The sequence below is a fragment of the Ruditapes philippinarum genome, unplaced genomic scaffold (genome assembly GCF_026571515.1).
Source record: "Ruditapes philippinarum isolate M1 unplaced genomic scaffold, ASM2657151v2 ctg802_1_1_1_1, whole genome shotgun sequence".
NCBI lineage: Eukaryota > Metazoa > Mollusca > Bivalvia > Venerida > Veneridae > Ruditapes > Ruditapes philippinarum.
The window spans coordinates 246,203-473,317 of NW_026866781.1; the positions used below are offsets into that span (position 1 = coordinate 246,203).

Here is a 227,115-nt window from a genome sequence, read left to right on the forward strand (position 1 = left end):
ACTCTTTATTTACATGGCATTTCTAAGTAAGATGTATACTTTTTATAACATATATGTATAATATTGGCTTCTCTATTAGATCATCCAGTTTGACCATGAAATTATTGAGGTACAGGGACTTAAAACCGCCTTCAATGATCTATGTTATTAAACCATCTCAGACACACACATGCTGCCTCCATGGCTTATAGGTGTAGGTCATATGACTACTGGTGTAGAAAGACTTTCATGCATTATTTAAGGCATAAATCGGCACCTTAGAACCACCAACATTCTGTAAGCTAGCTAGAAAGCTTACCCATATGAAAGAATCCAGTCTCCGGCTATATATGAACCCACAGCATGCGGTTTTAAGGTAAGGACTTAGAGCTTAGCAGATTTGCAAATTAAAGTTTTAACTAGAGTACCATAAAGGCAGGACAACTTACATCTGAATGTAAATTTGTTTGAATAGTCAAAAATAATCTTTCAAATAGGGCAGAGACCCAATCAAGAAACTTGTCTGAAAAATATTTGATCTTAATGATCCTTATGATACTATATGACCCCTTAGTTTTACTCTAAGCGCATGATTCATAAAATATTCATAGAGGTCTACTAGGCAATGCTATATGCCAAATATAGAGGCAAATTATTTATCTGCAAAAAGAAGAGATGTGTTTTCATATACCTTGGTCTGTACATAAAGCAAGTGACTCCTGGGACAGGGCCAATTTTGACCCATGGGTCATGAGTAAAATAACTTGTAGAAATCTACAAATTGATGCAAGTAACATGCCAAAATATCTAAGCTTTAGGCTTTGTAGTTTCACACAATAAGACTTAATGTGTTTTCCTATATAAGTTTATATTAATCAAATGACCCCAAAGTTGGCAATATTGATCCCAGGGTCATGATTAATATCAGTTTGTAGAGGCCAGCAAGCCAAAGCTACATGTCAAATATCTAAACTCTAGGCAATGTAGTTTCACCAAAATAAGATTTAAATATGTTTTTCTATACAAAACTATCTTAACTAAGTGGTGGGCCTGTACTAAGGGGCATGATTAATACTAGTTATATTGTGGTCCACAAAGTGATGCTAAATATCTAAGCTCCAGACATTGAAGTTTCACACATTGAAACTTAAATGTATTTTCCTGAACAAGTCTACATAAATCGTGTATTCCATGGGGTGGGGCCAATTATGGTCTCAGAAAGCCAAAACCTGTGTTCTGCACAACGTCGACATAAGTAATATTTCTGTTATTTTTTCTCTCCTTTCTATGGGTAGCAAACTCAAAATTTTTAAGTTGATACTAAATGACTGTCTGACCTTGACTTGAGGAAGGTCAAATCTGTGCTGTGCACATCATCTCATGGTTAACATTTCTGCCAAGTAGTTTGAATTTCCTTCCACCAGTTCAAATACATTTACATACCAGACACGAAACCTGCTAACAGACTGATGTATAACATACTAGTATGCTGACATTTTTTCGGGTAAACATGTGTAACACATTTAAAGTTCAGGAACACTTTTTAGCTAATAAACATAACAAATACATTTTACTGTATATTTATTTATTTATTAATTTATTGAATTCATCACAATTGTCATCACAATTCATCACAAATATATAACATTTTTATATAAAAAAACATCTATTATTGAAACATTTATGAAATAATTAAGCATATGACATATTGATGAGACATTCTCTATAATTAAAATAGCACCAAGAATATTAATACAATTACATAGTAAAATTAATAAGAATGTTAACAATACAATCATAATATTTTTATTATACAAACTGCCACTGCAAAGTCATTATATTTCATGGGGCACTAATTTTGTACATTTTGTGGATAGGTCAAGACAAATTTAGAGCAGCATGCCTCCAGATTCAGGCCAAATTTCATGTAAATTTCAAAAATGTTTTTAAAAGTCAAATATAGTGAAGTGAACAAAGAAAGTAATTTACATAATACAAACAGCAATTACAATCCAGAAAAAATATTTATAAGAGGTCAGAATATACAAAAATAACCCATACTGTGTTAGTCACACAGTCGAAATATTGTGACCAATACTGCAAAATCATCATTAAGTCATTTATCGCACATAACATGTAAATTATTACTTTAATCTTTATTATATTTCTTAGACTATTTTTCTCTCAAGTTTGATTTTCAACATCTGGAGGCGTGCAGCTTTAAGATGTAACAATAATGTCATTTTTGACAAAAAACCATGAAAGTTAAAGCGCATAAAATTAAGTAAAGTCACAATGCATTTTTACTTTTTTTTCTTTTCTATATGTCTGAATCTAGCTGAACAATAAACTGACAAACAGATGATAAGTTAACACACAAATTTACAATCTATTTCATAATAGAACAAATGATAACTGACATTCAAATTATAACATCATTTATATGATTATATAATAAAAGCAAATAAAACAAGATGTAAAATTCTAAATCAGAAGTCCATCCCTTCAGTATCAAAAGTGATTTTTAAAGTAAAAATATAAGTTCTTAAAATAAAGATGCTAGAGTTGTGGACCTCGTCATACATGATGTGTTTATTGACAAAAATCAATTATCTTCAGTCAAAAGTACCGGTAGATATCATTTATAGTAACAAAGATAACAGGAAAACAAATATAACAATTTTCAAAATGGAGGTAAGTTCAAGGGCAGATAATTTTGGTAATATTTGCGCTAGAATTAATTAAGAATCTAAGGTCACATACCATTTGGTTGATGATAAGGCACATATATTTAAAGTCTGATGGGATACCTTAAGACTAAAGAAGCTATAGTAGACAAGCAATTATCATAGTATTGCAAGCAATACATAAGTCCCCTACTGGTTAGAACCCCAGCAACATTTTGATTGGCCATTGGCCATTTAATTTTACCAGTGAATGAATGACATGAATGAACTTAAATCTTTTGAGTTCTAAGTTTGTCTATATCACAGTAATGTGTTCAGTTTCCCTGCCTAGTAAGGAAATTATGTTTATTCAACCTTGTCATATTTTTACAATGTGGGATTTTAAAGTAAATCCTATAAGGAATGAAGAAGTTGGAGTAAAAAATACCAAAAAAATCTAAGTTCAAGGGGGACATAATTCTGGAAATAGTCTTGCTAGAGTATTTAACCTTCTCAAAAATGTTGCGTGATAATAAAATAAGAAACATATATATGAAGATTGAAGTAGATACATTAGGAAATAAAGAAGTTATTTAAAAAAGACAACATTTTTTTTCCCATAAAAATTCTAAGTTCAAGGGAGGTAAAACTGATAATTTTTGTGCTAGAGTTGTAAACCTTGTCACATATGATGTGGTTGATGACCAGAAACTTATATTTAAAGTTTGAAGTAAACACCTTAAGAAATAAAGAACTTATAGTGAAAAAGCTGAAAAATTTAAATCAGAAATCTTGAAATTCAGGCTATTTGTTGCCATAGCAACCAGAAATTTCAACATAGGAAGAAAAGAAAAAGATGTGCATAATCTCCAGACTGTCATCAACCCATATTACAAGTTTCATAAAAATATTTCCAGTACTTTTTGAGTTATCACTGGATCCAGGTTATGTGTTAAATTTCAACACAGGAAGAAAAGAAAAAGACGTGCATAATCTCCATACTGCCATCTATCCATATATCAAGTTTCATAAAAATATTTTCAGTACTTTTTGCGTTATGGCGGGATCCAGTTTTTTGGACGGACGGACTGACAGACAGACGGACAGACAGAAGGTAAACCTAAAGTCCCCTCCGGTTAAACCGGTAGGGGACTAAAAATATTTTACAGCTCAAAAACTTAAATAAACTAGAAATGTGTCCATTGGACACAGATGCCCCCACTGTTCTGTCAATCTTATGACTCTTATTAGGTCAAATATTTTTTGGACTACATGTGCCACAAGTTGAAAACTAAAAATCAACAAAGGGCCATAATTCTGTTAAATTTTGTCCCAGCAAAAATTCCTTCCATTACTACCATCTACACATTAAGGTTGTTCATCCCTGAAAGTTTAAGCAAAATCTGCCATCCGGTTTAAGAGGAGTTGCGTTCACAAAATTTCTACATAGTATATAGTGAAAAAATCAACAAAGGGCCATAATTCTGTTAAATTTGGTCGCAGCGAAAATTCCTTCCTTTACTACCATCTAAACATTAAGGTTGTTCATCCCTGGAAGTTTAAGCAAAATCTGCCATCCGGTTTAAGAGGAGTTGTATTCACAAAATTTCTACATAGTATATAGTGAAAAATCAACAAAGGGCCATAATTCTGCTAAATTTGGTCGCAGCAAAAAATTCCTTCCTTTACTCCAATCTACACATTAGGGTTGTTCATCCCTGGAAGTTTAAGCAAAATCTGCCATCCGGTTTAACCCATTACTTCATGAGATAGAGTCAAATGCTTTTCAGCGTTGGTTACACGTTACCTTATGATCAATCTGGGGTCATTTACAGCCTCTCACAAGTCCAAAATTTTCTTGGCGATGAGGGGGACTCCGCCCCCCTTCAGACCCCCCCAAATAGAAGGGGGACAAACCCCCTTCTGGCAACCCCCTGATGTATCTTTTGGTTGGGGGGCCGCGCCGAAAAAGAGGTCACTTTTTTTAACAACATTTCTCAAACAAAAACAAGTGTTTGGGGCCTAAATAAGGCATTTTTTCATCATTTGAGACAACAAAAGGGGGGGGGGGTGAAAAGGGCGTTAAAAGGCGTGTATATGAAGTAATGGGTTAAGAGGAGTTGCGTTCACAAAATTTCTACAGAGTTTATAGTGAAAAAATCAACAAAGGGCCATAATTCTGTTAAATTTGGTCGCAGCGAAAATTCCTTCCTTTACTACCATCTACACATTAAAGTTGTTCACCCCTGAAAGTTTAAGCAAAATCTGCCATCCGGTTTAAGAGGAGTTGCGTTCACAAGATTTCGGGACGTACGGATGGACGGACAAGTGCAATGCTATATGCTCCCACTTTGTGGGGGCATAAAAATCTGGACAAGGATGCGGACCCAGGGTGAGAAGGACAGCTCTATATATACATGTATATACATTGTATAGTCAAGCTGTTAATTGTGATATTTAACTGGCTGAATATCTGAATTTTTTTTTATGGAATTTTCCAATAACTATTTTGGGGATATCACATAGAACAAGACTTTGTAACAGAGTTACCAACGTCCCCTGCCTCAGGGAAGTTTTATATACTGGTGCAGCAGCCGGTGGTGAAAAGGGACTATCATACCGGATTGTGTTTGACCTTGTCACACCAAACCTAGGGGAGCAAAATCATGTTGTATACTTAGATAACTTTTTCACTGGTCTTGAATTAGCTGATGACCTTCAAGAGAGATCTACATACACAGTTGGTACCATTTGAATGCATAGGAAGTGCTTTCCAGAGGTCTTGAAAGATCCTGATCTCACTAAGAATATGCCACGGGGACAAATGCACACATGTTCGGATGCAGCAAAAAGGACTTACCTGTACTGTCTGGCAGGACACAAAACTTGTAGCCTTTCTAAGCAATGCTCATGATGCCCATGGGGATGGAATAGTTGCTAGAACAAAGAAGTCAGGGAAGTAATCCAAATTGCAGTTGTTGTTCCAACAACAGCTGCACCAGCCACAGTACAACCTATCTCATGCCAAATTACAGTGTTCAGTTTTCCGACAAAATAGTTCAGAAATTCTCTGGATACATGCATGAGAATGCTTCAAAGTTATTACAGAATTTGAAAGTTTCCTCACCTTATCAAACATAAACTCTGAAACTGAGCCACAACGGGCAATTGCTGCTTTTCATCTCCATTTGAAAGACCTGCACTACATTGGTTCATGACAATAACAGACAAGTATTCTTGGGAAGCGGTGAAGATCGAATTTTCAAAGGAATTCTTTGCTTTTGTATGCAAGTTGGCAATCAAGTGTAAATGTGGTGGAAAACAAAATAAAAAGATCAATGAAACTTTAAAAAGACTATTTATATAATTCCCCAATTACTTAGAAACACAACGCAATCTGACCAGGCTCTATACTGTTGGCTGACAAACTTTTAATATTCAAAATTGATTCCCTAAAATTGATAATGGACAGTCCCAAAATTGTAAATGGGACAAGTACATTTAAAATATTCAGCATGTTCAGGGTTAATATCACATGATAAATGCCCAAAATTTTGTTTCATTTAAAGGGGATTAGGATGGCCATCTTCCATATTGATGGTGTCCATTGAAAATGGTGACTGATGAAAATGGCCATTTTGTTTTAATTTCCAGCTCTAATTTTATCCAAAATTTGGAGTCTGAAAGCCAATTGGAAATGCTCAAAACATCTCATGTAACAAAATGCTATTTTTGATTTGTTTATATTTTACTCAGATAAAAACATGAATATTGGCCACTTCATTATTTGGCACTTTTTACAAGGAAACAGATGACAACAGCGAAGAATAAATGTGTTTTCATTTTGAAGTTTAAAATGGGACTGATTTGTGATGGTGTACAAATATTAAGGTATAACTTTCCAACAATTCAAAGCTATTTATCTAAAAAATAATAGTCTTAATACATCAAACTGGTTTTTATGTGGTTGCATTTTGTAACTTTCATATTTGGCAGTATGTATTTGGCGTCCGCGCCGAAGCGCGGCGCCCTTATGGAATGAAATCAGATTTTGTGAAAGGGCGACAGCAACTTCTCGAGCCTTTTAGTCGGTCATAATAAAAGCCGATCATTCCGATCGGTATGAAGGTGCTTGATTATTAATTAAGAATGAAATGTCGCGATTTGTTACAATGAATAGCGAACTGGAGAATTTCACACTGCAAACATTTTCAAATGAAATAACCTTTTCCGTCAATAAATCCCGCTCTTCGGGGTTTTTTTTATTTATCATTTTGTAGTACACAGTGGGTTATCATGGTATGTTATTGTTGTACATGTATCCTAGAATGATCAGTTGATGACCTAAATATTCCAAAAATCTATTTATAGATATATCTATTTATAATTATCTATATTGCAAATGTTCAAAACAACCTGATGTAAAAAAGCGCTCGGAATATGCGGGAGATTCGTTCAAATTGATGGCACATCACAATAACATAAACAGTCCAGGAAAAGAAAATATTAAGAAGGAAATGCTAGGGAAGTTTAAGCCACTATGTGACGGTGACAAACCAGTTTGGGAATAAATTAGGTGAAAAGGTTAAAACTCTTGACAGAAACAAGAGTGTGAAATTCACCACAAAGGCAGCAACATCATCAACTTCAGCCTCTTTTTTAGGGAAGAGACTAGGCAACAGGCCCAGAAAACCCAGACTATCAAACAAACAGCAGTATCACACTTTCTGTCCCCAAAAGCCAAGAGAAAACAAGCTCCACATGGTCAAGGCTTGCAGCCTTTCAACAAAAATGCAAGACACTTCAGAAGATTTCAAAACCGCAATTAATTGAATCTACGCGTAAGACCAAAATCAATCCAGGAAATAGGTGCGTCAGTTGTAGAAGAAATAGATTTGCTCATTAAGTGGTAAGGTCAAGGGCCCAAAAGAAACAAGCTTATGCTTGAAATCACATACATTGATAACCCAAATGAAGGATTGTGCAGAATTTGGGATAAGACTAAGACTTGACGAGAGATTTGGATCCCCAGAAAATACCTACTATGCAATAGTCAAGAAATTGGAATCATTTCCAAAACTGACACAATTAAAGACTTGTTCACGTTGTACGTTCTCTGTGACATATTATCAGAGATAGAAGTTTAAAGGAAGACCCCATATTCTCAACTACTCTGTCATATTTGATTCAGCAGGGTGTTATTTCCAAAACATAAGTAAAATGCCACAAAAAGAAAAGTGCTTTTGGGAAAAAAAAAATTAAATCAAAGTTTTTTCTAGCAATCACTTAGCTGGCGATTGTAAAGCAGACATAAAGTGTAGTGTTTGTTTGAGTACTTCACATTCCACCGCAATGCATATAGACTTTCCAACAGATTCAGCTGCCAGAAATAACAGTAAGAAATCAACAAAGTCAGATGGCGGGGAGAGAGAAACATTCACTCAACATGACAAAGAGAAGGTTGTTTCAGCTTGTACAGAAATCTGTCATAATGCTTAATTTACAGGAAAATCATGTTTGCAAATATGTATACTGTTGATAATCCCGGGCAATATCGTATTTTTTTACCTAAAATTTATTTTATTCTAATTGTACATGTAATATACTAATAATATTGTAGAATAGCATCCAGCTTTTGTTAAGTATACATTTCTTTAATAATAAAAAAAGTAAACAAGAGGGCCATGATGGCCCTCGATTGCTCACCTGACCTATCAAACTCATCCGAACAATTACCTAGACAAGCATTCTGACCAAGTTTCATGACAGGTGAGTCAAAACTGTGACCACTAGAGTGTTAACAAGGATTATCCATATTTGAGCAGTGTGACCTAGTTTTTGACCCCAGATGACCCATATTCGTCCTTGACCTAGAAATCATCAAAACAAACTTTCAGATCAATTTCCATGATATTTGGATCAAAACAGTAGCCACTAGAGTGTTAACAAGATTTTTCTATTTTTAGCTCCTATGACCTAGATTTTCATCCGAGATGACCCATGTTCGAACTCGTCCCAGCAATTACCTAGACAAGCATCTTGACCAAGTTTGATGATGATTGAGTCAAAAATGTGACCACTAGAGTGTTAACAAAGTTTATCTATTTTTAGCTCCTGTGACCTAGTTTTTCATCCGAGATGACCCATGTTAGAACTTATCCGAGCTATAACCTAGACAAGCTTCCTGACAAAGTTTGATGATGATTGAGGCGAAAATATGACCGCTAGAGTGTAAACAAGGTTTTTCTATTGTTAGCTCCTGTGACCTAGTTTTTCATCCAAGATGACCCATGTTCGAACCCATCCGAGCTATTACCTAGATAATTATCCTGACAAAGTTTGATGATGTTTAAAGCAAAAATGTGACCGCTAGAGTGTTAACAAACAAGTGTGGACGGACGACAGACATTCAACGATCCTAAAAGAGCTAGCTCAGGAGAGCTAAAAACTACGCAAATAGGTAATTAATTATGCGTAGACTGGTTTACAACAAAGCAATAATTTCAACGTTTTTACCTTGCAAATAGTGAAACACAGAACCAGACACGTAAGCGCACGAAAGTTTTCCCCAGAGAAAGTCGTATCCAGCCATTCTGTATTCAAGAAGTTTTGAGAATCATGTACAATAGGCACATACATTACACATATTTCTTCTTGGATTAGATAATTAGAAGCTTGGGATAAGTTAGTAAGTATCGTGTATTACCGATCAATATTCAAATAATGTAAAATCCATCGCGGGGACTAAGACATGTAATGTCAACATTTAAGAGTTGTAGATTGTAGACCAATTATAAAGGACAAATTGTCAATATATATAATACACTTGGTACAAATGTAGGTGTAGTTACATGTATATAGTTTTTTGAATTGAATCATTGGTCAGTCACTCAGTACCAAGTTTACTATTTATCTTGACATTGTATATACATTACTGTGAATCATAAATTTACAACATAAGACTGAAAAAATCAAGGTGACATGAGAAGTGAAGGTGCAGGCTTTCAATGTACAGCAATTGCTCTTCTGACATCTATGTCAGTGCTTACTGGAAAATGGCCCTCTCCTAGTAGATGGCTCACAATATTGATAGTTTAGTTGTTAATGGGAGTGATTTGTATGATAACATCTTGCTACATCAGGGTATCACTGCCACTGTATTTGGGTCATGATGAAATTCCAAACAAGTGAATGTTTGGAATATGTTGATTGGAGTAAAGAGTTGGTCATGAATTGTTCTATGGTGTTGTTGGACAAGAAGAAAAAGCACTGCCCTAAGTGTTGATATTAATACATCAGTTCATACAGCATTTTCTGTATCGGATGCTTTACTCTATACATCAGGAGAACAGACAACTGCTTTCATTCATAGTGACAATTATTACTATGTATTTGATTCACATGCCAGAAATCATAATGGTTTTCCTTTTGCGAATGGAGCTGCAGTGTTATTGAAATTTGATAACATTGATCAACTCCTGCAATATATTGTTATTCATTATACTGCAAATGCTTTTAACTTCCCTTGCAGAAATATATACTGGTATTTAAAAAGTCCCAGTATTTCCCAGTTATTATCCTAGAAAATTCCAGAATGTTAAAACCAGTCTTGGCTATTCTAGTATGGCCTAGGAAGTACCAGTTACTGAGAACTAGGCATTTCTAATAATTTTCAAACAACTCATCAATTTCTAAGCTATACTAGGAATTGTAATTTATTTTCTTAGATTTCTAAGACTTAAGATTTTGCAAAATTCCTAGTCTTTAGGAATTACTTAGAATTTATCTTGTAGAACAAAATCATTAACATCTTTGCTAAATTCCTTGAATCTTACATAAATTCCTAAAGACTAGGAATTCTCTATGTTGAAAGTAAACAAGTAAATAAAGAAGGAAGACAATAAAATTGAAAATAAAAATGTTTTCTTTCTTTTTTTAAATAAAACAACATACTGATCTAGATCTATTTATTACTATTTTTCTAGGATTACTATTATTATTTAATTGAAATTTAATAATCAATTGACCTTAATGGTCAACCTGCATTTATGACAATTCTATCATTGACATTGGCCATTTAATTAATAGACAATACCAAAATGTATTAGGAATATATAATCCAAAAAGAAATATCAAATGTACAGGTACTCCAAGTAAATAAACTTTAAAAAACAATCAATAATTGACATCTGAAGTATGTAATTCTTATCAGTTGTGTAGAGCTATTTTTAGCGCTGTCAAATTGCATCCACTGATGTGTGTATAAACCACTTTATACACGGCTTATACTGCCTGTTGACATTTTTATTCATATGTAATTAGGGGTGGATTTAAGATTTTCAAAGTGAAAGGGGCATTACTCTGCCAAAAATCATTGAACCATGACCAAATTCGAAATTGGCCTGGGCATTCCAGAAACATATCCATATGTCAAATTTGAGTTGAATGTGTTGTACTGTTGGGGAGATAATGAACGGAAACTGAAAATTTCATATTATTTACAAAGAAAAAGGGCATAACTCTGCCAAAATCATCGAACCATGACCAAATTCGAACTTGACCTGTATTTTCTCATGACATATCCATATGTCAAATTTGAGTTGAATGTGTTGTACCGTTGGGGAGATAATGAAGAAACTGAAAATTTCATATTATTTCAAAGTAAAAGGGGCATAACTCTGCCAAAAATCATCGAACCATGACCCAAATTCGAACTTGACCTGATAATTTTTCTATGAACATATCCATAATGTCAAATTTGAGTTGAATGTGTTTGTACCATTGGGGAGATAATGAACGGAAAACTGAAAATTTCATATTATTTCAAAGTAAAAGGGGCATAACTCTGCAAAAATCATCGAACTCCCATGACCCAAATTCGAACTTGACCTTGTATTTCTCCATGACATATCCATATGTCAAATTTGATTGAATGTGTTGTACCGTTTGGGAGATAATGAACGGAAACTGAAAATTCACATTATTTTCAAAGATAAAAGGGGCATAACTCTGCCAAAAACATCGACCATGACCAAATTCGAACTTGAACCTGTATTTTCTCATGACATTCCATATGTCAAATTTAAGTTGAATGTTTGTACCGTTGGGAGATAATGAACGAAACTGTAATGATATGACGGAATGACGAAGGACGGAACAGGTAACACTAATGCCCGCCATTACATGCGGGCATAAAAATATTATTGTACAGGTATAAACAGAAAAAAATGTTGATTTTACTCTCTTTTTTCTTTCAGATGAAACGCAATAAACGTTCGCCACGTGACCATACTTTAATAATGCCAGTGTTGCACTAATAAAGATAATTACATAGTTCGGACAACAACTCATTGGAAGACAAGGCAAACTCGTCAAAAAAAAGAGCAAAAAACAATCAGAATTCACACAGAGGTAAAAAATCTCCTAGCAAATGCTCATCACAGCAAGCTGCCCACCTAGCAGGGGGAGCAACATAACACATACAAACAAACAGGCCTGTAAACAGATTACACCAGAAGAGGAAAGGAGTACAGTTCCTCATCAGTCGCCATTTTCCAGTTTAAATCATGAGGAAAATGAATTCAAAGTCCTGCAGGTATCGGAGGATTGACGAGAAACCTCAACCTCAGAAAAGTCAACATCCTCAGACGAGGAGATAAAAAGTGATAATGATGAGGGCATTTAAATTTCTGGATATAATATCGTCCCCTTCCACATTACAATAACAGGATTGCTCTAGAGATGAACAATTTGTTGAACCAGTTGTCCACTCCATTAAAAAATCTTAAACTAAACAAGTTTCTTGAACTTCTCTCCACCTTTTGCCAACTGGCCCTTGCCCCAAGCTGAAAAATATTTTTACTTAAATGCTAAAAACCCATTTAAGTTTGGTTCTTTGGGGCATCCCAGTCCAACTATATTTCCCTAGCCTTCATTGGCGGTATTTGTTCACCCAGATATGGGAAAATAATTTTATATGTATGTAATTATGTTGTTTTCGGCAAAATAAATTTGCCTTATTTCAATCAATCATGATTTTGCTATGAATTTCCCCATACACAGTCCACAGGGTCATTGCTTCACTATAAACAGATGCACATAAATGTTTTTTATAGATAGATAAAACATTTTATGTCATTGTTGAACATTCAGTAAATCAAACCGACTCTTAATGTAGGTTAATCTAGTAAATCAAACCAACTCTTAATGTAGATTAATTTATGTACAGTCCAACCCCGTTTATTCGAAGTGTCTCGGACTGAATATTTACTTCGAATAATCGATGGGTTCGAATAATCGAAATCCGAATATTGTGATAGACGAAAATTACTCCACTTTGACCAATCGTGGCAAAATTACCGTTTACAACACATTACTTCCTGTAAGCAATTGAGAAAATAAATATTTAAAGAAGAGATGCGTAAAAATTATTGTATAGACATTGAAGACATAAATGACTTGCATTTTATTCTACATTATGTATCGTTTCGTTTTCGCGAAAACCTTGATAATGGCCGTGTGTTCATTGCGGTATATACAGCTAAACTCTGGTATTTTCGATAAGGAAAAAGGCTCTCATGTATTAAAAATTGTTGGGATGTTTTGACAAATTTACATAAACGTTATGTATGAAAATTTTGCTGTCATCTTCAAGCAATAACAGTAACAAAGTCGGACACGGTGAATTGCTTTCATTTTTGGTAATTAAAGTTGATTAAAGAACACACAAAGAGTTATTACATGATTGTCTAAAATACACGCATGACTGTTTGATGTTTTTTCACAGAGTCGACCGAGTTCAGCAAGTGGATCTGCGCCAATTAGTCTGGGCTTCGAATAATAATTAAGCTGGCTTCGAATAATAGGTGTGAAATTCTTCATAATTGTATAATCGAGACCAAATTACTTCGAAAAATAGGAGGTTATTCGGAATAATTGCTTTCGAATAATGACGCTCGAATTTAATATGATTTAATATAGAGATTTAAAAATGGGACCGCCGATCTACTTCGGATAAATGCCGGGGTTTCCGAATAAAAAGGGTTGTCGAATAACCGGGGTCGGAAAACCTTGTATTTGGATTGGCCCAATCTAAGAGGCAACCTTTAACTTCACGTTGCTCTCTAACAACCAATCAATTTAACTGGCATCAGCCTTTCTAAAAAAAATTTTATGAAGGGGAAAACACCTACATTGCCTGCTATTAAATTTATCCACCACCTCCCGGGTTTTTCCTCCTCCTTGCACGTGCAGTCTGACCAGGATTCTAACCCAGGACCCTTGAAATACAGTATATTGGCTCGTATACTGACGGAGTTATCAGGTCGCTAACTCAATCTCTCCATTAATAAGTGAACAGTTCTAAATTAAGATTAGTCTATATTGGCAGCTTATGTAAAACTCATAGGTTATAGGGTTGCTTACCTCCAGGGGTAGAATCGGTAGAAATTTTAAATGATATTGAAGCAGTTTATATAAAATGATCTTTATGTAATTTTTTGTTTTTATTTTTTTCCAGAAAGAAGATTACTTTTTTAGCAAGAAATCACAGAAATGATCTGTCTGATACTTGGACGGAAAATGTAACTTTCAGTGTCAAGGTTTTTCCATATTTAATGGGCTCTGCAACCTAGATTTCCATCCCAAAGGATACATGTTGTAAGTTGAGCAAGAATTCAACAAAACAATCTTTCTGACAAAATTCAGGATATTTGGGCTTGAAATGTGCATTGTTTTTAACAAGGTTTTCCATATTTGGGCTGTTTGACCTAGTTTTTCTCTCCAGATGACTGATGTTCTTTAAGCTGAGCTAGAAATCATCAAAATCTTTCTGACAAATTCCAAGGATATTGAAATGTGCCTCGTTTTGTTAACAAGGTTTTCTGTTTATGGGCTTTGTGATCTAGCTTGACAACTACAGTGTTACCGAACTATGTGTGGACGGACAACAGACAATTTTATTCATCCGAATAACTCGCCCTGAGTGTATGGTTTAGATGAGATAAAAAGTTTTTTTTTGTGTGTGTGTGTGTTTTGTTGTTGTTTTTTTTTTTTGTGTGTGTGTATTTTTCATATCATATGTTTATATAAAATGTTAGTTTAAAAACTTCATTGTTGTGCCCTTACTTAAAAAGTGGGAGCATACTGTGATAAGGTTTATCTGTCTGTCTGTACGTACCTACATCCTATTATCCTTGTACGATGGAAAAAGCCGTGGTTTATGTTATATTACCCTTGGCCAGTAGATGAGCAGTATTGATTCGAAGGTCAAGTTCACAGTGACTAATATGTCACAGTGAAAATTAAAGGAAGTGGGGCATCAGTGTCCTATAGACACATTTCTATTTTTATCTTCTATTTTTGTGTTTAATATTTTCATTTTTATTGTATTTTTTGTAATTATTTGTTTCACTTATTTTTTTCAATATTTTCATTTATAGTGTTTTTTTTTGTAAATATATGTTTTACTTATTTTTAGCACACCTGTCACAAAGTGACATGGTGAGCTATTGTGACCACTTTCTGTCCAGCGTCCGGCCGTCATGAAACATCTTCAAATGGGTGTCTACCATTTAGTTTATTCAAATAAAAGCCCCTGGGTGAAATTGGACCCACACCGGGGGCCTATATACAAGTGAGCGACTTCAGGGCCATCATGGCCCTCTTGTTTCAATATTTCATTATATTGTATTTTTTTGTAATTATTTGTTTCACTTATTTTTTCAATACTTTTATTACTATGGTATTTTTTGTAATTTTTTTTGACTTATTTTTCTTATGATTATATAAAAGTGTTGATTTAAAAGCTTCATTGTTTGTGTTTCATTTTTCCAATATTTACCCAAGAAAGTTGCATTTTTATCGGTGCAATTCCAACATTAATATATTTCCACGTGCAGTCTGACCAGGATTCTAACCCAGGACCCTTGAAATACAGTATATTGGTTCGTATACTGAGGGAGTTATCTGGTCGCTAACTAAATCTCTCCATTAATAAGTGAACAGTTCTAAATCAAGGTTAGTCTATATTGGCAGCTAATGTAAAACTCATAGGTTATAGGGTTGCTTACCTCCAGGGGTAGAATCGGTAGAAATTTTAATATATTGAAGCAGTTTATATAAAATGATCTTTATGTAATTTTTGTGTTTTTATTTTTTTCCAAGAAGATTCCTTTTAAGCAAGAAATCACAGAAATGATCTGTCTGATACTTGGACTGAAAATGTAACTTTCAGCTTCAAGGTTTTTCCATATTTGGGCTCTGCAACCTTTATTTTCATCCCAAAGGATACATGTTGTAAGTTGAGCAAGAATTCAACAAAACAATCTTTCTGACAAAATTCCAGGATATTTGGGCTTGAAATGTGCATTGTTTTTAACAAGGTTTTCCATATTTGGGCTGTTTGACCTAGTTTTTCTCTCCAGATGACTGATGTTCTTTAAGCTGAGCTAGAAATCATCAAAATCTTTCTGACAAATTCCAAGGATATTGAAATGTGCCTCGTTTTGTTAACAAGGTTTTCTGTTTATGGGCTTTGTGATCTAGCTTGACAACTACAGTGTTACCGAACTATGTGTGGACGGACAACAGACAATTCTATTCATCCAAATAACTCGCCCTGAGTGTATGGTTTAGATGAGCTAAAAAGTACTTTTTTGTGTGTGTGTGTTTTGTTGTTGTTTTTTTTTTGTGTGTGTGTATTTTTCATATCATATGTTTATATAAAATGTTAGTTTAAAAACTTCATTGTTGTGCCCTTACTTAAAAAGTGGGAGCATACTGTGATAAGGTTTATCTGTCTGTCTGTACGTACCTACATCCTATTATCCTTGTACGATGGAAAAAGCCGTGGTTTATGTTATATTACCCTTGGCCAGTAGATGAGCAGTATTGATTCGAAGGTCAAGTTCACAGTGACTAATATGTCACAGTGAAAATTAAAGGAAGTGGGGCATCAGTGTCCTATAGACACATTTCTATTTTTATCTTCTATTTTTGTGTTTAATATTTTCATTTTTATTGTATTTTTTGTAATTATTTGTTTCACTTATTTTTTTCAATATTTTCATTTATAGTGTTTTTTTTTGTAAATATATGTTTTACTTATTTTTAGCACACCTGTCACAAAGTGACATGGTGAGCTATTGTGACCACTTTCTGTCCAGCGTCCGGCCGTCATGAAACATCTTCAAATGGGTGTCTACCATTTAGTTTATTCAAATAAAAGCCCCTGGGTGAAATTGGACCCACACCGGGGGCCTATATACAAGTGAGCGACTTCAGGGCCATCATGGCCCTCTTGTTTCAATATTTCATTATATTGTATTTTTTTGTAATTATTTGTTTCACTTATTTTTTCAATACTTTTATTACTATGGTATTTTTTGTAATTTTTTTTGACTTATTTTTCTTATGATTATATAAAAGTGTTGATTTAAAAGCTTCATTGTTTGTGTTTCATTTTTCCAATATTTACCCAAGAAAGTTGCATTTTTATCGGTGCAATTCCAACATTAATATATTTCCACGTGCAGTCTGACCAGGATTCTAACCCAGGACCCTTGAAATACAGTATATTGGCTCGTATACTGACGGAGTTATCAGGTCGCTAACTCAATCTCTCCATTAATAAGTGAACAGTTCTAAATTAAGATTAGTCTATATTGGCAGCTTATGTAAAACTCATAGGTTATAGGGTTGCTTACCTCCAGGGGTAGAATCGGTAGAAATTTTAATATATTGAAGCAGTTTATATAAAACGATCTTTATGTAATTTTTGTGTTTTTATTTTTTTCCAAGAAGAAGATTCCTTTTTAGCAAGAAATCACAGAAATGATCTGTCTGATACTTGGACTGAAAATGTAACTTTCAGTGTCAAGGTTTTTCCATATTTGGGCTCTGCAACCTTTATTTTCATCCCAAAGGATACATGTTGTAAGTTGAGCAAGAATTCAACAAAACAATCTTTCTGACAAAATTTCAGGATATTTGGGCTTGAAATGTGCATTGTTTTTAACAAGGTTTTCCATATTTGGGCTGTTTGACCTAGTTTTTCTCTCCAGATGACTGATGTTCTTTAAGCTGAGCTAGAAATCATCAAAATCTTTCTGACAAATTCCAAGGATATTGAAATGTGCCTCGTTTTGTTAACAAGGTTTTCTGTTTATGGGCTTTGTGATCTAGCTTGACAACTACAGTGTTACCGAACTATGTGTGGACGGACAACAGACAATTCTATTCATCCAAATAACTCGCCCTGAGTGTATGGTTTTAGATGAGCTAAAAAGTATTTTTTTTGTGTGTGTGTGTTTTGTTGTTGTTTTTTTTTGTGTGTGTGTATTTTTCATATCATATGTTTATATAAAATGTTAGTTTAAAAACTTCATTGTTGTGCCCTTACTTAAAAAGTGGGAGCATACTGTGATAAGGTTTATCTGTCTGTCTGTACGTACCTACATCCTATTATCCTTGTACGATGGAAAAAGCTGTGGTTTATGTTATATTACCCTTGGCCAGTAGATGAGCAGTATTGATTCGAAGGTCAAGTTCACAGTGACTAATATGTCACAGTGAAAATTAAAGGAAATGGGGCATCAGTGTCCTATAGACACATTTCTATTTTTATCTTCTATTTTTGTGTTTAATATTTTCATTTTTATTGTATTTTTTGTAATTATTTGTTTCACTTATTTTTTTCAATATTTTCATTTATAGTGTTTTTTTTTGTAAATATATGTTTTACTTATTTTTAGCACACCTGTCACAAAGTGACATGGTGAGCTATTGTGACCACTTTCTGTCCAGCGTCCGGCCGTCATGAAACATCTTCAAATGGGTGTCTACCATTTAGTTTATTCAAATAAAAGCCCCTGGGTGAAATTGGCCCCACACCGGCGGCCTATATACAAGTGAGCGACTTCAGGGCCATCATGGCCCTCTTGTTTCAATATTTCATTATATTGTATTTTTTTGTAATTATTTGTTTTACTTATTTTTTCAATACTTTTATTACTATGGTATTTTTTGTAATTTTTTTTTTACTTATTTTTCTTATGATTATATAAAAGTGTTGATTTAAAAGCTTCATTGTTTGTGTTTCATTTTCCAATATTTACCCAAGAAAGTTGCATATTTATCAGTGCAATTCCAACATTAATATATTTCCATGTTAATCACTGTGAAAGAACAAAAAAAACAACCACAATTTTGCCCCAGAACATAGTCACAGTGACAAAAATTTAAAAAATTGAATTAAACTGTAAGATTAAACAAAAACATCAAAAAAGAAAACCCATTTCTTAGATGATTCTCTTGATTTTATCATGAATTAATTATTTAATGTTTGAGAATGCATTTTAAAATTGAGTGTATCTCGATGTATTAATCACTGGCATATATATCATGTACCTGTTTACATAAAAATCTCTGGTTGTTACAGTAACTAGAGTATAGTGTCACATGAGACAGTAACCCATATACCAATCAAGATACAAAACATTTTCACCAAAATGCTATCATTTTTTTTTTCTCAAATCCTTTTTTACTTCTGGTATCTAGTTCAAGTTTTCAAAGTTGTTGATTAAAGAAGCTACGGGTAATATTTTGTTTTCTGGTCTTTTTCATGTTTCTTTATAGTTATTTGAAAAGTCTGTCGTTATATATTTAACATACTTTACTCTATTAACAAAATGAAAGTAAATGTAAACAAGTTTTCATTTCCTTATAATATTTCTAGAGGATTATAGTATGGAAGTTGCCTGAGAAGAACCTGCATTTGACCATTAATTTCGATTTAAGCATTGATTAAGTTGGATTGTCATTTTTATGCAGACATTTTTTTCTGCATTATTTTAACTAGTTGTTTCAGACTTGATACAGTACTGATGTTAATGTTAACAAGCATGAAAATCATCTCCAACATTAAACAGCATTTGAGTAATTGAGAGCTTAGACTGGAATGAACAATTGGCCTCCTGAGGGTGATAAGTCAACAGTCAGTGTGAAATCTCTCAATGGCAGTAAAGTCTGATAAGCATGTTTGTTTTCAGAGTTATTTCCCCTTTTCTGTGTTGCTTTTATTTAATTATACAGCACTGTTAAAATTGGGGGCGCTGTTCATTGACAGGTCTTGTTTGTAAAAAGCATAATTGGTCAAAAGCTGGGTTATAAGAAATTCAAAGTAACATGCATTAATTCTGATGTCTCCTCCAATTCAAAACACTTAAGGAATATGCTTATTACCTATAAATAATTAAGCTATAATACTATAAGGCTATCTGTAATTAATAATGGATATTTTTGTATTATCTTCATGAAATTCATTTTAACAACATGATATAACTTAATGTTGTCTAATTCTGTAAGCTAAGCTTAATAGGGAGAGCATGTGATTAGTGATCCAGGTGTCACTATAGTGTGATCCTCGGACAAGGCATAATTTCTACTTGATAAAGAAACTGAAAGATATAAATAAGATATAAATAAGTAAATGATTACCCTCAATGTTTGCATGGTGTGTCACTGTTTTCCATTATTTTATTTTAATCTTTATAAAAGTCAAACTTCCATTATTTTGTTTTATTCTTTATAAAAGTCAAACTTCAATTATTTTATTTTATTCTTTATAAAAGTCAAAATATTTTTAAGTTGTAATGTTATTTGAAAGAATAATGTTTTTTAAATTTCAGATTAAGAGAAATTGGCATGAAATCATCACTAAGCCTAGTTAGTACTGCAGTTCAAAACTTTATTAAAGGTTATTTTTTATTTAGTCCTGCTAATTGTACTACTCTCTGAGCTATTATTTTTATGTATAGGCAATTGTCATCTCTCTAGAATAAAGATTCTGACCCTGAACAAAAACATCTCATAATCTAGTTTTATCTCCAGAATGATGTCTATGACATAATTGGAAACCAGCCCTAAAAGCACGTTTACCGATTTTATTATCCAATAATATGATTAATAAATGATCAGTGACACTCTTAAACCAATTTTTATAAAAATGACATGGTACTTTTAAAAAACTTGTTACTTAAAACATTTATTTTATTTACCATCTTTTGAAAAATGCTTTTAAAGTAGCTAATGCAAAATAATGTGATGAAAATATTGCCGGGTTTCCTACGACAAAACAATCTCCGCTTTTGAGAATAGAAAAATTTTGACATGTTTCATTACGTTTTAGGGGTTCTTCCGTAAAATAGCGTCGGCTTTTGGTGAAACAAAAAAACGATACGTTTAAATACGTTACTGTAGCGGAAAGGATATATATAGATAATTTGCAAGTACCAAAGGTACACAATTTTCTTTGAGAGCAGTTGAAAACACACACAAAAACCCAAGATGTCCAAAAGCAAAACATGCTTGGAGTTCTGAACCAATCAATGGTGCACCTGCTACAAGCAATGGATCATGTAGTTGGCAATAAAGCGTGAGACAACAGTACATTAAAAACATACATAAGTGATGCGGTAAAGATCATTTCAGGAGAAGTTAACAAAATAAACCAACAAAGACGTGAAGCCATCAAATAAGAAGTCTTCCCCAGATTTAAATCTCTGTGCAAAGTTTCAAAGCTATAAGTCAATGGACTTTGAAAATATATGAGGTATTACAAAAACTTTAACGTAAATTCTAAGGTCAAAAAAGGGGCATAATTCTGTCAAAATGCTTGATACAGTTACCTCCTCCTGTCTACAGGTTGGGGTCATGATGGTGAAAAAGTGTGCAAAGTTTCAAAGCCATATGTCAATGGACTTTGAAAATATTTGAGGTATTACAAAAACATTAACATAAGTGGTTACGCCGACGCTGACGCTCGGGTGACTACAATAGCTCTACTTATTCTTATCGAATAGTCCAGCTAAAAAGAACAAAGGGCAAGTACTCAAAAATTATAAAGGGAAGAGTTATCATTCATGCACACAGCATTCCTCCTCAATAAGATCTATCCATCTATGAAGTTTCATGTTGACATCTCAAAGACTTTTTGAGTAATACACCACTCAGGTGAAAAATAAAGTATGAAAAATAACAAAGGGCAAGAACACAAAAATTATGAAAAGAAGAGTTATCATTCTTGTGCACTGCACACCTCCTGTGTAAGATCTATCCACCTTTCATGTTGATATCTCAAAGGCTTTTGAGTTATGCTCTGGACAAAAATTAAGTTTGAAAAATAACAAAAGGCAATAACTCAAAAATTATGCAGGGTGGAGTTATCATTCTGGTGCACTGCACTCTTCCTCAATATGATCTATCCATCTATGAAGTTTCAAATTGATACCTCAAATACTTTGTGAGATATGCTCCGGACAAACATGTCGGAAGGAAGGACGAACAGATGGAAGACTATTTCTATATCCAAATAAAGAAGTAACAGTAACAAGAGCTGTCGGTAGGACAGCAACGCTCGACTATTCTGAGTGCTTGATAGTAAAAACAAGAGCTGTCGGTAGGACAGCACGCTCGACTATTCGAAGTGCTTGATAGTAAAAGAGCCTTGATAATGTTAAATTTTTTAAGTTCACAAAAGGGCTAATTTTTTTTTATAAATTCATGTTATAGGCCTTAGAGAGAGTCTAATTATACAGTATTGGCTTGACTATTCGGAAGGTAATGTCACGAGTGTGTTTTATTGAGTATAATAATACTAATTACCTATGAATACATAAATTTGACAGAAAAGGTACAAAGGCTTGTTATTAAGATGTTTTATCAAGTAAATAACTGCTTTATTATTATGAATGCATAAAATTGTCCCAAAAAAGGCACAAACCCTTCAGTAGTTATTGAGATAACAGCTTACAAGCAAAACTTTACCATGAATTTTTAAGTTGAAAAAGGGGAGAAAAATCAGCTTAATTGCAAGATAAATTAATGGATCTTTGTCAGTGGCCTTACAATTATGACCCTAAATGCATATGTGAAGTTTTAAATAAATATCTTTAATAGTTATTGAGATATGTAAAACTTGCATGTAAACATTGACCAAGAGACTAAGTAGAAAAGGGGATATGAATCAGCCTTAATGCAAGATAGAGTTATGGAACTTGGTCAGTGACATACAATTATGACCCTCCAATTATGACCCTAAGTGCATGTGTAAAGTTTCAAGTAATTATATTTGAAGACCTTTAACCTTTAACCAAAATTTCTAAGTTTCAAAGGGGCAAATAATTCTGCAAATATTGCAGGCAGAGTTATGCAATTTTGCAAACTGATGTACATTGTTACTATAAAAAAGTATTTTAAATTTCAATTGAATATCTCAAGCAATAATTGAGATATTTGATTTTACAAAAAACTTTAACCAAAATTTCTAAGTTAAAAAGGGGAATAATTCTGTCAATATTGTAGGCAGAGTTATCCAACTTGTCAATCTGATGTAGCTTGTTACTATAAATAAGTATTGTAAGTTTCAATTGAATATCTCAAGTAATAATTGAGATATTTGACTTTACAAAAAACTTTAACCAAAATTTTAAGTTAAAAAGGGGCATAATTCTGTCAATATTGTAGGCAGAGTTATCCAACTTGTCAATCTGATGTAGCTTGTTACTATAAATAAGTATTGTAAGTTTCAATTGAATATCTCAAGTAATAATTGAGATATTTGACTTTACAAAAAACTTTAACCAACGCAGACGCCGACGCCGGGGCGACTACAATAGCTCTCATATTCTTCGAATAGTCGAGCTAAAAATGCTTGATACAGTTACCTCCTCCTGTTTACAGGTTGAGGTCATGATGGTGAACAAGTGTGCAAAGATTCAAAGCCATATGTCTATGGACTTTGAAAATATTTGAGGTATTACAGAAACTTTAACATAAATTCTAAGTCAAAAAAGAGGCATAATTCTGTCAAAATGCTTGATAATTTTACCTCCTCATGTCTACAGGTTGGGGTCATGATGGTGAACAAGTGTGCAAAGTTTCAAAGCCATACATCTATGGACTTTGAAAATATTTGAACTATTACAAAAACTTTAACGTAAATTCTAAGTCGAAAAAGGGGCATAATTCTGTCAAAATGCTTGATACAGTTCCCTCCTCCTGTCTACAGGTTGGGGTCATGATGGTGAACAAGTGTGCAAAGTTTCAAAGCCATAAGTCAATGGACTTTGAAAATATTTGAACTATTACAAAAACTTTAACATAAGTGGTTACGCCGACGCGGACGCAGACGCCGACACCGACGCTCGGGTGACTGCAATAGCTCTACTTATTCTTATCGAATAGTCGAGCTAAAAAGTAGTATTTTTAAAGGAAAATTCAAAGTTCAAGGGGAGATTAATCTGAAAATATTGGTGCTAGAGTTATGAACCTTATCACATAAGATGTGGTTGATGATAAGGAACATATATTTGAAGTTTGAAGTTGATACCTTAAGAAATGACAAAGTTATAGTAAAAAATATTTTACTGCACCAAAACTTTTATCTGAAATCTGGACGCGGACGCCGGGGCGACAAGGAAGATTATGACTTTCTTCCTAATAATGAGAAATAATTTTAATCCTAGAGATCTCTCAGATGATGATGTCAAATTCTCATGATTTGAATATCAATGAAGCTAAGTATGATGTATTAAATAACAATGAACGGGACCTTCCTATTTCTAAGACTACAGCTAAAGGAGAGCTAATTTCTTCATCCCTGGCTAAAATGCTAAATGCTGCCTGTATTTCACAATGTGAGACTGATACTTTGTTGAACAAATATAGTTAATCAGAAAATTGAAGTAAGGCAGGTGCACCTGTAGTGAATGCTAAGATATGGCAAGTGATGACAAAATAAGCCCAAGTGCAAGACAGTTTCTTGTACAGATTCAAACTTTGGTGACAGAAACCATGGTAACTCCAATAATTAAACTTTGTGAGACACTGAAGCCACAAATATCCACTAACAGTCAAGCTATAGTGTTAATAAGTGATGCACTAACCTTATTAGGACAAACTCATTTGCTCTTTCTGTAAGGAGATACTCCATTCAACCAGTGTTAAAGAAAAAGCACTCTCCTTTATGTAAAATTTCACAACAAATTACTGATAAACTCTTCGGAGATGAAATCAAGGCTTGTGATTCAATGACTGCATTAGGCAAATATTACAACAAGTTTGAAGGTGATGTAAAGTTTGGCTGTAGGCAATTTTAAAAGAGATTTCAGTCGCAATGGTAATTTCCATGGCAATGCAGGTTATGATGACAATCGATATCAGCGTTACCGTTAGAGAGGAGGATATAGAGATAGGGGTCTTTTTAGACAGAATCATAGGAAGTTTGGTACTAAGTTCCTCCACATTTCTACGGCCCCAAACGACAAACAGTAATTTCAGAAATAAGTAACTCTGGCAAATTATGGTATCATTTAGATAAATGGTCAGAAATTACACAAGAGGAATGGGTATTAAGATAGTGTATTGATTTTGATACACAACTGTATCAGAATATAACTCCTAAGGAGATTCCTTTTAAGGAGTAACAGTTACCACTTATTGTTGATAGTGAAATCAAATCTTTGATTAGTAAGGGTGCTATTATCCCTTCAGAATGTGAAGAAGGTGATTTTATATCCACTTTATTTATTGTTCCCAAGCCTAAAAAGTAAATACCATCCTGTTATCAATTTAAAATACTTCAATGATTTTGTACATTATGATCATTTTATTGACTGAATAACTCCTGATAGGGCCCCACAGAGATGACGTAGCTCATTACTTATGCAAATTCAGAACAAGGCTTTGACTTAAGTAGTGAACAGTTACGAAAATTAGGGTCCAATTTAAAAGTTAAATTTCATCATTTACAAACTTTTAGAGACAAAATTATTATAAAGGGAAGTGTTAAAACATATAGGAATTATTTAAATTGGATTAACCTGCCAAAAAAGGTAAGCGATTTGATGATGTTTATTGATTTATTTCTTGTCTTTGTCATATTGAATTTTATGCACGAATGGCTGATACTAAAAAATAACAAAAAACAACAAACAAGGTAATATACCTTCGGGAAATAATTCTAACATAACCTTGGTTGCTATCAGAGGATAGTAGACTATTTTACAGCCTGAAGGGCACAAATTAGGTCTGAATGACCAAAAAATTGCCGTGAATTAGTGTCAGGAAGTTCCCAACAGTTTGATGATTTCTTTTCAAAACATTGTTTGACGATATTTTAACTTTTCTAATTATGTTTGCCAAAAACGTACTAATTTATTTTCAGAACAGATAATTTTTGTTTCATGAAAAGTTAAAGCTGTCTGACTGATTTTAGATTTGGGTCAATGGCAGACAAAGAAAAGGCCAAGAGCAATGTTAGTTTGGGCGGAAATTATTCACTATGCAATAAACAACACGAGGGCGGAAGAAAACAAGAACATCGATTGGAAAGCTTCTTGAAATGGGGAGAAAACATTTTAACTACTTTTTCTCAATACATCAAAGTGTGGCTGCGGCAAGACGACAACGATGATGAATCGTACAAGTTTATGCGGGTTGCGTCCCTTACTGATCTGTGTGCCATTTGTAACCCATTGCGAAAGTCAGTGGAAAAAAGGCGGACAAATAATTTTTGCATTTATTGCTTTTCATTGCAAGCCCAAAGAGGTATTTATTATTCCCCAACATAGTACTATTATCGTTTGACAACTTGTATATGTAATTATGCTGTATTCATGTATTTTATATCGGTTTTTGATGATTTAAATATTGCGAATTGTGAAGTGTTCCGAATATCAATTTTGCTATTTGTGCTGAAATGTTAAATTCTAAGAAGTTTCATTTTATACTATATTTCAGTTTGACGGAACATTTAAGAACAATTAACCAGAATATTTGAGAATAAAATATATATCAAAACTTTCTCAGTTTCTGTACTTCTCTTGGGCTGCTACAACTATTACACTAAGGTTTTGAGGTTCATGCAAAACACATGGAAGAACTTTAAAATACTGTCCACGGAATTCAGACAGAATTAAACTTAAAAAGATAAGTGCCAACAGCATCAACTTCTGGTAAAAATGTTAACGTACCACCAAAAAAGAAATCTTGAGTAGAAATTGTCACATCAGAATATGCAATACTGGTGATGAACTAGTAATAGAGATGATAGTTGAAATGAGGACAAGGTGGATATGATACAGGACATAGATGCATTCTTTGATAAAGAATCTATATGTGGGGACAATATTGAACATGTTGCCCTAGCTGAAGTTATCAACAAAAGTCTAAGGTGTCCTTAAACTGACCAGGAGAAAATTAAAAAACTTTAAGATAAATACAAAAGAACTGGCAATATAGATAATTTGAAAGGAACAAAGGTAGAAAAATTTCTTTGGGAGCAGTTGAAAACACATACAAAAACCCAAGATGTCCAAAAGCAAAAAAATGCTGGGAGTTTTGAACCAATCAATGGTGCCCCTGCTTTGTGCAATGGATCATGTAGTTGGCAATAAAACGTGAGACAACAGTACATTAAAAACATACATAAATGATGAGGAAAAGATCATTTCAGAAGACAAAATAAACCAACAAAGACGTGAGGCCATCAAAAAAGAAGTCTTCCACTGATTTAAATCTTTATGCACAGATGACCAACCAATTTCGAAAAAGGGGCATATTATTTTGTCAAAATGCTTGATACAGTTACATGGGTGGAAGTTGGAAATCTTGTGAATCCTGAAAATTTAGGTTGGGGCCTTGGGGCCGCAAGGGCCCCCAGTGTGTCCAGGTCCAGGGGGTGAAGTCCCCTGGAAATTAGTGGTTTTGAGTGCTTGTACAGCGCTTTTCCAGAATTATATCATTGCCAAAGACTAACTTATTTTCATGCAGAGAATGCATCATTTTCTGTTAACAGCTTTTGCTCAAGGATATACCCTAAACATACTCTTTGATGTAATTTGGCATAATAAAAGAATTATACTTATATATCAGGTTCAAATAATGTTTGCTAATCTTATTGTTTGATATTGTCATGCTGTAACTGTTTGTCAAACGAACTTGGCTTAGTTTGGCGCAAATTGCACTTTAAAGTTACCTCCCTTGTTTTTTTTTGTATGCCCTGTTTGCAGAGAGAAATTCGTTTGAGAAACGTTTAATTTTAACGAGTAGGTTCAGAAGGCGATTGGAGGTAATATTACACATATTTAACCCATTACTCCACACAAGCGCTTGTCGACGCCTTTTACCATTCCCCCATGCAAGCGCCCAGGACGCCTTTTACCATTACTCCATGTAAGCGCTACACGACGCCTTATCGTTATCTCCATGTAAGCGCCACAGGACGCCGTTATTTTCAAATGCAATTTAATCATATTTACAATATAAATATTAGTTTAATTCTACCCGTTATTGATCTATTTACCTTTTATCAATCGATTTCCGGCAAAAAAACAACATGTTACTATTAAAAGATTTGCTTTAAATAGCGGCCAATCGAAAGAGGTATATCCCATATATCACGCGGTCAGGAACTGACGTATATTGGAAAAACACCTGCAGCCAAGTGCGATATGGTGTGTTGTGGGTAAAAATTTCAATTGAGAATGAGGTATTTCTTACCTAAATCAATCAAAACTATTGTTTCAATAAAAATCCCATAATTCACACAAAAGATTACAGTTCAAAGTTGAAAGGTAAAAAATATGGCCGCGCTCAATGAAAGTGACGATGATTCAATTTATGGCGAAGATTTCGAAGGTTTTGAGCCTTCAGATTTGATAACACATAGCTGCAGATCAGAGGAAAATGATTCAGATATCGAAGTAAGCTCAGTTAGCAGCGTAGAATCGCCTATTATGAGCGACGTATCTGACGAAGAAGACAACAACGATGAACAAACATGGACAGGAAATTTTACAAATTTTCCGGTAAGAAAATGAAAATAAAATTATGAATTCTACGAAAGAAATATGAAGTGTATTGTAAATTTGCAAAAGCAAATGAAGTTACAAAGTTTTTATTGCAAAAAAACATATCAGCATAATGTTATTGTACACACAAGATATTATACAAATTATTTTCAAAAATAGACATAGCCTATTTATAGACCTGACTTTCAGTTTCACTTTGTTATTTATTGTAGTATTTTTAGCCGAGATTTTGTGGCTTTTGTAAACATCATTTTGCAGAATATAATGTTTCTAATACTATATGTAAAATAACTGCTATAGTAAAATCTATATCCATTGTTGCTAAAACATTAGTAAGTTATATATAATATTTATTTTTTTTCCTTTTTAGATGGACGATTTCCAGGGTTCAACTGGTCCAAGGTTACCGGATACTATTGATGTCAACACTTCATCACCTCTTGATTTCTTCCTTCTGTTGTTTCACCCTGTAATGTTTTCAGACATGGCTAGACATACCAACAACTAGAGGATGCTTTTGTAAAAAAGCGCATGTCTCCCCCACTGCTGAGAATAACTGTGAATGGAAACAGGAATGGAAATGGAGATAAGATAATGTAAATACCCGGTAGTCACTTCAATGAAGGCTGTCTATGGATGGTTTCTATTGTTAAGGTTGTATGAGAAGATGCTTCCTAAACTGTTTGTTTTTAACCAGGTATTCAATTTTGAAAATCCTGGTTATTCAATCAGCGTATGGCAGACGGGCGTCAAACGAAATTGCACTTGATGGTCATATCATATATAGTTTCACAAATGAAATTAAATGAAATTGTGTCTGCTCCATAATTCTTCAAACCTTTAAAGGATTTTGATGATACTTGAAACAAACGTTCATATTGTCAGATTTTTTTACACTATTGAAAGACAACTCAAATTACAATGTATGTAAAATCATGATAACTGTAGTGTGTTGGGATGACTCCACTCGTTTTCACAATGAAGCCTCTCTGGTAGATACTTGAAACAAAAATTCACCACATCCAGAGAACGTGTAGAGTACATGTTTCGTATGGCTGGTTCCAAGGTCAAGGTCTACTTGACACTTGAATGTCATATCATATATAGTTTCACAAACGAAATTAAAGGAAATTGTGTCTGCTCCATAACTCTTCAACCCTTTGAAGGATTTTGATGATACTTGAAACAAACGTTCATATTGTCAGATTTTTTACACTATTGAAAGACAACTCAAATTTCAATGTATGTCAAATCATGATAACTGTGACCTTGACCTTTGACCTACTGACCCCAAAAACAATAGGGATCATCTGCTCTATAAGACCAATCATCCTATGAAGTTTGAGGGCTGTAGGTCAAAAGGAACTCTAGTTATCATCCGGAAACGAGAAATTGACCAACGATCACTGTGACCTTGACCTTTGAACTACTGACCCCAAAAACAATAGGGATCATCTGCTCAATAAGACCAATCATCCTATGAAGTTTGAGGTCTGTAGGTCTAAAGGAACTCTAGTTATCATCCGGAAACGAGAAATTGACCAACGGTCAGTGTGACCTTGACCTTTGACCTACTGACCCCAAAAACAATAGGGATCATCAGCTCTATAAGACCAATCATCCTATGAAGTTTGAGGGCTGTAGGTCAAAAGGAACTCTAGTTATCATCCGGAAACGAGAAATTGACCAACGGTCACTGTGACCTTGACCTTTGAACTACTGACCCCAAAAACAATAGGGATCATCTGCTCAATAAGACCATTCATCCTATGAAGTTTGAGAGCTGTAGGTCAAAAGGGACTCTAGTTATCGTCCGGAAACGAAGAATGGACGGACGGACTGACAGACGGACAGGGCAAAAACAATATGTCTCCCCCCGAGGTGGGGGAGACATAATTACGCTAGGTGGAAGGCTACCAACGGTGAACCTGATGACAAATGGGTAGACACTAACGAAAATGAAACGAGAGCTTTTGTTGGGATGAACATTCTAATGGCGATCAACTTTCTCCCGGAAGTTGATATGTATTGGTCTGCCAATTCATTCATTGGGAACTCCGGAATTCAGAATATAATGACTTGTAACAGATTTCAGAAACTTTGTCAGTACTTCCATGTTTCCAATCGTGACTTAGAACCAACGCGTGGACATCCTAATTATGATCGCCTATACAAGATTCGTCCGGTTGTTCAGCACATTTCAGACACATTCATTACTTGTTATGATCTTTCCCGTGAAGTAGCGGTGGATGAAGCAATGATTCGGTTTGCAGGAAAACTCTCATTTAGACAGTACATGCCCGCAAAACCGATTAAACGTGGAATCAAAGTGTGGATGTTATGTGATTCTAATACATCATATCTGTCAAAGTTTGAAGTTTATTTGGGTAAAAACACTTTGTGTAATGAAAACGGTCTTGGATATAATGTTGTTACTAAACTTACGGTTCACTTGAAACTAACTCACCGGCACATTTTCTTTGACAATTTTTTCACCAGTGTTCCTTTGATGAAAAAATTATTAAATGATGGACTATACGCATGTGGTACAGTACGTGTAAATAGGAAAGATTTTCCAAATGAGCTGAAAAAACCGCGTGATGTAAAAGACAGGGGACAATTCCAAGTGCTACAGAAAGGAAATACACCGCTTACTGCTTCTGTTTGGAAGGACAAAAAATTGGTACATCACCTGTCTACTCTTAGTCAACCAGACGATGTTGTTAGTGCTTCTCGCCGAGTAGGAGCAGATATCCTTCAGCTAAGGCAACCACAGTGTGTTTCTGCTTACAATAAGTATATGGGAGGTGTCGATCTTCATGATCAGTTGCGCACGAATTATGATGTTGGGAGAAATTCCAAGAAATGGTGGAAACACTTGTTTTGGTTTTTGATCAACTGCTGTATTCGTTAACGCCTTTATTATGTTCAAAATTAAATTCACCCGTATAAATAAGACAAGAGGGCCATGATGGCCCTGAAGTCGCTCACCTGTATATAGGCCTCCGGAGCGGGGCCAGTTTAAACCCCAGGGCTTTTATTTGAACAAACTTGGTAGACACCCATTAGAAGATGTTTCATGCTAAACATCTAAGGTCTAGCTGGTCAAGTTTTTTCTTTACACATATAGTTAAAAACAATGACACACCTTGGGCAGGGCCAGTTTTGACCCAAGGGCTTTTATTTGAACAATCTTTGTAGACACTTACTAGAAAATGTTTCACGCTTAATATCTAAACTCTAGCTATTCGGGTTTTTTCAAAGAAGTTTTTTAAGTTTTTGCTATACAAATATAAGGAAAATCAATGTCACCGGGGCGGGGGCCAATTTTGACCCCAGGGATTTTATTTGAACAAACTTTGTAGACACTCACTTGAAGATGCTTGGTGCTTAATATCTAAACTCTAGCTATTTGAGTTTTTTCAAAGAAGATTTTTTAAGTTTTTGTTATACACATATAAGGAAAATGAATGACCCCTGGAGCGGGGCCAATTTTGACCCCAGGTTTTTTATTTCAACAAACTTGGTAGACACTCACTAGAAGATGTTTCAAGCTTAGTATCTAAACTCTAGCTATTTGTTTTTTAAAAGAAGATTTTTTAAGTTTTTGCTATACACATATAAGAAAAATCAATGACCCCCGGGGCAGGGCCAATTTTGACCCCAGGGCTCTTATTTGAACAAACTTGGTAGACATCCATTAGAACATGTTTCATGCTTAATATCTTAGCTCTAGCTCTTTGGGTTCTTAAAAAGATTTTTTAAGTTTTTACTAAATGCATATAGGGAAAATCAATGAGCCCCTGGGGCGGGGCCAATTTTGACCCCAGGGCTTTTATTTGAACAAACTTGGTAGACACCCATTAGAGGATGTTTCATGCTAAATATTTTAGCTCTAGCTCTTTGGGTTCTTTATAAGAAGATTTTTTAAGTTTTTACTATATGCATATAGGGAAAATCAATGACCCCCTGGGGCCGGGCCAATTTTGACCCAAGGGCTTTTATTTGAACAAACTTGGTAGACACCCATTAGAGGATGTTTCATGCTAAATATCTTAGCTCTAGGTCTTTATCTATGTACAGTATGCAAAGAACATTTTAAGGGTCTTATGCCCCACCTCAGACGTCAGCATCAAAAGAAGATAACGTCAGACTAGTATTGCGCACTTCACGCAAATCACGTGAAACTAAGAGGAACAAGAGCTGTCGGTAGGACAGCAACGCTCGACTATTCTTAGTGCTTGATAGTAAAAAAAAATGCTTGATAGAGTTACCTCCTCCTGTTTACAGGTTGGGGTCATGATGGTGAACAAGTGTGCAAAGTTTCAAAGCAATATGTCAATGGACTTTGAAAATATTTGAACTATTACAAAAACTTTAACGTAAATTCTAAGTCGAAAAAGGGGCATAATTCTGTCAAAATGCTTGATAGAGTTACCTCCTCCTGTTTACAGGTTGGGGTCATGATGGTGAACAAGTGTGCAAAGTTTCAAAGCCATATGTCAATGGACTTTGAAAATATTTGAACTATTACAAAAACTTTAACGTAAATTCTAAGTCGAAAAAGGGGCATAATTCTGTCAAAATGCTTGATAGAGTTACCTCCTCCTGTTTCCAGGTTGGGGTCATGATGGTGAACAAGTGTGTAAAGTTTCAAAGCCATATGTCAATGGACTTTGAAAATATTTGAACTATTACAAAAACTTTAACGTAAATTCTAAGTCGAAAAAGGGGCATAATTTTGTCAAAATGCTTGATAGAGTTACCTCATCCTGTCTACAGGTTGGGGTCATGATGGTAAACAAGTGTGCAAAGTTTCAAAGCCATATGTCTATGGACTTTGAAAATATTTGAACTATTACAAAAACTTTAACATAAGTGGTTACGCCGACGCCGACGCTCGGGTGACTGCAATAGCTCTACTTATTCTTATCGAATAGTCGAGCTAAAAAGGAAACACCGTGGTCGATACTACAAAATATGCCCGAAAGAGAACTGCCCAAGCATAATCGTTGACGTGCCGCTTCATTTAGGAAGCAAGCACTCCATGACCAGTCAGGCATCAAGGCGTGAGTCAAGAAATGCATTGAGGATTGTAGACGCTAGGTGGCAGTTACCGCCGCGGAAAAACGATTTCTGTCAACCTTGGCAAGTAGAGAATTACCAGATCACGGCTGAGTTTGCTGACCCGTCAGAGGAACCGCATCAGGCTGATCCCGAGGAAAAGCCAGACCAACCACCAGAGTCGCATGAAGTTGAAACGGCCAGAGTTAAGGGTGCGGGGGAAGACGTTCAAAGTGACCGTCTGAGTCGATCTGTTGAAAGGCCTCAAATAGTTCGGAACTGGATAAGCTACCTAACCAGTGAGCTTGGTGGGTCGGTATGCATCGGTAGAGACAAGGAGTACACTGCACACGTGAAGAAGTACTTGTCATACTATTGCGCCGACAGAAGGCCGAAGGACATGCTTTTCTTTTGTACGCCCATGCATATGAAAGACTATTTCGAGGAGGAAGGGTCTGACAAGTGTCCACAGTGGAAACTTTGTGTGATTACCTTTGTTCAGGATTCAGAAAACCAAGTAAGAAATGCGCTGCAATCTTGTAATTTCGTTTATTTCACATCTACAAAGTTCATATAATTGTAGCTATGCGTAGCGTAGCGATTCTCAACAATGGTGTCCTGTCAATTTAATTAATTTCTTCAATCCTGAATATTTACTGTAATAATAATATTTTACATCAAATATCGCTACCGTTAATGTCTTCAAAAATAAACTTGTTTGTAATCTTTTTATGTAACTTCCGGAAAACTCTGCCGTCCGTGACGTCGCTAAAAAGGCGGCGACGTTAACGTGACGCGAGAGCTTTTAGCGCCAAAAAGTGAACAAATTAAAATTTTAAGAATGTTAATAATTCTTACAGTGCCCTCCATGAAATGTCTTAATTTCATCAAATAAGAATAGCACTTAAGCAAATTTTGTTTTCTCAAAATATCAATAATTTACTTATCAAATATATATGATTTGAAAATAATGTAGAAGAAAAACTAGTAAAAAAAAAAAATTAATACTAAAACGTTGTGTATATGTATCAAAAATGTATAAATCTACATACTTAATATTTTTTGTAAATGAAAATAAAAATAAATATTTAAAAAACAACCAATACTCATATATACGTAATTATTTTGAAAAATGTATAACATGACACAAATATAAATATCATCAAAGATTGCAATTTTTAAATTTTGCAATTATTATAATTTACAACCGCCATCTAGTCATGGTAAGAACATGCTCTTGCAAGAAGTACAATACATATTATAGTATATCAAATTCTTTTTTGGGTTGTTAAAATGTCTAATCCACGCGTAAAAAAAAAAAAAATAAATAAATAAAATTAAATTAAAGAAGGCTTTTGTACATCAGTAAATGTATTTTGACAAAATGTTAACGCAACTATTATTTACTCTGTGCCTTCTAAAAGACATAATTTTGTTATTGGTCTGAGGACATTTGAATTTCTTATACGGACAAGGCATTTGCGTACAAGCCCATCCCTACCCTTAAAAACCTCAGTTACTCTGCCAAGTGGCCACTGCCCTCGTGGAATGGTATCGTCTGCTACAAGTACGATGTCGTTCACTTTCATGTTTCTTGTTTCTCTCTGCCATTTTTGTCGGTTCTGAAGAGAAGGTAGGTACTCTTTGATCCATCTTTTCCAGAATACGTCACTCAAATATTGTATCTGTTTCCACCATTTTTTACTGTATACATCTTCTTTTTCAAAAACACCTCTTGGAATACTCGCATTACTTTTCATTAAAAGAAGCATATTTGGTGTGAGCGCTGGAAGATCTCTAGGGTCGCTACTCACGGAAGTGATTGGTCTATCATTTAGAATTCTTTCTGTTTCTGCGATGAAAGTGAGTAATTTCTCGTCTGTTAAAAGTTGTTCCTTGGCAAGAGCTTTCAAAATGGTGCGTGTAGATCTTATCATTCTCTCCCATGCCCCACCCATATTGCTCGCGTATGGTGGATTAAAGTGCCAGTCTACCTTATTCTGTAACAGATATCTGCCGATCTTAGACTGGTTCCACTCTTCTAAGGATTTCTTAAGTTCTTTGTCTCCACTAACTAAGTTGGTACCGTTGTCACTAAACATTTTCTCTGGTTGTCCACGTCTGCATGTAAAACGCTGGTAGGCAGCTATGAATGAATTTGTTGTCAAACTATGGGCTACTTCTATATGCACTGCTCTCGTTGTCAAGCAAGAAAACAGACAACCATATCTTTTAACGCTAGATCGACCTAATTTTACTATCAATGGTCCAAAGTAGTCCACTCCGACAAATGTAAACGGTGGTTTGCAAGGTGTCGTCTGCTCTGGGATAAGTGGCGCCATCTGTTGAGTGAGTAATGGACCTCTCTGTCGTTTACAAGCAATGCATTTTCCTATGGTCTTTTTAACAGCACTAGGACCACGTAAAATCCAAAATTTTGACCGTATTTCTGCTAGAACGTGTTGCCATCCTACATGTCCATTGCTGCTATGGCTATTGTGAATTATCAGCTCTGTCACGTGATCATTGTGGGGAAGAATTATAGGGGCTTTTTCATAGTCAGTGTAAATTTGTCTCCCAGACATTCGGATGAGTCCATTTTTCATCACAGGGTTAAGCATAGCTAATCTGCTGTTCTTTTTTACGGGGTTTCCTTTCAATAAGTCTTTTATTTCTTGTTGGAAATTGATTTTCTGTACATACCGAACAATTTCATGAGTAGCATTTTGTATCTCAGCTAGTTTGAGGTCTTCACAATTTTGTTCATTTTTATTTTGACTTCTGCAGTATGTCACAAACCTCTGTAACCAAGCAAACGCTCTTAGTAGTCTGTTCCAGTCTGAATAATGGTTGATAATGTCTCCTATAGTCAGCCCAGTGTATACCCCAGTGGTATTTATTGCTACGTCTCTTTTAATTTCGGAGTCGTCGTCGGCGATATCGTTTATGTTTACAAATTTAGGCCAAGTAGACTCGTCCTGCGCCAGATAGTCTGGTCCATTTAGCCAGAAAGAAATGCTAGTTTTATCGCCAGGATCTATGCCTCTTGATGCTATGTCAGCGGGGTTCGAACTGGAGTCGATATAGTGCCACTGTTCTGGACTCGTCATTTCATGAATATAACTAATTCTATTCCCGACGAAAGTCTTAAAACGTCTTGAAGTGTTATTTATGTATCCAAGAATGATCATTGAATCTGTCCAGAAAACAACTTTGTCAATTTTCAAATCAAGTTCTTCTTTCAGCATGGCATACAGGCGGCATGACACAACAGCTCCACACAGTTCGAGTCTCGGTATCGAAGCTTGTTTTATCGGGGCGAGTCGGGACTTGCCAAGCACTAAACAACATGCAGTATTATCATTTTCGTCAGTAATGCGTAAATATGCGCATGCGCCGTAACCCGTCTCAGAACCATCGCTGAACACGTGTAACTGTATATTTTTTAAAGTACTGAAATATTTTGGTTGAAAACAACGGCTTATTCGAACGTTTTCCAAACAAGGTAAGTTTAATATCCAACGTTGCCATTCATCGTGATCAATTTGCGGAATTGCTTCATCCCAACCAAATTTCCTTCTACACAAGCTTTGAACGATAGCCTTTGCTCGTAATGTCACTGGTGCTAAAAGTCCTAGTGGATCAAATATCGCACTAACTATGGAAAGCATTCCGCGTCTAGTTACAGGTTTATTTGTTTTCTTGATTTTGAATGTGATGAAATCGTCATTAACGTTCCAATTAATGCCTAATACACGATCATAAGGAAGTTCATCTTCGGGACTGAGGCTAACAATCGTTGGTGCACGTTCATAATCGGGAATTGTATCAATGACTGACCTACTGTTGCTGATCCACTTTGTAAGTCTAAAACCTCCCATTTTCATCAGTGACTGTAAATCCGCTGCTAACTTTGTCGCTTTCTCTTCTGAATCTACAGATTTCAGGCAATCATCGACATAGAAGTTTCTTTTAACAGTTTCTATAACTTCATCTGGAAATTTATTCGCGTTGTCACTGGCTGTTCTTCTTAATGCATAAGCTGCACAGCTAGGAGATGATGTGGCACCGAACAGATGCACCTGCATACAGTAAGTTTTAGGAAGTACAGACATGTCCCCATCAGGCCACCATAGGAACCGGAGTGCGTGACAGTCTTCTTCAATCACATGAACTTGATGGAACATAGCCTCTATATCAGCAGACAGAGCTATCTTTTTCTCACGAAATCTTAAAAGTACCCCTACTAAACTGTTCATTAAATCTGGACCTTGAAGGAGCTGGCTATTCAATGAAGTATCGTTGTATTTCGCGGCACAGTCAAATACCACACGAACCTTTCCTGGTTTGTTAACGTGCATCACAGGGTGGTGGGGTAAGTACCATATGCGCTTAGAGTTTGTACCGTTATTATCTACCTCTTTTGCATAACCTTTATTAATGTACTCACTAACCGTTTTGGTGTACATTTCATGTAAATATTTATCACGAGACAATTTGTGTTTAAGTTGATTCAAACGTGCATAGGCTAATGCTAAATTATTTGGTAAGTTTATATCGTCTGCACGCCAAGGTAATCCCATCTTATAGTGACCATCTACATATGAAAGGGATGATTCCATAATGTCCAACGCTCTTTTATCTTCAATGGACATTGACTCTTTATCGCAGAATTTAACATCGTTGAAGTCAGACGTCCACATACGCTCGAGCTGTTGTTGCAGTATTATGTCATTTGAATGACCAAAGTTTATATTTGCTCTGTTATGTTTTGTTCTGTTCTGTTCTACAAAAGGACGAGGGACTGGCCCACGAACTGCCCAACCAAGTCGTGTCCTTATAGCATATGGCTGATGACTGCTTCCAGAACGCACTTCAAGTGGAATATGTGCTTCGGGGAAATCTGTACCAATTAAAATCCGGACTTCATTAGCCTTTACTTTGGGAATTTGTAAATCGGACAAGTATGGAACGCCAATAATGTCATCACTTGTCACTGCAGAGCGGGTAGAGATAGGTAACTGTTTAACCGTCCAAACATTGTTAAGGTGAATTTCACCATTTCCAGAAACTGGGCAAACGCTGAGATCAACTTCCTGTCCACAAGTTGTACTTCCGGTCGAGCTAATGGTCGATATCTGGAAGGTGACAGGCCGGCTGGTCAGATGCAACTGCTGTATAAGACTTTCATCACAAAGCGTTTTGTCTGCTCCATCGTCGAGCAGAGCATAAGTTTGGCAAGAGTAACCGTTCCCACCCTTTACAGTTATAGGTATGATCCCTAGACAGGTTTTAGCAAATGAACCATTAACTGCCGCACAATTAACAGAAGGTTGGGTTATTGAATTATCGGGACGCTTTGGGGACCAATTGTGTAAAAGAAAATGGTGTTTAGTGGTACAATCAGACACAGTGCATAATTTATCCCGCCTACATTTGCGTGACATATGATTGGGTTTGAGGCAATTGAAACACAATTTAGATTTTATGACAAACCTGTTCCTATCTTCTAAAGACAATTTTCTAAATTTATCACATAAAGATAAATTCGAACATGTACCTGAACAACAAAAACATTTTCTACTGTATTTTGACGTTTGGTTTTCTGTGTATGTAGACAGAGTAGTTATTTTACCTTTTGTGGTATTTCCTGACGCAGACGCTTTATTTTCTCGGACATTTTCTTTTACAACATCAATGCCGTAAACTGAACTAGCAACACGTGACCTTTCATCAATAAATTTGGTCAATTCAAAGAAATTAGGTTCTCTCCCTGACTCAAAAATAGAGTGGGCTACCTCTGCCCATCTTGATCTCAAATGCATAGGGAGACGTCTTACAATGCGCCTTAAATTCTCAGAGTTATCTACGTCAGAAACAAACCCTAGTTGTGAAAGTGTCATTTGACATTTTTGCATATCTAAAGCTAATTGAGACAATCCTTTAACATCAGATGCATTAATATTAGGGCCAAGCAACAATTTATCAATATGACTTCTCGCAACAACATGTGGCCTACCATAACGAGATTGCAAAATTGATTTAGCTCGGTTATACCCTACATTTGAATCCAATAACACACAATCTTCTATGCAAGATTTTGCCTCACCAGTGCAATATTGTATTAGATAACTTAATCTTAACCTATTGTCACTTACTTTGCACTCAATGTTGGTCTCAAAATTTTTAATGAACTTACAATAATCAAGCGCAGAACCGTTGAATGTCAGTAACTCTGGTTTTGGTAAATTAAATCCTTCTTGAATGATTGATGCAAGTCGTTCCACTTCTAAACCGGAAGCGCTATTTCCGCCATCTTGCTGCGTTACATCTTCGAACTTACGTGCGTCTGCAGCCTCGTGATCTTTACCGGGACAAGCACGAGAATAACGTGCCGTATTGCTATCGGCTACATTATCATTTCGATAAGTATGTCCAAAATCCATAGTTTTCTGCACAATATGCCCATCTTCTAATATGTCGTCTGCTTCTATCACCGTGCTTTCGTCTGCCCACATTGACTCCTCCAGCCTCGCTTCCATCACAGCACTTTCTTGATCCAGTAGTTGCGATTTATCTTTGAGCTCCTTCTGTATTGCCTCTAATCGCAGTTTCTCCTTCTCCAAAGCTTGTTTTTCTTTAAGAGTCTTAAGTTTTTGTTCAGCTATCAGACGCTTAACTTTTGCGTTTCTTAGCCGAGTTGTTGATGAAACTGCACTACTGGGTATTGATGCTACGGGATTCCATTCGGCATATCTTTCCTTGAATTCTATAAAGTTCGCTCGGCAACTTTCAAAGTTCTTCTTTAGTGTTTCTATAGTTTTAGGATCGTCGCAAAAGTCTAAACATTCAAAGTGTGTTGTTTTAAATTTTTCGTATCTTTCGCACAGTCGATTAAACAATTCTTTTACTTTTTGCTCATTTTCAGTGGTTAACATCAACTCTTCAAGTTCTCTATAAATCTTGGTTAACTGTGCCAAATGCGCTGTCCGCGATTTCCGTGCAGTATCGTAGTCCATTATTTTCTTTTAGCGATATATAGTCGACAATGTTGAGAATTGTTCAGGATTCAGAAAACCAAGTAAGAAATGCGCTGCAATCTTGTAATTTCGTTTATTTCACATCTACAAAGTTCATATAATTGTAGCTATGCGTAGCGTAGCGATTCTCAACAATGGTGTCCTGTCAATTTAATTAATTTCTTCAATCCTGAATATTTACTGTAATAATAATATTTTACATCAAATATCGCTACCGTTAATGTCTTCAAAAATAAACTTGTTTGTAATCTTTTTATGTAACTTCCGGAAAACTCTGCCGTCCATGACGTCGCTAAAAAGGCGGCGACGTTAACGTGACGCGAGAGCTTTAAGCGCCAAAAAGTGAACAAATTAAAATTTTAAGAATGTTAATAATTCTTACAACCTTCTTGACAAAATTTCTACTGTACTTGGAAGAACGCTCGCATGCACCATCGGGATTCTCCACTCAATTTAAGACGAATATGAAGGGTTTGTGCCACATAATCAGTAAAGCTCAAACCAGAAACCGGATCAAGAAAATGACAGAAAAAAGACAGACAGTCATGACGGTGGACATAAAAGAGTTCATTGATTGCCCTGAGAGATGAGAGGCCATACGTTCCTTGGGGGAAATGCCACATGAAAACGATAACTTTGCTTCCCATCGAAAATACCTTATAGCGTCGTTATTGTTGAATTCTGGAGCCAGAACTGGTGTTATCAAGAACATGACTATGCAAGAAGTTCAAAATGCTGAAAAAGTGGAGATAGAACAAAGTGATGGAACTACTAAGACGTACTTTGTCGTAAGTGTGACGAGCCACAAGACATGCTACCAAGGGCCAGTGCAGGTGCCCATGTCAAATAGAGAATACAAAGCACTGAAGAACGTGTGCGAGATCATGGAAATGAAGCACAATGGAGCAACTCATCCATTTGTGACAAGTGAGGGGACACCCTTTACCACCTCTAGAGTGTCAAGGGAATGGGCAACAGCCTCGTGTGATTCAGGTATGCTGCAAAAGTACGCCGACAGACAACAGGAAACATGTAATTTCCCATATGCTAAAATGCTATCCAGAAATGCGGGAACAAATTTCAAAACAGATGAAGCACTCGTTGCAAACAGAGAGGACTTTTTACGACCTTTCAACCGGGGCTGACATCTCGATAGATATTCTTCGGAAGCGAATGAACAGTTGTGAAACTTCTACACTAATTCGCCCACAACCAGTTTGGTCTACAGTAACCATTCCCGTCCCTGCTCCTAGAGATTTACAGGATGAAATCCCTGACTCGACAGAGAAGGTTACCAGCTGGATGGAAAACATTCCCTGCTCACCTATTGAACCAGAACCGGAAATCGATCCTGCCCACACTGACATGACAGACTCTGGAAATAGAATAGTTATCTCACAGTCATTGTTCACGTCCGTGTCTGAAAGAGACTATGGCAAGTTTGGGAGGCGTAACCGACGTGTATGGAGTACAGATGCAGAGCGTGAATTTAGTCATATTTGGAAATTGAATTAAGTGTTGCCCTGAAGAAGAAACCAACATTGTCAATTGTGAGACATAAGCTTTATTCAAGTTCTGAAGTGAGACAAAAGTATGCTGACTTAAGTGACGAAAATATCAAGGACAAAATTTGGAATTTAGCCAAAAGAGAAATGTGTAAAAAGTAATATGTGGTTGATCATTGTGTAAAAAAACTGGACATCATATTTGAAAAAAAAAAGAAAATAAAAAAGTTTTAAAAAAATCAAAAAATAGTAAAAAAATTATGTGATTTTTGTTTTAATTTTTGTACATAACTTGATTATTATACATTGTTGAATTATTGTAAATTAATGATTTTTTTTTTTTTATTTAAAAGAATTAAGAAATAGTAAAAAAAAACATTCAGTGATTTTTGTTTTAATTGTTGTAAATAATTTGATCAGTTCCTATTGTTAAATAATTGTAAATAATTATACCCCCGCACAACAAAGTTGTAAGGGGGATATACTGGAATCAGCTTGTCCGTCCGTCCGTCCGGCCGTCCGTCGGTTTTTTCTTGTCCGCCCAATAACTTAAGTATCCTTTGACCCTTAGTCCTTATATTTGGCATGGAGGTTAGTCATGATTAGTAGATGACCCCTATTGATTTTGAGGTCACTAGGTCAAAGGTCAAGGTCACAGTGGCCTTGACTTTAAAAAGCTTGTCCGCCCAATAACTTAAGATTCCTTTGACCTACAGTCGTAATATTTGGCGTGGAGGTTAGTCTTGATTAGTAGATGACCCCTATTGATTTTGAGGTAACCAGGTCAAAGGTCAAGGTCAAAGGGGCCTTGACTTCAAAAAGCTTGTCCGCCCAATAACTTAAGATTCCTTTGACCCATAGTCTTCATATTTGGCATTGAGGTTAGTCATGATTAGTAGATGACCCCTATTGATTTTGAGGTCACCAGGTCAAAGGTCAAGGTCACAGGGGCCTTGACTTCAAAAAGCTTGTCCGCCCAATAACTTAAGATTCCTTTGACCCACAGTCTTCATATTTGGCATTGAGGTTAGTCATGATTAGTAGATGACCCCAATTGACTTTGAGGTCACCAGGTCAAAGGTCAAGGTCACAGGGGCCTTGACTTCAAAAAGCTTGTTTTCCCAATAACTTAAGATTCCCTTGACCCACAGTCTTCATATTTGGCATGGAGGCTAGTCATGATAAGTAGATGACCCCTATTGATTTTGAGGTCACCAGGTCAAAGGTCAAGGTCACAGGGGCCTTGACTTCAAAAAGCTTGTCCGCCCAATAACTTAAGATTCCTTTGACCCATAGTCTTCATACTTGGTATTGAGGTTAGTCATGATTAGTAGATGACCCCTATTGACTTTGAGTACGTACGTAATCAGACCAAACTTGTTGAACAATGTTCAAAATATATATAATGTTTATAATGGGAAGAATTTAATTTAAAAAAAAATAAATTTATGAAATATTAAAAAAAAAAAAAACGATTTACAGCAGCATCTATTTGTAGTCATTTACTAAAATAAACACTTGTGCAAGTATCTTTCTATAAATAGATAACACTGTTACAATTCACGTTACATGAACCACGGTTGTAAATAAAGCCGTTCTGGTAAACGTCATTCTTTATAGACTTTTACATATTTCACTTATTTCACAAGTTCTTTTCTTTTTATCGTTACCATAAACAGAAAATCAACAATATTACCATAACAAACAAATTGGTTACAACACCTCGAGCGATCTGAGGTAGAACAATATATATAATTATATAGGAATTTTGCCGGGACTGGGCGATGAATTCGAGCGAAGGGAGGTATTCAAGCGATCGGAGTTCGAGCGAACGAAGTTTTACTGTAGTAGAAACAGTTAATATAATAAATTAATTAATTTTATTGTGTTAAAATGTTTTAAATAAATTTTCAATTGTTCATTTCACAGAATGAAGTTGAAAGCATGTTGAGGGAACGTCTTCAGGAGACTCTTTTTAGAGTTATAGAGTTGCAGCCAGGAATCTTGTTTGACATCTTAAAACCTGCAGAGCGGCAGCCAGGCAGATACCACCCAGCACCAGGGAGTAGTGTACCAGATTGGTGCGTGTGTGTGGCAGATGCCGTCAAATGCCAACAGATATTGAAAAGAAATGCTACCAGAAGCAAAGGTGCATCTCTGAGCATGCAGTAAGTTAAATATGTCAAGACTTTTATTAATTAATTCATTGATACAGATTATAAAATATGTTTGAATTTTTCTCTTAATACCTTATAATAATAGAAATGCAGCACTGATATTCATGAGTGCATCTAAATATGATTTTATATCATTCATTCAACCTTTGAATTCTATTTTGACCATTGTGAGTAGAATATATTTAATTTTTTTTCACAGCTTTGAAGTACTTATCCTGGATGAAGGGGTTTTAGCCCTGGCTAGGTTATATAGGAGGGATGTATTTGTGTTCTAGGATAAAGCCGATACAAGGAAGGCTAATAGACACCAGGCCTATAGACAGTTTATTCTGTGGACACATGGAAGACTGTCTGCAGGTGACAGAAGAGTCATACTATCATGCTGTGTTTGGAAAATCAGAGACAAATTCCCTGACCCATTTGGTCAATATACGGGGTATGACCACTGACCAAACCCATAAAAGTAGCATTAAGTTTCACTATCTAATTGATAATACAGGGATTGTATCACTTGTTTCTGTTGATTTTTATTCCAGTTAATGAAGAATAATGTACTAATGAGCAATTTCATTCCAATACAAATACAGTGCAACCTCTGCTAAGCAACTTATCTTTTTACAACAAACAGTTATATTCCACTGAAAATAAGATTGCAGAGAATAAAATCCCTATCTCTGGTTGACATTAAGTAAAGCTTAAAAGTTCTTTGTAATTTTCATGCAGGTTTTATTGATCTATCATGTATAGTTTTTTAGATACATGCATTACGAGCAAAGCATATGTTATTCAATCATTCATGTATGGAAATTAAGCATTGGAAGACAATAGCACTAATTATTGGCGGGCTATGGGTTAAACATCTAGTGGGTCATAACAACCCGTCTCTATGGACTGTCATCACATGTCTTCATAACGATGCAGCTTTGTGAAAGGCAACCATTCTAATATATGAAGGTCAACCCGATTCGAAAAGAACAAGGAAGCAAGCTGCCAACCACCAGAAGAAAATGAAGATGTGTTCCCACAAGTTGGACTGGTATGAGCCTTTACCAGAGGCTTTGTGTACCAAATGGACAGTGGATCTTAAAGATCTTGCTTGCATTCAGGTTAAACATTGTTTGAAAGCAGGCAGTTTTGGAGAGGTTTGGCCTGTTCAGCTTCACCATTTTTCAGATGCTAGCTCTGTTGGCTCCTATATACATCTTATCAGTCAAGAAAATTAGATTCATTGCTCACTTTAATGGGAAGGTCAAGGGCTGTGCCTCAATACCTCCGTTGTAACTGTCTGCAGCACTACTTTCAGTTTTCGTTGCAAATAGAGTGCAACAAATTAAGGAAAAGATGGAAGCTAAGCAATGGCAGTATGTTGCTTTTGAGCAGAATCCTGCAGATGTAGTTTCTAGAGGGGCACATGCTCAGAATCTGGTTAAACTTGATTGGTAATTTCGACAGCAACATTTTCATTTATATTTGTAAGAAAAAGTCACTAAACCTTATTTAGCAAAAATTACTGACTGCTGTCATGTTAATTGGAGCATAAATCACTGCTAATCATTGGCCAGTATTTCAAGCATTTCACAATTCAAAATTTATTACGCAATTGCTGTAGGCTATGATATTAAAAAATACATATATTGTCGTGAACAAACACTTGCCAGGATAAAAAGTCAAAGTGGCTAAGCAGGAATAATTCCTTTGTTTAAGTTTAGCTGAACAAAGATGGCGATATTTAACCACGTTGCATTACTTTTAGCCATACGAAACCAGACTTAGATGCCTGCTAATCGAATGGAAACTTAGTTATATTATTGCCTGATAAAGGACAATTTGACCAGACTCAACTTTTCAACAAAGATTCCTTGATTAATTTTCGGGCATTTACAATAGATAAAAACAAATCAAGTTTCATTGCATTCATATTCCCAATCTGACAAGGCACCTCATACATTTGGGAATTGGATTTAAGTCCGAATAAGACAGTTGAGCATTGTTTTTTATTCAGCATAATTAACTTAATTGATAAATTACTTAGCCATTAGCAGCATTTATATCTTAATTTCTTAGAAGTATTCGAGATTGCATAATCCGGGTATCAAATTGGAATTAGACTTAAAAAAATAGAACTTGAACATTTCTTTCATAATATTTGTATATTAAATTGGCGGGACTATGTATGTTCCTTTGTAGCCTATTTACATTGGTATTTCATAGTGGCGAGACTAGGTATGTTCCTTGGTAGCCAAATAACTTGTTTATTTCAAAAAGGCGGAACAATGTATGTTCCTTTGTAGCTAATTAACATTTTTTGTATCAAATTAACAGGAGTTTGACTGAGTCTCAACAGCCAATTTACATTTTGATATGAAATTAGCTAGATTATGTCTGATCTGTTGTAGCCAGAGAACAGTTTATATAGGATAAAGTTATATTTATCCATGGTAGCCAGTTAACAGTGATTTTTTTTCGGTTGTTAGAAAATATTCATATTAATTTTTGTTAGTATAGGCTATAGATTACTACTAACATAGTGCTTAGGTTAAGTTTAATGGTATGATGACATGCAGTCTAAAGGCTAATCTTCCGGGGAATTCAAGGGTCAACAAAATAGGAGAAAAGTCGGTTTCTGTGAAAACTTCAGGTAACGAGAAGTCACATTTTACAGTGATACTGTCCTGTATGACCGATCAAACTAAATTAAAGCCAGCAGTTGTATTCAAAAGAAAAATGATCCCAAAAGAAAAATTCCCACCTGGAATATATAAATATGTGCAACCTAAGGGTTGGGTTGATGAACATGTGTTGGATAAGTGGCTAAATGATGTGTGGTTTTCTCGGCCTGGAGGCCTTATTAATAATAAGTCTTTGCTTGTGTGTGACATGTTATGTGCTCATTTAACTGATAAAATGAAAGCTAGACTCAGGGAAAAGGGCATGAGACAAGCTGTGATACTGGGAGGTTGCACATCAGTGTTGCAGCCTCTCAATGTGTCTCTTAACAAACTGTTCAAGAGCAATATCCGTAGTAGCTGGAATGAGTGGATGGTAAATGGTCCTCGTGAAACTACTACGGCTGGGAATCTCAAAAGACCAAGTCTTGTGAAAGTGTGTGAATGGATTGTAAATGCATGGAACTCTATTCCTAAAGAAATGGTGATTAGTAAAATTACCCCCCACATATGGAAGAGTCATGGCAAAATACCAACTTTTTAAAGTCATAATATACCCCTCGACTTATGGATGAGGTCGACTTATGGCCGTGTATATACAGTACCATCTCAACAGCCAGCCAGATCCAATACATTAAGTAAAACTCAAATGGCTGAAGTTGTGTCCGCAGTTGTATCTGAACTGTCGAGTAGGGGTAAGATTGTAACTGAGAATCCATCAACTTCAGCCGAAACAAGATCTCCTGTGCAGTTGCTGAAAGGTATACCACCACTGCATGCCATGCATTTGTATAGTGTAAGGCCAAGTGCATTTATTGATATGCGCACAAAACAAGCAATTTGGAACAATGAATTTGTGGAATTTTCTGATTTACTTTATCCAAAACATGCAGGAAATGGTGGATTTTTTATCCAATTCAATGGTGGGAACGTATCAGTGTCTGCCTTAGAGAAAGAGAACAAGACACAGCTGTCAATTGGGCCATGGATTTCCGCATTTCATATATTTCTAGACATTTACAGCTCAAAATATCCACATTTGACATTTGATTTGATTGCATATTGTAATTTGATTAGAGGACTCGAGAGGGATATGAAAAAAACAGACATTGCAAATGCTTACAGAATAGTGCCTACTTCCCTTGATGATAGACAGCTGTTAGGGTTTTCTTGGCCCGCAGCTGATGGTAACTAGAAATGTGTCCATAGGACACGGATGCCCCCACACACCACTGTTCTGTCAATCTTATGACTCTAGGTCAAATATTTTTTGGACTACATGTGCCACAAGTTGAAAACTAAAAATCAACAAAGGGCCATAATTCTGTTAAATTTGGTCGCAGCAAAAATTCCTTCCTTTACTACCATCTACACATTAAGGTTGTTATTCCCTGGAAGTTTAAGCAAAATCTGCCATCCGGTTTAAGAGGAGTTGCATTCACAAAATTTCAACATAGTATATAATGAAAAAATCAAAAAAGGGCCATAATTCTGTTAAATTTTGTTGCAGCAAAAATTCCTTTCTTTATTACCATCTACACATTAAGGTTGTTCATTCCTGGAAGTTTAAGCAAAATCTGCTATTCGGTTTAAGAGGAGTTGCATTCACAAAATTTCTACATAGTATATAGTGAAAAAATCAACAAAGGGCCATAAATCTGTAAAATTTGGTCGAAGCAAAAATTCCTTCTTTTACTACCGTCTACACCTGAAGGTTGTTCATCCCTGTAAGTTTAAGCAAAATCTGCCATCCGGTTTAAGAGGAGTTGCGTTCACAAAATTTCTACATAGTATATAGTGAAAAAATCAACAAAGGGCCATAATTCTGTTAAATTTGGTCGCAGCAAAAATTCCTTCCTTTACTACCATCTACACATTAAGGTTGTTATTCCCTGGAAGTTTAAGCAAAATCTGCCATCCGGTTTAAGAGCAGTTGCGTTCACAAGATTTCGGGACGGACGGACTGACGGACGGACGGACTGACGTATTGACGGACGGACGGACAAGTGCAACGCAAAAATTATCATAATCAGGAAGCATGCCTTACAATGGGACTGTCTATGTCTTGTCAGTTATTTACTCGATTTTCTAATGCATATACTTTTTCGAGCATGTCCTCGTGAATAGGTTGTTTTTATATAAGGAATAAGGTGCCAAAATGTGGATACCTTTATCCAGGCTAATACGCTGTGGAATGGATAGCACTTTTTTAAGTTCTTGAGTTCATTGTATCCTGACACTTCCGAGATTGAAAATTCTCGAAACTAGAAATTCAGATTTAGAATTATTCTATGCTAATAAGTTAATGTACAAAACTTCCAGGTGAGTGTCTGAGTATTTTGAGCTTCAAGGTGTGTGCCTTAAAATATTGCACCCTTTACAAAAATACATTTGTAAGAACATTTGGGATCTTAGGACCTTTGGTCTGATTTTTCAATGTGGATGATATGAATATTCATATACATGTAGTTTTCTTATTATATAGTATACCGATTGCATAACCCTAGGCTATGTTACACTGTCTCGTTTCTGCCCATTAATACATTACAGGGCACCATTTTCATAATTTAGTTGGGATGACAGCCAGAATAATTTTCAAATTGTACATTTATTTATATGTACTCCACTGACAGGTATGCATGGTAAATGAAAAGCAGCTTCCGCGACAAAATCCAAATGCACAGCTTCATGCTGCATGGAAAATGGTGAGGTGAACAATGGATCCAATACAGGTGATACCGGACAACAACAAAATGCATTACAGACAAGATCCCGTAAGGGCCGGTTCAAGGTACCTGCTGCAGTGAACACTGTAGATAATGATTCAGACTCGGCGCAAGCGTCCGAAGAAACCTGTTCTGTTAACAACCTGGACACAGGCAATAATGACTGTTTTTCCCATGAATGGCGTTCCCGAACAACTAAAAAGAAAAGGACACAGTCCCCAACCCGAAGTAATCCATCAGACTTTTTCCCTAGATAAAACAAATTTTTTACATTAATATGTTTCTCTTATTTAGTCAATATTACATTTTTGTAGTTTATTTTGTTCAAGGCTTTAATATAAGCCCATTTACAACACAAACTTGTCGTGACTTATTCATTGATTTACAAGCTATGCAAACTCCTGAACCTGTACAACTCAACCACTCACCACTCGAAGGCCATAAATTTATTTGCGTAATTGGTGGGATTTTAGACAAAGGAGGCGCAAGATGTGTTGTTAGAGGATGTAGCAATAAGAGAAGTGAGCAGGTTAGCTTGCATTAATTCCCTAAGGACACGAACATTAGACAACAGTGGGTGAGGGCAATCAAGTGTACAGGTACAAATGTTTCTAGTGCAGACTGGAATGGATCTAGTAATTCAAAATCTGCCCAAGCACAGTTGGTATGCTCTGATCATTGCAAATACACGTGCTTTACCCTCACGATTAGAATGCATTGGCAGCAGGGATTACCATACAAGGCTGCCCTTACTGAGGAAGCATTGCCCACCCTGTACAGATACAGGAATACAAGAAAAGAGTAGAGACCTCAACTTCTAGAAGAGCATTTAGAAAAAGTGAATTGGAAAGAGTACTTGTATTTCTAAGCATATTTTTTTATGTCAAATTTTTGGAAAATTTTGTAGATAATATACTGTTATGGTACAGGTCAAGTATCGTTGGATGCCCTAAATTCCTCTGTCCTATAGTCAACATTCTGTATGTCAGAAGGTCTCAACAAATGTTCGTTAAGAAAGAAAACAGTTATGAGAATTTTAAACAATTAGTTAATTGACAAGTCCATGACTGGCTGACTTTTAATATCTTGTCCTTCTTCATTGTGGGCTGTCAATTTCAAAACAATAAAAGTTATGAATCACACATTTTAAGTCAATGATTTAAAGTTTCCTTCTATTGGTTTACTTACTATCTGTAATTAAGAAATAGTTATATATTTGGTATAAATCAAAATAAATAATGGTATTTCTATCTTATATTTTAATTATTTTCTTCTGTAGGGATGACCCAGTGAAGCAATAGAATTTTTTTTTTTTTTTTTTTTGAAGACAACTTGATAGAACTATTTAATTCATGCCAAGTTTGTGGACATAAAACCGAAGCAGAAGTAAGCCAGGTGCAGGGTTCCTATGTTGCGGTGAGTCAGATATGTGACTGTGGTCATAAAAGACGTTGGGATTCTCAGCCAAAAGTTAATAGAGTGCCTGCTGGTAACATTCTGTTGAGTGCTGGAATTTTGTCCCTGACAAAGTTTCTACCTGTATTTAACTTTATTAATATTATGTGTGTGACAGTAAATACTTATTTCCACCATCAGAAAATAATTCTTTGGTCTGCTATAGAAACAACATGGAATAATAACTGTGTAAGAATGATGAATAAATGGCAATGCACTGCCTCCATTTTTATAATGCTTTAGATTTTTTTTTTCTGTGCATTACAGTATTGAATTTCATGTAAAATTTAGTAGTCTGTAATTTTTTCCATCCTTTTTAGTTATCCTGTATTTTGCATTTTCAGTGCAATGAAGTAAAATCAAGCTACCATATGGAGCTGGAAGGTTTAAAAATCGCTATTTCTGCATTGAATGGGGCTGGAATAAATATCCTAGAAATTATAACAGATGGCCAAATGCAGATACTGAAATGGATTAGATCTACAGTCATCTACAGTCCATAGTTTTGATGTATGGCATATTGCTAAAGGTAATAAATACAGAACAGAAAATAGGCTGCTCACATTTATAGTTTCTTTTTGTAAAATTAATCAACTTCAACCAAGCCATTTATAAGACCCCCCCCCCCCCCACCCCATTCTATCAATCTTTACAAGATATATTATTTATTGGAACAAGATGATGTACAGTTGACACTTTCAAATAGTTTCTTAGTAATTACAAAATCAATTTTTGTTTTACGTTATCCGAGTTTCTTGCTCAAGGAAACAACACCATGCCTCAAACAGGGTTTTCACTCATAGGTAGTTTGACACATTTACTACTTGGTCTTGCACTCATACCTTAGTTTCTTCTCACAGTATATGACATTAAATTATGGTATAAACGCTGAATTGTATTGATAAATTGATTAAAGTATCATTAAATATTTGGTTATTTGTCCTTAAAAGTACATATACATTTGTTTTGTATGACTTCAGGTGTGAAAAAAAAGTTGTTAGCTAAGGAGAAGGATTGCCAGGATTTCAGCAAATGGATAAAAAGTATTACCAAACATTTCTACATACACATGGACATTCATCAGCTACGCCATAATTGAAATGTTTAGGTCGACCAATCCCTGTGTAGGCAATCCAGGAATCCAAAAGACAATGACGTGTAATTGATATATTAAAATAAGTCAATATTTCCCAGTGTTTTTTCCCCCTAGTTTTGGAATCATGCTGCCCAACCGTACCGGACAGATTGGGAAAAAATCCATCAGTTTGACTAAAAATTTGGAATTTTATATTAGATGCAAAATATTTATTGGGAATTTCTTTTATCCAGGGAGACATGAAAATTTTCCATAATATACATTTTAAAACCATGTATTATGATTTTTTTCGCTACTTGAGGTTGATAACAAATTGAAACATTAAAAGTACGAAATGAACTGGGAACAAATATCACTCATGTGGTTATACTTGGTTTTTATCGTATATCACTTATCAATATGGAAGCATCCATTACTGTTTTTGTTTACCTTTAAATTTGCCAATTTTTCAGGAAATTTTCAGTGTTATTTTGGGAATTTATTAGTCATGAATTGGGAAATTTGTTGTCTATTTTCTATTGGGAACGGTGCTGTTTTCCAGTATAAGTTATATAAGGAAAAAAACACTGTTTCCATCTAAGTGATAGGACAATTGAAAGTGAACGTGGTCAGGTAGGGTATGACAAACAATTCAAAATAACGAAGGGAGGAGTTGGATATTATAAGTGAGTCATTTAGAACTGGATACACATTGTCTGGGGAAACATCTGTTGACGAGGCTATGACAAAAAATACTGGATGTTTATCATTAAGACAATACATGCCAGCCAAACCAATAAAATGTGGAGTTAAAGTGTGGATGTTGTGTGATGCCACTAATGCATACCTGTCTAGGTTTGAGTTCTACTTAGGGCAACAGAACAATTAAACAGAGCATGGTCTTGGTCATAATGTGGTTATGAAACTGACAGAAAACATTCGGCGGACTAATCATTTTGTGTTATTTGACAATTTCTACACAGGCAGGCCGCTTTTGCAAAGCCTGCTTAACAGTGGATTGTATGCTTGTGGAACAATCAGGATTAATCGCTTGGGTTTTCCAACACACTTGAAGAAACCCAAGGATATTACTAACCATGGCGATTTGCAGTTACTACAGAAGGGAAATATCACCGCGAGTATCTGGAAAGATAAAAAATTAGTACATCACGTCTCAACATTGAGTGATCCCACAGATGTCCGAGATACCAAGAGAAGTGTTGGTTGTGACGTTGAACCTGTCCGTCAACCCAATAGTGTCTGGGCGTACAACAGATACATGGGTGGTGTTGATCGCCATGACCAACTTAGAATGAACTATTCTGTGGGAAAGTGTGGGAAGAAGTGGTGGAAGTATCTCTTTTGGTTTCTTTTGAATCGCGCTATAGTTAACAGTTACCTTATTTACAGTAAGGCAACAACTCTCGTCAAACCAGAAAGAGGCGCTTCCACCATGTTGACTTTAGGTTGGAGTTGGTCTCCTGCCTAATTGGAGGTTACTCAAAACGCAAACGGTCAGTTGATGGGGATCAACTTTCGAGTAATCGTGTCTTGGTTTCTACAGAAAAACATGGATCAACATACAAATGTCCGACTGGAAGGATGAAGGACAACGTGTAAAAACCATATGAAAGTACACAACAAACATAGGGAGACGGTGTATGGCTGTGCAATATGCAACTTACACCTGTGTAAAGATGGTTGCCATGCAGCTTATCACCAGCAGGAAAGCATGTGACTGTAATATTTAAAAATTGGATTAAACTTGTGTAATTAGTGTAATTAGTGAAATATCAAAACCATGTGGATTTATCATGTGAAATAAAATGTTTATATGTTTCATAGTTTCAACTGATACATCTCCAAAAAAAAATTCTGTGTAAATACGTGTATTATACCTGTGTTTGTGTTGCCACTTAGTTTATTTCTGTAAATCTATTCTTATTTGGATATTTAAAAAACAATTTGGATTTATTACCCAATAATGATAATTTAGAATAAATTTGAGAACAAACACTTTCATTTGAAAATACAGTAGTTCATAACAAGATTGAAGTGCAGAGACAAAGACAATTATTTTCTATGAGAACATGATTTCTTAAAAAAAAATAGTCTGAAATATTTAATTATTTAAAATGTATTTTGTTAAGTTTTTGCATATTTCATTATTCATTTGTTTGATTCATAGCATGAAAAAAATGCTTGTAATGTAAAATTATAAAAGAAAATGATGTTGCTTTCCTTTTAACCTCCTATTTTAGGTTGTGAGAAATATCCTACATGTCCAAAATTAGTACCATTTTGTAGGAAATTTAATTCTCTAAAAAGTTTATATTGATCATAAAATTGTAAAATTAATAAATCTAATAGAAAATTTGATCTGAAGTGAATAGGTACTCATTTAAACCAGAATTCCAATAAACCCTTATAGGTACAGTGTAAAGATAATAGTGGTTTATCTATTGGTTATTGATTATCAGTATTACTGATAGGCATATGTAGTGACTACCTTATATGGTCAATCTGCTGTCTGGGAATGGGTTAACACTTTAACCAGATTTTTTAACTGGCTGCTAATACCAAATCAGATGATTACAATTTATCATGTCATTTTTCTTAGCCAACAGATAAGCAGATTAGCCATATCTTTGTTCATTTTGGCATACATTGTTTCGTTGCCAATTTTCTGAAGAAAAATTTACGTTTTTTATAAGATATTATTCAAAGAAAAGGTTTATGTATTATTTTACTTACTCACGGTATAAGTGGTTAATTTTGTGATGTGGAATTATCTGCAATTTTTGTGAATTAAAATTTTTTGCAAATATTCAATCACACAGAAATAATTTAGGGTGATTACATGTTTTTTTAATAATTTAAAATACATATTGATATGATTTGATAAAACATTGCTTTTTTGCTGAAATCTTTCCTTAGTAAAAAGTAAAGAATTACATAACTTACATGCAACTGGTCGGTTGGACCACTTGAATTTTCTGGTTGGTGCCAGGCTCATTTGGGAGAATGGCCATTTGGTCAAAAACATGTTATATATACATTTTGTTTAATACCAATTGTCGATGTACAAGAATATGGTTCATAAATCTCTGATTAGTTAAAGAATACTGATACCAGTAATTATGCATCGTCGGAAACCAACGGCGGAACCATTAACATTTATGTTATGTTACAGTCATGTTAATCAACCATGGGAATTCGACGATGGTAATTATGATATTGTATGGGATATCGGATATACTTAAATTTCAGGTACTTGAATAATGGCACAAAAGGAAAGGAACTGGAAGAAATAAATCTAGTAATTTTTTGCTACTTATTTTTATTTAAATGTTTAACGATAAGAGATCCATATCTTCCAGAGTTAATATTACTTTAAAAGGTTAAAAATACTCAATGTCAAAAATAAATATCAACCAACAAGCAACAGGGAGGTAAAAATTCTGTATTCATAATAAATCAGTGAGAAAAATAAGCTAAACAATAGTTATATATAACTTTGTTATTATTTTTCTATCCTTTAGAATGATATTTCCTTGTTTTCAAGACAGGAATAAGATAATTTATTATTTTTATTAAAAATGTTAATTTATAAAAGATAATTATCATGATTATAAGACGTACCACGTATCAGCAATGAATATTTTAATAATTTGAATAACAGTAAGAAAATAACAGACACAAATGGTTTCACTACTCCCTGACTTGCTCTCCTTAATTTCTGATTAGATAACTCTGGCAGACATGTTAGCAAAAGTCATTGATTGTAACCAAAGAGATTGGAATAGTCATTTGCCATTTTTAATTTTAGCTTAACGATCCTCTGTACAAGAATCTACAGGATACATTCCAAGTAAAATGATGTTAGGTCAAGAACCAATTTTACCCGCAGATCTATTGTTCGGTGCAGATAAACCCGAAACCAAGGCAGCGTTGCTTAGTAATTTCATACAACAAAAGCCTGTTATCATGAATAAAAAATACATGAAATCGCGCGTCATAATGTGTCACTTGCGTCTGACCGTCAGAAAAAGCAAAATAACCACTGTGCAAATTCAATTTTTTACCAGATCGGTGATAAAGTATGGCATTGGCTGACAAAAAAAGTGAAGACTAAAGGTAGAACCCCCAAACTAGAGAAGAATAGGTGGGTGGGGCCCTTTGAAATCATTGATGTGCTGTCAGACATCAATTACAAGATTTAGTCTAAAAACAAGATTCAAATTGTTCATCATAATCGCCTTAAACCAGTCGTTAATAGAATGTAAAAAGCAAATAGCTTCTAAATTGTAACAATATTTTCAAAATTTGTATTTTGCAGTATGCCGAAGTTACCGAAAATACCTAAACTACCCTATCTTACAAGGAAGTATGTGTGTAGAGAGTGCTGTGTAGGCTATGACACAGACGTTCAATGGGATAGGCATATCCAAGACCGACACGAAAGAAAAGTAGCTTGTAAATATGGTTGTGGAGAAGAATATCTGGTGCGCCGTTCGAGGAATCTAAGAAGACATGAAGAGACCTGTTGTAAGAGACGCAAGGTGATGAATACCGACACAATCGAATTTGAAAATATCAATACTCCGCCAGACTATGGCATAAATATTAAAGAAGACCCAGATGTTGTGAATAGCCATCAGGTCGATGTAAATTTGCCAAATACTTCCTCCGACAGTTTAATGCCTTCAGTCTACCCGCTACCAAGGAGATATCAATGCCTCACTACGCCAAGAAATAATTAAATTAGTCACGTATAGTCAGCCCCTTATATGAATATTTAGACTTAAGTCTTTGCCCCACCCGCGCGCACATCACAATAATAATAACTGACCACCTGACTTCTGGAAGGACCACCCAAATTTCAAATCTGGTGGTCTGGCTTATCACCTGCTAAAATTTAAGTTAGTGTCGAGGCCTGGAAACCTAACAGGAACAAGCCAACGATATGCGCATCTCCTCTTGATATTGATGATTCCCATAAAGTTTCGTTGAATTCCAGCCAGTAGTTGTAGAGAACTACTCCGGAAACGAAATTTGGACGGACGGACAACGCAAAAACTATATCCCCCTGCCGATGGAATCGGGACAAAACACATCAACAACAACTACTTGTTCCTGCTACCCAAACGTTCCTGAAAACTTGCCACTGAAACAAAGGAAGGCAACAGTGTCCAACAAGAAAGGTCAACAAAAGAAACAAAAACGGTCCAGCAGGGAAAATAATATCCCAATTGAACTAATAAATGGAAGCTTAGGTGCTGAGCAAGTTGAAATTATGCCACCACCAGAACAGAGTAAATAAGGAGACTCAGAATCAACAATAAGAATCAACATAGCCATGTTTAAGTACGGCTACAGATGCTTTGCCAGGAATTTCATTAGAGATCGACTCATCATCTGAATCAGAATCCGATAAAGATGTTACAGTATCATTACTACATTCATGCCAACATGCATAATGTCACTACACACCATAGCCAGGACTTACCAGCAGGAAATGGGGTTCAGTTCGCCAAGCCAATTAGTACATCCAATATTAGACAAGTAAAGAACCTGTTTGTATAGCTATATGGTGCAACAAGTTCATTGACCATCGTCACATTTTCATCAAATGCCAACATTTTCATTACAAGTTGATCAGCATTCCAATCTCACTATAAACCAGACCTCCCACTCAAAGAAAATAACACATGTAGAGTCATCGACAACAGCATTCTTGCAGTTCATGGCTGTTTACACCACTAAATATCCATCAGAGTTTCAACAACTCAACTAAACTGAAATTGTTAGGGATATTCATTGCTAGGTGTTGCCAAGGGTTAGGCTTTATTTTTTATGACTCACAGTTTCGTATGCTAAGAGAAACTTCTATTATGCCCTGGGAACGTATTCATACGGAATATTAGTTAATGGTCTGTACACACAGTCCTTTCAGAGCACCCAACATCCCAACCGTAGCCACACATCATCCAGTCCAAAAATGTTTCTGGAAAAAAACCTGCTGGGACTTTAACAAGCAAACCCAATGTCAAAATACAAAATACTCCCAACCACAGATATGTTGATTTTGTAGAGGGTGGCACCCAGCCTACAACCGTAAATTTTCAAGTACAGAACATGCCGCAAAAATGCAGTCAACAACAAATGCCTCTTTCAGCCACAAACCTTCAAAATAAGTACCGTTTCCTTACTCCAATCAAGGTCAATGCCCTTAAGAAATATTTAAGAAATTACAAATCAGCCCAGTATTTGATTCAAGGGTTTTTAAATGGTTTTAAACTGGGTAACATAGGACCTAATACAGCTTCTGTATCTCCAAACCTAAAGTCTTGTGACGAAAATCCTAATGCCATACATGCCATAATTTTTACACTCATTTCCGGGACACTTTTCATTTGGAGGTGGGGCATTGATCAGCAAACGTATTTTTTTAAAATTTACATAGTGGCATACAACCTATATTACCGGTATTTTAATACAACTTGCAAATTTAATGACACCATAAACAAAAGACAGAATGTCAATAATTATTAACAGTTTTTCTATCTTTTTTAAGTATTTAGGCATCGTTAATTCAATCAGTCACAGAATAGAATAAAGCTATGTTAAGTAATGACAATTAGCCATGTCGTTTACCTGAAACATTTGCTGAATCTTGTAGATTTCATCACCTCATATTTAGCGGTAATTTTCACAGTGTTTGACCACTAATAACTGCCTCCAGGCGGATTAAATTTATACTGGCCAGTTGTTAATTACAGTGTATGACACCTTCGCTCAGGAAGCCACATGGGGTAAACAATTAATCTTTTAATTGATCAAAATTATTGCTGATAATTGTTTGTTGGAAGGGGCACGTAGATATACCAATCAAAGAATTAGTGTCACCATTGCAATGTCGTTAGGGGATAATAGTTCGTTATTAGCGTTCTAGACTAGTTTATAAAAAACTTGACAATAAAATTATATAAAAATGTAAAATTTCTTGCTTCAAAGTAGATTATTTAAGATTTTTTTTTTACCGGGACATAAATCATCTCCGGACACCTCCGTGACAGACACCTTATTCCGGGACTGTCCCGGGCATCCGGGACGTTATGGCATGTATGCTAATGCAATTCATATTAACTTAAGAGAGAACTTGACGCGGGTAGGGTAAAATGTTTATTTAATGCACCACCAATAGACAATCTTCGAATAAGCCCGATTGGCCTTGTGCCAAAGAATAATCCAGGTCAATTTAGGTTAATACACCATCTAAGTTATCCACACAGTACTTCGGTTAATGCTTTCATAGACCCCAACAACTCCAGCATTACTTACTGTTCCTTTGATGATGCAGTTAATAAACTGCTAGATCTTGGTCCCGGATCGTTATTCAGAAAATCTGACATAGATTCAGCATTTCGATTAATTCCAATCCATCCAGATGACCATCATTTTCTAGGTTTTAAATGTTGTGGCCAATATTATTTTAATACATGTCTTCCTATGGGGGCATTGTCGTCTTGCGCTATTTTCCATTGTTTCAGCTCAAATTTACATCACATTGCTGAAAATGTTTTACACAATAAGCATATTCTAGATGATTTTCTTATACTTGGTCCCCCTGCTGTCAAAATGACATAAACAAATTTCTGAAATTGTGTTGAGAAATAGGTGTTCCCAATAAAAAGGAAAAAACTGAATATGCCAGAACGGTGATCATATTTATGGGTCTTGAAATTGACTCAATTAGACAAGCATCCTGACCAAGTTTGATGATAATCGAGTCAAAAATGTGACCACTAGAGTGTTAACAAGGTTTTTCTATTTTTAGCTCCTGTGACCTAGTTTTTATAAACGAGATGACCCCTGTTTGAACTCATCCAAGCTATTACCTAGACAAGCATCCTGACAAAGTTTGATGATGATTGAGACAAAAATGTGACCGCTAGATTGTAAACAAGGTTTTTTCTATTTTTAGCTCCTGTGACCTAGTTTTTCAAACGAGATGACCCATGTTCGAACTTATCCAAGCTATTACCTATATAAGCATCTTGACAAAGTTTGATGATGATTGAGGCAAAATGTGACCGCTAGAGTGTTAACGAACAAGTGTGGACCGACGACAGATGACGGACAACGGACATTCAACGATCCTAAAAGCTAATCCTGAGCTAGCTCAGCTGAGCTAAAAAGCCACATTGAAGAAGGAAATGAACACCCCCTTACCAAAGACAATGTACCCCAATATGATAAAGAGAAAACCCCTATACATGAGAAAGTTGAAAGTCCCTGTAGTAAAGGTGAAAGAAAAGCCCTAAACTTGTTTGACTATGAAATTCAGAAAAAGAACAAAACCGTCTAGGTATACTTTGTAAAAGAACAGTTACAAACCCTCAATAATAGAATAGGACATTATTCTGTTCAAAACGTAAATAAGTGCGATGAGACAGCAAAGAAAAACTTGATTTGCTATGTGATGCCCAAAGACAGCTTCTGCTAGAAAAAACAAAGTGATAATGAAAATGAAATAATTGCCCAACTAAATGAGAGTGGAATCCTTAAAAATCAATTCCAATGTGGAAATAGATCAGCATCAGCAAAAAAAAAGTAAATGCCCAAAAGACAGCTAGCTATTATAAAGTTAAAGCTTCAAAGTTAAGAGAAAAACTGAAAAGTGATAATACTGAACCTATAAAAACACTAAAATACAAACTCACTGAAAAAGATGCAAAAATTCATGAAGATGAAATTAATGAAAGTAAAATTAAAACTTGTGCAAAGGACGGAACATTTACAGATAATGTTCGATTATGTGTGATAAAATTATGTGGTTTTAGAAGTTGCTGTTGATAAAATCCCTACAGTGTTAAGAACTGTTTCTAAACATTTACATGGTATTGATATATCCGTGTTTGATCTACCATCAAGTACTACCGTCCAAAAAATTATCGATGAAGGACATTTTCTTGCCAAAACATTAATTTCTGAAAAGCTGTCTAAGGCAGAATTCTGGGGGTAAAATCGCGATAGCACCACACGTAAAAAGCAGAAAATTCTCGACACATCTATCACATTGTCTTCTGGAGATATACTCAGCTTGGGATTTTGTAGAGTTGCGCATGAAACTGCAGAAACAATAAACAATGTTACAAAAAATCATGTGACTGAACTTGCAAACTTAAATCAAAATCTTAATTCAAAATCAGCTGAACATCAATTTGTAAAAGAATCGCTGGGTAAATTAGCTTTTACAATGAGTGACAGAGCTAGCAACGAAAAAAAGACTGACAGATTACTGGACGAATGGCGTGACTCTATTTTAGGCAATTGTAATGACAGACAACAAGATGAAGTGCTGCATTTTCACTGTATGGCCCATGTGCTTCTTGGTTTTCATAGGTACATTTGTAAGGATGTGAAATATCTGGAATCTAAACTATGTGAGATAGATGCTCTAGGGCGTGATAAACTGTCCGCTTTTTCGAACTGGCGAACAAAAGGAACTGTAGTTTAACGAGTTTTGTTGACAACTTCAGATGTTTTTGGTCCGTCTGGAGATCATCATGGTATTAGAGATTTGTGGGAAGCATATTGTACTGTTAATGGTATAAAGTCCATTATAGGCAATTACAAAGACAATAGATTTAATGCCTTATTCCAAACTGCTGCAGAAATATTCCATCACAGAGCCCATTTCATAGTCATGTTCTTGAAACTGTAAAGTCCCCAAATTTGAAATTAAAATCAGTTATTGCCTTCCTGAAAGATAATTGTATTTTTGCATCAATTTGATGCCTTGGCCTTTTTTACTTGAGATTGACAGGTCCATATTGGGCCCTTATTATCTTGAACTTTTCAAAGAAGTGTCCAAATTGAAAGAGTACCTTACTGTACTAGAAAATGATCCTGCTGTCATTCTGTGTGATACGATGTGGAAAGATGTGCATGTGCAGCATAAAAGACTTTATCTAACTCCCTTAACAAACAAAATGAAAACAACCAGGCCTCCATGTTTGACTTTGTTAAACTTGTTGCATGTGCAATGAATAAAACAATCAACAAACGACCGAAATCAAATACTACACCTCAAAGAGCTGCACTAGCAAGACAGGTAATAACCAACAGGAAAACTGATGTTTCAAATCCCATGGTACTAAGAGAAGAAACATGGATCACCTCAAAGATTTTGTCTGTTTCATATGTTGTTCCATAGTTTAAACAAATGTAGAGCTTTTAAAATGAAAAGTTTAAGTGAAAGAAAGCAGTTTCTCAAAGAAAATAATATTTGCTACAAGTGTTGTGAATTTGATCATCACAAATTAAAAGAGTGTAAAGTGTTTATTAAATGCTGTGTTTGTGGTAATGTTAATCACATGTAAGTGTAATTACTTATGCAACTAATGTGTGTAATGGTACAGGAAGTGTAGTTCAAGTACATGTACTAATCATGCATGGTAAGTGTACATTTCATGACAAATCTTTAGAGATTTAATGTTCCTTAAATGCCAAGGTACAGAAATACAGTATCTTTGGCTCACAAATTCATGGAGTATGCAAGTATGTTTTTCTCACCACAAACAGAATACAGAAGCATTAGAAAGTATGTTTCCTTGTTATTATATCTTACAGACCTCTTTAAATTAAATCCTGTGTTCAAAGGCATGAAAAAAAGAGAAAATTTACTTCTTCCCTTTACACAAAAAAAAGTGTTTTTTTGACAAGACAAGAGTTTAAAATGGATAGATATTCTACATTATTAATTGATTGTTGAGTATCAATGATATATCAATATTGAGATTTTCAATGACAGCCCTAACTTGACTGGTGACAACATCTAGCATCAGATTTCCATAACTCTGCCTATAAGGCATGTTTAAATGTAACACATACTACCAAATATTTTCATCACGTCAAACGTTTTTAAATACAATATAATATAAACAGAATTTGAAAAAAAATAAATAACTATAACATATCTACATGTACATAACTTGATGATACTTTTCACTTTAGTTATTTTGATATAAGCAATTGGTGAATTACTAACCTACTCAACATAGTTCAAAATAATACTTATAAGTTAAATGGCAAACACCTATATCTAGTTGCTGTCAAATTAACATTCAATTTATGTTGCCATCTGATAAACAAGACCTATCCACAACTGGACACTCTTTGTAAACAACTTATCCACAACGTTTCACCATGGATCTCCCCAAATAAAATTAGGAAATAAAACAGGAATTTATAGAAATTAGTTAACTAAACAAAACTACATCACATATCCTCATGGAGTTCAGCAGAATTTCCTGGACAATGTTTCATCAAATCTTCTTTATCTGAAATACAAGAAAATAGCAATATCTCAAACCATATAAGGAATGTAAATCATTAATTTATATATAGATGAAATATAATGTCTCTATATCATCATAATAAAACATTCATCCAACTAGAGTTTCACTTTCAAAAAGGGCAGAAATAAGATAACTTGTTTCTAAACACTTTTTAAAGACTTTGAATTTCAAGTCATGATGTTTAAGTTGAATAGCTCACTCTGATTAAATGCCAAAGTGAGATTCTAGTTACATCAACTGGCAAGGCTCATAATAATACAGCATGTTTGTAATGGTGCTTTTCATTGGATAGTCATGGTGTTCATATAGTTTATATACATGGCTGCTATCAATTTATGAAGAAGTCTCATTTTTTTTCCTCAAAAAAAAGTTTGCTGTATTATAAATTTGTTATATAGATTCCAGACAGTTTATATGGCTTTATATAAACAGTTGTTTGCAATACAAGAATAACCCTAGCCAAGCTGCTTGGGTTGTATTTCTAAACAACTGTGCATAAACATCAATAAGTCAAAAATCTTTGTAATAAATATTGTATTACATCACTGGGTAAAAACAGTCATATAATAATATAATTACACCAAAACCAACATTTTAATGTAATTTTTCACTGCTATGCATTATAGAGCCATTCATTATTGATTTTTATGAGGGGAAAGAACTAGAACATTACAGTTTCTTAATTAATTTACTTGATCCTCGGGAATATTGCAAAAAAAATTTCAACCGCGTGATATTCATTTCCAGGATGATATATATCAAAGTAACACCATGTGATGTCACATTAGGCTATATCATAAAAAGTTTATATGAGGTATAAGAATATTGTTTAATGAATGTTGCTGTTTTTTCCTTTTAACTTACACCTGGTTCACAAACATAAACAACTGATCACACTAGTAAACAATATTCAAAGATACAATAGTAACATACCATTATATTTAGTACCACACCATACACAATATTTGTGTTTTGTTCTTAAGTATATAGTCAGCACATCCAACATTTCTTCAACCTGTAAAACATATTGAAATATCTTTATACTAATTTCCTTGCTTGGAAGAAAAAACTTAAACAATTACTGTATAAAGTAGTTGGTATAAGACATGGAGAATTTTAGAAGAAACTGACTTCAATCATCTATAACCCCTTTTAGAAAATGAGGTTAATGTCAGATGAAGCTAAATTGAAAAACAACTGCATGAGTAGAAATATTTGTCTGATTGGCTGGTAATGACAGTAACTATCTTAAATATCATGAAATCAATTACAATAGATTCGTGCACATGTTTGGACTGGTAATCATAATGTACAATAATATTTTCAAGAGACAATATATACAAACACTATAGCTTGCAGCTGGTTCTTCCTCAGTCTCTCTAGAATCATCATCATCATTATCATCATCATTATCATCATCATCGTCAACATCATCCTGTACATAGCCACTATATCCTGGTTGCATACGATCTAGTCTCTCATCTTCCCCAACACCATTAATATCATCATCATCTTCCTCAGCTTGTCTAGGTAATAAAGCTTCTGGCCAGAAAAATGCTTCATGTGGTTGTGTTATACCCTGAAATAGTTACACACAAAAACGTAACTAGATTGGCAGAAACAACTATAAATATTGTATCTTAGTTCCAGCATTTAAATAACAATGTTGTTATTCATCTCATATACCAAGGTGCAGTAGTGTAATAATGCCACTTAAGTCAGAGCTATCTGAACAGGGTTCCACTTTTCTCAGAGATGGACAGTTTACTGCAATTTTTCTAAATAAAGAGATCATTTGAGGAAAAGGTAATACAGACCTTGACCTACAATTTAAAAATAGGTGTTGCAGCCGGACCTCATCATCCAAATCAACATATCAAGTTTCAAAGACATAATTGAAGTTACTGACCTGAAACAAATTTCTAATCTCCAATTTGGTCACAATGTGTACCTTATGAATGGGTGCATTGTCATGTAAGAGGTGAATGTACTTTGGGGACAAATTTTGTAGTAGTTCTTTAATTTCTTTACAACAACATTTCTATAGAACTTAATTGTGACTGTTTTGCTAGATATAGGGATTTACAAGATAGGACTCATCATCAAAGAAAATTACATACATATGATTATGAAAAAAACTTCTTTACTAAACAGCTTTGCATTTCGTTGACCAAAATTGGATTGGAGAACTTACATTTGTCTCATCATCAGTAACCAAATAATCAAAAGCTTTCTTGATATATATTTGATACATATCTGGAGCTGTTTCATCACGACTTTCACGAAATAAAGTACAAATGACATTAATTTTGGAACATCTCTCAGACTGACAGAGCTCCCCTTAATTATGATAATATTTTTTTTCAAAATCTATTCATGACTAGAAATACATTATCAAACTTACCATCTGTGAATCAAGCTGTTCACAAACTTTCTGGCTTTTGTAAAGGTCTTTATCAACATTTTTATTCTTTATTCTTTCATTCATTCTTCTCATAAAAGTTTGTTTATGTTCAGCTTCCATCTTTCTTCTTTTAGCACTCCAATGTTTATGCATCTGTACTTGTTGATCCTTCTTTCTTTTCTGATCTGCCTCCCTCCCCAGTCCACCTCTACCCAACTTCACTTCTACAGGAATAGGTTCTGTTCTTCCAACACCTTTATAGTGTACACAAAGATCCTCATAATCACATTAAAGAATTCATTAATACATTATTTGTATATACATGACTCATTGAATAATAAATATATCACTGTCAACTGTGTACTTTATATTTATTCTGTACACAAAAAATATTTTATTTGCACTTCATATATTAAAAGTTATAAATTTGAACACAGTATGTTACTTAAAAAGCAACCTAAACCTATTATTAAAGGTGTTAACAAATAAACTATTAAATGAATAGTTTTCAGCATTTTTTCTGAATTATTACTTCTTAACCCTAAAAAAAAGATTTCAAAACAAATATGGAACATTCATGGAAATTTCATGAAAAAATCTCTTTTAAAGAATTTCAATTTCATACAAAAGATATTTTATATGTTCCACTGACCTGATTTTCCTATGGCCATTCCAGGTTTATATCCCATTTTCTGAAGTAATGAGAATCCTTTATTGTCACTAGATAAACTAGCCCCTAAACCTTCCTCTCTTTTCTCTCTCTCTAACACAGCCTTTGGTTTCTGTTTGTTCTTCTCATTATATTGTTTTTCTTTTTTTCTCTGCTCCTGTCTCCTCACACAATCTTTGGACAGTAACCCTGGTCTTGTATCAGGTCTGATTGGATAAATATAAAATTGTGCAAAACATTAAGTATACATATGATATGAATTTAGTAGGATCTACTGTAGAATTAAGGCAGACTTAGGGACAGGGCCAACCATACCAAGGTAGAATATATTTAGAACAAGAGTAACCACAACTAGAGACAAGGTGGACTGTGGGTTAATAGTAATAAAATCAATATTTTATAAATGTAAAAGTTATAATAATATAACCTTAATTTTATTACCCTCTTCTGTTATTTGAAAGATTACCACATTTCAACAAACATTCCTTTAACAATAACAGTGACCTAAGACAGAACACTATAACATGTTATAGGATGGGTATTTACTTTAATCTAAAACAGTTAATCTATATAAGTTATGAGTTATTATCTTTCATACTTATTGCACGGTATATAGATACAATATTAAAGCCAACCAATCAAATTGTTGCAGTTATTACTGAATGGTATAAATAAGCTGAATTTGGCAATGTTAGTTAGGTTAGCTCAATAGGTAGAGCGTTGGACTGTGAATTGGGCTACCCGGGTTAGATTCCCGGACGACACAGGTCGCTTTTGTTGTGATTGATCATGAAATCCTTTCTACGGTCATTCACACTGTACCTCTGCTCTTGCATGTACAGAAGTTTCAGTTCCTTGCGAAAGTGAAGGCAACTAGTACTGGTAAACTGCTTGACAGCCTGCCCAGGAACGATGGGGTAGTTGAACTGTGCTCTTGTGAATTCAATGTGGCTTACTGTTGTGATCCGGAGTGAAAACTACCAACACCACCACCACATGTTAGTTAGGTTAGCTACGGTACCTATTCTGGTCAGTACTATAAGGCTTAGCCTTGAAACACTAAACTGGACTTAGTCCTAAACACAAATGTTTATGTTTATTGTAATCAACCTCATATAAAATATCTCATAAATATAATCTTAATAAAAATTAAATTTTATTAGTATACTTATTTAATTTATTAGGACTACTCATATAATAAAAGCATTGTTTGAAATTGTATTTATTAGTTGTTGTTATTTAGTCCATCATCTTTATATAGTAACACTTATATAACATACATGTATCTAACAGTGTAAGTCTACTTAGCCCTGAGAATTTACTCCAGTTAAAATTTGGCAGAGAGATACTGCCTCTACTACTGTAGCCCTAAGTGTTTGTGTTTTTCGGTCCTAAATTCTTTAAATGAATTGTCTGTCAGTGGACAGTCGCACTTTGAAACAGTATAAATAAACTATGTAAGATGTGCGAATCGCTATAGTCGCGACTCAAAAGTGGGACGAATCGCTATTGTCAACTTTCGCTTGTTGCGTATGCATTCAAGTTTTACAAGCATTGAGATAATACATGTACATAACACTTACAATTTTTGTAAAAATGCATCAGACATATAATCTTCTTCGTCAGACATACTTGTTATCTACTTTATGTTGAATTACTGCTACGCTTTTAGTTTTCAGTGCGTCGCAGGCTGTAATTACGGTACAGTACCACTAAAATACGCAATGGAGATTTTTTGGCGCTTTTAATATTAAGGTTGAGCATCACTATTTTTTCCTTTTTATATTGCCTCTTGGGCCTTTCATATGTATCATTTTTTTCATGTAAGTCTCGTTTTCTTATAAGAATTTTAATAGACTGTTGGTACAAAACCAAGTGGGTAGAATTAGATATATCCTACTATAAAGAACATAGTGGACAACTGAGAACTTACTCAAAAAATTTAAAAAGTCTATTACAAGATATTGATTTATGTCGAGATGTCACCTTAATGATTTTAAAAGAACTCTCTTACTGTATCGTATATCTTAAAAGGTTATGTAAACTTTAAAACTCTTTAAATAGTTAGAACAGTTTGTGTATATGTTGTGAGAATAATGATATTAATGCTGTAGCAAACTTAATTTTATCCATAAATGTTTTCATCTAGACTCGAATTTCAAAAAAGTGACATCTTTTTGAACTCATATCACGGGGGTGGGACCTCATATGGATCTCAAATTGAGCATCGGTTAAAATATATGTGAAACTTTATAAAGTCAAGTAACCCCTTTTAAATTGAATGCAAGCTTTCTATAAATTAATTTGTAGCGCGTTATGAAACAGCTTCAGAGCTACAGAGGTCATTCTATAAAATTTGAGATCACTTCAATTCAATTACAGCTGAAATACATCTTGATATATTCAATTTAATAGAAGAGGTAATCATTCATTAATTGCACGCTTTAGCTCAATTTTTGATATCAATAATAATTATTGTATTATCCACAGAGCTACTTAAGAAATTATATCGGTCTTGGCGGTGTTTATCGGCTATTTAACACCGGTTTGGAGTTTTGATGCGTAGCAATTGACCACGAAGTCCGTAGGCCTGAGTGGTTAATTCTTTCGCATCTCACACCCACTAGCTCCGGCTTGAGCGGTACTCCATTTTCAATACTAAATGGAATCAATGATCCCGAAGGACCTGAAAAATATAACAGCACTGAAGTGAAGTACGGTCCAACTTTTTACAGTTGCTACACGGCACGTGACTCCTGCTGATATGAGATACTGTATACAAATCTGGACCACAAAAAAATGCAAAATTGTCTAATTCACTTGCATGGCTTGTCAGCAGTTCCTTATTTATTTTCATTCTGGTATTTGCCACACTTGAAAATAGTGCATTTAATATTCACTCAATATTTACCATTTCTTGGCCTCGCACTGATTCAAAACAAATAACCCTTACATGCGATTTTATTATCAATTGATTTTAGCACTTGATCTTGATAGGCTTTTTTCTTCTATTTTTATTTTCAAAGAAGTTATATACATATTTTCAAAAGTACTTTTTCTTAAACTTTGTCAAACGTAACTTTCAATATCTAAATATTTAATAAAATTAAGTGATACAAAATGTACTTTTCTAACATACAAAATGTACTTTTCTAACATTTCATGGAATTTTCTTCAAATTCCTTCAAAATCTACTTCCATTAGCGTTTTATATTTGATTGTTATGGCACTAAAATACCATAATATTAGCAAATGGCCTTGATAATAATATAAATTTATCAATAATATTGATCCAAAACTGCGTGAAGTATAAGTTTGCAACTAAAATGCGCTTTTGTGTATTGAAACTTTATTAGAATTAACATACCAATTAAACCATTTGCACATGATTGACGGATATATATTTGTATTGTTTGGTGAACTTCAAAACGTAAAGATGTGAATAAGTGAGTAGAAAATCCGACAGGAAATGTCACCTGTCAAATCGCATAAAGCTGAAACCTAAAACCGAGTGTGTAAGGAATTGGCATACGGATTTTGTTTCAAAATAACACACAAATTCACTTACATAGATAAAATACGTGCGAGTGTTGTAAATATTCATTACTCGGTAGCCATTTTGAACCAAGTGTGCAAATACTTCACGTCCTTCCCCTTATTGGTCTTTGTGTTTCAACATTTTCTTCATACACAGAACCTGCATGGGACACGGCCGAACCGGACAAATAATCTAAAGATTGCTGGCCGCGTGAGTTCAAATCCCGTCAGCGACAAATCGTTGTTCCGTGAGTAAGACTTTACAATCATTGCTTAATATTGACTGGATCGAAAGCATTTCAATAAGCTTCTAAAACGACGGAACTAGAATAAATTCATATGAATTAACCTGGGACGTAATTTAATCGTGTCCCAGACAGAACCAGTCCCGACGAACATTGCACAAAAACTGGGTAAGTATAGAAGTAATTAAGTCAGTTAAAAGTGACAAACAAAGCTTTGAATTTTATAAAAAAAATGTTTAAAATATTGAAACTCTGCCCTGTGAATGACTCATTTACTTTCGGTTTCACTCATTGGGATATTGTGCTTATCTGAATCTGTTTCACACGTTATACTAGAAAAATTGGGTGCCAGTTAAGTAATTTATATGTACAAACTTAAAAGAAATCATTGGTTTTATCATGATAGCTAGTACTTTAAACATAATTTTGGTGTTTCTATATAATTGTTTCTGACGCGCAAAAATCCTTTCAAAAAGGCCAATTAAGCCCTAGAAATGCTTTTATTTTTAAAAAGCTTTTTACTTATATATTTATTTTTATTATTTTTATTATTATTTTTATTTCCGTTAGTTACTGAGCGATCATTAACCTGAACTACCATTTGCTTCTGTTGGCAATTAAGTACGGTGATAATGATTTCGTAATTTGTATGAAAGTCAAAATTTTGCTACAATAACAATTTTAATACTTTCACATTTACCACTATACTTTTTTCAGAAATACAGGCAAAACAAAAATGTATTTAATAAGTCTGCACAAACTGCACGATATATTAATTATGTTTAAGACTTGAAAAAAAATCTAGTCTACAATGCCGGGAGTACGGGATTATTCAGAATACTACATGAAATATATATACATACCTTTAGACAATTAATCCTTCGTACCAATAAGATGAAGAATAATCAAAGTGACACAGCAAAAGGGCATGTTATTTCTTCTGATAATCACTTTTTTTAACGGTATAGAATAATAAAATCTATCATTCACCTTTGAAACATTGTTCTTTTTCACTTAAAACGGTTTTATTATTGATGAGTGATAAATAGAATATAAGATTTGTGTAAGTTCATTACTAAATTTGATGAACTCATTGAATAAAGTAATATTATGCTCGCCACAGGCTCGCAATCAAGTCGTTCATTCAATTTAGTATAAAATTCATTCAAGATCCTCTATATTTATATGCTACTGGATCTATATAACTTTCTGTTTTTGACATGTATTAGATGCATTTTAATAGGGACATAAAGTCTAAGAATGATTAAATTTACCATTCTGTAGAAATGGCAAACATGTGTTTTATAATGTTGTAATTATAGAATTAAAATGTGTTAGATGCTTGTAAACTTGTATCACCTGAAGAAAATGGCGCTGAATAATGTAAACAAGATGGCATTTTGACTGCTATACAATAATCACTATTGCTGTACCAATTGTCAAACCACACAAGAAACAAAATATGACCAACTCAGCTTTATTGTCAATGAGGAACTTTTAGAAAACTGTAACAGAACACTAAAAATAATAAGCGTACAAAAAATAAAAATAGTAATAAAAAAGTAGTATATTAATGTATATTAATATTAATTTAAACGAGTACATTTATTAAGAAACGACAAACGCTGTTTCATCGGAGAGCTTCATTAAAATAAAAATAAATAAATAAATAAATAAATGAAATAAATAAATAATAAAATTTTATGAATAAGTAATAGACAAATAAATGAAAAAAGTGGATAAGAAACAAAGAACATATAAAAGATGAAAAATCGAGAAAGAAAACAATGGTTCACAAGTGCATGTATATAAAACATTTAAACGAGTTCTATATGAAATATGATTTGAATGTTTATATATACATACATGTAGATTCCGGTGTCAGTGAATATTATAAAGTCAATGGAGACTATCCCCGCGTCAACTTCCGATATCAAATATACTGTTAGCACTGGAACGCAACCCGTCATTATTAGAAAAAAAATACTATGGCTGATAACAAAAAACTCTGATGCAAAGAGATGCCTCTTCTTCAAATTATGTATTTTGACTAAGACTTTTATTACAGAATTTTGAAAATTGTTTCTCAAATATCTTATGTGCAGTCTGCATGCTGTCCTTATCATCTTAATTAGCGCCTTTGGTTAACCTTTTGAAATAAAATTGTCATCAACTTGTTGTTTAACATAGCTACGTGTAGCTTCCAAAGACTAAAATGGGTAACAACCTCATTGTTGAACTATATTTTGACTATCTCTTCAATGTTTAACTCATATAAATCATATACCTTCCACAGTAATTCATATCTGTTTTCACTCAGAAATGTAGTTCATCAGATGAAAGATGACGAATACGTCTTCAGATGTTATGGTAACTAAGGATAATGTTTATAGACAGTAGATAAAAATATCAGGGATTTAACCTTTACAATTTCAGTCGTTTAAAGTACTGACCATTTGTACAGGCTATAGACGACTTTGTTCGCTCTTAAAAACAAGAGACTGAAAAAAAAAAAGACTTTAATTTACCACTTTAACACTGATTTACTTTTTTAAGTATTTAGATGGAATTAAAACCCAAAGCCTGTTTGCTGGTTTTGTTAGGACTATGTTGTATCATGCGTAGTCTCGCGGATGAAGTCTTCCTCAACACACGTCTTGGTACTATCATTGGTAAGAAGGCTGAAACGACATTTAATGGAAAAACAGGCAACGTGAACGCTTTTCTGGGGATTCCATATGCCGAGTCACCTACAGGTAGCAAAAGATTTCGAAAACCGGTACCTAAAGCGAACCTTGTAAATCCATACAATGCCTCCGATTTCGGCCCAGCTTGTCCGCAGGATTTATTCATGATGATGGGATGGGTTCCCGGATATCCGTATGTAGACGAGGATTGTCTCTCTTTAAATGTGTTCACGCCAGAAAATGCCGGTATGCAAGGTAATAATAAGAGCTATGCGGTTATGGTTTGGATTTACGGTGGCGCGTATGTGATAGGACAAAGTAAAATGTATTCTGGAGAGAATTTAACATTAGTTGGTGATGTTATTGTTGTAACGATGAACTATAGGATCACGTCTCTAGGATTTCTTAGCACTGGAAGCAGCAAGTATCCGGGAAATGCTGGACTGTGGGACCAACAGTTAGCAATAAAATGGGTACACGACAATATTGAAAGTTTTGGAGGGGATCCAAATCGTGTTACGATATTTGGAGAATCAGCAGGGGGATCAAGTGTGCTTTATCACGCATTATATCCTGGAAACAAAGGTCTATTTCAACGCCTCATAACAGAAAGTGGCAGTCCATTGTGCCCCTGGGCATATCAGCCTGATCCTATAAAATATGCAAGAAGATTAGCTAATAAGCTAGGCTGCAAAGATAATGACCTGGACGCTGCTGTAGATTGTTTACAGAAACTTGACGCTATGACCGTAGTGAACAACAGTCGCGTGGGCTCACAAGATGACACAGTCTTCAGGGCTGAGTGGGTACCGAACTATGACAACGATTTTATAAGGTTTCCACAAAACCGTTTGTTTTCTTCCGGAATAGATATGTTTAAGGACTTGGACTTGATGGCTGGAGTCAATAATAACGATGGTGCATTTGTTACTCTGTTAGCTATACAGCCGTTTATGGTCCAGCAGATAAACAAAACATTTGACAAGGGTATCACTAGAGATTTTTTCAATAATTTCTACATTCCATTTTACTTTAAAGATTATCGTGGAAACGTTAGTCAATTGACAAAAGACACGGCTGCCCATGTTTACACAGACTGGAGAGATCTACATAACGATATTTACACAAGAGAAAAATTCTTACAATTTTCGGGAGATTACAATTTCTTCATGCCTGTTTTATCTAGTATAAGAGCGCATGCGAATTCTTCATCAAAGTCAAAGACATTTTTATATCAGTTTAAAGTGCGAGCGGCTTTCAACAAGTCACCATCATGGGTATCTGGCGCAAATCACGGAGATGAGTTACCGTTCGTATTTGGTTTCCCAGATCTTATGGCGGATGGAATGGGATTCCGCGATAATGTTCCTGCAATTGAGGAACAACTTTCTACAAATATAATGACAATGTGGAGTAATTTTGCGAAAACTGGGTAGGTTTTTGAATGTAATAAAATTTATTTTCACGGTAAATTTCCCCGGCTTATATCTAAACAAATAGTTCAATTTTTAAAGAATAATGCCAGAGCATGAAATATTTTCTAGATATAAAACTATTTATCGCATTTTAAATGTTCATTTTGAAAAGTTTGTTTTAATTGGTTACTGTGATCATTTACAAGACTTTTTACTTTCATATCATTCCAGAGATCCAAATTTTCCAGTGAATGTACCAGACGCTATAGTTTGGCCAGAGTATAATTCGGACACACAACGTTATTTGAGGATTGGCTTAAATAAATCATCAGCATACCAAAACCTGTTTGGCGATAGAGCCTCGTTTTGGCTCAAACTTGAGCCAGAAATCCATGCGCTTGAAAGAGCAAAATCAAATCACAATTATCAACCTGGACTCGGCATACCTGTTATAGTTGGGTAACTGTCAACTCAGCAATGGTTTATAATTGCATACGGACATCTTTTCTTTCTTATCTCCGAACACATTTAACTTTTCTGTTTTATGATACATGGACATATCTAATTTCGATAGCTAACTGCTCCAGGTAGTCACATCGTAACATCAGGAACATATACATATACTTTTCCTACCTATGTTATGTAAATGTATTTGACATATGACATCTGTTCTGAGTTGATATGGCATTAGTACGATAAAAAAGAATAATAAAACGCATATGTATAATAATCGAGATGTGTTTTATTGAAAAAGTATGGAGAAATATTCATTGCCAGTACTACAATGAAGACATACAACAAGAGTGATGCTAAATAACCTCCTGTAACACTCACAATGCGCTCAATATAACCTAACTAAAAACTTTACACTAACATTCAAACATACATAGAAAAAGTAATTCTAACAAAGTTTGTGATGTTAAAGACCCTGTTTAGTTTTTACAAATTTCTGATTTTAAACATCTCAAATGCTTACGTTTTTACTGAAAAATTCGGCCTCAATCCGTTCTGTTAAAAAAATGAAAGTAACTTGTAAGTAGCTTTGTTTTCTCATGATTAGTATAATGAACAGAAGCTATTGGGAGTATAAGCCAAGCGTTACTCAACCAGAAATTATCAGAAGTACATAGAGCACTATATGCATTGATCAACAGTTACAGAATGGTATACCATAATGATCATGATTTTTACTTGCATACTGAACATGTGATTGTTACAACAGATTATAAACTGGAGGTAAAATTTTCAAAAAACAAGACAACATCTATAGTTGGAACACAAATCAATCTGGAGAAAAGACGGAGTTGAAAACAGACAAACATGTTATCTACCATAATATAGAAAATATATAGAAAAAAAAACTTGTATTATTCTATATATATACTTTAACATAGGTGGAGAAAATTTGAGAATCTTCCCCAAAATTTTAAGGTTTATAACATTAATGAATAAAATTCTCATATATATATAGATATAATTATATATAATAATATATAAATCTCCCAAATTATATTAGGAGAGAAAATCCAATATGCAAAAAAAAAAGAAGAAAAATAAAAACTTTCTTTCAAATAACATCCCACACACGACATTGAATGACAAAAAAAATCATGTTTGCTTATACATACATCAACTTCTTAAGAAAAAAAACATAGTAAAAAATGCTGGAAACTGTTATACATAATTTTCATCTCTTTTTGATTTAATATCCTAGAGTTCAAAGCTGATAAATTATTTGACAATTTAAAGTACTGAAATATTAAGAACCTGAAGTAAAAGAATGCAAGAAACCTTTTCACAAAAAAATCATCTGTAGTTTTGACTTCTTGTTTACAAACAAACGTGACTTAAGCCACCTAAATGTAATTTGTTCATACAGAATTTATGTAGACAGCTATAAACTTTCAGACACATTCTAGAATAAGTTCCTGAAACCAACCAATACTAAGCAACGAGTGTAAAGTTTCTTGCACAAGGAAACAGCAGCCTGCCTGTGATGGGGTTTGAACCCATGCAGCTAGAATCCTTAGATACTACTCCTCTTCACATATTAACTGCCAATAAATTACAGTAAATTATCATGTAATATTTTTGTGTTTTATATCAGCGTAAATCATTAAGCAATACCAGCAGTTTTTACTATGACTTCCATTACAGTAGTGTATTTACATTCTTAATGTTTCTGTCCTTATTCTGTAATCTAATTTAAAACGAAAAATCATTAAAAACTGATTATCAAATCTTTATAATACATGTATAATTATAGAAATGTGCCATGCCTTCAGTAGTTATAAATCTTGTTCAACATATAAAAGAGAGTAACTGACTATAATTTATGATATAGTGGTATATGTGAAATAAATTATAATCCAGAATATCCTCACTTTACAGCTTATACCTATATTTAGTTACAAAAAGTGCAACAATACCTTTAACTTAAGGCAAGGAGAAATGCTACAAGAAAAACTCTAAAATGTTCAATCTTTTCTATTAAGAAAATACTTATTTCCTCATATTACTGAAATTTACTGTTTAAATTGGTTGAAAAAAATATTTAAAACAAAAATATATTTTTGTTCACTTTCTGGCTGTAAACAATCACAAGAAAAATATTATGTATAACATTATAAAAACAACAACATTGTACAGAAAAACAAATTGTTTGGACTGACAAAACCTGCAAAGCTGATTAATTAACATATTGCACTTACAAAAGCTTTAACAGTGTAGGAAGAAGTCATATTGAAATGTGACTTAGTCAAATTGCCTACATCCTTTTCTTTGAAAAAAAAATTGTAATAAAGTTATCATAAATTGTACCAAAGATAAGCAAACAAGTATATTTCATATGAAATATTTATAAGAGCAATTATGGATGGTTCGAGAAAATATCGCTGTTCCAAATTCACAAATGGTTACTTTTGTTATCTCTTTTTTCATACCTTTTCACCAGGTAATAGAAAATATTTGTATACAATTTAAAGTTTAAAAGACTTCATGACAGAAACAATATCCAATTTTGTGTGAGGTAGCTTACAAATTTATTGCTTGTTTTGAGAAATCTGGCACTACCACTCAAGTTGGAAAGAAAAAGAAGAAACCTAGCTTGGTCTACTGTAAAACTACAAAATATCTCACACAATGAAATGCATGTTTCACATTGAAGAGACATCACTATCAAATTAACATTTATTTCATGATTAAACTCAGCTTGTGTGTCATTCCTCTGTTGATAATCAAAAGAAAATTTATGTATCTCATAAGCAGATCCATACTAAGAAAGACAAGCTATGTACAGATCTGTCATTATAAAAAAAATGCATAATTGTGAATGCAAGGTGAAATTCATGGACTTGTTATCATGGTAAGAAACAAATACAACAATTTGCTAACAGAAAACATGTTTGGTAGAATGAAGGTTTATTTACCCTTGTATATTATATGTAAAATATAACATGGAACTTGCCATAAGTATTCTGACATTATAGGACATATCACAATGTGTATGACCTGGTTTCTATTAAAACACCCTTTATGCATAATACACTGAATTTAATAACATGAGATGAAATCATTATCATTACATTTTATAATCTAGAGATAATAAAGCAGCGTAAAATAGGATAGCAAAAAATATTGTAAGCAATTAAAGCATTTAGTCAATGGCACACACTAATGAAAACAGATGAAATAATGCCGATTAAAAATGAATCTCAAATTTTGTAGTAGATTTAAGGACATAATATAGCCATACACTGATTGCTGGCTTGTTAAAGAAGATAACCTCTTTTTGTATAATATCACAGAGTAATGTCATGAACACTGCAGTCACTAGAAATTACAAGTTTTTCAATGTAATAATTTAACCTTTTATAATCATATTATAGATGTCATAATCATAATGGTCATAAAATATTTCTTACCTTAAAAAAGGTTTAAAGCATCAGCACTGTTAAATAGAATTTGTTTCAATTGTTACAGTAATTTTACTGTTTCTAGAATATATTTATTATTGTTATTATAAAAGTAACAGAAAATGTCACTTATATACAGTAAATGTCACAGAGAATGTCACAAGTACACTGCAAACATTACAGAAAATGTCATACAGATGGTGGTTGAAATGCTTGACAATGTCTCATATATATTACACCTATGACCTCACAAAGCACAGAAAATTCTACCAACTGAGATCAAACGTTCACATTTAATGAAGGAGAAACAAACTTTGTTTATATTTTTTCATATTAAAACAGTCATTTAGATCTTAATGGGACTGGCATCATTTGTTGAGGTAAATCATTGTGTATGACATCATATGAGTCGCGTCATGACAAAACCAACATAATGGGTTTGTGACCAGCATGAATCCAGACCAGCCTGTGCATCCGCACAGTCTGATCAGGATCCATGCGGATGCGCAGGCTGGTCTGGATCCATGCTGGTTGCAAACGCACTATGTTGGTTTTGTCGTGACGCGGCTCGTATATTCTGATTGATAAGCTGTTAACACATTTTGTAGTGAGTGACACAGTATGGAAATGTGACAAGTATCACAATGGGAAACTTCAATATCACCACATTTACCTATTATTTCTGTACATGTCAATTAGAATAACTTGTATCTTCATTTTATATAAACTTAGTCATAATTATAAATGTCATGACAATTTAATTTACTGGTTAAATTCAGTTTAAATATCTTAATGTATTTCTAAAATTACATGAATTATGAGAGCAAAACTGATTTTTCAAGAAGGGCAAAGTGTTATCCATTTAAAAACACTTAGCTAAAAATGCTTTTTTATGACAAAACAAAATCACTGTACGAAAACTATATACAAACTTCTAACTTTAAAAATGCATTCTTTCCTATTTTTTCATCAACACAATTGAAAGTTATTTAATATCCTGACAATATATGTGAGCTTTAAGAAGCAAAATGTTTTGTTTACAGAGTTTGTTCAAAATCAAATTGTTTTACAAACTGTGGTGCTAGTAAGCTGCCAATTATTCAATAAAAATATATAATAAAAACACATCTCTTATGTTAGATAGTTGTGACTATAACCCAAACTTTGTTTGCTATACATATATAATGTGAATAAATACTAAAACAATATGCAACAAAATATCTATCTATACAAATACAAAACAGGATTTATACTCAATAACTAAGACAATCTATAAAGAAAGCATGATACAAATGTATACATAATTTCAAGGATAAAATTAAAAATAGTGCATGTTTTATTTCATTTTTTGTATAGTTGTGCAAATGGAGTATTTTCCAAAATATTAAACAAACAAAAAAATTGAATAATAAAAAATGGCCTCACACATTGATGTTGTGTTTCCCCATATAGTCATGTCAATGTGTATAGATTTATGTTTTAATAGCTTTGTCACAGATCAGTATTTAAACAGGAAACACGATATTGAGTGTGTTCAGTAAACTACAAGGTTTGGATGTTCAATAGGTGAACCATAAAGGCAATGATATCTGGACTACAAACCATAATATCCAAGAAATTTCTGGTTCTATATTGTACAGTTTTTCTTCTGCAGGATCACTACATAATATATTAGGAGCTACTTTTTTGTTTCACATGGAAAGAACACACCTTAAAGTTGTAATAGCACATGTATGACAGCTGTGACAGTATCTAGTGTTAGTGTAATTTATATTTTATAATTCAGCTTTATCCTGTAATATCAGCTACTTCAACTGACAGTTTGGAATAACTATAGCTAATAAGAGCATCCATATTCTTCATATTTTCAAGTCATATAGTGTTTATGTTGAATTGTTACATTCCAGCATTACTGGTGAAGGAAGACCAGGTGCCCCTTTCTGTATTATATATAGCACATGCAGGTATACCAGCAGAACCATTTACCTTCTGTTGCTTGTAAACATACAAGAAAGTCTCTGACTGGATTGGAACACAGTATCAAGAAATGAGTGATTCAAAATAAACTATACTACCTTCTTAGAAAAAGGACTTTTAAAAGTACTAACTTGAATTATGCAGATCTGTTTTCTAGTGAAGAAAAACTGACGAAATACTGAAGCATCCTTGAAAGTCAGGAGAAGAAACACAACACAAATGCCTGAAGCCTGAAATGATCTTAAAAAGAATCCCACCTCCCCTATTATAATTTTAAAGAAAAACGATGAATTTAAAATTTATTTTTGATTCTCTGATTGAGACCAATAGAATATAAAAAAAAAATTTCCCCTTTAACCCCCATATACACATTTTTTTCTCTTTCAAACGGGAACCCAAAAGATTTTAGTCATGTCAGTTTCCCTAATATAGATTTTTTTGTTGCGTTTTTTGTTTTTCACTTTTAGACAGTGTTTACTTTCATTGAAAATTAAATGAACTCTAATTTCCAATGGATACTAACTCATTAAATAGACACTGCTTTCACAGCACTGTCATGCCGATTTTAATTATGGTAACTTATAAAACCTAAAATATCTCTTCACAAACTGATTTTATCTAATATTTCAACACAGCGGAATATATTGGCAATTCAAAGAGTGATTAATGAATTGTAATATCATTTATATAAATTATCAAATGAAATTAATGACAGTAATTCTGATGATGATAAATTTTGACCTATGAACACTATGAAAACATTGACAATATATTTTTTTTTTTAATTGTGTATTATGGCATTCATTCAATTTAACAAAACATGGCATTTAAGCACCAAAAATTAAAAATATAACATAACACATATTTCCCCAACATGATTTTGTAACTCTTGGTTTTGTGAAAACATTTTATTTTTTTTTATCTATATTTCATATATTAGACAACATAAAAGGGAATGTTTTAAAATCTGTGTGTTTTATATCAAATTTACACAACAATGTAATAAACAGTAATATCATATGATATTTCATAATTTCTTGCAAATTCTATAAGCTAAAGAAGGCTAATACATTAAAGGCTGATTCATTTATATTGAAATGACTCCTGATTATGTTTGTTTTAATAACTAACTAAAATTTTTATATATTAAGATACACAAGTTTTAATCAATGTTTTTTTTACATCTAAAGGGATTACATGAAAGTGCAAATGACCAACATACAAACATACTTCTTACAAACAACAGAGCTAAGGAAAAAAAAAAAAACTTTCCACCAACCGTTCATTTATCATCTAATGATATGAAAAATAGTAGCAATACAAAAAATTGTAGCTACATGTAGAATGAGAATTAAAGAAGCATAAAAATCTAATCTTATTCCTTCTCTATTCTTAAACTGCTAAAAGCAAGTTCAATCTTCAACTTTCATATTTCCTTCAAACTATCAGCAGCCATCTTGTCAAAGAAGATAATGTTGACTTCCAAGAATCGTCCCGTTTTCCTTGTACCATAACTAAAAGGGGAAACAAAACCCTTTATGTATCTAACCAGCAAAATACAGTAATCTTCCCTTCTCTATGCCTCTTAATAAAGGAGAAAGCCCATCCATACTCAACATATGAGCAAACATTAATTAGAATAAAGAAAATGCCCTTATAAAGGCATGATTTGGAAAAAAAGTTGACATTCTATTGATATTTTTGTGTACTGGGCTATTTATTTGGTGCTGAAGGGTCTCCAGACCTGTGGAAATGAACATTTTGCCATTTTCCATCCTTTCTTTGCCATACACGAGTTTCCTCACTCTGTTTGGTTGCTGGTAAACCATCTCTGTAGTAAACAAAGAACAAGTTTAATATGCTTTATCAGGTAGGGGATTTATATTTGTCTGAGGAATTACAATTATCTTTCAATTTGGGAAGAGACCAACTGATGAAAGGAGCATAACCCTGAAGATACAGCTTTCAGACTGATGCCCCTTGTCTTGTAACTGCCCCTAAGTACCAAGTTTCGTGTGGACATCTTTAAAAAGTCTGAAAACATGGGCAACAATAAAGTTTTGCATAATGACCAAGTTATCATATCTTTTTTTTTCCTGAGCTAAATAGTGTCACAAAACAAACTTTCACACAAAACAAACTTTCAACGTTTTACAAACTGATTGAATGACAAAAATGAGCATTGAAATATTCTAACTCTAATAATATAAGTATAAAACAGTTCAATAAATACAAAGTTTAGAAATGTACTAGAAACCTACTTGTCAATGAACTGTGTAAGCCGTACATATGCAATACAAGCAGCATCATCTCCTAGTACATGAACTGTTGGATTCAAAATACTTGTATTCACTGGTTTATTGTTCTTGGATAAAACTGAAATTTACAAATACAATAATTATTTACGTGGTGTTCAAACATAATCATATACTTTGAAAACAAATATCTCTTGATTAAGACTTACCCGAAACACAACTATTTTTCTTTTTCAAACTTGCTCAAATATCAAAACTGAAGATTACATGAAAGTAAATGAATGAAAGTTAAGGAATATATTATGAACTTCTAAAAATATCACAATATCTATTACTGGTATATATTTCAAGAGCTTAACAATTTAGGATCATGTTTTACTAATCAAGTGAGGATTGAAATAAGATGTATAATGCATATATGTGAAATCTCTGACAAATGAAACTAAATGATTTTTGCCAATATTTAATTAAATGAAATCTACAACTTCCTACATTCTATAACTACAGTGCAAGTAATTAAAATTTATCTTTAGAGTGCATTAATGTAATTCTCCAAGTAAATATATGAAGCTGACTTGTATACTTGTTTATCTATTGCTTAATTTGCCTATTCTAAAAAACATTTCATAGAAATTTGCTTGAACACAGTAACTTTATCAACCATCTTTTACAATACAACATAAAGAACAAGGAACATCGCAATGCGATGCAACCAGGTTTTCAGCAAAATATTTCACAGAAGCTTTGTCATGAAGGGGCATTTGTTTTTAATTGAACTTTTAGGAGGAATTATGGCTCTTTTAATATTCCTCAAACAAAAATGATTGAGAAATTTTATGTTTCTATTCGCCTGTTTTTTTCCCAAATATTTTAGAAAGGTAAAACAGTACTTTATTTTTGCTTAATTTTTGCATTTTTGCGTCTTTTGTCAAATTTTCTTTGTTCAACAATATTGGCGTTTGTGGTGTTTTTGTGGCGATATCAAGAAAAGTATGTCACATTTTAAAAAAATACTTGAATGATGTCTTGGAAGAAACATCGGGGAATTTAGTGAGCGCCAGGGCAACTTGATGACAAAGCTTCTGTGAAAAGTTTGGTCAAAATCCATTGAGAAATGTAGGAAGAAGTTGCGCACTTGTAGAAATCTTGTTCACTATATATTTCTGTATAAGGAAAAAATATCACAAAGGGGCCAATAATTCGGTCAAATATTATTTTCCAATTCACAAAACCCTGGACAATATGTGCCAGGCACTTGATTTAACAAAGCTTCTAAGAAAGTTTGGTCAAAATCAGTTTTGAGAAATTGTAGGGGGGAGTTGCCGCACAGAAAAAAATTGTTTCACTTATATATTCTATATAAGGGAAAAAAAACCAAAGGGCCATAAATTAGGTCAAATATTATTACCCCAATTGCCAAAAAACCCTGGCAATTATGTGACAGGCCACTTGATGACAAAAGCTTCTGTGAAAGTTTGGTCAAATTTCCGTTGAGAAATGTTAGGAGGAGTTGCGCACAGAAGAAATTGTTCACTAATATATTTTATTATAAGGAAAAAAAAAACAAATGGGCCACTAATTAGGTCAAAATATTATTAATCGCAAAACCCCGACAATATGCGCCAGGGCACTTGATGACAAAGCTTCTGTGAAAGTTGTGTTTCAAAATCCGTTGAGAATGTAAGAGAGAGTTGCCGCCACAAGAAGAAATTGATTTACGCCCGCCACGCGCCGCCCAATCCGCCCGCCCGACATACCCAATCTAATAACAGTTTTTTCCTTCGGAAAACCTGGTTAATAAAAGCACAGGCAGCTAAAAAACACATGAAGAAAGAACAAATTGTAAAGTCAAGAATGTTTTTATGGCACTTTTACAGAAGTAAAGTATTATTAAACAATAAAACATCATCAAGCTGCCCTTCAAAGCAGATCTGAATCTGACAATCCATGACAATACCCTAGCATTATCTGTAACATCAATGTTGCTCTGTCAAGGATAAAAATATGGCCTTATTATGACTTAACTTGGAACCTCCCTCTCCCCTATTTTCAGCCTTAACAAAATTGACCCGAAAACCTAACCCATGTATAGACAGTGAAGAAAGGCACAGAGAAAAATAGTTTGGTAGCATAATCTGAAAGCAGCTACATCACCACACTGACGATGTCTTATAACTTTTTCATTAAAATTGTAAAATATTCTAGTGCATATGTCTGTGATACACAGACAGGAACTGTTTTCTATACATGTATATATTTGAAGGTAATATAATATGCTTCAGTGAGATATACATGTAGTACTTTGTGTATGATCAAACAAGATTTTACACTATGTTTTTACAACTATGTTTTATGGACATTTAATGTTTGATGATTTTTGCAAATCTAAGTATGCTACTTACAATTCTATTCTTATCAAACAATGAAATAATTATTCAACTCCAGTAAAGAAATCCAGCGGACAAGTAGGTAGAAACTACATTACAGGTGTATATAGTTTGATGTTGAAGACATCATGTAAGGGGAAGCTATGGGAATACAAGCTTTATATCATGTTTATACCTGAACTATTGTGATCAGCCAAATTACACCAGGATCCATTATCTACAGATTATAAAGTTCACATCAACTAATTTTCTTATGATTTATGAGAACCAAGTCAAACCCCTCCCCCCATCCTCCAAAAAAAACCCCCCAAACAGATGGAAATCACATCATACCCAAAATGTGTTGTCTCAATCTGTTGCACACTTTTTAGTCTTCATTAAAATAAGGCTTCTATTGACATGTTAAAACAAATTTACATCTTTTTTTTAACCAAATGATCAGATGAACTCTATTATCATATTATGCTCACTCACAATTTAATTTGCATTCAATTTATGCAGACACTGGCCTGTGACTGACTAGTAGATTATTATCTAATGGTGAAGAATCAACCCTGATATCTCTATGGAAAACCAGCACACACACAATCTGTGCATTTTGCTGCTTTGAAAAAGCACTTTAGTACTGAAAAGGTAAATTTGTCAACTTGTGGGGAAGACTAGGTGTTCTTTGATTATTTTCAGGTTAAAGGGGCCCCGAGTAGCCCCATGACACTAGAAGCAAGCAGATAATTCTCAATTTTTAAAAGTAAGCAAGTTAAATAGATTCCACAATAAAAGAATCCAAAGTCTCTGATGGGATTCTAACCCACAGCGGTGTTGGGCAAGTTATTTAAAGTCAGCAACCTTAACCGCTCAGCAACAAATGCCCTACATTCACAATTGTACATACATTAACCAAATATATATGTAGACACAAGCACCTTAACATTTAGACAATTTTGTCTATATTAAGATATTTTATGTTTAAACATTGTATACAGTTTGATTTTGATAGGAAAAATAATTTACAACATACAGATGTAGATAAAGAACAGTACAAAAACATATCTGTAAAAGTGCTATTACAGGAAGTGTTTGTCAATAAAAGATACATGCTATATTATATGCCATGTATATACTAAAATAATTGTAAGATTATATGGATCAAAATATTTAACCCTTACCACACTAAATATCTGTGCTAAAGTGTTCTTCATCTTTTTAGAAAAATTCAAAATATGAACTATCTGAATACCAAACGTGCAGACCATGAAAGAGGGCTGGATTTTCTGTTCCACATGCATAGGGGTAGAATCTTTTTCCCCCAAAAAAATTTTAAAACAGTTAAATTTTTTTGTAACTTAAATCAGAAAAATTTTATGAACCATTTCCTTAATACCCCACAGAAAAAAAAGAGGGAAAACAAAGGTAGAAGAAACAAGTACAATCTGACCCAAGCAGAGTACGCACCACAATACATACCCCCCTTACCATGGTCAAAGTAGAACTTGTGAAAGTCCATTCCTACGATTAGGTTACCCATCGCCTCTGGCTCAAAGCATGTAATTGTCGGATCAACAAACTTCCTGTCATATATAGGATACATAAATGTATACTGAATCTGTTATCATTGCAACTGATCTAGGTTCCAAACAAATACCAATTTAACATAGCTTTTATATAAGTAGTGACAATAATCAAACATCAAGGCACAAAGATAGAAATGCAATGCCAGATTAAGACAAATGTAGGAACAATCTTGTCGGCAGTGAAACCTTATCAATATTTTGATTCAAAGCAGTGAAAATAAACAATTCAAATTTAAAACATGGACAAAACCCATGTAAGAAATGTAAAGACATATTTAATTATCATATCAAAAGTATGTTATTTGTATAAAGAAATTCGTAAGTAAGATAAAATAAACTTACGAGTAAGCATCATAGTCCCCACTTGTTATGGCAGCAATAAGTTGTTCTGTCAGCTTAATCACCTCCTGTTTTCTACCTGTATAATCATACACAAACAATTAACATACTATAATCAACATTTAACAAACACCTGCCATTATAGCATTACAAACGGTACAAGTCCATGCCCAAATAAAGGTACATAAAAATCCTGTACAAAATAACTGTAACTATTGTTCTGGGTGTCTGTAAAAGCCGTGCTGCTAGTATATGTAATGCTAAAAAAGAATAAATTAAAATATATCAATAAATATAAATGATTATAAAGTCCTTACAGACAAAAGCATCATAATCATTATACCTTTCAACTTACTTTCTATATCCATGTTGGAGAAGTTTTATATCTTTTTGACAACAAGTAAATGATTTACAAGATTGAAACAAAAGTTTATCTTTAAGGGGACATTCAACAATTGTAGAGGACTTAATTGTTTCTGTATTTCTGACTTTTATTTTGTTTTATTACTTCAATGTAACTTATGACAAGTATTTTCTCTGTATGAAGTATTATTTTAAACTGGTACAATAAAAAATCAAAAATCTTTACAGTTTATATAACATTTTATGCTTTGTTCAATTATTTATATAAGTTTCTTTTGGGACGTCCCTCTTTCAGTTGAGACATTTACATGCATACAATTATATCAATTACTATACGACCTCTAATCTTCCAGTATTTGAGTGAAAACTCCGGTTAAAATAAATGACGAGTCAATATTTTGTAAATCACTTGTTGATTTTATTTGCAAACAGTTATATAGTGTAGGGATTTCATTGCTTCTTTTCTATATTCAAAAAATATTTTTTCATGTATCATTTTTTTAAAGTAAATATTTTTATCCATCATTTTTAAAAGTAAATAAATATATATTAAGAAGACACATAATTATGCCATAACTGACATAGAGTTATTTTGAACAATTTTAGTTGCTACTCAAATCTTACAGCTTTGCATCTTACATTGATAAGGGACCATAAATTTATCAGGAGTAATTTTAAGGCAATACAGAACATAAACAATCTACACTAATTTACCATGATTTAGCAAAATATTGAAGTTAAAACATAATGAAGACAATACATATTTAACATAGAAGCGGTATGTTTTTCACCATCATGCAACAAGCAACAAATGAAAGGTATATTGACTTAATATATCTGATGAAGTTAAATGATGACTTGATAAAACAAGAGAGCCTAAATTGCTCACCCGAGATACATTGCTAGAAAATGTAAGTAACTAACTTAACATTTTTGTCCCCAGTTGCATAATTCATAAAACATTTTCTGATGCTATGTGCTCAAAGCTCTTGGCATTGTCCATCTAGTTTGAATGTGTTTTCCTATATTAATCTGTATTGACCAAGTGAACCCAGGCTGGTTTCAATTTTGACCCTAAAAAGGCATGATCTATATAACTTTTGTAATGATTTTATACTACATTCCAAATATCTACGTTCTTTGTATTTAAGTTGATTTTAAGACATGTTGACTATGTAAGTCCATATAAACTGACTCCCAGGGTATGGCCACCTTATATCCTTTGGGCATGATTCATGCTACTTAGTAGAAGTCCACAAGGCAGTGCTTTTTGCTAAATATCTAAGCTCTGGTCATTGTAGTTTCACATGAGAAGACTTAAATGTACTTTTCTATATTAGTCTTTATAAAGTAGGATCCCAGGGGTGGGGTCAATTTTAACCGCAGGGGCAAGATTGATCTTTAATAAAATTTATAAAGCAATGCTTTATGTTCAATACCTAACCTCTAGACATTGCAATTTCACAAAAGAAGACTTAATTTTGTTTATCTATATAAGTTACCCCATGAGGCAGGGCCAATTCTGACTACGGAGTTTTTATTTGTATTATAACTTTTGTAGAGTAATACAAGGTGATGCTTCGTGCTTCATATTTCAGCTCTGGGCATTTTTGATTCTAAGATTTCACTTTTTAAGTCCTTTTTTAAGCTCATGTGACCTATTTTCAGACTTTAAGAAAACTTTTGTAAAAGGCTATCTACATTCATGTGAAGTTTGATCGAAATCCACCATGTAGTTTAGAAGATGATGTTTAATAAAAAAAATTTGAATAAAAATGACAACGCACACATTGCAATCACAAATGCTCATCTGTGAACACTGTACTTGGGTGAGCTAAAAAAGCAACCCCAATCTATCTTACATAATAACTCAACACAAAATAAGTTGGGGCAATAGGGCAGTACATGTATTTAAATTCCCTTACAATAATATAAAACATCATACAATAACAAAAACATATACAATTACAAAAACATATTATCATACAATAACAAAAACATATTATCATACAATAACAAAAACATATGAAGCTTTTACAAACATACATACATATAAGTAGCATAACAAACACATGCACTTTATATACATCTTCACTTAATTTGATAAAACCAATCTAAACAATTAAACCATTCAAAACCAAACCTTTTAATATTTTTGCCATATTTTAATCCTCAAGTATCCAACCATCAAAACAATTATTCAGAAAGGGCATTCAGCCAACTTTCTTCATTTGTTTTGATCCCAAATTTAAATCAAGGTATTGGTTCTAAAAAAAAATTCTTTAAAAGCTATGCAGGTAAATGCAGTGACTCGCAAGATTTCTTAAAATTTTCTTGGAAACATGTTCTTCATACATAAATAATCACAGATTGTTTTCCCTCTATACAATGAGAAGCTTAATGATTTATTCAAACTTTTGTTCCAAGTCTAAAACTTCATGTACTATAACAAATAAGGTGTGGGCCTGCTCTAAATTTTTTATTAATACCCCCGATGATACAACCAAAATTCCTTGTTCACTATAGAAACATTTAATGAACAGCTTGATTACATGACTGTATTAAATGGTAACCAGTTTTGTGTAAGTTGTATAATGCATACACAAGTTAAATAGAATTTTCTAAAATGAATGCAAGTTTCTGTTTCTATTGCCAAGCTAACAGCTTTTGTTGCGTATTCAAAGACTTCACTGGAATTTCAGTTTAATGGACAAGTTTCTGAAAACTAAGCAATTTGGTCTTTCAAACAAATCTAAAGCTAATGGTATGAAAAATCAGATTTTTGCTTCCTGGCAGTCAATGACATTTGCTTATTAATTTGGTAACATGACTACAATATATCATCAACCCTGAAACATGAGTCTCAGTAACACCAAATTATACATATAACTGATCAAATCTGAACATCAAATGCTACTAGCTTTACTAGCTGGTCTTATTTAGAGGGCGTTTAACTCCAATTCAAAAACGGTTCAACACTACAATTTCTGACATAAAATGCAATGTGTATAACGTGACATTATAAAATGGTACAGACATACTTCTAATGGTTTGTATATGAAACACATGACTAACATTTCAAATAACACATACAAAAGCACAGAGCACTTATACTGTGATATTTCACTGATGATGGATTTATGATATTGTTTATGTGAAAAGTGGGTGGGGTACTTACTACTACTGCCTGGGTCAACTGCTTCACCCAGCTGTAAACTTGTCAGTGTGATAGCTCCTGTTTTGTAAATAAAACTAATGCATACAGTCATTCATTTTGTTAATAATAAGCTTAAAACTGTTTTGACACAAGTTTTTCTCTAAACTAGTAAGCTTTCCATTTTCATTACAAAAAGTAAATCATTACTTCTAATAGCTCAAAGGTTCAATATAGAATTAATGTCATCTGATTAAATATGACAGCTGATATAAGACTGAATTGACCATACAATTGCAATATTCTGTATTATTTCTGAGACTTAATATAACAGAGGTCCTTAAGAAAGTCAGGGAAATAAACAATACAAGAGGGCATAAAAGGCCAATATCATTCAAAAGAACAAATGACAAATGCCATGATAATATTTTCTGAATTTGGCACACAAAATACTAGAAATGTGCCTATTGGACATAGATGCCACTCCATTCAGCTGGACTGTCACAATAATCCTGTAGAATTACTAGCACATATCAGCATAGAAGTTTCAAGTCTAAATATGTTTATACAGTTGACTCTCAATAAGACAAAATCGCTTTACTCAAAATTCCGCGTTAGTTGAAGAATTTCTAAAGTCCCGTCAAATTCCCTTCTTTATCTTTGTATTTTAACTCCATTTAGGTCAAATTTTGACTTACCGAGACTCCTGTTTAGTCGAAAAGAAAATTTGGTCCCGTCAATTAAGAAAATTTGGTCCCGTCAATTGAAGTCCAACATATAATCATGTCAATTAGTCGAAGTGTGAAAACAGCTGACTGATCAAAGGTTGGCGACATTAAGGAGAGATGTTGTTACTCGTGATTTATACGTTTCATGGTAATTTTTAATTGCCGGTCATCATGTATTGTTAACACATCGTAAAAGTAGCTTTAATCCGTTTCGGGACTTAATTGGTTTTAACAGTTAGATAACTAAATTAAAATTTTATTACATTTCTTTAAGAAAATTGACTCGTGCCAGTCTGACGGATGTTAGTCAAATAATAGCCTAGGTATTGATGTGTGTTATCAACGTAAATGACATTTGTATAATTAATGTTCCGTCATTTTGCATACATTAATTTGTACTTCCGGTTCACGTCATTTCAACGGTTGAATATTGCAGCATTGCCGCTAACAACAATCACAAACCTACTTCTTTGCACATTTAATCAGGCACATGTATATACATGTACAAATGTCAACATAATGGTGGCAGTTCCACGTTACTCGAATTCCGTTTCTCTCGAAGTAAAATGCCCAGTGCCTTGGATTTCGAGTTACGGAGAGTCAACTGTATTTGCAAAATCAGGGGCCATAACTCTGCTTATCTCTAATGAATTTGCAACAAATGAACAAGATGCATAAATTCACATCGTGGTAACTTTTTTTTGAAAGTTTCATTTTGCTTGCAGTTATACTTTTGTAGTAACCCATGGCAGAAGTCATTTTTTTCTGTTTAATTCAGGCTAAAACTGTCAATTAATTTGTGTCAAACTACCCAGGTGCTTAGATTTCAGCACTGACAATTATTCTTAGAAAGTTCCATTGCTCTTGCAGTTATACTTTTGTACTTTTGGAGTAAAATGAGACACATGTCATGAGACAAACTTTATTTGTTGCTCAACAAATGTTGTGGACATAACTTTGCCACAAGTTGCAGGGGGCATAAAAATTGAGGAAAATCTTTCCTTTGACTTTTTTGTTGTTGAAAAAGCAGTTTCCAAAGTCCTCAGTAGGAGATCATGCAAAACTGTGACAGTCAAAGTTTATCTATTTCTGACAAGTAGTTTCATGGAAAGGTAAGTAAAAGCTTCATCATTCTGATGATTGAGCTTACTATGAACTCAATATGAATACCAATGCTTTAACTTTTGATATAGATTGATACTATAACTTTTTTTCAGAATGATTCTTGTTTCACAAACAGTATATTTTTGAATAAAGAAAAGGTAAAGAAAAATCACACATTATTAGAAACCAAGGTCATACAGTCAAATTTGACATAACTAACATTTGCCATAAGTGCCTTATCTTGTACAAAAAACAACCCCCAAAAATCTGGCCATTAAAATTCTGATAAAATATGGCAGTAGCACCAGTCCTTTAGTTTGATTAATGCCTGTACAATTTTGACTGTATTTTGATACTGAAGTACCTAACATATAACAACAACATAAAAACTATCAAAAATCTAACATAGGAAGGTTGCAATCAATTTAACAGAAATCAATTTCTATCTGTAGACAAGAGTAAACTAGAAATAATCATAAACAAAACATTGTGCCAAAATGTGAAACTACAATTTCCAACTGTGCAACAAGTACTCAGGTGACGGGACAACCTATCACAAATTATACAAGATTGGGGATCACATGCAGAAAATATATCAATACTTTTTTTCTTTTCTTTTTTTTTTTTTACAAAATATCAATTTAAACATTACTTAAAATTAATATGTGGGATTGTTTTAGAAGGAAGCCAGACACTGATTTTTTTTTTAATGAAAGTTATTAATAAACTACAAAGTTCTGTTCGGGCTATAGAAAATTTCCATCATGCTCTAATAAATATATATATAAAATTAATTCCTTACATGAAAATTTTGACTCAAATATCTAAACAATTAAAAAATCTTATTTTCTAAAAACATTTTACAAGAGTTCAAGCTAACAGAAGAGTCATCAGTATTACTTTCTTATACAAGAGAAGATAGACAACAAAGGAACAACAGAACAGAATACAACACTCCCTATAATACACATTATACAGACATTCATATCTCTTAGGTAAAGAAGAACATTTTCCTTCTGTTCTCCTACAAGGTGTATCTGAATACAGGAATACATGCATATATCATACAATCCAGGGTGAGTGATAGATTGAAAGCAGTCAGAAAATAACCTGAGAATATATAGAGAAGAAAGGGAAAGTAGAAGTAACTGTAATAAACAATATCAAAGGAACATCAAAGTACACGGACCTGTGACAGGAGTGATAAATGTACAGTCAATCTTGTCCATGTGACCAAGTGTATCATAAACAACCATCATAATACCCCTTGACCTTAATTTTGATTAATAAAATTCATTGTAGTGAAATAAACAAATCCTGTCTATTTCAAATTACAAAATGCACAACAGAAAGCAACAGTCCAATGATTTAGTATTGCCATGGAATGTGAAGGTAGACAATATTGAATTTGAAAAACTTACTCATAGAAGATCTACATGTACATAGTGTATCAAGATCATTGGAGAAGTATAATCATTATACATGTATATGAATGAAACTGAAGCCAATCTAAAATAATTATCATAAGCTTTGGTTTTATTTGTTTGAAAAAAAAACCTGTTGTATTAAGTGACCAATTTGGCATTTCCCTTGAACAATTTTAATACAAGATTGACTGTATGTCTTGATAATTGTACAAAAATGTGTTGCACTGAATTATTCATATTGAATGTAAAAGTGTTTCATAATTTGGGAAAGAAAAAAGATAATGAAAAGCATTGTCAATCAGTAAAAGGAACTAGAAATGTGTCATCATGCCACGGATGCCCCCGCATGCAGCCAAAATTTCAGATGTTATAATATTTAGTTCCAAATTTGTTTGCACAAATAATTTTTTTCATTTTAAGTTCAAAGCCCTTAAAACTTTTCAATGTTAACACAAACCATTTTCATACACTGTTCAAGGCACTGAAATTATTCAGTCTAAACCTTTTGAAAATAGCATATTTCATATTTGTAGCCAAAATAATGGCTACATACATTTCAGTGCTGAAACTGAAAGTTCAAAATTTTTACAACATTCAAGAAAGATAAGTTTGTCCAAATCATTGAACCACAACCAAATTCAAACTTAAACTGCTTATTCCTAAGATGTATCTATATTATTCTCAAAGTGAAAGGGACATAACTCTGCCAAAAAGTCATCGAACCATGACCAAATTCAAACTTGACCTGCCCATTCCTTTGACATATCCATATTTGAGTTGAATATGTAACACTGTTGGGTAGATAATGAACAGAAACTGTAAATTTCATATTATTTTCAAAGTGAAAGGAGCATTACTCTGCCAAAAATCATTGAACCATGACCAAATTCCAACTTGGCCTGGGCATTCCAAAAATATATCCATATGTCAAATTTGGAGTTGAATGTGTTGTACCATTGGGGAGATAATAAACAGAAACTGAAAATTTCATATTATTTTCAAAGTGAAAGGGGCATAACTCTGCCAAAATCATTGAACCATAACCAACTTTGAACTTGACCTGCGCATTCCTGTGACGTATCCATATGTCAAGTTTGAGTTAAAAGTGTTGTACCATTGGGGAGATAATGACCGGAAACTGAAAATTTCATATTATTTCCAAAGTGAAAGGGGCATAACTCTGCGCAAAAATCATTGAACCATGACCAATTTGAACTTGACCTGTATTTTCTCACGGACATATCCATATGTCAAATTTGAGTTGAATGTGTTGTACTGTTGGGGAGATAATGAACGGAAACTGAAATTTCATATTATTTTCAAAGTAAAAGGGGCATAACTCTGCCAAAAATCATCGAACCATGACCAAATTCGAACTTGACCTGTATTTTCTCATGACATATCCATATGTAAAGTTTGAGTTGAATGTGTTGTACCATTGGGGAGATAATGAACGGAAACTGAAAATTTCATATTATTTTAAAGTAAAAGGGGCATAACTCTGCCAAAAATCATCAAACCATGACCAAATTCGAACTTGACCTGTATTTTCTCACGACATATCCATATGTCAAATTTGAGTTGAATGTGTGCAACCGTTACTAAGATAATGAACGGAAACTGATGATGACGGAATGACAGAATGACGGAAAATGACGGAAGGACGGAATGACGGAAGCGACGGAATGACGGAAGACGGAATGACGGAAGGACGGAAGGACGGAACACGGTAAACACTATATAGCCCGGCCATTTTACATGGCGGGGGCATAAAAATAGAAATAATATTTATTACTGTGATAAAGAGACATTGAGAACGTCATTATTGTAATAATCTATCAATTACCAATCTTTAACTGTGTTCAATATTGGTAAATCACCTCCAGAAATTACTGATGGTTTATGCCATTGCTTGCTTGAAAAATTAAATGTTAAAAACTTAACTAAAACCTTTCACTTATAGTCTGAAATGTGGGGGTTTTGATTTTTGTAAAAAGAAAAATCAACAAACGCTGCACAATTTGCTTTTAAGAAAATGGGGAAGGAACCTACGAAAAAATCAATAAAACTTAAATCTGACTGCTCAACTTGTAAGTTGTGGAAATGATAATAAATTTTTTACAAGGCTATATTTGGGAAATATCAATGGGCATTTACTAAAATTAATGAAAAAGAAATTCCATAAGAATACATTATTTAATCTTCAACTATATATACCTTAGCTTATTTAATTTACAAAATCAAAAAAAAAATACTTTAAAGTACAAAAAAAGAGCTGTCACAAAACTTTAAGGGTACTCTTCCCATGTGGTTTCCAAATTTCTCACTGTTTTTTGTTAATGGTTAGATAATTTGTTTCCATGGAGCATTATGCTTTAAATTGACTGTTTTTAATATTTGTAAAGAAGTTTCAATCGTGCAATCATTATACCAGTAATGGTTAAGTGTTTTTTGCCCTTCAAATTTTGTAATTATACTACAATTTGCAAGGTTTTGGGGTGATTTAAATTAAACTGTTCACAACACGAAATAAACAAAAGGGGATCAAGAAAAAACTAAAGTAAAAAAATAATTATTGAACAAAGGATAAAAAAATTTGTAAACTTTCTTTGAATCCCCAATTACACACAAAACATTGAGAGAAAAAATCAAAAAATTTCAAAAGGGTGAATAGTGAAAGAAGTTAACAATACTTTTTTGCTTGCTTTTTTGCAATACATTCACCATGTAAAAAAATCTTCATTAATTAACTAAATTATATTTTTATTAAAATTTTTTCAATTTTGGAATAATTTGAAATTAAATGTATTGGGCAGTCAATTATAATTTTAAAAAGTCTTTAAAAAATTTTGGGTTTTGATTTTTTAAATCAAATTTTAAAACAATTGTTTTAATATTATTTACCCCAAATTGCGGGGGTTGCCCCATTTTTTTTTATTAAAGGAGTTTTTTATGGGGCCCTTTGGGTAGGGGAAACTTTAAAATTTTTAAAAACAAAGCAAAACAGAGTTAAAAAATGCATTTTGGGGCTTTTTTTTTACCCAATTTTCTCCCCTGTTCAAAAAATTTTTGTCCTTTTCTAAAAAAGGAGTTTGGTTAGAAAAAAGGGGGGAAATTTATTTGGTCTTTTAAAAATCAATTTAAATTTTAAAAAAAGGTTTTTTATAAATTTTTGGGTGTTTTACCTTTTGTACTTGTTTGGGCAACATTTTTTCCCTTTTAATTTTTTTAAATTTTATCCTCGGAAAATTGCCCCAAATTTTTGTTCAATTTTTAATTTTTCTTGACTTTTAGAATTTTTTAAATTTAATTAAAAAGGGTTTTTAATTATTGAGAGACATGAAAATTTTTAAAATTTTTTTCCGTATTTTGGCATGGAAAAAAGGGGGTTTTAGGGAATTTTTTCCCTTGTTTCCAGCCAGCAAAATGTACACATTTTAAAATTTTAAATTCATTTGGGCCATTTGTAATTTTTTTTTGCTAAAAATTTTTTGCATAATTTGGGAACTGATGCTTTAAAATAATGCCCTTTTCTATTGATGCCAAACATCAGGCCCCCCCTTTTAAAAAAAAAGTTGGGTTTTACGTTTCCATTTTTTAAAGCTAAATTTTATCCCGGAAATTTATGATTCACCTTTTAATTAAAAAGGGTTTTCAGTAAAAAGGTACCTGTTCCCTTTCCCTTTCAATAATTATGGGAAAGGTGAAAGGTATTTGGTTTTTCAACCCGTTAAACTATCACTTTTTTTTATAAATGAAAAATTTTTTTTTAGAAAATTCAAAGAAATGTTAAAAAAAACCCTTGGGAAGATCTCTTTAAAAACCTTACAATTTCCTTTTCTCAGATGCCAAAAAATAGATTCATGTAAAGGTAAACCTGGTAAAAAAATTGGGTATTTTTGTTTTTTATTAAACAAGGGGCAGGGTTTAAAGATCCTTTAAAAATAGTCTGCATAAATTTTAAACCCTAAAAATTTTTTAAAAGAACATTCATCAATTTACACCTTTTTTCCCTAGCAATTTGAAAATTAATGAAAATTTTTGACTTGAAAAACTTGAAAAACTACCCTAACTAGGGGCTTAAATCAAATGTGTTTTTTTTTTGTAAAAATACATCAAAAGAAATTGCTATATCCCGTGTTTTAAATTTTTTTTCTAACTTTTCAAAATTTACTTAGGGTGTGAGAAATTAAAAAGGTTTAAAAGACTGGAGAACATAAACATCTAAAGCAAACACTCATTGTTAAAATGGCATAATAAAAAAAATCAAACAACAAATATAAATATAAAACAATGAGAGAATGCTGCAAGCAGTAAATCTGAAAAACCAATTCCCATACAATAAATGTTAATATATAAGTTAGAGTATGAATGTGTCACTAATGTCTGCTAATGGCCATATCACATCATCAGCTGAACTATATTATACATAGTTCATCAAAATGGACGCCTATCTTTAATCTCCTATTTGCATTAAATACAATTTATCTGCAAGCTGTAAGGTCAGGTACTGTTGTATTAATATCATATTATCATTAATGAAATCTATCATATCTCTTTCTCTCTTTATATTATTCCTACAAAGAAAAATAATGTACAAAAATCACAAAAAAACAACAAAAAAATCAAACAACCCCAACTTCATTGTATGTTTTCGTCAAATTTGTTCAATATTACTCACTGTTAACAAGATGCTCCGCAGGCTCATGTTGATTTTTCCATACAGAAACAAAGTTTTGTATACAACATCATACACTGTATTGACAAAATGTTGAGATAAAAAGAAGCAAAAACACAGTGGATAAAATGAAATCATGATACCATGTCTTACAATTACAAGCACCTGCTACATCCAATCACTGTTACATATGTTTTACTGTAACTTGTACTTTTCTTTCAAAAACAGGCAGTAGACTCATTTATCCACTGTAAAGAGTACTGGTCAGCTGGACATTTGACCAGTACTGACCAGTAGTTACCAGTAGAGACTTACCATCATCCTCTATTGTGTTACTACTGTCTGTTGACTCTTTAATACCGTCATTTTTCTTCACCATGAGACTGCGGCCTGAAACACACAATTTAATCATTCACATATTTTGTAGCAAATTATCAATGTTATTGACATTATCAAATGTCATTTTATTTTGAATAGGGCCATCCCTAAGACAGTATTTAAACATTTAACTTTGCTGTTGCTGCAATCATCAACAACAATTCTTCAATTTAAAATATTAAATAGTTTATAATAATACATTTATCTACAAGAATAATAATCATGGCATTTTGAAGCAAGTATAAGGTCCAGTTAAATTACAATTATCTTATTCATTCATAATGAAGTCACTTTACCAAGCTTAAGCTGCTCTTTATAAAATAGTCTTAATAATGAAAGTACACTTAAGGAAGTCAAAATTTAAAAACAAAGATGTCATATGTCAAACAGATATAGAAAGTAAGATGCCTGATTAAATTAAATCTATTCATCTTCTTTATTAGAGAAACAATTGCTTTCAGCATTTCAATGTCTGCTTTTTTCCCTCCTGTAAATGTTAAAATATTACTTTGTATAAATAGTTATAAATATTTATATATTAATATTCATAGGTTTTTGAAACATTGTTACCTGGCTGCCTGTAAAGAAATATATCAAAGATGATTTCAATAAAAATCAATAGAAAACCATTTTTCTATAAAACTTAAAATACAGTCAAACGTGTATTAAGCGACCGGGCAAGGGAAACACCAAAAACGGTCGCTTAATGAAACGGTCTCTTAAGACAGTCAGCATGATATAAAAGTCAAAATTTATAAATGACATCTTTTTTATTCGATGGGATTGTTTTTCAACTTCATTTTTATATAAATGTTGAATAATAAATACGCTCCGGTAATCTAAACGGATGCAAATGTAAAAATAACGTTCTGATATTTATTGACAAAACAGTTTTGATCCATTACGTACATGTTTGACATTTTTTTCCAGAATTTTTTAACTTCTCCATTGTTTTTCCTTGTCTCCAACACGAAAACCCTATTAGTGAAGATGTTTCTGTTGTGCATTTTTTCATTTGAAATAAACAAACTACATCTATTTGTTACGGTTAATTTAATGGCTGATCAAGTTCAAGGTCAATTCAATGCAGTCTAAATGTCAACAAGCGAAGCGTATACACCATCTCAGTATGGGCGGAGCGTTGCATTGTTTATCCGATATTATTGGATAATACACGTCACGCGTATACTTAACTTCATTTGCATACTCTGAAACGGTATGGGAAATAGAGTTTTTCACAGGTTTATTGTTGTGTTTTGATTGCTGACACTTGTGACTTAACGAGGTGGCGTTCTCTAAAAACACAATTACTTGACAGGTAAAAGTGGTCGTTTAATGAAAAGATTGATGTCAATTAGGTGGCTAATTAGCGGTCGCTGGTCGCGTTGAGCAAAAGTCGCTTAATACATTAAAGATATAGAGAGAAAATGATCGGGGGGGAATTTAAAGTGGTCGTTTAAGACAAAAGTCGCTTAATACACGTGGTCGCATGGGCAAGTTAGACTGTATAGATCATTTCATTATAGATAAAACAGTTTATATAAAACTGCCCACTATTCATTGTTAGCCAAAAGTTTATTTTAAGCATGGAAAACACATGTATAATTTTAACAAGTTTAGCCGACTTATTCCCTTTAAACTAAGTCTACAAAACAAACTGACAGACTACCATAGAAGCTTTCATAACATGAGATGACCTATTCATTAAAGAAAAGAAATACAGAATGTTAAAGCTCTATAGCTAGTTTCTAAGGAAAAACAAAAATAAGATTCTAGTATCATGTATATTTTAGATTTAGATCATGTAGTTCTATTTGCATTGTATTGTATTGTTTTGAATCAAATGAAAATATGCCTGATTTTAACTTTAAAAAATCCTGAAACAGAGCAAGTTATCAATAGTAAGTCTGTTGACAGGATCTATAATGATGGCATAAGCTAACATTAAGAGAGTTCATGTATGAAAGCCTTGAAATTTCCTGTATTTACCTATTAATCTAATATTTTCTGATATTGTCTGACATGATAAATAAATGACGACTGACAGAGATGTTCAAAGTTACTATTACATCTTAATGCAAATATATTCACTGTTAATACTATCAAGAGAATAAGCCAAAGTTTTAAGCCAAACTTCAAATAGAAAGAGAAAATGAGAACTTTCTTTTAGCTATGAAAAAAATACAGTTATTTTTATAGGACAACACAATTTCAGAAGACAAAGCAACTAAGCTGTACCTAACCGTAATCTTCAAAAACAAACAACATTTAGGTATACCACATACAGATTCTGCTGAAATAAGTAGTTTTAAGTTGACCACTTTTGTATTACCTTATACACAAAAAAATTATGACAGCTTACTGGAAATGAAGTATCATAACAAAATTTATGACAGTTGATTACAAGCCAATAGGCATAATTATACTTAATCACCAAACTCTATTTGAAAAATGATTAAAAACCAAATTCATCAAGATTCTGAGTGACACCAAGATGTAACAGGTATATCAGTTATCAAAAGCCTTGAAATTATTTATATCTTGTGAATCCATACAATTACAATCTATAAATATCATTCTAACATTCTAAGATTAGAATAGATTGACCCTGATGAAGGCTATTGAATAGCTGAAACTTAGTGTTTCATGTGTTTCACTTTCCTTATTCTTTATAAGATTAGAATAGTTTAAGTCACCATATCAAATTTATAGTTCAGGTATTTTAAATGGAGCACAGCATCATTATCCAAGAAATCGGAGCTAGTGTCCATACACTTGACCTTATTGTAAGACCTGACCATTATGTGTAAATCTCAACCCCTAGATGAAATAGCAGATCAAATCTTTTATAAATGTCTGTCCAAGTTGACATCCATCTAAACTTCTAAGAACATACAAATACGTAATGGTTCAAACATTCTTGTAAAACGTGAAACATTTATGTGACAACTTAAAACAACTGCAATCTTATATCATCCCACGCAATGTTAACATGAGAGTAAGTATAAAAAGAAGTCGGTAGAAAATAAATAATTCAATAAATAAAGAAGTTATCCATCCTTGATGACAGGAAACAGACTGTTAATGTTATTACTGAAATATAGGATAGTTCTCTACAATGTTACAAACTTTGACCTTATTACCCAATGCCTCCCCCAAGTCAACAATGTACTCATGACCTTATTACCCAATGCCTCCCCCAAGTCAACAATGTACTCATGACCTTATTACCCAATGCCTCCCCCAAGTCAACAATGTACTCATGACCTTATTACCCAATGCCTCCCCCAAGTCAACAATGTACTCATGACCTTATTACCCAATGCCTCCCCCAAGTCAACAATGTACTCAGCTGCTTGCAACTTAAAAACTGTGCATAGTTAATATAAGGGTTTCTATATTCCACTTGTTTTTTATTTTCAGCAGTTAAAAATCCATTTACATCCAAACTGTAGGTACTGAGACATTACTTTCATCATATGTTATACAGCATGTTAAATAGAAAACAAACATTTCTTAAAACTTTGGGAAGATTCTATGTTTGTTTGTTTGTTTGTTTGATTGGGTTTTACGTGGCACCAACACAGTACAGGTCATATTGCCCTTACTTGCATTATTTCAGGAGGATTAAGGAAGTAGTGAATGACCTCTTCACCAATATTCACATTATTTAGATACACTATTTCTGAAAGTTTGTAACAAGAACAGTGTGACCATTAGGATAGTCAAACTATCCTTTCATTGCTATTTGTTTATCTCAAACTGTCAGTTGCATGCATACACAACTGATTCTGCTCATATATAAACTGATAAATAATATTCACTATATGTTGAAAACTGTTCTTATACAATTATATGATAAATATTCTTAAATGGACATGAGTACTTTCATTTTATCCCCCCATCATCATCACCTATTTTCAATGGCAAGATATAAACACTCTATAATTATAAACATTAAGGGTAACAGTAAAAATATATCTGAACCGTGTAAACAAGAATACCAAATGAAATGTGCATATTTGAAATCTGCAAAAGTTTTTTTTCTTGAAATGCTTTTATTCAAAACTTTTATCAGAAGTTTAATCACATTCTGAATAAGTTTTTAGCAAGTATAAATTAACGGTGACTTCTGTCATACATAATAACATTGATGATGAAGATGTCAGTGATAGAAGGACGTACCAGTACAGGATACATCATCCACTCTATGCTGGCAACATACTGACCGCAGCCAGTCCATTGGTCATAACCAACAAATATACATTACTTTATCTTTTCCTTCCTTTCATTTCTAAAATTAGTAACAAGTGACTAAAACCAATCTCTCAAAAAAATTTCCCTTCTTTATATGAACTTTAAAAGAAAGAATTTTTATATTCGTTTTTCTCCGCAAAAACTGAGCTATTGGTATAGTGTTAACTTGTCCTTATTATAATGAACTGTACAGGCTTTGGTTTTCAGTTTTTCAGCAAAAGTTCTTTTTTTCAATCAACTTGACTGTTCTTTGTTAATGTACATAATAAAGGGCACAACTATCAAAAATTCAGAGATTGATTGGCTAAAAGTAACATCTGGTGAGAGTTCATGACTGATATGGCACTAGGATGCCACAAAAACATAGCATCATCTGTCAATATAGTTTTAAAGATTAATGATACATGTTAAACATTTACTAGGAAATAACTTAGTTCACCACGGCCTATAAATCAGTCATAATCAACCAGAGTTATTGACCTTGAAATGTGAACTCTAATTATGATCTCCATCACATGTTTTAAGTTTAAAAGTGAATGCCTTCAGAAGCCTTGAAGATTAAAGTTACAAAACTTAACCACAGATTTGCAAACTTTTTCCAGAATTACTTGAAGTTAACAAATGGCCACAATCCATTCAAACTTCATGATAGAGTTATGGACCTTAACTAGTGACACTGTATCATGATCTCCCATTTTTCCACGGTCATTAATTATCAAAAAATATCAATATGCCATTACATAAACATTTTTTTCAAACTTAAATAAAGAAAATAAAATAAAGAATAAAAGCAATATGTATCTAAAGATTCAAACCAATTACAAACACAATAAATTTCCCAACATAAATAAATCCAATAGCTCAGCTTTTTTTGTCTTTGTCAAATAACACTATTTCATGGGAAAGAAATCACCATAATAGCAGTAACAATGCAATTCTATCACAGAAATTCTATAAGGCACCTCCCTTTATCCTTTTCAAGTCATGTGACCTTAGAAGATAAGGTTTCATGACAACCGTAAAACTAATAGTCATTCCTATTTGATCATCAAGCTGAGTGATATATTTGTACATGTATATAACTAAATTGATATCTGGCTGCAATATAATTATCTCTAGTATTGAAGTCCTATAGAGTTTATTCCAGCAAGTATATATAACCATGTATAGAAATTATGTTAACCTACACCATTCAATTCATGTAATGAACTTCTCTTCCTTTAAATCTACATTTTTGGGGGATTTCATAATCAAAACAGTCCCTAAAATGGAGCATGTAATGGTACAGAGTCTGCCTGTACTATATACCTGAAGCATAGACAAGTGATAGTTGTAACTAGCTGTGGAAAGGTTAATGTTAATCTAGTTCAATGACAGACAATGATTGAACATGTTTATATTTAGAACTACAGTTTTTACAATTCCAATCAATGAGACAGTGGGCTAGCTGAGAGCTGACTTCAACAGTATCAAGCTCACATGTTCTTGTCATTTATTGTATATTCATCATGACATATCTTACAACACAATAAAACAATTATCTTCTATTATCAAATATCAACCTTTGCTACATGACACATAAACAAGTCAGTTTACTGAGAGAAAGACAACAACAGAATTGTGAGTGGTGTTTCTGGCATAAACAACCAATTGCAACAATATCTACCTCTGTTATAAATCTTCAGTTTTGAAATTGCAACAATTACTAGGATATATATTGCAGGCAAATATAATGTTACAATATTGCAATATGGAGTTAAGCATTTGCTTCTCAAAGAAACAAATTTCAGAAAACCAGATAACTGACAAATAATACAAGCTGAGGTATAGTCTTGGTGTTATTACCAAAAGATATTAGCATTTAAGTTTATAAATTGTTCTTATAAGCACCATTCTGATTGACTGCCAAGAAGATGTTTACACCATAACAACAAATCAGATGTTTTTGTGACAAATAAAACAGAATGACAAGTAACATTTAAGATGCTTAATAGTTTTTTATCTTGTATATCATATATCATTACTGCTGTAGTAAGACAACATACCTGTCATAACATATTTACCTGCTATGAATTTGGAACATTTCATTCTTAAATTCTAATGAGACAGCTTACAACAGTATATACAGCTTACAACAGCTTAGAGCATAGACTATATGACATAGATTTGTACACTGACTAATGAAAATGGTGGAACTTGAGACAGAACTCAGAAGAAAGATCTACAACTTCCACGTCTGGCCTGGAATTTTCATTGGTCAATATACAATCTATGCCACTTTCTGACCAATCAAATACCTGAATCACAGATCTGAATTTGAGCTAATAATATCTCTTTATAACCTTGGACTTGTCAGACTACATGGATGCGCAGGCTGGCCTGGCTCTATACTGGTTGGACAAAAGTAAACTCCTTTCATTTCCAGCAGATTAATCAGCTAAGAATCTCCATCAATTAGATCAGGTCTTAATAATACAAAGATGGTTGTATACAACAATGAGAACAGCAAAGGGCACATGTTTACTTCAATCATCAGTAAGGGACCATTTATTCACAAGACATTATGTCCATGCATACAGAAGACTTAATAAATTACCAGTCTTTTGATTCTGTATAAAACCTGTATAAGAAAGCCAGAAATCATTGAAAATAAATAATTATCAAGAAGCACTCAAAGATAAATTATATCAAAGCTACAAAAATATCTGTATAAAAGGGAGGTAAATGTGACAGACTGAATACTGCACAGATGAAACACGGAGAAGAGAGCACAATAAATAAAACATGGTGGAGTAAGAACAATAAGACCAACATTGAAAACAACTTGAACATTGAACAATAACAAAGTTACCTCACAAACAATTTGGAATTCATGTGAATCCTGGCATCTGTATATTTGTACAGTCTCTATATATTTTTTTCTCTTTTTAAAATAGCACTTCAACAATTTCACAATTCATTATGACAACACTGTATGGGTCAATAGAAAACTATATCTCGGTACTTCAAATAGTTATTTAAACACACATCATTTATGCAACACTTCATTTGCTGAAAATTCCAGCCAATGTGTAAAACAGATTTTCAATTTTATATTACCATTATAAGACACATCTAGCTTTTCAGCATTATATGAATGATCATCATCTGAAGATACTTAACAACACTTCTCTATTGTTTTGAAATATCATTATATGCTTTAATGGCGTTTGAAATTATTCCCTAAATAAAGTTGATGGAAGCATTTCTCATTATTTATCCTCCGTTATATTTCTTATGATAAAAGACAAAAGAAGAATTTCTGTTTAACTTATTTTCCTCCCTGCAAAGTTAATAGAAGCATTTCTTATAATTTTTCCTGCTAGCAAAGTAGAGTGAAACATTTCCAAATAAATTTGCTATAATTATTTTGCATGTATTTCTTACTATATTTCCAAATAGCAAAACTGATAGTGTATTAATCCTTTTTATTGAGCAGAAACTGTGATGAAATATTTTAAATATTAAACGTTATATTAACAATTCTTCCACTTATAATGAACATCTGACTTTCATTATATCTTTATATTAAATGCCATTAACGAAGAAGGATGAGGTCAAAACAATATCAGCTCAATACACGAAACTGCATTTCTCAAAAATTCCATATATAAAACAAGGTTACATCTTTAACCTGAACTGATCTTAAATCAAACATAACTTTCATGTTCTTGTGAAAAACAGGTTTCACTCAGTAATGCTTTATTTGGAGAATTACAGGAGGCATAAACATGATTGTTTATGTTGACAATAAAGTAAACCATTATAGTTTGGAAGGTCAAGTTGACATCAAAAGCATCTTATGCAGCCAAAAAGGTACACCTTGACATCTTAACGTTTGATACCATAATTAATTATTCCAAGCATTAACATCCATTGTATGAGATTTACAAACTGTGGGTGAAATAACTTTCAAGTTTTGACCATAAAAGGTATTGAAGGTTGAAGTCACAGTGACCTTGACCTTAGATTTAATGATCTCATCTTGTCTAATTAGTTCAATCATCACATGAAATTTGAAAACTTTATTGATCTCAAACAATTTTCCAAGACCAAGCAACAATGACATTTACTACAGTAGTACAAGTAACTGAACTGAGAACAAGATGGCTCTCATCTGATCTATAAAGATAACCATCCTATATAATTTGAAGACTCTTGGTTTATGAAAAGCATCAACATTTTCAAATTCATGGTCTATCTGACCTTTCCATATGACTAAATGATCCTCTTTTTTCAAGAAATGCATTTATCCCACCAAATGTGAAAACCAAGCAGTAAAAACAACCAAATTTACGTTATATTAAACGAAAATGATGTAAAATAGTTCAAAAGACAGACTTTGCGAAAAGAATACCTCTATTTCAGAGAAGAAGGGGACATTAAATCCCGAACATAATTATCATAAAAAGTTTCTAAATTTCTAAAGGTGCCAGTACTTCATGCTAATTTCTAACAGGTGACTTTCAAACAAAAAATATTATATCTAAATGACAGCAAACAAAACGATACTAGCATGCCAATTATACTCCCAATATTTCTTCAAAATAATAACTGCAACAAAAAAAAGATCAATAATACTGGGAGCTAACTCTGTTCAGGCTTTTAGGCAAGAAATCCATCCAACCAGGTATCTAAGGGAGATCATTCTCATCACACCAAGACCCAGTTACCTGCTTGTTGTTGTTGTTGCTGCTGTCTAGTATCTTGGTGACCCTTCATGAGGGCCGCTGCTAAAGATGCCGCTCCAGCGGCCATTACTGGGACAGAACCAGGAGGGTTTGGGACCATTGTTGTGGGATTACCTGCACCTGATTGAGCCTGAGCCTGAGCCTGGGCCTGAGCCTGATTTTGAGCAGCAATATTACCTACAGCAATACAAAAACCACTGAAACTAAATACACATTAGGGAAAAACTCACCAAACAACATTTACACAAAGAAATATCAAATTACTAAATTATAACAATTCTGAGATATCTATTACTGAATTTGAATGAGATTGAAAATTATAGGTGATATAATGAAAACAATGCACATACATTCATGCTGTTTTATTTAAGAACTAGAATCAAGTGCAATACTAACTGGTTAAACTGTCAACAACACATCATATCTCTGTTTATATAACATATACAACTTCAACTGTCACTGAACGACATCAATTCCAAACAAAGATATCAACATAAACAACATCTCATAACCTTCAAATTTAAACTAGAAAACAATTCCAGAAAAACCTTTGAACTTTATCTCTCTCCAATTTTCAAAGACATCGAAGATATCAAAATATAAATTCCGATAAAAATAAATCTAAGACCTTGCTTTTGGCATTTCAGTCAAAAATGCACAGCCATGCGAAAAAAGAAAGATTGAAATTCATCCAGAGGTAATCATTACAAAATGTTTATAAAATGAACTTCATAAGCCAACAATGAACACCTTTGTTATAAATTGGATTTACACAAAAACATACCTTAAAATTATGAGAGATATTACACATTTCAATTCAGGCTTTTCCAAGAAACATCAGCCAAAACAATCATCACAAAACTTTCAAAGTATCATGTACTACAAGATATCAACAGCAATATAGAAAATCATAAGCAAAGCTTGATTGAGATAAAATATAAATAAAAGTTGAGTATACAAAAATATAAAACTTTCTGACTGATATAAGTTTATATGCCATGTATGTATACAAAAGCAGAAAATGATACAAGAGGGCTATAAAGACCCTTAGGTTCACTAATAAGCATTCTAAATACAGTCCACTTCAACAAGATTGTCAAGAAAGACTGTGCATGGTTCCTTGTTATATTCATGTTTTGTTCAAATTTAGACATAACAAGCAGTGACACTTTTAATTGGTTAATTTTTGAGAATTGCTTTGTTTATTGATCACCAATTTTACAAGGAGCTGGCATGCTTAAAGCGACACCTCATAATAATTTATGGGGAAAATTACTTATGGGAAGAGCTATAACATATATCCCACTGAAACAGCAATGGGATATTAAACCCCAATAAAACTTAAGATGTCATGCAATTTTATTAATAAGATTGAACTAAAATGTACAAACAAATAGGTGACAAACAGTGAATAAGTATCATGACATGTCACATGAAGTTCTTGTGAGGCAAATTTAAAATACTGCTAAGACATGTTAACATATTGACAAACGATAGTATATCAAATACGATTATACTGAAATGTTAAATCTAACTGAAATAAGCAAAGCAAAAGCAGAAAAACTATAATAAGTTGATAAAATTTTCAGGTCAATCATATATCAGCATCCTTGTTTCTTCAATAAACATCCAACAATTATAGCAAGGCAAAAGTGGCATCCATGTTTTAAGCCTTTTTTTGCATATTATTGTCTCTTACTCATAAAAGAATAATACAGCAGTGTCTCAAACAAAATACCACATGAACACACAGACAACTCAACTAAACAATAAATTAAATACCTTAACTTAAAAATCTCTCCAAATGATAATCACACAAAATATCTTGAACTGAAAACATTCACTGGAATCAGAAACAATGTTGCAGAAACAATGAAATAAGAGGATCAGTTAAGTCCCTAGTCACTCACCTGAGGGCTAATATACTATAAAGTGGTCCATTAAACTTTCATAGTTTACAGGACATATTATCCAGTAGATAAAATTTGCAATTACTGTTCATGTATCACAAATGAAGCAGCAAAGATTAGCTAGACCTTTTTTCTTTTTATAAAGAATGACTTTGTTTTCCCTACAGAAGTCTAGGTACCATTGATAACCCCCAGGGCAGGGCCAATTTTTGACCTAAGGGCATAATATGGACAACTTAGGTAAAAAGATTTTGAGAAACAATGATCTCTTAGAAGCATTAATCACAACAAAATTAAATGAAATTGCAGACTCTGTACATGAGAGATAATGAAAAAGTGCAATATCCCTCACACCCCCTAGCTTTTGCTTGAGTGGTACTCAATTTTCAACACATGTAAAAATCATGTAACAAATAAGACCTAAAGATGAACATTACAGTGCTCAGTTGTGACACTTGAGCCATAATTTGAAGATTGATTGCGGTGCCCCACTTTTGCTGAGGGAAATTGTGACCTCTGGGCCATAACATGAACAATGTTTGCAGAGATTCTCTAGATGACATTTCATGTAAAGTCTCTTGGCTCTAGTCTTTGTAGCTTCAGAGAAGATTGTTTTTACTTTAAGCAAATCAAACCAATGACCTATGAGAAGGTTTTTGAAATTTACATTTTTAAAACCCTTTTTAGCCTTTTCAACAATTTTTTCACAGATTATTCCGGTGAAAATTGGTTAAATCCAGTTATAATTTTCAGAGAAGATATTGTTTTAAAGAAATTGCTGACAATATGCAATATACAACAGAAAGAAGGTGATCAAAAAAGTTCTCCATGAGCATGTTGAGCTCTGGTGAGCTTAAAACTCTGTGCAACTTTCAATAAAAAAAAAAAACAACAACATGCAAACTTTTAGAACAATTGGCCCTTACTTTTGAAGGGCAGTATGTCACAACATCAGGAATTCTTACTTCCCTTTATAGGATCTTCAGAATATATATATACACATATATATGCAATGTCGACAGAAAATATACAGCCAGAAGACACCAGCTTCAGTGATCATACTCTCAACACTAATCTAAATTTAGTTTAATATTATTATACAATAGTTAAATATTATTATACAATATCAGTTCTACTTATTGTACAGTATTAAGGAAAGATCTGATGAGACAGAAACTGGTGTCTTGTAGAGCAATGTAGAATATGAATGTGCTTACACACTTACCTTTACTCACTTGATACACAACGAAGGACAGCAACAAAAACAAATAGGTCATACATTATAGCATGCTGGTATATACCACAATGCATTACAACAATTTTATCATTTCTCCAAAACATATATGGCATAAACTTTAATAATTTTATAAAACTGTAGATGTTTCAAATCATTTTTATAAAACTTGAGTTACAATAAATGAGGTAATTTTTATTTATCTCATATTAAAGACAGAACTTCAGGGTGAATCTATTTGATTGGTTTCAAAAAAAAATTGTTTACATAGTAATAAAATCATCATTTCAGGAATGAATCTTTAGACATAAAGTTTATATAATATGTATGTTTTTTTGCAATGAGGCAAAATGCTGCATGCAATGTTTAAAGCACATTTGAAAAATTAAATATCAGCCATTTTTTTCCATAAAAATCGTATTTTTAACTTTATAGTTGTATCAATAGGAAGTATTTGGTATAATAATAAATCAAAATATCAAGTAGCTATTCCAAAAATATGCTTTTCTAAGATATTATTTAACATTCAATAAGAAAGTTGTTATGACATGACTTCCCTGAAGTTAAGCCTCTCAACATTTAGGTTTCAAGTAGAGAAACATCTATAATGTTTTGGAAGAAAAATGTTAAATACATCAAAAATCAGAAAATTGCAAAAGATATTTCTATAAATTGTTTAAAACTCTTCTTGTGACAGCATAACATACAGCTTCATCTGACTTGATCAACCATCAACTTGGCAGCTCCAGCAATGAAATATCTTAATACATAGGCATAAAATGAGCCTAGTCATGACAAAACCAACATAATGCGTTTGCGACCAGCATGGATCCAGACCAGCCTGCGCACCCGCGCAGTCTGATCAGGATCCATGCTGTTCCCTTACAAACCCTATAACAAGTAGAGAAACTGATAGCGAACAGCATGGATCCTGATCAGACTGCGCGGATGCACAGGCTGGACTGGATCCATGCTGGTCGCAAAACTATTATGTTGGTTTTGTTGTGACAAGGCTCAAATATTTCTATGGTTACGTCCATTGCCACTTCAACTGCTTTATCTTAGTTCTATAATTTTTGCATGGTATGTACACATTTCATTCAGATGTATAAGCTATTAAGTCATAAAATATCAAACTTTAACAATACTAAAATATAACTTTGGAAAAACAGCATAAATATTGCCTTGATGATAATAATTTAATAACATGTATTATATTACACATTACCTTTCTTGACATACACATATCTAGGATTACGCAACATTTTGTTATGTGCCATACATGAGATGTTAAAGCAGTATTATTCCATTGTTAACAGTTATATTGAAATAAACACTTGTTAATATAATGTGACATTGAAAGCTCTGCATCTTAGAAAATAATGATTTCTTAAGATTTACAATATCATACTTTGCCATAAGCTATTAATGATTTCAAGGTGGAGAAGAAAAAAGTTTCCTGGAAATATGCAAGGACTTTCTATAAGTCAACAATTGTCTCTGCCAGTGCTAATCTTACCAATCAATTAGTCATAAGGCATATAAAGCTTTTCTAAGCCACATGAAGCAGATTTTAATATTGATGCATTCTTGCAACAGCTGCTGGTTTTAGGTCAATTAATCTAATTTTCAAGACCCTTTAAGTATATTGTAAAGTGACAAGATTTGTTTTATTGCCACATGACCTAGACTGTAGAATTACTTTAACAGTGGCAGAGGATGCCAAGTCACATTAAGTGCATTGTGTACCAACTGGCATGACAATGATATCCATTACATTTCAAGCCCAGTCTTAGAATTCAAAGAGAAATAACTCTTGCAATTTTTTGTTTGATGTACCTTGTAAATAGTCTCCCTTTCTTAAGCATTTTAAACATTTTACATACAGTAAGAATATTAGTAAAATGATTACATAGATCGAGGACGACACAACAAATACGGAACAAACAGTCAAACAGTTAGACAAACAATACATTATGTTCACTTAAAAGCAAGCCGTCTGTGCTTATAGTTTACAAAGCTAGTGTATATTCACAGTATTACACAAGCATTTTACACATTGTAGTAGAGTACGCTATCAATGTCAACTTCACAAACAATACACTCATCAAAGAGAAGCATTTCATTAAAGAAGCGTTGTATTTTAAAACTATATTAATTTCAGGCTTAAAATTCCATTGTGAACTAAAGATGTCAGTATTAGACTTGATCTAAAGTGTAATGTCAGTATTCAAGTTAGATAACTGTAAATATTTCTGCCTAGAATCCTACAGTCAGTAAAAGCAAAGAAGAAATAATAACTATTTGGATATTATCATGCAAATGTTTACATCAGAGTAACTGATTTAGTTCAAGAAATTATAAATTGTATGTGCAAAATACAATAAATGCAAGAAAAAAGATGTATTATGATTGTATGATAGTAAGAGTTATTGCTCTTGCACAGATATATTTTATATAACAATACTGAGTGTACTGTAGTTCCAAATGAAATAGCCAGAGTATCTATGTTATACAAATCTATATTGTTCAAGATATCAGTATTTTACTCACTTGAAAAATTCCTGGTGGCCAGCATAGTCGTCAGGATGGCACCCTGTAATATATATAAATATATAAGTCATGTGACCTTAAGCAAATCCAAAACATTAAATATGTTAAAGCTGGTTTTCAATTATATGTCACCTAGTTAAGCTTAACTACAAAAAAGATTTTTACAGAGACAAATCATGGTTTAATACAGTTGAGTATTATTGGTATTTTAAATATTATTATGAGAAAAAGTACAAATGTAGATATACATACCTGTAAGTAATGTAGAAAATGCATGTTACCATGGAATAATAAATACACTTTTGTACTTTCTTATGATATGTTTGAATAGTCTACCAATACTTACATATTACCTTTCACACTTGAATTTCTATATATATTATAATGTGGTTGTGTGGTTTCTTTGAATTCTTCCTTTTCATCCAGTATATTATAATGTATATAAACTTACCTTTATATTTCAAAGGTTTCGGTATTAAGTAACATGTTACACTAGTAAAGTTCACTTGTACCATTATCCACTACTCATTTGTCTTACACCAACACTGATGAGATCATATCACAAATGTCCAACTGTACTGTTAGGTGCCCCAAGTATCATCTTTTTACACAAAATTGGTTTGGTTTGTTAGTTTTGTTTGGTTTACAGGTCACATCAACACTTTTAAAGGTCATATGATCACTTTCCACCTTTACTGATGAAGGATTGGTGAATTAATGAATCAAACTGACCTTCCATGAGATTTAATATTCCCTTATCTCAATAGGTTACCTTCCTGACATAAAATGGCCATGGAAAATAGTATTGCAATATATGGCAATATTTGACTTGCATATTGGGATAGAAACTTCGAAACAGGTATTAAGTATGATATGATGGCATAGCAAAGGTTTGAACATACTTGTAATACCCAAGCATCCATTTAAGAATATGCTTTGTTTGTGTATAAAGTCATCCAAACAGTTGATCATTGTCTACCAAAACATTGATTTTGCTGTCTAAAGATGGACAATTTCAGAAATTTTAAAACTGGGAAATAATTTTAAATAAGTTTAAACTTATGATTGTTCCTTTCAGAAATTTATGAAACAGAAATATATCTCATTGTGCCATGTTGTGTGAGGTTTTTTGTTTTTGTTTTGCTGTATTTTTCCCTTCCCCTTAAATGTATACAATTTAACTATTAATTTACCCCTTTTCAGTTCTCTGAACTGTAGAAACTAAAATATGGCTGTTAGAATAGACGAGTAAACAAACATTTGTTTTCTCTTTTTTGTCTTATCAACTGATACCCGCATATACATATTATGCTGTCCTAAATTCATACAACTGTATAATAAAAATCAGAAATTTTTGAGCACAGGGTTTTTTCCACTTGATTCTTCAACTAGATCTGTTACACAAAGAAATTCTTTACAGCCTGGTCTTAGAGAAGTTAATTCTCAGCATGTTTTTCAGTTTTCAAATTTTCAGTATGAAAAATGTATATGTATTATAATTATAAAAGATAAAAGATTAACCAATAAAAAAGTTACCCAATGAAGTTGCACCAATAAATAATCAACATTTGAAATTTAACTGCATTTTTTAGAATGTTAAAATTTACATTATCATCCTTCTCCTATGTAAAAATAAAAAGAATGGTTCTTGTAATAATTGATATACCTTTGAATTTCATCAGTTATATCTCTCAAATTTCTCTACATCAATATCTAATAGTGCCAACATGTATATACCATAGATTACCATACATTTATAACTGAAAGATTTCTATACATTTATATCCCTTAGATTTGAAGACATTTATAACCCATAGATTTCTATACATTTATAACCCATAGATTTCTATACATTTATATCCCTTAGATTTCTATACATTTATATCCCTTAGATTTTTATACATTTATATCCCTTAGATTTCTATACATTTATAACCCATAGATTTCTATCTCTAAGATTTCTATACATTTTAACACATAGATTTCTAAACATTAATATTGCTTGATTTTCTTTATATTTATATCCCATTTATATGACATTAATAACCCAGATTTCTATAAATTTATTCTTCTTTGATTTCTATACATTTATATCCCTCTGATTTCTATACAAATATGCTACTTTTATTTCTATACATTTACATCTCTAAAACAGGATGTATAACAATTAAGATTCAACTTGGTAATCATAAAATTAGAATGATTTAACAAAAATGTCACAAATTAAAAGCATTCATATTTTATTTTTGTACAAACAAATATAGAACAAAGTCTGACATTTAGACAGTGTGCTGTATTGGTACTGCCTAACGACAAACACTTAAGAAAGTGAACTATATGGTAATACCATGTATCAGAATTCATATTCTTCATCTTGTTTGTCTGTTTCCTGGTAAAGTATAAGCATTAAACTGGATATTTCCCAGCATTATCTTTCCTTTATCATTATATTTAATGAAGAACTGTACTTATAGTTAAGGCATATGGAGAAAACATTGGATTAGTGGGGGATATCCTGATATATATCTTACAGAAGCAAAAATAGCATCTAGTTATCACAACACACAACCAGAATATCTGTTAGATTAGCTACTCAATTAACCTTTTGTCATTTACAATTAAAGACTTTCTTGTCTACGTGAAAGCTTAGAAGTTGCACGAAATTTGTGTGCTTGTTATGACCAATAGATTACACAGATAATACAAAAACATTATTCTGTTTTTATTATATATGTAAGGTCGAGCATAATTACGTGTTTACAATATTTATATACTAAGTTATATTATAATGTAGAAAATTGCTTATCATATTTAGTGTAGAACTTTTGTAATGGAAATGCCTACCTTATACTCTGTGCAATAGTATAATCACTCAGTTAAGGACTATTTCAGAATTAAATTTTTCAACATTTTCCTGGGTCCCAGGGCGATGCAATTTTACCAGAGCTGTATAGTTAGAAACAATATAGAAAGAGACATTTTGTTTGTTTGTTTGTTTGTTTCATTTTACGCCTTTTCCCCAACAGTATTTCAGTCATATATAACCATCGTTCCTGGAGAGTTACACCAGTACTAGACTACCTTCCTCCGCGCTAAACTACCAAAGCATCTCCCCGGGATCAAACCCATGCCAGAGAGGTAACTGGATTAGAAGTCATCAACTCTAACCCCTCGACCACGGAGGCAGTTATTTTCAAAAGAATTTTTTTTATCAGTAACTGTTCTTTTCACATGGTGACTTCTTTTATGACAATCAACATGTATACCAAGTTTTAAATGAATAGCTTTACTAGTTTAAGAAAAATGGACCTTGATTAATGTTAAAATAAACCTGATTAGATTTTTCCTGTTTTAATGTTTCCAATACTATTGCACTGATAACCTAGCCAGAAATAAAATACTTTGATCATGTTCTGTATTATATAATTATGTATTTACTATGAATCATGTAAGTAACAATTAAATAAATATGAATCTATCTAATCAACTGTACAGACACAATGACAATATTATCTTGTTTTTTATCTACAAGATAAAGAAGCATGAAGCCTGTTAAAAACTAAACTAAAAAGTATTTAAACCAAATTTCAATTCATCAAGCTTAATGAGCCAATGTTGTCTCATTAAAATGAATTTGGAAAGAAATGTAATATAAGTAGGGATTATGACATTGACAAAGTAAAAAAACAACTGAAGAAATAAACTGAGGAAACATTTGACAAGATTAAAAGTTATTATAATGAATTACCTCTGATTCAGTGTTACATCCAAAATATGCAAAGTGTGGATCGATATCTAGCTCTTCATTTTGAAGGCAACAATATCCACCCGACCATTCAGACCCGTCTCCTGAAGGTACCCCTAGTACATAGCCATACTGTGACTGAGACATGGACACATCCAGGTTCAAACGTGACCAGTCCTCAAAGCTAATGTTATATGCACCTCGTTATTTTCTAATTTAAAGTCAAACATCCCATTTGTATAATGGGTTATTTAGTTTGCAGAACTTATAACAAGCTTGTCCATGGTAAATCACTGTACTAAACAACTTCTGTATATCTGGTAGTGCACAAGTCTAATGTAAAAATAGTAACTAATGCCTTAACACTCTCTCTTATTTTGTATGCAATTCTTATTCATGAACTAAATACAAAACTTGTATGATTATTTTTTATTTTTACAACATAATGTCACATGATGATTCATTCAATCAAACCAGATAAAAGATATATCCAGTCCTATAAACCAGTTCACTTGAAAACTGCACAAAAAACCCTCACACCCACAGTATTACTATGTTGTATGACTAATAGAATTTCTAATGAGTATTATCTTAAAACATCAAACAAGTGATTGTCTTTTCAAATTGATCTGTCCAATACAAGTAAAGACAGAGCTAATAGTTCCAGCACTAATTGTTAAAGCTTGCCCCAGAGAGTGAAGGTCTCTATATATACACACATATCAATCACCAGTCAATAACAATAGTAAAACAATTATATAAATACCTCCATTATAAATATATACAATAATTAAGATCGCAAAAATATTTGAAAATCGCAAAAATATTTGCAAATCGCAAAAATATTTGAAAAAGGAAGAAAATGAAATTCATCAATTAGCATAAGCTGTAACTCCATGGATAACTAACATTTTACATAAGAAATTTCTAGCAACAAAAATAAAGCAACATATAAGCCTATAATTGACAAAAATGACAATTTCAAACACTCCATTGCATTGTGTATTCACAGTGTTCTTAGGTTGTTAGGTGTTGAAAAATAAGTGAAAAGGAGTATAATTGTTAACAAGAGCTGTCCGTAAGACAGCGCGCTCGACTTTTTTATTGCTTGCCAATAAAAAAAGTTTTTGCAGTAAAAGGCAATACAAGAATCTCTGTATTTTTAAAGTGAACAATGGCCATGAGCATTAAGATATTTAGTGAAGAATTATTTTACTGAATTGTGTGATACCCTTGAACACTGCAGCAAAGTTTGAAATGTTTAAGTCAAAAGAGGGCTGGTAAGAAAGAAAAAAAAACTGGACATGTTTGGGAATCATGATTGTAAACAAGTATTCCAACTTTCAAATTAATATCTCAAACAGTTCAGTCAAAAAGTGGACTGGTACTAAAAACTTAACCAAGATTGTAAGTCGATAAAAGGCCTTAATTTTTAAAACAAATCCTTGACAGAGTTACCTTCTCTTGCGTACAGATGGGGGTAATGATGTGAAATAGCATTAAAAGTTTCAAAGCAATATCTCAAAGGGTTAAGGCAATAAGTGGATTTTACCCATATTCAATGTATTTTCTAAGTCAAAAAGGGGCATAATTCTGTCAAAAACCTTGACAGAGTTATGTCCTCTTGTCTGTTGATGAAGATCGTGATGGTAAACAAGTATGGTCAGTTTCAAAGCAATACCTCCAATGGTTTTGAAATAAAGTGAGGTGGTACAAAAAACTTAACCAAGCTCAATACACTTTCTAAGTCAAAAAAGGGCCATAATTCTGTCAAAAACCTTGACAGAGTTATGTACTCTTGTCTGTAGATGGAGGTTATGATGGTGAACAAGTATGGTAAGTTTCAAAGCCATACTTGTAATACTTCTGAAATAAAGTGGGGTGGTACGAAAAACTTAACCAAGGTGTGACGCCAACGCCGACGCCGACGCCGGGGCGAGTAGGATAGCTCCCCTTTTCATAGAAAAGTCGAGCTAAAAACTAACAGAAAATAATATTTTGTATTATTGAAGTTATTTGAAAATTATTTCTTTAAATCTAGCTGTGATGAACATTTAATTGGGCTGAATATACTAATGTACGACAAAATAGATTAAAGTAACATTTAACAAGGCAAGAAATAAAATTAGTGATGACCAACCCTTTGGTTTGTGAAAGGATGTTTGGTAACAGGTATATACTAGACTTATCACTATAAGTGATTAATACCCCTACCAGCAACATTCACTTTTTAAAAAATAAGTAGTCTGAAGAAAAATTTGAACTCAACCTCTAGTAAATGAAGTATCAACTGTGTACAAAGAATTATTTCCATTAATTGTAATCCCAACCAGAATCTTCATATAAACTTGCTATACATCAAGTTCCTAACTAAAAAACATTTTTCTATTTTTAGTAATGGTGACCTTGACCCCAGGGGGTCCAAATACAATACATTTTTCTATTTCTAGTAATGGTGACCTTGACCCCAGGGGGTCCAAATACAATACCAACCAGGGTCTTCATATAAGCTTGCTATACACCAAGTTTGAATACAATATCTCATTCCTAACTCTAGTTATTGTCTGGAAACCATATTTCTATTTTTAGTAATGGTGACCTTGACCCCAGGGGGTCAAAATGCAATACAAACCAAGGTTTCCACATTAGCTTGCTATACATCAAGTTTGATTACAATAACTCATTCTTAACTCCAATTATTGTCCGGAAACCATTTTTCTATTTTTTAATAATGGTGACCTTGACCCCAGGGTGTCCAAATGCAATACCAACTGGGGTCTTCATATAAGCTTGCTATACATCAGGTTTGATAACAATATCTCATTCCTAACTCTAGTTATTTTTAGTAATGGTGACCTTGACCCCAGGGGTTCCAAATGCAATACCAACCAAGATTTCCACATGAGGTTGCTATAATACCTCATTCCAAACTCTTGTTACCGTCCAGAAACCATGAAGTGGACCGACGGATGGACCGACTGACAAGCTGACTTCTATATACCCCCTTAAACTTCGTTTGTGGGGTTATAATAATCATTATCTACATAAGTATAAGTATATTTTGAAGGTGAGTGAGAAGTTCCTATCTTATTATATTATGATCTATATGAAGAGATCACAAGTTTACAGTAATAGATGGTTAATGATAGTTAGATAATACTGTATGTAAGTAAAGGCTGTTTGCCTCTATCAATACCAGAATACAATAACCCAAGCTGACATGATATGCCACATGCACTAGCAAGTTGTTGCTGTTGTTGCTCTTTCATCCTAACTCATATATTATGTACATCAATGGCACAGATTTGTAAACATTTTATTTAAAGGACAAGTTAATATTTAAGTTAAGTTATTTATATAATTATTTGAAACTTTTCACATTACATCTGGAAAATATACCCCTTTTAGGCAACAGACAAGTGAAAATGAAAATAAAGAATGTAGCACTCAGTGACTCTCTGCTATAAAGAGCAAGTTTCTTTATTTAAAAAAAAGTCAAAGAAAAGTAATAAATCACCAGCAACAAGCAGACATGTTAAATGGTAAAGCTCTCCAAACTATTTGTAAATCAATATCATTCTAAACTACTCTAACATATCACAAAGAAAGTAAATGAAGCAATTTAAAATGACTAGAACAATAAAAAAAACTTCAAAATGGACGAGATATATTATCTTCAAGAAGTCCCAATGGACATGAAAACTTCGACTGTAGAAATAAACCAATCAGCATTAGACAACAAACTACTAAAATGGTAGTTAGAAAAACCACTGTTAGAATGATGAATGATTTACTCAATGTAATTAATACATCAGGCAAGGCAGTGAGATCCTATATTGTTTTATTTGTCAAACAAGAGAAACTAGACCTATCACTGAAGGTGATTAATACCCCCACCTGCAACTTTGACTTTATGAAAAAAAAAGTAGTCTGAAGAAAAATTTGAACACAAACTATCAACTGTGTACAAAGAAATATTTCAATTAATTGTAATCGCAACTGGGGTCTTGAAATAAGCTTGCTATACACCAAGTTTGATTACAATATCTCATTCCTAACTCTACTTATTGCCCGGAAACCATTTTTCTATTTTAAGTAACACTGTAACGGTGACCTTGACCCTAGGGGTCCAAATGCAATACCAACCCAGGTCTTCAAATAAGCTTCCTTTACACCAAATTAGATTACAATATCTCATTCCTAACTCTACTTATTGTCCGAAAACCATTTTTTCTATTTTTAGTAACGGTGACCTTGACCCCAGGGGGCCCAAATGCAATACAAACCAAGGTCTTCATATAAGCCTGCTATACCCCAAGTTTGATAATAATATCTCATTCCTAACTCTAGTTATTGTCCAGAAACCATTTTTCTATTTTTAGTAACACTGTAACAGTGACCTTGACCCCAAGGGGTCCAAATGCAATACCAACCCAGGTCTTCATATAAGCTTGCTATACACCAAGTTTGATAACAGTATCTCATTCCTATGTCAAGTTATTGTCCGGAAACCATTTTTCTATTTTTAGTAACGGTGACCTTGACCTTGACCCAAAGGGGTCCAAATGCAATACCAACCCAGTTCTTCATATAAGCTTGCTATACACCAAGTTTGATTACAGTATCTCATTCCTAAGTCAAGTTATTGTCCGGAAACCATTTTTCTATTTTTAGTAATGGTGACCTTGACCCCAGGGGGCCCAAATGCAATACCAACCCAGGTCTTCATATAAGCTTGCTATACGCCAAGTTTGATAACAATATTCTCATTCCTAACTCTAGTTATTGTCCAGAAACCATTTTTCTATTTTTAGTAACGGTGACCTTGACCCCAGGGGCCCAAATGCAATACAAACCAAGGTCTTCATATAAGCTTGCTATACCCCAAGTTTGATAATAATATCTCATTCCTAACTCTAGTTATTGTCCAGAAACCATTTTTCTATTTTTAGTAACACTGTAACGGTGACCTTGACCCCAAGGGGTCTAAATGCAATACCAACCCAGGTCTTCATATAAGCTTCCTTTACACCAAATTAGATTACAATATCTCATTCCTAACTTTAGTTATTGTCCGAAAACCATATTTCTATTTTTCCTAACGGTGACCTTGACCTTGACCCCAGGGGGCCCAAATGCAATACCAACCCAGGTCTTCATATAAGCTTGCTATACGCCAAGTTTGATAACAATATCTCATTCCTAACTCAAGTTATTGTCCGGAAACCATTTTTATATTTTAAGTAACAGTGACCTTGACCCCAAGGGGTCCAAATGCAATACCAACCCAGGTCTTCATATAAGCTTGCTATACACCAAGTTTGATAACAGTATCTCATTCCTAAGTCAAGTTATTGTCCGGAAACCATTTTTCTATTTTTAGTAACGGTGACCTTGACCTTGACCCAAAGGGGTCCAAATGCAATACCAACCCAGTTCTTCATATAAGCTTGCTATACACCAAGTTTGATTACAGTATCTCATTCCTAAGTCAAGTTATTGTCCGGAAACCATTTTTCTATTTTTAGTAACGGTGACCTTGACCTTGACCCCAGGGGGCCCAAATGCAATACCAACCCAGGTCTTCATATAAGCTTGCTATACGCCAAGTTTGATAACAATATCTCATTCCTAACTCTAGTTATTGTCCGGAAACCATTTTTCTATTTTTAGTAACGGTGACCTTGACCTTGACCCCAGAGGGTCCAAATGCAATACCAACCGGACTTTCCACATAAGGTTGCTATATACCAAGTTTGATAACAATACCTCATTCATAACTCTAGTTATCGTCCGGAAACCATGATGTGGACCGACCGACGGACCGACCGACCGACCGACCGACCGACCAACCGACCGACAAGCTGACTCCTATATACCCCCCCTAAAACTCAAGTTATTGTCCGGAAACCATTTTTATATTTTAAGTAACAGTGACCTTGACCCCAAGGGGTCCAAATGCAATACCAACCCAGGTCTTCATATAAGCTTGCTATACACCAAGTTTGATAACAGTATCTCATTCCTAAGTCAAGTTATTGTCCGGAAACCATTTTTCTATTTTTAGTAACGGTGACCTTGACCTTGACCCAAAGGGGTCCAAATGCAATACCAACCCAGTTCTTCATATAAGCTTGCTATACACCAAGTTTGATTACAGTATCTCATTCCTAAGTCAAGTTATTGTCCGGAAACCATTTTTCTATTTTTAGTAACGGTGACCTTGACCTTGACCCCAGGGGGCCCAAATGCAATACCAACCCAGGTCTTCATATAAGCTTGCTATACGCCAAGTTTGATAACAATATCTCATTCCTAACTCTAGTTATTGTCCGGAAACCATTTTTCTATTTTTAGTAACGGTGACCTTGACCTTGACCCCAGAGGGTCCAAATGCAATACCAACCGGACTTTCCACATAAGGTTGCTATATACCAAGTTTGATAACAATACCTCATTCATAACTCTAGTTATCGTCCGGAAACCATGATGTGGACCGACCGACGGACGGACGGACCGACCGACCAACCGACCGACAAGCTGACTCCTATATACCCCCCCTAAACTTCGTTTGTGGGGGTATAATCATTGAAGTCATTGCTGTGCCCATCTCTATATAAACAAAACATTGTCCGTTCATTAGAGGGAGTCCAGACAAAACATTTAAAATAGGGATCGAGTCCACTGCCTGACTGTAGCGACAAGAATTATGGTGAATCATAACAAGAGGGCCATCATAGCCCTTAATCCACTAAAATGAGAAAAAGGTTTACATGGTCAAAATTTCATTATTAGCTCTGCAATTAATTGATAGCAATATTGAAACTAGAAATGTGTCCAATAGATCACTTATGCCCACAATGACATACCGACTGACCCCATGTCAGTATGCTCCACCTTTTTAATTGGGGACATAATTATGGATTTTCAGTGTAAATGTATTAAAGACTGGAATCTACATCTGGACATCCTTCACAGTTGTGCAGCTTTGCCTGTCTCTAGGTGCCATATAAGAAAGTTGTAAGCATTGAATGAAAACTATTTCTCCAATTACTGGTACATGACAGGACTGGTGAATATCACTGTTATACACCATTTCAATAAATAAATGTTTGATGAAAATAAAAATATCTTTTGTGAAACTCAAGCTTTCTTGAAATTATAGTATAAATGACTGTATGAATAAATAAACTGGTAAAACAAGATATGCAACCTTTCCAATTGCACAAGATTTAAAGTTGTTATTACTAAGATAAATCAATATATTTTTTTAAACACATATAGCTTACAAATTTGCTCCCAGAATTTCTATTTCAACTGAATGTCCAAGTTTCCTCCATCTTTATATTTCTTACCTTTTTTCCAATTTTCATTCAGCAGATTTCCCTTTTTGATTTACTAATTATTCAAATAAAGTAAAGCATACTATACCTTGCTATATTTCATCAGCACATACTGTTTATTTTACATTTACTTCTACATAAAACAGAATCATGAAGTTGGTATAAAGTAAGAACATACCTTGAGTTTTCTACGTGCATTGAATTTCTTCAAGCAATCAACTGTCTCCTGTCTATGTACAGCAGCAGCCACACGCTCACGTTGCTGAAACGAGAAACAACAACACTTTAACTATCTTCTCCACCAAACAACAATATAACATTTATATCATAATATTTCTATAACAAACTTTAACTTACAACTTGTTAAACAGTTATAAAACACTTTCATAAATCAAACAATTTCTTATCTATGAAACAATTTTTTCCTTTTCCTTCTAGTTTTTTTTTTAAATTTTATCTTCAGCCAATACGTTTCTTACAATCGTATCAGGTAGTGTCTGAAGTGTAAGATATTATACAGGATAAGGTGAATGAGACATTAAAACCTATCAAGATAATTATTTTACGTTGACAGTAAGCCCCTATTCTATCTATGATGGCAAGTCATTTTCTTCATGCAAAAATGTTTATAACATCTTGGACTTGATACAGACATGGAATATTTACTTATTCATTATTGTATATAGTGTTACCTTTTACAATCATACAAAATATCAGTCAAAAACATAGCTAATGTATTAATCTATAACATTAAGAGTGTCACCATTTGCAATACTGATCGCTCATTTTATACTGCAATAGGAAAACTGTATAATTATAGTCATTGTTAAACAAAATTTGGTGTTGCTTACAAGACAAAAATGTAATATTTGTCAAAGCTCATCAGTTAGAATAACAGTTTTAACAGTGGAAAGAAAAGACACCATGCATATTACCAATATACCATCAAGTGACAACCTAATTAAAATGTAATACTAACTATATAGTAGAAGATACCCAGATTTTAACAAGCTTTTGTTTCACACTGATGCTTTATATTGAGGTTCACAGCATGACAATGTATTAGTTTCTTGTGATTAATTAACATGTACTAAATGATAACATAACTGACCCATTATTACATCTATAGGTACACATTTATTATAAATACTAGCAAACAAAACCAATATAGCGCCAGTACTATTAAATACATATTTACTTAGCTATTCAAAGTCCTTTATCATGATTTTCATTCTATAAATTGACTACTGCTATATAATTAATGTAACAATATAAGGCTGTGATGGTTGTAAGTTTATAGTATTGCAAAGTCATGTCAAGTTATAAACTAAATCAATTCGTGAATAAACCTCATAACAGTGTCAAATGTTGCATGAAAAAAGTTTTGTGAAACATTGAATTTATGTTGATAAGCATATGTTGTTATGAATTTATGTGTTAACCTGCAAATCATTGATGTTATGTTGAAATTTTTAAAAACATTGAATTTCTGTAAATGTTGAATTAAATTATAGAACTGTAAATCATTGAATTTAAGTTGAAAATCTATTAATCAAGGCAATCATATCTGCCTCTTTACTTGTGAGCAATTATAATATCATCTTGTGCTGAGTTAGATTTTTTTTATTTATTTATGTTAAAAAGTTTCCTTTTACAGATTTGCCTTGTCTCTACCCTTATTTTTGTAATACTTAAATAGTGTTCCTCTAGATTATTTAAGAAAGTTTATATATAAAGTGCTTGATTATCGTCAAACATTTTTCAGCACACCTGTATATATGTTCATAAGTGTTTAAAATCAAATGCTTTTTCATAAAAATTTTAAGTTAATGCCTTCGGAATGTAGGAAAGATTAAAGGCAACATTTTTAGTTTTGAAGCTATTTTTGTACTTTTGAACAAACATTGACCAAATTAATAACACTTTAAGTCAGTTCAAGTGATTCTATCTTACTTTCCCATTCGAATGAACAAGATAGCCCGTTATTTACCCTGTATTATTGTTAGCATATTTCTTCCTATCTATTAGCTGTCATTTTTTTCCCCTTTTGTAAATCAATGCAAAAGGCTTTTGTTATTTAAATACAGACAATATTACCATAATATCTCCTACACAGTCTGTATATCATATACCATCATTAACAGATCTTATGCTAATGTACTCTATATTTATACAGTATAATTCTTAACAATTAGTTAATCTACTTCAAGAAAAGAACCCTCCCCCACCCGCAAATGTACAGTGGATGTCTATGCAATTTATTTATTTTTATAATTCATTTAATAATCTGACTTTGACATTAAAGTCCAATTCCAAGTGATATGTGATAAAGGAATTTTTCAAAGATGAAAAGTCTAGCCGATGACTAGATGTTATCCCTACCCTTGAAACTCCCTTCCCCAATATACTTTTAGAAATCATAAAAATGCTATGCTTTGTATATATACATGATGTATGTTCCTCTTAATACACGTTTTCTTTGTACATTTAAAAATTGGCAGACATTTTAATTTATATTGCAGTGTTTAAATACAAAGCTTTCTATGATATTCTATCTGTATAAATGACCTGCCTGTATATTTCTGCAACCCTTATATCAAATATAAAACCCTGATTAGATGCATTCAGACTTTACATTGCAATGTTTTGATCAGTTTTAAAAAGATATTCATGAAACATGCATGTCTTGTCTTTTAAATGAATACGTTCCATATAGAATTCATATACCTGACTTAGATCCTAACTGAAAAAGTTAAATAATTCTTTTATTTTTTCTTCTTGTTAATAATACATATTATAATTCAGTAATTCTGTTTTCAAATTAGTTAAAGAGAACAAGTGTTACAAATAACAAATGAATTTAAGTGAAAATACAACATATTAATTAATTGCCCGTATTTGTTGATTTTTTCATATATTAAAATAAAATTAAATGCGAGAAAAAAAATTGGTATAAAGCAGGTGAAAGCTGATTGGTCTTAAGCTATTGTCCAGGTATTTCTAACAAAGTTTCCAAATACAACTTCCTACATGTACTTAAATAGCTTTTTATAGGACTGAGAAAACTATAAATCTTTTTCATTCAGTAATTATGTCATGCAATGACTTTTTGCAAGGCTCAAACCATATACAGATGCACTTATAGCATAATAGTGAAAAACTTACTTACAGGTATGATTACCACTGTGCCCATATGATCATATTTTATACCACAATGTTTTATATCCGCTATATTTTTATCCTTATATTCCCTTTAAGTTCAGTCAAGACACAAGTATATCCAAATAAACTGTTTACACTGTAATTCCTAATTGATTTATACGATAAAAAAAACCCATTCAATGTGATATCAAATCTACCTGTCATCTAACATTTTCTTATCTTTATTCTATTTTTTTCTTTTACAATATGCTAAATTTAACATTTCTAACAATGCCGAGCTATTTCAGTGACCACCATGTAAATAAATTCATTCCAACTTTAACTGTGAAAATTTTAATACTGATTTTTCTTTAAGCCCTATATTTATAAATATATATTTGCATAGTATATTGTATACACAGAATAATTTTTTTCTGTAAGATCTTACCAAGGCGGAATGACCCCTCTAAATACGACTATTCACCTATCATCTCACAACGTTAATTGACTATAAAGTTGAATATAAACAGTTTTGTACTATTGGAATTTTTGTTAATCAGGATGGATAATTTAGATGACAAATCAGGTAATATAAGTCAATACATCAATCAGTCTTTATACCTCACATTATCTATACTAAATATGTCTGTTACATTCCTTCAGTTATCTTCGTATATGCGTAAAAGGAAAAAAATAATTATTACTTTAGAAATGTCTCCTAAATTCAATGTTAAAATGATCATACATGTTGGAACATGTTATTTTATATTTATCTTAATGCCTCAAAAGAACAAAGGTACATCTTTAAACCACATTATCTACATATGCCAACTGAATGCTTTTATAAATGAAGTGAAAATTTTTTCTTTTTACCCTTTTAAAGTTTCTAACAATTCTAACAATAGCTTTCTATATATAAAATCAGATCTATTTTCTACACCTACATAAAAGAAAATATTCATAATATGCATGCATTCAAACAATTTATTATGTCTTTTCTTTCCCTATTATACCTATCAAATAACTTGATGTAGCTCTCCTGGTCTTAAAAAACAAGAAAGCCATGATGGCCTGGCCATTTATATCGCTCACTTGCATTACTCAAACATCAAACTTGGTTAACCTGACCTTGATTCAAGTGACATAAGGTGGAAGTCCATTTAAAGTACCTACATACTAAATAATATGCCTTCAGTCAATAAATGAAGTCTTTATAAAGGGAAGTGGTATAATCTTTTGTAAATTATGATAATCTTTATTTTGTTCACTCAAACCTTAGATATGCAAGGTACCTATGGTGCTTAAAATATTCAAGTGCATCAGTCTCTATGATGAAAAGTAAGAGTGTGTGTTTAAGCCTTGTAGACCTTGACATTCACCCAAATGAATGACAACGGTTCATATGAACTTTATAACAAAAAGAAGAATCTATGCAAGGCTAACCAAGTGACACATGGGACAGGATCAATTTTGAATCAAGGGACATAACTTTGCTATGTAGATACATTCACATGCTTATTATATACATCTATTAACCAAACAGTAGACCTTTTTCATTAATGAAAATAACTTTTTATCCAATTTTCTATGAAAATCTAAATAAAAGCAACTGATCCTGCCTAAAGGGCCATAACTTTCATCAATTAAGCATAGGAAGGGCTTTAACTTCAGGTTCTCTGATATGGCCAGTTTTAACCACTTGGTCATCATTTGAATAAAATTGATAAAATTGATTTGAAAAACAATGGTAGGACTTCATGCACTTAACCAGTGATATCAGATGTAAGTGTTTAAAGGAAAATAGGAATGGACAGACAACATCAAGTATGACAGACAGTGGAAGATCCAAATAGCGCACTTGCACGTTGTGCAAAATGAGCTATTAAAAAACGTATAAAACTGTACGCTTTACCTCTCCTAGTCACCAAAGCAGTACAAACAAAAAATACATTAACAACGTCTTAAAGCAATATTCCAACTTCCTCATTAAAACACAAAAAATGATTAAATGATTAATGATATCACATTTATATTATTGTAAAGATTTTCTATCAACATTATAAAAGATAACCTGACACAATCGATATAGTGTTATCAAAGCCCTGTAAAAAAGAACAAACCTATTAATAACATATTTGTTGTGTGTACAGTACAAGCAGCATGGTTTCTTGTATTTTATCTAATTGTTTGATGCATATTACATTTTTTATGACAACAGTAACACATACATGGCCATTGCAGTTTTTTGTTACCTTTCCATGCATTAAGGGGACCTAACTCGGGAAAAGTAAAGGTCATGAGAAAGCATAAAAATACTACTGGTCAAAATTTTTCTGAAAAATTAAAAAAAAAAGCAATTACAAAACATTACGATAAGACTTTCTAAATTTGCACAATGACTTTTACCGAAATAAAATCAGGCTGATACAAACTTTCATATTTCGAGTTTTTTTTAGATCAAAAGGTAATTATTATAATAAAAACAAATTCTTCTTAAAGTTAAATAACTGACAGAAATAGAAAGTCTTTATGTATATGCATGCTGGTTTTTACATCATATTTTAAGGGGAGACAATCTAAAGCAGTTACTAGACCTGGTCTACCTTGTGAAAATTAAATAATGATAATGCATAAAAGTCAGAGTTTTCTTGATGCACTGAATCACAGAATTAAGAACATTTGTGTGTTACAAATATCAAATCATATCACTTTATTTAATCCTGTAACTTTTTTAATATAATTTTCAAATAGTTTACCTTGAACACTACAGCTTTAGATACTTAATAAAATAATTAACAATGATAGCATAAATTTATATTTGTTATTAAATGTGGACCAAAGAATTAGACAACATTTGAGAAATGTTACAAGCCTTTTTTCCACAATGTTTTCCTAATTATTAACAACATTGATGAAATTCAAAATTATCTCCAATTGTAGCAATATCTAATTAATTATAAAATAAAATAGAACTATAATGTTATATTCTTTCTTTACATATTTCTGAACAAGGGAGACATAGTCCCAAATAAAAAAAATACCTGTTTTTCTGAGCTAAAAAATGTCAAAAATGGCATTTAATTGGGAATTTTTATTTCAGAATTGGGAAAAACACATACTTTTAAGTTTTTGTAAAAGGACATCCCTCATTTTACCAGAGGAAAATTTAACAAGAAAAAAAGGCATGTGATATAAATATTTTGCTTCAGTTCAAGAGTTTAGTAAAACCATTAATAAATTTATCTACAAAATAGAAACCCTTTACAAGTCCAAGATCATAACTGAACTAATTGAATTTTACAAAACTTTTATTTATCCCTAATCAACAGACTTATGGTTGTCTCCCTCATCATCTACATACATATCTATCACCAGCTATTTTGTCAATCCCTTAATCATCTAATTTAACAGTGTTCAGTTATGATCTAACATATTTCACATTTCATGTGTTCTAACTTAATGCCATCTTCCCATAAACATGTTATAATTTGTTTTTAAATTCATCCAAATATGAATTTAGAATTTTAAACCCCCATATAAACTCATGGAATGATTTCAAAAGCTATCATCAATAATACAGGGGATATAAGAAATAAAGTCTAATTATGTATCTATATATGGCATGGTAACTACTTAAAAACTATTTATAGAATTTTTATCCCTCCTATTCTTCAAGAAGTAATGCGCCAAATTTTCATTGATGTTGTTGTTGTAACTAACTTTATCCAAATATATACAATTTACAGAGAAATAATGTTTAGAAACAAAATGCATTCCAGTAGAAATTAATTCAAAGATAATAGTTTGTAAATTTGCAGAGATTATAATTTGTTTTATAAATAAATGTGCAGTGTGTATAAGTTTTTATGTCATTCATGATATACTTTAATTAAACCATAACAAATGGAAAAGGAAAAAAGTATAACCTGTACGTACTGACAAGTATTAGAACTAGCTAGAGTGGGGGCAATCACTACAGTAAGACAGTGAATTTAATGAACATCTGATAATTGAGCCGCGTCACGACAAAACCAACATAGTGCGACCAGCATGGATCCAGACCAGCCTGCGCATCCGCGCAGTCTGATCAGGATCCATGCTGTTCGCTATCAGTTTCTCTACTTGTTGTAGGGTTTTTAAGCGAACAGCATGGATCCTGATCAGACTGCGTGGATGCGCAGGCTGGTCTGGATCCATGCTGGTCGCAAACCCATTATGTTGATTTTGTCATGACGCGGCTGATATAAAATCAGGAAAATAACGGCACATAAGAAGCTAAAGAAATGTGATAAAAAACCAGGATGAATTAAACAGTAGCTCATTCATTAGACAGTTTGTTAAAATCATAACACAGGATTAAACCAATGAAAGCTTTAATATACAATTTGCGTATTTCTTTAAAACCTATATAAGGTATAGATTTACCTTGGAATGACAAAATTATAAACTACTTTGTATCTAAAATTAAACTAGCATATCTCTATTTACAGGCACTCAAAAGTTGCATGTAACATACTTTAATCAAATTAATTAATCTTGATTTCTAAATTGTAAACTAGCAGCATGAAATTCTAGCCTTTAAAAACAGTTAAAAATCTCTCTGTACCACAGCATTCTGTATATATAATGTTTGTTTAAAACAAATGTAAACTATGACTAGATAAACCAGGCAGTAGGTCCTATGCAATAAGTATAAAAAGTTTTCTTATGAAGAAAAGCAACATAATAAAGCAAACACACATAATTCTCTGAAATGTTCATCTTAAAACAGTTATTATAAACAACCTTTTCTGTGCTTTTATTCTCCTTGTTTTATTCTCTAGTGTTTGAAGTTGAGCAAACATTGTTAAGGTCAGACCATGACTTTATTGCAGAACTTTACTGGTGGAGGAACAATATTACAGGTACTTGAAGACATCTGAGTAGAACCATTAACCATTAGTAACTTACCTTGACAACTTCCTCACATGAAACAATTTGTGGAAAAACCATACACAAAGAGCAAATGATTGCAAATTTGCTACCTTAACATGCTTTTATAATTATCTTCATGTCTTTATAAAGCTATTATTTTTGACAGCAAATTTCAGTATTTCTGTGACTGTAACCAACTTCAAAAACAAAGACCTACTTCTGAATCAGCAATAATCAGTAGTTGTTATAATGAAAAGCAGACACAGAGAATAATTCAACAAAAAAGAAAATAGTGTCCCCGAGTTAATAAACAATAACAAATATAGTAACTAGTGAGAGTTATTTGTTAGATTTGAAAAGTTTAACAGAATTTTAATTAAACAGGATGAAACATGTGTATGACTGAACACGCCAGATTCAATGTATAATATAAATGGTAATATGTTTCAAATCCATCAAGTAATATGTTTCATAACTGCATCCATTACATCTTGTACACTTGGTCATTTTTTTGTGTTGTTCAAAAGCTTCCGAGAGATTATAAATATTTTAATATAGCCTAACTTAATTATACATTGAATGTCTATATGAACATTTCAGAGAATTATTATGCTGAAATCAAAATCTGTTCAGTATGATAGCAAGTCTCAAACATAATAGGAAAGGCAACAAAAAGATACTGGTAACTGTTGGCATGACAACAGGTTGCCAAGGAAACCATTCATATTGCTATGCAACAGGATCATGATCTTGACACAATCTATGAGTTTATATGGGGTAGTTCACCTACCTACGTACCAATGTGTCCCAATCCTTCAGTAAAACAAGGAGTAAAGTGTAAGAATTTTGGTCGGAGAAAATAATATATGAGACCAGAGATAACTCTGCAAAAACTTAATCTATGAAATTTAATACTAATTACCTCCCATTGATTATTATTAGGATGTTTTTATAGGAAGCCATGTTTACTTGCATTTAAAAGTCAAGTCAATAGTAACAACAAAATACCCATAACTCATTCTATATAAAGATTTTTTTTTGGTATAAAATATATATACATTTGATATTGATACAAATAAAGAAGTATCATAAAGCAATGTAGAATTTTAAGTTACATCAGTACTAAAGCTGTTTGCAGAATTATCCTGGTCTTAACACACACATACATAATGACATACAATGGACAACAAAGTGCATACTGGACAAGTTTGTTGTAAACAGGGGCAGGTAAGCTTATAACTGTCCATAATCAATCAACATGTTTTAGTGCAAAATTAATATGGCAAAACCCTCCATGCTGTTGATCATGGATGTCATTTCACCTTGACAAGGTTAGATTAAAATATACATCTTCAAGGACCTATAGACCAGCAGTTCCTGATACCCACTGTTCAAAACTCATTAATTTGTAATTATATCTACCCAGTTTAAAAAGCAATTAGTAATAAATCTATAAAAGATTATCTGTTGATAAAACTTAAAATTGATCCCTTTATATATATTTTTTTGATTAAATACATTATTGTCTGATTATAGACCTTGATTTAACAACTTCCAATAATCTGTCATGTTGACATATCTTGTGTAATACTTCTTCTGATATATTAGTACAAGATGCCTAACTTCAAGACTTACATTCCCCACTCATAAAAAAAAATTTAATCATACTTCACCATAAAATTCGAATGACAAGATGATTCAAAAGGCATTGTTGTAGAACATCTTCAGGTATTTAAAGTTTCCTGTTTATTCAGTGCATGACATATATATATATATGCAGGAAAGGGGTAAATTACTACAAGCAAGTGCAAAACTAGTAAAACCCTCTCCAACGACCATACTGCATTAACACCCATGACCTACGTAATGTTACTGTTGAAAAAGTGGGAAATTCAAGGCCTTAAAACAAGGGACACACAAGTAATGTGCATGATGATGCAATAAATCTAATATATGGGGTTCAAAAATGGGGTAAAAAGAGAAGGGTGTAGGGGGGTTTGTAATTCTGTATAAAAAATTCCCAAACTGTCAAAAGCAGGCAAAATTTACAACAGAGCCACATTATAAACAAAGATATGACAGTAGACAACACATGTACAGAATAGTTGTTTCAAGATTATCCTAAACAATTGAATACAGTCTAAGCTACAAAACATAATATTGCCGCAAAAGCATTCTGATTGTATCTCATATTTAAATGAAGTAAAAAAAAGAGTTTATATAAATATATAATTACAATAGCTTCACTATCTATAAAGTTCAAAGAAAAAAATAGATGGAGAAAGTATGCTAAAATATGTTCAGATTTTATTATCATTATTATTCGGTCCTTGAAAATGTACACCGTTTTTTTCTAGACAATAATCTGTTTTGAATAAAAAGAAAATCTTTTTAAAAAAAAGATTGACTTTTCTTATAAACATCTGTGTATGATTAGTCAAATTACCAAGCTTCCAAAATTGACCAGTAATAGTTCTCTCCCCCTGGTTAGAAGTTAATTTGATTCTGCCAAAGAACTTATCTTATCACAAATTGTTAAAAGTTAATCATATCTCCTGGAGAATATTAGTCTGATAATTCCCTTGGTTAATTATTTACCTGACTATGTAAACAATGGAAATTTAAATAACAGGTGTACATAATCAATATGTCCTACAAACATGAAATTGTCAATTTCTACTTAACAAATCATCATGAAAGGCATCCTGAACAAGTTGCTATATTTTAACATTAAGTAATTTGTTTCAGCTGAAGGTTTGGGGTTCAGGCGAGTATAAAAGGCATGCAGGGAAGGACTTACACAGATCCAGGGGTGTTTGAGCGCTTCCTGTGCCGTGATTCGCTTGGATGGGTTTACCGTCAGCATACTATTTATGAGGTTTTTCGCTTCCGGCGTAACTGTATCCCATTCTGGTGATGGGTACTGTATAATGAACAATTCAGCATATACTTGTTAGAAAACCAATGTACCACTGAAATAATCAACTCGAAGTAAGGCCCACTTTTATTAAGTGAAATGCTTAAAGAAACACAGTTTTGCAGATAAATAAATTATTTATAAATACATTCAAATCATTCTGGTAGAACCATCAACATATAAGCCAGTTAAATTATAAAACATGAATGAATTCAGTTCATATCTCATCTGCATAGCAGAGGGGCCTTTAGTTCAGATAATGACTAACATATTGATGGTACATGTATGTTCAGATGTCAAATTGTAAGCTTACAAAATCTATCATATCACCAGTGTATTATATTAGACATACTTCCTTCAATATGATATCACCAGTGTATTATGTTTGACATACTTCTTCAATATCATATCACTATTGCAATATGTTAGACATACTTCCATCGATATCATATCACCAGTGTAATATGTTAGACATACTTCTTCAATACCATATCACCATTGCAATATGTTAGACATACTTCCTTCGATATCATATCACCAGTGAAATATGTTAGACATACTTCCTTCAATATCATATCACCAGTTCAGCATTTTAGACATATTCCCTTGAAATTAATCATGTCACCAGTTTATTATTTAAGACATACCTTCTTCAATATTATATCACCAGTCTAGTATGTTACTGTAGACATACCATACTTCCTTCAATATCATATCACCAGTTCAGCATTTTAGACATACTTTCTTCAATATCATACCACCAGTTAATTATGTCAATACCATATCACCAGTGAAATATGTTAGACATACTTCCTTCGATATCATATCACCAGTGAAATATGTTAGACATACTTCCTTCAATATCATATCACCAGTTCAGCATTTTAGACATACTTCCCTTGAAATTAATCATGTCACCAGTTTATTATGTTAGACATACCTTCTTCAATATCATATCACCAGTCTAGTATGTTACTGTAGACATACCGTACTTCCTTCAATATCATATAACCAGTTCAGCATTTTAGACGTACTTTCTCAATATCATATCACCAGTAAATTATGTCAATACCATATCACCAGATAGTATGTTAGACATTGTCACTGTCATAGTATGTAAGACATACTTCCTCATATTATATATTAGACATACTTCTTTCAGTAACATGTTTCTGGCTGGAATATTGCAGGCAAATGATTCACTCAGGATTGTCCTAACAGTTAAGGTGAATCTGTTATTTTAAACAGCTGATTAATATTGTTATAATGTGATCAGAGTTTACTTACATCATAAGCTCCTACTTTAATCTGAGCATACAATCTGTGCTGATCCTCATCCCAGAAAGGGGGATAACCCACTAGTAGAATGTATAATATTACACCTACAATAAAACATGTTCATATTTACTAAACAAAGAAGAATAATTAAACAGATTATGCTTATAATAGCCAATGTTTGTAAAATGCATTTGCTTGTTGTATACAGTATGAATATGAACAACTATTTTACCTCAGGCTTGTTTATGTTATTAAATGTTTTTTTTAAGGAAACAAGATTTTTTTCTCAGGATTACCGAAGGAAGATGACTTTTTTGGATAATGAGAAAATATTTCAATTTATTAGTTCATTGTACCTGAACCTCAATAGACAAAACTTTTTAAGTTCTTGAAATTATCTTGAACATTTCTTTGTACTATTTTTGAAAATTAAATGGTTTAAAAAAATTGTGTCTAACCTAAGGCTAACATATGCAGCCAAAATGATTTGCCAATACCACAAGTTGAGAATAAGGCTAAGTCTGAGTGTGAAAGTCTGATATGAACCTGTACTGTTAGTATTATTGCCTGCTTATTTGTAGAAATTTTATGGTGAAATTTCTAACATTTAACACTGGACATTTTAAATTTCAAGTGTGGTCAGTTCTATATTTAGATGGGTAAACACTAAAGTAAATGTGAATGCAAGACTTCCAACATCTCAACAGCACATCATGAGCAACTATTGTTGCTATAAGAGTGACAAATACCACCACCTGATCTCAATAATACATGAAAATATGTTGAACAATGGCAGAAAAAAAAGTTTTGAAAGGAAAAGTATATAATTTATAGTGCTCAAATACATGTATGTTTGAATTTTTACCTTCAAGGGTGACCTTGAGCCTGCACAATGGCAGCATGGGCTTTACATATTGCCTTGTTGAGGTTAACAATTAAGTTATGTTTAAAATAAATTCCTCAAGGGGTATAGGATTTAAAGAGCTGACACAAAATTCTGACATTTGACCTTCAAGGGTGACCTTGACCTTGAGTCTGCACAGTGACACACTGTGTCATGGTTGTGATCATAAATGTCAAATCATTGTAAAAACTTTTCAGCAGTTTAGAGGACACAAAATTAAAGATACAGGTTCTGCACATAATCCATATGTGCCAAGTTATATCAAAAACTTTTCAGCAGTTAAAAAGTTATGCAGCAGACAAATGTTACAGATGGACAGGCAGGGCCATTCATATAATACCCTCCCCTTAATAATTTTTAAAACATCATAACATTTGATCAACTTGTTATGGCACATGATTTATTCTTTACCTAATCTTTGTCACCAGCACTTTGTGCTTGTAAATATGATAAGGTGCTGAGCTTCATATCAAATGTACAGTACTAAGTGCTGTCAATTGTCCACTATTACATACAGCAGTTGTACATTGTAAACTTACCACATGCCCATACATCTACTGGTTTCCCATATGGGTCTTTGCGTAAGACTTCTGGTGATAAATAACCAGGAGTGCCTGCAAATCCTGTAAACACACAAAAACACCAAATATTTTATCAATACACACAAAAACACCAAATATTTTAGCAATATAACTTGGGCATAGATTTTTTCCACTTTTCATATTGCTAACTTTTCAACATAATTGATAACAAAGATAGAATGAGTCCCACTATCAGCTTTATAAATATAAAAATTTATTTGCACTTCATCAACATGATTTCTTACAAATGATACATAGTAAATGAGCATTTTTTAAAAAACAAAAACTAAAAAATATCTGATTTTACCTTCTTATAAAATAGTATGAAGTATACAAAACTAGAATAACATTTCTAGTATAACTTATTAATCACCCAACACTTACCAAACCATGCCTGTTGGTCCCCTTGTACCTCAATGGCAAGTCCAAAATCTGCTAATTTTACTGCTGCTCCCTTTGCTTTACTTGCTAATAAAAGATTCTCTGGCTGAAAATATACAAAGTATTTACTTATCAAATTTCAATCATACAAGTAAGGGAAGTAAATGTGATCATATACAGTTTCTGTTCATAGCAGTTGCTTCCCTTCTTTACACATGGCTCACACAATACAAATTCATTCACATGGAAAAGCTATCTAACTATATTGAGGAAGTCGGTGAAGATACCTAAGCAAATCCCTTCATATTATAGCAGTCTAGAAGGGTAATAAAATCTTTGGTAGAATGGTTTCAAACCCATGATAACTTAATGTGTTCACTTAAACATCAATGAACTTATGCAATGGTTTTTTCTTCTTCCAGTTTGAAATTGTTGTTTATAGAACATTAAAGGATTTTACTGATAAGAGAACAGTACAGAGCCCAATTATCTCTATATAGCTTTATCAGACATATAGCTGCACATATATACAGATAGTTTAGTGCTGCATGTATGTAGAAACTGGTCACATAATATACTGTCTTGTAAGGCTGCACATATGTACAACCTGGTCGGGGATATACAGTCCAATTAGGCTGCACATACATAGTTATAAGTATCTAAAATGCTTCTTATTTCTGGGTTATTTTGCACATTATAATTAGGAATATTACATGAACAGAAAGAGTAAATGGTAAATTTTGCAAATAAGGTAACAGTCAGACCTGCATTAAATTGGGTACAAATCACTAAAAAATATTTCCAGTCCGGTCAAGTCAAACACCCCTCCTCCCCTCCCCCTAGTGGTCAGTTCTTTAAACAAAAATCCTGTATGATAAAGTATCATCAGTAGCTTACTGTTTATAGTTTACAGTAATTATATTCTATAGCCTACCAAGTTCCCTCCAAATGAAATAATCACAGTATAGTACAATTATTCCCATTATTGCTGTTCATCTTTCTCGTTATCCCCAGTATCTTACCATACCTCTCCAATCAGAGTACATCTCCTATATCTTCAAATGTACCAGTAATCTCAGTCTTTTTACACTGCAGTTTATTGCAAACTTTACACAGGCTTTATCTCAAATTGAAATGTCAGACTACTCAAATAATAAATTGAATTCCAGTTACAGCTTTGCAGCAATCTTCGAAACTTCTTTCCTAGAATTATCTGAAATCTTTGCACATTTAATAGCTTGTTTTTATTCTTAGAAAATTGTACTTTGTAAATGAAAAATCAATTACTTTCATTTTTGTTGCATCTGCATCTAAATAATTGAATGATAACAAGTTTATTAAATGCTTAATGCAGCTCTGGAGAGCAAAACTTCTTGCAGAAAGCAAAGTCTTGATGAAATTATGGAAGAAGAAGTTAAACAGTGGAGGAAACAGGCTTCCTTATATGATTACAGATTAGAGTGGTGTTCTGCTTGCATTATTAAACAATTGTATAAATTTCCAAATGTTTCTTTTATATATATATAGCTCACCTGAGCATAAAGTTCTTAAAGGTTGCCTGACATTGATAATCACAAACTCTTTACAGCATCTACAAAATCTTAAAAGCTTTAAACAAGATGACATTTTTCTCACATATGTATAAATTATGGATGGGGGTAATGAATAGCTCTTGTAAAGTGTAAATGTTCTTCATTGTTTACACTGTTTGGAAAGACTGACTCTATACATTCCCCCTCCCTTTAAACTTTGTTGTTAATTTTTGTTTGAAGTCCATATCTTGAAAATCGTATATGATAAATATAAGATAGTTTGGCACCTTCTATATACATGCACTGTTGTATATCAACATTTGCAGCATAGATTTCATCATCCCATATATCAGATTATTTATCAGTTAAATATCATATAATATAATTCATATATGATAAAACACATTTTGTGAAAATTCTTCTCTTGTGATTAACATAGAATGCAGCTATTTTTCATAATTATAAAAATTTTATGTTATGCAAAATGTCATATAAAAGACAAATTGATGAGTTCCTGAACACTAAATGTTTCCAAGTCAAATTTGTTTGTTTATCTGGCCATCTGTAGACAAAATCATCTGTGCCATTCTCAAAAACTGTTCAACAAATTTTAATAAAACTTGTAAGGAGTAATGCTCAAGAGACCAATTTGTGAATATTGTAAGGAAATTGACTTACACTGAAAGATAACCTTGACCTGAAAGGTTTAATCTTGGAATATCACAACTTCTTTCAAATTTATGAATGTAGAGTATTCAGTTTTGGACATAAGAATTCTTGGGAAACAATATTTAAGGATACACTGAACTTGACCTTTATATGACCTTGACCTATATGGTAAATTTCTAGAATAAGCTTTGTATCTTATTGACAAATTTGATTCAAACTCTGACAAAACAACACTGAGCATATAACTGTAATGCTGAGCAATTTAAGTATGTCCTTGAGTTTAAAATGACCTTGACTGGCAAGGTCAAACTATTGAATTTTGCTTATTAAATTGTCATAACATTTTAATGGATTGATTTGATTCATACTTGGACAAAATATTAGGCATAATCTGCCTGTTGGACAAAATTCAAAATATGACATACATGAATACTTTAAAATGACTTTGACTTTGAAGGATAAATCATTGAATTTTTCTAAAATTGCAATAAATTTGTTATCTGAATATACTGAATTAACTCATACTTGGACTAATCATTAAAATGCTTGCGACAAAATGTCACATGGAGTTATTCAAATATGACCTTGACCTTTCAGTTATCATAACTTTCTATGTTAAATATGAAATTTATTTAAATTCTGTAGAATTTGTTACTTAAGCATAAATTTGATTAATATTTGGACATAACATCATGTTAGATAACAATATTATACTGCCTGAAGAGAAATGGATTTTTACCTCTAATTAAAAGTCGTCAATGTCATATTTGTTAAAATTATTCAAATTTACAACAACTCTGATGACTTGCAATGATGAGTTGCAAGACCTCACTACGAGGAGGTCAAAAGTTGACCCTGCTTGTGGTGCCTGTTGTTGAAGCAATTTGAATGTGTTCATATTAATCACCATTCATGACAGTTCTAGTTTTGACTGTGAGATTATATTGATGAGATTTAATACTTATACATGTGTATTGCCTTAGAATATTTGTATAACAGTTGTAATCTGGACCTTTTGAAAATGTGGGTTTTTCTTAGCTAATCCCTTTTATAACAAAACAAAACTTTAACCATCTGTTGCGCTCATTTTCCAGGTTGAAACAGTAGAAGTTTGTTTGTACCCAGCCCAACTCCAAATCAACAGGGAAAAACCCAAAATATTCTTAATTTCAGAGTATTAGTATGTTCATTGTACTGTTTATGCTTATATGCCCTTGACATATTTGTATAATATGCTATTATGATACTAAGGTATTATAGATAATCATATTTTTGACAATAGGATATATGATATCCTTGACATATCTATATAATTTGTTATTAAATACAGGATAATATCCTTGGAATATTTATACATGTATAATATGTAATAAAATATATGATGATAATTCTCAGCATATTTGTACAATGATTGACTGTTTACTGACACTCTCAAACATGTTTCTGTATTTACTTGCTGGTTACCTCTAAATCCAAGCAAGGTATGTACTTACCTCAATGCTATACCAGTAAACTATCTGACTAGTCTAAACATGTGCAGGGTTACAAGGCAGTAAAAGCAATATGTAGTGAATTCACTCAGTAACAAAGTTGACAGTAAAAAGTAACATTTTTAAAGCAATATTTTATATTTAAAGAGGAGGAAACTATTTAATAAAAAAGTTAGAGTAATGAACCTTGTCATAAATGATGTGAGTGACGACAATGACATCTCAAGTAGATACCATAAGTATCAAAGAAGATAAAGTAACCAAAACAAACATTTTTATCTTCAAATATTAAGATAGTTCTATAAATAATGGTGCTAGACATATGAACCCTTTCAAATTACTTCAATTCTTTGCAAGTTTTTCTCTGGAAAAAGCATATAATGGGAGATAATAAAAAAATAAGGCAAAGTTATCATTCTTTGCCATTGCACTAATCTCTTGAACACTAAAGTTTAACTCTTTTTTTTCTAAATTTTTAAACTGGAACTCCTTGTTTAAGCTTGGCACTCATTTTTTTAAACATAAGAGTCCTTGGACTAACATAACAGGAAATGTCTAGATAAATCACTGAGTTAACAAAGATGACTGGTTTAAATTTTAAGATAAGGTATTATCCATGGAAGGATAATGGTTGATAATGATGAAATATGGCTTATAAAATGTAATACTACACACTGTGGAGAATATGTGAATATAGATACAACATCATACTAAGGATGAGTAGGCAATAAAATATAAGATTAGCAATTTAGTAAATTGCATTATTTAAGTAGTATTGCAAAAATTGTATGGCTTTTAGTAAACCCCCACCCAGCTTGTTACAATATAATTTCAATGAGTAAGAGAAATATACAGCTAAAGTATGGACATAAGAATAATACAGTCATGTTAATTACTACAAAAGTATTTGATTTCAGCAAAAACATTTCACTGATAAAGGTGATAATAACTACTCTTATCAAGAAGCAACAAGGTAATACTAAATAGTGATACATGTACTTCAATAAAAGAACATGAATAATTAATTCCAACTTCTGTCACTTTTTAATAAGCCTGTCATAACCAAATGAAACAAGAACTAGTCTTACTGCTTGATGGTAAAAAAGAGCCTGGATAATGTAAAATTTTCTAAGTTCTTAAAGGGCCATAATTCTGTCAAAATACTATGTTAGAGATGTCTTGGACAGTGACCTCCTATTATGCTCTTAAGTACTCAAGTATGTATTCAACTCATTCCCAACAATAGTTTCGGAGATTTCAACTTGCACACAACAACTTAACTAAAGTGTGACTCCAGCTCCTTTGATAACAATAGCTCTCCCTATTTTTCAAATAGTCAAGCTGACAACTGTCAATAAGATTTCTATAAATAAAACCCACAAACCCCCACCATACCAGGTGGAAAGTGTATCATTAATTTAAACTTGTAATAGATATATGGGGTAATCTTAAGGTACGTTGAGAGCAGGGCAATGGAATGAAAGATAGTAGAAGCCATCACAATTAGAATACTTTATGCCATGGGATTTTGGTTGGATATAGAACTTATAACTTACAAAATCAAAGAAAGAGATTCTTCTATTAAAACAAAAAAAAATCCTATGATTATCCAAAATTCATTTCAGCTACTTTTCCTTATGTTTATTTTATGTTACTTTAGCAACTTCACACTGCAAACTTTTTTTTCACAGACAAAAACTGAAATGAAAAATCATTTACAAAGCAGCCAATTACCAATGCAGCAATTTGAAACTTTCCATGTAAAACTGTCATATTGTTGCTGCAGTAACCTTACAGTATCAGAAACAGTGTTAGCTACAGCCTGTTACACATACTTTCTACACATAATACAACACCATGCCTTCTTCTTATACCCATCACTGTCAATATCAATCACTATATGATACACAAGTTCCAGACAAATATCCCATAAATCCCCACTCAGTCTGACATACAAGGTTACACTGAGTAATGTTTATATACAAATCATCTTTTAGTACTTATCTCACCTTGAATGAATTTTGTCCTGAAAACAACAGTCTTTTCAGTGCCAAGTTTCTAAGTCATTTAACAGTTACTACTGCTTAAATATGTAAAAAAAAATAATTCAGCATGTGCTCAGGTCTAAAGATGTGAAATAGATTGTAACTATAGAATATATCTTTCAAAAATAGTTTCCATACCGAATGATAAAAATGTTCTTGTAAGGGCTACTTCAGAAATACTGGTCAATCTATTAAGTGTATGTAACTGTTACATTTCTATGACATAACAATATATTGCTTCTCAAGAAGAGTATCTTGTCAGTTAATGTTACAGTGCTAGGCAGCTATTCTTAGCCATTCCAGAAACATCAATTTATCCTCCAATGAAGAACCAATGCTGCACCTTTGTTTACAGTCTTAACAATAGGTTTATTACATCATCCCTGGATTTACAATTGACAAAACATGATGTTGCCATAACAATCATCTTAAATCATTTCTTTCCACACTGACATGAACTTTTTGTGAATTTTAAATGTTAAAACTAGATCTAGATCAAGATCTATGATACTTTACATGTAGGTTGGTCAGGTGTCAGCTGACAAACTATTTCAATCTGACAAACTATTTCAGTCTGACAAACTATTAAGTCTGATAAACTATTTCAGAAAAACTATTTTAGTCTGACAAACTATTTCAGTCTGACAAACTATTAAGTCTGATAAACTATTTCAGAAAAACTATTTTAGTCTGACAAACTATTTCAGTCTGAGAAAAAACCTATATCAGTCTGACAAACTATTTCAGTTTGACAAACTATTTCAGTCTGACAAACTATATCAGTCTGACAAACTATATCAATCTGACAAAATATTTCAGTCTATTCATATAGTGTGTAAAAAAAAAACAGCTTATAGTAATTTTGTTTCACCATTTAATGTCAAACTGCGGTTCAGTTATACCATATATTGTATATAACTGATTTAATAATGCATTAATATTTTCTCTTTACAATTCCTCATAAATTGGTGCAGCTATATCAAGTTGTATAAAATTACAGGATACAGCCTCAACACTTAAAGTGATGAGTTAGTTTGTATGAACTGTCATTACTGAAAATTTAGAGAGCCTACCTACAAACAGATAAATGCTAGTCTGTATCATCTTATGACTTTAAAATGTGCATGATTTCATGTCTGGTGACCTTGACCTAGCATTATTATATAGACCTGGATTATAATGGCACCACTCAATTTTTTGTCAGATTTTGGCCTGACCATTGGCCTTTATGTGAGAAGTTGACATTGGTTACAGGGATCTGAACTTTGCACCTCATAAAGGTGAACACTTGTTTCAATCCCTTATTGCATGTAAAAGTTTTGCTCAATACAGACGTTTTCCTCTCATCTGTAAGTATGACCTTGACCTTAGCCCAAGAGACCTGATTCATGTGAGCAACACTACATCTTATGGTCATGAATATTTGTATCAAATAAAACTTGAATGCAGAAGATGTGCTCAGGACAAAACAGGACCCTGCCTGCCTATCCTACCTGGCCATACCCGAAATACAACCTGGTGTATATTACTTTATAATAAATCAGCCCAAAAATAGTCTGCAGTTGTATAGATTGTGCTTACTGTATTACTGGTGGTACAGGCAACTCATTATTGCCAACAGTGCTCAAATACTTAGTAGTTTGAGTAAAATGATTGTTTCCATTGTTTCTTACTGTATGTTATAGATATGTGAGGTATGTTTACAGTATGCAAATAAAAGCATTTAATTTACAGAGGTAATGAACTTCATCTGTAAAGAACAAATTGCCTCTGTCCATAGAAGTTTAGCTGAGTTTTACTGTACATTATCTGACAATACTGACAGTACAGTTAGCCAGCTTCCAGTTTACCTGCTCTAGATTCAGTTATCAAACCTTACCACCGAAAATAAACCATAACATAATATCTTTCAGCTTCTTGTTTTTCTTCTTTCATGATACATTTTAGACAATATTAGTACTGCCAATTACCAATAAACAAAATCAAGATCATATATAACAAGAGCTGTCGGTAGGACAGCATGCTCGACTATTCTAAGTGCTTGATAGTAAAAGAGCCTTGATAATGTTAAATTTTTTAAGATCACAAAAGGTCTAATTTTTTTTTAATAAATTCATGTTATAGGCCTTAGACTCAGAGAGTCTAATTATACAGTATTGGCTTGACTATTCGGTAGGTAATGTCACAAGGTTGTTTTATTGAGTATAATAATACTAATTACCTATGAATACATAAATTTGACAGAAAAGGTACATAGGCTTCTAATTAAGATGTTTTATCAAGTAAATCACTGCTTTATTATTATGAATGCATAAAATTGTCCAAAAAAGGGCACAAACCTTTCAGTAGTAATTGAGATAACAGCTTACAAGCAAAACTTTACCATGAATTTCTAAGTTGAAAAAGGGGAGAAAAATCAGCCTAAATGCAAGATAGATTTTATGGATCTTTGTCAGTGACCTACAATTATGACCCTAAATGCCTATGTGAAGTTTTAAATAAATATCTTTAATAGTTATTGAGATATGTAAAACTTGCATGTAAACATTAACCAAGAGACTAAGTAGAAAAGGGGATATGAATCAGCCTTAATGCAAGATAGAGTTATGGAACTTGGTCAGTGACATACAATTATGACCCTCCAATTAGGCCATCCTTAAAAAAATGTTTGTTTGCAGTAACCCGACCCAGAATTTTCAAGGTGGGTAGGAAGGTCTCTTCTATTAACCTTTAAAAGAACAAAAACAAAGCACAAGGCATAATTTTCTGATTAAAAAATTTTTTTTTTATCCAGACCATGAAAAAAACTTTTGAGTAGGGGCAAATTTTGTGAGTAGGTCGCGTTACTGCAAACAAACATTTTTTTAAGGATGGCCTTATGACCCTAAGTGCATGTGTAAAGTTTCAAGTAAATATCTTTGAAGACCTTTAACCTTTAACCAAAATTTCTAAGTTTCAAAGGGGCAAATAATTCTTCAAATTTTGCAGGCAGAGTTATGCAATTTTGCAACCTGATGAACATTGTTACTATAAAAAAGTATTTTAAATTTCATTTGAATATCTCAAGCAATAATTGAGATATTTGACTTTACAAAAAAACTTAAACCAAAATTTCTAAGTTCCAAAGGGGCATAATTCTGTCAATATTGTAGGCAGAGTTATCCAACTTGTCAATCTGATGTTCCTTGTTACTATAAATAAGTATTGTAAGTTTCAATTGAATATCTCAAGCAATAATTGAGATATTTGACTTTACAAAAAACTTTAACCAAAATTTCTAAGTTAAAAAGGGGCATAATTCTGTCAATATTGTAGGCAGAGTTATCAAACTTGTCAATCTGATGTACCTTGTTACTATAAATAAGTATTGTAAGTTTCAATTGAATATCTCAAGTAATTATTGAGATATTTGACTTTACAAAAAACTTTAACCAAAATTTCTAAGTTAAAAAGGGGCATAATTCTGTCAATATTGTAGGCAGAGTTATCAAACTTGTCAATATGATGTACCTTGTTACTATAAATAAGTATTGTAAGTTTCAATTGAATATCTCAAGTAATGATTGAGATATTTGACTTTACAAAAAACTTTAACCAACGCAGACGCCGACGCGGACGCTGACGCCGACGCCGGGGCGACTACAATAGCTCTCATATTCTTCGAATAGTCGAGCTAAAAATAACCTTTACAAGAATAAATAAATTAATTATATAAATCAAGGAATGTTGAAAGGAAATTCAGATTTACTTTAAATTCCAGAAAATTAATGGTGTATACAGTACAATATATTGAATCATACATCCACCTGGGAATATGGTAATGATCTAGGTTTCCAAGCAATTTGAGCAGGCATTCTTTTAATATAACAGAAAATCTCAAATATGTTCTGCCAATTATTCTTTGCTATTAGTTGTCACCATGAAAGATTATTATACTTGAGGTGGATAAAGAGGTAAAAAAAGAAAGAAAAGGAGTATAATTATGCTGATGAGGAAAATGGCAATTATTTAACATGACTCCCACCCCCAGCACAACATGGTCCTCTCTTTTCTGTGTTGAATAGTGTAATAAAATCAAAATAAAGGGGGAAGTGCTTAGGAGACATAGGAGAACAAGTATTTTAAATTTAAAGTGAATCCCTTATGTGGTCTTCATGAAAAGGCAAATATTCTGTAAGTCAAAAAAGGAAATAATAAATGCAACAAATAAAGTGCATTGTCATAAAAACAGGATTAAATGTGTCAATTATGAATCAAAAACTGTCCATCAATAAAAAAAGTTATGGCAATTTAAGCCAAACCTAAAGTGTTGTTTTGTCAAATTATGAATTTCATTCTTAAAGACAAAATCATAACAATTTCAGCAAAATTCAATAACCTGGCCTTAATTGTCAAGGTTATTTAAGGTCAAAATCATGCTTAAATTAATCAACATATTTTTTTTGTTGTTGATTTGTCCATGGATAAAACAGATCCATACATTATTAATAAAGTAATTGCCAATTTTACCAAAATTCATAATTTGATTTGAAGGTCAAGGTCAAATAAAAGTCAAGGTCAAATAATTATAAAGCTCAAGGTCAAATTCACTTTAACTTTCTTAATGGAATTGTCTCAGCAATATATCTTTTATACATGAGAGACTATGTAAGTATCCAAAAAAGTAAAGTCTCAAACCAAAACTCAATACTAGCAAGATGGCTAATAATAAATTTATATCAAACTCACCTTCAAATCTCGATGTACTATTCCATGCATATGACAGTAGTTAACACTCTCTAATATCTGTTGCATGCAGTGGCTGAAATGAGAAACAGTAAAACATTATTCAACGGCACAATATAATGTTATATACAGATCCAATCATTGAACAAACTCATCATACTTTCTTCAATTTGTCAAACAATTTCAAAAGTAATTATTTGCAGCTTTGTTATTCTATACTTTTGATCTATTTTTTATCTTCCAGCAATCATTTTTTCAAGAGGTTTCTGTTTCAAATGTCTATGCCAACTTCAAAAATCATTTTTATAATTATATAAATATTATCTTCCATTTTTTGCACCAGGTGGCTGGCAATTACATGGCTTAGATTTAGTCAGCTAATGCTTTTTTGTCAAGGTTTATTCCATGCTTGTAAATCATGTAAAAACAAGTCCAATCAAACAATCGAATTTTAAACCAATATATTTGTGCCCTTCCACTCAATTAACCAATGGGGTTCTTTAAATTAGATGGACCCCCAATTATCCAACCTTACATAAATATTAAATAGAAGCACAGATAAAATAATTTCCTTAGAAGTTTTAGATGAGTATGAATTAATTTGTATAGTTACATTTTATTTATTTTAACTTACATTAGGAATAAATCTGTATACATGCACTAAGCTTATATATTAGGACATGTAGTCAGTCCTGTAACCAACTATTATTACAGTCAGTGAATATATTGTGAGATTTCTATGTGACAGAGCCTTGCAAAATATGTTATACTGCCAGCATAACTAGCCAAGTTGATAGGAAGTATGTCAAACACAACACTGATGTATTCACTTGTTTTTTCACATAAGATTATTACTTCCTGCATGTATGGTAGAAACATTATGGTGAACATTTCACCAATGATAGGAAACTGCTTAAATACACTTTAAACAGTACTAACTGAATTACAATATTATACAATGTGCACAAGGCATCTACAGATGTTTTTAATTCAAACATTCTATATCATATTTAAATGTTGAATTCTGCTTAAGCTGATACAAGGGGTTAGTGGACGGTAGCTTGCATTTACCATTACCATCCATGAACAAACTTAATTAAACCAAATCTGCAATATTTTCAATTTAGCTGTTTTTGGCGTGTTCTTAAGAGATTCTGTTTTTGCCTATTCTATAGGTTTTCCTCTATGATATATTTAATGGCTTTATATCAGAAAGATAGGACATTTTCCAATCAGATTAAAATCAGATCCTTAAGAATCTGGTAGTCACTTTCATCAAATCAGTGTCAGCTTCAAGTTTTACCTGTTGAGGAACTAAAATTACATAAATAATTATGTGATTTTTATAATTTTAAACCAACACTCAATATGATAAAATGTGCCACAGAAAAACCATTTGAACGATCTAACTGTGAGTATGCAGCAGAGGATAAAAAAGCTATTTTACTTCTCACACTGTTTTCAAATATTTATGGTAGCTAATTTCTCATAAGAATCTCAAGGATGATAACTATTGATGCAATTTCACTTGGTAACTGACTTTCCATCTAGATACAATCAATCGGACAATCACTCTATTTCAAGTTACAAGCAAGATGTGTTCGAATCCCAACATGCATAAAGCATGTAGTCTGTGACATCTTTTATTTAATTAATCAATTAATTAATTAATTAATTCATTCATTCATTCATTCATTCATTCATTCATTCATTCCATTCCATTCATTCCATTTCATTCATTCATTCATTTTCATTCATCCTTCCTCACTCTTCTTTCATACCTTGGTACAGAACCAATAGTAGCAGCAAAAACACCATAATTTTACTGTTTTTACCTCCCTTATTGTTCCAACAAGAGTCATTATAAGCCTGTGGCTTTAATATAAAACACTCCAAAATATCTAATAGATTCACAAAGTTCTTCTGTTTACAAATGAGAGTAAAATATCATCTTGTAAAATTCATAAATATAATTATAATGTTGTCTTTATTGCTTAAACACTTAGAACACACTTCAAGAGAATTTTTATAACTGTTTTAATTGTTTTATGAGTCAATTAGATGCTAACTTTTCAATGGCTTTCAATAAAATCTATCATCAAGGGACATAAATCTGTCAAAACAAGAATTAACATTCAAAACTACTGGGGTAGGGATTTTTTCTCCTTACAATTTTTTTATAAAACCAAATGTTGCTCAAGGAAAATCTGCAAGTATGATTAACATGCCAAAATGACAGCTGTCAGTCATTTAGACCCTAAATTAATGACAGAGACTGTAAATGAAATAAACTTAATGCTGTTACAATCAAATATTGATGCTTTTAAAGTTTTCTTTTAGATAAGAAGCTAAAATGGCACATAAATAATGAACTTAAAGCACAAAGATGGAACCATAATTCAGCATAATCTTTGAAACATGGCATTTGTAAATGTAATATTCTATTTGTACAAGCAACAATAACATACTATGGTAAATATTGGTTTTTACAGGAATCATACTTGGCAAAATACCTCAACATTCAATCTGTAATATGCACAGCAATCATAAACAAAGTATTATTATGAGAGTATTTCAAATAAACAGACATTTAGCTGTAGAGTTTAGTGATACAATATCTCCATAACACACCTGTACTCACCATATACTACAACAATGATGTATGGATGTTAGAAATGCTAGGTTCCTGATTTAGTTTAACTTTTGCAATGGACTTGAATTTTTAAACTTTTATGGAGGAAAATCTAAGAATCATTTATCATAAAAATAATGGCTCATCTTAATTCTGAAAATTTCTTTATTCTTAATGTAAAACTGTTGATTTGATGTTAGTTTAAATGGTACAAACAAAGCCTATGGAAAACGAGCTTAAACAGTGACCTTGACCTAGAAATCTTTTGCTGAAATAAGCAATTTGTGAAGGATTACTGACGAACAATTCTAAATAAGTAACCTATCTTAAACACTAAACCTCCAAAGCAATGAATTTTCAAGGTGATCAGAAAAGAAGCATTGTCAATATTCCTTAATTTTACCTTAAACCATGCTATAAAATATCTTAAATATACAGTTGACTCTCGGTAACTCAGATTTCAACGGACTGGGCATTTTACTTCAAGAGGAACAGGTAACGTGGATCTGCTGTCATTACATTTACATTCGTACATGTATAAAAATGTGCCTGATTGAATGTCCAAAATAGTAGGTTTGTTATTGTTGATAACGGCAATGCTGCAGTTGAGCACTTACAACTACAAATTATAAATGAACAGAAAGATATTATTTAAAATTTAATACATGTATATTAATAGTGAAACATAAATACAACATAAACACAAACACTCGTAGCAAAGACATAAATGCAAATCAAGTTGGTCAGTATTCATCAGTATAATATTAAGCACATGTTTTCAATAAGCACTCATGAAAATTCATTACTATAGAAGCAAATAACAAACAATATGTCTTATACCTTAATCATAGGAAAATGAAAATAGCAATTATTGTGTACTGGAAGTAGTCATATCAATTTAGTTATCTAACTGATAAAACCAATGAAGTCTTTATGCCGATTAAAGTCACTTTTAAAACGTGTTAATAATACATGATGACCGGCGATTAAAAATACTATGAAACGAGTGAACCAGAGTGACAACATCTCACCTTGATGTCGCCAACCGTTGATCAGTCGCCTGTTTTAACACTTCGACTAACTGACATGAAAATATGTTGGACTTTAATTGACGGGACCAAAAACTCCTTTTGACTAAACAGGAGTCTCAGTAAGTCAAAATTTGACTTAAGCGGAGTTAAAGTACAAAGATAAAGAAGGAAATTTGACTGGACCTAAGAAATTCTTCGACTAATGCAGAAGTTTGAGTGAGGTGATTTTGACTTATTTGAGAGTCAACTGTACTTGTCAATTTTTCAAAACCATTCATCATTTTTAGAGAAAAATTTCAAAATAAGTACTGATTGAATAGGTAAGACTGCAGACAATGATCAAACAGCACAGACAGATGCTCTGGCTGATCTTGGTCTGCAAAGGTCACATAGATATATTCAGTTGCCACCAGCAGGCTTCAGGGTTAAAGAGAAAGAATGAGGGACAGTATGCCAAATTTAAGATAATCGAAATGCAAATGAACCCAAAGGTTGATATCAGTATCTTAACCATTGTCCTACATCATTGTGAGTTCTGGAGGCTACATGACAGCAAATGTTGGAGACAGCTTTCTTACATCAATAAAATTTAATCATTTCAAACAGTCATCTGGGACCACCTTCTACATGGAAAATTCATTCAGGAAATCTGATTGTATAATATTTTCTTCCTATAATCTTTTATCTTCTATAAGAGTATGAAAGAGTAAATTATTCACCAGCAAAAGACTGAAGATTTGCTTTAAAGCACTTAAGTTTACTGCTCTTGCATAAATTATGCATGGTTTGATATGAGCTTTGTTGGCATCACACATTCCTGTGAAAAGTAATGAAAACTCTTAAGTTATCTAAAACCTATTAAAAATGTTGTGATGAAAATAAAGATTGAATGCCCAATATTTGCTGGTGTCTTTTTTCATATTTGACATTCTCTTTTACAATAAGATGATGGAAGCTGTTGTTTTATGTCATTTTCTTTCCATATCCTTAAAACCTCTGGAATAAACTACACTTAATACGTTCAGTAATCAATATGGCAGACTCGTTTGGTAAGAGACAGTAAATCTAATTTCAGGATACAAGACATTGTGAAAACTATCTAGAAAATTTCAATCTGGATAAATGAGTGCTTGCAAAGCTTTTAAACACTTTCATACATGCTTTAAGTATTGCCCCTCCCTGCTACACTTCTGGGACAATGTGGGGGTTGGTAAGTCTTTACCTATCCACTGCTAGCCCAATTTGATGGTTTTGTTCAAATACAAAAATAGACGAGGTATTTTTAATTGTTTGCAGTGTGGGGCAATTAACAGGAATTCTCATATTTGACTGTCTTCTGGGAGTTAAGGTAGAGGCAGGGAGGTGTACTGGATTTACCAATGATTTGGCCTTACTAAATGTAATGAATCAAATAAGATCAGGATACAATTATCATATACTTAATTTTTATCATTTATTTAGCACTATCAGGAGACAATCATTTATCAATTATTTAAAGATCTTACACATCGTTTTGATTGAATCAATATTAATTAAAATCTACCAAGTTTGATAAATGATTCTTAAAGAAGGTTGAACAGCTATTCTAACAAAGTGGCACCTGTGTTGCTATTCCATTGTTCTTCCTATTGTTCTATAAGCTGCATAAATTTTAGTCACATTAACACCTTCCTGGATGAATAGCATCAAAGAAAATTTTCTTCTCATTGAAGTGAACTTTAAGTAAATTTGTACCTATTTTCCAATCCAACCAACTGAGGCGCCAAGCCATGGAAACTAGGAGCTAATCCTTTTTGTTAATTTCTTATGTTGACAGAAAGGTTCAAGCTCCCTTATTCTACTGTTACTGAGAGTCATGGATTTCTTTATTCTGTTTACATTTACCTGGCCCTCTATAACATTTTCAATGCCAGGACGGATAGACAAAGCCATTTTAATTACATTGTATCAGATTTTATCCACAGGGGATAAGTAAAGAATTGGAGAATTTAAGAAAGTATGGGTGGTACAATGGTAATTGGAATTCATAAAAATCACTATTATTGATAAAATTTGATTTTCCTAGGCCTGTGCACTTAAAAGGATAGAAATTGTACGAGGCCTGTGCACTTAAAAAGATAGGGATTGTACTATCTTGAAGAATTTATAGCTATTTTAATCCTGGATTTATCTAGTTTCTATTTACAGAATATAAGTGAACCATGAGAGAGAACTCACAGCAATACCAGTTGTATAAATGTAAAGATATATGAGCCGCGCCATGACAAAACCAACATAATGGGTTTGCAACCAGCATGGATCCAGACCAGCCTGCGCATCCGCGCAGTCTGATGAGGATCCATGCTGTACGCTAACAAACCCTATAACAAGTAGAGAAACTGATAGCGAACAGCATGGATCCTGGTCTGGATCCATGCTGGTGGCAAACCCATTATGTTGGTTTTGTCATGGCGTGGCTCATATCAATTATCACATGACATCATACACAAGTCATTAATGTATTGATACTCCTATGCAAATGAACAAATGTTTTTCAACAATAAAAATACTATAATTTGCATTCTTAACTGATATTCATAACATGAACTTTAGCATCATTATACAAGTTAAATCGTTATGAGTTCCATAGAAGTTTTCCATCAATAAATGTAAAATACACAAAATGAAATATTTGAATATAGTCAGGTTTTCAAGCAGGATATTCAAAGATTGTGATATCTGTATTAATAGTAAAAGCTTTGTCATGATTGCCACTTCCAAAGCCTAACAGATTTCCAACTTAAATTTTATAATTTTTAAAATTCTTTTAACAATTCTAGTGTCCCATTTAAAAATTCAAAAATTCTACAGAAAATGCAGTTTTTGTATACTTCTGTACAAAGGATTTATTCAAATAATGTTAAGAGGAGGTGCAGCATTTTCATTTATCAAAGTCATACTTGATTTATTCATACAGTGGCAAGTTTATCTTCTTATACCTCCACCCAATCTTAGAAATACAAACAGCAAGCAGTCATTCTCCTAATAAATTTACACTTTGAAAAAGCTAAGATTTCAAAATACTTTACATGCTAATGTTCACACACAGAATTTTAATATTGTTTAGTTTTTTTTGTTGATGATAAAGTTATTTAGTCTTTCTATTCAATACTTAAAATTTTCAAGAAAAAATAGCAAGAATGATCATAACGAATAGTTTTAACTTTATATTTTGTTGATGTATATGAGTATAATAGTATGACAAAAGATAGCACCTAGTTATAGTATGACAAAAGATAGCACCTAGTTATAGTATGACAAAAATAGCACCTAGTTATACTTTAAACTTTATAATTATGATAATTATCACTGGTAGAATTCACTCCAGAAAAGGAAACATCTAACACCAAAGGATTAATAATTAAAGAATGAAAATCAAACAAGAAAATTAGCCAAAATACAGTCTAACTTGCCCATGCACCACGTGTATACCACATAAGCAACTTTGTCTTATGCGACCAGCGACCCCTAATTAGTCTGCTAATTGAGATCAATCTTTTCATTAAACAACCACTTTTGTAGTTACTTAGAAATAACACAGAAACCAAATTCAGACTGACAGACAGACACACAGACAGGGAATGCCAAAAAAAATATTCCCCTCCCTATTCCATCAGAGGGGGATACAAAATATTTCAATTGATTAAACATGGTGACACTAGTTTTTAAAGATGGCCCATGTTGAATTTAGTCCAATATACCATTGAGACAAACATTCTAAATTTGATGAAGATTAAATCAAAACTAAGACCTCTTAATTGTTGCCGAGATGACAGTTAACTGACCACATCTTATGATGCACAGGTTAGCAAAGGGATCAAACAAAAGAGAACAAAGTGTTGATCTCTCTTAAAGTAAGTTTGATCAGCAACACTGGCAAGCTAATAAAACATTAGCAGTACTTACCTTGCATCAGCTTCACTATAAAATTCTCTTGCTACAATATCTTCAAATAATTCACCACCAGTTACTCTGAAATATATGATGCAACAATGGATAGATATCTTTAATATTTCAAATATGTACAGTTGATTAATAGGGCACATTCATTAGGCATATAATTTCATAACAGAACATCATAAAAACATAGGAAAAATGGATTTAACTATACATGTATCTTTATCTGAAAGAAACAAGGCCTTTATAACATAACTTATTCTACAATAATTATTTTCCTTTACTCTCTATATCGTTAAGATCATATGGCACCTCTCCAGCTGCCTGAGTGAATCAATGGCCTTCAATAAGCAAGTTTCCTAACAAAGATGAGGTTAATGTCCCAAATGGGATTCAAACTTACTCTACCTTAGTAACAAACCAATGAGTGCTGATAATATAAGGTTCATTCATGACATAAATCTTAGGTTTATCTATCGTCATGGAAATAGCTTTTATCAAGGGCCTAATAACTGCTTTTAGTAAATCAATGTAAATTGTAAAACCAGTAAATGGCAAACTTTCATTATATGAATGTAAAGGAAGACAGAGGCCTCATAAAAGTCTATTTCATGGAGAAAAAAATGGTTTATAAAAGCAAGTTGCTGTTTCACAATGAATCTGTTTTGATATTATATTAAATCATTGTTTGCAAGATGCTTTACTTGTCAAATATGACAGCATAAGAAAGTCTGCAAGAAATGTCTCTCTCAGTCTGAACAATCAAAATATAGATATTGTTAACAACCCTAAAAGCTGATGCCGCACATTGACTGGTCCTAACAACTAACCATTATGCATATGGGTGCTAAGCATGTGGGAGAGCTAAAAAAAATAATCAGGCAACTTCACTGATGTTAAATATGGTCAATTCACCAACAAAGTTAGATTCATTTTATTTATATTTTTCATTTAAGTTGAAAATGAACTGTTGAGATGATTGTGACTGAGTTATCTTGTTTTACATTATCATCTCAGTAAGATGATTTATATATCCCATGACATTACATACCAGTTATATATTACAAACTTATCAATTACATCTCTTCATTAAGCATAAAATGAATAGATATGCCAGCAGAAGGAATAGATTTACAATATTCAAGGCCTTGTTATATAGAATGTAGAAAGACATGAGAAGAAATCTGCATGTATCACATCTTATAATGAGATCATATTTACAACAAGCAATTATCATAGTATTGCAAGCAATCCATAAGTCCCCTACCGGTTAGAACCCCATCAACATTCTGAAGGGCCATTGGCCATTCACTAATGTTTCAATTTTTCTCTATTTTAAGAAAATTTGTTGGAAAAGTTCTTTAAAAGTGATCAGAGGATACAGTTTTTATGAACAGACAGACGGACTGAAAGACACTCTAAAGTTAATATTTGAAACATCCCTGTTACCAAAATATACCATTTTAAAAGCAAAATTCTTAAAGAGGAGATAACTCTTGAATTAAAGATGCAATTTCATAAAAATGTTCAGCTCTTTTTGACTAATCACAAATATTGTTATATTTGCCATGTTTTAAGCCTATTTGTTGCCAAGGCAACTGATATTTTTTCAAAATAGGAAGAACAGATAAGGCATGCATAATCTCAAGACTGCTATCTACCCATATGTCAAGTTTCATAAAAATATTTCCAGTACTTTTTGAGTTATCACTGGATTCAGTTTATGTGTAAAATTTGCCATATTTTCAGTCTATGTGTTGCTATAGCAACCAGAATTTTCAACATAGGAAGAAAAGAAAAAAACGTGCATAATTTCAAGACTGCCATCTACCCATATGTCAAGTTTCATAAAAATATTTCCAGTACTTTTTGCGTTATCACTGGATCCAGTTTATGTGTAAAATTTGCCATATTTTCAGCCTTTTTGTTGCCATAGCAACCAGAATTTTCAACATAGGAAGAAAACAAAAAAGACGTGCATAATCTCAAGACTGCCATCTACATATATGTAAAGTTTCATAAAAATATTTCCAGTACTTTTTGCGTTATCACTGGATCCAGTTTATGTGTAAAATTTGCCATATTTTAAGCCTATTTGTTGCCATAGCAACCAGAATTTTCAACATAGGAAGAAAAGAAAAAGACGTGCATAATCTCCATACTGCCATCTATCCATATTCCAAGTTTCATAAAAATATTTTCAGTACTTTTCAAGTTATCGCGGGATCCAGTTTTGCGGACGGACGGACTGACGGACTGACAGACAGACGGACGGACGGACAGACGGACGGAGGGTAAACCTAAAGTCCCCTCCGGTAAACCGGTAGGGGACTAATAAATTGTTAATAATGCAAATCTCAATGAATTAATCTTGGTTCTTTTAGCTTTAGGGAGATTACAAATAATGATTTATTTGACTTGTTGTTACATCATTATAGAATTAATCAAGTTATTAAAGAACCTGTATTGACATTAGGGTGCATTCATTTCATATTCACTAGAGAATGTAAAAGGAAGTATGAAATCCACTTTATACAAAGTAAATCTGTTCATACATGCAATGATTAACCTAAATTCTAAACACATTTTACACTAAATATCACTCAATTTCAATTCAACAAACAAAATGGTAATCTATATCATTATTAAATCATTGAAATTTTCAATTAAGAATGAGCACTGAAACTCAACATATAATGCACTCTTAGCTGAAGAGTCAATCTGTCAATTAAGATATATATTGATGGATAAATATGCCACCTTTGACCAATATGAAAGGAACAGGAACTGAAGACATTCGACCATCAGCAATAAATCATAGATAAATGACATTCAATATGAAACATTCTTTATCAATGGAATAATTTAATACCTTATAAGAAACAGGATATACAGTAGCAACCAATCAATTAAGACAGTATCAACTATAGAACTACCATCAACTAATCAGCAATCAACCAATATTATCCCTTGAATTTACAGATGTGACAAGTTTTAATATAACAACTATGCATCCATGTCATGAAAGGGGTTTCAATTTGAAACTCAGCTGATGGTACAGCAGTTGAAAGTAAACCTAATCAGACTGTATTAAAATGACTGCTTTGCAGGCATAGCTAGGACCTGTTAGAGGTCAACAAATAATTGTACCAAATGTTGACATAATCAGTTTCCAATACACAGTATTTGGTAACATAAGAAAATAACAGTTTCATAATGATATTTTTGTTGTTTAACACAGTAACCTGACCATATAATACCATACAAACATTCAATGTCATACAATAAACAATTATTGTGTAACAAAGTTTCCTTTAACCATGCATCATGCCAATGGGAAATGCCAGACTTTCATACAGTTTCTTATAACAAATTCTCACAAAAACAAGAAATGTCAAACAACAGACAATCTATACTGACAAAGTTTCCTTCAACAATATATCAGGCCAACAAAAAAGTCACACAGACAATCACATGAACCTACTTTTTATGAAGTATCAAATAAACATTAAACATTGAGACAATCTGAGTGTCCAAAACTGAAGTCTTGGACAATATAATAATCAGAATATGGACAATCAATAGTTTCCTTAGACAAATTAACAGGCTAATGTGTTACACAGATGTCTTTCAGTAATCGTATCTGGCTGTTATAAAATGTTAAATCTGCTTTGATCTAGGGTAATTTCAGCCTTGTATGAAACATTGGAAATTATACAGTTTCCTTTGAAAAATAGCATTATGCTGGTATGAAATATATAAATTGTTAAATATCAAACTAACATATCAGATGAACATACAGAAATCAGATATTAAACATGAAATTGTAGCTGATCATATATATTTTCCTTTGACTATTTCAGTATGAAGGTTCTATGAATGTCAGATAGTCTCTTCTGACCATGTATACAACTAATACCTAATATATCAATCATACAAAGTTTTGTATGATTGAAAACCTAACAAACATAAACTGTCTGACAAACTGACAAATATTCCTTGACCTGAAATATTACATATAAGTTAATTGGCAAATGAAGCAGATGAAAAGATTATGTCAGCCTTTCTGCAGGATGTTTGTCTAAGATAATTGCCATATTCTAACAAATGACTTAAGTTATATGAGGAGGTCAAAAAGCTGTAGGTGAACATTAATCATAACACTGCATATTATGCTGCCTTCTTTTTATAATTAATTAAAACATGAAATGATCTTGGTCAAAGGTCAAGTTCACACTATCAAACTTGTGACCTTGAATTTTGACTATTCCTCATTAAGTCAATGTCTTGTTAGAATCCATTCTAAGATATTTGAAATGATAAAGGATTTTTCACAACATCAAAATTCCCTATAATTTCTTGTAACATTAGCTTGAGAAATAATGGAAATCTAAATACATGTAGAAAGACTGACAGCAAGCATTAGGGAAAATTTCAATAAAGTCAAAATTACTTTAAAGAAATGTCAGGCAAATTGTTTTTTTTTTTTAGAGTGCAGCCTGTTTCATGTAAAACAATTCAAACACAGAAATTATGACAAAATAATCTATAAGTATCCCAAAAAGAACACAATAATTATTCATCTTTATAACAATTGACAAAAATGACGCACAATGTTATCATGTGATCTGCAACTGCACAAGTTCTTTTGTCTAAAATCAATGAAATATTCCCTCTATATTTGAAATTCAATTAATGGACTATGGAAATACTCGAGTTTTGTAGACAATATCAATATACTAGGACCTGCTCAATTTTGTCATCCTGTAAAAGCACTAGATAGTATCATTGTCTGACTGTTCTCTTGAAATAAGGAAACATTTTATTATTGAATTTTCTGTTTGTTATACACATAGGAATACTTTTTTCACAAAAACAAATTTATTTCAAGTGTTTTCAAAATCATCACATTTCAAATAAGCCAAAATGTTTGACAGATCCATTTTGCTACAGCCAGACTGTTAGTTTCAGTTACTCCTTGACTGAAAAGTAATGTTAGGACACTGAACTGAAGAAAGTTATGAGAAAGTAAATCACTGTCTGGTTTCATTTTATTCACCTAGACTGTAAGGATCCATAAATAATTCATGGATTTGACATATTCCATGGGAAACAGTCACTTGAGAACCAGAAACAAAATTATGACGCTTAAAATGAAACTTTGAGAGTCTAAATATAACTATTGTACACTTTGACCAAACTTCTCAACATCCAATAAAACTACTTTGTACCTCAAACATACACTGTGGAGCAGGGAAAGCCAACAAAGGTTGCTTTAACATAGTTAACATAACCATTTATCACTGACATAGTCTTCAGAACACTGTGGAACAGGGAAAGCCAAATAACTTAAAGCCAAAGCCAAATAACTTATAGCCTATATACAGTGTGGAACAGGGAAAGCCAAATAACTTATAGCCTATATACAGTGTGGAACAGGGAAAGCCAAATAACTTATAGCCTTTATACAGTGTGGAGCAGGGAAAGCCAAATAACTTATAGCCTTTATACAGTGTGGAGCAGGGAAAGCCAAATAACTTATAGCCTATATACAGTGTGGAACAGGGAAAGCCAAATAACTTATAGCCTATATACAGTGTGGAACAGTGAAAGCCAAATAACTTATAGCCTTTATACAGTGTGGAACAGGGAAAGCCAAATAACTTATAGCCTATATACAGTGTGGAACAGGGAAAGCCAAATAACTTATAGCCTATATACAGTGTGGAACAGGGAAAGCCAAATAACTTATAGCCTATATACAGTGTGGAACAGGGAAAGCCAAATAACTTATAGCCTTTATACAGTGTGGAGCAGGGAAAGCCAAATAACTTATAGCCTTTATACAGTGTGGAACAGGGAAAGCCAAATAACTTATAGCCTATATACAGTGTGGAGCAGGGAAAGCCAAATAACTTATAGCCTATATACAGTGTGGAACAGGGAAAGCCAAATAACTTATAGCCTATATACAGTGTGGAACAGGGAAAGCCAAATAACTTATAGCCTATATACAGTGTGGAGCAGGGAAAGCCAAATAACTTATAGCCTATATACAGTGTGGAACAGGGAAAGCCAAATAACTTATAGCCTATATACAGTGTGGAACAGGGAAAGCCAAATAACTTATAGCCTATATACAGTGTGGAGCAGGGAAAGCCAAATAACTTATAGCCTATATACAGTGTGGAACAGGGAAAGCCAAATAACTTATAGCCTATATACACCAAATAACTTATAGCCAAAGCCAAATAACTTATAGCCTATATACAGTGTGGAACAGGGAAAGCCAAATAACTTATATCCTATATACAGTGTGGAGATAACTTATAGCCTATATACACCAAATAACTTATAGCCAAAGCCAAATAACTTATAGCCTATACAGAGAAAGCCAACAAAGGTTGCTTTCATGCAGTTAATAAAACCATTTATCACTAATAGCCTACATAACAGGGAAAGCCAACAAAAGAGTAACATTTACTCAGCCAACACAACCATTTAATGCTGAAAGATGGTCGCGAGTGAATACAAGTAAACAAGAAAAAGAGTCTGAGATAATGCCCAGAGGAAAACCCTGAGGCCTTCTTCTACCAGTAACGCTGGAAGGTTGCCCTGTTAAGCCTTAACTGTGTTGTTGCCACGGAAAAGCAAACCAAGAAAACCGATAAGAAAATCTTTATACAAATTCATAAAGACATGACAAAAACATTTTAGCTACCTTGATGTTATTCATATAAGGCCTTAAAAAGTACTATTTTAGATAGATGAGGCAATTTCTGTCTATGACGTGGTGGTAATGTACTTACAAATCAAATACTAAATAGTGGAAACCATCGTCTTGTATACTGTCATGTAGTCTGACTGAAAATAGAAAATGAAACATTTCTAAAAATACACTCAAACAATAATCTATTGCATATTTAACATTTGTAACAATAAATCAATGAACAACAACCATGTTACATAGCATCATTAAAAGTTCATTCCCCGGTGATCTTGCTTCTCCTTTAAACAAATTTGTTCAATATCAAACATTTCAGCTTTAAACTCTATGGAAAAATAAATACTAAACTATATATTGTATCTATTTGATATACAATGTACAAAGATTCTACTATCTTGTATCATGCTATAGGTCCTTCAAAATTGCACACCTCCTATATACATGTTTACATAATTATGCAAAAGTAATTCACAAAAAAATACAAAAAATACTCTTACAAAAAATTCAAATACAAGAAAAGGATAAGAAATTCAAGGAACATTTTTCGATTAACTTGCTCCCCCCTTTTCCTGTATAACTATGTTTGACTTGTACAGAAACATTTTTACACCATTTCCAATTCAAGTCACTACTACTGCTTGATTTTTTTATTCTCCAAGGAATAAATTTGTCTAGGAATATAAGGTGACAGGGAAAACTATCTCTATTTTGTAATCCGCGTTGATATTAAAGTGACGTAATCAAAAGAATTGGAAAACGGAATCATCATAGCAGCTAGCAGACACAGAATGATCAATAGGCAAGTGAATAGAAAAGGCCCCTAACTAAATAGCTAACCTATCAATATTTAATACATCACTCTTCATTGAAGGTAGCTTCTATACAGGAAATCTATCATGGCCATGTTTGAACAGTAAAACTTGTATCCAGTCACTGACAAAACACTAGTTTTAATTCAATTAAGTGTTTCTTCACCTTTGGGAAAAATCAGGTCCACTAAAAACATAAAACTGTTCAACTATTTTAAATCATTTGTAACTTCCATCTTTTTTTATACATGCTGCTATTGGTTTGAAGTAGGTTATATTTTCTTGAACTTGTATTCAGCATTTTCTACCACTCTGCTAAAGTATGAATGTATTTTTACCTCTGTATATCACAAATGAAAATAATACCAAACATAAATTCTCTACCTTGAGATAATTTTTGAAATTTAGTTCAGTTTTCAAAATAAAATAATTCTTTAAGAAAGAAATTAAATTTACTATGACATCTGATGAACAACCACAAATGAATAATAAAACTAATATCTTTTGTCATTACATAAAGAAAGGAGTAGTAAAATGATACTTGAAACATTTGTGTCATTTATAGAAGTGATCATTGATGTCACATGAATTTCAATATAGAACCAAAGTTTGCACTGCTATTTAACAGGTAAAAAACTTATACAGGTTAAACAAGATATGTTTGTAAAACATGTATGCCCCCTATCAGCAGCCAATTAGTCATGTGATAAGGTTATTATGACTTCTGACCCAGTGAACAAACAATTAATAAGGGTTATCAAGAATCTACTGGTCATGACCTTAACCTTTGACCCCTTGACCCAAATCTCAATAGGGGTCATCTGCTGGTCACAACCAATCATCATACAAAGTTTGAAGTTCCTAGGCCTAAGCGTTTTTAGTTAATTTGATCGGAAACCGTTTTAACATACAAGGTCAATGTGACCCTTGACCTTTGACCCCTTGACCCCAAAATCAATAGGTCATCTGCTGGTCATGACCAATCACCATACCATGTTTGAAGTTCCTAGGCCAAAGGGTTCTTAAGTTATTGATTTTTGAAAGCATTTTTACCTACAAGGTCAAAGTGACCTTGCCCTTTGACCCCTTAACCCGAATATCAATAGGGGTCATCTACTGGTCATGACCAATAATCATACCAAGTTTGAAGTTCCTCTAGGCCTAAGGGTTCTTTAGTTATTGATCGGAACCGTTTTTTTACCTAAGAGGTCAATGTGACCTTGACCTTTTGACCCCTTGACCCCAAAATCAATAGGGGTCAGCTACTGATCATGACCAATCACAATATCAAGTTTGAAGTCCCTAGGCCTAAGGGTTCTTTCGTTATTGATCGGAAACCGTTTTTACCTAAGAGGTCAATGTGACCTTGACCTTTGACCCCTTGACCCCAAAATCAATAGGGGTCATCTACTGATCATGACCAATCACCATACCAAGTTTTTGAAGTCCCTAGGCCTAAGGGTTCTTTCGTTATTGATCGGAAACCGTTTTTTACCTACAAAGTCAATTTGACCTTGACCTTTGACCTCTTAACCCCAAAATCAATAGGGGTCATCTGCTGGTCATGACCAATCACCATACCAAGTTTGAAGTTCCTAGGCCTAAGGGTTCTTTCGTTATTGATCAGAAATCGTTTTTACCTACAAGGTCAATGTGACCTTGACCTTTGACCCCTTAACCCCAAAAAATCAATAGGGGTCATCTGCTGGTCATGACCAATCACCATACCAAGTTTGAAGTTCCTAGGCCTAAAAGGGTTCTTTTTGTTATTGATCAGAAAACCGTTTTTTTACCCAAGAGGTCAATGTGACCTTGACCTTTGACCCCTTGACCCTAAAAAAAAATAGGGGTCATCTACTGATCATGACCAATCACCATACCAAGTTTGAAGTTCCTAGGCCCTTAAAGTTCTTTAGTTATTGATCGGAAAACCGTTATTGCTTACAAGGTCAATGTGACCTTGACCTTGACCCCTTCACCCCAAAATCAATAGGGTCATCTACTGATCATGACCAATCACCATACCAAGTTTGAAGTTCCTAGGCCTTAAAGATCTTTAGTTATTGATCGGAAAACCGTTTTTGCTTACAAGGTCAATGTGACCTTGACCTTTGACCCCCTTGACCCAAAATCAATAGGGATCATCTACTGATCATGACCAATCACCATATCAAGTTTGAAGTTCCTAGGCCTTAAGGTTCTTTAGTTATTGATCGGAAAACCGTTTTTTGCTTACAAGGTCAATGTGACCTTGACCTTTGACCCCTTGACCCCCAAATCAATAGGGATCATCTACTGATCATGACCAATCACCATATCAAGTTTGAAGTTCCTAGGCCTTAAGGTTCTTTAGTTATTGATCGGAAACCGTTTTTTGCTTACAAGGTCAATGTGACCTTGACCTTTGACCCCTTGACCCCAAAATCAATAGGGTTCATCTACTGGTCATGACCAATCACCATACCAAGTTTGAAGTTCCTAGGCCTAAGGGTTCTTTAGTTATCACTCGGAAACCATTTGGTCTACGGACCGACGAACCAACGGACCGACAAGTGCAAAGCAATATACCCCCTTTTCTTCGAAATGGGGGCATAAAAACATCAAAATTAGCTTTAAGAGCAGCTACATAAGTATGAAGAAAAATAAATTTAAGAAAATCCCATATTGTGACCTTAACTAGTGCAATATATAGTGATGCAAAGGACACTATCTGCTTGCATGTTGTAATTTTCCTCCTGTATCTTCTCTAAATGTTCCATACTGCAGATCAATGTGAGCTACTGGATTATGTTTTACAGCTTAATCAGTGATTCTTTGAATAATTTAACATCAACATATGTCTACAGACTCCCCAAAGATTTGCTTTACCAGTAAGAAACGTCACATCTCTCTATATAACATACAATACCTATTTGCTGTACCAAATAGATTTGGTGTATTTTAACTAGCATGTGTATTGTCACAAATCAAAAGTGAAGTCTGTGAATAATTGATCAACACCTTCAGTATTCTTTGACTGGAAACTATATGCAAAAGAAATTCTATTTTGAATTGTTTTTACGGAAACTCCTGTAAACGTCTTCATATTTAAGAATTGATGTCACAGGATCCTGGTGAAGAAGGCAAGCAGGACTACCCATTAAATATAATTATGCATTCATGAATGTACATCCCTTTGACCACATTATTAGTCAAGCTTGATAAATCTTGAGAACATAGCATTATAAACTTGGGTGTGTTGAGAATGGTGAGAGAAGAAAGTGATATCAAAATCACTAGAAATGATAAAAGAGGTGATTATAGCCAGTACAAAACTAATCAGGGAACATTAGCACTGACATTGTATTGATTTCAGCATATGTTTCAATGCTTTATAATATTGTCTGGCCTGCTTCTATAATGACTTTCTTACACTGCCAGCATAAAGCCAAGCTAGCCAATACATCCATCCAGTCTGACCCTACACCACCAACCTAAAACCAAGCTAGCCAACACATCCATCCAGTCTGACCAAAAATATAAAAGCCAGACCACACTTCACTTCCTTGTAGTCTTACCCTACACCACAAATGTAAAAGCCAGACCACACTACACTTCTTTGTAGTCTAATCCTACACCACAAATGTAAAAGTCTCACCACCCTAAACTTCCTTTAAGTCTCACACTACACCACAAATATAAAAGCTACACCACCCTAAAGTTCCTTGAAGTGACTCACACTACACACAAATATAAAAGCTACACCACCCTTAACTTCCTTGAAGTCTTACCCTACACCACAAATGTCAAAGCTAGACCACCCTACACTTCCTTGAAGTTTAACCCTACACCATAAATATAAAAGCCAGACCACCCTAAACTTCCTTGTAGTCTAACCCAATACTACACATGTACAAAAGGACCAGCCTACATTTCCTTTAAGTCTAAGCCTACTCCACAAATGTAAAAGCCAGACTACCCTATACTTCCATGCGGTCTGATCCTATACCACGTATGTAAAAGATACACCACAAATATAAAAGCTAGACCACCCTACACTTCATAGCAATCTGACCCTACACCACAAATGTAAAAGCTTAAACAACCAAAACTTCCTTGAAGTCTAACCCTACACCACAAATGTAAAAGCTAGACCACCCAACACTTCCTTGAAGTCTAACGCTACACCACAAATGTAAAAGCTAAACCACCCAACACTTCCTTGCTGTCTAACCCTACATCACAAATGTAAAAGCCAGACCACCCAACACTTCCTTGAAGTCTAACCCAACACCACAAATGTAAAAGCTAGACCACCCAACACTTCCTTGAAGTCTGACCCTTCACCACAAATGTTAAAAGCTAAACCACCCAACACTTCCTTGAAGTCTAAAACCCTACACCACAAATGTAAAAGCCAGACCACCAAACACTTCCTTGCAGTCTGACCCTACACCACAAATGTAAAAGCTAGACCAACCAACACTTCCTTGAAGTCTTACCCAACACCACAAATGTAAAAGCCAGACCACCCAACACTTCCTTTAAGTCTTACCCTACATCACAAATGTAAAAGCCAGACCACCCAACACTTCCTTGCAGTCTAACCCTACATCACAAATGTAAAAGCCAGACCACATAACACTTCCTTGAAGTCTAACCAAACACCACAAATGTAAAAGCCAGAGCCACCCAACACTTCCTTGAAGTCTAACCCAACATCACAAATGTAAAAGCCAGACCACCCAACACTTCCTTGAAGTCTAACCCAACATCACAAATGTAAAAGCTAGACCACCCAACACTTCCTTGAAGTCTATCCCTACATCACAAATTTAAAAGCCAGACCACATAACACTTCCTTGAAGTCTAACCAAACACCACAAATGTAAAAGCCAGAGCCACCCAACACTTCCTTGAAGTCTAACCCTACACCACAAATGTAAAAGCCAGACCATCCAACACTTCCTTGAAGTCTAACCCAATACCACAAATGTAAAAAGCTAAACCACCAAACACTTCCTTGCAGTCTAACCCTACATCACAAATGTAAAAGCCAGACCACATTTCACTTCCTTGAAGTCTAACCAAACACCAATAATGTAAAAGCCAGAGCCACCCAACACTTCCTTGAAGTCTAACCCTACACCACAAATGTAAAAGCTAAACCACCCAACACTTCCTTAAAGTCTAACCCAACACCACAAATGTAAAAGCCAGACCACCCAACACTTCCTTAAAGTCTAACCCAACACCACAAATGTAAAAGCTAAACCACCCAACACTTCCTTGCAGTCTAACCCTACACCACAAATGTAAAAGCTAGACCACCCAACACTTCCTTGAAGTCTATCCCTACATCACAAATGTAAAAGCCAGACCACATAACACTTCCTTGAAGTCTGACCGTACAACACAAATGTAAAAGCCAGACCACCCAACACTTCCTTGCAGTCTGACCCTACACCACAAATATAAAAGCTACACCACAAATATTAAGGAAAGTCAAACAACACTAGAATTCAGCAGAGTTACTGCCTGGGTAGATCATAATCATGCATATTATCATCTGTCAGGAAAATTTCCAATCAAGCTCAAAATTACATCTAATGCATTCCAATAATTCTCTAGTTTGATCAATGTAAAATATAAAAGGATTAATGAGTTAGAAAGTTGCTTTTATAAAAATGACAAGGGGATAGATCTGTTGTAAACAATTCTCCCTATTTTACACATCAGTTATTTTTTGTTTTATTTTCAATGGACACATATGGTAATATTCATTTCAAAGACAGTCCCATATTCAAGTCTGCATGGTTAAGGTTAATTGTGGGAGTAGTTATCCTGTAGGGGCCTCTACAAATTAGAATGTTAAGTCACATATGTTGTTCGTGATCTGTTAATAATGTAGTCTAAGTTATTTCTACTGCCAGATTGTTCACAAATGAGCAAAAAACAATAGAAACATGTCTTTTGGCATATCAGCATGTATATTCTTTTACAATACAATCACGTTCTGATATGTGTCTATTTTGTCATATAAACAGAGGCTTATATTCACAGGAGAATAGTTATAGAGAAGCAGGCATTTTTCATGGCCCAATTACCAATCCTAGCACTACTATTAACAGACCATTTGCACTGAGATTCTGGAGACACTGTTAAAATCAATTGTAAATGAACATAGAAGCATTCCTACATACAAATAAACTCAATTTCCATAATCTAACTAGCCCTACAGTACATCAAAGACTGCTAATGAGAACTGACTTTATATAGATACATATAATATACCATTAAATACCATAAATGATCAAAGAATATAACCATATAGCACAAAAGTATTTATTCAAATAAATATATTTTAGAAATTGAAACTTTTAGTTTTCATATCAAAACTTTTTCATCATGTGAACAATTGCTATTTAATGTACATTATGTGCTTAAACCTTCCTTTAAATTTTCACATAAAATGCGTAGGAGCACAATTAAAAAGGACTGCATACCATAAAGTTTTCAGTAAATAGGGTGTGTAAAGGGCATTACAGTATATGAAGGAATTAATGTGATTTACTGTAGTTATTTTCATTATCTCTCCCTTGTAATATTAGTTAAACACTAAATTAACAGTGCCTCAGCTATATGTAGACCAGTCAGACTTAATAAATCAATTATGAGAATTTGTCTTTTCTGTATCTGACACTTCTAGAGCAGCTGCTCACACCAGATTGTCCAACTTACAACCATAATTATACAGTATAATTTGAATTCATTCTCTGATTAGTACTTTTGTCAAAAGAGGCCATTAGTAAATTTGTCATGCTATGAAAAATTAGCTATTTTTCTTGTTATATTTTATATTGTGTATATTAAAAAAGTGAGTGAAATATTTGTATTGAATTTCATTTTAAATTTTATTTTGTATTTTCTGATTTCAAAATTAGGCATACATTTATATATGATAAAAATAAATTATACCCTTTTTCTTTGTTAAATCTCAAGTACATTTAGGTGGTCAATTGGAATGTCTCAAACAGGTGACATGTTGTTACAGAGAAGCCAATGTGCTAAAAACCTTTTACACTAGACAAAGAATTGCAAAATGCTTGTTATATTAACATCTGTGATAAACTTTATTCTTTTAAAAACATAGACAATTAAATTTACTAATAGTGATTAGAAAATATGTAAGTTATTTCTCAAGTATTTTCAGACTTAAGCCAGATCTTGTAGTTCCGCCTCTCTAGAAATAATGTTTAATTATTGGTCAACTAAGTTAAACCAATGGACAGTGAGAGAACCCCTTAAAAGATCCCTTTTCCAGCTGGCAGTATCATTCTGCCTGATTAAACTATATGTGTTGACAAATTAAATAAAAGCTGGAAAAGTGGATTAAACTTTCTTATATTTTTATATCTAGGTAAGTTGTATTTTTATTCTATGTACATTTTGTAAATGTTTGATGTTAAACAACTAAAATTTAGTTAAGAACACTAAGCTGTTCTTATTTTGAATACTTGAAAATATAATTATGTTATGTTAAAAACTTTGTTAAAAACTTCAGGTAACAAGATGTTACTTAATAAAAAGAGGCCATTAGTAAATTGAAGAAAAATTATTGTTATTTACTATTATAAAAGCAATCAATATTGGTGTAGAAATTATAAGAAGTCTTTTATTTTAGTTTCTGGTTTTCTTTTATGGCTTTGTCATAAAGCAAACTGAACTTGGAAATTCAATCATTAGTTTAACTGAATTCACAATCTTAATACTAAAAACTGAGAATCTAGAAGTCTAGAATGCTAATTTCTAGTGCTATAATAATGGTTTATGTCTGGTTCTGTAAAAATGACATGCCTGGTTGTATAATGATGGCTTATGTCTGGTTGTATAATGATGACATGTCTGGTTGTATAATGATGACTTATGTCTGGTTGTATATATAATGATGACATATGTCTGGTTGTATAATGATGGCTTATGTCTGGTTGTATAATGATGACTTATGTCTGGTTCTACAATGATGTTCTATAATAATACCATATGCTTGGTTCTATAAAGATAGCATACTTGATGTTTTTAGCATTAACATCAGATTGTGCATAAGAAGTTAACAAAATATGTCTAAATGATTAAATGGCAGAAGTGCTAACTTTTTGTTCATTTTCATTAAAATCAAATATCTATTGAAGTCTGCTAATCATCAAAAATAGGTTTATATCAATGACCAGCAGTACTATTATTATAACCAGAAACCAATGCATGCACATTAATTTAATATAAACAATACTTCAAAATTCAAAACAACATGCCATGCAATGAGAATGTAGTTACTGTTTATAAAGCTATGATGTTAAATTACAATAATTGTACATGATTTCTTAATTTTGTTATTTCCTGAAGGAAACAGGATACGATCTCAGTGAATCAGTCCTTAACTATCATTGATTTCAGCCAATAGATAACATCACACATTTCACTGACTATCTCCAATCTCACACTGATAGTCATTTTTCATTAACCATTTAGGATATTTTTTCTATTACAGCCTTAATGCTTGAGGTCAACTGTCAAGAACAGGCATATATAAAAACTCGACTCACTCAGCAGACTGCTGTTAAATTCAAATACTATAGTAAATAATAAATTTTGATTCATACTTAAACTTAATGACCTATAACAGTCAATAACTTTGAAAATGCACTGGGTCATTCCTATTGAATGAATATAATAAAATATTCACATGTTGAAATTTTGTTCTGGAAAAGCATTTTATTTTGTGTGACCTTGACATTTGAAGTAGAAAGCTGGTTTATGAGCGGGACACAACATGTCATGGTGATGAACCTGTGTATCAAGTGATACTAAAAACACTCGTATTTTATGATTATAGAGTCATTAGGTGAAAGCAGTGAGTTTTGTTACAAAAGTCAATGTTGTGTATATGAATCATTAAATGTAAGGGTGTTGTGAACACAACACAACTTTGTCACAGTGATGCTGTGGTACAAGCTCTAACCTTACAACCAGGATCATTGAAGAAAATGTATGCTCAATCTGAGCAGAGCAATGTCTGGACAGAGATAAGGTCATTTCAAGCATATGATCTTATGCCATTGCATTAAATATGTATTCCATTGCATAAATTTTGTAGAATGTCAGTATGTTGCAGCCCTGGTGTAACATCCTGCAGCTAGTATAGTACTGGCATACAAACAGAAGTTGAACAGGATGAAGAACATCACAAATAAATGTATAAGCATTTACATTTCAACAAAACACCAGCAGCTTTGTCCTGTGGAATGGATTTATAAAAACAGGGATGCTATAGACTTTTATCAAGTTATAAAAGATATGAATGTACATTGTAAATTTGTATGACCCTGTACAATACTGTATCACAGACTGTCTGAGAGTGAACTACTGTTGATAAACTGCCTGGCAGGAAATCAAGAAGAGCAAGTGTAATAATCAACATATTGATATGTAAAACACTAAACATTTCTCAATGCCAGCTCACCAGCCATACTAGACCATATTATACCCTTGGTAATGATTGCTATAATGGCTCTTGCCTATGCAAAATTAATCATGCAGAGTGGCTAGATCCCAACAGACCACTCATAACCTTTCTACAACTTATTGATCTCCATCACTGCATCTCTATTAATTATTACAGAAAACTTACTAATTGGTCTTCAAATTGATTTGTCATCTGGTGGTTTATCCCTACCCAATTTTTGACAAGTCTCACATTTAATCTATAAAAGGCCAAGTTTTATCTCAAACAGGAGTGCCAATCAAAAGTTACAAACCACATCACAAATGCTCAGTCTCACAAAGGTGAACTAAATCATTTACATAAAAATCCCAAAAAATCATGACGACTAAATGATCAATACCCACATATTGAGTATATATTCTGACCTTTGACCTCTAAGTGACCTTGACCTTGGTTGCAGGTGCCTAAATTTTGCATGTTACAGACCAACTCACAATGGTGAACATTTGTGCCAAATTACATTAAAATCTTTCATATCATATGTGTAGAAGTTTTGCTCTAAACAAGCATTTTATTTTGTGTGACCTTGACTTTTGACATACTGTAAAGAGCAGGTTCATGAGTAGGATGCAGCGTATCATGGTGATGAACATTTGTATCAAGAAATACTAAAAATACTCCATGCATATATAAGACATGTTCTGGATAAGACTGAAAAACTGCCTAGAAAAGGTCTACAACATCCAAGGTGATCCCATTATACAATTTACATGCTGACTCTTCACGTTCATTTTCATCTTTTCTCTACTTATTTTACAGCAAAGAGTCATTAAACATGAAAACGCGATTTACCAATAATTGCTGTATTCCAAATATTTAAAAACAAATTTTTTGTAAATTTTCTGTGAAGGTCATGTACAACACAACTCGCCTTAATAAAATATATCTTAAATCAGTTAAGATGTACTATAAATGGTTTTACAAGTCATTATGTTGTACAAACAATTATTATGACATTTACAATTAAAATACATGGAGATATAAAATAGTCAAAGGTCATGAGTGGAATTAAAAGTAAACCACATCCTGTCATATACCCACTTAACTCCTACGCTATAGTTGTACAAATTGTAAAATCTTAAAATCATCACCATTGAAACAGAAATCGGTCAAAAAATGTAGGTGTTCAAAATGATTTAGGGCTCTTCTCAAGGTCTAAATACATGTATATTTAAAATTCAAAATGGATCAGTAGTACAGCAGGCATTTAGGGACTGGCAAATGAAACATATAATGCATTTAGTATTCCATAAGTTCAGCTATTAACTTGATATTCATGCATATCATTTCTATGATCAATATTATTCTTGATTTAAGTTTATTTGGTTTTGATTTATCTTTTTCAGGAAACTATTATTTGTTAGTTATTACCTAAATTATTATATAATTTTAACTTCAAAAACACAAAATACGAGACCTGAATATGAACAACATGAAGTTTTCTTGTGATATGTTATATTAATTGATAAAGTATGATTTTCATGGCCTTACTTACACCAAATGAACTACCATAAATTACCATCACTCTTAACTATAACATTGTCAGTATCTACATAAACTAAGGTCAAATGTTCATAGACAGCTATAAAATGTGTCAGGGTGTCCTCCCCCACTCTACTGATCATGTTTACAGAATATTTACAGTGTTTATTACACATCACAGACTTAATCCATGTCAAAGTCATTAAAACTTGTGACCTTTATTACACTATATGGGTTATAAAGTTATGTCAGTAGTTGTCCTTGTCTTCACATATCAACAACTATATTTGACCACTAAACAAAAAGACTAGAAAGATTGTGAACCACTACATAGAAGTATAAAAGCTATATACTGTAACAAATTTGTTAATGATACAGTCATAACATACTGAATTTCATATATGGACTTGTCCAGCTTCAAATTTTATTATTAAGTCAGGGAATTTGAATTCAAGCAAGTCTGCCAAAAATATAGAGCCTGGTCAGACTGCATGGATGTACAAGCTAGCCTGGCTTTTTACTGGCTTATTCACTTTTGGTTCCAGCAGGTTAAAGGTTTACCTTATTCTTTACTTAAGGTCACCACTTATAAATGATGAATAAAACTGAAAGAGGTCCCTCATCAGTGGATGATATATAGTTATGTGTACATCACAAAATGCAGACAACTGAAGATGATATATACTCCCAAAGATTATACTTCACAATAGAATCTGCATTATGTTACATCCGGAACAGTAAACATTTATGCAAAGTCATTTCAAAATTTTAAGGAATGACACAAGTGTTATGGACTGGACAGGGGGATAATATTCAGAGAGCCTTTTTGGCATTTGACCAAAAAGGCAAGGATACATAGATTTTTGTGTTACAAACCTTGAACTTGCATGGTCTCAAGCTGGTGGCTTCACTGAATGACAAAGTCAATGTTTTAGTCTTTAACCATTATTATTGTGAACATTTGTGGAAAGTACTTTCAAAATTCTTCAAGGAATGATACAGCTATGAACCACACAAAAATTAACTACATGATGTGCATAACAACGGTACCTTCTTATCACTCCTGAAAAGTTTAAAAATTGACATAATATAAAAGATATCATTTCTACAATATCTCTTTGAATTACTTACCTATATTTGGATGCTTTAACAATCTACATATTCTAGCTTCTCTTTCTAACTTTTGATGGTCTGAAAATAGAAAAGGAGAAACACAATCATTGATTGCAGCAAGCAATTCTCTATTGGTAAGAATTGAGATCAAATTTGACATAACGATTGTGTTAATTGCTACTATTCTGACATTAAGTCTACAGTTATTTCTCACATTTCAGGAATTGACTATAATCTCTCTACCAATCAGCTGAAGAATGGCCAAAGAAAACCACTGGAAATTCTGTCAATAGTTAACAAACATTACACCAGATTTACCGCACACATGTCAAATGTTATGTTTGTAGAATTAATAAGCTCATGTTTTTATTTAATTAATCAGAAACTTATGATTACTCATTTGCTGTAAATATGGCGCTGAAAGACATGTATCTAAAACAAAGAAATATTCTTAATGGCTAACAAACACTTCCCTTCAATTTTTTTACATTTTTTTTCAGACGGGTTTAAAGAAAAAAGCTTTTTATTTTTTTGAAATTGGGTTGGGGGCAAAATCAAACAAACCAACAATCTCATCATAAGTTACAAACAATGAAAGTGAGTATAAGGTGCTTTCAAAATTAAAATAAAAAAAATTATTGTTTTTTTTTCTTTCATATAATAGACAAGAAACATGGCAATGCCATGAAACCAGGTTTTCAATTATCACCATTGTAGATAAATATGTTGTATTTGAAATACAAATACAAGCAACAAACAATGTAACTATGTGCAATGTAAAACATGAATAATGTAGGAGGAATTGTGCACAGAAGAAGTGTTCACTATATATATTCTGTATAAGGAAAAAAAAAACAAAGGGCCATAATTAGGTAAAAAATTATCCAATCACAAAACCCCGACAAATATGTGCTAGGGCACTTGATGACAAAAGCTTCTGTAAAGTTTTGAACAAAATCCGTTGAGAAATGTAGGAAGAGTTCAGCACAGAAGAATTTGTTTCATTCTGTATAAGGAAAAAAAACAAAGGGCCATAATAAGGTCAAATATTATCCAATCACAAAACCCTGACAATATGCGCCAGGGCACTTGATGACAAAGCTTCTGTGAAAGTTTGGTCAAAATCCGTTGAGAAATGTAGGAGAAGTTGCGCACTGTAGAAATTGTTCACTAATATATTCTATATAAGGAAAAAAAACAAAGGGCCATAATTAGGTCAAATATTATCTAATCGCAAAACCCCGACAATATGCGCCAGGGCACTTTGATGACAAAGCTTCTGTGAAAGTTTGGTCAAAAATCCGTTGAGAAATGTAGGAGGAGTTGCGCGTCAAAACAGAAGAAATTGTTCACTATATATTCTATATAATGAAAAAAAACAAAGGGCCATAATTAGGTCAAATATATACCAATTGCAAAAAACCCTGACAATATGTGTCAGGGCAACTTGATGACAAAGCTTCTGAGAAAGTTTGGTCAAAATCCGTTGAAGAAATGTAGAGGAGTTGCGCACAGAAGAAATTGTTCACTATATATTCTATATAAGGAAAAAAAAACAAAGGGCCATAATTAGGTCAAAATATTATCTAATCGCAAAACCCCGACAATATGCGCCAGGGCACTTGATGACAAAGCTTCTGTGAAAGTTTGGTCAAATCCGTTGAGAAATGTGGGAGGAGTTGCCCGCACAGAAAAAATTGTTTACGGCCCGCCCGCCCGCCCCGTCCGCCCGCCGAACATACCTCAATCCTAATAACCTTTTTTTCCCTTGGATATAACTGGTTAAAATTACAAAAAATGAAAATTAACCTTTTTTTGTGGCGTTTTTGTTTGTTTTTACTGTTCACCAACACAGTTACGTCATATGGCGCTGAAACAGGAAAAGAAGATTTTGGCTAACCTCAGGTGTAACACAAATTTTTTAGCAACACCAGGGGTCAAAACCACCTCACTTGCTAGAGCTAAGAGATAAATAGACTCCAATAATGCAACCCATTAAGTCTCTTACAATCACATAGGGTAAATCAGTTGCAAGGGGCATGATAAAACTTTCATAATTATTCAATGGGACTAGTGCATAACGGATCTGGGACACCTTTATGTCCAGCTAAAGACATGTTTCCATGCCAATTTGACAAAATCTACCGAGAACATAAGTTTCGAATGATATGCCACAAAATGTCTTTTTAAGTGTTAAATAAAAATTTATTACAATGTACATAATTATAATGAATACAAAGAGTCAATTAAAAACTGACAGCTTTCTAAAACAAGAGGGCCATGATGGCCCTGAGGTCGCTCACCTGTATATAGGCGCCCCCCCCCAACCCCCAACCCCCGCCTAAAAACGTTGCAGGGCCAATTTAACCCAAGGGCTTTTATTTGCACAAACTTGGTAGACACCCACAAAGAAGATGTTTTCATGCTAAACATCTAAGCTCTAGCTCATTGGGCTTTTTAAAAGAAGATTTTTTTTAAGTTTTTACTATACACAATATAGTTAAAAACAATGACCCCTGGGGCCGGGGCCAGGGCTTTTATTTTGAACAAAAACTTTGTAGACACTTACTAGAAGATGTTTCATGCTTAATATCTAAACTCTAGCTATTTGGGTTTTTTCAAAGAAGATTTTAAGTTTTTGCTATACACATTTAAAGAATATCAATGACCCCCGTGGCGGGGCCAATTTTGACTCCAGGTCTTTTATTTGAACAAACTTTGTAGACACTCACTAAAAGATGTTTCATGCTTAATATCTTAACTCTAGCTATTTGGGTTTTTTTCAAGGAAGATTTTTTAAGTTTTTGCTATACACATATAAGGAAAATCAATGCCCGTGGGGCCAATTTTGACCCCAGGGCTTTTATTTGAACAAACTTGGTAGACACTCACTAGAAGATGTTTCATGCCAAATATCTAAGCTCTAGCTCTTATGGTTTTTTAAAAGAAGATATTTAAAGTTTTTTCTTTCGGTTGCCATGGCAACCAGAGTTCTGCATGGAATTAAATTCTTTGAACAATTTTTAAAGGTGACCACCAAAGGAACATTCCTGTGAAGTTTGGATGAAATTGGTTTAGTGGTTTATGAGGAGATGTCATTTAAAGTAAAAGTTTACGGACGGACGGACGACAGACGGACGACGGACGAAAAGCGATCACAAAAGCTCACCCTGTCACTTTGTGACAGGTGAGCTAAAAAAACCTGACCAACTCAATTTGACCAGTTTGGAAATGCAGCTTCCCATTTATAATTTGCACATTCTCTTATCAAAATCTTGATTAAATAATAAAAGATGAACATTGTATATCTTTAAGATAGGGAACATCGTATATATCGTATATCGTATAAGATAGGGGTGAGAGAGAAAATTATGTATGCACCATACACCACTACTTGCTTTTTATATAACATGCCAATGTTCTTTGTACTGGTGCCATTAGAACTTAACATGTGGGTGGGGAGGTGAGAGGCATACAATAGGACAAAGATTGAGAGTTCTCAAGACTGGGAGAAATTCTCTTCAATGTCTGGTAATTGTATATATTAGATTGACTTAATGACCTACTTTTGACCCTCATGCTTCTATATTTTCATATGATAAAATTTTATTCAGGTATATTTTAATCAAAATCTCATATCAATTAGCATTTAATTAATGATATTGCTATATAGCTTTTGAGAACAAAATCACCCATTAATTAAAACAAATGGAAATTCTTTTTTAATAAACCACATTGAATAAGCTGCTGTGCCTGTTCAAATACAGATAGTTATCAAACAGATAACCATGGCAATATTTGTGACACAATGTTTATCTGTGAAACATCTTCAATGAAAGTATAACATTCATTTAATCAACCATCTGCCCACACACCATCATTTCGAAACTATTTCATACCTCCATTGAGATTTACACAAGCTTTATGAATCAATCTTCATGCAATTTAAACACTCATTTTTACAGTCATGCAAAATTCTATATTTCACAATATGACAAATAAAATAGGGTATAATATATCTTTCAAATGAAATAATACGCAGTGGTTACTATACTTCCAAGGATAAGTCACAGATATGACATCAAATAGCTCAGTGTTTTTTCTAACCATTTTAAGTTTTATAACTACACCGGATTTCTTTGTAATTCAAACATAAATAAACTTCATTTTTTAAAAAAGATAAGTCTTTTAAATTCAATTATATCTTAAATAATGTAGTATATATACAAGTTGAATATGAATCGAATAAAGCGCTGAAGTAGACATAAAACATTTAAAGAGAAACATACAGACACAATGATTTTGTAACAGAGTTACCAACGTCCCCCGCCTCGGGGTAGTTTTATATGAAGCATAAAATTGTGCTATTTCAAAAGATTGAGGTATGGATCTCAGGACTTTCAGTCCAAAATTATGATCAATGCTAGATCTGCAAATGTAACAATAAATTTATTAAAGAAATACTAGTGAAATGAAACACTGAATTTAAAAATCTATCATGTTAACCGTTGACCTCTAAGTTTGACCTTGACCTTGGAGGTAGGGGTGCAGGTGTTGTGCATGACATATCGTCTTATTATTATTACTATTTGTGCCAAGTATTTTCAAAATCCCTTGAACTAAGAAGAAGTTATAGATCGGAAACAAAATATACCCTATAACAGACTATGTCAATCTTTGACCTCTAGGTGTGACCTTGGAGGTAGGGACCCATGTTTTGTGCCTGACATATCATCTTATTATTGTGATTATTTGTGCAAAGTGTTTTTAAAATCCCTTGATCTATGAAAAGGTTATGGACTGAACACAAAATATACCATATAACAGACACTGTTAACCGTTGACCTCTTAGTGTGACCTTGACCTTGGAGGTAGGGGTGCAGGTGTTGTACCTGACATATTGTCTTATTATTGTGACTATTTGTGCCTAGTTATTTCAAAAACCGAAGAAGTTCTAGATCAGACATAAAATATACCCTAAAACAGACTATGTTAACTTTTGACCTCTAAGTGTGACCTTGAACTTGGAGGTAGGGATGCAGGTGTTGCGCATGACACATTGTCTTATTATAGTGACTATTTGAGGCAAGTATTTACAAAATCCTTTGATCTATGAAAAAGTTATGGACCGGATACAAAATATACCCTGTAACAGACTATGTTAATCTTTGACCTCCAAGTGTGACCTTGACCTTGGAGGTAGGTGACTGGTTGTTGCGCATGACACATCATCTCATTATTGTGAACAATTGTGGCAAGTATTTACAAAATCCCTTCAAAGATAAGAAAGTTATGGACCGGACATCAAATAGACAATGTTGACCTTGAATGAGCAAGTGCGACCTTGACCCTGGAGGTAGGGGTCTGGTTGTTGCGCATGACACATCGTCTTATTATAACAAACATTTGTGCCAAGTTATTTCAGATTCCTTTGATAAATGACAAAGTTATGGACCGGACACTAAAGTGTGACGGACGGACAGACAGACGGACATACTCACAAAATGGTACTTATGTGACTTTTCCTTTGATCTTTTTGGCCATTTTTAGTCACACAAGGCTTAAAAAAAGACACACAAGTAAAAACAGAATGAATAGGATTAAAGAGAATTTACTGTTACCCATTGATCTCCAAATCACAAAAGTACCTCTAGGTTCGTATGGACGGAGCCTATTACTATATTCCCCCTTTTTTCTTCGAAAAGGTGGGGGACAATAAGTAATAAACATCACATAATGTTTAACAATCATATCACTAACTTCTGTAATTATTTGATATAAGTAATCAACATCACTTGTAGTTTCTGAAATTAAACAAGTCTATACTGAAGATTACTTAAAACCAAACTATTAAAATTCATTTCTTTCCTCTTTTTAATTATAATTATGTAAAAAAAAACACTTTCAATATAGATTACCTTTTATTTTGTCTCTAAATATTGCCAAAGGACAGATTTGTCTTCTAAATATTGATTTGGTTTTACTCTAAGACAAATTTGAAAATTTACACCAATGTCAATTACCGGTACATTATTGACAATTTCCATGCACCTACTGAAAAATGAACCCATATTTCTCATTCTTTACAATTTGAATGTTTGAAAATGTTGTTAATTTACTTCTAGTAACAAAATGATATGACTATGTCATTGAAATTTAAATATTAACTAACATTTTGTTTTCAAAATGATTTTCAGTAAATATTATTAAATATTAAACTTGCTCCAATTTCAAATGATTGAAATGATCTAATAGTTGTGTGGAATAACTTTAAAATCAACATGACCTGAGCCATTACAATTTATACAATGAACATGCCTGGCTTGAAGAAACAAGAGGGTCATGATGGCCCTGAAAGCGCTCACCTGTATATAGGCCCCTGGGCCAAGGCCAATTTTAAACCAGGGACTTTTATTTGAACAAACTTGGTAGACACCCATTGATAAATATCTAAGCTCTAGCACTGGGGTTTTTATATGAAGATTTTTAAGTTTTTACTATATACATATAGGGAAAAACAATGACCCCCCCTCCCCCCAAAAAAAAAAAATTTTGACCCCAGGGCTTTTCTTTGAACAAACTTGGCAGACACTCACTACAAGATATTTCATGCTTAGTATCTAAACTCTAGCTCTTTGGGTTTTTTATAAGAAGATTTTTTACGTTTTTACCTTATATAAATACGGAAAATCAATGACCCCCCGGGCGGGGCCAATTTTGACCCCAGGGTATTTATTTAAACAAACTTAAAATCAATGATTTCATGAAAAATCCCCTAGATGATATTTCATGAAAAATCTGGGGCGGGGCCAATTTTAATCCCACGGCCCTTATTTGAACAAACTTGGTAGACACCCACTAGAAGATATTTCATGCTTAATATCTAAGCTCTAGCTTTTTGGGTTTTTTAAAAGAAGATCTTTTAAGTTTTTTACTATATATAAATACGGAAAATCAATGACCCCCCGGGCGGGGCCAATTTTGACCCCAGGGTATTTATTTAAACAAACTTAGTAGACACTGACTAGATGATGTTTCATGCCAAATATATTAGTTCTAGCTCTTTTGTTTTCTAAAAGAAGATATTTTAAGTTTTTTCTTTTGGTTGCCATGGCAACCAGAGTTCTGCTTGGAATTAAATTCTTAGAACAATTTTAAAGTTGACTACCAAAGGAACATTCCTGTGAAGTTGATGAAATTGGCTTAGCAGTTTATGAGGAGATGTTGTTTAAAGTAAAAGTTTACGGCCGGACGCCGGACGAAAAGCTATCACAAAAGCTCACCATGTCACTTTGTAAAAGATAAGCTAAAAAGCTTAATTCAACTAAGCTACCAACAGAAAAAGCATCAGGTAAGACTACATAAAATGATTTGTACAGTCACGCTCTATGATAACTGTATGGTGACATTATTGCTGCTAGTGTCAGTCAAATTTGTAAAATTATGCACTAATCTAATGTAACCATGTGCAATAGCTGGGACTTTGTGTCTTTCCCTGGTATTAAAAGAGCTGACCAGAAGAGACAGTTTGTATAATCTACATTAAAGGCCCTTGGACTGCAATTTTGCACACAGATAAGGCATAGTCCTGGGACAGACAAAAGGTAAAATCTCAGTTAATTTCCACTGCTCTTTTCAGTTTTGGGTGGGTCGCCAATGATGACAACTGGTGCACAAACAACTACTATACACTATTTCAACTAAGTGCTATATTTAGGAATCTTGTCTAATTCAAACAATGCTATATACAACCAAGTGTCCTTCCAATAAGTGTTATATGTTACCGAAAAGCTCAATAGTTCTTGTAACTTTTCAATCACCAATTGTTGCCATTTTCATGCACTGATGAAAATCAAAAAGAACAATTATGGAAATATTTGTGAGAATAACGGCCTGTATTTTATCAAGAACTAATTTATTTTTATAACCAATCACAGGAAGTTTCTCTGTACAGCTCTGACATTTATGCCAATTTTACTACAGGACAAACACAAGAGTAATTCTCAAAGGTAAAAACAAAGTATTAACCCTGCTCAAGTATGTTGTAACTCCATGTAAATTGTTATGCAGATAACAGTATAATGCACTGAGGTAACAAAAGTCTAATTTTTTCCAGTTAACAAGACTTCAAAGGCAAACAATATCAAAACAGATATAATATCAATTCTATTATCAGGAAAAGGTAAAAATCTGGTCAACTTAATTTTTCAACAAAATTCTACAAGAACTTATTGGTAAGTTTTGTGTCACAATGGAACAAGAGAGTGTCACATAGAATGATATATTTCTCACCCTCACCCCTCATCACCACTCAGACAAAAGACAAGATTATATAGCACCATAAATGGGCTGAATTCACTACCAGTGTTTTAATCAATACGACCAACATTTTTCCACATCATAAACTATATTGCAGAGAGGATTCCTTTTTTGTGATCCATCGAGGAGAAAAAAATTACTAGAAACCCTACCGAGACTTTATATAATTCAAGAAGAGTGTTAATATGGAAATCATGTAAAATATTTTATATCACAAGATAGGACATAATCTGAAAAGGATTGGTGCTAATCAGGGAAGACTGAAGAATGGCTAAACAATAATGAGACAGTAAACCACCGACAGAAACACACACATATATAAAACTTGCTCCAAGACATGTCTACAGTCCTGAGAAAACATTTTACTGATTGTTAAGGTTGTCCCTTTAATGACAGAAAATTATATTCAGAATAACACCCTGCTTTTTATGTGTCTGAGTTTTCTTAGTATAATGTGACTCTAAAGCAGTTGTTTGGTTTGTTTGTATGTGTGTGTTTGGTTTTGTGTAGGAATGTGTTTGGGGAGGGGCAGGGTTGTGTGTGTGTGTTTTTATAGGGGGAATAGAGATTTAAAGCCCAGACTTGCACTGTGTTATATTTTTCATAAGCAAGAAGACCATGGCAGTCTATACCGCTCACCAGGCATTCAATGCGAGGAATGGTCATAATAGTTTAAAAAAAAGTTTATCAAGCAGTATCAAGAAATCTGTGGTCTCTCCTGACTCGATCATTTGTCACTACCTATAAGCAAGATGAGTTGTGTGTCATAAACCGCCCACCCCCCCCAACTTCTTTTCAAAACCACATTTAAAATAGTGATAAGCAAGGAAAAATTAATAAAAACTGACTGCCTGTACAAAATGGGAATGTCTGACCATTAAGTAACATGGGAACAGCCTCAAACAGTTAACAGACCAAAATGATCAAAATGTAAGGTGTATTGAGATTTTCATGTAATGGAAGCAATGTATGTTTTGTTACAGTTGCTGATCACTATTGTAGTGTATTGTCGTGTATTGATCTCAGGCAAGTGGCAGAAATTCCTCCTAATTGTGCTATCCTGGCTGGCTGGTATTTAGTATCAGTTAGTTAAACAAATATACACATTAACACTTAATGGATTCTCCACTACATATCATTCCATGTTATCATTACAGAACGGTCTTCGAAGATAGTTTTTTTACACAGTAACCAATTAAATTGTACTGAATTTAAAAATTCAACTGCAAACTACTTGTTTGGTAACATTTTTAAGCTTATTACCTTTACATTTCACTTTTCCCCTGTATTATATAACCACAACGGCGGTGCAATTTTCACCTGAATTCAAATTTGTGTAAGTAATCAAAAATAAACTTTTAATAAGATAAAAAGAAAACCACATTCATGAAACATGTTTAATCTGACCCCTGAGGGCTGAAACATATTTGTAGAGGTCTATATTAGGCATTATTAGGTGTAACCCTTTCCAAATCTGGAAATTTCAAGCAAAAAAGTCATAACTGGAATTCACTGCATTCCCATAAGAGAAAAATTTTGTAAAAAAAAAAACAAAAACAAAAAAACACATGATTTTCAAAGTAATTTATGACATAGAATCCTAAACAATTCACAAATGAATGGTTGTTTCGCAGGATAAACAAGAGCACCGCTAGGCGGAGCATTATATGCCCGAAAGTATTTTTTTTTTAAGTAAGGATGACCTTAACCGTTGACCTTTTGACCCCAAAATCAATAGGGGTCTTCTACCCAATATGGACAATCATCCTATGAAGTTTGAACATTGTGGGCCAAATGGAATTTAACATATGCTCCGGCAACTGTTTTCAGTATCAAGGTAATAGTGACCTTCACCTTTGACCTTTTGACCCCAAAATCAACAGGGGTCTTCTACCCAATATGGACAATCATCCTATGAAGTTTGAACATTGTGGGTCAAATGGAACTTAAGTTATGGGTGGAAACATATTTTTCAGTATCAATGTAATAGTGACCTTCACCTTTGACCTTGTGACCCCAAAATCAATAGGGGTCTTCTACCCAATATCGACAATCATCCTATGAAGTTTGAACATTGTGGGTCGAATGGAACTTAAGTTATGCTCTGGAAACTGTTTTCAGTTATAAGGTAATAGTGACCTTGACCTTTGGACCCCAAAATCAATAGGGGTCTTCTACCCAATATGGACAATCATCCTATGTAGTTTGAACATTGTGGGCCAATTGGAACTTAAGTTATGCTCCGGAAACTGTTTTCAGTATCAAGGTCATAGTGACCTTGACCTTTGACTTTGTGACCCCAAAATCAATAGGGGTCTTCTTCCCAATATGGACAATCATCCTATGAAGTTTGAACATTGTGGGTCGAATGGAACTTAAGTTATGCTCTGGAAACTGTTTTCGGTTATAAGGTAATAGTGACCTTGACCTTTGACCTTTTGACCCCAAAATCAATAGGGGTCTTCTACCCAATATGGACAATCATCCTATGTAGTTTGAACATTGTGGGCCAATTGGAACTTAAGTTATGCTCCGGAAACTGTTTTCAGTATCAAGGTAATAGTGACCTTGACCTTTCACCTAGTGACCCCAAATCAATAGGGGTCTTTTGCCAAATATGGACAATCATCCTATGAAGTTTGAATATTGTGGGCCAAATAGAACTTAAGTTATGCTCCGAAAACTGTTTCAGTTTTAAGGATATATTGACATTTGACCTTTTGACCCAAAAATTAATAGGGATCTTCTACCAAATATGGACAATCATCCTATGAAGTTTGGACAATGTGGGCAAATTGGAACTTAAGTTATGCTCCGGAAACTGTTTTCAGTTTTAAGGTAATAGTGACGTTGACCTTTGACCTTTTGACCCCAAAATCAATAGGGGTCTTCTTCCCAATATGGACAATCATCCTATGAAGTTTGAACATTGTGGGTCAAATGGAACTTAAGTTATGCTCCGGACACCGTTTTCAGTTTTAAGGTAATAGTGACCTTGACCTTTGACCTTTTGACCCCAAAATCAATAGGGGTCTTCTACCCAATATGGACAATCATCCTATGAAGTTTTAACATTGTGGGCCAAATGGAACTTAAGTTATGCTCCGGAAACCAAATTGCTAACGGACGGACGGACGTACGGACGGACGGACGGACGGACGGACGCCAGGGGGTATAACATAATATGCCCTTTCGGGCATATAAAAAGCTTGCTGTATGTATAAACACACCTTATTTCATCAATATCTGACCCAATACTGTAGTATAAAAATCATACAATTCTCTAAGACTAATTAGCAACCTTTCACAAAGGAAAAGAGAAAATGTATTCGAAATGGAAATATAATTAATCATAAGGAAGTAAACGTAGCACCAGAAAAAATAATGACTTATCCCTGTTTTACAACTGTACAGATGTGCAATGTCTCACCAATCAATTACTTTAGTACTATATTCTATGTGGTTCATGGGAAAATAGATATAAATCAATGGCCAATAATAATGTTGTATAATTTTCTAGCCAACGGTGATAGACGAGGCATTTTAATCAATATGTGAAATATTTGCAATGCAAATTATATCAATTTTATTCATTTAGAGTTGCCACTGGTTCCTAACATAGGCAGGAAGTAAAAACCACATGGGAGCCTTTACTGTTTAAATCATCACCAAAATCATCCTTGAGTGCATTATCAATCTTGTCTGTCATTTTAATGTTTGAAAAGCTTCCCTTATACTATATTGTTTTGTTTTCTTTTCCATCTAACGAATTCAGAATCAACAAGGCTATTTAATAAATATCCATTGAAATTGTTCTAGTTTTCCCCCAGTATATATATTAAAATCATGTCAACAACTTGAGACATTGGGTCTTTAGCTGACCTTTAGAAATCTGTGAATCATCTTAGACATTTCTGGAATCTTGTTTGATATGTCTGAGGTTGTGCTGTATCTGTAATTATTCATAATTCTAGCACATTGATTGATTAATGTCCAAGCAGTGATAACATCTCTAACATGTAACTGATCCAGACAGATAGCTGCATTTTATTGTGAGAACCTTTGGTAACATAACTAAAACCATGAAAATGATGGGCTGTCTTGAGCATCGTTTGTCCCAGGGATAAGACTTACTTTTATATCATTCACAGATATAACTTACCCCATCCACTCTCACAAATATATAGCTCAGGATGTGTTGTCAATAATTTTAGAAATGTTATGAAATAATCTCCCTCTAATCATCAAGGACAAAAGTACAATTAAGTATCCATTAACTATATACGTGTACATGTATGACCTGTAAAAAGTATACAAGTCTAAGTAGCCCAATTTGACTTCTCACTTCCCCTCTGTATGTGCATGTCATTGAAAAGGCGCGGAGCATCAGCAGATGATTGAAGAACAAATGCTATGTGTAAGACGGCAAGTTGGCATGTTCTCTACAGCTTGGGGTTACGTATAATGCAGTACGACTAGGCTTGCATGAAGTTAACTGACAGTGTCCTGACTAAAGCCGAAGGGAATGGCTCTACAAAGTGTGCAGTTGATAAGGATGGTGTATTAGAGTCTCTAGTATGAATGACGGCATGTAAGGTGACCCTTTGCTTGGCACCAACAGCCCTCAGGTTACTGCACATTTAGGTTCTCATTGACCACCATACAGTGACCTACTTTTGGCTAAAAAATCATACCTTTGGCTAATACTCCGTGGAAATTGCATGTAGGTAAATTATCACCACATACAGTAGCACAGATTTACAATAACATACCATTGAGTAATTCCCCACAAAACATTTTGCCGTAACAATTCTTTCAAAGGGACATAAATATCATATGAACATAGCACAATATAAATATCTCTAAATTTGTCAAAAATATTAAGATATGTATAATCAATCATGACATAATAAAATGTCAAACAAGTAAATTACCTATAAATTACAAGGTTGACAACTTTTGAGTCCAAAAAACCTTCCAAACTCACCACAAGTTCACATCCGTTTTACTACTTCCCTTTCTTAAAATAGTACTGCAAGATGGTAAAGATTTATGAAGTCAATTGTTGACTGACTATTCATGTCTCTTTGCAATTAAAACTCAATTTCATCACAATATTTTTTTTGTACATATTTGCCATCATTTATCATGTGAAATAGTCAATGAAAATGTTCCATTCATTTTTGAAAGTAGCATGTTGGACATGTGTTCAGAAAAATGTTTATTGAATTTTAGTATAAGTGTGTGTACATGGGGCATTTAAAATAAAAATTTGACCATCTTTTTGTTATAACTGGATGGTAACCTGATTCAGATTGGAGTACTCGTTTATTTTGCTTACAATGAGTTTAGAAGTTTCTGATGAATATGGAAGTTTTCTTGAGAAATAATCAGATGTTAAAAAGCGGTCATTGCTTTAATTTTTCAGCAGTACAGAAATAGTTAATGTAGAGGGAATAATTCATGATCTTATTGACAGTGTATTTGTTCAGAATTACTCTTCACTGACCAAATCAAACAGAGAGTGCCTGGAAAATGCAGTTTTCCCCCTGGGCAGGGCCAATATTGACCTAAGGGGCATGATTTATACCAGTTATTTTGTGTTCCACAAAGTTAAGTTACATGCCAAATATCTAAGCTCTGTGGATCATAGTTTCATACAGTAAGTCTCAGATCATGAGATGTGTTTTTTCCTACATAAGTCTATATAGATCAAGTGACATAATTCATTATCAGTTTTGTGAAGGTCAATAAGGCAATGCTACATGCTATATATCTAAGCTCTAGAGATTGCAGTTTCACACAATGAAACTTAAATGTGTTTTCCTAAAGTCTATATAAATGAAGTAATCATTCAGGAAGCCTAAACCTGTATTCTGCACATCGTCTTATTACAAGTAATATTTCTGCCAAAAAGATCTAATTTCAGTTCAAAAGATACAGAGCAGACACTTAATTTTAAAATTCATACAAAATGACTTCAAGTAAGACTTCATCCTTGACATGAGGAAGAGTCAAACCTGCACTCTGCACATAATTCTTCCAAGTAGTTCAAATTTCCTTCCAGCGGTTTAAAAGATACATGGAAATTGTTAACAGACAGATGGACCGTCAACCAGATACATAATGAAAATTATGACCAACTTAAAAGTTTTTGGACATCAACAGCAACTTCACCTACAACATGACTGTAGCAATAGGTCTTTTTTTTTCTCAGAAAAAAAAGGAGCTTATAAATGTCATTACATTTCCTTGTTGCAAAAAACATGATATGAGATTTAAAACTAATGAATAGTTTAAATGCTTCCTTGAAAAGGAGAAAAGAATGTATAATGACCAATTTACAAGGTGCAGATTTTGGTTAAGTGAAAAACTTTTTCTTTTTTTTTAAAAAACCCTAGATGTAACATGTTTTTTTGGGGGGTTTTTTTCTGGAAAGAGTGCATTATTCACTTTAAGGGAAATGGTTGCAATAAAGATATTGTAATAAAGAGAAACTGGCGTAACAATAACTCAATTTGTGTATTTAGTAGAATCACATACATCTGTACAGTTAACAGTGTTTGTAGATATGGAAATTTGTAAAACTTACAAAGCATATTCTCCTTAACATTACAAATTATGTTGTCATTTTCATAATGCATTGGAAAAAAATGTTTGTACTTTAAAATGTTTTAAATGCTGTCATGCCAATTACATTAGTAAACAGTGATGAGATAGGGCGACAGCAAACAATCTTTATCTTAATGACATTCCTCAGTGAAAAACAAGCAAACAGACTATCAGCTTTAATGGCAAAGATACATGTTCACATCCCAAACTAAACAATGTTCCCATTCTAAACTAAACAACTATTAAACTTTTAATAAGACCAAAGATAAACATTTAAAAGGACATTAAGTCAATGCCAGCTTTAAAAACAGATATTTAAGAGCTTAATTGAACGAAGTGTATTGAAATTTCTTTTACTTTCACAATTTTAAGCCAATCAGGATTACCAGAGTTTATTGATTGTGCAGGCATACCTGCTAAATTCTAATTGAATCATTAAGAAATAACACATAAATACATGCAGTAGGAAGAATAACTGTGTCTGGGATTTTATAAAAACTCTAGTTTAGGTTGGCTTCACTGAGATGTCATAATGTAAACATTCTTAAATGATGACACCAGAGTGTAGGCTGAAGCAGTTGCCCTATCATTTATATAAAGGTCTTTGGTATGACCTTTTCACAAAAGTTAGTCAGTATAAAGAAAACATATAGATGATAGGTGTTTCACAAAGAAATAAAAAAAAATATATATATTTCACAATGAGATAAAAAATATATATATCAAAGAGGAAATTAACATTTTTCAGATTGACATTTTTCAATATTTTGCTAGACCACACATGCTACACATGTATATTTCAAATCAACTATTCCTGACAACATGTGCAATAGTCCAAGTAAATTGTAGATTTATGACCTGATTTGTTGGAGACATCTCATTTACACTTGTGTCATGTTTCTCAACTTGTACACTCAAATCTAATTTGTCAGGGAACATCATATGTGACAATGAGAGAAATTTAATACATAGACAAATTCACTTGTTAAATACAGAGGAATAAAAAGAGACACTAAGAATATTGACTATCTTCATTATTTGAAACGAGTCCTGTTTCATAAACTCCTTTCTCACCAGGTTCTCTTTCATCTGCTTTTTTTACTGGTCATTTGTTTGCACTTTCATTCAATCAATTTTTTTATTAAAGGAAAATTTATCTTAGAAATGTGAATATCTCCATTGATCTGACTTTGCAAAACAAAGACACTTACCTCGAGCAGATAATTTTTTTGTATTTATTATTTTTGCTGCAAATTCTAGACCTGTAGATTTTTGAACACATCTTCTCACTATAGAAAAAGCACCTCTGAAAATAAATATAATCTCATTACAGAAAAACTTCATGTATGAAATAAAAAAAAAAAAATCAGCATATTAAATGTCAACATGCAATATGAAAGTTCCTAAAGAAATGTCAATTCATCTAAACATATATAGTGATTGGTCTGAAAAAGACTTCTTACTTATCTAATGTTCAACAATCATGACAACGACATAAATATGAATATCAAAATTGTTTCAATCAAGCGATTCTTCTAAAAATAAACTTTACCCTAGTTTCCATGACCTGTTGACCTTGATCATCACATGTTCCAAGGAAACAGTAAAAAATACAGAACAATTGCTGAAGTTTTCATGCTGAGTTCCATTAAAATGTTTTCAAAAGTAAAATATTGTGAAGTGAAAAACAAAGTAATTTACACATTGCAAACAGCACTTACAATCCACATAAATTATCAAAAAGGTCAAAATATCATTAATGATTAATCACACATGACATACATGTAAATATAAACTATTAATTGAATTTTCAATCTTTTTTTATTTATTAAAATCTTGGTACAAATGTACATTTTTCACAAGTTAGATTTTCTTGAAATATTATGCAGATTAAATTACCCTTAGTTTGCTGTAATATGATCAGGGTCTGCACTGTTTCATATTCAGCAGTGCCAATGTCTATTTTGAGAAGTTTCCTAAAAAAAATGAATGATGGACAAGTGCATTTAAGACTTGAGGGTTTAATAAAATTACTGAATAGATAGGACTGGTGTTAATTTCAGCCTACTCACAAACTGTCCCTTTTTTTTGTTAAAGGTTGTAGAGTATCATTTACAGAAATAAATACTTCTATAACCCCTGTCACACTAAAGCGGCGTTCTTACAGCATCCTAAAAAAATCAGGATACCGAGGTCAGCGCAGTAAGATCTAAAGAAAGTTCAGGACACAGAAGTGAGCGCAGTAAGATCTAAAGAAAATTCAGAATGCTGAGATGAGCGCAGTAAGATCTAAAGAAAATTCAGGAAACAGAAGTGAGATCCCCAAGCATAGAATGCTGACCAATGGCGCACATTTTGAGCATGTTCGAAACAAACCCTATAACTTTGCGCTCCGATAAGAGTGCAGTGGGATTGCAGTAAGGATGCCGTACCAACTCCTGCAAGGCAACAAGACGCCATGAAAGTGCAGAAGGATTGCCTAATTATCGCATTGTAAGGATATTGTGCAGCGTCTCTATGGTGCTTTTACGGAGTTTAACTATTTCAGTGCAGGGTGAGCGCCGCAAGAGAGCTGTGAAAGCGCAATGGATGCAGAAGAAGCGCAGTCCGAACACATACAATTGCCATTTAAATGATTAAAAACTCATTACAACATTGTGAAATCTCTGTTGCAATGCCATTATTGTTGTAGGGATGCCACCAAGACGCCTTAAAGTCTCCATGTCATCAAAAACATCAGATTTTTCTTGCGATCTCGCAGCACTTTGTTAAATTTAACAACACAATGCAAGCGCAGTCTAGTTTGATAGGGCCTTAAGATATCTTTGATATATAACATTCCAATGAGGGCACCTTTACATTGTGAAAAATATTGTTTGGCATTTCCTTTCTTTACTTTTTCTTATTCAATAACAATGGAATGCTATCTGAATAACATTCCTGTCTGTACAAGACAGCAGTCATGAATATGCTGAATTCATTGCAATGTCAGGTTTTAAGGAGCTCAACTGAGGTTCAAAAGCCACATATTATGATATTATAGATTATTTAGCTTTCTTTTATTTCTTAAAAATAGCTCTTCTTATTTCAAAGCTTTATTCACACAAGTGTCCATAACTCGTAAATTTGCATGCAGGTGTCCTTTACGGCATGTAAATGACTTAATTGTTGTAAATGTTTCAGTGACTGTCTTTTAGTGCCAATTAGGGTGGTCATACCTTAAAATGTAAAAAGTACAAGAATGAAAATAATTATACTCAGAATTAAATGGAAAATCAATATTTCATGTGATCTTAGGCCATTTTGAGTGAAAAGCATTTAAATGATTTTAATATATACCTAATATTCAACTTCTTTTGTTGAGCAAAAATTAACATTATTAAGTACATGTACAGTGGAAAATAAATTCTGTATAAACCAAACGAGAACAATCAGTATCACATGTGTCCCTTCATGATAGCCGTAACTCTGCAAAAAATCATTCAACCTAAAAACATGTGTAATATGCACAAGAATTTGAGCTATCGATCAATCCTGTAAAGTTTCTTTGAAATCGCATTACTTGTATAACACGAGTACATGTGTAGTTAGGACAAATTTCAAAATTAAAATCATGAAAGGGCAAAAACTCTGACAAAAATCAATCAACCGAAAATTGTTGATGAGATGCACATCTAGACATGGTATTGATCCTTTCCCTAAAGTTTTGATGAAATTGCACCTGTAGTCCAGACCTAGACAAACATCTTGACAAAGTTTGATGATGAATGATGCAAAAATGTGACCGCTAGAGTGTAAACAAGGTCTTTCTATTTTTAGCTCCGGTGACCTACTTTTTCATCCAAGATGACCCATGTTCAAACTCATCCGAGCTATCACCTAGACAAGCATCTTGACCTAGTTTGATGATGATTGATGCAAAAATGTGACCGCTAGAGTGTTAACAAGGTTTTTTATTTTTAGCTCCGGTGACCTACTTTTTCATCCGAGATGACCCATGTTCGAACTCATCCAAGCTATCAACTAGATAAGCATCCTGACCAAGTTTGACGATGATTGATGCAAAAATGTGACCACTAGAGTGTTCACAAGGTTTTTCTATTTTTAGCTCCTGTGACCTAGTTTTTCATCAGAGATGAACCATGTTCGAACTTATCCAAGCAATTGACTAGACAAGCATTCTGACCAAGTTTGATGATGATTGGTTCAAAAATGTGACCTCTAGAGTGTTCACAAGGTTTTTCTATTTATAGCTCCTGTGACCTACATTTCATCCGAGATGACCCATGTTCGAACTCATCCGAGCTATCACCTACACAAACATCCTGACCAAGTTTGATGATGATTGGGTCAAAAATGTGACCTCTAGAGTGTTCACAAGGTTTTTCTATTTTTAGCTCTTGTGACCTAGTTTTTCATCCGAGATGAGCCATGTTCGAACTCATCCGAGCTTTCAACTAGATAAGCATCCTGACCAAGTTTGATGATGATTGAGGCAAAAATGCGACAGCTAGAGTGTTCACAAGCAATTGTGGACGTACGACGGACATTCATCGATCTGAGCAAGCTCAGGTGAGCTAAAAAAAACATGCGGTTAGACGTAGGTTGTGTTTTCATGTTTTGTTTAAATTCTATGATACATGTAGCTAGATAAATTTATAAACATGCATATTTAAATAAAACAAACTTCTGATTGCAAATAGTAACTTCCCATAAAAGGATGTAGGCGAAAGCGAAAGTAGAAATAAATGATGCTCGACGGTGTGGGATATCTCAATTTGTTCTGTCCTGGTTATAACGAGACCCGGTTATAACGAGGAATCATCCAAAGTCCCAACGATCTCGTTGTATCCGAAGTGCACTGTATATACATGACGTACATGTTGTATTATGGTTAGTGAAAAATACCAATTTTTGTAGGAACAAACCCACGAGTAACAGGGTGCAATATAACAGTGCGGCAGTGTAACTGATTCCAAACAGGGCAAAAACTAGTTCATGTAGATGGAAAATGCAGGGTGTCTGTTTGACCCTTGAAATGACTCTTTGACCCTTCAAATTTCCAAAAGGCCTGATCTGACCCTCAGGATTTTTCTGGAGGGTCAGATTTTGTTAAAATCATGGGGACTTGGCCTTGTAGTCGGTAAAACTTAGTCAAAATGACCCTCAGGATTTCATGGCTAGTGAACATCCTGAAAATGAGTATTTTTTTGTAAACTTTGTCAAGATAACAAAGATAGAAAGTTAGTGAGAAATACAAATTATAGAATTCCTAGAGCAGAATGGGCCTTAGTTCTGGCTTCCAAAACTTTATAACCCACTAATTAACATTTTTGTTTTTCATCTGATGCGGCATTAAAAGTTTTGGATTAGACCCGTTACAAAACCTAACCTAAATAACATAAGTTGATTTAACTTAATTTTCGCTTGCAAATTTATACACTTGACCCAATCAACAGTGTAAGAAATAAGGATTTGAATCGACTAGGCTGGTTGGACTACCAGATTGGAATATTCTCTAGTCCAAAAGCCCGGGGAGAAATTTAGTAGTCAGAGGCTATTTGACTACTGCTAATTTCGAACACTGAATCAATTATTGTGTATTTTACGATAAAACAATTATTTTAATATCGTTCTATACCAATTAAAGTATCAAAATATAAATACCTTCATTAAAATTGACTATTTAACTCTAAAACATCAAATTGACTATTTAACTCTAAAACATCAATTACGCCGACTACAGTCGGCCATGACATTTAGGTGTCATGTGAGACCTCATATGACGTCCAGGGTGTCCGTTTGACCCTTGAAATGACTCTTAGACCCTTCAAATTTCCAAAAGGCCTGATCTGACCCTCAGGATTTTTCTGGAGGGTCAGATTTTGTTAAAATCATGGGGACTTGGCCTTGTAGTCGGTAAAACTTAGTCAAAATGACCCTCAGGATTTCATGGCTAGTGAACATCCTGACGTCATTCACGGATTTATATTACAAGGATCGGACACTTTCGTTTAGCTTAAAGTCCCGTCGCGCGCATGCGCGGAATCGGATAAAGGTGGACAGAATGAGATGGCGGAACGTGCGGAGTACGAAATATGACAGATTTTCACCGGAGTATGTGGTGTTATTGCAGCTTTGTGAAAAATTATACACATATGAATGTATTGATACAGTATTATTTTGTGTCGCTCAAGTATTATTATATGAAAATATGCTGATAGAACGCTGCAACGCTTTGTTAAAAAGTATCTAATTTAAAAAATATTCGCCTATTGTTTAGGCATACTCTCTACACTTCGCCGCCCTTTTACTTCAAGCACGAATTATTACCGCGATTCAGAATAAGATAATTATTTTTTACATGGTTTAATGATGGCATTGCAAAAAAACGTTTCTTGATTGCTAAAAAACTTTTAAAGAAATTCATGTTTGAAATGTGTCTTTATTTCTGTGAATTATTTTCAAATGATTTGTACATTTTTTATTTGATTACCTGTATATTAATATAAATATAGTAAATATTCTACTATTAAGTGTATTAAATATATTTTCAGATCATTCTAGACAAGCATTCCTATATAGATGAATTCATTAGATTGGCAAGGAAGAAACTTTTATTGGCATAGAGCTGTTTTATAATATTATTTTTTATTTTGAAACATAATTTTTTCATAGATATCCTAAACAATTCACGTCAAATGATTTATTTATCACATGTTAATTTTCATCATTTTTCAGAGAAAGGACTATACAAATTTAGTTGTATATTTTCAATTTCATTTATAAATGTTAATAAAGAAAATAGATTTACATTGTATTTATATATATCCTCTTCAGAATCATTTTCTTACCACATGAACTGTAGTTAAAGACCGCGCATATACAAAATATACATTCAAATTATATTTGTTTTTGAAGATTGAGTGTTGCAATTATCACATGTAACCTGGAAATGAAAGTTTGGAAATAAAGGTTTTTTAATTATCACTTACCCCCCTTCAAAAGTAATTAAACTTGAAAGAAATTTAAGCGATGTGTAAAAAATAATCAACAGTTACTTTTATTTCGCAAAATACTGACTCAAACTGTAAAGATTTTTATTGTTTTTCTAGCGTTACATTAAAAAGTATAATAAATATCTTTCTACAGGCATTCAAATAAAAAGAATAATTCAAATATACGGATTAAAATATACGAGTGACATTAAAAAGGCAGGAATCGAGACAGCCACACGAGAGAACTTTACTGTTACGATGATTGTCTTAATTTATACTTCACTGCACCGACATTTGAAAACAGATTTACAAAAAAATAATAATGATATAAATGATGAATGAAATTTAAATATTCTATGAAAATGGCAATATTGACAATCTCGGCAATATTTTGTACTAAAAAATGAATAAATTTTCTTCACGTGTCAAGGCCGCAATACATTACCCGTAAAACAATTGTGCGTTAATAAATTTGACTACATAACCCAACAAATCTTAAATATTGCATCTTTGATCATCTGTGAATAACTTACATCGGCTTCTTTTTTGTTTTGAAACTGAAAGTACTATGGTACCGTAATAATAAATTTCAAATACCTGCTTTTTATATAAAAAAATGTAAATTTACCGCGGATTTCGTAAAGTTAATTTTTTAACCGTCGTTGCGGACAGATAAACTGTACATTTAAAAAAACAAATTAGATATTTGAATTAACCAAGTATTTTTCTTCAAAATAAACTTTAAATTTCCAAAATCGGATAATAAATGAAAAAGTTATATGGTATTTTGTAAAGTAGGTATCCGTTGCGAACGGGCATTTACGCTTCGCGCCGGTAAATTATCGATCGATGTACCTTTATCGGGTGCACGACAAGATATTTAAGCATTTATATAGGGTTAACTGGGAGTGTCCGATCCCTGTAATATAAATCCGTGCGTCATTCGACAATAGAGTTGTGTACTATATTTAGAGAACATCTTTGTTGACATGATTATATATAAGGGTACGTTGAAGACCTTTAGCTAAATGGGCCTTAGATATGTAAAGTTGCTGACCTAAGCCAGATTCTGCCTTATGAAAAGTTTGCTAAACGTGCCATTAATAATTGAGAAATTTTAATATGACACTGCTTTGACAAGAAGTATCTGCAGGTGGCCATGATTTGTTACACAAAGCATTTTCACAATGCTACTTTATTGCTAGTTTGGTTCATTATATTTTTTAATGATCCAATAGTTTTATGTTGAAGAAATGTTGCAGATATATTAAATTTACTTTGATGTTTTAAAATATCCAACTGTTTTCTTTTATTTGAACATTTGTTAAGCTTTTTTGACACATAAGTAAAGGTGTTGTCTCTAGGACAGGGCCGAGATTAGGGCACAAACGTCATAATCTTAGGACAGAAATTAAACTATTCTGCTCAGAGACAATTACGGGCACCATATGGACCACTCATTGATGCCTTCATAATTCATGTATATATCTAACCACAATATTAATTTATCGTGGCAAACACAATACTCCAAAAACTTGATCTCGAATAATAAAATCCAAAATTTTGATAATCTTCATCAGTCCAAGAGAATTTTACCGAAACACCGTTTCTGAGCTGTCAAGACTCCGGAAACAAAAATACAAACTTATTACTGGAAACTTTATAAAGTCCGATATTATTATGTAGCTGAAATACAACAATTAAATCCAAAGCACAAATGCTGTGCGACTTACTTTCCTAATTCTTCTTTTAATTCGTAATTATCATTAAATTTTGATGTACTGTTTTGTACGGCCATGTTGAATCGTAAATGGCCTTCTCGCACTGTCTCGTTAATTCTCGTGTCAAAAACGAGATCGATAAACACGTGGGTATGTTTACAAACAATCTGTCAACTCACGGATTTATATTACTCCGTGGTCAACTGTAACCGAAATATTCACCAAACACCATTAACCGTTGCTGACCACTGTGATTGGGTCGATCGTCGATTCAGGGCTTTAAAGTTTAATAGCAATTTTAAATAAATCATGATGTTTTGATGAACTAGTAGTCCTGCATGTATAAACTATTAATTAAGCAAATAAAAGTCTTAAAGAAATTTAATCGTGATATTTATTGAAACCTCGGACCAAATTATGTTATTGCCCTGAAAATCCGAAATTTAAAGTCTTCGATTGCTCCTCTCCCCACCCCGACCCTGAAAATCCGAAATTTCGAGTCTCCGATTGCCCTTGCGGATTTGATGCCTGTGTAATTAAATACTTGTAAATGAGTAGAACTACATATTACAATAAAATAGTTTCCATAATAAATTATTACTATTATTACTTGCTACATTATAGTAAAATATAATTATATTTGAAGCGCTACATGTTTAAATTAAGTTAAATGAGCACTATTCACCAATTTTCAATATAACAACATTAATTTAGTTGATTATTTAGTTTAAGTCGATGTTCTATATCTAGCATAGTGCCATATTTCCTGACTAACTTTATTACAAACAAGATTGATTGATTTATTGATTGATTGATTGATTTATTTATTTATTTATACGTGCAACTGTGGTAGTGAAGAGATATGTCACACCGGAAAATAATGTAATTATAAAAAGACAGCGCAAGACCGTATGCTGTGGTCCTGATTCACAGTTCCTTTGCGTTCCATGTCATCTTGTCCGTCGTCTGATGTCGTTCTTCGTACGTATCCGCACAGTGCATTTTCATGTAATTGCCGCCAGGGTGCTATGCAAAATATTGCACGTTCGTCGATTGAACAGTCAAACTCCAAATTGAAAGTAACTGTTCAATCGACAAACATACGAAATCCATAACTTGTAAAGCACTGTCAATGCACAAAACTTGTAACAAAGCAAAAGAAAAATGTTGAAGTTCGGTCTGATTAACAGTCAGTGGTTATAATTTACCCCATAGCACCTGCTCAAGTATAATTAATTATCCATAATAGGATATGGTGCAGTAGTATATGTAGAAAAATACACAGTAACAAGCAAAAGAGCATTGTACGTAGGCCTATTTGTACAAAACAACCCGTAGCCTAGATGAATAGAAAATAACATATTTTTAGGATCATGTTGACAAATTATTTGATTGGTTTATGCTTCTTCCTCATCAATCTTTCATTTAAATCGGCAAAAAATTTGCTTGTAGCAGTAAGTGACTCCATATTGAAGAGACCTGGAACTATCAACGAGGACAGACATCGGATTGAAGAGTCCTAGCACCAAGCAACAAGCAACAAGGACGGATGGGATTAAAGAGTCCTAACATTATCAACGAGGGCAGACATCGAGTTTAAGAGTCCTAACATCATCAACGAGTACAGACATCGGATTAAAGTGTGCTAGCACCATCAACAAGGACAGACATGGTATTTAAGAGTCCAAACATTATCAGCGAGGGCAGACATCGGATTTAAGAGTCCTAACATTATCAACGAGGACAGACATCGGATTGAAGAGACCTAACATCATCAACGAGGATAGACATCGGATTGAAGAGACCTAACATCATCAACGAGGGCAGACATCAGATTGAAGAGTCCTTACATTATCAACGAGGACAGACATCGGATTGAAGAGACCTTACATTATCAACGAGGACAGACATCGGATTGAAGAGACCTAACATCATCAACGAGGACAGACATCGGATTGAAGAGTCCTTACATTATCAACGAGGGCAGACATCGGATTGAAGAGTCCTTACATTATCAACGAGGACAGACATCGGATTGAAGAGTCCTTACATTATCAACGAGGACAGACATCGGATTGAAGAGACCTAACATTATCAACGAGGACAGACATCGGATTGAAGAGACCTAACATCATCAACGAGGGCAGACATCAGATTGAAGAGTCCTTACATTATCAACGAGGACAGACATCGGATTAAAAAGTCCTAACATTATAAACGAGGACAGACATCAGATTGAAGAGTCCTAACATTATCAACGAGGACAGACATCGGATTGAAGAGACCTAACATCATCAACGAGGGCAGACATCAGATTGAAGAGTCCTTACATTATCAACGAGGACAGACATCGGATGGAAGAGTCCTAACATGATCAGCGAGGGCAGACATCGGATTTAAGAGTACTAACATTATCAACAAGGACAGACATGGGATTAAAGAGCCCTAACATTATCAACAAGGACGGAAATGGGATTTAAGAGTCCTAACATTATCAACGAGGACAGACATCGGATTGAAGAGTCCTAACATTATCAACGAGGACAGACATCGGATTGAAGAGTCCTAACATTATCAACGAGGGCAGACATCGGATTGAAGAGTCCTAATATTATCAACGAGGACAGACATCGGATTGAAGAGTAGTAGCATTATCAATGACATCGGATTGAAGAGTCCTAACATTATCAGCGAGGGCAGACATCGGATTTAAGAGTCCTAACATCATCAACGAGTACAGACATCGGATTAAAGAGTGCTAGCACCATCAACAAGGACGGACATGGGATTTAAGAGTCCTAACATTATCAACGAGGACAGACATCAGATTGAAGAGTAGTTATCGGATTGAAGAGTCCTAACATCATCAACGAGGGCAGACATTGGATTGAAGAGTCCTCACATTATCAACGAGGACAGACATCGGATTAAAAAGTCCTAACATTATCAACGAGGGCAGACATCGGATTGAAGAGTCCTAACATTATCAACGAGGGCAGACATCGGATTGAAGAGTCCTTACATTATCAACGAGGACAGACATCGGATTGAAGAGTCCTAACATGATCAGCGAGGGCAGACATCGGATTTAAGAGTCCTAACATTATCAACAAGGACAGAGCCCTAACATTATCAACAAGGACGGAAATGGAATTTAAGAGTCCTAACATTATCAACGAGGACAGACATCGGATTGAAGTGTCCTAACATTATCAACGAGGACAGACATCGGATTGAAGAGTCCTAACATTATCAACGAGGGCAGACATCGGATTGAAGAGTCCTAACATTATCAACGAGGACAGACATCGGATTGAAAAAGTGGTAGTATTATCAATGACATCGGATTGAAGAGTCCTAACATTATCAACGAGGACAGACATCAGATTGAAGAGTAGTTATCGGATTGAAGAGTCCTAACATCACCAACGAGGGCAAACATTGGATTGAAGAGTCCTAACATTAATGAGGACAGACATCGGATTTAAGAGTCCTAACATTATCAACGAGGGCAGACATCGGATTGAAGAGTGGTAGTATTATCAATGACATCGGATTGAAGAGTCCTAACATTATCAGCGAGGGCAGACATCGGATTTAAGAGTCCTAACACCATTAACGAGTACAGACATCGGATTAAATAGTGCTAGCACCATCAACAAGGACGGACATGGGATTTAAGAGTCCTAACATTATCAACGAGGACAGACATCGGATTGAAGAGTAGTAGCATTATCAATGACATCGGATTGAAGAGTCCTTACATCATCAACGAGGACATACATAGGATTGAAGAGTCCTAACATTATCAACGAGGACATACATATGATTGAAGAGTCCTAACATTATCAACGAGGACATACATAGGATTGAAGAGTCCTAACATTATCAACGAGGACAGACAGACATCGGATTGAAGAGTCCTAACATTATCAACGAGGACAGACATCGGATTGATGAGTCCTAACATTATCAGCGAGGGCAGACATCGGATTGAAGAGTCCTTACATTATCAACGAGGGCAGACATCGGATTGAAGAGTAGTAGCATTATCAACGACATCGGATTGAAGAGTCCTAAGTTCCTAACATTATCAACGAGGACAGACATCGGTTTGAAGAGCCCTAACTTTATCGACGAGGGCAGACATCGGATTTAAGAGTCGTAACATCATCAACGAGAACAGACATCGGATTGAAGAGTAGTAGCATTATCAATGACATCGGATTGAAGAGTCCTAACATTATCAACGAGGGCAGACATCGGATTGAAGAGTAGTAGCATTATCAATAGACATCGGATTGAAGAGTCCTAACATCATCAACGAGGACATACATCGGATTGAAGAGTCCTAACATCATCAACGAGAACAGACATCGGATTGAAGAGTAGTAGCATTATCAATGACAATCGGATTGAAGAGTCCTAACATTATCAACGAGGGCAGACATCGGATTGAAGAGTAGTAGCATTATCAATGACATCGGATTGAAGAGTCCTAACATCATCAACGAGGACATACATCGGATTTAAGAGTCCTAACATCATCAACGAGAACAGACATCGGATTGAAGAGTAGTAGCATTATCAATGACATCGGATTGAAGAGTCCTAACATTATCAACGAGGGCAGACATCGGATTGAAGAGTAGTAGCATTATCAATGACATCGGATTGAAGAGTCCTAACATTATCAACGAGGACAGACATCGGATTGAAGAGTCCTAATATTATCAACGAGGACAGACATCAGATTGAAGAGTCCTAACATCATCAACGAGGGCATACATCGGATTGAAGAGTAGTAGCATTATCAATGACATCGGATTGAAGAGTCCTAATATTATCAACGAGGACAGACATCGGATTGAAGAGTCCTAACATCATCAACGAGGGCATACATCGGATTGAAGAGTAGTAGCATTATCAATGACATCGGATTGAAGAGTCCTAATATTATCAACGAGGACAGACATCGGATTGAAGAGTCCTTACATTATCAACGAAGGCAGACATCGGATTGAAGAGTAGTAGCATTATCAATGACATCGGATTGAAGAGTCCTAACATCATCAACGAGGGCATACATCGGATTGAAGAGTCCTAATATTATCAACGAGGACAGACATCGGATTGAAGAGACCTAACATTATCAACGAAGGCAGACATCGGATTGAAGAGTAGTAGCATTATCAATGACATCGGGTTGAAGAGTCCTAGCACTATCAACACGGACAGACATTGGAGTGAAGAGTCCTAGCATTATCAACGAGGACAGACATCAGATTATAAGTCCAATAACTATCAACGCAAACAGACACCGGATTGAAAAGTCATGTCACTATTGATGAGGACAGACACTGGCTAGAAGAGTTCAAGAATTACCAACAAGGACATATACCTGATAGAAGAGCACGAGGACAGACATCGGACATCTAACTGCCTTAGAACTTTCAATGAGAACACCAAATAGAAAAGTAAGAACTATAAACAAACCAAAACCAACGAAACATCTAGTTAAGCCACAGTCGCAACTACCCATGACTGTAAGACACTCTAGTATTCTTACTGTGAGATAGACAAAGAGAGGTAATAAATATGTAGGAAAATATTTATTTTATTTACTACATTAATGTAGCCTAGGCGAGAAGTTTTATTACATAAATACATAGTAAAGTTGTTTAATATCTTAGTATATTTAATGTTATGGTTCAAACACGTACATTGTAATGTAGCCTGAGATAATTTCCATTGTACTATAATCAGATGTCTTTAAGAATTTCGATTATTACCTATAGTAGTTGTTTCCCTTTTTCAGCATGCGGATGTTTTCAGCCAGAGGGTAACACATTAGATTGATGATTTTTGTCGGTAAAGGCTGTATTTCTTGACCATTTTTTTAAACTTTATTTCAATAGATTTTTTGTGGTAGACGGTTTCATATGGTTTGGACATATGTGCATTAAAAGTCTAGAATTTGCAATCTCAGTGAATGAATTTAGCGTTAGAAGTAAATATTTCTAAAACTGATTATACTTTATACAAGTGGCGGGAAGTAGTTACAGACTTGGTTCAAGCGAGCGAAATGGTTAAAATCTTGACAAAAATGGCTACCGAGTCATGAATATTTATTACGCCGCATGTATTTTCTCCAGGCAAGACGCTTTGCGTGTTAAAGATATTTTTAAATTTTTGAATATGCCCATGCATTAAAGCATTATGACACACTCAGATTTATGTTTCAGAATTTGACGAAGCTATTGAAGATACAATGTATAAATTGGTGAAAATTATAATAATAACCTTTTTGGACGATGGCTTCATACTAATCGCAGATGTTGAGCTGTGCACAAAACAACTATCTGAAATAAACTTGCTACTGAACTGAGACGGCAGCTCAATAATTTTAGTAATTAAGACGAAGAGGACAGGGAAAAAATAGAAAATGTAAACACTGGATCTGCTTTTGTAAAGAGAGAAGAATAAACTTTGGAATATACGACACGCAGATGGTGGAGATTATGAACTAAGACAATGGGGCCTTCTACAACTTTATGAGTATGTCAGAAATGGTTAATGATGAAAAGGGTGTCAAACAGCACACTACTTCTACTGAGCTCATGTGACCTAAATCCATGTTTGAAGTAAGCCACACCACTGCTTTACCTGTCCTTCGACAGCAGTTGTGCCGAGAGCCACATACAACTATCTAAAAAAGCCAGAGAAGCATTACAAGCTATAAAAGACAAATACCTAGATGAGGCTTTGATCTGCCCAAACACTCTGGATGTTTTGCGTATAATAACAATTCGGTTTCACAAGATTGTTTGGGTTAACGGCGACACATTACCGGTCATACCACACCGAACACTATACATGTACATGTACTTAGTAGAAAAATGAGTTGGTACACGTAAGTATGTTAAATCTTAGAATATATGTTTACCTAATTTATGTAATCGATCAGGGTTTTGTATGGAACAAACATGGACTTTTCCACACACCTGTAAAGGGCTTGATGGCAGACATGTAGCCTGTCTTTGCCCTCTCAGTACTATAACTACAAAGGATTAACTTTATGATGTTGCTATCCCTAGAAGATGCTGACTAAGTTTCTATGGGTAGACGTTGGTGGTATGGGCTCTGCGTCTAATGCCAAATTTATTAAATGACATAGAGCTAAAGGAGTGCTTCGATAACGATACCACGTTTCTGACAACTGGAACATCTGCCAGATTAAAATCTTGATGATACCTTATTACTAAGTCGAACATGACGCCTTTTCATTAGCATGATGAAGCCGTACAGCCGTCGAACAAATATATATAGACTGTCAAGTGTCAGCATGGTAGTAGAAAACGCGTTTGGGATGTTCATGATATTGGTTCAGTGAGTAAGTTTTTTAACACTACAAACCACCATAATTATTGCGGCCCAGGGGAAACTCAGACATAGGAGACTTGCATGAACTGGTTACTGATGTTTGTTTGATTTTCAATACTGATTCAAATATGATTTTTTTTGTGGTAACTCTTAGATATGTAACGATTATTTTTGTTTTTTAAGCTTTTTGATTTTTTTTGATAAAGCAGAGAAAGAAGAAAAAAATTAGATCTTATGAAAGCTGTCTTAAAATGTTAGAGAATACAAACAGGAACAATAAAGAAAATATAAATTATCATTTAAAGTCTGCAGACAATTTGTTTGAATACAATTATCATTTTCTTCTTCTTTTTTTGTATTGAAGTTTAATGATATCCGAGTCGCCGAGAGAATGCTGGAATATTTAGGATATTGAATATAATGTTGCAAGCGATTCGCTGTGGGCTCCGGTATAGGTCTGTTTAATAATAGAAGAAAACAGTTTAAGAAGAGGTTTTTTTTTCAAGAACTCATTATATCGATAGTAAAAGGAGTATTACATTTAATATTTCATGCAATTTTAGGAGTTTAAGTATAGCTAAGCTACAACACATTAATACATGTAGTAATATCTGGTCATTATGTTGTTATGCAATGATTGCAGTCAAAGGGAGATAACAAGCAAATTCTATCTCTGTATTGATTGTTATTATTTATTATTTTTGAATATCTTTATTCTATTGTCTGATGATGTCGAAATTAATCAAGGTCCTGAGACTGTGTCTTTTTCTATTTTTCATCAAAACATAAGACGTATTAGAAACAAAGTTGAGTATATAAAACAACTTTTTTGACTTCAACGTTTTATGTTTCATTGAAACTAAGTTATCACCAGATATTACTGACGACATGATAATTTTAGATGGATATAGTTCAAAAGATAATCCGGTGGACTTTTTTATGTGTCTAACAGCGTCGGTGGACTTTTTATGTGTATAACAGCTTCGCTTCTAAAAGATTATTTTGTTTGGAAAATATTTCATCAGAATCTGTTTGGGTAGAAGTGAAATCTGATTCGAAATTTCGTATACGTAGTTTGCATCGTCCTCCGTTAACGCCTGCACATGTAGAATTATCGGAAAGGCTTAATAAATGCATAGATAGGACTCTAGAACTTTGAAGTAATATTATTTGTTAGGAGATGTAAACGAGGATCAACTTAACTTGAATAACCACAATTTCAGAAATATATTTATGCTAAACTAGAAATGTGTCCACTGTTTTGTCAATCCTATGACTCTAGGTCAAATATTTTTTGGCTACATGTGCCACAAGTTTAAAACTAAAAATCTTTAACCAAGTAAAGAGCAAGAACTTTTGAATAAAGCCACAAGCAAACCAAAGGTGCATAAGTACACATGCTTACCAACATTATTGTACACTTCAGGCCTACAGGTCAAATACTTTCTGAGCCATGCATGAGCAAGTTGAAAAATGCAAGTCCAGGGCAATAACTCTAACAAAGCTGAAAAAATCCACACGCAAAACCCCCAAGGTGCATAGCTTTACAGTGATGTTGATCATTATTCCTGTAAAGTTGATTGATTCTAACTCAAGCAATCAATGAACCAATAACACACATAATGGAACGGTTTTTACTAAGTCAAGGGCAATTACTCTAGAAATACTGGATATCTACACAAGTGAAACCCCAGGTGCACAACAACACATACTGACCAACATTCCTGTCAAGTTTCATGACTCTATGGTACAAACCTTTTGAGCTATGCACGACACAAATTGAGAATTGCAAATTTTCAATTAGTCAAGGGCTATTAATCTAAAACAGAATAATTCACAAGCAAAATCCACGGTGCATAACTTCACATGCTGATCAACATTCGTGTAAAGTTTCTCGACTCTAGGTAAAATACTTTTTGAGCTACGTGCGACACAAGTTGGAATTACTAAGTCAAGGGCAATAACTCTGACGAAACAGAATAAATCCACAAGTGAAACACAGGTGCACAACTTCACATGCTGGATACATTCTTGTAAAGTTTCATAACTCTAGGTCAAATACATTTTGGGCTTTGTGCGATACAAGTTGAAAATTGCAAATTTTAACTAAGTCAATGGCAATAACAAATACAGAATAAATCCTCACAAAAATACCCAGGTGCACAACTACACATGCTGTGCAACATTCCTGTAAAGTTTCATGACTCTAGGTCATTTACTTTTTTAGTTAAGTGCGACACAAACGAGAACAGACGGATGAACGGACGGACTGACAAGGGTAAATCTAAATGCCCCCCCCCCCTTCCTATAGTGGGGGCACAATAATATAAAAATATTATGAGTGAATCCACGCGTATTAGTCCCTATTCTCGAGCACTGTTAGATCCGATTGCATTAACAAACAATATTCAAAATTTGTACTTGGGTATTTTCGGAATGGACAAAAAAAGTATAAGTGATCATTTCGAAACATTTTCTTTTATCAAAACTTATGCACTGACTCAATCAAACCGATTCTGTAATTCTCTTGTAATTTTGTTGTGATTAATGCTTTGGAGGGATTGATCACTTTGTTTCCAGATTTTTATATTCACCCTACGATTTCTTTTAAACGCAGATTTTGGAATTACAAACGTGCAGATTTTAATGAACTTAACAATTCAAGAGACAGACTAGAGTTTTTGTCAAAGTGATAATATATAAACAACGCAATACGCACATCATCAATACATTTTTGGAATTAGCTGCTTTCGTGCATTCCGACTATTCTCGCAACAATAAGGCCAAACGACAGACCATGGTAAAACTCTGAAATTAGGCATTTTGGTGCTGGGTCAATGATTCCCATTTACGCAGAAAAAAATAAAAAACACTGGGAAGGGTTTAAATATGGGGTTAAATTTTTAAAGGGGTGCCCACGGGACGTGAAACCATGGGTGTTTTTGTATATTGAAATCCTGGAAACAAAGTGATCCCTCAGCTTGAGCGGTGGTCAATTTTCAACACTTAATAGTGCTGGTCTAAATGATCCCGAGGGACCAGAAAACTATAACAACAATCCTCTGGTTTGTATACAATGGCCATGTGAAAAAATGGTCTGCGTCTTCAGAATAAAAACTGCTTCCTCAATTTGAATTGTCACGTAAGTGGTCGTACATCGGCATTTAGATTACTACACTTATTTCTTATTCGTGTGTAGTGTATTTGTAAAAACTTGTCACCAGTTCGAACTTGAGGCTGCGTAAAAAACTTTTTTAATTTTGGTTTTGAAAGACGAAAGTGTAGAAGAGTTCAAGTAGTTCGAGTTTCAAGATCTAAACTGTTCCATAATTTAAAAGAAGATGGTATTACTGATTTTAAACAAATTTCTAGACGATGGGTAACATGCATTGTTTTAATTGTTTCTTAAATTATATGGTTTAAACATATTTATTTAAGCTCGATTGCGAAACAAGTTTTTGCAACTTATATTAATCACTTTCGACTCCGCTTCCTGGAACCAACCAGTACTGGTGTTATATGAAGAAACATGATCTTGACCCGATTAGGGCTCGAACCCATGATCCCTGGGTTTAGGGGCAGACTCCTTAACCACTATGCCACCGTTCTAGCGTAACGAAGTATGAAAGACTGTCTCTTATTTAGACGGAAGACTATGAAGATAAGGATGCACTAAAATATGTCATTCTTAAGCGGAGATTTCATTTTGATAGTCTTGGAAAATTATGCTTCACCCCAAATAGTAAAAGAAGATATGATTACAGATGAAAATTCAGATTAAATGTGTTACAACTGAGATGTCATAAGAACCTTTTACAGAAAACATATTGACTAAAGGAATTCTATAACAATGAATACATATAATGTATGTATAAACAGTTAAGGTACGGGTTTATAAAACAAGGACTGTGTTTTTGTTTTTTTTTTTGCTATTTTTAATTGCATTGTGTCAATGTTTGTACTAGCTGAATCATACCAAAATACAAACAAGTAAAAATCAAAATCCATTCAGTCCGAATAGTAAAAACAAAATACATAAAAAATAAAATAAATAAATAAATGAAAAAAAAATAACAACAGAAATTTATTACTTTATAATCTCCTTTGTAACCATAGTTATATATGAAACATATACGATTATGACAACTCATTCAAACGGAATAAGTTAGCTTTTACATATAAACAAAAGATATTTTTTTGGGCAATTTTGTAAATTCTGTATTTTTCTCAAGCATCATAGACCTGTAAGTCAATTTTATGTCACTTTATTCAATCTCGAGTAGAGGCAAAGGGAATCAGCCGAACACTTTATGATGATTTATACTAAATTGTGACCAGATCCAACTTTGCTGTTTGAATTACACCCCACCTAAAATCAAGCAAGAAAAGTAATACGACTCATCCCATCTTCTATCATAACCGTCATTGCTTCACATGGAAGTTACTAATCTATTATTTTTAATAAACATAAGCACTAAAATCAAAAGAAGTAAAAAGCAGCAATGATCTTCAACAAGTCTTTTATTCATGTCAAATTATGTTGAACAAGCAAAGAAGAACTTCTGAATTAATGCCATTATTTTGAAATAACAAACTTAAATACCTGAAACAAATGAAGACACACACCTTCTTGCAGTCAACTTTTAAATAAAAAGTATGTTTGAAGAGACACGCGCAGTTAAGTATTTGTAGATGGATACTGAAGACAGAAAGGAGGTAAAGTTCAAAAATCAACGATTGATGAAAATGAAATATAAAAAATAAAAATGAAAAAGGCGAATGAAAACAACACAAACATCACAGCATAATATGTATGAGGACGTGGTATTATTCTCCGGCAAAGGCAGATATATGGGTATGTAACACCATTATATAAATTAATGATGATTTAACATGTAGAACATGTCACTTTCTATATATAGCAAAGAAACATTTCTGAATGACTGTATGAACTTTCTGTTCATCTATCACACGTGGTGTAAGAAATTTAAAGTTGTGTGGATTCAGTAAAAGATGCACATCATGCACGCCGTCTGAAAACTGCAACTTCGCCAAAAAATGGTTTCATGACAATGCTTCGTCACACAAAGCGGCCATTGTACGAGAATAAAGATGAAACAGGAAAAGGTTGTCGAGCTCCTCACCCTCCTTATTCGCCAGATTTTGCCCCTTGAAACTTTTTCCTATTTCCGAGGCTCAAAATACATCTTGCTGAAAATATCAAACGCGAAAACAATCTCGGTTCGGCTATTTTTCCAGTGTCTGAACAGTTTACCTCGAAAAGATTATGAAAACGCATTTTAAAATTGGAAGAAAAGACTAAAATTTTGTATATCACATGGTAAGTATTTTAAAGGATTGAGATAATTATTTTGGCACTGCTTGTTAAGCACTTCTGAAAACTGACCCAGTTGCATTCATATTTGAACAATCAAAATTACTCTTACAAACTTTTGAAAGCACTCTTTCTTACTTCCCTTGCATTTCAAAATTGATAGGGATTATAATAACAAATATATAAAACAAAACAAAAAATAAAATAAAACTACACGCATAACGTAATTATCGGATAATCTCTTATATAATTATTTAGATTATTACAAAAATATATTTTTTTGCATTTTATGATTAAAACAATTCAATCGCTTTAAACAAATGTGATCGATCTCTACATGTTATACTATAACAGGCTTCGAATTATCTCCTACAAGAATAGATCACATCTTAAGCGCCTATTTGCAACAGATATTGGACACCAAGACGCGTTCCATTTCTTAATACTAGTGTTCAACTTTTGTCTCCAATTGTTCATATTAAAGGGACTCCATTGAGGTTTTTTGACGTGATGGGACTGAAAATACTTTTTCCAGATAAGTGAACCATTTGATGTAGATTTAGACCATTAATTTTTGAGCAAAATTTCAGATTATTCGCGCACTTCGTTTGTCCAGAATAATTATTCAAATTGTTAAAAATGACCCAAAATGAAAAGCGTTTAAACGCTTTTTACTCAAATCATAAAAATACGATTTTCAATTTATTTCAAAGTATATTTCTTTACTTTCTTTGCATATATTTCTGTTTAAAGTGCCCCAGGCTATTTACGTAAGAAATTCAAATGTTATGTTTTTAGGCGTTTAAACCTCAGTGGAGTCCCTTTAACGCCTTATGAACATCTAGTGTTCAAATTTTAACGGCGACGTTAAAATCCTAACACCAAATCATTCCATTATTGAACATGTTATAAACATTTTATATGCCAGACGCGTTCAATTCCGATGCAACAGATATTGAACGCATAGAACATAATCAAAGTTAGGTATGTTAAAAGTTAGAACACTGATGAACACTGATGTTTACATTTGAACACTTGATAAAACAATAGATCTAAGTCATAAAACGAAGAAATCATATTGAGATTTTTTAATTATTCTTCAGTTATTCACAAAATGAATAATGTTATCCAAAATTTCTTTTTTTCCCTAACTTTAAGCGTTATAAAACAGTTATAAAGAAAAAACAACCGAATATTGAAAAGACTTTTAAAATTATTATCAGAATGCAATAACATAAATACTGTTTTACAAATAGAACAAATAAGAACACAAAAATATGAGTAATTATCAGTAAATCACACAGCAACATAACATGTCTCTAAATATCCCAACATTGTTTCACTTACAATTATTACAGTCATGTTGTATTATTATATGTGTTAATATTCTTATGTGCATGAATGCTGTCTTAACAAATTTTAATATAACACATAATTTAAGGATAACTACAGAAAATTAAATTATTCTCTTAAAATTTCTTTTTTTTATTCTTCTCAAAAACAAATTGCTGAGAGAGAGTCTTGAAAACATGAACAATAAACAATGTTCTATGTCGAAAACAAAGTAAGTTTCAAGTAACTGAATTTTAAACACAAATGGACAGTCTCCAAAGCAATTGTCCTCTCCTCTGAATATCATGAGTTTGTGTGGGTTGTTTTAATTTGTCAGGAAAATCATATTATTCATTATCCTGGAAAAAACAATGGAATTTATTACATTATGTACATTTCCAACACTTGTTAAGTATTTGATTGTTCTATTCAGATAGGTATAGAATGATTTCATTGACAGTTAAAACTGATTTGGAAATATTGGAATTTAAATATTGTCCACCTATGGTATTGTTAAAGGAAACAAACCTCAACTATCTGAATGGAGGTCTAAATATTACATCCTCTTCTTATTTCTGTAAATATTTTGCTCCAGTTTCTGTAGATATAGCTCTATACTGTACAGCAGTTCAAATCTGTCAAGACTGCTTGAAACAACAGTACTTACTCGCTATCCTATTAAAATATAAAGCAACAAAAATATAGATCTAAATCTAGCCTATCATTGAAAGATCTACACACAAAATTTAAATAGATTCTTAATACATTAATCTAACACCGACTGCTCAGAAAAATCTAAATTTTTACGTACATGCATCTACTCCAGTCCTTGTAAAAAAGAATATATAAAGAGACAGCCGATGCCAGTGTGAACTACAAGAACATGTCGACTTAGTTCACTACACAAACCCATTTATAAAAATAAAATATATGGATAAAAAAAGATACTTATGAAGTATATGTTACTTATTAAAAGTTTACACCGTATTTTTCTTCCATTTTATCGTAGAGTAACTCTCACTTTGCAGCTTGCGTTCTTGTTTTTGTACTTGAATTGCTGCCCTCGTGTGGATGTTCATTTTGACGTCACAAATTGTCACAAATCTTTTTTTAGATACGTTCTCAATTAGAACATTCGATTAACACAACTGATCATATTATGTTCCACTTTATAATGTTTTACATATTAAAGCATCATTACTTATTAAATTGCGTAAATGTAACCTCAATTGACAATATACTGACCAAATAAACTTTCTCAAGTACTCAAAAACTCAAATACTCTCATGTTGTCTAGTCAGAAGGACTACCACTGAATACTGACGTTCAAGTTATATGTGTATAACTCGCACATAAAGCGCCTTTGCCGAACACAGGTATTCAAAATATAACGCGCAATGTTCCAAAATTGAACAAGTGTGAATGCGCCCGGTGTTCTCCTTATTGACAGTGTATTTACAAATACAAGACAGTGTTCGTAGAGTGCATTGCAACACCACACTTTGGCGTCCAACGCACTTTGGGGTTAAAATCGAGAAATTGACCCCAAAATGCGTTGAAATGTTACATATCAACGCACTTTGGGTTCCAGAGTTCTGAAGGCGTCAACTGAGTTCTGCTTAAATACTGAGTACTGACTTATTTTCGATCTGCGACGGCGGAGTTCAAGATGACGATTGATTCTTATATACATTATACTTTCGTCTAAGTGCCATTTAAATTCTGATGTAGCAGTAATAAATAGAGGATATTTGTTTGTTTTGCATGTTTACAAGATTGAAATATAATTTCACTGAGTGAACACCAGATGCAATATTTTCACGAGTGGCGTAGCCACGAGTGAAAATATAATAGCTGGTGTTCACGAATGAAATATATTTCAATCTTATATGTAAAAGAAATAAATTTTCTGTTTATTTCATGCTTTATAAGTGATTTTAAGTATTTTTTACTGATTTTGCCGCGTAACGTTGCGCATTCTCCTTTGTGACGTCATCACATCATGACGTCACATCATCAATTTTGAAATATAGTTCTGTAAGATTTCTCTAATTTTGTTACATTTTAAACATGATGTATGGTGACATCGACTTTCTTTTCCTAAAGAAGCAAAATTTACATATGACGGCGTTTATTTCTGCCTGTTATTCCACTTAGTTATGATTTTCTTTTCATCCGCATTTAGATTTAGTGCCCAGCTTTATTTGTCATCCAATGAAAACGCTGTATTTCTTAAAATTATGTGTGTTAATTTTCATAGAAGAAAAAAAGTCGATACTATATTGAAATCCGTTCATAGTCGCCTTCTATTTTTCATAGTGCTTCATAGTACCGCGTAGTGACGTAATCAAGGGTCAAATAAAGCTTGACACTAAATATGTTAGTGTTCATCCTTAGCTGTTCTACAGAAATTAGAAACATTCTCCTGTCGCTATCGCTCCCGTCGAAGTTTCTAATTTCTGTAGAACAGCATGGATGAACACTAACATATACATAGTCCGGCTACAGTGAAAATTATATTTTATAAATTTCACTAGTGGTTTATCAGAATAATAATCATCTGATATATTACAATAAAACACTGGAAAGCATGAAATAAAAAGATATAATTGATGCTTAAGTAAAAATATAAATTTTATGATGCTTAAGTGATAAGTATTTTATTAATTTTATCACTTGCAATATCTATAAATTGTGTCTATTAATCAAAGTACTGTAGTACATGAATTGTGAATGTATTCCTTAAAATAAAAGATGCTTCGAAAAAGATCCTGACAGCCATCCACTTGATAACTTTTGGTACCATAATTATTGAAACCTATTTTAAATATGATGGGGATGCAGAATGTTCTGGTGAAACATCAATTTATTTTTTGATCGGACTATAAATATTAATCTTTATAAATACATTATTAAGCTTATCAATAAACTAAAGTCTTTTTGTAAGCTCCATAACAACCGTTATAATAATAATAATAAACTCTTTATTTAACGAAGGTAACTTATTAAGACAATACATCAAAGCATTAGATACAACACATATAATGCAAAATCTTATTTTCAACAAGGCCTTCAATAAAACATAAACATAACAACGGACATATTAAAGCAATTGTAAAGATTACAACATTCAGTAAATCTTAATCAACAAAGAAGACAGACATAATATTATATTATAGTATAGGTAAATTTTCTATAATTCATCTCTAGATAATAATAAATGTTTGAAATGTGATTTAAATAATTTAAGACTTGAAAGATTTCTTATTTTTAAAGGAATAGTGTTCCATAACTCCATACTAGAATAATAAAAAGTACGTTTCAAATAATTAGTTTTAGGTCGTTTATGCATAATATCTTTTTTATGTGTTGATCTTAGTAAGTAAGTTTTATTTTGAGATAACGGAAACTGAGACTGAGACTTTTTAACCTTTTACCTCATATAGACGTGTTTTGACGGCTTTTTGTCCCCTTTTTTTTGGAGCCCTCAAACAGTGAAAAAAATCCCCTATTAAGGCCCCAATCAAACACTGTTTTTCGTTTGAGAAATGTTGTTAAAAAGTGACCAGTTTTTCGGCGCCTCCCCCATCAAAATGGTACATCAGGGAGTTGCCAGAAGGGGGATGTGCCCGCTTCTGTTTGGGGTGTTTAAAGGGGCAGTAGTCCCCCTCATCGCCAAGAAAATTTTGGACATGTGACAGGCTAAAAATGGCCTCTGGTCGATCTTAGGGTAACTTGTAACCGACGCTGAAAAGCGTATTACACTATCTCAATTCATTGAGAAGTTGCAGCACTTTAAAATCAGTTTTCATGGGAAAAAATAATGCAAAATAGTGATTTTTTGCAATTTTGAGACGTCCCCCCGTTGCCATGGTAACAGAAAATTTACAATGTAGCATGCTGTTACAGAAGATATGGTTTAGTCAACATTTGTGCCAAGTTTCATCAGTATTAAAGCATTTTTCATAGTTTCATAGCAGTTTGAACTTGTAACAGGAGGCTTTTCAATGAAAACGGCCATTTTTCACAATATGCTCATGGGATAAAGGGTTTAAAAAAGGGAAATCATATTACAGATGGGTGTAATGTTTCAATAATGGTATCAGAGAACTGTAAGATGCTTGTTACCTGAAAAAAGTAGCGACAAATGTGAATTTTGTCAATGAGTAACGTTTTGAATACTATAGAAGTACACCAAAATAAAAAACTTTTGAGAAATACAACTTAAAGCATAATGGGCCTTTAAAGCGTTTTATAATGGGGGGGGGGATCGATAGCCCACCATTCCCTCTAGACCCCTCCAGTCCCCCCAGTGAGAACTTTACATTCTTATAAAGTTCCGCTTTTAATATGTGACTACTTAAATAGTAAATGATATTTTTGAGAACTGCTGTGTACGGACTATTGCTTAAGGTCGCTTCTACATCTATTCAAATTTCTTACATGTTACATTTAGATAAGGTAAATAAATGGCCCTTTTGACATACCGTATAATTAGGCACACTTATTACTTATTAAGTATCTTATTAAGATCGCCCCGAATTTATACCTTTGTCTATGCTAACACTATTATGTTTCTATAAAATGTGTCACTAAAAAACTGGGAAAATTATGCAATTAACTAAAAACAATGCAGTTCATTAAATGTGTACATTCTTTAAAAAAACGTAAAATTTGAGAAAAAAATATTTTTAGCTTATTAATTAATACAAATTCTTTATTTGATGAAAATTCTTTACTTTCTGAACACACAGATATATAAACATTTATACATATACATGTATATTATATTTAGCACCATGCTGAACAAGATCATTTAAAATCCCTCTTGATTCTACTATAATTCAGGGCACATTATTCTTTGAGATACATAATTGTATATTAAGATAAAATCAATTGTAACCGTTAGATTTAACAAAATAAAATTAACTTTAATCTGCTATTGTTATCCGATTTTATGCAATTCGTCTATTCGATACCTTTATTTTGGTTTACCACTAGTTTTGACTTTAAAACATCATGAAAATTCATTTTTATTGATTGAATTTTTATGACCCCAAAGTGCGGTCGTTTGTCTGATGTTAAAAATGCATATGTACCTGTGTAACTCACTTTGGGGTCAAAATTGGACCCCGAAGTGCGTTGGACCCCAAAGTGCCGTGTTACAGTGCATTATTACGCAAGCACGAGTATTTTTGACGAAACCAAATTGAAAGGCATTTAAAAATCGATTATCAAGCAACTGAAAAAATATTAAAAAAATATACAGTGTTATGATTTATGTTAAGGATTACATCCACTACAAAAGACGCGATGATCTTGAAATTAACGGAAAACTGAATGCATTTGGATAGAAATTGTTTTTTTTTTTCAAACAAACATATTTCATTCGGAGTTTACTACAGACCCCCAACCATAGACAATGCCCATCATGCCATGATATTAGACTCTATGGATCTGGCTATTGATACAGGTATTGGTAATATCTTCATTATGGGCGACTTGAACCTTAATGTAGCGCAAAGTGCTTCTTCTAAGAAAATCATAGATATATGTTGCCAGTTGTCATTGCATCAGATTAATGACTCACCTACACACTTCACTGAATCTTCTTCGTCAGTAATTGACCTTATATTTACTTCTAAAACTAAACTATTCTAACTTTGCTTTTCCCAGGAGAAAGTCAAGGGTTTACTGTCCAAAATACTTTTTTAAAAAATTTTGGGGAAAAAACCCAAGTCGAAATGGGTTTTGGGTATTTGGGTAAGGGTTTTTTAAGACATTTGGGGTTTTGTAAATTTTTGGGATTCCCCGGAAAAAGAATTTTTAAAAAATAACAATAAAAAAACAGCAAATAATCAAAACTCGAAGCCCAAAATTCCCAAATTAAAAAAAACTTGTAAAAACCCTTTTTGAAAAGACTTAAAATTACTATCAAAAACGAAAAAAACTTTATCGTTTAAACCAAAAAAAACTTAAAACCCTTATTGCTGGGGTTCCCCCAAAAAAATACATAAATCAAAAATTCCCAACGAAAAAAATCGACAATTTAGCCCCAAAATTTTCAACCCGGAAAATCAAAATTTAAAAAGTTGGGGGTTTTTTCTTTAAATCATTTATTCCCCCTTCCCTATTCTCCTCAAAACCACCACCCTTTTCCCCTTTATTTCACATTTCAATCTTTAAACGGTTGAAAAGGCCAATTTATGAAAAAGGGCTTTTTAAAATTTATGGGAAAATGACCCCCCTCCCCGATTTTTCCTAAGGGTTTATAACCCTTTGGGTTTATTTAAAAATTAAAAACACCCGGCGAAGTGGAAATTTTGGGATTAAAACTCTTCCTTTTGGGGAAAACCGTTGGGGCTGCAATATCAACAAGGAATTTCCCTTTGGAATTTTCCCAAAAGAACTCAGTGGGTCCTTTTTAAGGTTTTTTTTTCTATTCAGATTGCTCAAGTTCCGATTTCATGAAGGAAACTTTAAAGGGTTTTCCCCCTCTTTTTAAACGGGAAAGACCCTTTTTTTAGTTTTAAATTTCAGCCCATATCCCCAAATTTACTGTAACAAAATCTTTTTAAAAATTTTAAAATTTAAAACACGTTTAATTTTTCTGAGATTCTAACAACATTATCACATCTCTTCAATCTGGTTTTGTTCCCCGGAGACTCCACTGTAAACAATAACAATTTATATAATATTTTTGACAGGACCATTGATTCTCGGTAAAGAGGTCAGAAACTGTCTTTTGTGATATAAGTCAAGCGTTTGATCGAGTCTGGCACAAAGGACTTATTTTCAAATTATTCGATCGGATATCTGGTCGTCTTTCTTTTTTTTCTTCTTATCTCAGAAAAGAAGACAGAGAGTCGTTCTCCCCGGGGTTGGTAAATCTCTTTTAGTTATGATAAACGCTTGGTGTGCCGCAAGGTCTATTTTTGGCCACTGGTTGTTTCTTGTTTTATTAATTATTGTTTTATCGATATTAAAGCAAATATAAGACTTTTCGCTGACGATACAAATCTCTTGTAGAAGGACCTATCACTGCTTCACTATCCTTAACTAGGGTTTTCAAAAATAAAATTTTTGGCCCAAATGGTTGGGAAAATTCATCCCCAAAAAAAATAAATTTTTAATTTTCGGTAAAAAAAAGATTTAAAACTCCCCCTATTTTTTGCAAAAAAAAATAAAAGAAATAAGTAAACACAAACTTAGTTTTACTTTTACTCTGATTTACGTTAACATTTTTTGAAAAATTAAAATTTTGGGTTGGGGGAAAAAATTAAAGTCTTTAAAAAAAATAAAAATTTTAAAATTTAAAATAAACCTTTATTTAAATTTGAGATTAAAAAAGAATTTGGAGTGATTATTGGGCTTCAATTAAAATGATTTAAAAAAGGGTCGAAAAAAATTATTTAAGAAAAGCCCCAGAAAAATCCGGAACAATTAAAATTTTGTCATTGATAACCCGGGTCCTTGGGGAAAAAGGCCCTTCCAAAAATAAAATATTCTTTTTTTTAAATAAAAAATAGTTTTTACCCCCCAATTTTCCTCTCCTTGGGCCTTGTCCCCTTTGTTTTGGAGTGACCCCGGACCCCCCGGAACTCAAACGGACAAGAATAAACCAAATTAAGATTATTTCTTTAAAACCCTTTCCCTTTTCTTTCAGAGAAATTTTAATTCTTTCCACCTTAAAAGCAAAAAACCCCAATTTGCTTCTTTTAAGGCCCCTTTTAATTTAAAGATTTGAAAGTGCCCGTTATTTTTTTCGGGTGATTGCAAAAATTTTTTAAATTTTTTACCCAAGAAATTTCGCCGCCTCACTTTATTCGCTTTCTGCCATTTTATTTGAAAAAAATTTATCGAATCTCCATTTTGGAAAGTGGTTGGGTTTGGGAAAACTTCACTTTTTTTGGAATGCCCTAAAAATACTAAACCCTTTGCCCGATTAAAACGGCTATTTCCCCAATTTTTTAAACCTTCTTTTAAATTTTTTTATGGAAACCTTTTTTCTTACAGTTAATTGTATCTATCTTTACAGCTGTTCAAAAATACATCGAGAAACGAAGCGCTTTTAGCGCCGTACCCCAAGTCTTACTTACACTTTTACATCTAAACATACATATTTACTATACAATGCATCTTTGTTTACTCCTACTGCTTTATTATTGTTCATCCACCTCTCCTTTTCTTTCTCAATTTTTTTGTCAATATTAGCTGGTAGTTTTGTTTTTTTCGTAATTGCATAAATTGTACTTTATAACTATCAATTAAGATTCTTATTACATTTTTTTGTCTCCGTTAATAAACAGTTGTCTTTTCGATTGCACATTTCCTAGGTGAAAATTAAACGGCGACTTCTAACTGAATTAATCTCTGTCATATAATAATTTCATTTTTTCACCTCCATTTTGTCTCATTTTTCTTTTGCTTTTTTTTTTCTCATGACCATTTATTTTAGTATTTATTAATTGCCAAAATACATATTTTTTTGAAAATGTCTTTGATATTTTTTCAACTAAATGAATTTTGTTGCATGATAATGCCATGAACTGTATATATGTAATTGTTTAAACTGGGACAGGACACTCATAAGCTTTTCATAGCTTTCTGCCCAATCCCAAATGTATTGTGTATATACTGTTCATCATAATGTAAATATATCGAATAAAATATGTTTAAACCAAAAAAATAGAGTTTTAAAAAAGGCAATATAAATAATTCTTCTCCCGAACCAAAAAGCATTCGCTGTGAAGCATTTTGCAAAGAAATGTCAAATCATGACTCTGGCGTCATTTCGAATGCTTCCTTTTGAAATGGGAATTATTTTGTCATTGTTGAATTAAAAGTCGGGTTTTTATTACAGACATTCTGTATGGAAGTTTTCATGTTTTTGAAAGGAAAATAATTTTTGAAAGATATCGAGCAAAAAGGTCAGACAATTACAATATATTTTCCATAGAGCCTGTTGGAGGTACATAATAGTGGCAGAGTCGGGTTAAGGTCGCCGACTTCAAATCATCTTTCTTTTACTACTGTGCTTGAATTCCGCCATGACGTTGGATTCCTTGTATATCAGGAATCTATCAAGCTAGTTTACGGAAGATCGGTGGTTCTACTTAGGTGCCCGCTCTTGTCTAAAATGTTTCACAAAATTTCATATTTTGTTTTGATAATTATTTCTTTATAATTTATTGTTAATAGTTTAAAAATCAATTGTTGAGACATTCTTTGTATCATCCTATGCTTTGCATGGTTTGTTTACTGTCTTGAATCAATGCTTGTTGCATTTATGTTCTATATTACCTGTATAGCATGTTTGTTTAATTATCTTATAATTGAATTGTCTTCTTGTATTGCATGTTTGCTTACCTATCTGATTATTGAACAGTCTTAAATGTATTGCTAATGTATTGCTTGTATATTTATTTGTTAACAGAATATTCTTACAGTGACGCACATTCTTTCATTAAAATTTAATTATTACTTTGAATTGAGTTGTTATTTAGCAAGGATAATAATTTGAATATAATTATGAATGGATATCATTTTCTGTTAGTTTGCCCAAAATAATAAGAGAACTAAGGCATAAATACTTGAAGAACTATTATTGTCATTGGCCTACGCTTATGTCTTCTTCATCAATTGCAATTATTATAAATTTGTCGAAATTTATATACTTTGGAACAAAACTACGTGTCGCCTAATAATTATATTTATATGAAGTACTTTTTTATTTAATTAAACAAAGATATACATCAATATACATCATTATAGTTATATTTGTTCACACAGCGTCGCCTTATGGTATGGTAAAATGTTAATGTTATCACATAAAATCTTATTTCATAGAATGTTTAGAAAATAAATTACTATATATTTGTCTTCTGTAAACTATATAAACATGCATGCCTTTTCATTTTCACTGAACTGGTTATTTTTATGGCTATAAACCTGTTATTTGTTTTATGCCAAACATTATTTGAGTTGAGTTGAGTTGAAATTTAAAAAGGACAAGACATAAATCAACTTAATAAAACTGACAATGACAAAAACAGGTCTGACAACATTTATTTTTTGTGATTTTTCTAACGCCGTAGAATTGAACTTACACACAATTTACATGCACATGCTATTCAGACTATATTTGAGCCGCGTCAATATTTTTTTCGACCAAAATATTAAAAGAATGTCCAAATTACACATTTCTATTGGTTTTTTTTGCATTTAACCAATACATGTATTTAAAATTCTTATTCTTAGTGTATACCGGTCCACTATATAGCCACAATATGCTGCAGAAACGAATACTTTTGTCCATCTTTAGGTAGGGCAAACATGAGATTTATGATGCATACAATAATGGTTTTAGATCATAAAAATTTTTTTTTCTATCCTTTTGCTATTTAGGAGCAAGAGTAAATGAAACGTTTATTAATATTCCAATAATCAAACGTTTATTAACATTCATAAAAGATTATGTTGATAATATAACATAGTGCAACGTTTCTCAGATGTATATTTAGAATATAACATTTCTTTTAAAGAGACGAAATATTTCACTGTATCCGCTGCATTCTTCATTATGATGCAAACATAGTATTGAATCCATATTATAGTAGTGTAGAATGGTATTTATGTATATGCCAAAAAAAATTAGTCTGGGTTTGTTTCTTTATTTACACATTTTGATTTTCATTTCATCTTCCAACTATTTATCCAATAATCATAAGATTTAAATATAATTATTTAAGCTCCATAAAATCCTAAAATGAAAACCATCATATATGTACTAGTAGTTAAGAATACATATAAATATGGAATAAATCTTAAATCGTATGAAGTTTCATACAGTTATTAAGCAGGAACACAATTATTGATCACAGGCATGTGTGTCTTACGCATTAAAATACTCCAGATGTTCAAATTATAAACCAACATGTTCCTTAGCAACAAACGATTTTCTTTATGTATTTATGAATGATCTTAATGGAAATGAGACAACTCTCACAGTTTTACTATAAAAATGGTAACTTATTTATTTTACGACTATATTTAGAAATACTGGACTTTTTGATTGTTATATCTTCATGGACAGGTAAGTGACCTTCATACATTCATAGTTCAGCATATGTAAACTATTTTCATATGGTTCTATATTTAACTTTTCTTGTGTCGTTCGTTTGTTTTATTATTAATTTGAAAATGAAAGAATGTGCCAACAGTAAAATCATTACTGTTGCTTCTTTTTATCCTCACTCAATGTATAAGCATATGTAATGAGCCTAAAACAGGTCATTGTATTTAATGCTTCCATCATTTATGTAAACATATCAAAATGAATATATTGGCACTTCAAAATAATGGTATTGCAGCGTACTGGATATGAAAAAGATAATGCTAATTTACATTAATAGATTTTTTTCACCAATATCACAGTTGTGTTATATACAAATGACTTTTAAAATGATATAATCACATTCTGATTCTCTCCGTGGATAAACTTGTATGTTTGAATGTATGTTTACTTTTCAGACTCCGTTCGTTATGTGGAAAGAACAAAAGACTTGTAATATTCATTTTGATGATGGTGCCGTGCCTGATTGTCATCGCTTATCAAAAAGGTACATATAAAATATACTCATAATTATATGTAATAGTTATAGTACATGAAACGAGTTAGTTACGAGGATATTACACTGGCTGGGTAGACATCGAGGGATGTTTCTGTTAAAAAATGGCGAGGCCGTTAGGCCGAGACAATTTTTTGCAGAAACATCCCGAGATGTCACCCAGTCAGTGTTATATCCTCGTAACTAACGAGTTTCATATACTATAACTGTTTTATCGCAATTGCATAATGTTTTCTTTTCTTGTAATAGAAATAAATAAATAAATAAATAAATCGTTAGCTACATTACATGATAATTACATTAGCATTATTATGATAAGGCAGTTTTTTCAAGTTATTTTTGCTACCGCAAAAAAAGATATACAAAAGACATCCAATGTTAGAGGCGGACTGTAAACTGTTACCAATATTGATTCAAGATTAAAGGACTTTTTCAGTTGAAATGATTCATTCAGTGGATGTACATTTTTTGATTAAATGAGAGTAAATTTCATTTCATTAATTATCTTTGTTTATATTTTTCATTGTATTTATTTATTTATTTTATTTGATTGCTTCCATTATTTTTTTTTTTCTTTTTTTTTTTTTTTTGCTACTGGGAATGTTCGTTACCACGGCCCCATTGGAACCTCTGTGAAAAAACTACATTGATATATACAAGGTGCGAAAAAAACTCAAGCGATATATAGCAGAGTTTTTTCCTATACGAATCAATGGAAAAACTGTACTGCTATATATCAATACAGTTAAAGTGTACTGAATATAATGGGTTAGTAAGACCAAACCATGCGATAAGAAAATTTAGAGTCAGTTTTAGAGCTAGTTAATATCATATTATACAAATATTATACAAATATTGTCTTGGTCAATATTTTTTTCAGTACATATCACATCATATTCACCAGCTAAAAGTCCTTTTTTTAATATAATTTATTACACTTTTTTATGGGTTATGAAGTCGACCATTAGATACGACGGAAATCGACATTTTTCAGCTTGTCTACTTTTGTCTACTTTTGTCTACTTTTTCCATAACTTGAATCTATATTTTAATGCTGATTGGCGCGCTAAATTCTTAATGTTCTTAAAAATATAAAGACAGTTACTTAATACACTAATTTGACTTTTTATTTTTTTTTTGATTACAAAAAGATATTTCTTAGACAATCAGAGAAACACATTTCAAAACTATTTTATAGATTATACAATAAAAGCAAATATTTTAATTAATAACTATGGAACAGAATTAATGCATTTATTCCATCTTGCTTTATGATATCGGAACTTACATTATGCTTGCTTCTATATACTTCTTTATGACAATGAAAACCTGCGTTTTGCTG

The 227,115-nt window shown here is 33.1% G+C and overlaps 5 protein-coding genes and 1 pseudogene across 10 annotated transcripts; 3 read left to right on the forward strand and 3 right to left on the reverse strand.

Annotated features, from left to right (window-relative positions):
- Positions 1 to 30,416: 30,416 nt before the first annotated feature.
- LOC132733714 (piggyBac transposable element-derived protein 4-like) lies at positions 30,417 to 31,639 on the forward strand. Its single transcript, XM_060720391.1, has one exon. The coding sequence runs from the start codon at positions 30,498 to 30,500 to the stop codon at positions 31,428 to 31,430; it is 933 nt and encodes a 310-aa protein (XP_060576374.1). The 5' UTR covers positions 30,417 to 30,497; the 3' UTR covers positions 31,431 to 31,639.
- A 3,344-nt stretch (positions 31,640 to 34,983) lies between these two features.
- Positions 34,984 to 40,599, reverse strand: LOC132733700 (uncharacterized). Its single transcript, XM_060720367.1, has one exon. It carries the CDS (start codon positions 40,597 to 40,599, stop codon positions 34,984 to 34,986), a length of 5,616 nt encoding a protein of 1,871 aa, XP_060576350.1.
- Positions 40,600 to 41,793: 1,194 nt separating this feature from the next.
- LOC132733701 (uncharacterized) lies at positions 41,794 to 44,751 on the forward strand (annotated as a pseudogene).
- Positions 44,752 to 63,027: 18,276 nt separating this feature from the next.
- Positions 63,028 to 68,382, reverse strand: LOC132733705 (G patch domain-containing protein 11-like). The gene is made up of 6 exons (XM_060720376.1): positions 68,248 to 68,382; positions 66,647 to 66,870; positions 65,995 to 66,248; positions 64,936 to 65,169; positions 64,524 to 64,605; positions 63,028 to 63,572 (listed from the first exon to the last, which is right to left on the reverse strand). The coding sequence occupies exons 1-6, from the start codon at positions 68,292 to 68,294 to the stop codon at positions 63,511 to 63,513; spliced, it is 903 nt and encodes a 300-aa protein (XP_060576359.1). The 5' UTR covers positions 68,295 to 68,382; the 3' UTR covers positions 63,028 to 63,510.
- Positions 68,383 to 72,645: 4,263 nt separating this feature from the next.
- Positions 72,646 to 75,097, forward strand: LOC132733702 (cholinesterase 2-like). Its single transcript, XM_060720368.1, has 2 exons — positions 72,646 to 74,565; positions 74,780 to 75,097. Exons 1-2 carry the CDS (start codon positions 73,010 to 73,012, stop codon positions 75,009 to 75,011), a joined length of 1,788 nt encoding a protein of 595 aa, XP_060576351.1. The 5' UTR covers positions 72,646 to 73,009; the 3' UTR covers positions 75,012 to 75,097.
- Positions 75,098 to 82,023: 6,926 nt separating this feature from the next.
- On the reverse strand, positions 82,024 to 200,252 carry LOC132733704 (calcium/calmodulin-dependent protein kinase type II subunit delta-like). 6 transcript variants are annotated; one of them, XM_060720370.1, is made up of 19 exons: positions 200,106 to 200,252; positions 192,586 to 192,680; positions 176,462 to 176,521; positions 163,581 to 163,635; positions 156,781 to 156,846; positions 149,176 to 149,248; positions 138,715 to 138,817; positions 138,289 to 138,372; positions 136,855 to 136,949; positions 135,451 to 135,573; positions 133,449 to 133,463; positions 124,774 to 124,857; positions 113,508 to 113,550; positions 107,793 to 107,987; positions 98,761 to 98,835; positions 86,995 to 87,070; positions 86,555 to 86,649; positions 82,701 to 82,815; positions 82,024 to 82,270 (listed from the first exon to the last, which is right to left on the reverse strand). In XM_060720370.1, exons 1-19 carry the CDS (start codon positions 200,168 to 200,170, stop codon positions 82,153 to 82,155), a joined length of 1,635 nt encoding a protein of 544 aa, XP_060576353.1. In that variant the 5' UTR covers positions 200,171 to 200,252; the 3' UTR covers positions 82,024 to 82,152. The 6 variants fall into 6 exon arrangements, with proteins under 6 accessions (XP_060576353.1, XP_060576352.1, XP_060576354.1 ...); XM_060720369.1 differs by having other exon boundaries at positions 86,546 to 86,649; XM_060720371.1 differs by lacking the exon at positions 133,449 to 133,463 and having other exon boundaries at positions 86,546 to 86,649; positions 200,106 to 200,251.
- Positions 200,253 to 227,115: the final 26,863 nt, after the last annotated feature.

Bases quoted from the DNA above. Each gene is read 5' to 3' on its own strand.
- LOC132733714 (XM_060720391.1), top strand. From the start codon at position 30,498: ATGAACATTCTAATGGCGATCAACTTTCTCCCGGAAGTTGATATGTAT.
- LOC132733700 (XM_060720367.1), bottom strand. From the start codon at position 40,599: ATGGACTACGATACTGCACGGAAATCGCGGACAGCGCATTTGGCACAG.
- LOC132733705 (XM_060720376.1), bottom strand. From the start codon at position 68,294: ATGTCTGACGAAGAAGATTATATGTCTGATGCATTTTTACAAAAATT. The intron at 66,871-68,247 runs GTAAGTGTTATG...TTATCCAATCAG, and splicing joins GATGCATTTTTACAAAAATT to ACCTGATACAAGACCAGGGT. The intron at 63,573-64,523 runs GTATGTTACTAT...CTTGTATTTCAG, and splicing joins GTGTGGTACTAAATATAATG to ATAAAGAAGATTTGATGAAA.
- LOC132733702 (XM_060720368.1), top strand. From the start codon at position 73,010: ATGGAATTAAAACCCAAAGCCTGTTTGCTGGTTTTGTTAGGACTATGT. The intron at 74,566-74,779 runs GTAGGTTTTTGA...ATATCATTCCAG, and splicing joins AGTAATTTTGCGAAAACTGG to AGATCCAAATTTTCCAGTGA.
- LOC132733704 (XM_060720369.1), bottom strand. From the start codon at position 200,170: ATGGCCGTACAAAACAGTACATCAAAATTTAATGATAATTACGAATTA. The intron at 107,988-113,507 runs GTGAGTAAAATA...GTATTGCTGTAG, and splicing joins GGCCACCAGGAATTTTTCAA to GTAATATTGCTGCTCAAAAT. The intron at 82,271-82,700 runs GTAGGTTTCTAG...TGTTTACTACAG, and splicing joins CTTACACAGTTCATTGACAA to AGATGGTTTACCAGCAACCA.